The 288,358-nt window shown below is 42.2% G+C and overlaps 1 protein-coding gene and 1 long non-coding RNA gene across 3 annotated transcripts; both read left to right on the top strand.

Annotated features, from left to right (window-relative positions):
- The first annotated feature begins 58,966 nt into the window (after window positions 1–58,966).
- Window positions 58,967–269,697, top strand: LOC106581675 (uncharacterized). 2 transcript variants are annotated; one of them, XM_014163884.3, is made up of 42 exons: window positions 58,967–59,175; window positions 59,267–59,334; window positions 179,290–179,831; window positions 183,845–183,928; window positions 184,182–184,244; window positions 185,771–185,839; window positions 193,887–193,968; window positions 209,036–209,157; window positions 210,960–210,986; window positions 211,889–212,095; window positions 212,796–212,822; window positions 216,344–216,406; window positions 216,951–217,034; window positions 217,286–217,336; window positions 217,990–218,118; window positions 218,413–218,475; window positions 220,617–220,661; window positions 223,664–223,795; window positions 234,886–234,957; window positions 235,074–235,100; window positions 235,276–235,374; window positions 235,786–235,812; window positions 236,104–236,193; window positions 248,063–248,098; window positions 248,310–248,369; window positions 248,510–248,587; window positions 248,671–248,706; window positions 255,259–255,312; window positions 256,885–256,956; window positions 257,042–257,107; window positions 259,039–259,066; window positions 259,579–259,632; window positions 259,748–259,782; window positions 260,278–260,409; window positions 260,575–260,734; window positions 261,369–261,433; window positions 265,883–266,011; window positions 266,169–266,201; window positions 266,360–266,755; window positions 266,879–267,076; window positions 267,307–267,422; window positions 268,168–269,697. In XM_014163884.3, exons 1-42 carry the CDS (start codon window positions 59,165–59,167, stop codon window positions 268,379–268,381), a joined length of 4,146 nt encoding a protein of 1,381 aa, XP_014019359.1. In that variant the 5' UTR covers window positions 58,967–59,164; the 3' UTR covers window positions 268,382–269,697. The 2 variants fall into 2 exon arrangements, with proteins under 2 accessions (XP_014019359.1, XP_014019358.1); XM_014163883.3 differs by lacking the exons at window positions 58,967–59,175; window positions 59,267–59,334 and adding an exon at window positions 154,568–155,061.
- LOC106581676 (uncharacterized) lies at window positions 81,575–85,871 on the top strand. Its single transcript, XR_001323160.3, has 3 exons — window positions 81,575–83,086; window positions 83,176–83,251; window positions 83,340–85,871. It is a non-coding gene; the product is annotated as an uncharacterized LOC106581676 (long non-coding RNA).
- Window positions 269,698–288,358: the final 18,661 nt, after the last annotated feature.

Below are 288,358 nucleotides of genomic sequence, written 5' to 3'. Positions count from 1 at the left end.
AAGAACTGTAATGCTGTTGGGTTTTTCACGCTCAACAGTTTCCTGTGTGTTTCAAGAATGATTCACTACCCAAATGACATCCAGCCAACTTGACACAACTATGTCCATGCCCCGACGTACACTCAGTGTAATTTCTAAATGTACAAATAAGCTAACTCGCTTGAAAATGTTAGACATATTAGTAAGTAGGCTATTATTACTAAAGCATCATTTCTGGTCAACAAATAATTGTCCATACCAGAGGTGGCCAACCTTGCTCCACTCCCTGACATACTTGGTGAGCAGACTTCTATTCCAGCCATGCAATTATACACATTATTATCAACTCATTAGGTTTGATACATTGACTGCTGGGCTGGTGTGTTAGTGCTGGGCTGGAACAGAAGCCTACACATCCAGCATGCCTGCAGGAGCAGGATTGGCCTGCTCCAGTTGTAATACGTTTGTAGCCTACATTGTTTGACTTTCAACTGTATTGTTATATACAAAATTTGCTAACATAAGTACACATACAACCCATGGCATACAAGGATGTGCCAACAGACTCTTGGGACATTCACTGGGACCTCGTCATCTGCAGACAGGCTTTCACAGCTCTCCATATCTGAGGACAGACAACATCACAAATAAACAGGCTATATTATATTACAATTTGACAGAACTGACTATTATATATGTGTCTGTCTTCATAGTTTTCCTCTCTAGAGACTAGAACTGGATCATCTTTTCATAACACCTTCATACATAGCAAACAATAAATTATAAGGAATACGGTTTTGAAGTATCTGTCCTATATCTAGGAGATAAAAGAAAGCTCCACAGATATTCGTGTTTTTTTGGACACATACAATGCCTTCGGAAAGTATTCAGGCCCCTTGACTTTTTCAACATTTTGTTACGTACAGCCTTATTCTAAAATTGATTTAAAAAAATCCTCAACAATCTACACACAATACCCAATAATGACAAAGCGAAAACAGATTTTTAGAAATATATGAAAATGTATTAAAATAATATGTTTTTTACATAAGTATTCAGAGCCTTTGCTATTATACTTGAAACTGAGCTCAGGTGCATCCTGTTTCCATTGATCCATTGCATGGGTTCAGGCTTAGAACATGCCTGGGGTTGGGATGCAGTCGGAGAAGAAGAGCAAGGCACGGAAGCAGATGTTAACCTGTTAGGGCTAGGGGGCAGTATTGACACGGCTGGATAAAAAACATACCCGATTTAATCTGGTTACTACTCCTGCCCAGTAACTAGAATATGCATATAATTATTGGCTTTGGATAGAAAACACCCTAAAGTTTCTAAAACTGTTTGAATGGTGTCTGTGAGTATAACAGAACTCATATGGCAGGCCAAAACCTGAGAAGATTCCATGCAGGAAGTGGCCTGTCTGACAATTTCTTCCCCTTCTTGATTATCTCTATCCATTACAAATGATCTCTGCTGTTACGTGACACTTCCTACGGCTCCCATGGGCTCTCAGAAGGCGGCAAAAAGCTGAATTGTGGCATTGCAGGCTCTGGCTGAAAAAAAGTAGCGCGTTTGGGTAGTGGCTTGTTACAGTACTGTGAGACTCAGGCGTGTGCCCGCGTCGACCGAATGCTTTGTTTTCTTTCCTCTGTTTACCTAAACGCAGATTCCCGGTCGGGATATTATCGCTTTTTTACGAGAAAAATGGCATAAAAATGGATTTTAAACAGCGGTTGACATGCTTCGAAGTACGGTAACACGAACAAAACGCCGCTATTTTGATATAACTATGGATTATTTTGAACCAAACCAACATTTGTTATTGAAGTAGAAGTCCTGGGAGTGCATTCTGACGAAGAACAGCAAAGGTAATCCAATTTTTCTTATAGTAAATCGGAGTTTGGAGAGTACCAAACTTGGTGGGTGTCAAAATAGCTAACCATGATGGCCAGGCTATCTACTCAGAATATTGCAAAATGTGCTTTCACCGAAAAGCTATTTTAAAATCGGACATAGCGATTGCATAAAGGAGTTCTGTATCTATAATTCTTAAAATAATTGTTATGTTTTTTGTGAACGTTTATCGTGAGTAATTTAGTAAATTTACCGGAAGTGTTCGGTGGGAATGCTAGTTCTGAACGTCACATGCTAATGTAAAAAGCTGTTTTTTGATATAAATATGAACTTGATTGAACAAAACATGCATGTATTGTATAACATAATGTCCTAGGAGTGTCATCTGATGAAGATCATCAAAGGTTAGTGCTGCATTTAGCTGTGGTTTTGTTTTTTGTGACATTATATGCTAGCTTGAAAAATGGGTGTCTGATTATTTCTGGCTGGGTACTCTGCTGACATAATCTAATGTTTTGCTTTCGCTGTAAAGCCTTTTTGATATCGGACAGTGTGGTTAGATAAAGGAGAGTCTTGTCTTTAAAATGGTGTAAAATAGTCATATGTTTGAAAAATTGACGTTTTGGGATTTTTGAGGAATTTGTAATTCGCGCCACACCTATCATTGGATATTGGAGTGGTGTTCCGCTAGCGGAACGTCTAGATGTAAGATTAAATAATAAATAGCTGGAAGCATGACTGACTGAACAGAGATTACGATCCGGCAGAGTGGAAGTGACAGGACTACGGGTGCCACCTCGCACACGACCCGGCTTGTCAGGGTGTGAGGTATGGAAATCCTGTAGGAGGGATGGGTCCAGAATGTGACGGGGCACCCAGCTGTGCTCCTTTGGCCTGTGTCCCTCCCAGTCCACTAGATACTGCCAACCGCGACCCTGACGGCGTACATCCAAAAGCCGCCGGACGGTATAGGCAGGATGGTCATCAATGAGCCGAGGGGGTGGAGGAGCAGCTGCAGGGGGGGACAGGAGCAGACTGGGTTATTAATCAAAGAAACATGGAGTAGGGTGGATTTTCAGAGAGTCTTGGAGTTTCAGATGCACAGAAGATTGGTTAATGACATGATCAATCGCAAATGGACCAATGAATCGGGGAACTAGTTTTCTGGAAGCCATTTTCAAGGACAAGTCCTTAGACGAGAGCCATACCCTTTGGCCTGATGTATAGACTGGAGCTGAAGCACGGCGACGGTTAGCTTGAGATTGGGTCCTGGTGGAGGCACGAAGAGCAGCCCGGGCCCTCCTCCAGGTGCGATGACAATGGCGCATGTGGTCCTGGACCGAGGGCACCGCTACCTTGACCTCTTGGGCAGGGAACAAGGGGGGTTGGTAACCCAGGGAACACTCAAAGGGTGACATAACTGACGAGGCATTGATGAGGGTATTGTGGGCATATTCCACCCAGGGTAACTGGGCACTCCAGGAGGAAGGGTTAGCTGAAGTCACACAGTGTAGGGCAGTCTCCAACTCCTGGTTGGCCCGCTCGGTCTGGCCGTTGGTCTGGGGGTGATATCCAGATGAAAGGCTAACATTAATACCAAGTGCTGTGCAGAAGGCTCTCCATACCTCCATACACGGGACCAACTGATGTGTGGTCCCGTGTGGCTCAGTTGGTAGAGCATGGTGTTTGCAACACCAGGGTTGTGGGTTCGATTCCCACAGGGGACCAGTACGGAGAAATAAATGTATGAAATGTATGCATTCACTACTGTAAGTCGCTCTGGATAAGAGCATCTGCTAAATGACTAAAATGTAAATGTAAGTAAACTGGGGTTCCCTGTCAGAAACAATGTCAATACGGATGCCATGCAGTGGAGGAAGGAAGCTTGGAGAGGGGAATGAAGTGAGCTGCTTTGGAAAATCTGTCAATAATAGTGAGGGTGACTGAGTTACCATTAGATTGAGGACGGCCAGTAACGAAGTCAAGAGCTATGGGTGACCGGGGCTACTGGGTATGGGAAGAGGACAAAGCAGACCGGACATAGGTTTGGTGGATGTTTTATTCCGGACACAGACCGAGCAGGTTGAGATGAATTCCCGAACGTCTTTCTCCATGGTGGGCCACCAAAATCGCTGACGCAGGAAGACGACAGTCCGGTTCATGCCAGGGTGACAGGTGAGGTGAGTAGAATGGGCCACTGAAGAACTTCAGAGCGAACTGAATCTGGCACAAACAGAGCCTTACTAGGACCGTTACCTGGGTCAGGATGGTTCTGCTGAGCCTGGAGAACACGAGACTCGATCTCCCAGGTGACAGCGGCAACAATGTAGGAGGATGGCATAATGGTTTCTGGCTCGGAACCGGTGTTGTCTGCGGTGAACTGATGGGAGAGGGCGTCAGGCTTAGTATTCTTAGATCCGGGGTGATAAGTGAGTGTGAAGTTAAATCTTCCGAAAAACAATGTCCACCTGGCCTGCCGAGAGTTCAGACTTTTGGCGGTCTGGATGAAGGATAGGTTTTTATGATCCATCCATACATTGAAGGGGAGAACCGAGCCCTCTAACCAGTGACGCCACTCCTCAAGAGCCAGCTTCAAGGCCAGAAGTTCCCGGTTACCTATGTCAAAATGTCTCTGCAGGTGAGAGCTTGCGGGACAAGGCACATGGATGGAGCTTCTGATCAGAGGGTGAACATTGAGACAGGACAGCACCTATCCTGGTGTCGAAAGTGTCCACCTCGAGGACGAACTGGAGTTCTGGGTCTGGCTGGGTAAGGATTGGAGCGGAAGTGAAGCGATGCTTGAGTTTCTGGAACGGTGCCTCTGCCTTGGGGGACCAGTGGAACGGAGTGGAGGTGGTGGTGAGAGTAGCTGCACAACAACTGTAGTTACAGATGAAATGTCTGTAAAAATTGGCAAACCCCAGAACACGCTGTAGCTGCTTCAGATTAGCGGATACAGGCCACTCTGTGACTTCTCTAACCTTGGCAGGGTCCATTTGTAGCTGTCCTTGTGCAATAATGTAACCCAAAAAGGACTCAGAGGAAACATGAAACTCACATTTCTCAGCCTTAACAAAAAGTTATCCAACAGCCATTGGAGGACTTGGTGAACGTGTTGCTTGTGTGCATCAAGGTTCTTTAAAAAAATACGAATGTCATCCACAGACAAAAACAAAGCATCCAATAACATCCCTCAAAACATCATTCACCAGGCTCTGAAAAACATTAGTGAGACCAAACGGCATGACCAAATACTCAGTGTCCAAGGGGTGTGTTGAATGCCGTTTTCCACTCATCCCCCTCTCTGATGTGGACAAGGTGGAAGGCATTCCGGAGGTCGAGTTTAGTGAACACCATGGCACCATGGAGCTAGACAAAAGCAGAACTGATGAGTGGCAAGGGATACTTGTTCCTGACATTGATACTATTCAACCCACGGAAGTGTATGCACGGCCTCAATGACCCATCCTTTTTCTTGAGAAAGAAAAATCCAGCTCCCCCCGGAGAGGAAGAAGGCCTGACATGTCCGAGAGCCAGGGAATTCTGGATGTATTCCTCCATAGCCTCTTGCTCGGGGCAAGAGAGGTTATACAACCTGCTACTGGGGAGAGGAGCTCCAGGCTGAAGCTCGAAAGCGCAGTCGTACGGCCGATGAGGCGGCAGAGATGGGGTGTGGTGCTTACTGAACACAGGGGCTAGACCATGATACTCAGGAGAAACAGAAGACAGGAATGGACTGGGGTACAGACTGGAATGGACTGGGGTACAGACAAGGCAGGTGGAAGGGAAGAATGTAGGCAATTGGAATGACAAAAGGTACTCCAAGTAGTTATCCTCCCGGTAGTCCAGTCAATCTGTGGGTTGTGTAGTTTTAACCATGGATGGCCCAGAACCAGAGGAGAGTTGGGACTGTTGATTATGTGGAAACTGATCTTTTCAAGGTGATTACCAGAGAGACACAGGATGACTGGAATGGTTCTCACAGACACGGAAGAGAAGCTTACCATTGAGAGCGTTGGCATCGAGAGGTGCGTTAAGTGGAACGGTGTCCAGGCCCCACTGGTTGACCTCTTGACGGTCGCCTAGGATAGGGGGCGCTACAGCGATTTTTGAAAAAAATGTGTGCCCATTTTAAACGGCCTCCTACTCAAACTCAGAAGCTAGGATATGCATATAATTAATACTTGTGGATAGAAAACACCCTAAAGTTTCTAAAACTGTTTGAATGGTGTCTGTGAGTATAACAGAACTCATATGGCAGTCAAAACCCCGAGACCGATCGTAACTGGATGTGGAATTCTGAATTGCGGACTCAACTTCATCACTTTGCCTATAAATCACACCGTGAGCAATGGTTCATTGAGCACTTCCTATTGCTTCCACTAGATGTCTCCAGTCTTTACAAAGTGGTTTGAGTCTCCTACTGTGAAAACTGACTGAATGAGACGCTGTGGAAAGTGGTCACATGAGGAGGGCCATCACCATTATGACGCCGGTGCCCCTGGCTACCCTCCCCTTTCGAAACGTTTTGAAAGACAATGCAATCGTCCCCCTTGAATCTTATTGGAGTTCTGGTTGAAAAAGTCCCTAAAGAATTATGTTATACAACGTTTGACATGTTTGAACGAACCTACATTTAAAAAAAAAATGCATTTTATTGAAAGAGGAGTCCCGCAGCCGACGGAAGTTTTGGAGCAGCCTTCAGAACGCGCTAACAAGAAGAAGCTATTGGGACGTAAAGGATTAACTTTTTTGAACGAAAATACATTTGTTGTGGACCTGGGATTCCTGGAAGTGCTTTCTGATGAAGATAATCAAAGGTAAGGGATTATTGACAATAGTATAGAAGAGTAGATTTGATATGTGATTGTTCCAAGATGGCGCTGACCTGTAATGGTAGCCTATTTTTCTGAGTATCGCATCCCCTTTTATCGCAAAGTGTGATTACCCAGTAAAGTTATTTTTAAATCTGGCATTACAGGTGCTTTCAAGAGATATTCATCTATAAATCTTAGAATGACAATATTACATTTTAAAAATGTTTTCGAATAGTAATTTAGTAAATTGTAGCGCTTTTTCACCGGATGCATTTGAGGGAAAATAGTTAGTCAACGTTACGCGCCGATGTAAAATGCTGTTTTTATATATAAATATGAACTTTATCGAACAAAAGAATGCATGTATTGTGTAACATGATGTCCTAGGAGTGTCATCTGATGAAGATTGTCAAAGGTTAGTGCTGCATTTAGCTGTTTTTTGGTTATGATTGTGATGGTTATGGTTGTGATGCATGTGGTTGGTCGGAAAATGGCTATGTGGCTACTTTTACGATATACTCCTCTAACATAATCTAATGTTTTGCTTTTGCTGTAAAGCCTTTTTAAAATCGGACAACGTGGTTCGATTCAGGAGAGGTGTATCTATAAAACGATATAACATAGTCCTATATTTGAAAAAAAGATATATATTAAATTTTGTTATGCTAATGGCGATAGGATTTTTCTCTGGATGTCCGTCCCGCATAGGGGACGGAGCCCGACCAGGGGTTAACAACACTTCGATCCAGAAAGCTCTCATTAGTAGCTGAATCTATCAGAACAGAGAGGAAAAGCCTGGCTCTGACACACAAGGTTGGCCTCAAACAGTGGTCTGGGGGAACTTGGGCCGGCGATTTGACTCAACAGTATTTCCCCCATAACGGCCGGGCCTCCTCTTACTGGACACAGGGAACAAGTGGAGACCAGGTGGCTAACCTGGCCACAGTACAGAAAGCTCCTAGTATCGATACGCCGCTGTTTCTCCTCTGGAGATAGACGGGTCCGCCCGAGCTGCATGGGTTCAGGCATAGAACATGCCTGGGGTTGGGATGCAGTCGGAGAAGAAGAGCAAGGCACGGAAGCAGATGTTAACCTGTTAGGGCTAGGGGGCAGTATTGACACGGCTGGATAAAAAACGTACCCGATGTAATCTGGTTACTACTCCTGCCCAGTAACTAGAATATGCATATAATTATTGGCTTTGGATAGAAAACATTCCAAAGTTTCTAAAACTGTTTGAATGGTGTCTGTGAGTATAACAGAACTCAAATGGCAGGTCAAAACCTGAGAAGATTCTGTACAGGAAGTACCCTGTCTGACCATTTCTTGGCCTTCTTTGCCATCTCTATCCATTACAAAGGATCTCTGCTGTTACGTGACACTTCCTACGGCTGCCATAGGCTCTCAGAAGGCGGCAAAAAGCTGAATCGTGGCTTTGCAGGCTCTGGCTGAAAAAAAGTAGCGCGTTTGGGTAGTGGCTGGTTACAGTACTGTGAGACTCAGGCTCGTGCCCGCGTCGACCGAAAGCTTTGTTTTCTTTCCTCTGTTTACCTAAACGCAGATTCCCGGTCGGAATATTATCGCTTTTTTACGAGAAAAATGGCATAAAAATGGATTTTAAACAGCGGTTGACATGCTTCGAAGTACGGTAATGGAATATTTAGAATTTTTTTGTCACGAATTGCGCCATGCTCGTAACCCTGATTTACACTTCGGATAGTGTCTTGAACGCACGAACAAAACGCCGCTATTTGGATATAACGATGGATTATTTTGAACCAAACCAACATTTGTTATTGAAGTAGCAGTCCTGGGAGTGCATTCTGATGAAGAACACCAAAGGTAATCAAACTTTTGTAATAGTAAATCGGAGTTTGGTCAGGGCTAAACTTGGTGGGTGTCTAAATAGCTAGCCGTGATGGCTGGGCTATCTACTCAGAATATTGCAAAATGTGCTTTCACTGAAAAGCTATTTTAAAATCGGACACCTCGATTGCACAAAGGAGTTCTGTATCTATAATTCTTAAAATAATGTTATGTTTTTTGTGAACGTTTATCGTGAGTAATTTAGTAAATTTACCGGAGGTTTGCGGGGGGTATGCTAGTTCTGAACGTCACATGCTAATGTAAAAAGCTGGTTTTTGATATAAATATGAACTTGATTGAACAAAATATGCATGTATTGTATAACATAATGTCCTAGGTGTGTCATCTGATGAAGATCATCAAAGGTTAGTGCTGCATTTAGCTGTGGTTTTGTTTTTTGTGACATTATATGCTAGCTTGAAAAATGGGTGTCTGATTATTTCTGGCTAGGTACTCTGCTGACATAATCTAATGTTTTGCTTTCGCTGTAAAGCCTTTTTGAAATCGGACAGTGTGGTTAGATAAAGGAGAGTCTTGTCTTTAAAATGCTGTGAAATAGTCATATGTTTGAAAAATGGAAGTTTTTGTATTTTTGAGAAATGTGTTATTCGCGCTACGCCTATCATTGGATATTGGAGCAGGTGTTCCGCTAGCGGAACGTCTAGATGTAAGAGGTTTTAAACAGGTCAAAATTCACAAGGCCAGACGAATTACCAGGACATGTACTCAGGGCTGACCAACTGGCAAGTGTCTTCACTTACACTTTCAACCTCTCCCTGACCGAGTCTGTAATACCTACATGTTTCAAGCAGACCACCATAGTCCCTGTGCCCAAGAAAGTGACAGTAACCTGCCTAAAAGACAACCGACCCGTAGCACTCATGTTGGTAGCCATGAAGTGCTTTGAAAGGCTGGTCATGACTCACATCAACACCATCATCCCGGAAACACTATACCCACTCCAATTTGCATCCTGCCTCAACATATCCACAGATGACGCAATCTCAATCACACTCCACACTGCCCTTTCCCACCTGAACAAAAGGAACACCTATGTGAGAATGCTGTTCACTGACTACAGCTCAGCATTCAACACCATAGTGCCCACAAAGCTCATCACTAAGCTAAGGACCCTGGGACTAAACACCTCCCTCCTCAACTGGATCCTGGACTTCCTGGACAACTTGCAGACTTGTTTACGCTGCTGTGCGTTTTTGTTGCCGATCTTACTTTGATACCTGACGGTTTTTTACTTTTTCATTACCGTATATTTTTACTTTTTCCCTCACTCAACTTTTTTCATTCAACTTTTTCACCCCGGAGGTTTTATCTGGACATGGTTCGTCAGGACTTCAAACAGCCGAAGCTAAGTAACATTAACATGATGCCTTCTAATTGCAGTCGTTGTACTTATAATATACAGGAGAACGATCGCCTTACGGCAAGGATAGCTGTGCTGCAAGCCCAGCTTCAGACGCGATCGTTAGGCAAGGGTAATTTCAGTGTAGGAAAGGATGAAACAGCGTCTGTGCCACCAGTAAGTACAGATAGTAACGTTAGTATAAACCCCCTCGCACGGTCCCCGCAGCCGGACATCTTTCTCATGGCTTCTGGAGGGAAACGCTGTAGGAATGCTCAACCGGTGTCGCTTATTCAGCCGACAGAAACTTTCAACCGGTTCTCCCCATTAAGCGAGTCGGAGTCGGAGGCCGAGACTTCTCTGGTCTCTACTCCTCCCGTTGTGGGGTCTGAGACGCCGACGGCTCCCACCATTAGCTCTGACAAATTGAAAACCCTAGTCATTGGCGACTCCATTACCCGCAGTATTAGACTTAAAACTAATCATCCAGCGATCATACACTGTTTACCAGGGGGCAGGGCTACCGACGTTAAGGCTAATCTAAAGACGGTGCTGGCTAAAGCTAAAACTGGCGAGTGTAGAGAGTATAGAGATATTGTTATCCACGTCGGCACCAACGATGTTAGGATGAAACAGTCAGAGGTCACCAAGCGCAACATAGCTTCAGCGTGTAAATCAGCTAGAAAGATGTGTCGGCATCGATTAATTGTCTCTGGCCCCCTCCCAGTTAGGGGGAGTGATGAGCTCTACAGCAGAGTCTCACAACTCAATCGCTGGTTGAAAACTGTTTTCTGCCCCTCCCAAAAGATAGAATTTGTAGATAATTGGCCCTCTTTCTGGGACTCACCCACAAACAGGACCAAGCCTGGCCTGTTGAGGAGTGACGGACTCCATCCTAGCTGGAGGGGTGCTCTCATCTTATCTACGAACATAGACAGGGCTCTAACTCCTCTAGCTCCACAATGAAATAGGGTGCAGGCCAGGCAGCAGGCTGTTAGCCAGCCTGCCAGCTTAGTGGAGTCTGCCACTAGCACAGTCAGCGTAGTCAGCTCAGCTTTCCCCATTGAGACCGTGTCTGTGCCTCGATCTAGGTTGGGCAAAATTAAAAATGGCGGTGTTCGCTTTAGCAATCTCACTAGTATAAAGACCTCCTCCATTCCTGCCATTATTGAAAGAGATTGTGATACCTCACATCTCAAAATTGGGTTACTTAATGTTAGATCCCTCACTTCCAAGGCAGTTATAGTCAATGAACTAATCACTGATAATAATCTTGATGTGATTGGCCTGACTGAAACATGGCTTAAGCCTGATGAATTTACTGTGTTAAATGAGGCCTCACCCCCTGGTTACATTAGTGACCATACCCCCCGTGCATCCGGCAAAGGCGGAGGTGTTGCTAACATTTACGATAGCAAATTTCAATTTACAAAAAAAAAAACAACAATGACGTTTTCGTCTTTTGAGCTTCTAGTCATGAAATCTATGCAGCCTACTCACTCACTTTTTATAGCTACTGTTTATAGGCCTCCTGGGCCATATGCAGTGTTCCTCACTGAGTTCCCTGAATTCCTATCGGATCTTGTAGTCATAGCAGATAATATTCTAATTTTTGGTGACTTTAACATTCACATGGAAAAGTCCACAGACCCACTCCAAAAGGCTTTCGGAGCCATCATCGACTCAGTGGGTTTTGTCCAACATGTCTCTGGACCTACTCACTGCCACAGTCATACTCTAGACCTAGTTTTGTCCCATGGAATAAATGTTGTGGATCTAAATGTTTTTCCTCATAATCCTGGACTATCGGACCACCATTTTATTACGTTTGCAATTGTAACAAATAATCTGCTCAGACCCCAACCAAGGAGCATTAAAAGTCGTGCTATAAATTCTCAGACAACCCAAAGATTCCTTGATGCCCTTCCAGACTGCCTCTGCCTACCCAAGGACGTCAGAGGACAAAAATCAGTTAACCACCTAACCGAGGAACTCAATTTAACCTTGCGCAATACCCTAGATGCAGTTGCACCCCTAAAAACTAAAAACATCTGTCATAAGAAACTAGCTCCCTGGTATACAGAAAATACACGAGCTCTGAAGCAAGCTTCCAGAAAATTGGAACGGAAATGGCGCCACACCAAACTGGAAGTCTTCCGACTAGCTTGGAAAGACAGTACCGTGCAGTATCGAAGAGCCCTTACTGCTGCTCGATCATCCTATTTTTCCAACTTAATTGAGGAAAATAAGAACAATCCGAAATTTATTTTTGATACTGTCGCAAAGCTAACTAAAAAGCAGCCTTCGCAAATGGAGGATGGCTTTCACTTCAGCAGTAATACATTTATGAACTTCTTTGAGGAAAAGATCATGATCATTAGAAAGCAAATTACAGACTCCTCTTTAAATCTGGGTATTCCTCCAAAGCTCCATTGTCCTGAGTCTGCACAACTCTGCCAGGACCTAGGATCAAGGGAGATACTAAAGTGTTTTAGTACTATATCTCTTGACGCAATGATGAAAATAATCATGGCCTCCAAACCCTCAAGCTGCATACTGGACCCTATTCCAAATAAACTACTGAAAGAGCTGCTTCCTGTGCTTGGCCCTCCTATGTTGAACATAATAAACGGCTCTCTATCCACCGGATGTGTACCAAGCTCACTAAAAGTGGCAGTAATAAAGCCTCTCTTGAAAAAGCCGAATCTTGATCCAGAAATTATAAAAAACTATCGGCCTATATCGAATCTTCCATTCCTCTCCAAAATTTTAGAAAAAGCTGTTGCACAGCAACTGACTGCCTTCCTGAAGACAAACAATGTATACGAAACGCTTCAGTCTGGTTTTAGACCCCATCATAGCACTGAGACTGCACTTGTGAAGGTGGTAAATGACCTTTTAATGACGTCAGACCGAGGCTCTGCATCTGTCCTCGTGCTCCTAGATCTTAGTGCCGCTTTTGATACCATCGATCACCACATTCTTTTGGAGAGATTGGAAACCCAAATTGGTCTACATGGACAAGTTCTGGCCTGGTTTAGATCTTATCTGTCGGAAAGATATCAGTTTGTCTCTGTGAATGGTTTGTCCTCTGACAAATCAATTGTAAATTTCGGTGTTCCTCAAGGTTCCGTTTTAGGACCACTATTGTTTTCACTATATATTTTACCTCTTGGGGATGTCATTCGAAAACATAATGTTAAATTTCACTGCTATGCGGACGACACACAGCTGTACATTTCAATGAAACATGGTGAAGCCCCAAAATTGCCCTCGCTAGAAGCCTGTGTTTCAGACATAAAGAAGTGGATGGCTGCAAACTTTCTACTTTTAAACTCGGACAAAACAGAGATGCTTGTTCTAGGTCCCAAGAAACAAAGAGATCTTCTGTTGAATCTGACAATTAATCTGGATGGTTGTACAGTCGTCTCAAATAAAACTGTGAAGGACCTCGGCGTTACTCTGGACCCTGATCTCTCTTTTGAAGAACATATCAAGACTGTTTCAAGGACAGCTTTTTTCCATCTACGTAACATTGCAAAAATCAGAAATTTTCTGTCCAAAAATTACGCAGAAAAATTAATCCATGCTTTTGTTACTTCTAGGCTGGACTACTGCAATGCTCTACTTTCCGGCTACCCGGATAAAGCACTAAATAAACTTCAGTTAGTGCTAAATACGGCTGCTAGAATCCTGACTAGAACCAAAAAATTTGATCATATTACTCCAGTGTTAGCCTCCCTACACTGGCTTCCTGTTAAGGCAAGGGCTGATTTCAAGGTTTTACTGCTAACCTACAAAGCATTACATGGGCTTGCTCCTACCTATCTTTCCGATTTGGTCCTGCCGTACATACCTACACGTACGCTACGGTCACAAGACGCAGGCCTCCTAATTGTCCCTAGAATTTCTAAGCAAACGGCTGGAGGTAGGGCTTTCTCCTATAGAGCTCCATTTTTATGGAATGGTCTGCCTACCAATGTGAGAGACGCAGACTCAGTCTCAACCTTTAAGTCTTTACTGAAGACTTATCTCTTCAGTAGGTCCTATGATTAAGTATAGTCTGGCCCAGGAGTGTGAAGGTGAACGGAAAGGCTGGAGCAACGAACCGCCCTTGCTGTCTCTGCCTTGCCGGTTCCCCTCTTTCCACTGGGATTCTCTGCCTCTAACCCTTTTACAGAGGCTGAGTCACTGGCCTACTGGTGTTCTTCCATGCCGTCCATGGGAGGGGTGTGTCACTTGAGTGGGTTGAGTCACTGACGTGGTCTTCCTGTCTGGGTTGGCGCCCCCCCCCCCCCCCCCTCCCTTGGGTTGTGCCATGGCGGAGATCGTTGTGGGCTATACTCGGCCTTGTCTTAGGACGGTAAGTTGGTGGTTGGAGACATCCCTCTAGTGGTGTGGGGGCTGTGCTTTGGCAAAGTGGGTGGGGTTATATCCTGCCTGTTTGGCCCTGTCCGGGGGTATCATCGGATGGGGCCACAGTGTCTTCTGATCCCTCCTGTCTCAGCCTCCAGTATTTATGCTGCAGTAGTTTATGTGTCGGGGGGCTAGGGTCAGTCTGTTACATCTGGAGTATTTCTCTTGTCTTATCCGGTGTCCTGTGTGTATTTAAATATGCTCTCTCTAATTCTCTCTTTCTCTCTTTCTGTCTTTCTCTCGGAGGACCTGAGCCCTAGGACCATGCCTCAGGACTACCTGGTATGATGACTCCTTGCTGTCCCCAGTCCACCTGGCCGTGCTGCTGCTCCAGTTTCAACTGTTCTGCCTGCGGCTATGGAACCCTGACCTGTTCACCGGACGTGCTTGTTGCACCCTCGACAACTACTATGATTATTATTATTTGACCATGCTGGTCATTTATGAACATTTTAACATTTTAACATTTTGACCATGTTCTGTTATAATATCCACCCTGCACAGCCAGAAGAGGACTGGCCACCCCTCATAGCCTGGTTCCTCTCTAGGTTTCTTCCTAGGTTTTTGGCCTTTCTAGGGAGTTTTTCCTAGGGAGTTTTTCCTAGCCACCGTGCTTCTTTCACATGCTTTGCTTGCTGTTTGGGGTTTTAGGCTGGGTTTCTGTACAGCACTTTGAGAATATCAGCTGATGTACGAAGGGCTATATAAAAATAAATTTGATTTGATTTGATTTGATTCCCGATGGGCTGCCCCCAGGTGGTAAGGGTAGGCAACAACACATCTGCAACACTGATTCTCAACATGGGGTCCCTCAGGGGTGCGTGCTTAGTCCCCTCCTGTACTCATTGTTCACCCATGACTGCGTGGCCAAGCACAACTCCAGCACCCTCATTATGTTTGCTGACTACACATCGGTGGTATGCCTGATCACCGACAATGATGAGACTGCCTATAGGGAGGAGGTCAGATACTTGGCAGTGTGGTGCCAGGACAACAACCTCTCCCTCAACTTGAGCAAGACAAAGGAGATGGTCAGGGACTACAGGAAAAGGAGGGCCGGACAAGCCCCCTTACACATCAACAAGGCTGTCGTGGAGCGGGTCGAGAGTTTCAAGTTCCTTGGTGTCCACATCATCAACAAATTATCATGGTCCAAACACACCAAAAAAGTTGTGAATAGAGCACAGTAACACCTTTTCCCCCCTCAGAAGACTGAAAAGATTAGGTATGGGTCCTCAGATCATCAAAAAGTTCTACAGCTGCACCATCGAGAGCATCCTGACCAGTTGTATCACCGCCTGGTATGGCAACTGCTCAGCATCCGACTGTAAGGCGCTACAGAGGGTAGTGTGTACAGCCCAGTACATCACTGGGGTCAAGCTTCCTGCGAGCCAGAGTTAGGCCCAAAATATTGTCAAAGACTCCAGTCACACAAGTCATAGACGGATCTCTCTGCTACCGCATGGAAAGCGGTACAGGAGTGTCAAGTCTAGGTCCAAAAGGCTCCTTAACAGCTTCTACCCCCAAGCCATAAGACTGCTGAACAATTAATAAAATGGCCAGCCGGACTATTTGCATTGCTGCTATTCACTGTTTATTATCTATGCATAGTCACTTTAAACCCTACCTACATGTACAAATTACCTCAACTAACCTGTATTCCCGCACATTGACTCAGTACTGGTACCCCCTGTATATAGCCTAATTATTGTTATTGTATTGTGTTATTTATTTATTTTTTAATTTACATAAGTTTATTTAGTAAATATTTTCTTAACTCTATTTTCAAAAAACTACATTGTTGGTTAAGGACTTGTAAGTAAGCATTTCACGGTATTGTTGTATTCATGGCGAATGTGACAAATAACATTTGATTTGATTTTATATACATTCTACAGACCCAACAATACTTTTACTGTGGCAACCTGTCACAACGTCGACTGAACGTCTCCTCGTTCGGGCGGCACTCGGCGTTCGTCGTCGCCGGCCTACTAGCTGCCACCGATCCTCTTTTTATTTTATTTTGGTTAGGTCTAGTTTATGTTTTCACCTGTATTGGGTTAGATCGTTAGTGTGGGGGTTATTTAGTCTCTCTGTTTAGGTTTGGGGATTGTGTGGGATTGTTTTTGTCTGGTTTGGTTAGGTTGGGGTTTAGGCATTCCCTCTGCATTTTTGTAGTAAGGCATACGAGTTTTTCTGGGCTGTGCCCCTAATCTGTTTTCGAGTTCTTACTGTTATTGTATTTTCACCCTGCCTTACATGTTGTTGGCAGTTTTGGACTGTTGCCTATTAAAAGGTGTGTTCACGGACCTTGGTCTCTTGCGCCTGACTTCACCCCTCCTGCTGCTTTGAGTTCCCTGACACAACCAGAATAGTTCTTGCTCTAAACCATTATATTCCATTGACAGTGATTCACATTGTGGGCATTTATTTGACCTTGGAACATGTTTTAAAACCCAGACTTAATGCAAATGTCACTTAAATATGAACAAATAGTAATCATTGTTAATGTTTAGACAATTGTTCTTCAAACAATATACAATGAATGGTTATTGACATTTTTGTACAATTACGTGGGGGACTTTAATTTAAACATTTCTGAAATTCACAGCAATTGCTAACTACACAGAATTTAGCTAGCTAGCAGGCTCAGCTTAATACAAATTCTCCAAGATACAGCCATATCTCATAGTCACGTCATGACATTTGTAAATTAAAGAGGAATATAATAATACAAATTGAATGTAGTTTATCAATCTTCCCATTTAGTGTTACTGGCGCAGCACAGAAATGGCCTTATCTAGATGGTGTGACAAAGGCATTTACTATCAGACCTACTACCTTTCTTTGTTGTTACTTTTAAGGTTGGAACCAACATGCAGTAAGTACCTCCAACAGGAAGAGAGGCAAGAACCATTTGTCTGGCAGCTCAGGGACAAGCTACACTATTCACAGCCCTCTACAATGTTGCTGGACTTTTTGAAACTTCAGGTATTTGTCTTGTTTTACACATGTACAAATAAGCATTTCGCTACACTTGCATTAACATCTGCTAACCATGTGTATGTGACCAGTAAAATTTGATTTGATTTGATAAAAGGCAATGTATGGATTAAACATGTCTTTAATGTTTAATTGTTTTAGCTTTTAGTGATAATTCCCTAAGTCTTGATACATTTGTGATTACATCATTAAGCCTTTATGTATGTGTTATGAATGACCAAATGGGTATGACATTATGGTAAGTTCAGCGTCATATGATAGAATGCATTTATGTATGTGTCATGAATGACCAATGGTATCTGACTTTATAGTAAGTACAGCGTCATGAGATATAGAGTCTTTATGGATGTGTTATGAATGACCGAAGGTGTCTCACTTCAAACTAAGTATTACAGGAAACTACATAAAGTGTCAATAAATAGATTATTAACGTTCTGCTGATTAGTAGTCCAACCTGAGACTGTCGCACCAGGTATTCAACTTCTGTTCCCATGCTGGAGACCAGCGCTTGATTACAACCTGTTACAATGGTGCCAACATTTTGTAGCTGATCTTTCAGCAGGGGAGTGGGTGAATGTGTCAAAGACCTAACTGGGCCCAGCACCGCACGGTATGGCTCGTTCATGTTGTGTGGGTGTTTGTGTAATGAGGAACATGTAACTTGGTTCCAGAAGAAAGACACTTTCAATTTCTTTAGCTTGGGGCTTTCGTCAAGGTTAGTGTTTCTTGATGTAACGTCGTCCCCAGGCTATTGCACACACAGCATATATAAGCCTGGGATATCAACATTTCAAAGTTGGCCTTAGTGGGAGTGACCATAGAATTATATAGGAGTGACCTTACTGAGTAAAATATTTGTCATCGTCACTACTTAACACAGTCAAAAAGTCACAATTATTGCTAAACCCTACCACTTTCCACAATTTATCTTCCTAAAATGTGATTTTAAACCTAACCCTAACTAATGAAGTCCATGTTTGATGCGTTGGTCAACCAGACCTTCCGCACATTTTGGTGGATGTGTCTGGGAACAAGATTAGGTGTAATGTGACTAACATGACATCACTTTAGAGTGTATGCCATCCTTCAGCACAATGTCACCCTTCATGAAGCAAATGTTTATATCATATTCTACATAGTGGGTTATGTCGCATTTGACATTGGTGATTATGTCACAGTTATGTCACATTTATAAACCCTATTTGTTAACCTCTATGGGCTAGGCGGGACGAATTCGTCCCACCTACGTAACAGCCACTTGAAGCCTGTGGCGCGATTTTCAAAACCTTAAAAATCCTATTACTTCAATTTCTCAAACATATGACTATTTTACAGCTATTTAAAGACAAGACTCTCGTTAATCTAACCACACTGTCCGATTTCAAAAAGGCTTTACAACGAAAGCAAAACATTAGATTATGTCAGCAGAGTACCAAGCCAGAAATAATCAGACACCCATTTTTCAAGCTAGCATATAATGTCACAAAAACCCAGAAGACAGCTAAATGCAGCACTAACCTTTGATGATCTTCATCAGATGACAACCCTAGGACATTATGTTATACAATACATGCATGTTTTGTTCAATCAAGTTCATATTTATATCAAAAACCAGCTTTTTACATTAGCATGTGACGTTCAGAACTAGCATACCCCCCGCAAACTTCCGGGGAATTCGCTAACATTTTACTAAATTACTCACGATAAACGTTCACAAAAAGCATAACAATTATTTTAAGAATTATAGATACAGAACTCCTCGAGGCACTCGATATGTCCGATTTTAAAATAGCTTTTTGGTGAAAGCACATTTTGCAATATTCTAAGTACATAGCCCAGGCATCACGGGCTAGCTATTTAGACACCCGGCAAGTTTAGCACTCACCATAATCATATTTACTATTATAAAAGTTTGATTACCTTTTGTTGTCTTCGTCAGAATGCACTCCCAGGACTGCTACTTCAATAACAAATGTTGGTTTGGTTCAAAATAATCCATCGTTATATCCGAATAGCGGCGTTTTGTTCGTGCGTTCCAGACACTATCCGAAATGGTAAAGAAGGGTCGTGCGCATGGCGCAATTCGTGACAAAAAAATTCTAAATATTCCATTACCGTACTTTGAAGCATGTCAACCGCTGTTTAAAATCAATTTTTATGCCATTTTCTCGTAGAAAAGCGATAATATTCCGACCGGGAATCTCCTTTTCGGCAAACAGAGGAAAGAAATCACAAAGACGGGGGCGGTCAGGTCACGCGCCTAAGCCCAGAGTCCCTTGATCGGCCACTTGAGAAAGGCGATAATGTGTTTCAGCCTGGGGCTGGGATGACGACATTCAGGTTTTTCCCGGGCTCTGAGCGCCTATGGACGACGTAGGAAGTGTCACGTTAGAGCAGAGATCCTTAGTAAAAGATAGAGATGGCAAAGAAGTTCCAGAAATTGTCAGACAGGCCACTTCCTGTAAAGGAATCTCTCAGGTTTTGACCTGCCATTTGAGTTCTGTTATACTCACAGACACCATTCAAACAGTTTTAGAAACTTTAGGGTGTTTTCTATCCATATGTAATAAGTATATGCATATTCTAGTTACTGGGTAGGAGTGGTAACCAGATTAAATCGGGTACGTTTTTTATCCGGCGGTGTCAATACTGCCCCCTAGCCCTAACAGGCTATGAAGCCCGTAAATAAGATCTGGTGCAACCAATTACCTTTCAGAAGTCACATAATTTGTTAAATAAAGTCCACATGTGTGCAATCTAAGTATCACATGATCTATCACATAATCTCAGTATATATACATCTGTTCTGAAAGGCCACAGAGTCTGCAACACCACTAAGCAAGGGGCACCACCAAGCAAGCGGCACCATGAAAACCAAGGAGCACTCTAAACAGGTCAGGGACAAAGTTGTGGAGAAGTACAGATCAGGGTTGGGTTATAAAAAAATATCCAAAACGTTGAACATCCCACAGAGCACCATCAAATCCATTATTAAACAACAAACCTGCCAAGAGAGGGCCACCCACCAAAACTCACGGAACAGGCAAGGAGGGCATTAATCAGAGAGGCAACAAAGAGACCAAAGTTAACCCTGAAGGAGCTGCAAAGCTCCACAGCGGAGATTGGAGTATCTGTCCATAGGATCACTTTAAGACAAACACTCCACAGAGCTGGGCTTTACGGAAGAGTGGCCAGAAAAAAGCCATTGCTTAAAGAAAAAAATAAGAAAACACATTTGGTGTTCGCCAAAAGGCATGTGGGAGACTCCCCAAACATATGGAAGAAGGTACTCTGGTCAGATGAGAATAAAATTGATATTTTTGGCCATCAAGGAAAACGCTATGTCTGGCGCAAACCCAACACCTTTCATCACCCCGAGCACACCATCCCCACAGTGAACCATGGTGGTGGCAGCATCATGCTGTGGGGGTGTTTTTCATCGGCAGGGACTCGGGAAACTTGTAAAAATTGAAGGAATGATGGATGGTGCTAAATACAGGGAAATTCTTGAGGGAAACATGTTTCAGTCTTCCAGAGATTTGAGACTGGGACGGAGGTTCATCTTCCAGCAGGACAATGACCCTACTGCTAAGCAACACTCGAGTGGTTTAAGGGGAAACATCCAACTTGATGGAGCTGAAGTAGTTTTGCCTTGAAGAATGGGCAAAGATCTGTTACTCTAGTCTCAACCCTGTCACATGACAATATTTGTTAAATAAAATGGCAAAGATGAATAAATAAGAATTTTATGTTTTCTGAGCTCAGTCTGAAATGTTAAAGACAATCCCAGGAAGATTAGATGTATGTTAAAATTCTGAATTGAAACCATTTTTTTTATTTAAATGGTGAACCCGCTGACACGTGTCTATTTCAGGGTTTGATATAGTAAAATTTTGAGATTTGACATACATTTTATATTTATAATAATTTAATTGGTTTGGGGACACATGAGCATTAGGTAAATATTAATTTATAACAAGTATCTTTTCTAATCATATTCAGACAACTTTCATATTGTCTGTGACAGGGTTGAAGATAAATGGTGTCCATGTCTGTAATGAATACGATGGGAGACAGACACTGGTTTCAAGCGCAGAGAGCAGCAGGTGTTGATTAGGAAAGGACCACAGGAGGAGGCAGGTAGCTTGGTCCAGGGACAGGCAGAAGATCATAGACAGGGAGTCCAAACAGGTAACGGTACAGGCAGGGTAAAGGCTAATGACGTAGTCTGGGAGATCAGGCAAGAGGTTGATGACAGGAAATCAGATAGGCAGAAGTACAGGCAGGGAATAGGCAAAAAGGCATCATAGGTGAGGATGGCCAAAAACTATGACACACAGGAGGACTAATATGGAAAAAATGAACAGAGCTCCGAATAGAAGGTGTAACAAAACAAACAATACCTCACAATGATGGGGTGCAAAGAACTAAATTGTGTGTGTAAATGACCTACAGGTGTGTGAACAGGTGATCAGAATTCCGGTGATTGGGATCTGGAGAGTGAGCTGCGTTCAGGCGTTCTATGTCTTTGTGAGCTGGAAAGTGGGCTGGAAAGTGAGCTGGAAAGTGAGCTGCATTCAGGGGATCTATGTGTTTGAGAGTGTGAGTTGGAAGCAGACGTTACAATATCAGACAAAAATTGACAATAACAAAAGATTTGATGGTAGTGAGATTTTAATTTAAAATTCAAACTTAAAATGAGTAACACATTCATGGCCAAATTGAGGATACTGTAGCTATACATTTCTTCTTATGTAAAGTGTGCATGTTCAAGATAACATGCATACGATATCACAAGTCAGGGGAGATCTTCACAATTGTTGCAGAATCTCTTACACCATGTACTTTTAATGTCATCTCAACTGCAATCCAGGTCATTTGGTTCTGCTATCAGATGAAGCACAGTGATAACACATTAATATGTTGAATAAATAAACAAAATATCTGACATTGTATTCCCATTGGGACTTTGCTGTGCTTTGAATGGTGATAGACATTTGGGTGACATCTAAACCAAAAATAAGACATTGTTTTTTCATTGGAATTTGGTTGTACTTCTAAATGGTTGAAAGCATATTGATGACACATTGGAAATTCAACTAACTTTTGGCTGTGAGTATGTTGTAATTGATAAATGTCTCACACAAATATTTCCCCATTATTAATGTTGAAATTACGTGTTGTGTCCAGTGGGCTGTGTCTAGCAGGCTTGAGCTAAATTCAACATTGTTTGGTTAAATTTATTTCAATGAAAGAGTCATGAGTTTGACTTTAATTAGATTAAAATATTTTGCATTCACATTGACAGGGTGCAACTAAAGGGTCATGAATGGCATGGCAAACCATAACTCTAACCCTAACCTTAACCAGAAGCCAACCCCTAACCTTAACCAATGAGGTCCTTCATCGGTTAGTGCTATGGGTTGGCATGGTTTTGCTGGTCAGTTTATGTCCCTTTAGTTTTCCCCACATTAACATGAAAGTGCGACCTCAAGAGGCCCAGATGGCCTTTATAACTTGAGAAATGTGCCTGGAGGTAATGCAATGTATTCAACTTTTGACGTATGATGTAAGTAAGTTGACACCACTCACTAGTATAGGTTAGAGGTAAAACTAGCTTGTAGAAATATGGTGCCCACCATTCATGCCCACCATACTCTGATCGAAGCTTAGGATATTCTGTTGGGTGTACCAATCAGGCCATTAAATAAATCTATTGACCAGGGTTGTGGTCAATTCCCTTGAACTCAGTTAAGTCAGATAATAAAGTGCATTAGCGTGGCAAGATGTGCTGTATGACATACTACAGAGGATGCAGTCATACCTTATAAATACTCTCCTGACATCAGTAGGATTTGATAGGTCATTTGACCGGGAAGGAATTGCCTTATAAATTTTTGTCTGGGGTCAAATACATAGGAGATGCTAACTGGATTTGAGCAGTGTATACTGTAACTGCTCAAGTTACTAACACAGAGTAACCCTAATAACATAACTAGTTGTCCTGCTATTCTGCACATTTTTCCACGATGCTGAAATAAAATGTTGCTGTTTTTAAAGCAAATTTCTTGCAATTCTACACATTTTTCCATGAAGCTGAGAGTAAATTATGCAGTTTTACAGCTAATTTCCTATAATTCTAAACATTTTTGTCATTGCCTATGGTGTGTTCATATGCTATCTGGTGAGGGGGCTGCGGGGGTGTGTGGTATGCCAGTACATTTATTTATATCCTCTATTATATCTGGAAAGTACCCACATAGGTGACAGTAGCATTCATCTCTTGTTTATTTTGTGGTCGAATCGGAGATGTCACAAGGACAGGAAAACATTTAGGGTTGTTGGAATACAAGTTGACTCAAACCCTGCTAACCTTCACAGTACATCCCTCACTCTGCTGGGAGGAAACCCAAAACATCACTGTCTATCATTGAAGGAGATAATAATACTGTGGCTGATATCACTATCAATTTATCACAAAAAATAGGTGCATGATGTCACACAGTCGGTTTAGCGTAGTAATATGGGACATTTCGTAACATTCAATTGTCCAGAAGAAAAAAGCATGATCCCTTGTTGATCCCTTGTTATTTGACCATTAGTTTCCTTGATATTGCTGAATGTGCTTAACCTGTCCAAAGCCTCTAAGACACTTTTGAACAAATCGGACTGCCCACACAGAGTGACGGGCCATCACCTCAAATGAGCGACGTGCTCCCTGGCCAGTCCAGGCATGTCCCAACCATCCCTGCTTGGCTGTAGTCCTGCCCCAGAGCACATCCACATGCCTCTCAAAAGCCATGTGTTTACACAAGATAGCTACCATTATCGCCGCTATTCCAGGAGTAACAACTTTTGTCTCTATATTCTCCAGATTAGATAGGAGAATATTTTGGTCATGGAGATAGATTTCAAACTTGAATGACCCTATCTCCAAGTCAATTTATCAGATAATTTCTAATGGATCCAGACAGACAAATAACTTTGTTTTGCGTGTGTGTGTTTCTATGCTAGAATTTGAAAATGAGGCAGTAAATTGTTCTTCTCAAATAAATGAAGATATGTATCAGTTTAAAGACCATCCCTGGCATATACTTTTATGATCTTTAAAGGTTGACTTTGGCAGTGGCGATTTTAGCATGTAAATCTTGACGGGGCAAACTCCCCAACATTTTTTTTAGATGCATGCCAGATAAGCCACCACACAACACAACACAACACAATACGATTAATTGCACACACACATCAGTTGATTATTGGACTGCTGAATGTATATTTTTCTCTCTTGCTTTGTTTGCTCTTTTCAGTATTAGGTCTATCTCTGATAAGCTACCCAGGAAAGGGTTGAAGATAGCCCATATTAATACTATATGTAGCCTTAGAAATAAGGTTCATGAAATCAATAACTTGATAACATCAGATAACATTCATATATTAGCCATTTCTGAGACTCACTTACAGTGGTTCCTCCTTTAAAAGTTGTGTCATACTGCGGCACACCTTGCGTGCTGCCGCAGCATTCTGTAGCGTGTCATTTAATTGTCAGCCATTTTTTCTGTTGCTGCAAGTTAGTGCTAGTTTGACAACCAGAGGGCATCCTTGAGAAGCATTTGATAGTCTTCCATATTGGCATTACCTGAGATGGGGAGGGCACGCGGGAGACTGGGGTCAATTCCCCAACGGGGGGGAATGATTAGGCTGTCGTTGTAAATAACAATTTGTTCTTAACTGATTCCATGTGTTATTTCATAGTTGTGATGTCTTCACTATTATTCTACATGTAGAAAATAAATATTTGACTGGTACTTACTTAATTAATTTGATTAATATTATGGTGTTTCTATTCCATGAAAAATGAAAAACTCGCTGGGTTTCTGTTATGATGGAACAGAAACTATGACGCTGTACAACGTGACACTCATAAATTCAGAGCGTTGTCAGTTTGTAAATTCAGACTATTTCGCTCTCACGTTGTAGGATTGATTTGAGCGTTCTGGCCTTACAACGGCAGTCAAGCACCCAAGCTAACATTCGCTAGCTTGCTAGCTACTTCCAGACACAAATGAGTCCCCTCTGACCATTTTACTCGCCCTAGCAGAGCTGGTTAGGCAGTTTTCGTGTTAACCAGAGCGTTGGTGACTGTAACTGTGCTACTGGAAACAATTTAATTACGCTTATTTTGCCGACTTTTACTGACCCCGGCCATATTCAACGGGTGTTAAGCACTCGTGTGTAGATAGCCAGAGCATATTTACTAAAGCACCCGAATGTCCATTGAGAACACACAATGACTATACCATTTAGCTAAGCTAAGAATGACAGGAATAATCAAGTCAATAAACCTTGGGTAGTTAGATAGCCTGTAGTTAATATACTGTAAGTTTGATGTATAACTACTAACGTTAGGCAGATAGCTAACATACCGGTACATGCTCCTGAAATGGTATGCTATGTGGTTCGTAAGGACAGCATAGCTAACAAATTGTCAGCCAACATAACATGTAAGGTAACTTATTTGAAAAATCATTACTTTATTACATTGAGTAGCAAGCTACCGCGCTCAATCGACTCTGTAGCTTGAGCATGCTTTTGGTGCACAGTCGATAGCGCACTGGACTTCAGGCAAGAAGGTTGAGGGTTCAAAACCTGCTCCCTGATTGTTTCATTTGAAGTCGTGCACAATTATCAGTTTATTATTTGGTTTATATTGCCCATTCATTGTCAGTTAGAGACACAGTAGTGCGTTGGTACCCAAAAGCATAATCAGTGCTCTCTCCCCCTTGGTCATTAGGGCAAATCTGGTCTGTGATAGGACTTTTTTTTCCACACCTAGCTCGGCTATTGAGACTATTCTTTAGCAACGGTTCAATAGTCTATTGTTCAGCTATTAGCACCCCTCGCTAACTTGCAACGAATGGATGTCTTTTTGTCGAGGGCATATTTTTTTTTTTCAATCAAAAATAATTTTTCTGAAGCAACATTTTTATTTTCAATCAAAAATAATTGTTCTGAAAGCATAAACAAGGCTTCAAAGTAAAAAAAAATGTTGCAATCAAATATTTTGTAATAGAGCGCAAATCTTTATGCATTTTATTCCACAAAAATATTTTGAGAACAAAACATGTATTTGAATACAAAATTCCAATTTAATTTCGCTACCATCACCCTCGATTTTGGTCATTATTTGAGTGTCAGTTTGGCTATAACCAAGACTGTTCAGCCTTTCTTTCTGACACAAAGGAAGTTATAGTGGACACCTACAAAGAAGGACTGTGTGATGATGGCATCTCAGGTAAGCAGAACTGGGCGTTCTTCCGTCCAACTTTTACATAGCTAGTAGTTAGCTCCTAAGATTCAGTGTCAGTTCATAACATTCTACTATATTACATAAATACATACTGTAGAATGATAAATCCTGCAATTATTATTGTTATTATTCTCAAGCTAACCTAAAGCATTTAGCTAACCAAAAGCATTTAGCATTTAACTGTCTTTCATGGCAACTCATAAGCAGGCCATGTCCTCTTTGTTTCATAGTCGATACAGTATATAATCATATTTCATGACAGTGTAACGATTAGATTTTTTTTACAGAAGGATGAAAGAACACAATATGCCTGTCAGGGAATGCTATTCTGATATGTCAGATGAAGAGGTAGACCAGAAAGTCAGCACCATTAAGGCAAGGATGCCCCATGCGGGCTTTAGAATGGTCAAAGGAAGTCTCAGAGCAATGGGCCATCGTGTACAATGGAGAAGAGTTAGGGAGTCTTTGCAGCGTGTAGATGGTGCAGGTATCATTGCCAGAATGATCCAGCTTCGTTGCATTGCTCGGCAAAAATACTCTTTTCCTGCTCCCCTGTCTCTCGTCCACATTGATTCAAATCATAAATTGATAAGGTACGAAGATGTGTAATGTCTCCATCAAATATAAGAAGTTATTTTAACTTTTTAATTCTTACTTACGCGTAGACAAATGTTCTATGATGTATGAAATTGGAGTTGTTCTTCATCAACTGGTAATACATAAATAATGAAGCAGGTTAATAGGTTAAACATTTCACTTTTAATTCCAATTCTTTTTTTCAAGATACAACAGGTAAGTATATTATTTTGTATACATATTGCATATTTCCCATCACCTAATGAACAACCACAATGCCAGTCTGGTGTTAAGCTTTCTGGGCTGTATTGACGTATCCTGAAAATGACATCTGCTGCTTTAGATTGAACGGTCATATCTCAGTTATTGTATCTACAAAAAATAGGCTATTTTATTTACTTTCAGAGTGTGAGCTGATCAAGGGGTCGAAAATGTAGATATTGCCAGATGTTCACTGTCCAAGGAACAGGCCATGGAAGCTTTATTGCTGACAAAAGTGTCCATAACCAGAGGTAATTAAACTGTTCTGTGTTCTTTTTCTCTCTTCCTCTCTGCCTGTCTTGTTGTAAATGGAACCTGTCTCACATGCAGTTTGGAGGAAGAAGGATACCTTGACCTGTCGAATTCTATCAAACTCTTCTGTGTGGAATATGTGTTCCTACCTCGTCTGCGGGCAGATCTGCAGCATTTCACAGAGAGTTGGAATAATCACTCTTTAAGTACAGAGGCGAACCTGACACCTCACCAGCTGTGGCATATCAGAATGCTCCAAACAACTGTGCACATTTTTGTTTTGCCTTAGTACTACACAGCAGATTCAAATGATCAAGTCATCATCAAGCTTCAAGTGGTATTTACAGTTGAAGTCGGCAGTTTACATACACCTTAGCCAAATACATTTAAACTCAGTTTTTCACAATTCCTGACATTTATTCCAAGTAAAAATGAGGTCAGTTAGGATCACCACTTTATTTTAAGAATGTGGAATGTCAGAATAATAGTAGAGAGAACGATTTATTTCAGCTTTTATTTATTTTATCACATTCCCACTGGGTCAGAAGCTTACATACACTGAATTAGTATTTGGTAGCATTGTCGTTAAATTGTTTAACTTGGGTCAAACGTTTCGGGTAGCCTTCCACAAGCTTCCCACAATAAGTTGGGTGAATTTTGGCTCATTCCTCCTGACAGAGCTGGTGTAACTGAGTCAGGCTTGTAGGCCTCCTTGCTCGCACATGCTTTATCAGTTCTGTCCACACATTTTCTATAGGATTGAGGTCAGGACTTTGTGATGGCCACTCCAATACCTTGACTTTGTTGTCCTTAAGCCATTTTGCCACAACTTTGGAAGTATGCTTGGGGTCATTGTCCATTTGGAAGACCCATTTGCGACCAAGCTTTAACTTCCTGACTGATGTTTTGATGTTGCTTCAACATATCCACATAATTTCCCATCCTCATGATGCCGTCAAGTTTGTGAAGTGCACCAGTCCCTCCTGCAGCAAAACACCCCAATAACATGATGCTGCCACCCCCGTGCTTCACGGTTGGGATGGTGACTTTCAGCTTGCAAGCCTACCCCTTTTTCCTCCAAACATAACGATGGTCATTATGGCCAACCAGTTCTATTTTTGTTTCTTCAGACCAGAAGACATTTCTTCAAAAAGTACAATCTTTGTCCCCATGTGCAGTTGCAAACCGTAGTCTGGCTTTTTTATGGTGGTTTTGGAGGAGTGGCATCTTCCTTGATGAGCGGCCTTTCAGGTTATGTTGATATAGGACTCGTTTTACTGTGGATATAGATACTTTTGTACCTGTTTCCTCCAGCCTCTTCACAAGGTCCTTTGCTATTGTTCTGGGATTGATTTGCACTTTTCGCACCCCGGTACGTTCATCTCTAGGAGACAGAACGCGTCTCCTTCCTGAGCGGTATGACGGCTGCGGTGTTTATACTTGTGTACTATTGTTTGTACAGATGAACGTGGTACCTTCAGGCATTTGGAAATTGCTCCCAAGGACGAACCAGACTTGTGGAGGTCTACAATTCTATTTCTGAGGTCTGGCTGATTTCTTTTGATTTTCCTATGATGTCAAGCAAAGAGGCACTGAGTTTGAAGGTAGGCCTTGAAATACTTCCACAGGTACACCTCCAATTGACTGAAATGATGTCAATTAGCCTATCAGAAGCATCTAAAGCCATGACATCATTTTCTGGAATTTTCCAAGCTGTTTAAAGGCACAGTCAACTAAGTGTATGTAAACTTCTGACCCACTGGAATTGTGATACAGTGAATTATAAGTGAAATAATCTGTCTGTAAACAATTGTTGGAAAAATTACTTGTGTCATGCACAATGTAGATGTCCTAACCAATTTGCCAAAACTATAGTTTGTTAAATTCTCTAGGGTAGGGGGCAGTATTTTGATGTCCGGATGAAAGGCGTGCCCAAATTAAACTGCCTGCTACTCAGGCCCAAAAGCTAGAATATGCATATAATTAGTTGATTTGGATTGAAAACACTCTGAAGTTTCTAAAACTGTTTGAATGATGTCTGTGAGTATAACAGAACTCATATGGCTGGCAAAAACCTGAGACAAATCCAACAGGGGAGTGTGGAAATCTGAGGGTTGTAGTTTTTCAAGTGATTCCCTATCCAGTGTACAGTGACTTAGGGTTCATTTTGCACTTTCTAAGGCTTCCACTAGATGTCTTTAGAATGTTGTTTCATGCTTCTACTGTGAATATGGAGCGAACAAGAGGGCCTGGAAGTTGATGACTGAGAAAATGACATGAGCTCAGAGGCAGGGCTCACATGAGAGTTAGCTGTGTTCCTTTTCTTTTCTGAAGACATTGGAATTGTCCGGTTGGAATATTACTGAAGATTTATGTTAAAAACGTCCTAAAGATTGATGCTATACATCGTTTGACATATTTCTACGAACTTAAATATAACTTTTTTTGAGTAGTGGAATGAACGCGTGAACTAAAGGAGGTATTTGGACATAAATGATGGGCTTTATCGAACAACACAAACATTTATTGTGAACCTGGGATTCCTGGGAGGCATTCTGATGAAGATCATCAAAGGAAAGTGAATATTTATAATGTTATTTCTGAGTTTTGTTGACTCCACAAAATGGCGGGTTTGGTTTCGTCTCTGAGCGCTGTACTCAGATTATTGCAAAGTGTGCTTTCGCTGTAAAGTTTTTTTGAAATCTGACACAGCGGTTGCATTAAGGAGAAGTGTATTTATAATTCTTTGAATAACAGTTTAATATTTTATCAATGTTTATGATGAGTATTTCTGTAAATTGATGTGCTCAGATACACCAGAACATTTTTTGTTGCTGGAGCATTCTTCAAACCAAAATGCATGACTGTGAAGGAGTACAAACCAGCAGGAGTGACGAAGGCAGTCTTGTCCTGACTAGCGGGATCCATTGCCACCTGTCAATATCAACTGTTCAGATCTAGATTACTGAAGATGGTTGCCCGATCAGATGTTCAGTAGAGGTTAGGCATCGCTTTCTGTTATGGCATTCGGCTTCCTGTAGCCTAAACAGAATCAATCTCCACCATCTTTCTTTGGAATCAGGACAACCTGAGAAGCCCTTCTGGAAAAGGAAGGTCTCACAACTCCATTAGCCAACATGCTCTCGAGCTGTAAATTTCAGAATTGCCAGTTTGGCAGGGGACAGCCTGTAGGATGCTGCTTAATGGGGACTGCGAGGTAGAGATTTTGTGTTTGAAGACCGTTTTTCAGCTGGGTGTAAGACTATAGACCTCATCATTCATCTCCAACATCTGGGAGAGCTGCCACCTCTCGTCATCTGACTGACATGCCTGTTCCACTGCTTGTTTGATGTGGAAATCAGCATCAGGTTTGCTGATGACCGGGAAGGGTCAAAACCCAGCCGATAGAGATGGTCAGTCCACTGAAGGACATGATGTCCAGGCCAATGACCACAGCAAATGTAAGGCACGGATCTGGAAGAATAGCCACAGGACAGGTGATAATCTCATCATGCAGCTTTATCTCCATATCAGCCCAGCCCAAGGGATTGGTCGGTTCTCCATTGGCCAAGTACAATGGTCCTTCCTCCCAGGTTCGAAGCTCTTCATGTGGTAATGCCATCTTTCTCCACAGGTACTCCTGCATCAAGGTGTAAGTTGCTCTTGTGTCTATTATAGACTTCCCTTTCCAGTTCCTAACAGTCATGGGAACACACAGGAAAAAGGAAAAAGACAGCTAGGTGAGCTGTCTGAAGGCTTCATAGTTGGCATTGAGGCCGACCCAATTGAATGCAAGCCACCAGGCCTATCTAGACTGTCTGTCTTCTGTCATTTCTGACCTTTTTTAAAAAATCCTGACACTGGTCATAGAGAGGGCAGGAACCTGGAGGATGTTGGAACTTACATCTCCATCACATCACTTTACTTTTTTCTTGGTTCTTGGGAAAGAACTGCTGAGATGGTTTTGTTCCCCTGGCAAGGTGGGAAAGAACATTTTAAGAATCAGCTTGACCACCTCCTGCTCAGTAATGTCAGCCTTCCATCTCCTACATAGAACTAGATAGGAGAAGGCAAAGTTCGGTACTGGCTCCACTTCACCCTGGACTGTGTTACAAACCCGTTCCGCCAGTTCAGAGTGCTCTGAGAGGAGGGCTGAGAGGAATGGTTCCTGAAACTCCTCCCAGGTTGACACCTGTTCACGGGCTACCAGTATCTTGCTGTACCAAGGAGAACACTGTCGGAGGGTGGCAAGAACCCCCAAGTCAGTAAGCAGTAAGGTGTCTGTTAGAAAATAAATCCTTTTAAATCGGAAGAGCAGAGGATCAGCATCCTCTTCTGGGCTGCCAAAAGTTGGGGCTTTACACAATCGAGTCCTTCCACAATGACAGAATCCCGGTCATAATTTCCATTAGGCATGTCCACATTGACACAGTATGGGGTTCCAAAAAAATACATGATTCAACAACTGTGTGTGTGGTGTGTTCATGGGTGCTTTTCTCAATAGGTCCCCAGGGTCCCTGTTCGGGTGGCAGTTAGAAAAGAGGTAAAGATAAAGATTTTGGTCCCGCTTTAAATTACGTTTAACCTGTTAGGGCTAGGGGGCAGTATTGACACGGCTGGATAAAAAACGTACCCGATTTAATCTGGTTACCACTCCTACCCAGTAACTAGAATATGCATATACTTATTACATATGGATAGAAAACACCCTAAAGTTTCTAAAACTGTTTGAATGGTGTCTGTGAGTATAACAGAACTCAAATGGCAGGTCAAAACCTGAGAGATTCCTTTACAGGAAGTGGCCTGTCTGACCATTTCTGGAACTTCTTTGCCATCTCTATCTTTTACTAAGGATCTCTGCTCTAACGTGACACTTCCTACGTCGTCCATAGGCGCTCAGAGCCCGGGAATAACCTGAATGTCGTCATCCCAGCCCCAGGCTGAAACACATTATCGCTTTCTCAAGTGGCCGATCAAGGGACTCTGGGCTTAGGCGCGTGACCTGACCGCCCCCGTCTTTGTGATTTTTTCCTCTGTTTGCCGAAAAGGAGATTCCCGGTCGGAATATTATCGCTTTTCTACGAGAAAATGGCATAAAAATTGATTTTAAACAGCGGTTGACATGCTTCGAAGTACAGTAATGGAATATTTAGAATTTTTTTGTCACGAATTGCGCCATGCGCGCGACCCTTCTTTACCATTTCGGATAGTGTCTGGAACGCACGAACAAAACGCCGCTATTCGGATATAACGATGGATTATTTTGGACCAAACCAACATTTGTTATTGAAGTAGCAGTCCTGGGAGTGCATTCTGACGAAGACAACAAAAGGTAATCAAACTTTTATAATAGTAAATATGATTATGGTGAGTGCTAAACTTGCCGGGTGTCTAAATAGCTAGCCCGTGATGCCTGGGCTATGTACTTAGAATATTGCAAAATGTGCTTTCACCAAAAAGCTATTTTAAAATCGGACATATCGAGTGCATAGAGGAGGTCTGTATCTATAATTCTTAACCTCTATGGGCTAGGCGGGACGAATTCGTCCCACCTACGTAACAGCCACTTGAAGCCTGTGGCGCGATTTTCAAATACCTTAAAAATCCTATTACTTCAATTTCTCAAACATATGACTATTTTACAGCTATTTAAAGACAAGACTCTCGTTAATCTAACCACACTGTCCGATTTCAAAAAGGCTTTACAACGAAAGCAAAACATTAGATTATGTCAGCAGAGTACCAAGCCAGAAATAATCAGACACCCATTTTTCAAGCTAGCATATAATGTCACATAAACCCAGAAGACAGCTAAATGCAGTACTAACCTTTGATGATCTTCATCAGATGACAACCCTAGGACATTATGTTATACAATACATGCATGTTTTGTTCAATCAAGTTCATATTTATATCAAAAACCAGCTTTTTACATTAGCATGTGACGTTCAGAACTAGCATACCCCCCGCAAACTTCCGGAGGAATTCGCTAACATTTTACTAAATTACTCACGATAAACGTTCACAAAAAGCATAACAATTATTTTAAGAATTATAGATACAGAACTCCTCTATGCACTCGATATGTCCGATTTTAAAATAGCTTTTTGGTGAAAGCACATTTTGCAATATTCTAAGTACATAGCCCAGGCATCACGGGCTAGCTATTTAGACACCCGGCAAGTTTAGCACTCACCATAATCATATTTACTATTATAAAAGTTTGATTACCTTTTGTTGTCTTCGTCAGAATGCACTCCCAGGACTGCTACTTCAATAACAAATGTTGGTTTGGTCCAAAATAATCCATCGTTATATCCGAATAGCGGCGTTTTGTTCGTGCGTCCCAGACACTATCTGAAATGGTAAATCAGGGTCGCGCGCATGGCGCAATTCGTGACAAAAAAAATCTAAATATTCCATTACCGTACTTCGAAGCATGTCAACCGCTGTTTAAAATCCATTTTTATGCCATTTTTCTCGTAAAAAAGCGATAATATTCCGACCGGGAATGTCCATTTAGCTAAACTGAGGAAAGTAAACAAAGCTTTCGGTCGACGCGGGCACGCGCCTGAGTCTCACAGTACTGTAACCAGCCACTACCCAAACGCGCTACTTTGTTTCAGCCAGAGCCTGCAAAGCCACGATTCAGCTTTTTGCCGCCTTCTGAGACCCTATGGCAGCCGTAGGAAGTGTCACGGGACAGCTAAGATCCTCACTCTTCAATAAACAGAGACAAGAAGAACGACACCTTTTCAGACAGGCCACTTCCTGCCTGAAACCTTGTCAGGTTTTTGCCTGCCAAATGAGTTCTGTTATACTCACAGACACCATTCAAACAGTTTTAGAAACTTTAGGGTGTTTTCTATCCATATGTAATAAGTATATGCATATTCTTGTTACTGGGTAGGAGTGGTAACCAGATTAAATCGGGTACATTTTTTATCCAGCCGTGTCAATACTGCCCCCTATCCTAAACAGGTTAAAATAATTGTTATGCTTTTTGTGAACGTTTATCGTGAGTAATTTAATAAATTGTTAGTGAATTCGCCGGAAGTTTGCGGGGGGTATGCTAGTTCTGAACGTCACATGCTAATGTAAAAAGCTGGTTTCTGATATAAATATGAACTTGATTGAACAAAACATGCATGTATTGTATAACATAATGTCCTAGGGTTGTCATCTGATGAAGATCATCAAAGGTTAGTGCTGCATTTAGCTGTCTTCTGGGTTTTTGTGACATTATATGCTAGCTTGAAAAATGGGTGTCTGATTATTTCTGGCTTGGTACTCTGCTGACATAATCTAATGTTTTGTTTTCGTTGTAAAGCCTTTTTGAAATCGGACAGTGTGGTTAGATTAACGAGAGTCTTGTCTTTAAATAGCTGTAAAATAGTCATATGTTTGAGAAATTGAAGTAATAGCATTTCAAAGGTTTTGAAAATCGCGCCACAGGATTCAAGTGGCTGTTACGTAGGTGGGATGAATTCGTCCCGCCTAGCCCAGAGAGGATAGCAAAGGGGTGGATAAATATGCACGCACCACTTTTCAGTTTGAATGTTTTTGAAGTTATTTTTTTCATTTCACTTCACCAATTTGGACTATTTTGTGTATGTCCATTACATGAAATCCAAATAAAAATCCATTTAAGTTACAGGTTGTACTTGAGTAAAAGTTAAGAAGTATTTGGTTTTAAATATACTTAAGTATCAAAAGTAAATGTAATTGCTAAAATATACTCAAGTATCAAAAACCAGATGGCACAATTTTCTTGTTTTTTAAATTTACAGATAGCCAGGGGCACACTCCAACACTCAGACATAATTTACAAACAAAGCATTTGTGTTTAGTGAGTTTGCCAGATCAGATGCAGTAGGGATGACCAGGGATTTTCTCTTTAAGTACGTGAATCAAACCATTTCCCTGTCCAGCTAAGCATTCAAAATGTAACGAGTACTTTTGGGTGTCAGGTAAAATGTATGGAGTAGAAAGTACATTATTTTCTTTAGGAATGTAGCAGAGTAAAAGTAAAAGTTGACAAAAATATAAATAGTAAACTAAAGTACAGATACCCAAAAAAATGACTTACGTAGTACTTTAAAGTATTTTTATACCACTGAAAAAGATCATATGCAGATTCCTTTCTTCCCCCCATTACAGGGCAGCTTTAAATTTATAATTTAGACTTTTGCAAGGATAATAAACCATTTTCTGTGTTTCTCGTTTTTCTAGCCACCATTTCCATTGAAACACCAAGTCCAATCTGTTCTACCTGTTGTATTTGTATGTGCTTGAGCAAAAGGCATTATCTCTGCTCTGAGAGGATCTCCTGTCAGACTTTCCCTCTCTCCCTTCTTATCTCACTCTCCAACAACGACTCATAAAACGCTTAATCATCACCATACAAGAAAATTCTGGCTATATTTATCCATATTTTTTGCATTGTATTTTCAAATTTGTTTAAATAATTAGCAGTCTGAATTGATTTGGCATAGGCTACTAGCTAGCAGCTAGCCTATATCTGGGCCTAGTAGGTCTATCTGATTTATTTTTTACAGGCCAGAATCATCTTATTGAAGAAGAACATTGTGTGACCTAGCTGAGCCTTTATAAGTAAATTAAACACAGATGGTAGATATATGTTAGTAGTAGGCTAGTATGTGTCAGTCTCACCAGTTAGGCCTAGACAGCCGACTAATATGCAAACAGAACAGTTTTGAGTGACTGATAATGAGCATTGTGAGTGACAAAAACTTTAGCCTATGCTATTAACAAAGCACGTTAGCTGTCATGCAGTCAGAAATTATGTTTGATCCGTTTTACATTAAATTGACAAAATCAGAAGCGTAGATTGCAGTTAATCATGTTGCAAATGTTTCTCCTTGTCAGTTTCATGTTTCTCATTTCCAGGCACCATTTTCTGTCATTTGAGAAGCTAAGAAATTTGTCAGGCTGGCCCATGTGGAGCTGACAAAAAACTTAAGCAGATTCAAATGTACGCAGTACATCGCACACTATCAATACTTAAAATGTATGTTCTGTTCCAAATCTGTGAGTACTCCCACCTGTTTTCATATTTATACTCTCATTTAAAAATGAGAACGTGCTCTTTTACTGGAGTTGGACAACTGTGTGCAGCATTAGTTAGGACATGTGTAGCTGCAGTTTTGTGTTCAAAGATTTAGAGCAACTACAGTGGTTCTTCCTTTAAAAGTTGCATCATACTGCAGCACAGCTTGTGGATTGCTGCAGAATGGATGGCATGTTGGGGTGCTTGATGTCATAGTATTCTACTGTAAGCCATTAATGCTAGTCCGACCACCAGAGGGCATCTTTGAGAAGCTAAGTTATTGAAATGACATGGAGCTGTAGGGCTAAGAGTCCTGTTTACTGTAGCTGTTTTAGCGTATCTTACTTATTGGCATAAAGGCCTACTTCAAGATACAGTATATCAATCAATCATTCAGCCATTTGTGCATGTCATCAGACAGCGTACAAGGCATCCATGTCTTTAACCTGTTAGGGCTAGGGGGCAGCATTTGCACGTCTGGATGAATTTTTTTTACCCGATTTAATCTGGTTACTAATCCTACCCAGTAACTAGAATATGCATATACTTATTATATATGGATAGAAAACACTCTAAAATTTCTAAAACTGTTTGAATGGTGTCTGTGAGTATAACAGAACTCATTTGGCAGGCAAAACCCTGAGACATTTTCTGACAGGAAGTGGATACCTGATGTGTTGTATTACCTTTAAACCTATCCCATTGAAAAGCACAGGGGCTGAGGAATATTTTGGCACTTCCTATTGCTTCCACTAGATGTCACCAGCCTTTACAAAGTGTTTTGAGTCTTCTGGAGGGAGATCTGACCGAACAAGAGCCATGGAACGATGATGTCCCATTAGACACCTGGCGCGCGAGTTCATGTTGGGTACCCTCGTTCCAATACGTTATAAAATAGTATGCATTCGTCCACCTTGAATATTATTCATGTTCTGGTTAAAAAAGGCCCTAATGATTTATGCTATACAACGTTTGACATGTTTGAACGAACGTAAATATATTTTTTCCCCTCGTTCATGACGAGAAGTCCGGCTGGCTTAGATCATGTGCTAACAAGACGGAGATTTTTGGACATAAATGATGAGCTTTTTTGAACAAAACTACATTCGTTGTGGACCTGTGATACCTGGAAGTGACATCTGATGAAGAGAATCAAAGGTAATGGATTATTTACATAGTATTTTCGATTTTAGATCTCCCCAACATGACGTCTAGTCTGTATCGCAACGCGTATTTTTCTGGGCGCAGTGCTCAGATTATTGCAAAGTGTGATTTCCCAGTAAGGTTATTTTTAAATCTGGCAAGTTGATTGCGTTCAAGAGATGTAAATCTATAATTCTTTAAATGACAATATAATATTTTACCAATGTTTTCTAATTTTAATTATTTAATTTGTGACGCTGACTTGACTGCCGGTTATTGGAGGGAAACGATTTCCTCAACATCAATGCCATAGTAAAACGCTGTTTTTGGATATAAATATGAACTTGATAGAACTAAAAATGCATGCATTGTCTAACATAATGTCCTAGGAGTGTCATCTGATGGAGATTGTAAAAGGTTAGTGCATCATTTTAGCTGGTTTTATGGTTTTGGTGACCCTGTCTTTGAATCGACAAAACATTACACACAACTCTTGTAAATGTACTGTCCTAACATACTCTAAATTTATGCTTTCGCCGTAAAACCTTTTTGAAATCGTAAAACGTGGTTAGATTAAGGAGATGTTTATCCTTCAAAGGGTGTAAAATAGTTGTATGTTTGAAAAATTTGAATTTTGACATTTATTTGGATTCAAATTTGCCGCTCTTGAAATGCACCTGCTGTTGATGGAGTGCACCACGGGTGGCACGCTAGCGTCCCACCTAGCCCATAGAGGTTAAATACAGTCAAGCATTTTAGTTATAAAAGTAAATAACAAAGGGAGCTTTGAGTAATTAAACAATGAATAAACCACAACATGTCAGCTAAAGCGATTGAATTCACAATGCATTTGACAGTTTTTTATATTGGTTGTACTAGAGACTAAAATATTTTTTTGTTGGAACAGACTATATGGGATTGATTATAATTTGTAAATTATTATTGTATTTGTTGTGTTGTTTATACTGTTAGAAATGTAGCTTCATTAAACTGATTAATATTATGGTGTTTCTATTCCAAGAGAAACTAAAATGCATTTTACAATAGCCTATGTAGGCCTCAGGGTTTCCGTTTGGAAAATATGGCGCTGTACAACTTGACCGGTCGGGAGTAGTCCTAGGCTACTAAGCGACTGCCAGTGAAGATCAAAATATTCCTAACATTTCCACACCCTAATTGTAAGCTAACCAATACCCAAATGTAGATTCAGTGAAAATAAAAATCTGATTGATTTATCAAGACCAGTCCCCATGCTGGTTTCCAAGCAGCGCGAAATGGTGCTGAAAAAGTTGACCACACGCGGGTAGGCTATTGCTTCAAATCCTATTATAACAATTGGATGACATCCATTAATGCATTTTAACCTGTTAGGGCTAGGGGGCAGTATTTGCACGGCTGGATAAAAAAAATGTACCCGATTTAATCTGGTTACTAATCCTACCCAGTAACTAGAATATGCATATACTTATTATATATGGATAGAAAACACTCTAAAGTTTCTAAAACTGTTTGAATGGTGTCTGTGAGTATAACAGAACTCATTTGGCAGGCAAAACCCTGAGACATTTTCTGACAGGAAGTGGATACCTGATGTGTTGTATTACCTTTAAACCTATCCCATTGAAAAACACAGGGGCTGAGGAATATTTTGGCACTTCCTATTGCTTCCACTAGATGTCACCAGCCTTTACAAAGTGTTTTGAGTCTTCTGGAGGGAGATCTGACCGAACAAGAGCCATGGAACGATGATGGCCCATTAGACACCTGGCGCGCGAGTTCATGTTGGGTACCCTCGTTCCAATACGTTATAAAAGAGTATGCATTCGTCCACCTTGAATATTTTTCATGTTCTGGTTAAAAAAGGCCCTAATGATTTATGCTATACAACGTTTGACATGTTTGAACGAACGGAAATATATTTTTTCCCCTCGTTCATGACGAGAAGTCCGGCTGGCTTAGATCATGTGCTAACAAGACGGAGATTTTTGGACATAAATGATGAGCTTTTTTGAACAAAACTACATTCGTTATGGACCTGTGATACCTGGAAGTGACATCTGATGAAGAGAATCAAAGGTAATGGATTATTTACATAGTATTTTCGATTTTAGATCTCCCCAACATGACGTCTAGTCTGTATCGCAACGCGTATTTTTCTGGGCGCAGTGCTCAGATTATTGCAAAGTGTGATTTCCCAGTAAGGTTATTTTTAAATCTGGCAAGTTGATTGCGTTCAAGAGATGTAAATCTATAATTCTTTAAATGACAATATAATATTTTACCAATGTTTTCTCATTTTAATTATTTAATTTGTGGTGTTGACTTGACTGCCGGTTATTGGAGGGAAACGATTTCCTCAACATCAATGCCATAGTAAAACGCTGTTTTTGGATATAAATATGAACTTGATAGAACTAAAAATGCATGCATTGTCTAACATAATATCCTAGGAGTGTCATCTGATGGAGATTGTAAAAGGTTAGTGCATCATTTTAGCTGGTTTTATGGTTTTGGTGACCCTGTCTTTGAATTGACAAAACATTACACACAACTCTTGTAAATGTACTGTCCTAACATACTCTAAATTTATGCTTTCGCCGTAAAACCTTTTTGAAATCGTAAAACGTGGTTAGATTAAGGAGATGTTTATCTTTCAAAGGGTGTAAAATAGTTGTATGTTTGAAAAATTTGAATTTTGACATTTATTTGGATTCAAATTTGCCGCTCTTGAAATGCACCTGCTGTTGATGGAGTGCACCACGGGTGGGACGCTAGCGTCCCACCTAGCCCATAGAGGTTAACCTTTTCACACATGAATCAAAATTAGTTGGGTAACATAGATAATTAAGATGTTTTATTTGCATAATATGCTTATGTGAGATAATTGTCATTAGAATGCATTCCTTTGGACTCTTGTGTCTTTCAGTTGCACTTTTCCCTTAGCTGGGACTCAGTCACTTGGGGCCCAGAGAGTGGAGAGGTCAGACTTGTCTTTCACATATCCCTGGTGCTATGCAGAATATCAGAAAGGGAAGAGGACAGGATGGAACATTGTCTTCATATGTGAATGTATCTGTTAAACCATGTGAACGGATGGCGTGATTAATGGGGAACCAATTACTTGTCTCCACAATGTCTGTGCGCAAGTCACTCCCTCCTTTGGCATTGGGGGATGGTGTATGACAGTGTCTGGACCATTGTATGTCCCCTCTGATGTTGCACTTATCTTGGGATAGTGTATGACCTAGAGGCTCACTCCCCTCAGTGAGCTTGTCCAGGAGTGGAGTCAAGAGGGGGTTTACTTGAGATGGGAGTATCTAGAGTTGTCAATTGATTTATGCCAGTGGATGAGCTAATGGTTCGGTTCTATACCATACCAGGGAGAGACGGTTCCAGTTTGGAGTAGGAGGACCAGACACTGGTCTATACAATGAAAACTGTTGACACCGCAGTTGCTGTCTGCTATGTTTTATAGATATCTTTCATACAAAACTTAACCTTTGTGACCCATTCTATGTTTCTGTGGTTCATCATGTACGTTGAGAGGGGTGTATCTTGGCTATAAAATATCTTTGTACTTTTGTGTAATCACTTTTCAATGGTTCATTAGAGATAGCGCCTCATTGAAAGTCAAGGGCTTTTGCAAAAGCTCTTAATGATTAAAGATGTAGTTTAAGTATAACTCTGACTGGTGTGTGAAGTTTGTAACTCTCCTCATTTGGTAATGCAGAAATTAGCCACCACACACATACCATCACACGGGTGTGATCATTCCACAGTGGTCCCTGTAGTGTACGATCACACTCGTGTGATAAAGAATGCTTATTTAGAACGCTTATTTAGAACAGCCAGTTTCTAATGACGCAACAATCAGCATTTGAGCTGGCCACAGTGTTTTTTCAGAGACTATTTACACAAACACAATCCTTACAAAGGTATGTCCAGAATGTGAGCAGTCTATTTTTGGATGCAATGTTAAGATATTCACAGAAGTATCTATAGTATAACACAATCATCCAAACTGGAAAAATGTAGGCTACATTTGTCCTAGCGCTAACTGAGGAAAGATTGACGCAACACAAGCAGTCATATTTTATAACTCTCGGCTGACATAAACTACAATATGAATTAGCTAATAGCAATTACTATTTGTAATTAATCGCATCATGGGTGAGCTCACCATTGATCGAAATAATTAAGTAAACACTTTCTAGAAATCGATAGTAACCCGAAGATGGGTAGTTTCAGGGCGCCGCCATGCTTTTTTTCTCTCATAGAAACCAAAGATAATAAGAGAAGACAAGATGAGTTTGATCTGTTTATAGTATGCATGTTGTAGGGGTGTTTCGTCTACCACCGTTCACATCCCACCATTCACTTCCTAAAGTTCTCAAAAAAATTGTGAACCCTTACTCACCTCATTTTGTTATAACATCTTTGGTCGACAGACAATTACGTGAAACTCAGAATGCATTGTATGTCAACAAACATTGCTCCACATATAGCTGGAATTAGCTTAGCTTATCATAATCAGTACAGCCTTCAAAAAAGTATTTAACCTGTTAGGGCTAGGGGGCAGTATTGACACGGCTGGATAAAAAACATACCCGATTTAATCTGGTTACCAATCCTACCCAGTAACTAGAATATGCATATACTTATTACATATGGATAGAAAACACCCTAAAGTTTCTAAAACTGTTTGAATGGTGTCTGTGAGTATAACAGAACTCAAATGGCAGGTCAAAACCTGAGAGATTCCTTTACAGGAAGTGGCCTGTCTGACCATTTCTTGAACTTCTTTTCCATCTCTATCTTTTACTAAGGATCTCTGCTCTAACGTGACACTTCCTACGTCGTCCATAGGCGCTCAGAGCCCGGGAAAAAACAGAATGTCGTCATCCCAGCCCCAGGCTGAAACACATTATCGCCTTTCTCAAGTGGCCGATCAAGGGACTCTGGGCTTAGGCGCGTGACCCGATTGCCCCCGCCTTTGTGATTTTTTCCTCTGTTTGCCGAAAAGGAGATTCCCTGTTGGAATATTATCGCTTTTCTACGAGAAAAATGGCATAAAAATTTATTTTAAACAGCGGTTGACATGCTTCGAAGTACGGTAATGGAATATTTAGAATTTTATTGTCACGAATTGCGCCATGCGCACGACCCTTCTTTACCATTTCGGATAGTGTCTGGAACGCACGAACAAAACGCCGCTATTCGGATATAACGATGGATTATTTCGGACCAAACCAACATTTGTTATTGAAGTAGCAGTCCTGGGAGTGCATTCTGATGAAGACAACAAAAGGTAATCAAACTTTTATAATAGTAAATATGATTATGGTGAGTGCTAAACTTGCCGGGTGTCTAAATAGCGAGCCCGTGATGCCTGGGCTATGTACTTAGAATATTGCAAAATGTGCTTTCACCAAAAAGCTATTTTAAAATCGGACATATCGAGTGCATAGAGGAGGTCTGTATCTATAATTCTTAAAATAATTGTTATGCTTTTTGTGAACGTTTATCGTGAGTAATTTAGTAAAATGTTAGCGAATTCCCCGGAAGTTTGCGGGGGGTATGCTAGTTCTGAACGTCACATGCTAATGTAAAAAGCTGGTTTTTGATATAAATATGAACTTGATTGAACAAAACATGCATGTATTGTATAACATAATGTCCTAGGGTTGTCATCTGATGAAGATCATCAAAGGTGAGTGCTGCATTTAGCTGTCTTCTGGGTTTTGGTGACATTATATGCTAGCTTGAAAAATGGGTGTCTGATTATTTCTGGCTTGGTACTCTGCTGACATAATCTAATGTTTTGCTTTCGTTGTAAAGCCTTTTTGAAATCGGACAGTGTGGTTAGATTAACGAGAGTCTTGTCTTTAAATAGCTGTAAAATAGTCATATGTTTGAGAAATTGAAGTAATAGGATTTTTAAGGTTTTGAAAATCGCGCCACAGGCTTCAAGTGGCTGTTACGTAGGTGGGACGAATTCGTCCCGCCTAGCCCATAGAGGTTAACACACATAATGTGCCCATTACAATCTATGCAAGAATCAGAATGCATGATTTATCACCGGTACTTGAAAACATGTGAATAAAACAGTAAATATATAAATAATTACCACACAAAACATTTTCTGATAGTTATTTATTGATACAAGTGGCGCGTGCCGGCAGTCAATCACATAACCTCTCACTCCCACTCTGAGCCATTCAGTGTTGTTGTTTATGTATGTAGCTAGTGAGCTAAGCTGCAGCATTAGCAATGTCTTTCAAAAGGAGACAACACACAAATGCGGATTTTAAAAAAAATTACAAATTCGGACAATGAGTCTGAGTATGAAAGTCAGCAATCAGATTCTGACAGTGACAGTGGGGAGTTGGCCCCCAGCTATTGAGAACCCTGAATCTGAGGACCCCTTGTCCACCGACAAAGTCACAGGTCCCTTTGAAGATGCTGGTGGTGATGGAGGCAGACCAACAGTGGATGAAGTACAGGAGCTCTGTGGTAGTTGGAAGGCTGCCAGCCATTTCACCCCTCCTGGCCCTGCTGTTTGCTTTGATGAGTCCCAGTCTGGAGTGCAACGACTCTTGCCTTTTCCATCTGAGGCAGAGTGCTTCAAGTTGTTTCTGACAAGGAGCTGGTGGGAGACATCGTAGAGACCAATCACCATGCCTTGGAGCTACAGGAGAAGAGAGAGCCAGGAGTGGGGGGGGGGGGTACAACCACAATTAGTGAAATGTATACCTTCCTGGTGACAGTCCTTCTCACAGGGATAGTAAAGAAGAACTCCCTAGGAGAATACTGGAGCACAGATCCTGTTTGCAACTTCCTTCTTTGCCACCCTCTTTTCCCAAGACCGCTTCCTAGTTCTGCTGCGATGCCTGCATTTCGTTAACAATGCTACTGCCATCCTAAATGACCCGTTATACAAAATAAGAAATGTTCTTACCAGCCTGACAATAGCATTTGGAGCTACTCTGTCTCTGATGCTAATATGCGCTAATAAGTTAGCATAACTTCGGTATACTGAAAAGCTCTGTTAAATTAGCGACACAGTGATTAAAGGGGATGCTAAAACATGAGTGAAAAGGCTGAGGAGAATTAGCGGTTAGCGCGCAAACAGAATAGCATTGATGAGTATGAGGGGCTTGGGGTTGTCCGGGTCCGTGGTGATGACCATGTTGGCTCCTCATCTCAGCAAGGGACACACTTTGTTTGTGGACAATTGTTATAGCAGTCCCACACCCTTCCAGCATCTACTCTCCAACAGCACAGGGGCCTGTGGCACAGTCAGGTCAATCAGGAAGGGGATGCCAGCATTCGGATGCAGGAAGATGCAGAGAGGGTAGGTGGAGTTCAAGGAGAATGGTCAACAGCTGGCAGTAAAGTGACATGACAAATGAGACGTCCATGTCCTTTCCACTGTCCATACAGCAACCATGTCGGCCACAGGTAAGGTGGACCACCTGATGGGAGAGAGAAAGATCAAACCAGACTGTGTGCTTGACTATAACCTCAAAATGGGGGCAGTGGATAAGGCGGACATGATAAACAGCTTTGTGGAATCCACTCGGAAAACGATCAAGTGTTATAAGAATAATTTTTTCCATCTGATCGACGCTGCCCTCAATGGCCACATAGTTTACCGCCAACTAACAGGTGAGATGATACTGAACAAGATATCTTTTGTAATTGGTCATAAAGTTCACATACAGAAACTATTAACCTGTTAGGGCTAGGGGGCAGTATTGACACGGCCGGATAAAAAACGTACCCGATTTAATCTGGTTACTACTCCTGCCCAATAACTAGAATATGCATATAATTATTGGCTTTGGATAGAAAACACCCTAACGTTTCTAAAACTGTTTGAATGGTGTCTGTGAGTATAACAGAACTCAAATGGCAGGCCAAAACCTTGAGAAGATTCCATGCAGGAAGTGGCCTGTCTGACAAGTTGTGTTTCATCTTGGCTCTTTTAATTGAAGACTGAGGATCTTTACTCTAACGTGACACTTCCTCCGGCTCCCATAGGCTCTCAGAGCCCGGGAAAAAGCTGAACGATATCGAGGCAGCCTCTGGCTGAAACACATTATCGCTTTTGGCAAGTGGCCGATCAGAGTACTATGGGCTTAGGCGCGTGCCCGAGTCGACCCCATGCTTTATTTTCTTTCGTCTGCTTACCTAAACGCAGATTCCCGGTCGGAATATTATCGCTTTTTTATGAGAAAAATGTCATAAAAATTGATTTTAAACAGCGGTTGACATGCTTCGAAGTACGGTAATGGAATATTTAGAATTTTTTTGTCACGAATTGCGCAATGCTCGTCACCCTTATTTACCCTTTCGGATAGTGTCTTGAACGAACGAACAAAATGCCGCTGTTTGGATATAACTATGGATTATTTTGAACCAAACCAACATTTGTTATTGAAGTAGAAGTCCTGGGAGTGCATTCTGACGAAGACAGCAAAGGTAATAACATTTTTCTTATAGTAAATCTGACTTTGGTGAGTGCTAAACTTGCTGGGTGTCTAAATAGCTAGCCCTGTGATGCCGGGCTATCTACTGAGAATATTGCAAAATGTGCTTTCACCGAAAAGCTATTTTAAAATCGGACATATCGAGTGCATAGAGGAGTTCTGTATCTATAATTCTTAAAATAATTGTTATCCTTTTTGTGAACGTTTATCGTGAGTAATTTAGTAAATTCACCGGCAGTGTTCAGTGGGAATGCTAGTCACATGCTAGTCACATGCTAATGTAAAAAGCTGTTTTTTGATATAAATATGAACTTGATTGAACAAAACATGCATGTATTGTATAACATAATGTCCTAGGGTTGTCATCTGATGAAGATCATCAAAGGTTAAAGCTGCATTTAGCTGTGGTTTGGGTTTATGTGACATTATATGCTAGCTTGAAAAATGGGTGTCTGATTATTTCTGGCTGGGTATTCTGCTGACATAATCTAATGTTTTGCTTTCGTTGTAAAGCCTTTTTGAAATTGGACAGTGTGGTTAGATTAACGAGAGTCTTGTCTTTAAAATGGTGTAAAATAGTCATATGTTTGAAAAATTGAAGTTTTTGCATTTTTGAGGTTTTTGAATAACGCGCCACGGAATTACACTGGCTGTTACGTCGGTGGGACAATTTGGTGCCACCTACCCTAGAGAGCTTAATGTAATACAGCACTTACTTTGACAGAAACACAGCCTGGATTTGAACCAGGGTGTCTGTAGTGATGCCTCTAGCACTGAGATGTCTTTAGGCCAGGGTATCTTGAAAATACAACACAAGCTAATACCTCTCTGACCTAATTAGCATTGTTTTACATAGCTAATAGAATAATGTAGCTAGCTACATAAGCACGATTGAATATAACATCATAAAGGTTATGAAAGGAGTAAAGTTACCTCGCGTGTCCGTGGTTATAAGGAATGAGCACAAATATATTATGCTACAGTAGAAACGACATAACACGGCATACAGAAACTATTATGACGTATTAAGGCACTTACTTTGAAAGAAACGCACACATTTCCAAAGTTATTGTTGGTAAAGAAAACAACAATAACTGTGATGCGGGCGACAGACAGAAAATGTGGAACACGTGTGTGCAGGATGGGAGATGTGCAAATGTCTGCAGACTTGAACTGCACAAACAATTGGGAAGTGCTGCAGGAATTTTGTCAGGGTCAGAAATGTCAACAACAAAAAAATTGGTCCGCAAAAGTAAAAGTGACGACTTTTATGTGAATGAATGAGGAGGCGGAACACACCTCAATTCAAACTGTTCTTAGAAAATAAATAAAAAACTTGTTAGAAAATGCTAAGTTAAAAACAGCCTATAAATAAAAACAGGCTGCGTGCCTTGGTTTGAGGGCAGCGTGGATTCAATTTAATGTTGCATAACAATCACATTCTGGAATGGAGAGAACATTCTAACATCACGTACATAAAAAAACTCACGCTGGGGCGACTGTTAGAGAACTCAGCAAGAGTTTTTTGTCCTGCTGATAGCCCATCAAGGGTGGACGACTTCTTTTGTATTCCAATTTATTGGAAAGGCTGCTAAACCAATTACACCTGGCCCACAGCATTGTTGCGTACTTACAGTACAATGCACTTTCACTCCATTCTCCGCCTGACTCTCTACCAATGCCACCAGATTATTCTTTCTATTTTTGTTATCTATTCGGTAATATTCCACAAGTAAATGTAATAAATAGAACACCTACATTAAATAGCTCAGGTCTTGAAAATATGGGAAACCTTTTGTTTGTGCTTAGGAGGCTTTATGGCTTTACCATCAACTGTTAATTTAGCAGGCATCACTTGCGTATATTCAGTCAACACATATATTTTAAGAATATAATGGAATATAACAGACCATTTGAGTTTCTCTTAGAATAAAAACCTTGCAGTGTAACAACAGTTTTAGTAAGCAATACGCTCTGGTCCAGTTACAGCTTCTTCTGACGAAGTAGAAACCAAAAAAACTTTTTTTTTTGTGTGCGCGCAGGACAAAGGAAGAACAATTCTAACACTATTGTTCTGAATTCAATCACTCTTCTTCTTCATCCTCATCATTCAGTTAATTCAAATTCAATTGTAATACATTTTGTTACTCCCGTTCAACAACTACAAATCTCTTCTGCATGTGCTCTAAAGGGATACCTTGAAATAACATGATATACAGTATATAAAGCAAATTGAGGTGAGAGCATTGGAAATTATTTTAGCGGTTGATCTGCTTCTGTTCTGTGGGTGGCACTGTGTGTTCTTTTCAAAGAATGGGTCCTCGCCTCTCGAGGGGCCTAGGGATCCGGGGGGACGTGGGTGGCCTGCGGTCACAGGGATGAAAACCCAACTTGGGGGCTTTAGTGGGTAGAATAGTGAAGAACAATTGGAGGGTTACTTAGTAGCAATGCAAATATCATGGTACAGCTATATGGACACTCAATCACTATGGTACATTTTAAATTAATGATGAATTTACAAACATATATTATGATAAATAGATTTGAAACTTGTATCTCATTATGGTAATTGGTGAAATAAGTATAGCCAGTTATAATTGTAATGGCTCAGCAGATATTAAGAAAAGACTAACAATATTTACCTGGCTTAAAGAGAAGGAATAGAATATCTATTGTTTACAGGAAATTCATTCACCAATTTTAGATGAAGTGTGGAAAAAGGACTGGGGGGTGAAATATACTTCTCCCATGGGCAAAGAAACTCAAAAGGCATGATGGTATTAATTAATAGTAATTTTGATCACAATGTGCAAATTGTCCAAACAGATCTACAAGGTAGATGGAGGATTTTAACCCTTGTGTTGTCTTAAGGGTCAGAAATGACCCGCCACTATGTTTAACAGCAGAGAAAACTCACTAGATTATGTTTTTTCAACTTGAAAATTGATAACTTTTCCTAGAGTGACCCCAACATTAGAAAAAGTTAAACATTGCCTTTGTTCATATTTCCATGAAAGCTGTACACCACCAGGGTGCAAAGATTGTCTTAGGGACATTTTTGGCCCGGCAGTTATAAAATAATTTACACACACACACACACACACACACACACACACACACACACACACACACACACACACACACACACACACACACACACACACACACACACACACACACACACACACACACACACACACACACACAGCTCTGAAGTGACAACAATACTGAAGAGTCTGCTTAGGAGAGAAATACTATCAACTATTTGAATAATAAAAATAGAGTTTAAGTTACCTGTGATGAATGCTGAAAACAAAAACTGTAATTTCTATATGCAGGAAATCCTATTTTAATAATGGGCATGGTAAGAATTGACTACCAAAGTGCGAGTCATAATTCCCATGACACCTTCTAGCAAAATCTGAAAAGCGGTTCCTTCATTTATTCCATAGGATATTTTTAGATTAACTTAAAATAAGGTCTGTGTTTGGTTTAGGCTTACACCACCTTGCCAATTTTATAACTGTGTAGATATCCATAGGATATAACTCTGATCAATATAAGCGAATATACTTTTTTTTGTAGAGTTGATTTATGAAAATATGTTGACAAACGTTACCTAGTGAGATTTACACGGGTATCAAAACGCCAAGGCGGTTCAAGCACAAAACACAGACCTTATTTGAAGTAGATCAAGACATTCTCTATGGAAGACATGAACGGTAAAATAACGAAGGAACCCCTTTCAAGTTCAGTCGCAAGTTATTACAGGAATTATGACGAGTCGACTATTTCTCTCTAAACCATATACCTTTGACTATTACGAGCCTGCTGCTGCCTACCACCGCTCAGTCAGACTGCTTTATCAAATATCAAATCATAGAATTAACTATAATATAATAAACCTTAGGTCATTAATATGGTCAAATCCAGAAACTATCATCTCGAAAACATTATTCTTTCAGTGACATACGGAACCGTTCCGTATTTTATTTAACAGGTGGCATCCATAAGTCTAAATATTCCTGTTACATCGCACAACCTACAATGTTATTTCATAGTTCTGTAAAATTCTGGCAAATTAGTTCGCAACGAGACAGATTCTGTATACCCTGATTCTGCGTGCAACGAACTCAAGAGAACTGACACAATTTCACCTGGTTAATATTGCCTGCTAACCTGGATTTCTTTCAGCTAAATATGCAGGTTTAAAAATATATACTTCTGTGTATTGATTTTAAGAAAGGCATTGATGTTTATGGTTAGGTACAGTTGTGCAACGATTGTGCTTTTTTTCGCAAATGCGCTTTTGTTAAATCATCCCCGTTTGGCGAAGTCTGCTGTCTTTGTTAGGAAGAAATAGTCTTCACAGTTCGCAACAAGCCAGGTGACCCAAACTGCTGCATATATCCTGACTCTGTTTGCAAGAGAACTGACACATTTTCCCTAGTTAAAAGAAATTCATGTTAGCAGGCAATATTAACTAAATATGCAGGTTTAAAAATATATACTTGTGTATTGATTTTAAGAAAGACATTGATGTTTATGGTTAGGTACACGCCGGAGCAAAGACAGTCCTTTTTCGCGAATGCGCACCACATCGATTATATGCAAAGCAGGACAGTCTAGATAAACTATTAATATCATCAACCATGTGTAGTTAACTAGTGTTTATGATTGATTGATTGTTTTTTTATAAGTTTAATGCTAGCTAGCAACTTACCTTGGCAACGTAAAGGAGGTGGTTAGAGCGTTGGACTAGTTAACGTAAGGTTGCATCCCCAAGCTGACAAGGTAAAAATCTGTCGTTCTGCCCCTGAACAAGGCAGTTAACCCACCATTCCTAGGCCGTCATTGAAAATAAGAATGTGTTCTTTAACTGACTTGCCTAGTTAAATAAAGGTTAAAAATTAAATTTAAAAAAAAAATAATAACATACAAAAAAAATATTTTAAAAATACATCGGCAAATCGGTGGCCAAAAATACCGATTACCGATTGTTATGAAAGCTTGAAATCGGCCCTAATTAATCGGCCATTCCGATTAATCGGTCGACCTCTAATAATAATAATAATAAACCTCTACTTTAGCAAATAAAACAATTATGACAGCTGTGTTGTAATAAAAACGAGTGGTGTCCAATGATTAAATGCAGTATTTCTGCATTGTGAAGAGGGAAAACCCAGATATTCACAAAGTTTGTGATGAATGACAGGTTGTTTCTTCATGAAAAATAGATTTGGGGTTTAAAATTCAATTAAGCTGCTTAATTGTAGGGGTTTAGTGAAGGCGGGTCATTTTTTACACTTAGGACAAGCGGAGCATACAGAATGTTAAGACTACACAAGGGTTAAATATGTAATTGGACCATAAACAGATATGGCTGATTAACCTTTACAGACCAAATAATGATGATCAACATTTCTTTGAAAATATATATAATAAATTATCAACCCTACAAGCAATACAAGATCATATTATTATGGTGGGAGATTGTAATACTATTTTAAATATCCCTCTAGTGGTGTGGGGGCTGTGCTTTGGCAAAGTGGGTGGGGTTATATCCTGCCTGGTTGGCCCTGTCCGGGGGTATCATCGGACGGGGCCATAGTGACTTCCAACCCCTCCTGTCTCAGCCTCCAGTATTTATGCTGCAATAGTTTATGTGTCGGGGGGCTAGGCTCAGTCTGTTATGTCTGCAGTATTTCTCCTGTCTTATCCGGTGTCCTGTGTGAATTTAATTATGCTCCCTCTAATTCTTTCTCTCCTTCTCCTTCTCCCTTCCCTCCGGGAGGACCTGAGCCCTGGGACCATGCCTCAGGACTACCTGGCTTGATGACTCCTTGCTGTTCCCAGTCCACCTGGTAATGCTGCTGCTCCAGTTTCAACTGTTCTGCGGCTATGGAACCCTGACCTCTTCACCGGATGTGCTACCTTGTCCCGGACATGCTGTTTTCGACTCTCTCTCTCTACTGCACCTGCAGTCTCTAACTCTGAATGCTCAGCTAGAAAAGCCAACTGATATTTACTCCTGAGGTGCTGACCTGTTGCACCCTCTACAACCACTGTGATTATTATTAATATTTGACCCTGCTGGTCATCTATGAACGCTTGAATAACTTGGCCATGTACTGTTATAATCTCAACCCGGCACAGCCAGAAGTGGACTGGCCTCCCCTCAGAGCCTGGTTCCTCTCTAGGTTTCTTTCTAGGTTCCTGCCTTTCTAGGGAGTTTTTCCTAGCCACCGTGCTTCTACATCTGCATTGTTTGAGGTTTTAGGCTGGGTTTCTGTATAGCACTTTGTGACATTGGCTGATGTAACAAGGGTTTTATAAATACATTTGATTGATTGATTAAAGGAAATTACACTTCAAACTATCACCCTCATGCTCTTAAGGAAATCATGAATGTCATGGATATATTGGAACTAGTGGATAAATAGAGGCTTAAATATCCTGACCAAGTTAGATATACATGGTGGAGGCTCAATCAAGCTAGTCGTCTTGACTTCTTTCTTATGTGTCATTCTCATTGGCACCAAAAGTTTAAAAAGTGTTGATAGGGGATATAATGCGGTAGGACCATCAGATAATTGGGATATACATTACTCTTACTGAATTTCCACGTGAGCGAGGATATTGGAAATGTAATCAAAGCCTATTGGATGTTAACTTGTTTTTAACTAGGACAGAGGAATGTATAACTGCATTTTTTCGAGTTAACATAGGTACAGCATATCCCCTTATTGTATGGGACATTTTAAATGTGCCTTTCAGTACTCATCTCTGAAGCAAAAGCAATTTAAGTCAAAATAGTCCATATTAACAAAGGACAGGTGTAACAGAACAGATAGATAGCAATAAAAACTGTACCATAGAGCCTCAGAATAAGTTAGAGGAAAAACAAAAAGAAATTGAGGAACTTATTAAAGAAAGATCAAGTGTAATATATTATAAAAATAAAGCAAACTTGATGGAATATGGGGAAAAATGCACCAAATTATTTTTTAAATCTTCAACATAGAAATGCTACCAAAAAGAATTTACTGAAACTTGTTACAAATGGCGGAGTTACTCATGATTCACCAAATGAAGTTTTGAAATAGGAAGCAAAGTACTTGTTTCCATTTCAGTCTCCTCCATCTCCTCTAACCGAAGGTAATTGTATGGATTTTTTTCAAGCAAAAATGTAAAATGAACAGCTGTAGAGAAAGACTCATGTGAAGGCCACATTACAGAGGAGGAACTTCGTCCGAGAAAACTCCAGGGCTAGATGGCATACTAGTTGAGGTATACCAAACTTTTTTTATATTCTCAGAGGACCGTTATTAGCATGTTTTAACCACTCCTATGTAAATGGTAGATTATCAGACACTAAAAAAGAAGCTCTGACTTCATTATTACTGAAACAGGATACAAGTGGTAAATATAAAGATCCAGTCCATTAAAGAAATTTGAGTTCCCTTACACTTCAGTGTTGTAATGCAAAAATTTGAGCAAAATGTATGGCGCATAGCATTAAAAAATATATTGTTGGATATTACTCATTCTAATCAGATGATACATTGGAGATAATATAAGACAAGTACTGGAAACAATAGAACACTATGAAAAATCTGGGAAACCAGGCCTGCTGTTCATAGTTGACTTTGAAAAGGCTTATGATAAAGTACGACTGGAGTTTATATTTAAATGCCTGAAACATATACATTTTGGAGAATATCTTATGAAATGGGTTAAAGTCATGCTGCCTAGTAGGCCAGGATCCCGGAGTCACCTCTTCACTGTTGATGTTGAGACTGGTGTTTTGCAGGTACTATTTAATGAAGCTGACAGTTGAGGACTTGTGAGGCGTCTGTTTCTCAAACTAGACACTCTAATGTACTTGTCCTCTTGCTCAGTTGTGCACCGGGGTCTCCCACTCCTCTTTCTATTCTGGTTAGAGCCCGTTTGCGCTGTTCTGTGAAGGGAGTAGTACACAGCGTTGTACAAGATTTTCAGTTTCTTGGCAATTTCTGGAATGGAATAACCTTAATTTCTCAGAACAGTAATAGACTGATGAGTTTCAGAAGAAAATTCTTTGTTTCTGGCCATTTTGAGCCTGTAATCCAACCCACAAATGCTGATGCTCCAGATACTCAACTAGTCTAAAGAACGTCAGTTTTATTGCTTCTTTAATCAGAACAACAGTTTTCAGCTGTGCTAACATAATTGCAAAAGGGTTTTCTAATGATCAATTAGCCTTTTAAAATAATAAACTTGGATTAGCTAAGAAAACGGGCCATTGGAACACAAGAGTGATGGTTGCTGATAATGGGCCTCTGTACGCCTATGTAGATATTCCATAAAAATTCTGCCGTTTCCAGCTACAATAGTCATTTACAACATTAACAATTTCTACACTGTATTTCTGATCAATTGTATGTTATTTTAATGGACAAAACATTTGCTTTTCTTTAAAAAACAAGGACATTTCTAAGTGACCCCAAACTTTTGAACGGTAGTGTATATTTTAAGTAATATATATATATATATATATATATATATATATATATTTACAACATTGATATGTCACAATCTATCTGCAATATTAAAGCTGATTTATACCCCCCCCCAAATATATATATATATATGTATATATATATATATATATATATATATATATATATATATATATATATATATATATATATATATATATATATATACTGCTCAAAAAAATAAAGGGAACACTTAAACAACACATCCTAGATCTGAATGAAAAAATAATCTTATTAAATACTTTTTTCTTTACATAGTTGAATGTGCTGACAACAAAATCACACAAAAATAATCAATGGAAATCCAATTTATCAACCCATGGAGGTCTGGATTTGGAGTCACACTCAAAATTAAAGTGGAAAACCACACTACAGGCTGATCCAACTTTGATGTAATGTCCTTAAAACAAGTCAAAATGAGGCTCAGTAGTGTGTGTGGCCGCCACGTGCCTGTATGACCTGCCTACAACGCCTGGGCATGCTCCTGATGAGGTGGCGGATGGCCTCCTGAGGGATCTCCTCCTAGACCTGGACTAAAGCATCCGCCAACTCCTGGACAGTCTGTGGTGCAACGTGGCATTGGTGGATGGAGCGAGACATGATGTCCCAGATGTGCTCAATTGGATTCAGGTCTGGGGAACGGGCGGGCCAGTCCATAGCATCAATGCCTTCCTCTTGCAGGAACTGCTGACACACTCCAGCCACATGAGGTCTAGCATTGTCTTGCATTAGGAGGAACCCAGGGCCAACCGCACCAGCATATGGTCTCACAAGGGGTCTGAGGATCTCATCTCGGTACCTAATGGCAGTCAGGCTACCTCTGGCGAGCACATGGAGGGCTGTGCGGCCCCCCAAATAAATGCCACCCCACATCATGACTGACCCACCGCCAAACTGGTCATGCTGGAGGATGTTGCAGGCAGCAGAACGTTCTCCACGGCGTCTCCAGACTCTGTCACGTCTGTCACATGTGCTCAGTGTGAACCTGCTTTCATCTGTGAAGAGCACAGGGCGCCAGTGGCGAATTTGCCAATCTTGGTGTTATCTGGCAAATGCCAAACGTCCTGCACGGTGTTGGGCTGTAAGCACAACCCCCACCTGTGGACGTCGGGCCCTCATACCACCCTCATGGAGTCTGTTTCTGACCGTGTGAGCAGACACATGCACATTTGTGGCTTGCTGGAGGTCATTTTGCAGGGCTCTGGCAGTGCTCCTTCTGCTCCTCCTTGCACAAAGGCGGAGGTAGCGGTCCTGCTGCTGGGTTGTTGCCCTCCTACGGCCTCCTCCACGTCTCCTGATGTACTGGCCTGTCTCCTGGTAGCGCCTCCATGCTCTTGACACTACGCTGACAGACACAGCAAACCTTCTTGCCACAGCTCGCATTGATGTGCCATCCTGGATGAGCTGCACTACCTGCGCCACTTGTGTGGGTTGTAGACTCCGTCTCATGCTACCACTAGAGTGAAAGCACCGCCAGCATTCAAAAATGACCAAAACATCAGCCAGGAAGCATAGGAACTGAGAAGTGGTCTGTGGTCACCACCTGCAGAACCACTCCTTTATTGGGGGTGTCTTGCTAATTGCCTATAATTTCCACCTGTTGTCTATTCCATTTGCACAACAGCATGTGAAATGTATTGTCAATCAGTGTTGCTTCCTAAGTGGACAGTTTGATTTCACAGAAGTGTGATTGACTTGGAGTTACATTGTGTTGTTTAAGTGTTCCCTTTATTTTTTTGAGCAGTATATATATATAAATATATATATAAATATATATATAAATGGGGGGGGGGGCTTGTCTGTTTTGCATGTTATTTTGGCATTAATATGTGTCACATATCAGTTTGCAAACAATGTAAAAAATTGTCTCTTTTTTGTTTTCTTGAGTAAGGCAGCTCCAAAATGTAGGTGTTTCAGCCTAGCTCAGCGCTTTCTGTGGTGGTGGGGGGAGCCAGCAGAAAACAGGAGCATTGTGCCATGATTGGCTCAGTGTTCTGTCACTCATGGGAGCAGTACGTCATCGTCAAGTTTAAGTCTTTACTAAGGGTAGACATCCAAAATTTCAGCCCTTTGGTTCCTTCCATAGAGATATATTGCAAGTACTCTTCCAAGAAGGCTCAAGGTCATTGGCCACAGATAAAATTACGTCAAATCACTTTATATGCACAGTAGCTTTGATTGGACTGATCATGTCAACATCTTACTTTCAAAGTCTTAGCTAGCAGTCATCATCATGAATCAAGTCGACAATCTACTGGCAAATCCTTTTTAATCCTTGTCATATGAAGAGAAATAATAAAGAGAAATTATAGATAAAATGTATCGGTGCTCATCGACCATTGGACATAAAGACCATGTTGGAAATCGCAAATTCAACAGTGAGTCATTTGAAAGGAATCAGTGGCTAACTGCAAGCATTACAAAGCAACCACTAATGTTAACCTGCTATTCAATGGAGTGGCTGTGTGTGTTTTTTTCCCGAATTCCCACCATAAATCCAGAGAATGTCAGACTTTGATGACAAAATTTGCCCACAAAGGACCTCTGTGTCACCTTCGCAAGGTGAGTCCAAAAATGTGTTGTATGCTGCTGCATAAATGATGTAATATGCAAGGAAGATATGTATACTGTAGCTAGAAAGTAATAAAAACTGCATGATGTGTAGTAAGCTGATAGTAGCCCACATGCCTCACCCTAATAATTTGGTCTATTTTCACCAATGCTGTATTGTAAACACATCGTTCGTGGCCTGGTGTGTGCTTGTTTGCAGACTTTTTTGTACAGCTTTGACAGTGCTACTGATAGTAGCGGTGGGACTTGGCTTGCACATGCAAATTCAGCACACACAACATTATATAATAGAATTGTGTTATTTGACGTGTCAAATTAAATGATTATTTAACACATCATATAGTGTTATATGACGTGTATCTTTTTTGACACGCAAAGACCCAAACTCTTTCAATGTGCCTCACCCTAATAATTTGGTCTATTTTCACCTCTTAATTTTGCCCACTGTTCTGACTTGGTGGTGCACATGTAGCCTATAACCTGTTTTAGAGAAATGTAAATATCGAATATTGTAAGAGTTTTAATTTTTTTATTATATACCCCCTTTATTTATCCTACAGTTCGGACTTGTTGTTCAGGGAGTACACTCTAAGAATGACCCATGTTCTGAATTCTGTTTCTGTAGTTTTCAAAATTGCTGAACAAATAGTTATATTGACTACATCCGTCGTTGCTCACTCATTAATGTCTTCATCGAAATGACGGATTGCCTCTTATCCGCTGGTCATCCTTATGCCATAGTTTGTACATCTCAACTGTCAGTAGAAATCACATTTGTTTAATTAAGCAAGTCAGCAATATCAGCTATGTTTTTTTAAAGGGAAGTCAATGAGGCTGAATGAACTGTTTCGATGCCAGACAAGGCTCCGCTGAAAGCCAGGTGTAGCAGTGGTAAGGACTCTGCTGTTGGGACAGCTTTATGTAGGCCCTAACAGTTTGTGGGCACCGTTTGTCACCGTTATAGTGCAATTAATGTATTGTTTAGTGTTGTGTAGTGGCTTTGCTGGCATGCATCCCACAATTTTTTAAACCCACAAAGATTTACATACTAAAATCGCCGCTGGTCAAGGGGGAGGGATCCTGAGAGGAGTGGTGTGAGTAGTAGATCTGTACCAGTACAGAGGGATAAACCAACAAGTGATATATGTTTCAGTAAAATTGGATTTTTAGCATTTATAGCAATGGTTATCAATTGTACTGCAGGGATGGAACGTAAATTGCAGAAAATGTAGGTATTTGTCACCGCTGCAGAATAGGTATTTGGGTGTGCGAGACTTTTCCTCAGAAGAGTTACAGGGTGTGTTAGGTGGTGTAAGGGAGTTATACTACAGTGTAATAGGTGGCGGTAATGCAACATTTATTGGATGCCAACCGCCACTAAACCTCATTGAAGAAGAAGAAGACGCAGAAGGCCCGTACAGTCGGAAATAAAAAAAACACTCTTTAGGACCCAGAAGGATTCTCCTTTGTCAGATTATGTGGGTCACTTTTCTCTCCCACAATTTCTCTCTGTAACCAGCAGAGCCGACAGCCGAGCATCAGCTGTTCAACCGGCTTGGAATCAATCGTGGTGGACGAGGGAAATTGCGAAAAGTTTTACATTTATTTGCCCTGAAATCACATGTAGCCTTTGAACTTGGTCACTACCAAAACAGAGATGGAAATGAGGTATTTTTCATTCATTTACGCTCATGGGGGATGTAAAGAAATCGAAAGATATGATTATTAATTTAATACACGATGTGCTACCTCGTTGCAGGTGTTGCTCGTGGCCACTACTTTGCTTTGTCCTGGTTCTTCTGACACCCGTAGCATCGCAATGGCCAGGTAAGCCCTAAGAAAAACTATAAACTATTAGGAAATGTAGCTGCTCAGATGTCTTCAACTTGTTGGGTCTTTGTCTCTCGAACCGTCGTAATGTTATCGTTGACAGAAACGTTTGTGAACCTTGTTGGTAATGTAGGGACACAGTTTTAATAAACCAGTAAAATATTGAAATACACTTAGACAATGGTTTTACAACTTTCATTGACCAAAGCTATTGGAAGGTTGACACCTGTAGGCTAATGTAAGGTGGGGGCTGTCTGTCAGTAGGCCTGTCTATGCTAGATTACTTTTTGTCTTGAAAATAATCTACAGTTATTTGGGAAATGCTTTTTGCGATGATGTAACTGTGCTATAATGTAACCAGCGTCAACTATTATAAACATTGCCCGTGTCTGTGACGTTTCTGATTGTGGACGGTAGATTACTTTCTTCGAGTCAATATTTATTGTATGAGTTATTTTAAATTGGCACTGCTGATAAGGAACCATCAGGGGAGAAAAGAGTTGCAGGTGTACTGGTTCATAAACAACCTCAGGCTGTATTTCAATTTGCAAGGCTTTCTGAATTATTTCATTTGATCATCCCTGCACGTTTTTTTTTCTGAAAATAAGTGTAAATGGACTGAGTGATTGATATATTTAATTCCATATGATCTTATAGACCAATAACATAGTTCCAAACCTCTTGGCCAATAAGGGCAAATGTTCAGTTTTCCTGCATTGGACCTTTAAAGCTGTATCCACAAAAAATCTCTCTGCCCAATGACAAAATGTGTAGATTTGCAGGAAAGTTGCTTGAAAACTGCAAAATGTTCTCTTTGATGACAAGAGCCAGTTCTTTAAAATGTTCCTAGCCATTGCTGGAGATTTGGTTAGTCCGGCCATGCACTGCAGAAGTCGTAGTAAAATTCCTTGTATGCTATTTTTATCCCACTAGTTGTTTTCTGATTATGATGGGTCCCTGATGAATTTGCTATCACCAGAGGGGTCCCCAGCCCAAAAAAGTTTCAGAACCCCTGCTCTAAGGCAAACATATTGGTGAAAGTAATGATGCAATTAGTTTTCATTGGTATTTTGTGAATTATGTTGAACTGTGTTTAAGATTTTGGTAGATTCAGTGATAGTTGCTCAGTGAAAGTGTGTTCCATAGCATAGTCCCATGGATAGCATAGTTCCACAAGCAAACACTATGTGCTGGATTGACATTGTATACCCAGTAAAAATTTTAGTTGTGATTGAGACCTAGTCTATTGAATGTCGAGAACGATATCTTTCATCTGAATTTATAATTCCACTTTGATGTGCACAGAATGGCTTTGGTCTGTTGACAGGGGCTTCCTCAAGTCCAAAGTCTGCCCTCAGAACTCACATTCCTTCACTGTTTGTCCAGTGTCTTGCTTCATATCTAACCAGAGGTTGGGATAGGGACCTTTCAGTAGAGCTGGGATGATAAAATGAAAATTACGTTGGTCATTTTCTACACAACTGTTCCTGTAGGTTGTTATAAAACCATTATTTGGTCAACACTAATAGCCTATGCATTATCTTAATTCTTGCTATGAGAGTTTATATCTGCCTGTCCCTGTTTCACTGTGGACTGCTGACTCTCACTCCCTCTCCCAACTGTGCGCACAGAGGGACTGAGAAGCACAAGCATGACCGTAGAAAATACATTTTTCAAAGCAGCTACTATTCTAGTTACAGAGAGGAGTGTCACAGCTTTCTATAAGTATATAATGTATTTCTCACCTATTAATATTGAGTTCATGGCACCACTTCACAACCGGATTAGGATCTAGTTAGTATGGTTTTGATGCGCCCGCAGTGCGTGCCATTTGCAGTGAATATGCCTACATCAAGAGAGCGTAGTTATGGTATTTTTTTTTATTTTTATTTATCAGTATGTATTTTTGTTCATATCGCACAGCTCTTCTCTGGAGTGTACTAAGCTCTGCAGTGCACACTAGTCTTGAGAAAGTGGAGTTTCAGAATGGAACTATTCCATACTAAATTATTTATCTCTGAATCTCACTGCAGCCCATTATTTAATTTATGTCAAAGTTCTGTCCATTGGATTGTGCAGCTGTCAGATTGAATACAGGGAGGAGTTCGACACTTTACTCACTTACCTCATAGAAGCTGTAGTCGAAATTGATAGATTGGGGAGCATTATCTACATAGCCACTGGAATAAATGTTTTGCAATCATTAATGACGCTTTTTATTGTGTTAATAGTAGTAAGAACTCACAAGGGAAAGCTTAGTAGTGTAATACTGTGAGTAGGTGTTATGCCCAAAGAGCTGGGATATTTTACACCTGTATAATTTGGTCCAAATGTAGAAACTGTTGCTATATAAGAACCAAATCAAACTAGAATTGAATCATGTTCACTTTATCTAGCTCATTGGGATGCATTTCTCAATTTTAAACAGTGTATTGTTGAGACCAGTGCCTCTGATATAGCCTTCAGACTTTTACAAAGTGCCATGTTGGCAGCAAATACTTCAGAAACACTCTAATTCCAGTTGAAAATGTTAGTGACAATGCCGTGGAGCTTATGGTGCCATTAGTTTGGTGATTCCTGCACGTCTTTGGCTCTGGTTGGAAATGAGAGTTAAATGGGCATGTCTCATAGGCTGGGACAGGAATGCGGAATCTCCAGACAATCACGGATTATAAAAGCCAGCCACATTGTGGGCACCGACGCCTTGCTTCCGGACAAGCTAAACAACTTCTTCGCCCACTTCAAGGAAAACAACATCGAGCCGCTGATCTGGGCCCCCGCCGCTCACGAGGACAGTGTGTGCCCGATCTTCGTGGCTGACGTGAGTAAGACATTTAAGTCTGTTAACCCTCTCAAGGCTGCCGGCCCAGACTGCATCACAAGCCGCATCCTCAGAGCATGCACAGACCAGCTGGCTGGAGTGTTTACGGATATATTCAATCCATCACTATCACAGTCTGTTGTCCCCACTTGCTTCAAGATGTTAAGGACCATATCTCCTCCATCTTACCTGACTCCCTAAACCCACTACAGGTTGCTACCACCCCAACAGATCCATGGACGACGCAATCGCCATTGCACTGTACACTGCCCTATCCCACCTGGATAAGAGGAATACTTATGTAAGAATGCTGTTCATCGACTACAGCTCAGCCTTCAACATCACAGTGCCCTCCAAGCTTCTCACTCAGCTCAGACAGTGTGGTGAAGAAGGCACAACAGTGCCTCTTCAACCTCAGGAGGCTTAAGAAATTTGGCTTGGCCCCTAAGACCCTCACAAACCTTTACAGATGCACCATTGAGAGCATCCTGTCGGGCTGTATCACCGCCTGGTATGACAATTGCACTCTCTGTCCACAACCGCATGGCTCTCCGGAGGGTGGTGCGGTCAGCCCAACGCATCATCGGGGCACACTCCCTGCCTTCCATGACATCTACAGCACCCTGTGTCACAGGAAGGGCAAGAAGATCATCAAGGACCGCGGCCACCTGATCCACGGCCTGTTCACAAAGCTACCATCTAGAAGGCGGAGACAGTACAGGTGCATCAAAGCTGGTACTGAGAGACCGATAAACATCTATCTCCAGGCCATCAGTCAGCACTACCCGGCATCTGCCCAGTACCCTGCTCTGAACCTCATACACTGTCGCTAGCCGGCTACCACCCGGTACTCTACCATTCACCTTAGAGACCGCTGCCCTATGTACATAGTCATTGCACACTGGTCACTTTAATAATGTTTGCGTACTGTTTTACCCACTTTATATGTATATACTATATTCTAGTCATGGCTCATCCTATATAACTACTGCTATACACCCCTATTATATTCAAATACTGTCTATACGGTCTATACACAACATACATACATGCATGCATACATACATACATACATACGTACGTATGTATGTATGTATATATGTATATGTATATATGTATGTATATATGTATGTATATATTCCGGACACCTGAAGCTAATTTCCTGCAATTCTATCCAATTTTCTATGGGGCTTTGTACTGTGTATTTATATACTGTATTTTCGATATACAGTTGAATTCGTAAGTTTACATACACTTAGGTTGGAGTCAATAATACTCATTTTTCAACCACTCCACAAATTTAACAAACTATAATTTTGGCTAGTCAGTTAGGACATCTACTTTGTGCATGACACAAGTCATTTTTCCAACAATTGTTTACAAACAGATTATTTCACTTATAATTCACTATATCACAATTCCAGTGGGTCAGAAGTTTACATACACTAAGTTGACTGTGCCTTTAAACAGCTTGGAAAATTCCAGAAAATTATGGCATGACTTTAGAAGCTTCTGATAGGCTAATTGACATCATTTGAGTCAATCGGAGGTGTACCTGTGGATGTATTTCAAGGCCTACCTTCAAACTCAGTGCTGCTTTGCTTGACATCATGGGAAAATAAAAATAAATCAGCCAAGACCTCAGAAAAACAATTGTAGACTTCCACAAGCCTGATTCATCCTTGGGAGCAATTTCCAAACGCCTGAAGGTACCACGTTCATCTGTACAAACAATAGTATGCAAGTATAAACATCATGAGACCACGCAGCCATCATACCGCTCAGGAAGGAGACACATTCTGTCTCTTAGAGATGAACGTACTTTGGTGCGAGAAGTGCAAATCAGTCCCAGAACAACAGCAAAGGATCTTCTGGAGGAAATGGGTACACAAGTATCTATATCCACAGTAAAATGAGTCCTATGTCGACATAACCTGAAAGGCTGCTCAGCAAGGAAGATGCCACTGCTCCAAAACGGCCATAAAAAAGCCAGACTACGGTTTGCAACTGCACATGGGGACAAAGGGGGGGATCGTCCAGGGTAGCCATTTGATTAGCTGTTCAGCAGTCTTATGGCTTAGGGGTAAAAGCTGTTAAGAAGCCTTTTGGACCTAGACTTGGCATTCCGGTACCACTTGCCGTGCATTAGCAGAGCGAACATTCAATGACTAGGGTGACTCGATACTTTGGCAATTTTTAGGGCCTTCCTGTGACACCACCTGGTTTAGAGGTCCTGGATGGCAGGAATCTTGGCCCTAGTGATGTACTGGGCTGTACACACTACCCTCTGTAGCGCCTTGCGGCTGATGGCCGAGCAGTTGCCATACTAGGCAATGATGCAACCAGCCAGGATGCTCTCTGGTGCAGCTGTAGAACTTTTTCAGGATCTGAGGACCCATGCCAAATCTTTTCAGTCTCCTCAGGGGGAATAGGTGTTGTTGTGCCCTCTTCACGACTGTCTTGGTGTGTTTGGACCATGATAGTATATTGATGTGGACACCAAGGAACTTGAAGCTCTCGACCTGCTCCATTACAGCCCTGTCGATGAGATTTGGGGCGTGCTCTGCCCTCCTTTACTTGTAGTCCACATCATCTCCTTTATCTTGATCACGTTGAGGGAGGGTTTGTTGTCCTGGCACCACACTTCCAGGTCTCTGACCTCCTCCCTATAGGCTGTCTCAGGCGACCAAGCTTAGGTCCAAAATAAGCCCAGAGAAACGCATTGGCCTTATATTGGACAGATTTTGGCGAGAGTGATACCTCTCGCTTCACCTCTTCCTCTCTGTTTACACACACACGCACGCACACACAAGTAGCTCCCCCTGCCACAACAACAAAGATGAGATCACTTCTTCCTCTGAGAAGGGTTTTCAACTAGCTATGCATTTGAGGTTTGATCCAACCTTTCTAACGATACCCTTTTATGTCTCAACTACTCAAATTGCGCAGAGCAGACACTACTAAAATGGGAGAATTAATTAACATTTATTGTGGAAATTAATGCTTAGTTTGTCGTGCGTGGCATTCCAGTACCACCTACCACTAGCAGCATTTTAGCCAAAGACTATTATACAAAATGTCTAGTCTTCAGTTTATAAATGTGCAATAAGCATAAAACACAATTATATAAGGTAGGGATGGGCAAACTTGATGGAGGTGGGGGCCACAACATCTGAACTCATGAGGGGCTGCAGTTGCTCGCATACCCACATCCAACAATTTTTGTTTTTAGAGTTAATTTTGATAAATTCAATTTTGCCATGGGGTGTAGAGCAAATGTTGCAGTTTTAAAGCAAGTCTGCTGCAATTCTACAAATGTTCCCGGTGGCGGAGCGAAATTGCTTGGGGGTAGAAGCTTGGTAGCTGGTAGCTGACATGGGCAAATTTTATTAAAACAAATATTTAACCTTTTATTTAACTAGGCAAGTCAGTAAAGAACAAATTCTTATTTACAATGATGGCCTACCAGAAAGCAAAAGGCCTCCTGCGGGGACGGGGGCTGGGATAAAAAAATAATAAGAATAATAAATTGACATATAAGAGAAACGGCTGATGCACAACACAATTTCGAAATTGCACCTTGTGTATTCTACTATTCTATCTCGCAATGTCGACTGAGTTCCTAAATTAATCGGATACATTTTTTTTGTGGGGAAATTGATCCGAGGGCCTTTAGTCGGGCCGCCAGTTGCCCATCCCTGATATATGGATTTGGCAACTCGTTCTCATTCTGAGAAGGTAGGCCACTTGATTTCAAAAAGTGGACAGGCTAGCTTGCTGTTCAAACAGCTGGAGACGGACTGAAGAGCATGTTCACAACAGTTAAACTGTTCTGCCTTGTTGGCTAGCAAACAGATCCAAGTTGGCTAAACTTGAAATATAGAGATTAGCTGGCTACTCACTAGCACGTGGGCTTGTGGTTGAGAGATTGTTTGAGAGCTGTGTTCTTTTTCTATAATGCCTGCTACAAAGTTAATAATTGTTAGTGAATGTGAATTATGCATGATTCTGGTTAAATTTGTAACAAATAGATTGTCATAGACTGACTTGAAAGCCAGATCAGTGATTATTGCAAAAAAACTGGTAAAAATATTTTGAACAAGTGATTAGTGTGTCTTATGATTGTGGAAGGTTTATATTTAGCCTAGGTATACATTCACAAGCCTTGAATTCCATTTATATTATTACTGAGTGTTTTCAAATGCAGTGTATTTGACCTTTTATTATACTACAACAGCTTTTTTGCAGAGAAAACATTTAGCTATAGATCGTGAATCATCCATAATTTTAAAATAACTGATATATATTATTTTTAGGCCATGTCTCCCAGCCCAAGGCTATGGTGTCTAATCCATAGATTTTCCGGTCAATAAACTGACTTACCCATGGTTGAAGTCTCTAAGCGTGCCCATTGTCATGGCTGGGAATGTTGTTGCTAGGACATGAGTCATGGTGTAGTAGAGTTTCTTGCCCACTCTATGCAAAGTGCCACAGTTATCACTGTAGCCTGGCCAATAATTTAACCCACTTGACTGTTGTGGGAACTGGGAATGGCTGGGGGTTGAAAGGTTGTGTGTGTGTGTGGCCAATAGTTAAACCCACTTGACTGATATGGGGGTTTACGTGTGTGTGTTGCAGGCAGGGCTCTGCAAGCTAAAGTCTTGCTGTGTTTGGGTTCTACATTTTATTATTAATTGTAAATACTTGCTAGTACTCACATATTCCATTACTCAGAATTAGGGATGCACTATATATCGGTGAACATATCGGAATCGTCCGATATTAGCTAAAAATGCCAACATCGGTATCGGCCCGATGTCTGTCTAGTTTAATGCCGATGTTAAAACTGATCTCAAAGCTACCGTGCATACCTAAACTCAACAAAAAAAGAAACGTCCTCTCACTGTCAACTGCGTTTTATTTTCAGCAAACTTAACATGTGTAAATATTTGAATGAACATAACAAGATTCAACAACTGAGACATAAACTGAACAAGTTCCATAGACATGTGACTAACAGAAATGGAATAATGGGTACCTGAACAAAGGGGGGGTCAAAATCAAAAGTAAGTCAGTATCTGCTGTGGCCACCAGCTGCATTAAGTACTGCAGTGCATCTCCTCCTCATGGACTGCACCAGATTTGTCAGTTCTTGCTGTGAGATGTTACCCCACTCTTCCACCAAGGCACCTGCACGTTCCTGGACATTTCTGGGGAGAATGGCCCTAGCCCTCACCCTCTGATCCAACAGGTCTCAGACGTGCTCAATGGGATTGAGATCCGGGCTCTTTGCTGGCCATGGCAGAACACTGACATTCCTGTCTTGCAGGAAATCACACACAGAACGAGCAATATGCCTGGTGGCATTGTCATGCTGGAGGGTCATGTCAGGATGAGCCTGCAGGAAGGGTACCACGAGGGAGGAGGATGTCTTCCCTGTAACGCACAGCATTGAGATTACCTGCAATGACAACAAGCTCCGTCCGATGATGCTGTGACACACCGCCCCAGACCTTGACGGACCCTCCACCTCCAAATTGATCCCGCTCCAGAGTACAGGCCTCGGTGTAACGCTCATTCCTTTGACGATAAACGCGAATACGACCATCACCCCTGGTGAGACAACTGCGACTTGTCGGTGATGAGCACTTATTGCCAGTCCTGTCTGGTCCAGCGATGGTGGGTTTGAGCCCATAGGCGATGTTGTTGCCTTACAACAGGCCTACAAGCCCTCAGCCCAGCCTCTCTGTCTATTGCGGACAGTCTGAGGACTGATAGAGGGATTGTGCGTTCCTGGTGTAAGTAGGGCTGTTCTTGTTGCCATCCTGTACCTGTCCCGCAGGTGTGATGTTCGGATGTACCGATCCTGTGCAGGTGTTGTTACACGTGGTCTGCCACTGCGAGGACGGACAGCTGATCGTCCTGTCTCCCTGTAGCGCTGTATTAGGCGTCTCACCGTACGGACATTGCAATTTATTGCCCTGGCCACATCTGCAGCCCTCATGCCTCCTTGCAGCATGCCTAAGGCACATTCACGCAGATGAGCAGCAGGGACCCTGGGCATCTTTCTTTTGGTGTTTTTCAGAGTCAGTAGAAAGGCCTCTTTAGTGTCCTACGTTTTCATAACTGTGACCTTAATTGCCTACCGTCTGTAAGCTGTTAGTGTCATAACGACCGTTCCACAGGTGCACGCTCATTAATTGTTTATGGTTCATTGTACAAGCATGGGAAACAGTGTTTAAACCCTTTACAATGAAGATCTGTGAAGTTATTTGGATTTTTACGAATTATCTTTGAAAGACCGGGTCCTGAAAAAGGGACGTTTTCTTTTTTGTTGAGTTTATATAACGTAGGTACATGACGTAATAACACCACGTAAAATGTTGCGCTACACGTGCAACACGGCATTCCTAACCTAGGCCACACGATGTCTGCTGTGTGGATCGAGCAGTCAATTGAAAGAGTAAGACAATTTCAGTGAGACAACTCAAAGGCGAAATCCCTTAATAGCGTCACTGCTATTAGCTTCACAACATGCATACATACTATGGAACGCCGTTTGGGTCTTTGCGTGTCAAAAAAGATACAGTAGCACTATCAAAGCTGTACAAAAAAAGTCCGCAAACAAGCAAATACCGTCAACAAATTATGTGTTTACAATACCACGTTGGTAATAAAGCATCATTTGTTCAACCGCAACTTTAGCTAGCTTTAGCTTAGTACCTAGCTAGCACCAATACAACCAGCCTGAAAACAATGACCAGTAGAAACTGCAGTCATTTTCATTATTCTTAGCAATGATTTAGGAATCCTTGTGAGTAAGTATTAGCTAGGTAGCCACTTGTTGTTCGCCTATTGAAATTGAACTTCAGTTCATGAAAATGAATAGCTAGCCAGCTACTTAACCCTGTTGCCCAAACCTAATGTTATAAGCAGCCAGCTAGCTTCATCTGGCTAGAGATGCTCGACCGGATTATGTGTTGTGAAGCTTGCCACAAAGGATTAGGCACAATAGTGGAATTTGCGGGTTGCCTTCAAAATAAAAGTACCTCTTTGAATGTGAAGCAAAAGGTTACAATTGGTGGAATGATGCCATATTTAGACTAGATAATGTTAAACAAGGTTGGAATGTGAAGCCATGAAATGGGGTATGTCACTGACAGTGATGCAAATGAATACAAATCGTAGAATTATGCCAAACTTTTATTTTGAAGGCTAACTGCAAAGTCCACTATTGTGGCTTATCCTTATTGTGGCTAGCTTCACATATGTGTCTGACCACCATTAATCAAATAAGAACTGTTTTATAAATTAGGGTTATTTTAGATGATGACTCCTAGCAATATAGTTAGCTAGCTAACAAAGCTACTGAAACAGATTATGCTGTTATTCTGACACGTCAAATAGTGTTATTTGACCTATCTTTTTTGACACGCAAAGACCCAAACGGCGTTCTATAGAAATCCTGGTTGAGAATGAAACGGTCTGAACAAATGAACAACGAAATAGCACAAAGTAAGTGAAATAAATAGGTTTAGATTATGTTTTACTGGTAATGGGGACATGCATAAATGCCAAAAAAAATAACGTTTTGGTGTGTGTGTCTGTGTGTGTAACCTTTTTATTTAACTAGGCAAGTCAGTTAAGAACAAATTCTTATTTGCAATGACGACCCAGGGCCAATTGTGCGCTGCCCTATGGGACTCCCAATCATGGCCGGATGTGATACAGCCTGGATTCGAACCAGGGACTGTAGTGACACCTCTTTCACTGAGATGCGGTGCCTTAGGCTGTGTGTGTGTGTGTGTGTGTGTGTGTGTGTGTGTGTTAACTATTTGACTGTACTAGAATGCTTAAAAGGCTGCTAAAATGTAAATTATCGTTATCGGGGTTTTTTGACAAGGAAAATATCTGATATCGGTATCGGCCAAAAATGTCATATCGGTGCATCACTGCTCGGAATGTGCAATATCGTCAAGGATGTGGTCTTTGTCTCTTTTTCTGTTCTCTCCACTAGTTTTCAAAGACTTGGTTACAGAGATTGACTTTGCCCTAGTGCCCCTACTCTTTCTGCTCACATTAGTGTAACACTCTTATTTGTCAGTCACTCAAAGATTTAGTGGGTGGGATAGGATCATTCAAGGCAATGGTTGTCTCCACGCAGTCGGTATAGAAGTAGTAATGGACTAAACTCCCCTTTTTTTAAATCACATATGGTGTTCTGTTGTAAAAACACCAGACGTGCCATTGTAAAATAATCCCTTAGGAATCCTTACAGAATAAAAAGCCACACTGCTGAAACAATGGCAGTTCTTTCCAAATATCTCACAAAGAGAGAGGAGACCACACATAATGTAATGCAACATACCTGTCACCGAATGATTGAATCAAAAATAGTTTTTCTGCTGCTGTGAATAATTACTCCCGGAGAGTGATAAGGGAATGTAGTCCGTGTAGTTTATATGTATTAGGGCTGTCCTTGACAAAAAAAAATCTTGGTCGACCAAGAGTCATCTGTTCATTTGACCAATCGATTGGTAAAGATTTTGAAACGTGTTTTTCCATACTGTATATTGACACATCCTATGTGTTTTAATCAAATAAACTATATGCACTGAGCTTGTCTGATGCTTTAAGCACTCTGTTTAATGAAATAAGACATACATATTACTAGAGGGAGTCCGACCGCAATTGATTTGATTGTGCCGGGCCGGGCTCAGACTTGCTGCACTGTGTAAAAAAAAATTAAATGGAAAAAAAAAAAGTACAGCGAGTGACTGTGACTAGCACCCGTTGTCTCTCTCTCCTCCCTGCTGCAGCGACCACCACAGAACATCAACAGGGTTTATCGCATTGTCCATGTTGGTGAAGGTGCAACATATGGTGCATTTTGGAAAGTATTCAGACCCCTTCCAATTATTCTAAAATTGAATTAAATAATTTAAAAAATCCCCATCAATCTACTCACAATACCCCATAATGACAAAGCGAAAACAGGTTTTTAGAAAAAAGTATTCAGACCCTTTACAAAGTATTTTTTGAAGCACCTTTGGCAGCGATTACTGCCTCGGAATTTCTTGGGTATGACGTTACAAGCTTGGCACACCTGTATTTAGAGAGTTTCTCTCATTCTTTTCTGCAGATCCTCTCAAGCTCTGTCAGGTTGAATGGGGAGAGTCGCTGCACAGCTATTCTCAAGTATCTCCAGAGATATTAAACTCAGGGCTCTGGCTGGGCCACTCCAGGACATTGAGATTTGTCCTGAAGCTACTCCTGTGTTGTCTTTTCTGTGTGCTTTGGGTTGTTGTCCTGTTGGAAGGTGAACCTTCGCCCCAGTCTGAAGTCCTGAGCACTCTGGAGCAGGTTTTCATCAAGGATCTCTCTGTACTTTGCTCCATTCATCTTTCCCTTGATCCTAACTAGTCTCCCAGTCCCTGCTGCTGAAAAACATCCCCACAGCATGATGATGCTGCCAACACCATGCTTCACCGTAGGGATGGTATTGGCCGGGTGTTGAGTGGTGCCAGGTTTCTTTCAGATGTGACTCTTGGCATTCAGGCCAAAGAGTTCAATCTTGGTTTCATCAGACCAAAGAATCTTGTTTCTTATGGTCTGAGAGTCCTTTAGGTGGTTTTGGCAAACTCCAAGTGGACTGTATTGTGCCTTTTTACTGAGGAGTGGCTTCCTTCTGGCCATTCTACCATAAAGGCCTGATTTGTAGAGTGCTGCAAAGGTGGTTGTCCTTCTGGAAGGTTCTCCCATCTCCACAGAGTAACTCTGTAGCTCTGTCAGGGTAATCATCGAGATCTTGGTCACCTCCCTGACCAAGGCCCTTCTCCCCTGATTGCTCAGTTTGGGCAGGCGGACAGCTCTAGGAAGAGTCTTGGTGGTTCCAAACCAATTTTTTTGATACCCTTCCCCAGATCTGTGCTTCGACCTCATGGCTTGGTTTTTGCTCTGACATGCGCTGTTAACTGTGGGACCTTTATATAGACAGCTGTGTGTCTTTCCAAATCATAAAATTATTTAATTGATTTTAGAATAAGGCTGTAACGTAACAATATTTGGAAAAGGGGTAGGGGTCTGAATACTTTCCGAATGCACTGTAAATGTTAATAAACATGGGTAAAAAATGTTATATATTTGGGCAAATGAAATTAGTTTTTGATCAAAACCCTACGTCCCTATGCTTTCCATTAACGTCTATCAGGTTAGCAGCACATTGAAGTTCAAAGACGGATCGTGAATCGTGATGATATGCATTACACAAAGTATCCCATCCAGAAATGTCATGTTTGACCCTGAGAAGGTGAGGTGGAGCAACCTCTGTCGTCACTCAAACCAGCTGCTCTCTTATTGCGTTTACATTTGAATGTCCTTCAGAGAAAAAGTGTTGGTCTTAGATCATAAAGCAGTGACCACTCTGAGGTGAGATGACTATTCCGGCATGGTTCTAGTTGGAGATGTGGGAGGAACTTTGGGAGTGATTTTGGCCTGACTCCTAGCATAATTGTTGGCCGTCGGGAAAGGTTGCGTGTGGCTCAGTTGGTAGAGCATGGCGCTTGCAACGCCAGGGTTGTGGGTTCAATTCCCACAGGGGACCAGTATTAAAAAAAATCGGTGAAAAGTTTGCACTGGAGCAGAAACCCCTCCTCCCGAATTAATTGTGTCATAGCATGGTGACCAGGGCTTGAAGTTTTTTATTCAAATGTGCAATCTGTAGCTTTCATCTCCTGTCAAAAGTGTGGCCCCTACACTTGCTGTAAACTGAGGTAGTGGAGGACTTGGCAAATGCAACTTTGTTTTTTGTTTGGCTGAATGTGTTTTCTAGTTGGCTACCGATTTTTGTTTTGAACTGGTGAAATTAAGTTAATGTTTGTACCTTTTTTAAATCGCATGAGAGATCAATTGCTGGGGTTCACAACGGGTGGGTCACAACGAGTAAATTAAGGTTTGGTTACAATTATGTCAACAAATCATGCCTCCTTTTGCCAAGCTCCACGTTCAAATCACACCTCCGTCCACTTCGCTTCCCTTCATTGAATGGGGCGCCGTTATTTCATCACATCCAATGCGTTCAAAGGATCAGACGTTTAAGACTGCAAAGCCCAATACGGATTGACCGTGCAATGGCTGCTTCAAGCAGGATGCACAGCCATCTGGTTTGCGTGCCCTGCCGAAGGACCCTATCATGCAGAACAGGTGGTTGGAGTTCGCTGGTCCCCAGTGGTGGTGAGTACACCTGTAGCTAGACCATAGACTGCTGGTTATGTATCTGCTTATGTGTATTTTGATAATCATTTTCACTGTCATCGCTAGCATAGCTGACATTTAGCAAGCTAGCTACCCTAACTAGCAAGCTGGCTAACGTTAGCCTACCTCAATACAACCTGGATTTGGCTTGGAAACACTATCATTTCAAAAGAAGGCAAATAATTATTAGGAAAACCTTTTGTCATGATTGTGATGCCAGATTGACTTTAGTTGCTAGCCAGCTAACTAAGATTGAGGGACCACCGTATTTTAGATAGCTAACATTAGCATTGGTAGCTATTTTTGAAGAACTTTGCTAGTAACAGTAATGGCAACATTGGCATCTCTCTAAAGTAAATTTGACGACATCATAATATATATTTCCTACAATTTTTTTTGCCTACTTTAGCAATGTCATCGTATTTCCAAGCCACTCTTAGTGTAATTTAGACAGTCACAATGTCCTCCGAGACTTTTGCCACATTTTGCTACATTACAGCCTTATTCTAAAATTGATTATATTTGTTTCCCCCCCCCCCTCATCAGTCTACACACTTTCCCCTAATGACAAAGCAAAAACAGGTTTTTAGAAATGTTTGCTAACTGAAATATCACATTTACATATGTTTTCAGCCCCTTTACTCAGTACTTTTGTTGAAGCTCCTTTAGCAGTGATTAAAGCCTTATGTCTTATTGGGTATGATGCTACACGCTTGGCACACCTGTATTTGGGGAGTTTCCCCCATTTATTCTCTGCAGATCCCCTCAAGCTCTGTCTGGTTGGATGGGGAGCGTTGCTGCACAGCTATTTTCAAGTCTCTCCAGAGATGTTTGATCGGGTTCAAGTCTGAGCTCTGGCTGGGCCCACTCAAGGACATTCAGAGACTTGTGCCGAAGCCACCACTGCATTGTCTTGGCTGTGTGCTTAGGGTTGTTATCCTGTTAGACTGGCGCAAAGGTTCACCTTCCAAGGTCCTGAGTGCTCCGGAGCAGGTTTTCATCAAGGATCTCTCTGTACTTTTCTCCGTTCATCTTTCCCTCAATTCTGACTAGTGTCCCTGCCACTGAAAAACATCACCACAGCATGATGCTGCCACCACCATGCTTCACCGTAGCGATGGTGCCAGGTTTCCTCCAGACGTCACGCTTGGCATTCAGGCCAAAGAGTTCAATCTTGGTTTCATCAGGCCAGAAAATATTTTCTCATGGTCTGAGAGTCTTCCCTGTGGCTCAGTTGGTAGAGCATGGTGTTTGCAACGCCAGCATGGTGTGTGCAACGCCAGGGTTGTGGGTTCAATTCCCACGGTGGGCCAGTACAAAAAAATGCATGAAATGTATGCATTCACTACTGTAAGTCACTCTGGATAAGAGCGTCTGCTAAATGACTAAAATGTAAATGTAAAAAAGTTAAACCCTCTCTGGGATAGGGGGCAGTATTTTCACGTATGGATGAAAAGTGTGCCCAAAGTAAATTGCCTCCTACTCAGGCCCAGAAGCTAGGATATGCATATAATTGGTAGATTTGGATAGAAACCCAGAGGACAAACCATCCAGGATAAAAATTTTTGAGGTGACTCTGTTTTCAATTGGTTTTTCTATGGGAACCTGGATTTCCGTGGCACTTGGTTGCAGTTCTTATTGCTTCCGCTAGATGTCAACAGTCTTTAGAAATTGGTTGATGTTTTTCTTTAGAGAAATTAAGAAGTACGGCTATTCAGAACGAGGGTACAGCCGAGTGGACACTACTGTTTTGATGCGCGCTCCATGTCACGCACTTCACGTTGTTTTTATCCGGTATTGAACACAGTTTATCCCCTCTTTTAATTTGATCGATTATTTACGTTTTAAAATACCTAAAGTTGGATTAGGAAAGTTGTTTGAAATGTTTGGACAGCGTTTACAGGTAACTTATTAGATATTTTGTAGTCATGCTGGGTGAGTTGGAACTGGTGTTTTTCTGAATCAAACACTCCAAATAAATTGACATTTTAGAGATATAACGATGGAATTAATCAAACAAAATGACCATTTGTGATGTTTATGGGACATATTGGAGTGCCAGCAGAAGAAGCTCTTCAAAGGTAAGGCATGAATTATATAATTATTTCTGAGTTTTGTGTCGCGCCGGGTGGGTTGAAATATGATTGTCATGTGTTTGTTTGATGGGGTGCTGTCTTCAGATAATCACATGGTTTGCTTTCGCCGTAAAGCCTTTTTGAAATCTGACACGGTGGCTAGATTACCAAGAAGTTAAGCTTTAATTTGGTGTATTGCACTGTTGAATGTATGAAAGTTAAATATTTCAAATAATTTAATTTGAATTTGGCGCTCTGCCATTTCACTGGATGTTGTCAACTCGATCCCGTTAACGGGATTTGATCCATAAGTTTTAAGGTGCCTTTTTGTAAAACTCTAAGTGCTCTCATGAGCCTTTTTACTGAGTGGTTTCAGTCGGGCCACTCTACCATAAAGGCTGATTGGTGGAGTGCTGCAGAGATGGTTGTCCTTCTGGAATGTTCTCCCATCTCCACAGGGGAACTCTGGCGCTCTGTCCAAGTTCCCCTGTGGAGATGGGAGAACATTCCAGAAGGACAACCATCTCTACATGACAATCTTGTTCACCTCCCTGACCGAGGCCCTTCTCCCCCGATTGCTCAGTTTGGGTGGGCGGACAGCTCTAGGAAGAGTCTTGGTGGTTCCAAACATCTTCCATTTAAGAATGACGGAGGCCACTGTGCTCCTGGGGACCTTCAATGCTGCAGACATTTTCTGGTACCCTTCCCCAGATCTGTGCCTCGACACAATCCTGTCTCGGAGCTCTACGGACAATTCATTCGACCTCATTGTTTGGTTTTTGCTCTGCCACGCGCTGTCAACTGTGAGACCTTATATAGACAGGTGTGTGCCTAAATAAGGGGATTCTGTTTTTATTGTTAATACATTTGTAAACTTTTCTAAACTTGTTTTCACATTGTCATTATAGGGTATTGTGTGTAGATTGCTGAGGTTTTATTTCATCCAGTTTAGAATAAGGCTGTTACGTAACAAAATGTGGAAAAAGTCGAGGGGTCTGAATACTTTCCGAAGGCACGAAGTATTTGATACAGCTATGGTGGTACTAGCTAACCCATGTCTGACTACAACAGTGTACTAACTAGCAGCAACAAACTCAATCCAACCCAGGGCCATAGCAAAACATGTAAAAGTTGGTTGCATAGTGTAACGGCATCACCGGCCTGAATCTAATCCAATCTGGAGCCATTCAGTCTGCATCTAAATAGCATAGAATGATCTTCCAAACAAAATTGCGCTATTTCCCGAGCTATGTTTATAATTGAGAGATGATGACAATCATTGACCCTGTTTTTCAAAGTGCACAGTTGGGTACCAGACTGATCCCCTGGTCATGAACAGATGCCGGGAACTACGAGAAGGAGCAAAGGTGGGTAACATAACATGTCATACAGCAATGTGATTGCAGTGGTTTAGCGACCTCCAAAAATAATTTAATTAATTGTTCACTTGCTATTTTCACAGCTTGTCAAGCAAGTCCTCAGAATAAAAGTGTGTCATGCGACACAAGTACCCTTGTGACTCCACCTCTGTTGCCAGAGTCTTCCTTGATTCCTATGAAAAGGACACACCATTATGAGCTCTCTGATAGTGACCCGAGTTACTGCCCTGATGACATAGGCGGCTTCATCAATGACAGGCAATGTGTTATGTGAAAAGTTGTATTAAAAAATACTCTGCTTGATAAACTAGTAGGCTCATTCCCCAGTCAAGCAGCTACAACTAGTAGAGTCATTTTGGTTGTGAAGTGCATTAACAAAAAGCTTTGTCCTTTCTTTAGAACAAAATGCAATTCACCACTTGGCTGTCTATTAAATCACCCTGTCACAGGCCCTCCCAGTCATCACCACCTCATAAGATTGCCTGCTGCAGTTTGCAGCCGAACATGCAGCATAGGGAAGACCAGCAATGGGGGCCTCATCAGCATCATGCAGACATGCCCTCGCTGTAAGCATTCCTGTGAATGGAACGGTCAGCCACATGTTGGCAAGTATCCGGCCAGCAACCTTCAACAGCAACAGATTTTACAGGCTCATTATTTGTACACATACACAAGGTAACCCTCTTCATTACTTTAATACATTTGATAACCCAATTGTGAAACATAATTTATATAAACTGACATTTATTTGTTGCTTGTTTTCTACTTGGGTGCATATAATGTCCAGGGCATAACCTAGTTTGGTGGAACCAGCCTGATCGCTGTCTTCATTCTTTTTCACTTTACATTTTATAATGACTGAAGTGAAATAGAAAGGTGAACGCAGCGAACAGGTTGGTTCCACCAAGCTAATCATAACCATCATTAATAATGTAATCAATGCTGTGTCTGTTTGTGTGTGACCGACCAGTATTTTTGGTAAGGCCAGGAGCTGATCTTTGCTACAATGCCCATCAATGGGGCTCTGTCAAAGACCTCACCTCCAGCCTCACCTCTTGCCTGCTCACCAACATTCGTCAATGGGGAGAACAGAATTATGTAGGTTTAGTCGGACCTGTTCAAACTTGAACATAGTATATGTTTTTGTGTTAGATATTACTTTTCCCTAACTGCCATTGGTAATAGAACAGTGACTGTGTGTATGTGTTCACAGATACATGAGGTACAAAGAGACCTGGTACTCAACACATCCACAATGAAGTGATGACTAATAATACAGTACATCAAAAATGTCCAGTAATACAACACCCTTCTCATTCCATGTGTCAGTGATGAACTCTGCCTATTTCTACAGATTGACTGGAGATGCTATTGCCAGCCTCAGTCATTTGATGGGGAGACCATAACTGGCTAGGTTCAATCTGACCTGTTCAAGCTTCAACATAGTACCTGTTTGTGTGTCAGATATTACCGATCCTAACTGCCATTGGTAATAAAACAGTGACTATGTGTGCATGTGTTCACAGAAACATGTATTGAACCAGCACATGGAGACTTCAAAGTCCAGACTGACAGACGGCCTTGATACTGATACTGACCTGGCATTCAAATTTTACTACACAACTTTTATTTGTACTGTCTTTTTTATTATTGAATTGAGTGGTATCAGTCAAATTGTATTGTGCACCAGGATCAGGGACCTCCTGTTCTATACGGGACACCACACATGAAGGTATGTCCACTCTGACATACCTGATATGTCCACACCAGACAAAATGCCACTAGGCATAGGTATCTGTATCGGCTGGGAACGACAATGAAAAGTACACATTGTTATATTAGCGGAACAATGCTTCTGTGGTATTATGTAAAGGGTTATTTATTCTACATGGATTTGTTCCTACATTTGAAAGTTATTATCAAAACACTTACTTTCGAATATCTACATAAATTCAGCAATTGCATTCTCATATTACTCTGTAGGCTACTGACCTATTCAACGCTTCCTCTGGCATCTCACCATACATCTGTAGTTATTGAACTCAACCTGCAGTACGTTTGTTGTGATTGAGTGGGGTGAAACAGCTGTGGTCAAGGTTCTGACAGATGGGTGTATCTTGGTGGTTGCAAGGACATACCCAAGAAACAGCCACATCAAACAACACCCCCAAGCCAACTCGCGTTTGGCTTCTGTCATGGCCGCCAGCATTTCTTGAGGAGGAAGCCAAATAATGTGACATAGTCTGTACTCCTATAAAGATGTTAGACCAGTCCCCTCTCAAATATCTGCTTTGAACCATCAGACATTGGTTTCTGATGTGCGCACAGAATAGGGGGTTAATATCAACAAAAGCGGTGCTGTTTGCTATCATCTATCTTCTTCCCTTTCAGGAGAAGTATTCTACAAAACATCCTTTAGAATCGCACTGACAGCTGTTATTAGTATTTTAATGTGCTGTCTCCGCTTACTGTTTCAGGTGCTCTCGCCCAGACACATACCAGCCCAATGTCAAAAAAATGGTTTGACACTTCCAAAACACAGAGGGAAACAATAATTACTGCTTATGTTTTAAGGATGGTGGATTTGTACCTCCACTTCTTGTGTACCTAGCCATCTCCAGTGCTAATAGCACACTGAGCCACTTTCTTAGCTCACCATAAGTCTTTCTTGTTCAATGTGAAACCCTCACTTGTTTGGTCTTCTTCTTTCACAGCCGTAATGTAAGTGAAAGCTAACTGAACTTGATGCTTCACACAGCAAATGACAGGTCTCCCGATACCATGTTTCCCTGAAATTGCAATTCACTTCAGACCGGGGTGCCAAGTAGAGGTCTGAGTGGGACTGATATTTGTATTTTTTTTTCATCCCACTCCTGACTGCACCTGCAGCATTTCATACCACATACGCCCGCTGGCTTTCTGTCCGACTCACTCCCACAAGAACTGGTCCCGAACCCAACCGCAGTCCCGCAATGTTATTTTAGGTGTATGTGATGCAACTCGCTTGCCAGCCATGGGCCCAGCAATTTTGCGCCCTATAGGTAATATCAAAATCTGCAAAAATAACCAGAGATTCTTAAGTTGCCCATTATATTAGGCAATCGGTATTAATGTCAAATTGTATTGTGAACCTCAGGGTTTCCGTTAAGATGGAATGGAAAATATGGCGCTGTACAACGTGATGGTCAGTAGTAGGCTACAGGATTCAAAAGTGTTTGCCTTCATTAGACAACTTTGTTCCAATATGTCTGTAAATCAGTGATATTTATTCCCATATTAATTCACTATGGTTCCATTAGTAAATCAACATCTGCATTTTGAAGGTATTTTTTTAATCATTATTTTATTAACAAAATGTGTTTTTGTTTATTAGGCTACTGTGCAGTCTACAATACATACTGTAGTAAACATGGGAAAGTGCCTAATTACAGGGCACACGGGAGACCGGGGTTCAAATCCATGTTGTGGAGGAAGGAGTAGGCTGTCCTTGTAAATAAGAATTTGTTCTTAACCTGTTGAGGGTAGGGGGCAGTATTGACACGGCTGGATAAAAAACGTACCCGATTTAATCTGGTTACTACTCCTGCCCAGTAACTAGAATATGCATATTCTATATGCTTTGTATAGAAAACACTCCAAAGTTTCTAAAACTGTTTGAATGGTGTCTGTGAGTATAACAGAACTCAAATGGCAGGTCAAAACCTGAGAGATTCCTTTACAGGAAGTGGCCTGTCTGACCATTTATTGTCTTTCTTTGACATCTCTTTCTAAAACTAAGGATCTCTGCGGTAACGTGACACTTCCCACGGCTACAATAGGCTCTCAGAGCCCGGGAAAAACCTGAATGTCGTCATTTCAGCCCCAGGCTGAAACACATTATCGCCTTTCTCAAGTGGCTGATCAAGGGACTGTGGGCTTAGGCGCGTGCACTGGCCGCCCCTGTCTTTGTGTTTTTTCCTCTGTTTGCCGAAAAGGAGATTCCCGGTCGGAATATTATCGCTTTTTTACGAGATAAATTGCATAAAAATTGATTTTAAACAGCGGTTGACATGCTTCGAAGTACGATAATGGAATATTTAGATTTTTTTTGTCACGAATTGCGCCATGCGCACGACCCTGATTTACCATTTCGGATAGTTTCTGGAACGCACGAACAAAACGCCGCTATTCGGATATAACGATGGATTATTTGGGACCAAACCAACATTTGTTATTGAAGTAGAAGTCCTGGGAGTGTATTCTGACGAAGACAACAAAGGTAATAACATTTTTGTTATAGTAAATCTGATTTTGGTGAAGGCTAAACTTGCCCGGGTGTCTAAATAGCTAGCCCGTGATGGCTGGGCTATGTACTTAGAATATTGCAAAAAGTGCTTTCACCAAAAAGCTATTTTAAAATCGGACATATCGAGTGCATAGAGGAGTTCTGTATCTATAATTTTTAAAATAATTGTTATGCTTTTTGTGAACGTTTATCGTGAGTAATTTAGTAAATTTTTAGTAAATTCCCCGGAAGTTTGCGGGGGGTATGCTAGTTCTGAATGTCACATGCTAATGTAAAAAGCTGTTTTTTTATATAAATATGAACTTGATTGAACAAAACATGCATGTATTGTATAACATAATGTCCTAGGGTTGTCATCTGATGAAGATCATCAAAGGTGAGTGCTGCATTTAGCTGTCTTCTGGGTTTTTGTGACATTATATGCTAGCTTGAAAAATGGGTGTCTGATTATTTCTGGCTTGGTACTCTGCTGACATAATCTAATGTTTTGCTTTCGTTGTAAAGCCTTTTTGAAATCGGACAGTGTGGTTAGATTAACGAGAGTCTTGTCTTTAAATAGCTGTAAAATAGTCATATGTTTGAGAAATTGAAGTAATAGTATTTTTAAGGTATTTGAAAATCGCGCCACAGGATTCAACTGGCTGTTACGTAGGTGGGACGAATTCGTCCCGCCTGCCCTAGAGAGGTTAACTGATTCCATATGTTTTATTTTATAGTTGTGATGTCTTCGCTATTATTCTACAATGTAAAAATATATAAAAATCCTGGAATGAGTAGGTGTGTCCAAACTTTTGACTGGTACTTGCTGGAACGGAAACTATGGCGCTGTACAACGTGACGGTCGGCAGTACAGTACTGGGCTATTTAGCTAAAGAATCCACACAGGGCACGTGGAATGAGTAGGCTGTCCTTGTAAATAATAATTTGTTCTTAACTGACTTGCCTAGTTAAATAAAGGTTACACTAAGAGCATAACATTTCTGCACCCTACTTTTCTAATTCTTGTCTAACCAATACCCAAATGGAGATTAAGTGAAAATAAAAATCTCATTGATTTATCAAGACCAGTCCCCATGCTTCCCTCAGAGCAGCACGAAACGGTGCTAAATTAGTTGTAGGCTTTTGCTTCTAACTTTTATATGCTCATTAAATAAATAAGACCTACACCATTTTTAACAGCACATTACTCAACACCAGTGAGACTCATTTCGCCCATCAATGACTTGACTCTCCGCCAATAATTACATTTAGAGGATTGGAGGACTCAAAATTAATATCTAACGGGCGTTTTTCGTTAGGATCTGTGAGATTATCTGAGAATATCTAAGGGGCTTTTATATAATTCGAAATGAATTAATAATAATAATCGCTTTGTTTAAAAAGTAAAAATAAAAAAGATATTTTCATTTAACCTAGAGTGAGTGAGAAAAAAGGCAACTCTTGAACATTGGGTGAGACATTCTCACTAATTTGTAAATAAAGCCAGTTTGTTATTTAGAAAGGTTTCTCCAGAAATAAATCAAACTAGATTATTTAGCAGACATCACTTGCATATATTTATGAGGATGATGAGCGATCGGCAAAGGCAATCTTTAATCTGCCTGCATCACGGGATGAAATTGCTACACAAAAAAGGAAGAAGATCAAGCAAGCCGAGTCCCAAGCATCCGCTCAAACTCCATATGTGGGGGGCAATTTCTCGCCAGGGACCAGGCCCGTATTTGATTTTTGATGGTAAGTTTGGCTATTTACAAAGCAAAAGGTACATAAAATATTGCAGCCTACACCTCAGGGGCTGTTATGGTTACCACAATAATTCACTCTTGCCTCCTTTTTCAGGTATCATGGCTCGAGATTCCTTTTGAGGAAAAATAATCAAGAGATATGCTGGACCCTATGTCAGACAGGTGTTTCTGGGTACACATCGTTTGTCAAGGTAGGATTATAGCAATATTTTGTTACGTTTTAGGCCTATTTACATGTATATTTCTATTGTACCAAATTTTGGCTGTTCTCCAAATGCAGACAATGATCCAAAACACACTGTCGCCCGGGATTGCAATGCAAATGAGGGCATAGACTGAGTCAAGACGCCAGCAGAGTAAGTAGACCTTTTATGTATTAAAATAAAGGTTAAATAAAAGGCCTACAGTATATCTAAAAATACTTTTTTTCATCTCTACATGTAGGTCTCCTGATTTTAAACCTGATCGAACTTGCTCGGCTCCAACTGAAAACATTAATCTGTAACTCTGCCAAGCCGACATGCAAAGATGAACTGGTCAAGGCCATCGAGATGTTTTGGCTAGAGAAATTGACGATACAACAATGCAACAAATACATTGATCATCTCAGCAAGGCTTTACCTGTGGTTGTGGAGCTGGGTGGATGTGTGACTAAAATGTAGTTAATATAAACATCCGCATGTCTTTTTTTTCTCATTTTATTAACGAAAGCATAAAGATGTTGATGAAGAAATACTGTACTGCTGTTTTTAGTTAGAAATGTAACACTTTAGAGTACTTGCATCGAATACATTGCAAGGTGAGGGATTTTTACAACAGTAGCCGGGTTATTAAACGTCTATTGTCCTGCTAATAGGAAACATTTGAATGATGGGCTACACCTGCTACAGTTGTGATGTCTTCACTATTCTACAATGTAGAAAATAATAAAAATATAGAAAAATCCTGGAATGAGTAGGTGTGTCCAAAATTGACTGGTACTTGCTTAATTGATTTGATTAATATTATGGTGTTTCTATTCAATGAAAACCCTCTGGGCTTCTGTTAGGATGTAACGGACAATATGGTGCTGTACAATGTGAGGGTCGGCAGTACAGTACTGGGCTATTTAGCTAAAGAATCCCTGTGTCGTGTGGACGAAAGACCGGGGTTCAAATCCCCGACGGGGAGGAAGGAGTACGCTTGTCTCAGAGCAGCATGAAACGGTGCTAAAATAGTTGTAGGCTTTTACTTCTAACTTCAATATGCTCTTTAAATGAATAAGACCTACACAATTTTTAACAGTATATCTACAAATAGTTTTTTCAATGATGTGACTCCGCGAATAATTACATTTAGAGATTGAGGACTCTATATTAATATCTAAGGTGCATTTTCCATTAGAGTCTGTGAGAATATCTAAGGGGCTTTTATCTAATTCTAAATTAATTCATAATAATAATCACTTTGTTTAAATAGTTGCAATATTTTGGAGATTTAGTTTTCATTTAACCAAGAGTGAGTGAGAAAAAGCCAGTTCTTGAACATGGGGTGAGACATTCTCACCAATTTGTAAATAAAGCCGGTTTGTTATTTAAGTTTCTCCAGATATAAATAATTCTAACTTGAATATTAGGCAGACATCACTTGCTTATATTCAGTCAACACATACAGTTGAAGTTGGAAGTTTAAATACACCTTAGCCACATACATTTAAACTCAGTTTTTCACAATTCCTGTCATTTAATCCTAGTAAGAATTCCCTGTCAGTTAGGATCACAACTTTATTTTAAGAATGTGAAATGTCAGAATAAAAGTAGAGAGAATGAATTATTTCAGCTTTTATTCCTTTCATCACATTCCCAGTGGGTCAGAAGTTTACATACACTCAATTAGTATTTGGTAGCATTGCCTTTAAATTGTTTAACTTGGGTGAAACGTTTTGGGTAGCCTTCCACAAGCTTCCCACAATAAGTTGGGTGAATTTTGGCCTATTCCTCCTGATAGAGGAATAGGCCAAGACTGATGTCTTGAGATGTTGCTTCAATATATCCACATAATTTTCATGCCTCATGATGCCATCTATTTTGTGAAGTGCACCAGTCCCCCCTGCAGCAAAGCACCCCCACAACATGATGCTGCCACCCCTGTGCTTCATGGTTGGGATGGTGTTCCTCGGCTTGCAAACCTCCCCCTTTTTCTTCCAAACATAATGATGGTCATTATGGCCAAAAGGTTCTATTTTTGTTTCATCAGACCAGAGGACATTTCTTCAAAAAGTACGATCTCTGTCCCCATGTGCAGTGTCAAACCGTCGTCTGGCTTTTTTATGGTGGTTTTGGAGCAGTGGCTTCTTCCTTGTGGAGCGGCCTTTCAGGCTATGTCGATATAGGACTCGTTTTACTGTGGATATAGATACTTTTGTACCATTTCCTCCAGCATCTTCACAAGGTCCTTTGCTCTCGTTCTGGGATTGATTTGCACTTTTCGCACCAAAGTACGTCCATCTCTAGGAGACAGAACGCGTCTCCTTCCTGAGCGGTATGACGGCTGCGTGGTCCCATAGTGTTTATACTTGCGTACTATTGTTTGTACAGATGAACGTGGTACCTTCAGCTCCCAAGGATGAACCAGACATATGGAGGTCTTCACTCCCTTTAAGAGTGTGCTCCTAATCTCAGCTTGTTACCTGTATAAAAGACACCTGGGAGCCAGAAATCTTTCTGATTGAGAGGGGGTCAAATCCTTATTTCCCTCATTAAAATGCAAATCATTTTATAACATTTTTGACATGCGTTTTTCTGGATTTTTGTTGTTGTTATTCTGTCTCTCACTGTTCAAATAAACCTACCATTAAAATTATACACTGATCATTTCTTTGTCATTGGGCAAACATACAAAATCAGCAGGGGATCATATACTTTTTTCCCTCACTGTAGATGACAACAGAGATTGGCAATGGTGTGGGGGGGGGGGGCAATGCAAATAGTCTGGGTAGCCTTTTGACTAGATGTTCAGGAGTGTTATGGCTTGGTGGCAAGAGGTTGTTTAGAAGCCTCTTAGACTTGGTCCTCCGTTACTGCTTGCCGTGTGGTAGCAGAGAGAACAGTCTATGACTAGGGTGGCTGGAGTCTTTGACAATTTTTAGGGCCTTCCTCTGACACCGCCTGGTATAGAGCTCCTGGATGGCAGGAAGCTTGGCCCCAGTGATGTCCAATAGGCCCTCTCAATGGTCAAAGAAGCCCTGAGAACCTCCATAATTAAAGTGCCAGTAATCCAAGAAATCCGCAGCCTAAAGGTTGATGAAATATGTATGCGCATAATGTTCAGGATTAAAGTGTGATTTCTCTCTTGTTCACTTTCTTTCATTATCCGATTTCCTCCAACCCCCTCAACTGGTAAACTCTTGCTCGGCATGAAACATTGATGACCCTCTTCCTACGTGGAGCGCCCCCCTCTACATTGAGAGGTGAGAGCTGGTGCGGTGGCAGCTATAGCCGCTAATGGCTGTGGACAGGCAACTTCCGCTTACCCGCATGTTAAAAAGCCCATTCTGCTAATTATAATTCTGTCGAGGGGCAGTGGGAACCATAAAACCTAGCGGTCAAACAAGGAAATGGTTCCGATCATAAAAGTCATCTTGTCCTAGAGAGATTTCCACGGTTATCAAAACGTAACACCAGGATCAGCCTACACGAAACACAGCACTTATTTTAAGTCTTACATAAATCCCCTATAGGAAACATCTATGCTGGAAAAATTCTTCTAACCATTTCCCTGTTTGACCACCAGGTTTTATGGGTATTATGACTCATACATAAAAATTTGATTTATTTGTCAGGTGCTCCGAATATAACAGGTGTCAACCTTACTGTGAAATGCTTACTTACAAGCCCATTAACCAACAATGCAGTTCAAGAAATAGTTAAAATATTTACGAAATAAACTAAAGTAATCAAAGTAACACAATAAAATAATAATGAGACTATATACAGTACCTGTTGGTAGGGGTGAAGGGACTGTGTAAATAGTCTGGGTGGCCATTTGATGTATTCTTCAGCAGTCTTATGGCTTAGGGGTAGAAGCTGTTAAGGAGCATTTTGGACCTAGACTTGGCCCTCCGGTCTCGCTTGCCGTGCGGTAGCAGAGAGAATACTCTATGACTTGGGTATCTGGAGTCTTTGGGGGAAAAAATGTGGCCTTCCTCTGCCTAGTATATAGGTCTTGGATGGCAGGAAGCTTTGCCCCGGTGATCTACTGGGCCGTACGCACGACCCTCTATAGTGCCTTATGGTTGGATGCTGAGGAGTTGCTATACGAGGCGGTGATGCAACCAGTCAGGATGCTCTCTGGTGCAGCTGTATAACTTTTTGAGGATCTGGGGACCCATGCCAAATCTTTTCAGTCTCTTGAGGGGGAAAAAGTGTTGTCGTGCCCTCTTCACGACTGTCTTGGTGTGTTTGGACCATGATAGTTTGTTGGTGATTTGGCCAACTTGAAACACTTGAGCCTCTCCGCTACAGCCATCACGATGTGAATGTGGGCGTGTTCGGCCCGCTTTTTTCCTGTAGTCCACGATCAGCTCCTTTGTCTTGCTTATGTTGAGGGAGAGTTTGTTGTACTGGCACCACACTGCCAGGTCTCTGACCTCCTCCCTATAGGCTGTCTCATTGTTGTCGGTGATCAGGGCTACCACTATTGTGTCATCAGCAAACTTAATGATGGTGTTGAAGTCGTGCTTGGCCACGCAGTCGTGGGTGAACTGGGAGTACAGGAGGGGACTAAGCACGCACCCCTGAGGGGCCCCAGTGTTGAGGATCAGCGTGGCAGAGGTGATGTTGCCTACTCTTACCACCTGGGATTGGCCCGTCAGGAAGTCCAGTATCCAGTTGCAGAGGGATGTGTTTAGTCCCAGGGTCCTTAGCTTAGTGATGAACTTTGAGGGCACTGTGGTGTTGAACGCTGAGCTGTAGTCTTGCTCACATTGGCTACGGAGAGCGTGATCACACAGTCGTCCGGAACAGCTGGTGCTCTCATGCATGCTTGACTGTTGCGTGCCTCGAAGCAAGCATAAAAGGCATTTAGCTCATCAGGTAGGCTCACGTCACAGGGCAGCTCTTGGCTGGGTTTACCTTTGTAGTCTGTAATAGTTTGCAAGCCCTGCTACACCCGACGAGTGTCAGATCTGGTGTAGTAGGATTTAATCTTAGTCCTGTATTGAAGGCGTTGCCTGTTTGATGGTTCGTCTGAGGGCATAGCGGGATTTCTGATAAGTGTCGAGATTAGTGTCCCGCTCCTTGAAAGTGGCAGCTCTAACCTTTAGCTCGGTGCGGATGTTGCCTGTAATCCAACGCTTCCGGAACATATTCCAGTCTGTGCTAGCAAAAACAGTCCTGTATCCTAGCATCCGCATTATCTGACCACTTCCGGATTGAGCGAGTCCCTGGTACTTCCTGCTTTAGTTTTTGCTTGTAAGCGGGAATCAGGAGGATAGAATTATGGTCAGGTTTGCCTAATGGAGGGCGAGGGAGAGTGTTGTATGCATCTCTGTGTGTGGAGTAAAAGTGGTCTAGAGTTTTTTTTCTTCTTTCTCTGGTTGCACGTGACATGCTAGTAAAAATGAGATAAAACGGATTTAAGTTTGCCAGCATTAAAGTGCTGCTTATGGATTAGCATTTTCTTCTTTTCTTATGGCCTTATACAGCTCGTTGAGTGCGGTCTTAGAGCTAGCATCGGTTTGTGGTAGTATATAGACGGCTACAAAAAATATAGATAAACTCTCTTGGTAAATGGTGTTGTCTACAGCTTATCATGAGGTACTCTACATCAGGCGAGCAATACCTCGAGACTTCCTTTAATATTAGACATCGCGCACCAGCTGTTATTGACAAATAGAGCCCCTACACACCTCTCGCCTTACCAGACGTAGCTGTTCTGTCCTGCTGATGCACGGGAAACCCTACCAACTGTATATTATCTGTGTCATTATTCAGCCACGACTCGGTGAAACACAAGATATTACAGTTTTTAATGTCCCGTTGGTAGGATAGTCTCGAACAGAGATCATCCAATTTATTCTCCAATGATTGCACGTTGGCCAATAGAATGGATGGTAGAGGCGGGTTACCCACTTGCCAATGAATACTCACAAGGCACCCCGATCTCCGCCCCCTGTATTTCCGTCTTTTCTTCAGTATATCCTTCACGTCGGACTCATTAAAGAAAAGCTCTTCGTCCAGTTCGAGGTGAGTAATCACTGTTCTGATATCCAGAAGCTCTTTTTGGTCATAAGAGACGGTAGAAGCAACATTAAGTACAAAATACGTTACAAACAATGCGAAAACACACACAAAATAGCACAGTTGGTCAGAAGCCCTTAAAACGGCAGCCATCCCCTCCGCCGACATTATAATATGTGGTACTCTATTAGCAGGAACATATTGGGAGGAGGGGAGGCTTTTATGGGAACCCAACCCTTTCCACGGCATCCAAATGCAAATCTGGGAAGAGTTTTGCTGTTAGGTGGCTGTTTCATGTCCCAGTTTAATGACGATTCAGGAGATAATAGCAACATTTAGGCTATGTCTCCACAGCTTTCATGAAACTTGTAGCATCATGATCCCTTAAGTAGGACGTAGCCTTGCTAGGCCTAGTATTGTGCAACTAGTTAGTTTTGTGACTCTTTTATTAACTGAATGAAAAGTTCAGAAATATAATAGTAGTTGTTTTAAATGCCACAGTTTTAAGAAAACATTTTAAGGCGTAATTCTCTTAGTGCTAAATCTTCTGCTTTATGATCGTCTAGTTCCATTCATATCAGTCAGTCCGTAAGCCCTCTGTCTGAATGATGGTTGTCATGGCTACTAGGTACAGATTTGTTAGACACAAAGCAGTGTTCGGCCCCAGTGAGAGGGAGAAACTAGATCCTCGAGCCTGGTACTTTGTCCCCTGCTTCAGCTTTAAGGAGTGTTTACAGGGAAGAACAAAACCAGAGAACCCCTTATTGTAAATAGGAATTTCTTCTTAACTGACTTGCCTAGTTAAATAAAGGTAACAAAATTAAGTTTAAAGGTTAAAACTTTTTTTTTTAAATGTTCAGAATATTAATTTATCCGATTTTGAATATCCCTTCAGACTCCACAGTGTGTTATTCTTTAATTAACAGGCTATGCAGTGGGGAGAAGGTTTCTCAAGGCCCTAATTGGAAGGTTTCCATTGCACCTAATTGGACCTCACTCATGGCTATACCCCTCTTCCTCCTCTTATCTCCTGACTGACCATCAAGATGGGCAGCCTTTTCAAGACATCTGAAAATTCCTCCTATTCATCTGTCTTTCAGGAGTGGCAATCTCCATAGACAGTTCTCGTCTCGCTTGCTCACAAATCTCACACCGTGGGGGGTGTGAAAGAAAATTTGCCCCTGGGTAGGGGAGATTAACATCAAGTGCAAAGGGACAAAAAGGGGATTTGAAGAGTCCGTTACCTCGTCCTCTGGTCTCTTGACGGATGCCGGTAATGGGGGTTGTGGGTTGAATATGGCAAAAGTTGAAACGCACATTTTTTTTGTTGCTCGTCTGTAGATTTTTCTTTTTTAATGCAATACAGACATTTTGATTTGACATGTACACATGCATAAAAATACTAAATTCAGGAGGGGGGAATTAAGTAGGTTTGGGCAGTATACTGGGGTATTTGGAAAAAGCCAAATTATATATTTGAAGTTTTTCAATATTTTTGAATATTTGTAGCTACTTTTTGATGTAAATTCCGGGAGTCAACTTGTGTAATGCATTAGGAGATAAAGTAGATTGCATTCTTCATTTCACCTGCCACATTATTTTACATTATGAAGCTTACTGTAGCTCCCCAGGTACATTTGAGCCAGTCATGTGTTTATTTGTAAATAGCACAACGGGAGATAACTGGAGCTGGTGAGTCCATAGTGTTCTATATCTATCGGCGAGTCTATGTTGTGTGGCGCACATGAGGTGATGAAGTTACACTTGTATGTAATTCACTACTAAATGTTTGCCATCAGTTATTTCATAATGGCTTTCTACCAGAAGTCAAAGCACTCTGGATGTGTTATCTGTACAGTTGCCATTTGTTCCCTGTGCTTCCTACTAGCATTTTTTTCCCTTCCTTTCTTCGCCCCTCTGCTCTGTACAGATGCTGCTCTTCCTTCAGAAAAGCATGCATCACAACTTTGTTCATTTGCACAATTTCGCTCATTCACTTTCGCTTGTAAATGTCCACACTCACCGAAAATGACATCCAGTAGCTACTAGCTATGCTTGCATAACTTTGAGCTGGATTTGCTTGTCTTTGCAGTTACTTTGTTTGTTTTTGCTTGTTAGAATTTAGCGAACAGCGTCTATGATTTCGCTATTAGTTTGTGCTAATTTTGTTAGCATTCAGGTACTAGAGGACCAGTGAGCTATTCTTGCATTTTTTGCACCCCCTTGTGCTATGCCGGTAATAACATAAATTCTGGGATAAGACAAGGACGGTATGATGAAATGAAAATCTGGATACCACTAAAGCCTAGAATTAAGTAATTACAATAGTTTGACTTCTCTGTAAAGCATGGACACTGCTCTTGTTTGTTCTCTCAGGGTGGCATTCCCTGCATGGGTCACTGCATCCTCTAATATCTCAACAAATATCTCTGTGTCACCCAACAGCTATAACTCCTCTGCTTGAATTTGGTTCTAGGCCGAAGACTGAATTGTCTGCTTTTGTGTTGGGTTGAGTTTTTGATCATTGTTGAGAAACTGTCATCTTGCCATGACTTATGGTATATAAGAGCATACAAAAATTCTCATAAATGTTCACTAAAACCAAAAAGTGTTGAGGATTCACCTCCCTTTAGAATATATTATCAATGGACAATATTGGCTGCAAGGTGCCTCAGAGTCACAGAGAAGGGACTAGAGGGGCTCCTTTCACAAAAACCCTGTTTCAGCGCTTGATGCCAAAGAGCCAAACTGAATGCCCCAGCTCAGAGGCTGCTAAGGTCTCATTCGTGAATCGAGAGTGGGGTGGACAATGAAGGAAGCCCTATATTCACTTTGGCCGGTGTGGCCAGATGGCACAGTGCCATGCATTGAGATACACAAAGAGGAGAAGGTGACTTATGCCAACCGTAGGGTCGTTAAAGCATTTAGAGAGCCAGTGAAATATTTGCAGGTGATTATTTTGGCCCAAGCCAGTGACATTATCCAAGTTGCTGAGTGGGAGGTCCAGCAGTCTTGACATGTCTGCAGTTACCCTCTCATTATTGGCCCGTTGGCAGAAATATCCAATGAGGCTCCATTTTGCGACCGTCAGAAACAAACTAACAGAGGCGGGCCCTGTGGTTTCACCTTGCCAGTTTGCAGCCATAGTATCTTGTTTGGAAAATGGACTCTTCTTCTGGAGAAATCTGTTTTCTGTCTCATATAGAACCGACACGCTGTCAGGTACATACAGATTTTCATTACCTTGGGTTTCCTGTCTTGAAGCTGTCGGTCTCAACTTAATAGCCCACAGCAAGGTGAAAGTAAAGAGACGACCTTGTCAAGTGGATTCTGTGCCTCTCAGTATGGCGTTAACTGGGCTGGGAGGGTGGTTAGAATCAGTTTGTTCACCCACACCCTACAGCTAATATTACAGTCTTTGTATTACTCTCAAAGGTGTGAGGGATATATTTCTTTATTTAATGTAATACTTCCCTCCCACTCTACTGTATTCTCTTTTCTCCCAATGTCTTTCTTTTTCTGCCTCACTGAGTGAAATAAATACCCGGTAACGTTATACCACACCTCTGACAGAGAATAAATGTCGATGTTATCATGTGCTTATACGAATGAAGTTGTAATGTCTTATCGTGGCAGACAGCAAATATCTCACACTCAATCCAGAAGTAATCTTTGCCTGCCCCAGAATGTCAACACCAAGGAGCAGTCAAGATGTTTCAGTCCAATTGAGTTATGCTATATTATACTCCTTATCATTTATAGCTGGATAATGTCTTCATCACCTATGGCTGCTAAGATAATTCAGTGATTCAAGTCACATTTCCATTCTTTGTACAAACATCAAAGCAAGTGTGTAAATAGTGTAGCCGTCATAAACAAGCTGCAGATGTCAGTTCTACGTCCCCGCCTGTACACCCTTTAATTACAGTGCATTCTGAAAGTAGACCCCTTGACTTTTTCCACATTTTGTTATGTTACAGCCTTATTCTAAAATTGATTAAATCGTTTTTTTCCCCCATCAATCTACACATAATACCCCATAATGACAAGGCAAAAACAGGTTTTTAGAAAATGTTGCACATTTATTAAAACAAAGTAACTGAAATATCAGATTTACATAAGTATTTAAACTATCTACTATGAGACTCAATTGAGCTGTGGTGCATCCTGTTTCGATTAATCATCCTTCAGATGTTTCTACAATTTGATTGGAGTCCACCTGTGGTAAATTAAATTGGTCGGACATGATTTGAAAAGGCACACAGCTGTCTATGTAAGGTCCCACAGTTGAAAGTGCACGTCAGAGCCAAAATCAAGCAATGAGGTCGAAGGAATTGTCCGTAAGAGCTCCGAGACAGGATTGTGTTGAGGCTCAGATCTGGGGAAGGGTACCAAAAAATTCTGCAACATTGAAGGTCCCCAAGACCATAGTGGCCTCCATCATTCTTAAATGAAAGAAGGTTGGAACCACCAAGCCTCTTCCTAGAGCGAGCCACCCGGCCAAACTAAGCAATCATGGGAGAAGGGCCTTGGTCAGGGAGGTGACCAAGAACCCAATGGTCACTCTGACAGAGCTCCAGAGTTCCTCTCTCAAGATGGGAGAACCTTCCAGAAGGACAACTATCTCTGCTGCACTCCACAAGTCAGGAATGAGGCAAAGATGAACAGTGTGAAGTACAGAGAGATCCTTGATGAAAACCTGCTCCAGGGCACTCAGGACGTCAGACTGGGACGAAGGTTCAAATTCCAACAGGACAACGACCCTAAGCGCACAGCCAAGACAAAAAAGTGGATTTGGGACAAGTCTCTGAATGTCCTTGAGTGGCCCAAACAGAGCCCGGACTTGAACCCAATTGAACATCTCTGGTGAGACCTAAAAATAGCTGTGCAGCGACGCTCCCCATCCAACCTGACAGAGCTTGAGAGGATCTGCAGAGAAGAATGAGAGAAACTCTCCAAATACAGGTGTGCCAAGCTTGCAGCATAATACCCAAGAAGACTCAAGGCTGTAATTTGCAAAAATGTCTAAAAACCTATTTTTGCTTTGTCATTATGACGTATTGTGTGTAGATTGATGAGGGGGAAAAAAACAATTGAATCAAATTTTTTGAATGAGGCTGTAATTTATTAAAATGTGGAAAAAGTCAAGGGGTCTGAATACTTTCCGAATGCACTGTACCTACTTTCTAAGGGTTGCCAAAACACTTCCATGTAGCCAGTGACTGCCAGACTTTGAGTTCTCTCTCCCCTGAGATCAAGAGTGGCCACAATTTTCAAAGCCCCTCTCATGGATTAACATACCTTAGTTTGGTTTTAGGGAAAGCAGAGGAAGAGAGCCATGGCCTGCCTTTACTCTTTTTGTGCTAAACTGCCCACTGGGGGACAATGGACGCTGGCACCCTTCTTCAGTCTCGGCCAGACTAATTGAGGGCCTAATCTTGTCATCCCGATGAAAGCTCCTTTTGTCCTGCTCGCTTTTCCTCCTGTGTACCTGGGCCTCTGATGTAGCTACAGGCCGAACGTCATCCCCTCCAAGCTATTTTCCTCTCTTTATTACTGCGAATTAAAATGTAATTTTAAGGTAGGAGTAATCTTCATTTTGGCTCTTATAAAGGGGCGTCTGACGCCATGGGGACTGTCTTCCATCAGCATTCAAGGGAGACCGACAGCGTCTGCTCTTTTTTGTGTTGCTTGAATATCAGAGAAAAAGTTCAGTCTGCTCATTAATCCACAAGTATAAGATGTCCTTGACAGTCAGTACCCAGGCAACAAGGATTAACACAGAGAAATGGGAAATGGAACTCACTGTGCCCTAGAATGTGGTGCTACTTTGAGCCAGCCACAGGTTCACGGACTCTTTGCACTCTCAAATACATTTCCAGTGGACGAGCTGAAATTTCTTTCGTCTGTTTCTCACTTTGGGATCTGTGTTGGGCCTGAGCCCTCTCGTGTCAAGGGCCACAAAAACTAGGGTTTGCTCACACACAAAGTGAAGCTCTATGATAAAATGGGGGATCCTTATTAAATACAAAAAAAAGTACTCATTTTTTCATCGTCAAATCTACTGTCAAAGTCTAGATATGCATTGACATGATCTTGACGTGCAGAGCAAAGCTGAAATGCAATACTCAAGCGTGGGCCTTGCTGTTTCTAAGCACTGCAAAAGGACAAAGAGTTGAGCTGACCATGGAGTGATCTAACGGACTCTGTTTCTGCTCAGACCTGAGCAGCACTCAAAATGAGATCTCCATACACATTATTTTCTGATTAATCTTTCCCCCCTTCAATGAAGAATCTTATTTATTTATGCATTAAAATGCATCAACAAGCATGAAAAATGGATCCCTGAATCCATATATAAAGTTGGAGGATGTGCATATGTATGTGTGATTTTGCTAGCGTTTGTAAGCCAGTTTGTAAATGTTGGACTTGCACAGGCAGGTAGAATATGTGCATACTTTTGATAATTTGTTTTATGGCATAATCAAAGCACAACGTGTCATTTGTAAAGTAGGTAAGAGGTTATAAAGCTTTTGTTTACATCTTTCTACACATATTATTACTTTTTGTGTATACGAAGTATTAAGAACACCTGCTTTTTCCATGACAGACTGACTAGGTGAATCCAGGTGAATGCTATAATCCCTTATTGATGTCACTTGTTAAATCCACTTCAATCAGTGCAGGTTAAAGCCTTGAGACAATCTAGACATGGATTGTGTGTGCCATTCAGAGGGTGAATGGTCAAGACAGAAGTGTTAAGTGCCTTTGAACGGGGTATGATAGTAGGTGCCAGGCGCACCAGTTTGAATGTGTCATGAACTGCAACACTGCTGGGTTTTTCATGCTCAACATTTTCCCGTGTGTATCAAGAATGGTCAACCACCCAAAGGACATCCAGCCAATTTGACACAACTGCGGGAAGCATTGGAGTCAACATGGGCCGGCATCCCTGTGGAACGCTTTCGACACCTTGTAGAGTCCATGCCCCGACGAATTGAGACTGTTCTGAGGGCAAATGGTGCAACTCAATATTAGGAAGCTGTTCCTAATGTTTGGTATACTGTTTTTTTCACATACTGAGAATGCGTCATGAGCGATTGCATTGTTTCCCCACTATTCGTTGATTTCGGTACTGCATCCACATATCTAATTGATCAGCCGTTGTCAAAAGCGAAATGAGTATGACATCTGGGCATGTAAAGTATACAAGTTTTTTTATGTCGTATACTATGAAACTTTCTTTAGCATTCTTAAAGTTAAGCAAACAGGGCTCTAATCTGAGTGTCATAATTAGAGGTGTTGGAAATGACAGACAGACCCTTTAGTGTGTGTGTGTGTGTGTGTGTGTGTGTGTGTTCTTCATTTTACCTATAGTAACAGCATTTCATCTAAACATTCCAGTTCAGCTTTTTGTATCATCTCCCAATTATTACTTTAAAAGGTTATTGTGGAAGAGTGGATGTTTCATTTGTGTACAGTTTTACTTTTGACTGAGCAAGAGATGATGTTAGTTTCCAGTGATGGTATTCCATGGATTCTGTCTGCTCTTAGTACAGTATTCTATAATGAAGTGCATTCAGCATAAACATCCTAGTACTACATGGAATAATAAACCCAAGCACACATTAAAATACACAAAGAAATGCTTAATTGGCCACAAAACAACATTTTGCTATGGCCATCTCAGTCTCCTGACATGAAACCCATTTGACAACCTGTGGTTTGAATTGAAGAGGGTAGTCCATAAGCGCAGACAAAGGATATCAAGGATCTGGAGGGATTCTGTATGGAGAAATGGTGTAAGATTCCTCCCAATGTGTTCTCCAACTCATAAAACATTTCAGTGCCGTTATCCTCGCAAGGTGAGGTATTGAAAACAGGTGTCAATAATTTTGACCCGTAGCTTTTTGAGAGAAAAAAAATATTACTTGCACCATTGTATCAATTTAAGTAACATAATAAAATAATCCCCATCAAAATCCGTCAATTTAAGATGGCGATATTATTATTTTTTTTTTTTTTTGCATGGGCTTCGGCTCAATCTACCACATCCGCCTATGTCGCCCTTCCGCATCTGCGGTGGAAAGTGGCAGAGCTACAGCTCTATTTGTCAGACCAGGATACATCCCAAACTCGTCTAAAGGTAACCCATACAAATTAGTGGAAGTATGGAGGTAGTTTTGTGGCAACAAAAACAAGGGGTAAATATGTCTAAATCTCCTAGATATAGGACAGACACTTAAACCTTATTCTTAAATTTTCTGTATTTTTGACCATTTATGAATGTGTTATTCAATGCATTTCTATGGGCTAATTTAATATATACCTAAAGGGATCCTAAAATTCAAAATAAAATAAGTAAATGATCCATGGTATGACCTTCTTAAACAATTACCCCCCCAAACAGCTTAAACGTTTAAGAAATTTTAGAAAATGAGCAATTGTATTAGTATAAAATAGTATAATTTCCATATTTGAATTATTTATTTTTGTAGTAATTTTTTCTCATCTTTAACAAGGGTGTCAGTAATTTCGGATCCCACTGTTGTGCCGGCCATCGGTTGAGACACAACATACTCTTGAATACAGGGTGAGTGTCATGTTTTGGCTGATTGAATTTTATTACAATTTTATTACAATGTTCACCTTTTAAATGGTACCACAAAGATGGTTGGAGGGCTTCACATCAGAGAATGTTGAGTTGAATGGAAATATCTGTTGTGTTAAATTAGGCTGTCAATCCTCCATAGGAAACTGATTTGAAATCATAGAAATGTATATGAAAAATATACTGCTCAAAAAAATAAAGGGAACACTAAAATAACACATCCTAGATCTGAATGAATGAAATAATCTTATTAAATACTTTTTTCTTTACATAGTTGAATGTGCTGACAACAAAATCACACAAAAATAATCAATGGAAATCCAATTTATCAACCCATGGAGGTCTGGATTTGGAGTCACACTCAAATTTAAAGTGGAAAACCACACTACAGACTGATCCAACTTTGATTTAATGTCCTTAAAACAAGTCAAAATGAGGCTCAGTAGTGTGTGTGGCCTCCACGTGCCTGTATGACTTCCCTACAACGCCTGGGCATGCTCCTGATGAGGTGGCGGATGGTGTCCTGAGGGATCTCCTCCCAGACCTGGACTAAAGCATCCGCCAACTCCTGGACAGTCTGTGGTGCAACGTGGCGTTGGTGGATGGAGCGAGACATGATGTCCCAGATGTGCTCAATTGGATTCAGGTCTGGGGAACGGGCGGGCCAGTCCATAGCATCAATGCCTTTCTCTTGCAGGAACTGCTGACACACTCCAGCCACATGAGGTCTAGCATTGTCTTGCATTAGGAGGAACCCAGGGCCAACTGCACCAGCATATGGTCTCACAAGGGGTCTGAGGATCTCATCTCGGTACCTAATGGCAGTCAGGCTACCTCTGGCGAGCACATGGAGGGCTGTGCGGGCCCCCAAAGAAATGCCACCCCACACCATGACTGACCCACCGCCAAACCGGTCATGCTGGAGGATGTTGCAGGCAGCAGAACGTTCTCCACGGCGTCTCCAGACTCTGTCACGTCTGTCACATGTGCTCAGTGTGAACCTGCTTTCATCTGTGAAGAGCACAGGGTGCCAATGGCGAATTTGCCAATCTTGGTGTTATCTGGCAAATGCCAAAAGTCCTGCACGGTGTTGGGCTGTAAGCACAACCCCCACCTGTGGACGTCGGGCCCTCATACCACCCTCATGGAGTCTGTTTCTGACCGTTTGAGCAGACACATGCACATTTGTGGCCTGCTGGAGGTCATTTTGCAGGGCTCTGGCAGTGCTCCTCCTGCTCCTCCTTGCACAAAGGTGAAGGTAGCGGTCCTGCTGCTGGGTTGTTGCCCTCCTACGGACTCCTCCACGTCTCCTGATGTACTGGCCTGTCTCCTGGAAGCGCCTCCATGCTCTGGACACTACGCTGATGGACACAGCAAACCTTCTTGCCACAGCTCGCATTGATGTGCCATCCTGGATGAGCTGCACTACCTGAGCCACTTGTGTGGGTTGTAGACTCCGTCTCATGCTACCACTAGAGTGAAAGCACCGCCAGCATTCAAAAGTGACCAAAACATCAGCCAGGAAGCATAGGAACTGAGAAGTGGTCTGTGGTCACCACCTGCAGAACCACTCCTTTATTGGGGGTGTCTTGCTAATTGCCTATAATTTCCACCTGTTGTCTATTTCATTTGCACAACAGCATGTGAAATGTATTGTCAATCAGTGTTGCTTCCTAAGTGGACAGTTTGATTTCACAGAAGTGTGATTGACTTGGAGTTACATTGTGTTGTTTAAGTGTTCCCTTTATTTTTTTGAGCAGTGTATATAATATCGATAGTAGAATAGACATTACCATTTAAGTTGACATTCGACGATGGGTGGACCAGCGGTCATCTTTGTGGTAGTAATTAGAAATAACAAACATTTAAATGGCATACCAGCTAAATTTGAGTGGTCTGAAGGGATCGGTCCATTCTATGAATTCTATTTCGATGATTGAAATGACGCCCACCCTGTTCAAGAGCATGTTGCGTTTCAACTGATGGCGGGGACAACACAAAAACCTCAGATGATGTGAAAAAAGGGTATAAACAACAAAAGTATGTGAATATAAAACAAATCTGTGAGTTTACGCGTTTTTAGATGATTGACCTGAAAGGTTTAAAAAGTCATACTTTTTTTTTCAATAAATAATCAAATAGTTTGACAACACTGTTTGTAAGCTTTTTAATGGTATCAAACTCAACTGTTGATCTTATCCAGTGATGAATACATGGATGTCTCATGGTGTAGTGGGGTATGCAAAATGGCTAAACTTTGAGAACCTTTATCTCCTGAATGTTTTGGCATTTAATTCCAATAAGTCACTTTCTGACCACTTCTTCCATGGGCAAACATGTATGGAAAGTTTGTTGAAATCAAAAGGGATGCTGTCCAAAAGTTATTGAATTCAAATAGATTTACCAAATCGAAAACCTTTAATGAAAGGCATCAGGTAGAAGTAAATTAAACCATTAATACGTATATCATTTAGCATATTTTAGATGACCATGTTTTCAGGAATTTGATTGTATAATCTTGAAGCCCATTTGAGAAATAGTATGGTACATGATTCAGGAAGTAGGTGGGACATTCATAGCCTATACATCATGTTAAGCGGTCCAATGTTAAGCTGTTAAGTCAAGAAATGTCTCTCTCTTCTGTTTCTCAGCTAAACTCAGATTTTTGGGAGTGTGACATACAGATTGCAAAATCTAATTCAAACTAGAGCTAAAACATGCTAGCATACTGCTAACATACCTGTAGACTTCCAGTCATTGTGGTAACGCTAGTTAGCATTGACTTGTGAAAATACCTCTAACATCCTTCATACTGCACTTAGAGACATAAAAATGTCATCCATTTGAATCTGTGGCTTGAAAAACAGCTTGAAAGTTTCTGAAAGAGTTTGTGTAACTCAATCTCAATGTTTCAAGTTATTTTGATATGAGTCTTCTAGTTCTTGGGAGCCACTCCATGTGTATGTAATACTTGAGCTGAGTTGAGTTTCTCAACTATCTAATGTCTATCAACTGTCAGACATGAAAATACCTGTGAATTGATTGCAGTTATATATGAGGGCAAATGGGTTATAATTCATCATAGAACAAGAACCGGAAGTAGAGATCTCTTCTACTGTTACTTTTTCTATAAAAAAACACTGTTCGGTACTAGAATGTACTTCTTTCAAATGTGTCTCACGTGATTGAGAAGATCAAGTCTGTCTATCAGTGCAGCCCCTTTATAGCGCAAAGTGCCTGCTCCACTTATTCATTCATTGCTAGAGCTGTTTGGGCTGCATTGTTCGCTCCCCACTCATGCTGCACAGAAGTTAACGTATTTGAATAATGCAACACGGCATGTAGAAATGTTGAAACTGTCCATTACTGTTCGCAAAACAATGTCCATACAGGCTAGAACACTTTTACCATGCAAGAAGATACCGGTAGCTTCCAGCTTTAATTGTGGGCTAACTTTCCTTGATAGCTTACAGCTGAAGCAAACATCAATTCACTACCCTACTACTTTGTTTGTGATAATATGCTTACAATAATGCAAAATATGCTGGTTTCAAAGCTGATTGTCACCAAAAACATTATTCATTCACAGTCTTCCTCGCCACCAAAAACTCATTCACTTCTTCGTCTCCCTCACTTCCCGTCTGGTTTCCATAGCCACAGTCAGATTCCACAGCCACGTTCTGCCTCACAAATTACGTCATTATTGTCTAAAAGAGAGAGTGCACACTTTCATTGGAGGTTTCTTCTATGCAAATTATGTTGATCAGTACAATAACATATGTTCTCCTAGCCGTTGCTAATAAAATATGTCTTAACAAAGTAAAAATGATTGTATGATTGTATAATTGATTCATTAGTACATGGCTGTCTATAAATTAATTGACATAAAAATGTTCAAATGTAATGATATTGAACTCAAAAGATGCCCAATGATTGAACAGAGCAATAGCTGAGGTGTATCTGTCTGGATCAAGTGCCATTCTGTGACTGGCTAAACACGCCTTAGTTTTATTTTTTATTTTGTGGGACTGTTTTGGTATTTAATATCGTCATACTAAACCTGGTATTAGTATCTAAGTAAAAATTCTGGTATCGTGACAACACTACTCGGTGTATAGTCATACCAGGTGGAACATCATACTGATCATTTTGTCTTTAAATATCCTTACATATGGAGCAAAGCTTCATGAGCTGTTTTGTGCCCTACAGTACATGTCAATGAAGCCTCAATTTGGGATGGTCCCTCTCTTATACACTACAGTGTTTTGACTTTGACGGCTAAAATCATTTGGAAGGACATATTTAGGAAGTCAATGGCTCGTTCATGCTCTTTTTCGCTCTCTGAGCTCAGTTCCTCCCCTTCACTTCATTGACATTCATCACATCAGTGAAATAAATGCCTAACCCTCTTTTTCTGCTCACTGACAGTGGAATTCTGTGGCCTGGTTGCACAGCGCCGCCTTACCTTGTCAGGAGGTAGGGATTAGCAGTGTAATTAGTACACTTCTGAAAGTGACAATGGCTGGGTCTGTTCCCACCACTATCTGCTTAGGGGATCAGCTGAACTGCCCCCATCTAAAATTGCCCCCATTTTTCTTCTATCCCGCAAACCACCATGCAGCAGGGACTCATGGTCAACGGAAATGAACTGTGATTATGAAGAGGAGTTTTGCCTCGATGTCCTGGAGTTGAATCAGTTTATGGGAATAATAATAGGTTCTTGTCCCCAGTAAAAAAAATAATATTTACTAATGAGTCAGCAATTTGTGACCAGCATAGAGCCTCACTCTCTTACTTATCTGAAAGGATAAACATGTAAGCTTACCTCTCTGAAAGGCCCCTGAGTCTCTCTGTTTGAATAGCATCAAACTTGAATCAACCTTGTTGCCAAGGCCCTGCTGAGTTTGTATTTGAACAGATGCTAAGTAAAGGACTTGCGCAAAAGTGGGTCAAGTGGTGTATGGAGAGAGCTCAAGTGTGCGAAACTTGTTGATGGTCCTTCTCCTGTTCAGGGTTCCCCTTTTCCAATTGATGGTCCATTTGATGGTTTATTTGTCACAGTATCATCCTACATTGGGATTTTCTGTCCTCTAAAGCCCTATTCGGACGGGATAAGTTTTACTGGGGGAGCTTAGGTAATGTAATTATGTGCACAAGCACAAATCACCATCATTTTAGTCCCGTCCGAATCTGCCATGTCAGTTATTTTTACTTGGTAGGAAGGCTATTATCCCAGTCCTAAAAATCTACTGTTTTTCGGCAAACTCTGATGTCCTCTGATAATACTTATCCTGTGCAAATCGTCATCCCTGTGTTTTGAGGGATATTACAGAGTTTAACATGTGCTGCACCCAGTTTGGGTAAGAACATGGAACAAATTGATGCTTAAAACAAAGTGCTATGCCCGTAGCCTACAGATGAATTATCTGTTTTGTCATATATCAACTTTCCAAGTGCCAAAAGATGAAGTGGATGATATTGTGCCAATGAATTGATAAATTGTCAAATACATCAGGTAATTACATGGATGCATAGGTGCATTAGGCCAATATCAGGCTATCCCTAGACATTTGAAATATCTTCACACCTAGAAGAGCCTCCAGGTTTCCTTCATAATGGTCAATTGTGAATGAGGGAAATAAAATATGTTACAGGGGCAATTTTATAAAACAAAACCCGTGCTGATCGTCTGCTGGAAAAACGGACATGCCGGGGTAATAATTACATAATCGACATTCTATAGTAATTCTAGTTACTAGTACTAATACTAGTTACAGTGTTGCCTAGTTGAATAGAGGTAAAGTATATATGTGTGTATATATATACACACACATATATACACATATATATATATATATATATATACACACACATATATACACACACATATATACATATATATATATATATATATATATATATACACATATATATATATACATATCTATATCTATATACACTGCTCAAAAAAATAAAGGGAACACTTAAACAACACAATGTAACTCCAAGTCAATCACACTTCTGTGAAATCAAACTGTCCACTTAGGAAGCAACACTGATTGACAATAAATTTCACATGCTGTTGTGCAAATGGAATAGACAACAGGTGGAAATTATAGGCAATTAGCAAGACACCCCCAATAAAGGAGTGGTTCAGCAGGTGGGGACCACAGACCACTTCTCAGTTCCTATGCTTCCTGGCTGATGTTTTGGTCACTTTTGAATGCTGGCGGTGCTTTCACTCTAGTGGTAGCATGAGACGGAGTCTACAACCCACACAAGTGGCTCAGGTAGTGCAGCTCATCCAGGATGGCACATCAATGCGAGCTATTGCAAGGTTTGCTGTGTCTGTCAGCGTAGTGTCCAGAGCATGGAGGCGCTACCAGGAGACAGGCCAGTACATCAGGAGACGTGGTGGAGGCCGTAGGAGGGCAACAACCCAGCAGCAGGACCGCTACCTCCGCCTTTGTGCAAGGAGGAGCAGGAGGAGCACTGCCAGAGCCCTGCAAAATGACCTCCAGCAGGCCACAAATGTGCATGTGTCTGCTCAAACGGTCAGAAACAGACTCCATAAGGGTGGTATGAGGGCCCGACGTCCACAGGTGGGGGTTGTGCTTACAGCCCAACACCGTGCAGGACGTTTGGCATTTGCCAGATAACACCAAGATTGGCAAATTCACCATTGGCACCCTGTGCTCTTCACAGATGAAAGCAGGTTCACACTGAGCACATGTGACAGAGTCTGGAGACGCCGTGGAGAACGTTCTGCTGCCTGCAACATCCTCCAGCATGACCGGTTTGGCGGTGGGTCAGTCATGGTGTGGGGTGGCATTTCTTTGGGAGGTAGCCTGACTGCCATTAGGTGCCGAGATGAGATCCTCAGACCCCTTGTGAGACCATATGCTGGTGCGGTTGGCCCTGGGTTCCTCCTAATGCAAGACAATGCGAGACCTCATGTGGCAGAAGTGTGTCAGCAGATCCTGCAAGAGGAAGGCATTAATGCTATGGACTGGCCCGCCCGTTCCCCAGACCTGAATCCAATTGAGCACATCTGGGACATCATGTCTCGCTCCATCCACCAACGCCACGTTGCACCACAGACTGTCCAGGAGTTGGCGGATGCTTTAGTCCAGGTCTGGGAGGAGATCCCTCAGGAGACCATCTGCCACCTCGTCAGGAGCATGCCCAGGCGTTGTAGGGAGGTCATACAGGCACGTGGAGGCCACACACACTACTGAGCCTCATTTTGACTTGTTTTAAGGACATTAAATCAAAGTTGGATCAGTCTGTAGTGTGGTTTTCCACTTTAAATTTGAGTGTGACTCCAAATCCAGACCTCCATGGGTTGATAAATTGGATTTCCATTGATTATTTTTGTGTGATTTTGTTGTCAGCACATTCAACTATGTAAAGAAAAAAGTATTTAATAAGATTATTTCTTTCATTCAGATCTAGGATGTGTTGTTTAAGTGTTCCCTTTATTTTTTTGAGCAGTATATTTTTCATATACATTTCTATGATTTCAAATCAGTTTCCTATGGAGGATTGACAGCCTAATTTAACACAACAGATATTTCCATTCAACTCAACATTCTCTGATGTGAAGCCCTCCAACCATCTTTGTGGTACCATTTAAAAGGTGAACATTGTAATAAAAATAACTTCCGACTTCAACTGTACGTACGTACATACATACATATATACACACACATTATAATGTATATATATATATATATATACACATTTATCGTATGTATGTATATATATATATATATATATATACACATACATACGTGTATACATACATACGATATACATACATACGTGTATACATACATACGATATATGTATATATATATATATATATAAACATTATAATGTGTGTGTATATATGTATGTATGTATGTACGTACGTACAGTTGAAGTCGGAAGTTTACATACACCTTAGCAAAATAAATTTAAACTCAGTTTTTCACAATAACTGACATTTAATCCTAGTGAAAATTCCATGTCTTAGGTCAGTTAGGATCACCACTTTACTTTAAGAATGTGAAAATTGAGAATAATAGTAGACAGAATGATTTATTTATTTCAGCTTTTATTTCTTTCATCACATTCCTAGTGGGTCAGAAGTTTACATACACACTGAATTAGTATTTGGTAGCATTGCCTTTATATTGTTTAACTTGGGTTAAATGTTTCGGGTAGCCTTCCACAAGCTTCCCACAATAAGTTGGGTGAATTTTGGCCCATTCCACCTGACAGAGCTGGTGTAACTGAGTTAGGTTTGTAGGCCTTCTTGCTCGCACAACCTTTTTCAGTTCTGCCCACACATTTTCTATGGGATTAAGGTCAGGGCTTTGTGATGACCACTCCAATACCTTGACTTTGTTGTCCTTAAGCCATTTTTCCACAACTTTGGAAGTATGCTTGGGGTCACTGTCCATTTGTGACCAAGCTTTAACTTCCTGACTGATGTCTTGAGATGTTGCTTCAATATATCCACATAATTTTCCTGCCTCATGATGCCATCTATTTTGTGAAGTGCACCAGTCCTTCCTGCAGTAAAGCACCCCCACAACATGATGCTGCTACCCCCCGTGCTTCACATTTGGGATGGTGTTCTTCGGCTTGCAAGCATTCCCCTTTTTCCTCCAAACATAACGATGGTCATTATGGCCAAACAGTTCTTTTTTTGTTTCATCAGATCAAAGGACATTTCTCCAAATAGTACAATCTTTGTCCCCATGTGCATTTGCAAACCGTAGTCTGGCTTTTTTATGGTTGTTGTGGAGCAGTGGCTTCTTCCTTGCTGAGCGGCCTATCAGGCTATGTCGATATAGAACTCGTTTTACTGTGGATATAGATACTTTTGTACCTGTTTCCTCCAGCATCTTCACAAGGTCCTTTGCTGCTGTTCTGGGATTGATTTGCACTTTTCGCATCAAAGTACGTTCATCTCTAGGAGACAGAACGCGTCTCCTTCCTGAGTGGTTTGACAGCTGCGTGGTCCCATGGTGTTTATACCTGCGTACTATTGTTTGTACAGATGAACGTGGTACCTTCAGGTGTTTGGAAATTGCTCCCAAGGATGAACCAGACTTGTGGAGGACTACAATTTTTCTGAGGTCTTGGTGGATTTCTTTTGATTTTTCAATGGTGTCAAGCAAAGAGGCACTGAGTTTGAAGGTAGGCCTTGAAATACATCCACAGCTACACGTCCAATTGACTCAAATGATGTCAATTAGCCTATCAGAAGCTTCTAAGGCCATGACATCATTTTCTGGAGTTTTCCAAGCTGTTTAAAAGCACAGTCAACTTAGTGTAAGTAAACTTCTGACCCACTGGAATTGTGATACAGTGAGTTATAAGTGAAATAATCTGTAAACAATTGTTGGAAAAATGACTTGTGTCATGCACAAAGTAGATGTCCTAACCGACTTGACAAAACTATAGCTTGTTAACAAGAAATTTGTGGATAGGTTGAAAAACAAGTTTTAATAAATCCAACCTAAGTGTATGTAAACTTCTGACTGTATGTGTATTTTGGGTATGTGTTGTGAAACTGTTAGATATTACTTGTTAGATATTACTGCACTGTCGGAGATAGAAGCACAAGCATTTCATTACACCCGCAATAACGTCTGCTAAACATGTGTATGTGACTAATACATTTGATTTGATTTTGATTGAAATCAGAATTGAAATCAATAACCTATATAATTCCGTATGACTAGATTAATTTCCCCTTATTATTCATCATTCAGACAAATAATCTCTGCTGAAAGCACAACTGACACTTGTAGGATTAGTCAGCATGTAGCCCACAACTACATTAGATTTTTTTCCCCTTACGTTTAATTGTTAACTCAAATATGAATGCTTTGGGGGGTGGCGGGAGAGCCTGATGTTGAACAATCCCGGTCCGTGTCTGAAATCTGGCTTGTCTATTAGTTCCTTAAACTGCATATTGTGCAGTAATCGTACTACATACTATTTAGCACATACTGTTTAATAAAAAGTATGCAGTATGTCAAGGCTGAAACGTATTACTTATGGTTCCTTTCAAGACAACTGGGATCTCTGAAACAAAACAAGAAATAGTGTGACGTTGGTGATCTTCAGGTCAGAGAAGTTGGACCTCAGAGTTTTTGACTTGTAATTCCAAGTTGGATGACCGTTCAAAACAATTTTTCCCAGTCAGAGCACATTTTTTTCCCGAGTTCCCAGATGTCTTGAATGTACCATCAGTTACCGCTCCACATATGAACCGGAAAGGATTGTCTATAGCCCCACCGAGTTTAGCCCCACCTTTCACTACAACTGCGTGCCTGAGTGTTGTTGTTTTGGGCTAATGTTAGCTAAGTAGCTAGTATTTGGAATGATGTATTTGGAGTAAACTTGAGTGTACCACAGGCTTACACATGTATCAACTGAAGAGTCACCTGAAGCTTGAGAGGAATGGGAGATGCAGTAGAGCAATACAGTGCTGAGGCAGAGGGTTCATAATGAGGACGACTGGCGGCTACTATGAAATGTGTGTGTTGGGCTTTCTGGTGTCCAGAGCTGCTGAGGCATCACCCAGGTGTGTTCCATACATTGTGAAGTCCATTGTCTACACTACTCAGGCTAGCTCTACAAGATTGTCACCAGACTCCATCTTCATCAACCATCTCCCTGAACACCTTCCTCTGATCAAGCCATGAAAGTACAGCACCATTTCTTTTATGTTAATGTTTAAAGTAAAACACACCAACAGTAGATGTACAGGTATTATTTAAAAAATATAAACTTTTCAATGATGAAACACTTTGGGTTTAGAAAAAGTACTTCACCAAAAACAGATGAAAATCAATAAATTAATACCTATAAATGCATAAATAAATACAACTATTTCTTAATCATGGCCTCTAAAGTGGCAATAAGGCGTGCCTCCCTGAAGTACAACATTAACCAAAACATGAGTAGAGTTGTGAACTTTCTGTAGCTAGACTGCCACATACTTTACCAAATTGAAGTGCCAAGGTGAAACGGTAACAACTGCAGCTTACCATTACTTTCACCATAATAGGTTATGCGCAATGAAACTAGACCCATTCAGGCGGAAACTAATATTGCATGGCATGAACTAGGCTTGGGCGGTATACCGGGGTATTTGGAAATGGCCACGGGTTGGTTTTTCAATAGCGTCAATACGGTTAACTATTTCTTTAAAGTTTTTCAATAAATGTTTATTTGTAGAGACTTTTTAGTTAAATACCTGCAGTCAACTTGTGCATTATGTTAGATCAAGCAAATTTGCATTTCACCTGTAACATTATTTTACATTATGAATCTTACCGTAGTTCACCAGAACAGTTGAGCCAGTCACGTGTTTGTTTGTAAATTGCACAATGAGCAAAAGAGGGAGCAGGTGAGTCCAGCTTTGTATTGACAGGGGTCGTGTTTTATATTGAAAGTCAAGTTTTTTTTGCTTCAATAAAATGATCAGGGACGTGCAACTATAGATCTACTTAACAGAAAATACATTAGTGCAACATCAGGCAGAAAATTGCTTCATTTCATCAGATGACAACAGAATTGCAACACTATTTGGCTGGTAACCACACGAGTAAATGAGCTTACAATGGAAAAGCTTTTTTGTTGTTGTTGCAAAAACAGATTTGAACACCACCGCTGAAGCTTTCATTATCTTCCAAGTTGTTTTGTTGTTTACTTGAATAGATCTAGCTATCAAAACTCGCAGCCCCCCTCTTCCAATGCATTGTGGCTGCATCCAATGCAGTGTTTAGTGAATTCTGCTAGATGAAAAGCCGAAATGAGTACAACATTCTGACATTAAAAGCATACCCGATTTTTGAAAATTCACATAATTTAAAACGTTCTATTTTTGAATACTGGGAATGCGTCATGCGTGATTGCATTGTTTCCCGCAATTGGTTGATTTCAGTAGCGTGTTCCCATATCTAATTGACAAATAGCAGAAATGAGTATGACATCCAGTATACTTGATATTCAAAATGTCACACACTATTAAACAAAACATTTTTTGCATACTAAAACGGTCTACTATTTAGTAACAGCCCCTTTATCTCTGCTTTTGATTCATCTCTGCTCCCCTCCACTGAATTCCAATGGCCGTTAGCGCGGTATCCTTAGTGAACGGTCTGGCCTGTGAGGAATCCCCCGGCCTGCGAGGAATGTCCCGGTAGACAATAGAGCCTGGGCTCACCTCTCTCACCACCAAGCTGGGCCCAGTCAGAGAAGGGAGGAAGAGACTAGAAAAAGGGGCTAAACCCAGGGCTCAGCGCAGGGATTGAGTGTGTGTGCTCTCGTTTTTAAGTGTATTTCTGGGCCTTTGTTGCAAATACATCTTTGATGTTTGGGATGAAATGACCCCTCCCCTCCCTTGTCTTCCATAAGCATAGCTTTAGCCAGTTAAGGTGCATTTTGTGTCCCCTACACCGCTGGAACCTTCTAGTTACACACAGGCTTTTTGTGTCGGTCTGCCTGGGAGCCTCTTTCACATGTAGCACTTTGGTAATGCCCAGCCTGAACATGATTGGAATGCTTTTTTCAATTGATTTTTTACATATTTTTTTGTATAAAGGCTCTTTTGTTCCAACAGGATAATTAAGTTGGAATGTATTCCCATCAGGGGGGCTTGAGTTTGGGGATGAGAGGAAAGAGAGAGGGGGGAGACAGACAGGCATGGGAGAGAGAAGGTCTTATCTGTCCAACACTTATTCCAACACTGTCGCAGCGGTTATAGCCATTGTCTTCCACTTTACAATTTTTTTACCCCCAGAATTTTTTGTGGTCGTGGAGCAGTCTGCAGCCCCCTCTTTGTTACTCATCAAGACACTAGCATTTCCTAAACCGCCGCCTTTGCATGCTTATTGTCCGGTCTTGTGTAGAGGCTGTTCTTCTACAAACACAATGACTTTCCTTTGTTTACAGAGGATTATGTAAATGAGTTCAATGAACATGAAAAGCTACAGCATGTCCTCTTTTTCCTCTATTAGCCTTTCCGGAACACATTCCATAACCTTAAACAAAGGGAAAATGCCTTGAATGAACTAAGAAAGTGAGTCATGCTGCGAGGTCGCAGACTGCTTGAACCGCAGGATCAGCTGACACATCTTGACTTATCCTTCTCTGGATACTGGAGTCCAACTTAACTCTGATGCACGTACCGCAGTCATGGACTTTTCTGCTGAACTGTCAGTTTAGTTGAATATTCGTCACAATCCATTCGGCACATTCTATGCATGTTTGACTTAGATGTGGACCATGTAAGAACATTTAGTTAAGAATAGAAGCGATGATGTGTGCACAGTCAGCAGAATAAGGGACATATTCAAATTCATCGGTTGTTTATCATTTGGAAGTGCAATAAAGCTCCTGAAAATGACTCTCTTTCAATTTCATGGTTGCAGAAAAATGCACCCCAAATGCCACGGTCCCATGGGCCTTTCGATGTTCAAACCAGTAACCATTTGTTGAGTCTCATTTCAGGATTAAGAGGTCAGAGATGGCATGGATGGTTGATGGATAGACCCTAGTAATGCCTTCACTGCCTTGTGTTCTCAAAACAGGCTGAGTAACAACTTCTTGAAAAATCCTACCACTGAAGGAAACTATCTAGTTAAACAGTTGCCATGTTTTACCTATGTTATAAATAAAAGATACAATCAACTGCTGTGTCCCAGTTATATCCTTAATGCATGTGAGGGATACTTACAGCCACCCGAGGTATCCTACATACCCCGGGAGGCTTTCACCTTCTGTGTCTGAGATTAAAAAAGAGCTTGGTGTGGGTTCACATTGGACGATGGCTTGTTGTTCCACGTAATATTCGCTTTCAGGATAGTCCTACTCCAAGCTTGTTTGTGTCTCTGGTTTCCTCCCTCAAGCTGAAGAAATCAAAGAGAAAACAGAGGTCCCAATGTAAACTGTCCAGACTATAAGGTATAAATGTTTGTAGAGCTGGCTCTCACACGCAAGAAACCCCTGGCGATACAACAGATTTGCATTCATTAAGCACACGATAGCGAAACATTTTGCATTGGAAAATGAAAACGAGGTCCTCTGAAATGTATGCACCACCCAGGCGCCTGGAATTCCCCCCTCTTACTTAGCGGGGGTAGAAGAGTTCTGATTCAGCTGTCTGCTTGTCCTGACTCACTGCTTTGCTTGCAGAGGAACTTTATTTATTTTGTCATGAGTCATGAGTCGGAATTACTTTTGTGAGTCTGTGAACATTTTTGGTGGGATATCAACACATGCCATATGAACCATAATTGTCGTTAATGCGACTTATACCTATATCCAAACACCAGTCATTCTATTTCATGTCATTCTCTCATATCTATACTCCTTTGTCAAATACTGCACTTTGTTACTTGACTGTAAAGTGTAACTTCACCTTGCATTGGATGTTGCCACAAAGTAGGGTTAAAATTTCACTTCACTGGAACTAAGTGGCCTTGCCCGAATCATGAAAAACAGCCCCAGGCCATTATTACTCCTCCACCAGACTTTACAGTTGGCACTATGCATAGGGGCAGGTAGCGTTTTCCTGGAATCCGCCAAACCCAGATTCGTCCATCGGACTACCAGATGGTGAAGTGTGATTCATCACTCAAGAGAACTAATTTCCACTATTCCAGAGCCCAATGGCCGTGAGCTTTACACCACTCAACACTTGGCATTGCGCATGGTGATCTTAGGCTTGTGTGCGGCTGCTCGGCCATGAAAACCCATTTCATGAAGCTCCCGACAAACAGTTATTGTGCTGACGTTGCTTCCAGAGGCAGTTTGGAACTCGGTAGTGAGTGTTGCAATGGAGGACAGACTATTTTTACGTGCTACGCACTTCAGCACTCGGCGGTCCCGTTCTGTGAGCTTATGTGGCCTACCACTTCATGGCTGAGCCATTGTTGATCCTAGAGGTCGACCGATTAATCGGAATGGCCGATTAATTAGGGCCGATTTCAAGTTTTCATAACAATCGGTAATCGGTATTTTTGGACACCGATTTGCTGTTTAAAAAAAATATTTTTTATTTATATATTTTTTTATTTAAAAAATAAATAATTTACGCCTATATTTAACTAGGCAAGTCAGTTAAGAACACATTCTTATTTTCAATGATGGCCTTGGAACAGTGGGTTAACTGCCTTATTCAGGGGCAGAACGACAGATTTTTACTTTGTCAGCTCGGGGATTCAATCTTGCAACCTTACGGTTAACTAGTCCAACACTCTGACCACATGCTTTACATTGCACTCCACGAGGAGCTTGCCTGTTACACGAATGCAGTAAGAAGCCAAGGTAAGTTGCTAGCTAGCATTAAACTTATCTTATAAAAAACAATCAATCATAATCACTAGTTAACTACACATGGTTGATGATATTACTAGTTTATCTAGTCTGTCCTGCATTGCATATAATCGATGCGGTGCGCATTTGCAAAAAAGGACTGTCATTGCTCCAGCGTGTACCTAACCATAAACATCAATGTCTTTCTTAAAATCAATACACAAGTATATATTTTTAAACCTGCATATTTAGTTAATATTGCCTGCTGACTTGAATTTCTTTTAACTAGGGAAAATGTGTCACCTCATGCAACAGAGTCAGGGTATATGCAGCAGTTTGGGCCGCCTGGCTCGTTGCGGACTGTGTGAATACTATTTCTTCCTAACAAAGACAGCCAACTTCGCCAAACGGGGATGATTTAACAAAAGCGCATTTGCGAAAAAAGATCAATCGTTGCACGACTGTACCTAACCATAAACATCAATGCCTTTCTTAAAATCAATACACAGAAGTATATATTTTTAAACCTGCATATTTAGCTAAAAGAAATTCATGTCAGCAGGCAATATTAACTAAATATGCAGGTTTAAAAATATATACTTGTGTATTGATTTTAAGAAAGACATTGATTTTTATGGTTAGGTTCACGTTGGAGCAACGACAGTCCTTTTTCGCGAATGCGCACCGCATCGATTATATGCAACGCAGGAGAGGCTAGATAAACTAGTAATATCATCAACCATGTGTAGTTAACTAGTGATTATGATTGATTGATTGTTTTTTATAAGATAAGTTTAATGCTAGCTAGCAACTTACCTTGGCTTCTTACTGCTTTCACGTAACAGGCAAGCTCCTCGTCGAGTGCAATGTAAAGTAGGTGAAATTGTGTCACTTCTATTGCGTTCATTGCACACAGAGTCAGGGTATATGCAACAGTTTGGGCCGCCTGGCTCGTTGCGAAGTAATTTGCCAGAATTTTACGTAATTATGACATAGCATTGAAGGTTGTGCAATGTAACAGGAATATTTAGACTTAAGCATGCCACCCATTAGATAAAATACGGAACGGTTCCGTATTTCACTGAAAGAAAAAACGTTTTGTTTTTGAGATGATAGTTTCCGGATTCGACCATATTAATGACCTAAGGCTCGTATTTCTGTGTGTTTATTATAATTAAGTCTATGATTTAATAGAGCAGTCTGACTGAGCGGTGGTAGGCACCAGCAGGCTCGTAAGCATTCATTCAAACAGCACTTTTGTGCGTTTTGCCAGCAGCTGTTTATGACTTCAAGCCTATCAACTCCCAAGATTAGGCTGGTGTAACCGATGTGAAATGGCTAGCTAGTTAGCGGGGTGCGCGCTAATAGCGTTTCAAATGTCACTCGCTCTGAGACTTGGAGTAGTTGTTCCCCTTGCTCAGCATGGGTAACCCTGGTTCGAGGGTGGCTGTTGTCGATGTGTTCCTGGTTCAAGCCCAGGTCATAGCGAGGAGAGGGACGGAAGCTATACTGTTACACTGGCAATACTAAAGTGCCTATAAGAACATCCAATAGTCAAAGGTATATGAAATACAAATCGTATAGAGAGAAATAGTCCTATAATTCCTATAATAACTACAACCTAAAACTTCTTAACTGGGAATATTGAAGACTCATATTAAAAGGAACCACCAGCTTGTTCTGGTGGTTGCTCATGTTCTGAGCAAGGCACTTAAACATTAGCTTTCTTACATGGCACATATTGCACTTTTACTTTCTTCTCCAAGACTTTGTTATGGCATTATTTAAACCAAATTGATCATGTTTTATTATTTATTTGAGTCTAAATAGATTTTCTTGATGTATTATATTAAGTTAAAATAAGTGTTCATTTAGTATTGTTGTAATTGTCATTCTTACAAATAAAGGGGGGGGGGGGAGGGGAGAAAAAAAATCGGCCAATTAATCGGTATCGGCATTGTTTGGTTCTCCGATAATCGGTATCGGCGTTGAAAAATCATAATCGGCCAACCTCTAGTTGATCCTAGATGTTTCCACTTCACAATAACAGCACTTACAGTTGACCGAGGCAGCTCTAGCAGGGCAGAAATTTGAGGAACTGAATTGTCGAAAAGTTGGCATCCAATGATGGTGCCACGTTGAAAGTCCATGAGCTCTTCAGTAAGGTCATTCTAATGCCAATTTTTGTCTATGGAGATTGCATGGCTGTGTGCTCGATTGTATACACCTGTTAGTAATGGGTGTGGCTGAAATAGCCGAATCCACTAATTTGAAGGGATGTCCACATAATTTTGTATATATAGTGTGTCAGCTATTTTTTTAATCTATTCCTTGGGGTGAAACGGTCATTTTGTGATGGTAGCCAGGGACCATTAAAAATACTAACAGTCAAGGAAAGGCTTTCTGTGTAAGCGGAAAGAAACGCCACTTGCTATGAGGGCAAGACACACAATGCAACAGTTTAGGTCAAGCCAAGTCGTAATAATATTATAAAAACCAACGTTAAAGCGGCATAAAAGGAGACTTGGCACCAAATCTGGATTTTTTTTAAATGTCTTATCTGTTAACCCAGAGGGTTAACAAAGTGGATACATGTACACACACTATATATATCTGTTCACTTCATGAGGGCATTTTCCTATAACATGCAGGGCCAATCATTGGCTCCTTCATGAGGACCTTACGGTGGGAATGGCTCATTGCACCTGTATTTAGAAGCCTTCTAATTTCCTATCTTCCACTGAAATGTTGACAGAAGACAGTCCACAGACTTGAGGGTGAACAGGGTGAAAATGACGTCTCTTCCCCACTGTTGTTGAATTATGTTTATCTCCAAATGTATAGTAGAATAGAGCTGGGTGATGTGGACAAAAATCCATATTGTGATAAATTGACCCATTTTTGCGATAACGATACATCTCCAAAAAATTATTTTGCTCGATAACAAATACAATAAGAAAAACAAATTTATGGCCAGTTACTTTATATTAGCAACAGGGCTCTATATTTTTGTTTTCCAGTGCCAAGTTAGACAACTGAGATAATAGCCTATGATTAAAAAAGTAAACTATTTAATTTAACCTATCCAAGAAATTCATGATTGATATTTTAATGTGCAACCTGTCAAAATAGAATCCAGAATTATCCGATTTCTTTTTGTTCTTCAGAAAATTTCCCGACATCTTTGTGCATATTGGCCTATAGGCTGTATTATACACCACCTGAGGAAGTGGGAACTCAAAACACTAAGCTAGATTGCTAACTCGAAATATGATATTGTTGCACGATAGCCATATAGGCTAATTGATTCATCCATCAGTAAATGTAGGCTAATGTCCTGCAAAAACTTTCCAGCACTAGGCCTAGGCTACTTGATGTAGGCCTAGTCACTGCGAATGACACGCTCCGTTCCATGGGCGCATAAAAAAACTACAGCCTACTGCGGTTGTAAAGTGGTGCCATGAACTTAATATTAAGAGGTGAGAAATACATTATATACTTACAGAAAACTGTCTCTCTCCTTTCTGTAACTAGAACAACAGTAGTTGCTTTGAAAACTGTATTTTTCCTGCAATAACATTTTGAGCAGCGGTCATATGCTTTTGTGCTGCTTCTCAGAATGCCTCTTTCCCTCCTCCATGCGCACAGTGGTGAAAGGGAGTGAGAGGCAGCAGCTGACAGCGAAAAAGGGACAGGCAGATACTTTCATAACTGGAATTACCATAATGCATATGATGTTACTGTTGTTGACCAAATAATGGTTTTAGAACAATCTACAGAAATGTTGTGTAAAAAAATCAGTAATTTTTGGATGATCGTCCCAGCTCTACAATATAATGTGCTTTATTCTCTTCCATTTGTCAGCACTTCAATTTGGGTGTGCGTTGTGTTCTTTTGTTTTACCAATACCCAGTATATAAGTCTATGAGTAAATTAATGTTTGTTGTCAAAGTAGAGCTAGTTTAACATGCTAGAGGGAGCTTAGCTTGCTAACCTCAACAAGCGTCCCACCTACTCAACAGCCAGTTGAATTCTGTGGCGCGTTATTCAAATCCTTAGATATGCTATTACTTCAATTTTTCAAAAATATGACTATTTTACACCATTTTAAAGATAAGACTCTCGTTAATCTAACCACACTGTCCGATTTCAAAAAGGCTTTACCACGAAAGCAAAACATTAGATTATGTCAGCAGAGTACCCAGCCAGAAATAATCAGACACCCATTTTTCAAGCTAGCATATAATGTCACATAAATCCAAACCACAGCTAAATGTAGCACTAACCTTTGATGATCTTCATCAGATGACAACCCTAGGACATTATGTTATACAATACATGCATGTTTTGTTCAATCAAGTTCATATTTATATCAAAAACCAGCTTTTTACATTAGCATGTGACTAGCATGTGACTAGCATTCCAACCGAACACTGCCGGTGAATTTACTAAATTACTCACGATAAACGTTCACAAAAAGCATAACAATTATTTTAAGAATTATAGATACAGAACTCCTCTATGCACTCGATATGTCCGATTTTAAAATAGCTTTTCGGTGAAAGCACATTTTGCAATATTCTCAGTAGATAGCCCGGCATCACAGGGCTAGCTATTTAGACACCCAGCAGGTTTAGCACTCATCAAAGTCAGATTTACTATAAGAAAAATGTTCTTACCTTTGTTGTCTTCGTCAGAATGCACTCCCAGGACTTCTACTTCAATAACAAATGTTGGTTTGGTCCAAAATAATCCATCGTTATATCCAAACAGCGGCGTTTTGTTCGTGCGTTCTAGACACTATCCTAAAGGCTAAATAAGGGTGACGAGCATGGCGCAATTCGTGACAAAAGAATTCTAAATACTCCATTACCGTACTTCGAAGCATGTCAACCGCTGTTTAAAATCAATTTTTATGCCATTTTTCTCATAAAAAAGCGATAATATTCCGACCGGGAATCTGCGTTTAGATAAACAGACAAAGGAAAAGAAACCATTCGGTCGAAGCGGGCACGCGCCTAAGCACATAGTACTCTGAGTGGCCACTTGCCAAAAGCGATGAAGTGTTTCAGCCAGAGCCTGCCTCGATATCGTTCAACGTTTTCCCGGGCTCTGAGACCATATGGAAGACGTAGGAAGTGTCACGTTATTGCACAGATCCTGAGTCTTCAATAAAAAGAGCCAAGATGAAACACTACTTCTCAGACAGGCCACTTCCTGCTTGAAATCTTCTCAGGTTTTGGCCTGCCATAGGAGTTCTGTTATACTCACAGACACATTCAAACAGTTTTAGAAACTTTAGGGTGTTTTCTATCCAAAGCCAATAATTATATGCATATTCTAGTAACTGGGCAGGAGTAGTAACCAGATTAAATCGGGTACGTTTTTTATCCAGCCGTGCAAATACTGCCCCCTATCCCCAACAGGCTAACTGACATGAAATTCCTTTGGCGTGACCACTCCAATGTTTCTGACAGACTGCATTTTTTCCACCTTTTCATCATTTTGATGGGGGCCCTTTGTTCCTATGTTCTCCTCAAAATTGCACGTCCAACCCCCACCCCCTCACCCCACATTCTCTTTCCTTTTCTGTTAGTCTTTTCTGGGAAAATGCACTGTAATAGCAACAGGCAATTTTTCCAAGATAAATATGTACACTGCAAATCCCGATGGGACAAACAGTCTGTCAGATGCACTTGATGAGTGATAGAAATGGTCATTGTTGCGAATGGAACGTTTGTTAAAAGAACACCAAGGCCAAATTTGAAGGCTGGCAGTCTTGTCTTTCCATACTGGTAATGGGTTCTTTACTCTTTAATTTTTTTTATTTAACCCTTATTTTGTCTTTGGAACTTTATGGATTTTGTTCCAGTTCTTCTCCTTCCAAACCAGATGTTATAATCCCAGAAGTCAACACCTCCACTTCCTGACTTCCGCCTCTGATCTGTCCGCTCTTCACTGAGGTGAGAGTGAGGCAGATGACATGACCTGCGTGCCAGCTCCGTTCATTCACATCCAAATGACAGCTCATCACCTAGCCAACCTCTCCCCTCCCCACCGCACAGCCCCACCCTTTCTCATTAAGCTATCAAACCACAAAGCCCTATTCTCCTGTCCGACTCAGGGCGAGACAGACTACAGTGAGTACAGTCCATATTTCAGCTTTGACAATTTGTTCATTGTCAGAATCCACTGGCTTGTGTCTTGTGAGCCTTCACTGAAACGATAGAATTCTTGGAACAAAATAATTGTGAGGTGAAGCTTTGCCAGAAGGTTAGAGTTTACAGTTCACCGAAAGGAAAATACTTTGGCTGGAATCCAACCCATTTATCTGAGGGGACAGGACAGGGCTCGACATTTGGTCTCTGAATGGGGACTCTCTCCCTCATTTTTGTGTCTGATGTTATCAAAAAGAAGTCTCGACTTCCTCCGAGTGTTTGTATGTAGCACAGGTTGGGCAGCTGCCCTTGCACTGTTCCTCAAAGTACCCAACGCCCCCTTCCCAGCAAACCCGCTGATGTCTGGAATGTCCCTCACCCATCTCCCACCACCACCCCAATCGCTCCCCTTGCTCCTTTTCAATAGAGATTAGAGCAGGGGAAGGCCCTCTTTCAGTTTGCAAGATTGATGGTGGTTTAAAAGACAGACTGGTCACAAACAAAGTGACAGGTGGATTTTGTGGTCAGGGTTCAACGCGGATGTGGTCGTCGACGGCAGGTCACAAAGCCCGGGCCCTCCGTTTGGGTCACACTGGAACGGACGACTTTCACCTCAGCTACTTGGGTGGTTACTCCCATCTAATCAGAATCGAACCAGGCTGACCCCAATTGGGATTGGGTTAGGGTCAAGTGGCTGAGCTTTGCACAGCATCTTGGTGTGTGTGCGTGTGCGTGCATGCGTGCGTGTGTGTGCGTGTGTGTGCGCTGACTGTGCCCCATGCGCCATTGGTCAGTCATTTCATTGAATTGTAAAAGCAGTAGTTGTGGTGTAGTTCTTGGTGTGTGTGTGTGTGCATGCGCGCTGACTGTGCGTGTGTGTGTGTGCGTGCGTGCTGACTGTGCCCCCTTGCGCCATTGGTCAGTCATTTCATTGAATTGTAAAAGCAGTAGTTGTGGTGTAGTTCTTGGTGTGTTTGTGTGTGTACAAGCGCTGACTGTGCGTGCGTGCGTGTGTGTGTGTGTGTGTGTGTGCGCTGACTGTGCCCCCATGCACCATTGGTCAGTCATTTCATTGAATTGTAAAAGCAGTAGTTGTGGTGTAGTTCTTGGTGTGTGTGTGTGTGTGCGTGTGTGTGTGTGCGTGTATGTGTGCGCGCTGACTGTGCCCCCATGCACCATTGGTCAGTCATTTCATTGAATTGTAAAAGCAGTAGTTGTGGTGTAGTTCTTGGTGTGTGTGTGTGTGTGCGTGTGTGTGTGTGCGTGTATGTGTGCGCGCTGACTGTGCCCCCATGCACCATTGGTCAGTCATTTCATTGAATTGTAAAAGCAGTAGTTGTAGTGTAGTTCTTGGTGCGTGTGCGTGTGCGTGTGTGTGTGTGTGTGTGTGTGTGTGTGTGCGCGCGCTGACTGTGCCCCCATGCACCATTGGTCAGTAATTTCATTGAATTGTAAAAGCAGTAGTTGTGGTGTAGTTCTTGGTGTGTGTGTGTGTGTGTGTGTGTGTGTGTGTGTGTGTGTGTGTGTGCTGACTGTGCCCCCATGCGCCATTGGTCAGTCATTTCATTGAATTGTAAAAGCAGTAGTTGTGGTGTAGTTCTTGGTGTGTTTGTGTGTGTACAAGCGCTGACTGTGCGTGCGTGCGTGTGTGTGTGTGTGTGTGTGCGCTGACTGTGCCCCCATGCACCATTGGTCAGTCATTTCATTGAATTGTAAAAGCAGTAGTTGTGGTGTAGTTCTTGGTGTGTGTGTGTGTGTGCGTGTGTGTGTGTGCGTGTATGTGTGCGCGCTGACTGTGCCCCCATGCACCATTGGTCAGTCATTTCATTGAATTGTAAAAGCAGTAGTTGTGGTGTAGTTCTTGGTGTGTGTGTGTGTGTGCGTGTGTGTGTGTGCGTGTATGTGTGCGCGCTGACTGTGCCCCCATGCACCATTGGTCAGTCATTTCATTGAATTGTAAAAGCAGTAGTTGTAGTGTAGTTCTTGGTGCGTGTGCGTGTGCGTGTGTGTGTGTGTGTGTGTGTGTGTGCGCGCGCTGACTGTGCCCCCATGCACCATTGGTCAGTAATTTCATTGAATTGTAAAAGCAGTAGTTGTGGTGTAGTTCTTGGTGTGTGTGTGTGTGTGTGTGTGTGTGTGTGTGTGTGTGTGTGTGTGTGTGTGTGTGTGTGTGTGCGCGCGCGCTGACTGTGCCCCCATGCGCCATTGGTCAGTCATTTCAGTGAATTGTAAAAGCAGTAGTTGTGGTGTAGTTCTTGGTGTGTGTGTGTGTGCGCGCTGACTGTGCCCCCATGCACCATTGGTCAGTCATTTCATTGAATTGTAAAAGCAGTAGTTGTGGTGTAGTTCTTTTTGTGTGCGTGTGTGTGTGTGTGTGTGTGTGTGTGTGTGTGTGTGTGTGTGTGTGTGCGCGCTGACTGTGCCCCCATGCGCCATTGGTCAGTCATTTCATTGAATTGTAAAAGCAGTAGTTGTCGTGTAGTTCTTGGTGACAGTTGCTAGTTATATAAGGTGTGCTCAACCCTTTTACACTAGAGATAGGCATTTGAAATATTTTGACTATATTTAATAATAATATTTAATATATCTAGACTTGTTTTCTTGTTTGCTGCGCGAGTCGGTACCGCTTTGCTTGTGCAGCAGGGCGGAGAATGGGCAGGGGCCTTTGTGTGTGGGGAGGGAGGTAGAGGTCTTCACGGGTCCAAAAAGTTGGACCTGTTCCGAAATGGACCTGGGGCTTTCCCACCTAGACCCAATATGCATAATTTTTTTTTTTTTATATATAGAGACCCGTTTTGAATGGACCGAGGACAACTAGACCTGTTCTGTATAGACCTGGACGGATCCAGTTCCGGTTCAATCAGAGTGAGGGAAGAAAATCATTTTTTTTAAGCTACTTTATTTACTGGAGCTTATTAAGCGCAATAGGAAGGAGAGAGGTGCTGCTCTAGCAGGTGCGGAAGGGGCTGTACTGTGAGCGAGTGACATAGGGAGGGAGAGATGAGAGCGCAACCAACCAACCGACTTGCGCAATAGTAGACTAATAGCTGCCATAGCTAGGTTATTTGTCATCAAATATGATTACGTAGTACCTGTCTTGGACAGCATCAAACCGGGAGACGCTAGTTACTGTAAGCTAGCCAACAATAGCTAGCTCGGCTTTCTCATCCTACACTTACAAATAACAACAACTCCATTCAGATTATAAAGTAGCAGCCTGCATGTTGGCTCTTGGTCATTATAGCCTGTCCTTCTCCTTTAACTTTTAATTCCATCATTTTAATTCCATCTTCCATTGATTAGATATCTCCTAACTTTTGCCACTCACGGAGCAAGGCTCAATGACTTTAGCCAATTGCCTTGATGAGTTTTGATTGGCCAACAACAAGCTACACTCACCACGCTTCACTCTCGTGAAAAGCAAGAGCTGTTGCGTTTGGATCTATACGGGCCCTTCCGGACAAGTCAGTTAAAATTACACATACCCGAGACCCGTGACAATTAGATCCGACCCAGACCCGTGACATTATTTAGAATTCTGGACCCGGACCCTCTCGGGTATTTGGATATAGGTGCATCCGTGAAGACCTCTAAAGGGGGAGAGAGAGAGAAAGTAGCTATACTCACGCTAGTTAGACAAACTTGTTGCTGCTATAGGTTATCTGTCATACCATCTGATAGTGCCTGTCTTGACTGTATCAAATAAATGTAAAGATGCTATCTAGGTTAGAACAACAGCGTCTGGTAAGACAAGGGGCTGCGGTCTATGTATTTTTGTAAACAACAGCTGGTGCAGGAAGTCTCGAGCTCTTGCTCACTTGAGGTAGAGTTTCTCATGATAAACTGCAGACCACACTATCTACCGAGAGAGTTTTCATCTATATTCTTTGTAGCTGTTTACATACCACCACAGTCAGAGGCTGGCACTAAGATAGCATTGAATGAGCTGTATTCCGCCATAAGTAAACAAGAAAACGCTCACCCAGAGGCAGCGCTCCTAGTAAGCGGGGACTTTAATGCAGGGAAACTTACCCCAACCAGAAACCATGGATTGCAGGCAGCATCCGCACTGAGCTAAAGGCTAGAGCTGCTGCTTTCAAGGAGCGAGACTCTAACCCGGAAGCTTATAAGAAATCCCGCTATGCCCTCCAACGAACCATCAAACAGGCAAAGCGTCAATACAGGACTAAGATCGAGTCGTACTACACCGGCTCTGACGCTCGTTGGATGTGGCACGGTCTGCAAACCGGACCGACTATTTTCTATGTATATGTCAATGATGTCGCTCTTGCTGCTGGTGATTCTCTGATCCACCTCTACGCAGAAGACATCATTCTGTATACATCTAGCCCTTCTTTGGACACTGTGCTAACAAACCTCCAAACAAGCTTCAAAGCCATACAACACTCCTGCCGTTGCCTCCAACTGCTTTTAAATGCTAGTAAAACTAAATGCTCTTCAACCGATTGCTGCCCGCACCCTCCCGCCCGACTAGCATCACTACTCTGGACGGTTCTGACCTAGAATATGTGGACAACTATAAAAATGAGGTGCCTGGTTAGACTGTAAACTCTCCTTCCAGACTCACATTAAGCATCTCCAATCCAAAATGAAATCTAGAATTGGCTTCCTATTTCGCAACAAAGCCTCCTTCACTCATGCTGCCAAACATACCCTCGTAAAACTGACTATCCTATCGATCCTTGACTTCGGCGATGTCATTTACAAAATAGCCCCCAACACTCTACTCAGCAAACTGGATGTAGTTTATCACCGTGCCATCCATTTTATCACCAAATCCCAATATACTACCCACCACTGTGACCTGTATGCTCTCGTTGGCTGGCCCTCACTACATATCCGTCGCCAAACCCACTGGCTCCAGGTCATCTATAAGTCTTTCACTCCAGTATTAATGCTAAATTGTAATTATTTTCGCCTCTAGGGCCTATTTATTGCCTACCTCCCTACTCTTCTACATTTGCACACACTGTACATAGATTGTCTATTTTTATTTTCTTTTGTGTTATTGACTGTACATTTGTTTATGTGTAACTCTGTGTTGTTGTTTTTGTCGCACTGCTTTGCTTTATCTTGGCCAGGTCACAGTTGTAAATGAGAACTTGTTCTCAACTGGTCTACCTGGTTAATACATTTTTTTTTATTTTTTTTTATAAAAACCATTACAGACTACAAAGGGATGCACAGCCGAGAGCTGCCCAGTGATACAAGCCTACCGGACGAGCTAAACTACTTCTATGCTCGCTTCGAGGCAAATAACACTGAAACCTGCATGAGAGCACCAGCTGTACCGGAAGACTGTGTGATCACACTCTCCGCAGCTGATGTGAGTAAGACCTTTAGACAGGTCAACATTCACAAGGCCGCAGGGCCAGACGGATTACCAGGACGTGTACTGGGAGCATGCGCTGACCAACTAGCAAGTGTCTTTACTGACATTTTCAACCTCTCCCTGTCCGAGTCTGTAATTCCAACATGTTTTAAGCAGACCACCATAGTGCCTGTGCCCAAGAACACTAAGGTAACCTGCCTAAATGACTACCGACCCGTAGCACTCACGTCTGTAGCCATGAAGTGCTTTGAAAGGCTGGTCATGGCTCACATCAACACCATCATCCCAGAAACCCTAGACCCACTCCAATTTGCATACCGCCCCAACAGATCCACAGATGATGCTGTCTCTATTGCACTCCACACTGCCCTTTCCCACCTGGACAAAAAGAACACCTATGTGAGAATGCTATTCATTGACTACAGCTCAGCGTTCAACACCATAGTGCCCTCAATGCTCATCAATAAGCTAAGGACCCTGGGACTAAACACCTCCCTCTGCAACTGGATTGTGGACTTCCTTATGGGCCGCCCCCAGGTAGTAAAGGTAGGTAACAACTAGAGGTCGATCGATTATGATTTTTCAACGCCGATACCGATTTATTGGAGGACCAAAAAAAGCCGATACCTATTAATCGGCCGATTTTTATATACACTGCTCAAAAAAATAAAGGGAACACTAAAATAACACATCCTAGATCTGAATGAATGAAATAATCTTATTAAATACTTTTTTCTTTACATAGTTGAATGTGCTGACAACAAAATCACACAAAAATAATCAATGGAAATCCAATTTATCAACCCATGGAGGTCTGGATTTGGAGTCACACTCAAAATTAAAGTGGAAAACCACACTACAGGCTGATCCAACTTTGATGTAATGTCCTTAAAACAAGTCAAAATGAGGCTCAGTAGTGTGTGTGGCCTCCATGTGCCTGTATGACCTCCCTACAACGCCTGGGCATGCTCCTGATGAGGGGGCGGATGGCCTCCTGAGGGATCTCCTCCCAGACCTGGACTAAAGCATCCGCCAACTCCTGGACAGTCTGTGGTGCAACGTGGCGTTGGTGGATGGAGCGAGACATGATGTCCCAGATGTGCTCAATTGGATTCAGGTCTGGGGAACGGGCGGGCCAGTCCATAGCATCAATGGCTTCCAGGAACTGCTGACACACTCCAGCCACATGATGTCTTGCATTAGGAGGAACCCAGGGCCAACCGCACCAGCATATGGTCTCACAAGGGGTCTGAGGATCTCATCTCGGTACCTAATGGCAGTCAGGCTACCTCTGGCGAGCACATGGAGGGCTGTGCGGCCCCCCAAAGAAATGCCACCCCACACCATGACTGACCCACCGCCAAACCGGTCATGCTGGAGGATGTTGCAGGCAGCAGAACGTTCTCCACGGCGTCTCCAGACTCTGTCACGTCTGTCACATGTGCTCAGTGTGAACCTGCTTTCATCTGTGAAGAGCACAGGGTGCCAGTGGCGAATTTGCCAATCTTGGTGTTCTCTGGCAAATGCCAAACGTCCTGCACGGTGTTGGGCTGTAAGCACAACCCCCACCTGTGGACATCGGGCCCTCATACCACCCTCATGGAGTCTGTTTCTGACCATTTGAGCAGACACATGCACATTTGTGGCCTGCTGGAGGTCATTTTGCAGGGCTCTAGCAGTGCTCCTCCTGCTCCTCCTTGCACAAAGGTGGAGGTAGCGGTCCTGCTGCTGGGTTGTTGCCCTCCTACGGCCTCCTCCATGTCTCCTGATGTACTGGCCTGTCTCCTGGTAGCGCCTCCATGCTCTGGACACTACGCTGACAGACACAGCAAACCTTCTTGCCACAGCTCGCATTGATGTGCCATCCTGGATGAGCTGCACTACCTGAGCCACTTGTGTGGGTTGTAGACTCCGTCTCATGCTACCACTAGAGTGAAAGCACCGCCAGCATTCAAAAGTGACCAAAACATCAGCCAGGAAGCATAGGAACTGAGAAGTGGTCTGTGGTCACCACCTGCAGAACCACTCCTTTATTGGGGGTGTCTTGCTAATTGCCTATAATTTCCACCTGTTGTCTATTCCATTTGCACAACAGCATGTGAAATGTATTGTCAATCAGTGTTGCTTCCTAAGTGGACAGTTTGATTTCACAGAAGTGTGATTGACTTGGAGTTACATTGTGTTGTTTAAGTGTTCCCTTTATTTTTTTGAGCAGTATATATATTCAATACTTAATGAACACTTATTTTAACTTAATATAATACATCAATAAAATCTATTTAGTCTCAAATAAATAATGAACATTTTTCAATTTGGTTTAAATAATGCAAAAGCAGTGTTGGAGAACAAAGTAAAAGTGCAATATGTGCCATGTAACAAAGCTACATTTAAGTTCCTTGCTCAGAACATATGAAAGCTGGTGGTTCCTTTTAACATGAGTCTTCAATATTCCCAGGTAAAAAGTTTTAGGTTGTAGTTATTATAGGAATTATAGGACTATTTCTCTATACCATTTGTATTTCATATACCTTTGACTATTGGATGTTCTTATAGGCACTATAGTATTGCCAGTGTAACAGTATAGCTTCCATCCCTCTTGCCCCTACCTGGGCTCGAACCAGGGACACATCGACAACAGCCACCCTCGAAGCATTGTTACCCATCGCTCCACAAAAGCCGCGGCCCTTGCAGAGCAAGGGGAACAACTACCTCAAGGTCTCAGAGCGAGTGACGTCACCGATTGAAACGCTATTAGCGCGCACCCCGCTAACTAGCTAGCCATTTCACATCGGTTACACCAGCCTAATCTCGGGAGTTGATAGGCTTGAAGTCATAAACGGCTCAATGCTTGAAGCACAGCGAAGAGCTGCTGGTAAATGCACGAAAGTGCTGTTTGAATGAATGCTTACGAGCCTGCTGCTGCATACCACCATAGACTTAATTATAACATAGTAACACACGAGCCTTAGGTCATTAATATGGTAAAATCCGGAAACTATCATTTCGAAAACAAAACGTTTATTCTTTCAGTGAAATATGAAACCGTTCCGTATTTTATCTAACGGGTGGCATTCCTAAGTCTAAATATTGCTGTTACATTGCACAACCTTCAATGTTATGTCATAATGATGTACAATTCTGGCAAATTAATTACGGTCTTTGTTAGGAAGAAATGGTCTTCACACAGTTCGCAACGAGTCAGGCGGCCCAAACTGCTGCATATACCCTGACTCTGCTTGCACGGAACTCAAGAGAAGTGACACAATTTCCCTAGTTAAAAGAAATTCATATTAGCAGGGAATATTAACTAAATATGCAGGTTTAAAAATATATACTTGTGTATTGATTTTAAAGAAAGGCATTGACGTTTATGGTTAGGTATACATTGGTGCCATGACAGTGCTTTTTACGCGAATGCGCTTGTTAATTCATCACCCGTTTGGCGAAGTAGGCTGTGATTTGATAATAAAGTAACAGGCACCGCATCGATTATATGCAAATCAGGACAAGCTAGATAAAGTAGTAATATCATCAACCATGTGTAGTTAACTAGTGATAATGTTAAGATTGATAGTTTTTTATAAGATAAGTTTAATGATAGCTAGCAACTTACCTTGGCTTCTTGCTGCACTCACGTAACAGGTAGTCAGCCTGCCACGCAGTCTCCTCGAGGAGTGCAATGTAATCGGCCACAATCGGTGTCCAAAAATGAAAACTTGAAATCGGCCCTAATTATTCGGCCATTCCGATCGACCTCTAGTAACAACACATCCGCCACGCTGATCCTCAACACAGGGGACCCTCAGGGGTGCGTGCTCAGCCCCCTCCTGTACTCCCTGTTCCCTCATGACTGCACGGCCAGGCACGACTTCAACACCATCATTAAATTTGCCGATGACACAACAGAGACCTGGCCGCCTGGTGTCAGGACAACAACCTCTCCCTCAACGTGATCAAGACAAAGGAGATGATTGTGGAATCCAGGAATGAGAGGACAGACCATGCTCCCATTCTCATTGACGGGGCTGCAGTGGAGCAGGTTGAGAGCTTCAAGTTCCGTGGTGTCTACATCACCAACAAACTAACATGGTCCAAGCTCACCATGACAGTCATGAAGCGGGCACGACAAAACCTATTCCCCCTCAGGAGACTGAAAGGATTTGGCATGGGTCCTCAGATCCTCAAAAGGTTCTACAGCTGCGCCATCGAGAGCATCCTGACTGGTTGCATCATTGCCTGGTATGGCAAATGCTCGGCCTCCGACCACAAGGCACTACATAGGGTAGTGTGAACGGCCCAGTACATCACTGGGGCCAAGCTTCCTGCCATCCAGGAGCTCTATACCAGGCGGTGTCAGAGGAAGGCCCTAAGAATTGTCAAAGACTCCAGCCACCCTAGTCATAGACTGTTCTCTCTGCTACCACACGGCAAGCAGTACCGGAGGACCAAGTCTAAGAGGATTGTAAACAGCTTCTACCCCCAAGCCATAAGACTCCTGAACATCTAGTCAAATGGCTACAAAGACTATTTGCATTGCCCCCCCCCCCACACCACTGCCAATCTCTGTTGTCATCTACAGTGAGGGAAAAAAGTATATGATCCCCTGCTGATTTTGTATGTTTGCCCACTGACAAAGAACTGATCAGGTTTATTTGAACAGTGAGAGACAGAATAACAACAACAAAAAATCCAGAAAACGCATGTCAAAAATGTTATAATTTTTTTTGCATTTTAATGAGCGAAATAAGTACTTGACCCCTCTGCAGAACATGACTTAGTACTTGGTGGCAAAACCCTTGTTGGCAATCACAGAGGTCAGATGTTTCTTGTAGTTGGCCACCAGGTTTGCACACATCTCAGGAGGGATTTTGTCCCACTCCTCTTTGCAGATCTTCTCCAAGTCATTAAGGTTTCGAGGCTGACGTTTGGCAAGTCGAACCTTCAGCTCCCTCCACAGATTTTTTAATCGATTAAGGTCTGGAGACTGGCTTGGCCACTCCAGGACCTTAATGTGCTTCTTCTTGAGCCACTCCGTTGTTGCCTTGGCCGTGTGTTTTGGGTCATTGTCATGCTGGAATACCATCCACGACCCATTTTCAATGCCCAGGCTGAGGGAAGGATGTTCTCACCCAAGATTTGACGGTACATGGCCCCGTCCATCGTCCCTTTGATGCGGTGAAGTTGTCCTGTCCCCTTAGCAGAAAAACACCCCCAAAGCATAATGTTTCCACCTCCATGTTTGACGGTGGGGAGGGTGTTCTTGGGATCATAGGCAGCATTCCTCCTCCTCCAAACACGGCGAGTTGAGTTGATGCCAAAGAGCTCCATTTTGGTCTCATCTGACCACAACACTTTCACCCAGTTGTCCTCTGAATCATTCAGATGTTCATTGGCAAACTTCAGACGGGCATGTATATGTGCTTTCTTGAGCGGGGGACCTTGCGGGCACTGCAGGATTTCAGTCCTTCACTGTGTAGTGTGTTACCAATTGTTTTCTTGGTGACTATGGTCCCAGCTGCCTTGAGATCATTGACAAGATCCTCCCGTGTAGTTCTGGGCTGATTCCTCACCGTTCTCATGATCATTGCAACTCCACCAGGTGAGATCTTGCATGGAACCCCAGGCCGAGGGAAATTAACAGTTCTTTTGTGTTTCTTCCATTTTGCGAATAATCGCACCAACTGTAGTCACCTTCTCACCAAGCTGCTTGGCGATGGTCTTGTAGCCCATTCCAGCCTTGTGTAGGTCTACAATCTTGTCCCTGACATCCTTGGAGAGCTCTTTGGTCTTGGCCATGGTCGAGAGTTTGGAATCTGATTGATTGATTGCTTCTGTGGACAGGTGTCTTTTATACAGGTAACAAGCTGAGATTAGGTGCACTCCCTTTAAGAGTGTGCTCCTAATCTCAGCTCGTTACCTGTATAAAAGACACCTGGGAGCCAGAAATCTTTCTGATTGACAGGGGGTCAAATACTTATTTCCCACATTAAAATGCAAATCAATTTATAACATTTTTGACATGCGTTTTTCTGGATATTTTTGTTGTTATTCTGTCTCTCACTGTTCAAATAAACCTACCATTAAAATTATAGGCTGATCATTTCTTTGTCAGTGGGCAAACGTACAAAATCAGCAGGGGATCAAATACTTTTTCCCCTCACTGTATGTATAGTCACTTTAATTAACTCTTTCTACATGTACATACTACCTTAACTAACCGGTGCCCCCGCACATTGACTCTGTACCGGCACCCCCCTGTATATATTGTTCTTTTTTACTGCTGCTCTTTATTTACTTGTTACATTCATCTCTTATTCTTATCCGTATTTTCTTAAACTGCACTGTTGGTTAGGGGCTCGTAAGTAAGCATTTCACTGTAAGATCTACACCTGTTGTATTCGGCGCATGTGACTAACACAATTTGATTTGATATCTACGCTAGCCAGATAGGTTAGCCAACTAACTAGCTAGCAAAGCTAATTGGAGGCAATTTTGCTGCTCTTCATATCCTTTTGTACAACTCCATTCCGATTAAAAAAAATTGCCTACCTGTTGGTTACTCGTTTTAGTCTACTCCTTTCATTAAGGTAACTTCATTCCATAATTTGAATTCCATTTTGCGTTGATTAGAAATATCCCACTTCGTCTGCTAGGCTATATATGGAGCCTCTGACTGTAGTGCCTCTGATTGCCCGACAATAACAACAAGCTACAGGCATGGAACATGTGCAGGCTACTGGTGTCTTTATTTAGGCACACCTTTTAAAAAACAACTTAAAAAACAAAGTTAAAGTTGTGGTATAAACAGTACTTGTATGTAGCGATGTCACATGAATAATTGTATTTAATTCCGGCAAAGCCTTTTCATTGTTAAAATATGGCTATAATACTCTTGCAAGTTATCAAATATTAAAGTTTGTTCGTATATTAGATGAATCGATTAACCGTGCCCTTCCCTATTTTTACACTAGCTCCAAATAAGCCCAATTCTTAAACCACCTCACCCTTCACTCTCAGTAAATATTTAGCCAGTCTGTCTGAACCCACAGGGGCCTCTTTACCTCTGTGACCCCACCTGCCCAGCCCTGTCCAGTCGGTCACAGACAAGCAGACATCTGGATTCCTGGTGGGGAGTGCCAGTTTGTTCATTCTGGGTCTGGGAAGCAGGTAAATTATTAGCAGTCGTTGGTTCACTCCTCACCTCTACACTCCACTGGCTTTCTGAAACAAAATGGCTACTGGCGACAGTGACATCACAAAAGTGGGTGTTGCTGCACATTGGTGACATGGATGAGGTGAACTTCCTCCCCCTCAAATCGTAAAGCGCTTTGAGCAGCTGTAAAATAAACTATAAATCACATCCATCAAGAGCTCCTATGCTCAGTTGCCCTCTGTGGATGGAATGGTGGTTTGCGCTCAGTCTTGTCCATGGCCGTGTTTGAATATCCCCTTAATTTATCCGTTGCTCAAAGTGATCACTGATCCAGCCATTCACAGAGGAAGGAAGAATGCATTCTTAAAAGGGATAGTTCAACCACATGACGAAATAGGTATTTGAACATGGCCCATGTCCCGAAGTCCCATGACCCCTGATCTTGGTGGCCTCTGCTCCTCGCCCCTGCCCATGTTCCGTCTGAACTGTGTGAACAGGTCCGTCCTGCGGGCTGCCCCTTAAGCCCTGCTAATAGTCTTGTGATTGAGCCTCTCCACTTCTAATGAGGTTGAAGACTCTGTGGCTGGCTGTGGCACCCCGCAGAGCTCTCCCGGATTTGAGGACTCCCTCTTGTGTTAGAAGGGCTGTATTGCATTGCATTGGTGAATTGGATAGAATTTGTTGTTCACGATTCGTTTTTGTACCTCAGGTGAGTAGGCATGTGCTACTGTTTAAAAATAGGATGAATTATCAAACATCTTCGCACTGTATAAATATGTTTCGTGGCCTCATTTAAGAATATTATGTAGATTTGTCAGCATTTTGAAGCAGAATTCTCACACATACATAATATTGGCGCACACAGCATGTTAGTTTTTGATCCAGTAAGAGGGGGAAAAAAAGGAGGCATTATGATTGTTCAGTCGCGTCATTCAGGATACATTGTAACAAAGAACACGTTCCTGTGGTCTGACTGGTGCTTATGAGATCAATATTGCAGAATTGTTGAAAGGTTTTTGCTCTGGGGTTGGCTGCTGACTTGTTAGACTTTTATTTTGAAAATAAGCAGTTTTATAATTAATTTATCTCAGTAAACATTGTGTATGGGCCTACTGGTGGATTTCTCTGTTCACCCCCTCCCCTGAAGAAAGCCCCCTCTCCACTCCGTTTATTGACATTGGATAAGAGGCGTTGAGCTTCAGGATAGGCAGCAGTTGCATTGTCGTTGTGCACACACCTACCAATCCCTCTGTTCGTTTACCTGCACAATCACATGCTTTATCTGACAGGAGGTGCCAGCGGGTTCACTGTTGACAAGCCTTATTAATACACGTACAGCGCATGTTTATGTTTCCACAGGTGTCTCTTTGTTCGGGGAAAGTCTCTCTCCCTCTATCTTTCTTGCTCTCTCTCTCCTCGCTCTCTCTACCTCTGTCTCTCTCTCTCTCTCTGTCTCTCTCTACCCTCTCTACTCTCTCTTTCTATATTGTAAGCACATGTTCTTTTATCCATTTGGATCAAGGCCCAATTATGTCAGGGTTTTCATCACGACCACTTCAAATCAATTAAACTAATGTTCTATTACATTTATATATCTTCTAAATCGTATGTATTATGGTTACACCTACATTTTCACCAATTGGAGGAACTGTTGGTCCATAAATACAATTCTATGCAGATATCCTTCAATATTTGTAAGCAATCGGATCTCTAGTGGTTTGTGTTGGGTTACAGTCAGCCCCACTTATTAAGTTATAGAAATGATTAATATATCAGCCATAACGCATTTTAACATTGGTCTCATTTGATTAAGTATGGCAAAGTTATCACTTTCTTAAAATGTATTGTAGAGTACAGTTATTTGGTCATACATTAGGCAGCACAGGGAGCCACTTGCATGAAGCTGACTTTTCATCCACTGCTGTGTGAATTAAATCTATACATCAGGGCAGTATTCTAGCAGCGATTCTGTCCTGGGTGCATTTTGGAAGGAATAGTGTAACATTGTACTGCGTGTGTTCTTGTTATTATTTATTTATTTATTTATTTATTATTATAAGCTTCTAACACTTTTATTGGTTTCATAATACCATCATTGTTTTAAGAACGAGTCAGAACAGGGTTGTGTCAATGGCAACTGTAGAGAAAGTGTGAATTCATTAATATGTTATAGCTATCATACTGTATCCATGTTACAACACAATTCAACTAGTTACTAGTGTAAATAAATAGAGTAGTTATAGCAGTTCCTCATTTCACTTTGTTGGATCAACAAGTGATGGTCCTGCCATACATGGATTAGTTCGAACCATAGAGAGTGAGTTTAGCCATTGTGGTTTCAAAATAATAGTGTACAAAACTTCATAATTTCAGGGTTGCTCTATATGAATTTAATCACTTTCTAAAAGCACATCCTTTTGATGGTAGAAGTTGTCAGAAAGTGACATCTGAGGTGTTTGTGTTGTGCCCACCATTGGTTGAGATACCTCCAGGATTAGAAGTAGAATCCAGTTGCTCATCATTTACTGAGCGGAATGCTTGGTGGCAGGAACATAGTGTCCCAGCTCTAAAGTTGGCCAACCTCCCTCTCTTTCTTTATTTCTCCCTATTTCTTTCTCTCTCCCCTCCCTTCCTCTCTTTTCCCCAATCCCTCTCTTTCCCTCTCTTTTTCCTCATCCTTTTCTTTGCTCTCTCTTCCCCTCCATCCTGTCTTTCTCTCTCTCTCCACCCTCTCTCTATCTTTTTCTGTACTGTATCTATTTGACTGGGCTGAGCACTATGGGCTACATTCTCCCCTGTTGTTCAGGAATGTAGCAATGAAGGCGGGGGATGCTGCTTCTGCTTGCCTGAGCAGGACCATGAGACCACGTAGGGCTGAGCTGGCTCTTGGGTTTGTCTGTACAGGTTGGGTTTGTCTACGAAGAACGAGTCCGCCGAGAGCAGACCTCCTTGGTTGGAGCCCCCTCTACCCCTCCTTGTCCTCCTCTATCTCCATAAATGCAGCTGAGCTGCGACACATCTCTAACAGCATCTGCGAAAGGCCTCCTTCCTTATCTGCCAGAAATGGCTTTGTGATGTCTCTCCTTGTTATAGCCTTTTCAAACACTCCTTCAGGTGCTGCGATAGTGCCCTGGGGAACTTGTGCACACACACACACGCACAGAATTTTCCATACAATCTATGCACACCACATATTTACATTCCAGACTCTGACATTGCAAGTTCTGATATTTCTTAATTTTTGTTGTTGATTATTTGTATATTATTATTGTACTGTACTGTTAGATACTTACTGCACTGTTGGAGCTAGAAACATAAGCATTTCACATCTGCTAATCTGTGTACGCAACAACTAAACTTTGATTTGATTTTGAAGATGGAGTACAGCATTTCTCAATCCATTGCTGGAATGCTCCTTGCGGTGTGCACATTTTTGCTCTGGCCCAGCACGAACACAGCCAATTCAACTTTGTTTATTCTTTGTGTTGGTGCTGGGCTAGAAGACAAAAGTGCACCCTCTGTGGGTCCCCTAGTTATGGATTGACAAACACTGCTATGGGCATAGCAGTTCTGGGATGATGACCTCCTTTTAGAAGGCGTTTTGAGATGTTCCTGTTGTTCCTTTGAGTGCTGCCATCTGCTGGAATGGGTTACCACTGATGTTTTCATGACACCATAGCTACGGTAACATCCTTGGCTTTCATGCAGGACATGAGGAGAGTTGAGAGGAAAGCTATACCTGAATTGTCTATTTTTCTCTATGCGGTGTAGCAATCAGAATGTATGTTTTATGGGAGTACTCGCCTACTAGACATTTTTGTCAGCTGAAGGGGTGTAAGTTGTTGGACAGGGACAAGATACTCCTATCTCCTGCAATCTTATTTTATGTTGTGGATATTTGTCATGGACAGTAGTGGGAGATGTTTGGCTTGTCTTAGACTTCCTGAACTGGTTTTAATTATTATTATTATTATAGGACTTATATTAATTCATTTCCACAGTTTCCTGGTGTAGGAAAATAATACTATACATTTCTCTCAAATGTACCACCTTTAATGAATTAATCTAAGTCCTATAATGTCACCCTTTATCTCTTGAGACAATCAGGTGTCTCTTGCAAAATCGATTTTATTTGAATGAAACTGTGTAAAGCTTAAGTACGTGTGTGTGTGTGTGTGTGTTTAAGGCGTTCTATTATTTTTATGTATACTTTATTATCTCAAATTGCTTCGTAAACAACACGTGTAGACTAACAATGAAATGGGGTTACTTACAGGCCCTTCCCAACAATTCAGAAAGAAAAGTATAACAATTATGGAAAAAAAATAACAAAAGTAATAAATACACATTGAGTAACAATAATTTGTCTATATACACACGGGGTTCCAGTACTCAATCGATGTGCATGGGTACGAGGTAATTGAGGTACAGTAGATACAGCTGCGTTACAGCCTAAATTCAACATTTATTACATTAATTTTGTTCTCACGCATCTACCCACAATACCCCATAATGACAAATTGAACATTTTTGCACATTTATAGAAAAAGTACATAAGTATTCACACCCCTGAGTCAATACTTTGTAGAAGCATCTTTGGCGGTGATTACAGCTTTGAGTCATCTTGGGTATGTCTGTGTCAGCTTTGCACATCTGGATTTGGGGATGTTCTCCCATTCTTCCTTGCAGATTTTCTCAAGATGGGGAGTGGCGGTGAACAGCAATCTTCAAGTCTTTCCACAGATTTCAAATGGCATTCAAGTCTAGGCTTTGGCTGGGCCACTCGAGGACTTTCACATGATTGTTCTGAAGCCATTCCAGCGTTGATTTGGCTGTATGCTTGGTGTCATTGTCCTTTTGGAACGTAAATCTTCGCACCATTCTGTCATTTGCACTCTGAAGCAGGTTCTCATCAAGGATTTTCTTGTATTTAGCTCCATTCATTGTTCCCTCTATCCTTACTAGTCTCTCAGTCCCTGTCGCTGAAAAGCATCCCCATAGCATGATATTGCCACCACCATGCTTCACGGTAGGGATGTTGTTAGACAGATGATGAGCTATGCCTGGTTTTCTCCAGACATAGCACTTTGCATTCAGGCCAAAGAGTTAAAAAAATGTCTTATCAGACAACATAATCTTTTTCCTGATGATTTCAGAGTCATTCACCTGCCTTTTTGCAAACTACAGGTGTGCTGTCATGTGCCTTTTTTTCAGGAGGATCTGGCCACTCTCCCATAAAGCCCAGGTTGGTGAAGTGCTGGGTTGAGGTCAGGCTATGTGTATGCCAGTCAAGTTCTTCGACACCGATCTCAACAAACCATTTCTGTATGAACCTCGCTTTGTGCACGGGGGCATTGTCATGCTGAAACAGGAAAGGGCATTCCCCAAACTGTTGCCACAAAGTTGGAAGCACAGAATCTTCTCAAATTTCATTGTATGCTGTAGTGTTAAGATTTCCCTTCACTGGAACTAAGGGGCCCGAACCATTAAAAACAGCCCCAGACCATTATTCCTCCTCAACCAAAGTTCACAGTTGGCACTATGCATTGGGGCAGATTCTCGTTCTCCTGGCATCCACCAAACCCAGATGTGTCAGTCGGACAGCCAGATGGTGAAGCGTGATTCATCAATCCAGAAATCACATTTCCACTGCTCCAGAGTCCAATGGCGGTGAGCTTTACACCACTCCGTGCGGTTCTTGGCATTGCGCATGGAGATCTTGGGCTTGTGTGCCGCTGCTAGGCCGTGGATTCCCATTTCTGGAAGCTCCCGACGAACAGTTATTGTGCTGACGTTGCTTCCAGAGGCAGTTTGGAACTCGGAGGTGAGTGTTGCAACTGTGGACAGACGATTTTTATGCGCTATGCACTTCAGCACTCAGCCCTCGTGTGGCCTACCACTTCGCGGCTGAGCCATTGTTGCTCAAAGACGTTTCTACTTCACAATAATAGCACTTACAGTTGACAGGGGCAGCTCTAGCAGGGCAAACGACTTGTTGTAAAGGTGGCATTCTATGACGGTGCCATGTTGAATGTCACTGAGCTCTTTAGTAAGGCCATTCTACTGCCAATGTTTGTCAATGGAGATTGCATGGCTGTGTGTTTGATTTTATACACCTGTCAGCAACGTGTGTGGCTGAAATAGCAGAATCCTCTCATTTTAAGGGGTGTCCAGATACTTTTGTATTTCGGAGATCTACGGAAATTCATTGGACTGCATGGTATAGTTTTTGCTCTGACAACTGTCAACTGTGGGACCTTATATAGGTGTGTTTCTTTTTAAATCATGTCCAACTTATTGAATTGGCCACAGGTGGACTCCAATCAAGTTGTAGTGACATCTCAAGGATGATCAAAGGAAATTGGATGCACCTGAGCTCAATTTGTAGTGTTATAGCAAAGCAGTGTGAAAAGTTATTTAAATGAGATATTTCTGTATTTCATTTCCAATAGATTTGCAAAACAATTCATCACTTCGTCATTAAGGGGTGTTGTGTGTAGATGGGTGAGAAAAAAAATCGAATTCATTTTGAATTCAGGCAAACAAAATGTGGAATAATTGAAGGATTATGAATTCTTTCTGGAGCCACTGTATGTACATAGAGGTAGGGGTAACGTCACTATTCAACAGGATCGATAAGAAACAGTAGCAGCAGCGTATGTTATGAGTCAAGAGTTAGTGCAAAAAGGGTCAAAGCAGATAGTCCAGGTAGTGATTTGGTTAACTATTTAGCCATTTTATGGCTTGGGGGTAGAAGCTGTTCAGGCTCCCTTTGGTTTCAGACTTGGTGCATCGGTATCACTTGCCCTGCAGTAGCAGATAGAACAGTCTATGACTTAGGTGGCTGGAGGCTTTGACAATTTTTAGGGCCTTCCTCTGACACCGCCTGGTATAGAAGTCCTGGGTGGCAGGGAGCTCGGCCGTACAGACTACCCTTTGTAGAGCCTTGAAGTTGGATGCCAAGCAGTTGCCATATCAAGTACTGATGCAGCCAGTAAGGTGGTCTCAAAGGTGCAACTGATTCACTTTTTGAGGGCCCATGCCAAATCTTTTTAACTTCCTGTGGGAGAAGAGGCGTTGTCGTGCCGACTGTGTTGGTGTGTGTGGACCATTTTTATTTCTTAGTGATGTGGACACCAAGGAATGTGAAGCTCTCAACCCTCTCGGACCTCCGTTTCCTGTAGTTCACGATCAACTTCTTTGTCTTCAGACATTGAGGGAGAGGTTGTTGTCCTGGCACCACACTGCCAGGTCAATGACCTCCTCCCTATAGGCTGTCTAATCGTCGTTGATCAAGCCTACCACTATCGTGTTGTCAGCAAACTTAATGATGGTGTTGGTGTCTTGCGCAGCCACGCAGTTGTGGGTGAACAGGGAGTACAGGAGGGGACTAAGCACGCACCCCTGAGTGGCACCCGTGTTGAGGATCAGCTTGGCGGATGTGTTGTTGCCTACCCTCACCACCTGGGGGCAGCCCATCAGGAAATCCAGAATCCAGTTGCGTAGGGATTTGTTGAGTCCCAGAGTCAGGAGCTTAGTGATGAGCTTGGAGGGCACTTTGGTGTTGAACGCTGAGCTGTAGTCGATGAACAACATTCTCACATAAGTGTTTCTCTTGTCAAGGTGGGGAGAGGACAGTGTGGAGTGTAATAGAGATTGTGGATCTGTTGGGGCAGCATGCGAAATGGAGTGGGTCCAGTGTGTCTGGGAGGATGGTGGTGATGTGAGCCATGACTTTCAAAGCATTTCATGGCTGCAGATGTGAGTGCTACGGGGAGTTAGTCATTTAAACAGGTTACCTTTGCGTTGTTGGTCACAGTAACATGGGACTATGGTTGCCTGCTTGAAACATGTAGGGATTACAGACTGGGTCAGGAAGAGGTTGAAAATGTCAGTGAAGACACTTGCCAGCTGGTCAGCACATGCTCTGAGTATGCGTCCTGGTAATCTGTCTGGCCCCGTAGTCTTGTGAATGTAAACCTGTGTAAAGGTCTTACTCACATTGGCTACAGAGAGCGAGATCACGCAGTCGTCTGTAACAGCTGGTGCTCTCATGCATGGTTCACCTTTGCTTGCCTTAGCTCGTCTGGTAGGTTTAGGCAGCTCGTGGCTGGGTTTCCCTTTGTAATTCGTGATACTTTGCAAGCCCTGTCACATCCGACGAGTGTCAGATCCGGCAATGTAGGATTCAATCTTAGTCCTGTATTGCTGCTTTGACTGTTTGATAGCTCGTTTGAGGTCGTACCGGGATTTCATATAAGCGTCCGGATTAGTGTCCCGCTCCTTGAAAGCGGCAGCTCTAGTTTTTAGCTCAGTCGGATGTTGCCTGTAATCCATGGCTTCTGCTTGGGATATGTACATCATCGATGCATTTATTAATGAAACCGGTCTCTTGTATGGTAAACTCCTCAATGTTATTGGATGAATCCCAGACAAACAGTACCAGTCAAAAGTTTGGACACACCTACTCATTCAAGGGATTTTCTTTATTTTTACAATTTCTACATCGTAGAATAATAGTGAAGACATCAAAACTATGAAATAGTACATATGAAATCATGTAGTAATCAAAGTGTTAAACAAATCAAAATATATTTTATATTTGAGATTCTTCAAACTAGCCATCCTTTGCCTTGATGACAGCTTTGCACACTCTTTTCATTCTCTCAACTAGCTTCACCTGGAATACTTTTCCAACAGTCTCGAAAGAGTTCCTGCATATGCTGGGCAGTTGTTGGCTGCTTTTTCTTGACTCTGCAGTCCAACTAATCCTTAACCATCTCAATTGGGTTGAGGTCGGGTGATTGTGGAGGCCAGGTCATCTGATGCTGCACTCCATCACTCTCCTTCTTGGTCAAATAGCCCTTACACAGCCTGGAGGTGTGTTGGGTCATTGTCCTGTTGAAAAACAAATTATAGTCCACTAAGTGCAAACCAGATGGGATGGCGTATCGCTGCAGAATGCTGTGTTAGCCATGCTGGTTAAGTGTGCCTTGAATTCTAAATAAATCACAGCAAAGCACCCCCACACCTCCTCCTCCTAGCTTCACGGTGGGAAACACACATGCGGACGTCATCTGTTCACCTACTCTGCATCTCACAAAGACACAGCCGTTGGAACCAAAAATCTCAAATTTCTAATTTGGACGTCGTAAGTACAGATTTTCACCGGTCTAATGTCCATTGCTCGTGTTTCGTAGCCCAAGCAAGTCTCTTATTCTTTTTCATGTCCTTTAGTAATGGTTTCTTTGCAGCAATTCGACCATAAAGGCCTGATTCTCCTCTGAACAGTTGGTGTTGAGATGTCTATTAATTGAACTCTGTGAAGCATTTATTTGGGCTGCAATTTCTCTAAAGAACTTATCCTCTGCAGCAAAGTAACTCTGGGTCTTCCTTTCCTGTGGCGGTCCTCATGAGAGCCAGTTTCATCATAGCTCTTGATGTTTTTTGCAACTGCACTTGAAGAAACTTTCAAAGTTCTTGAAATGTTCCAGATTGACTGATATATCTTAAAGTAATGATGGATTGTCGTTTCTCTTTGCTTATTTGAACTGTTCTTGCCATAATATGGACTTGGTCTTTTACCAAATAGGGCTATCTTCTGCAAACCACCCCTACCTTGTCACAACACAACTGATTGGCTCAAACGCATTAAGAAGGAAAGAAATTCCACAAATTAACCTTTAACAAGGCACACCTGTTAAATCAAATGCATTCCAGTTGACTGCATGAAGTTGGTTGAGAGAATGCCAAGAGTGTGCAATGCTGTCATCAAGGCAAAGGGTTGCTACTTTGAAGAATCTCAAATCTAATTTGATTTGTTTAACATTTTTTGGGTTACTACATTATTCTATATGTGTTATTTCATAGTTTTGATGTCTTTGCTATTATTCTACAAGAAAATAGTAAAAAGAAATAAAAACCCTTGAATGAACTGGTGTGTCCAAACTTTAGATTGGTACTGTATTCCAGTCTGCTACCAAAACAGTCCTGTTGCTTAGCTTTTGCTTCATCGAACCACTTCTGTATTGAATGCGTCACTGGTACTTCGTATTTGAGTTTTTGCTTATAAGCTGGAATCTGGAGGATAGAGTTATGGTCAGATTTTCCAAAAGGAGGGCGAGGGAGAGCATTGTATGCAGTTCTGTGTTTGGAGTAAAGGTGATCTAGAATTTTGTCGCCTCTAGTTGCACAGGTGACATGCTGGTAATGAGATGAAAACGGATTTCAGTTTCACTGGATTAAAATCACAAACCAGGAAAAGTGCTTCCTCTGGGTGTGCATTTTCTTGTTTGCTTATGGCCATATACACCTCGTTGAGTGCAGTATTAGTGCCCGCATCCGCATGTGGTGGTAAATAGACAGCTATGAAAAATATATATGGAAACACTCTTGGTAAGTAGTAGGGTCTACAGTTTATCATGAGTTATTCTAACTCAGGCGAGCTAAAACTCAAGACTTCCTTAACATTACAGATTGTTCACCAGCTGTTGTTAACAAAGAGTCACCCCCCCCCCCCCCCCATCTTACCCAAGTCTGCCGACCGGTCTTGACAATGCATGGAAAAGCCAGCGGGATGTATATTATACATGTCCTTGTTCAGCCACGAAAATTACAGTTCTTCAGGTGCCGTTGATAGGATAGTCTTGAATGGATCTCGTCCAGTTTGTTCTCCAGTGACTGTACATTTGCCAACAGAACGGAGGGCAGAGGTTGTTTATTTGAAGGCCAACGTAGTCTAGTCAGGATGTCAGCTCGTTTGCCACTTTTGCGATGTCGCTTCCTCTTTTGAGTCACTGGGATTATAGCTGGGTCCAGAGTAAGCAGAATGTCCAGAGTTGCCGACTAGTTGAATTAGAAATTGTCATCCAAAACGATGTTAGTGATCGCTGTTCTGATCTCTAGAAGCTGTTTTCGGTCAAAGGAGATTATGGCGGAGACATTATGTACAAAAAAAACAAAATGGCTGCTTTCTACTGCAGCGCTATCATATTAATCAGCTCACCTGATTAGTGTATGACCACAAAAATATAAGGATGTATGTTTCAACAAAGTTTTCTAAGAGCTATGTTTGCCCACAATCAAGTCTCCTTCTCAGAAGGACGTAAGATATCTCATCAGCAAACAGTCACATCAAGATTAGGAGGAGACATTAGTCATTACAGTTATGAATCACCTGGACCACCCTCCCTATTTGTACCCTTGGCTCATACTCCACCCTTGGCTCATACTTTAATTCGACCGGAGTCCTCCAAGCCATCTATTGTTTGACTATACGCATCAGGAGAAATCCATAGCCATCGATCCCAAATTAATGGAAACAATGGGACCCCAGATGGAATTAGATGGTGCAAATCATTCACATTCATTTGGGATTGAAGCCTGCTGACATTCCAGATATATATACACAACAATGTTGTGGAAAATGGACTCATGTCTGCATGGGGGCATTGAGATGTAAACTGTTCCTCACTGGTGGTCTGACTGGCTAACTACTTTTTAAGTTTGAAAACCTTTGACAAACGTTTGTTTTGGGGTGACCCATCCCATGTGGACACAGCAAGAGAAACAGGTTGACCAGTCAGACCTCCAGTGAGGAACATCCAATGCCCCCATGCTTACTCCAATTCATCTTCTCAAGGGTCATGCTGACTTGTTTGCTTTTCTGTGGTAAACTGGTTTGATGATTGTATCACACTGGTTCTCTGTGTTTAGTTCTGGTCTGTGGTTGATATGACCAAGATGTGTACAGACAGTCATATAGTTGTGGGGTTGTGCAGAGGCCTGTGTGTAATGTATGTGTGCATGCGTATGTACAATATGTCTGTGTGTACTTGAGGGAGTATATATGAGTCAATGACAGAAAAGTGAAGTGTGTTTTGTGTGTAAATTTCAATAGGAATGTGAGTTGGTAAAGTGAGGAGTATGTGTCATTTGATACACCCATGTCTGGAGTCCACGCACCAGTGCTTGTTTATTCACCACTGCCCTGTCTTTATGGTGACTTCCAGTAAGAGGCCAATGACCCTCGCTAGCTGGAACAACAAGGGCCAGGGGAGCTGCAAAAAGGCCCCTGGGTGTGTGGAGTGTCACTAAAGATCCCCTCATTGCATGTTGGTTTATTGTCGCCGTCTAACCTGCCTGAGTTATTTCCATGTTCTGTTTGTTTGGCCTGCAGTCAAAAAGGCACCAACGCTAAGGGTCACCCTCTTGAAATCGATCCAGATATGTTGCACACTTTGAACTAGCTGCAGTCTTATGGTCCCCAGTCTACTTCAATGTCATTTTTTCACCACTCTGCTTTATCAAATATATGAATGGCAGCTAGGTCTGAGGTTGTAAATAGAGTTGCAAATACCCATAAATGATTCACACAAGCTATATTTAGGCCTAGTCATTGTATACAGTAAGGGGAAAAAAGTATTTGATCCCCTGCTGATTTTGTACGTTTGCCCACTGACAAAGAAATTATCGGTCTATAATTTTAATGGTAGGTTTATTTGAACAGTGAGAGACAGAATAACAACAAAAAAATCCAGAAAAACGCATGTCAAAAATGTTATAAATTGATTTTGTTGCCGTTTTTAATTAGGCAAGTCCATTCATTAACCCATTGACAACGGCAGCCTTACGAGTCATTCCTCGGGTTGTGTTACATAGGTATTGTCTGAAGAAGGGGAAGCAGGTCAGGAGACAGTGCTTTGGTATCACTCCTGCTTCATATGAACAGTTATACCATTTTGTCATAATTTCCTGTCACAAATTTGAGTGACAAACTCCAGGAGAGGTTTATTGAGACTACTGCTTTACAGCCTATTGATGTCTCTTTCTTTGCACATGCTATGTCATTTTTTTATGGGTCAAATTCATCTTCAATGAACTCTATGTATTCCTATAAACGAGTGCCTTTAAAAATGTTTCAGGTTTCTTTTGACTTTTGACATTTTTAGGTCCCATGTGTGATCGTCTAGTACTTTTCTCTCCACATAAGAGTTAGTGGAAAGATGTCCTCCCACCTTCCTGTTTGATGGAAGAGTGTTCTGCTCACAATAGGTAGCAGCTGTGGAGGAGAGGTGGGTTGGATGTAAACTGGACAAGAGGAAGCGGATGTTTCAAACCCACGCAGAGATTTTCTGTGATTTCAGTGCACAGGGCTTTACAAGTGATACCAGAAAGACGATAAGCATGCAATTCAACCATTTTCTGCTTCTTGTCCCAGTTTTTCCATTCGAGTTATCACGTCGATGGGCATCCAACTGCCCTTGTCCATTATACACATTTCCAGTGCCAGTCATTCAACAGCCACCTCCTCATTGCTCAGAATAGGTTCAATGCCAAGTTCATATCTGCCACACCATTCCTCCACGAACCCCTCAGACTTGGTATACAATCACGACTTCCCAAAATGTTTTGGACTCTGGCCAAAGAAGATATTACATCCAATAATAGTTACTGCATGATGTAACAAGCATTCTCAAGACAGGTCCTTGTTGGGTGCTTTTCACATAGGGTTTCTTTGTAGTTAATTTGGCATCTGTGCAAATGTCTGTTGCTTGATGGTGTTAAGGGTTGATCCCTTGTGACTCAGCTCAACTGTGATTCCTTCCGACAGTAACCTCTGAGCCTATTTCAGTATGCTCCAAACTGAAGAAAACAGACATAGGATTTCACACTTGGTTCCTTTCAGCCAATTTTGGTGAACTCAGTGCGTTTCGCTTAATTTTATGTGAAGTGTGAACACTCCAAAGGAACTCAGAACCCTCAAAAGAGCCCCTGTAGCAAACCGAACTGAGACCATCTCGAGAGGTGGTCTGAGTTCGGTTCGCTTGAATTCTGTGGTCCGGTTCCATTTTTTAGAGCAAATTGAACATAATTATTGAACATGTTATTCCTGCACCACACACTAGACTACTACAATACCGTTTCACCTGCCAGTGCCATAAGTTCTCACATTGGTGACACAAAAGAGGGAAGATGATGATGTGAAGGTTCGCAGAAAAAATGTGTGCCGTTTATGGATATTGATTAGCGGCTGTCAAGGATGCACATAAATTCCAAAATGTGTGTAATTTTTTGTTCAGATTATTTCTTTGTAATATGTTCTCTATAGGATAAGAGTGCTTCATAAAGGGTTTGTTTGATTGGGGGTTTGAATAGTGTGAGAAGACAACATATTTGGGGAGAATCACACTATAGGGTACAAAATCAATTCTAGCTCTTAAAGGGGCAATGTCCTACATTGGGTGTACAATGTTCAATTGTAGCATTATTTAATCTGCAGTTATTCTTCTGCTATGTATTATGTTACCAATAATATTGACATGTTCATAGTGTCTTGTTAATAGTAATTGATTACAATTACTCATCTTTTAACTAAATGCAATCTATTAGCTTCCAAAATCTAAGTAGGTATATCTAGCTGTCTGATAACAAATTCTGATAGAATGGATTGTCCTCCACATGGTAAAAACCCAGAGTGCATTGAGTGAATGTTGGAAAAAAAATGTTGGTTCCTTTCTAAACATAACAATGTGAATTGTGAACAATTTACCTTATCTTTCTCTCCACTGTGGTGGGAGACGGTTCTTCTGAAATGCTGTAATTTGTGTATTACACTTCATCAAGAGTTATTCAAAATATCTTCATTTGATTTGCCTTTACCTACAGTGTGATTCTTTTATTTTATACTGGAACAGGAATTTATGGTCTATGTCACCCAGATATCATTAGTTAAAGGAGTAAAGTTTCAAGTATGGTTCCATCCAATTTAATAAGAATTTGTTTGCATGGAAGTCTAAAACAACAATACTAAAGTCGTTAAAAGGAAAATGATCCAGAAATTAGAATTTGTCTTAGTTTTATTATTCCATTGTGCATAAATACAAGTTACAAAATGCAGTTTAAAACCTTTATTACGGTACTACTAACCTTTTCCCAACATCCCAAGGGCCCTCAGTAAAAAAAAAAAAGAATGGTGTCCAACTTTCTTATAACTGAACTTTGTTGTCTTTGTTAGACATAACAGTGCATACCTCACACATCCTCACAAATAATTACCAGTTGCAAATGAACATGCCTCACATAAGAAGACGACATGATGTTTTCCGATCTGCGTTATCTTTACAGCGGACATTAAATAGATGGTGAAAAGCTGGGGCATTTGCCTTTAATTTTCTACTGCACTCAAGGTACTTTTGTTTCGTGTAGATTTCCCGTGTTGAAAACTCTCTGGCGCTGTCACAGCGACTTACACAGCATCAGTTCAATGGAATTTTGTCTCTACATTGTCGGGGACTTCCAGAAATAATCGTATTTCCTGATGCGGAGGAGACTCCAGCAGAGAACACGCCAAGCGAAGGAAATTCTTGGGCACCCACTCTTTTGGCAACCTCCGCCCCTCCCAGACCTATGAAACATTACAAACCCTGTGAACTCTTTTTATCACACATTACATTTCACATTAAGACACCTTTAGGCCCCGCCTATTCATTTCATAGCTGCAATAACAACACTCTAGTTTGATTTCTCCAGATGATTGCATCCATGCAACATCTTTGTTCTTCTCTACGGTATGATTCTCTCTTTGGGGACTTTGGGAGACAGAAGGCTTTGGCATCTGATGCAGTGACGGAAGGGAGTGAGGGACACACCCACAGGAGATGGAGCAGAAGAGGGTCAGGTTGTGTCTGGTTGTCAGGGATGGAAGTAACTAATTACAAATACTCTTGTTACTGTAATTGAGAAGCTTTTCCATGTAATTTGAGCATTTGTCAAAGACAATCATTTAACTTTTACTTAAGTATGTTTTGAATGAAGTATTGTACTTCTCTACCTTATTAAAACCATCCGTTACAGAGTACAATGTTTTGTAGGCTATCCATAATAGTAGATCATGAGGGCAAGGAAAGTTTACGACTGAGCCCCTCCAAAAAAAGGTAATTCGTTGTTTAGTCAGTGACCAATCAAATAAAATGTCACGCATCACACCAATAAAAGCTAATCATATCAAGCTGTGCGCACAAAGTGAATAGAGATTTTATCAAATGCAAAAATAACTTAGTTTAGTTCGAGACGAGTCATGAAAGAGAGGAACGTTTTTATATCAAAGCGGTGTGTGCGAAAACAATGGAGACGGAGGAGACTGTGACCAGTTCTCCTTCAAGCACAAGAGGTGATGCAATGCAATCTTTGCTTACCCAGGATGGCAGAGGTGGCAGCCTACACAAATTCTGCCTCGAACTTCAGGAAATATTGTAGAGGTAAGATAACTAGCTACCTATGAATGATCAAAAATGTTGCTATGGATGGCTTTAGCAGCTAGTATAGATAGCTATCTAGTAGTCTTATGTATGTTAGCATTAGCCTATTGTCTAGCATGCTAATGTTAGCGAGCTATCCTTGCAGCTAAGTTAGCTAGCTAGGTACATGGCTAACCACCACCCAATGAGCATAGCTTTTATGGCTAGCACGCCAGTGTCACTATGTGTGATGTTGGTTAACTACCTAGCCATGCAATTTATCTGGGCTAGCTACTGTTGACTAACCCCATTCTGTACAAATTTGCGCAACCGCTGCATTCAAACGAGGCTGCAATGAAAACTAATTGAACTATAGTGACTGTATTGGCATCAAAATCTGGGGTGTGAACTACGTTTCTATTCAAGCATTGATTGACATGGTAATGGTCCGATGGTATTGGAGAAAAGTTGAAAAAATGGACCCCTCTAACGCTGTAGGTTAAATTGTGACGTGTCATGACGTAACGTACAGCATGCATAATGCAACTCATTCTGTGTCGTACAGCCTCCCTCCACCAGGTGTAGTGCTTCAATTGTAGATTAAAAACAATAAAGGGACAGGGTAAGGGGGTCAATTGTACAACTGAATGCATTCATTTTTTGCGTCGTCATTGCAAGCCATCATGACTCTCAAAAGCCGCGACAGCCGCTGTTTACTTCTGAAGATAACTTTAGTGCCTCCCTAAAAACCTGATTCAAATTCAACACAAACCTTCACATATGTATGTAATGACACATTATATAAACTCATTATAGTGTTTTATTTACATTTTAGAGTTGATAAGTTGGACAGATTGGGTGAAAAAAGGTGTTTGCCCACACGGTTTATCTTTCCCCATCACAAAGTAAGTTTCGCTTCCCCACCCACCATTTTTAAAGGACCTGACGGAGCTCATTGCCTTCTTCAATCATGCAGAGATGGGCAGCATGAAGGTCTCGTCATTGATTTAACATTAGGCTAACCTCAGCAAGTGAACAGCGAATGTTAGGTTGCTTGGTCATGACACAGTATTTAGAGAGACCTAGGATTTTTTGCTATGTACTGTAAATTAGGATAACGTTAGTCTAAAAGCCTGAGACTCAGTTAGTTTAACTGTGCATATAATTGTGTGTCTACACAATAGGTACAGCTAGACATGGACTCATCGCAACATTAGACAACTTGTTAGGTCTGAGAACGTGATGAACTCACTACAGTCCCGGTATCTGAGAATAATAAGTATGGAAAGTCTGTCTGGGCTATTGTAATGTCCGTGATATGATGAACTAAGTTGCCACATAAATTAGAATTTGCTGAAATATTCCATATTTGTATGTTGTGTATTTACAACTATACAGATTTGGTCGACAATAAACATCATCTTGGCACAATGACAGAGGACGAGACAGAGCAGCATTCATCATATGAAGATGATTTCTTCTCATCACTGATGCCAAAAAGGTCACAAGGTACAGGGGAGCTGGATGGGTACCATGCCTGTGTGTCAGACAATATGGACTTGCTTCATTCCTTTCCATACATAAAGAAGCTGTCCCTCAAACTGAACAAGGGCCTGCCTGCCTCTGTGAGACTCTTAGCCGTGTCGCACTGCAAAGCGAGCTAGGATAGACTTGATTCACTTTGACAATCAGTGCCTGCTGAAACTGAACAGCATGTTCAGAGAGATGTTCAGAGAGAAGTGTAGGCCTTAGATCAGAACTCCTTTTGTTTTTGCTCAAGGAACACTAAATAACCTAATGTACTCTGTACATGGAGCCTATATATAGTTTGTCAATCTAATACTGTCACGTTCACTATCTTCAAACTCCCTGTCGTAAATAAGCCAAGGCGCAACGTGCATGGAATTCCACATCCTTTAATCGAAGTGAAACCAAAAACAATACAGAAAGGAAATGGAATGTGACGTTCTGGACTGCTCGCAGGCAGCTACACAAAAACAAGATCCCACAATCACAGGTGGGAAAAGGCTGCCTAAGTATGATTCCCAATCAGAGACAATGATAGACAGCTGTCTCTGATTATGAACCATACTCGGCCAAAAACAAAGAAACAGACAACATAGAATTCCCACCCCACATCACACCCTGACCTAACCAAATAGAGAAATAAAATGGCTCTCTAAGGTCAGGGTGTGACAAATACAGCCCATTTTCTATTTTGAGGGGTTTGCTCATTCATTTAGCATAGGAAGCTAGCTCTGTGATCACGCTGGTGGGAATGCACATTGCTTGTGTGACTGCATAGGACAACACATCAACTCCTTTATCCTAAACCAGGGATCATCAACTAGATTCAGCCGCAGGCCGATTAAAGAAAAAAAAATATATATATATCAATTTTTTCTTCAGCGGATGGTCTGGGGGCCGGAAACAGCAGGGTCGGCAGGTAGCCTAGCAGTTAAGAGTTTTGGGCCAGTAACCAAAAGGACACTGGTTTGAATCCCAGAGCTGGCTAGTGAAAAATCTGTAGATGTGCTCTTGCGCAAGCCACTTGACCCTCATTTCTCATGTAAGTCACTCTTGTAAAAAGCGTCTGCTAAATGACTAAAATGTAAACATAATTACAAATAATTTTTAGACTGCAAATTGACCTCAAGAAGCCCACACAAATGTAATGTTTGACTGAGACATAATCATTTCAAACCTTTATTTGTATACGATCACGTGTCACTCTATTATGCGTGGGAATACTAGGGACAGATTTCTTAAATTAAAATAACTTGGATCTGATTTCCTGGTATTTGTACAGACTATTATGTCCAACAATAGAACATGTATTTATTTTGTATTTATTTATAGAAGACCCGGGGGGGAACCCTGTCTTAAACTATGATAATCAAAGAGCGCTCTAAGGGAGATTGGTGTTGTGGATTTTTATGAAGTTGTGACCACAATGAAAGAGTTATCACTTGGACTGCAAATGGAAATAAATCAATAAACTGCTTTATTCTAAAGTTGTCAGCACCCCCTCTATCTCTTGTGCTTGTGGTTGTGGTCAACTTAGTTTGGAGTGACTTGTTCATTTCCTTAGAAACTGGAAAACAATCAGCAATAATGGACATTCATTTTTGACAGTGTTGTGCCAATATCCTCTCCAGTGAGGGAAAATTATATTATGAGTCCATTAACCTTTGTTTCCACTTACAAGTGATCATTATACAGTCCCAAATCATCCTTCCTGCTCTTAATTGTGAACCTCATGTGGCCATTCAACTGTACTAGCATTCTAGTACAGTTGAATAATTACACACACACACACACACACACGGACGCAGCGGTCTAAGGCACTGGATCTCAGTGCAAGAGGCTTCACTACAGTCCCTGGTTCGAATCCAGGCTGTATCACATCCGGCCGTGATTGGGAGTCCCATAGGGCATCGCACAATTGGCCCAGCGTCGTCCGGGTTTGGCCGAGGTAGGCCGTCATTGTAAATAAGAAGTTGTTCTTCATTGACTTGACTAGTTAAAGGTTACAGACACCACACCACACTGACCAAAAAGTTATTTTGTTGGCATTTACGTGTGTCCCCATTGCGATTACATTTACATTACATTTAAGTCATTTAGCAGACGCTCTTATCCAGAGCGACTTACAATTAGATTAGATCGTAATCATAACCTATTTCTTTCACTTACTTTTTTTTTTTTTTTAAGGGGTGGATCAGCTTAATATTGCGGAAAGAATATTGCTTCCATCAATGTAATTGTCTGCATCATTTCCAATCCCCCATATATTTTTTGGGGTAAATATATATATCCATACACGCATGCATACATATACACATATAAACATACACATACCTATATAGACATACATACTTTCTTTCACTTACTTGTTATGCTGTTTCGTTGTTCATTTGTTCAGTCGTTTCATTCTCAACCAGGATTTCATCATACATGTCAAGCAGTAAAGTTTCAGCTGTCTGTCCGTGGCCTCTCTTCCTTAGTGCACACTGTCAATCAATCAATCAAATGTATTTATAAAGCCCTTTTAACATCCGCCGATGTCACAAAGTGCTGTACAGAAATCCAGCCTAAAACCCCAAACAGCAAGCAATGCAGATGAAGAAGCTAGGAAAAACTCTCTAGAAAGGCCAGAACCTAGGAAGAAACCTAGAGAGGAACCAGGCTCTGAGGGGTGGCCAGTCCTCTTCTGGCTGTGCCAGGTGGAGATTATAACAGAACATGGCCAAGATGTTCAAACGTTCATAGATGACCAGCAGGGTCAGATAATAATAATCACAGTGGTTGTAGAGGGTGCAACAGGTCAGCACCTAAGGAGTAAATGTCAGTTGACTTTTCATAGCCGATCATTCAGAGTTAAAGACAGCAGGTGCGGTAAAGAGAGAGTCCAAAACAGCAGGTCCGGGACAAGGTAGCACGTCCAGGTCCGGGACAAGGTACCACGTCCAGTGAAGGTAGCACGTCCGGTAGCACGTCCAGTCAGGGTTCAATAGCCGCAGGCAGAACAGTTGAAACTGGAGCAGCAGCATGACCAGGTGGACTGGGGACAGCAAGAATTCAGGCCAGGTAGTCCTGAGGCATGATCCTAGGGCGCAAGTCCTCCGAGAGAAGAGAGAGAGAAAAAGAGAGAGAGAGAATTAGAGGGAGCATACTTAAATTCACATAGGACACTGGATAAGACAGGAAAAATATTCCAGATATAACAGACTGACCCTAGCCCCCCGACACAAACTATTGCGGCATAGATACTGGAGGGATATCTAGGGGGATATCTTCAACCACCAACCTACTACCCTGAGACAAGGCTGAGTATAGCCCACGAAGACCTCCCCCACGGTACGAACCCGAGGGGGGCGCCAAACCGGATAGGAAAATCACATCAGTGACTCAGCTCTCTCAGGTGATGCACCCCTCCTAGGGACGGCGTGGAAGAGCACCAGTAAGCCAGTGACTCAGCCCCTGTAATAGGGTAAGAGGCAGAGAATCCCAGTGGAGAGAGGGGAACGTTCGTCGCTCCAGTGCCTTTCCGTTCAACTTCACACACCTGGGCCAGACTACACTCAATCATAGGACCTACTGAAGAGATGAGTCTTCAATAAAGACTTAAAGGTCGAGACCGAGTCTGCGTCTCTCACATGGATAGGCAGACCATTACGTAAAAATGAAGCTCTATAGGAGAAAGCCCTGCCTCCAGCTGTTTACTTAGAAATTCTAGGGACAGTAAGGAGGCCTGCGTCTTGTGACCGTAGCGTATGTGTAGGTATGTACGGCAGGACCAAATCGGAAAGATGGGTAGGAGCAAGCCCATGTAATGCTTTGTAGGTTAGCAGTTAAACCTTGAAGTCAGCCCTAGCCTTAACAGGAAGAGAGGCTAGCACTGGAGTAATATGATAATTATATTTTTTGTTCTAGTCAAGAATCAAGCAAATTGATATCTTTCTGACAGATAAGATCTAAACCAGGCCAGAACTTGTCCGTGTAGACCGATTTGGGTTTTCAATCTCTCCAAAAGAATGTGGTTATCGATGGTATCACTGTCACTGTGTCCGTTTCTATCTTGTCCAGCTGTGTATGTAACATTTCACGTAATCCCTGTTTCTTGTCAGCATCGAAGTAGTGGTCCTTGTGCCTAGCATCGAGCATGGTGGTGACACAGTAAAGAGGCTCAGAGAGAATGCCACCGAATCGGTTTTCAGCTGTGCTAACATAATTGCAAAAGGATTTTCTAATGATCAATTAACCTTTTAAATTGATAAACTTTGATCAGTAACACAACGTGCTATTGGAACACAGGAGTGATGGTTGCTGTTAATGGGCCTCTGTACGCCCATGTAGATATTCCTTTAAAAAAAACAGCCGTTTCCAGCTACAATAGTCATTTACAACATTAACAATGGCACATAGCCCTTTTTCAAAGGAATTAGTTGTTTTTTAGGGGCTCTTTAAGAAATGATATTATTAGACTATTCGTGGATCATAATATACAAGTTTGACAGTGTTTCTTCCCAGCCAAAACTGATCTTTGCATTACCGCTGTCAGATGACAGATAGCTAATAGGCTATTTTATAATGTTGTCTGGTGAAATGAATAAGTGAATGTTCACCACATATGTTTATCTTTCACAGAAATGGTGGAGTATGTAATGCATGTAATGTTTATGTTTTATAACCCTCTAGACTTCAGATGAAATTACATAGGTAAACAAGCAAGACCATAAAACCCTGCACACACTCTATGCCATTCCATCATCTGCCTACGATTTTCACATACTTTAGTTTAGTTTTTTAAGATAGGCTGGTGGACTTTCTATCATGACTTTCTATCATGTTTGTACAAAGAGATTAACTCAGGGGGAACAAATTGCCCTTTTCTGTAAAACAATGAAAAGCACCAACATTTACATTGAAAGTCAACCATCTGTTTTCTCTAAAGGTATCCTTTCTAAAGAGACCCTTTTCACTGCTGGGACAAAAGGAGGGTAGGAGGAGGAGGAGGGGCTGTGGGAGGGAAAAGTTACAAGGACAACCAATAAGGATGAGACCTCCTTGTCCCCGCCTTCGAATTAAGGCACTCCTCTTCACTTTTCCCCCTCTGGCTGTTGGTCTGCAGTGTACTGGAGGAGAATGGAGCATGTGGAGTGAATCAGTGGCAGTGGGCATGTCACAATTCACTCTGGGAACCTGATCAACACTGCTGGTGGAGTACGTTTGTGCAGCAGCAGGATGGATTGCAAAATTGGATTCCACCTGAGTGTCTCCCTTTTAGTGGTAGTCTTGGTGGGCCGTTGTGAGGCGTTCTGGTTTTCCTGGGGCGGTACAGATGGCACCACTGAGGCCCCATCGCTGGACAATGAGGGATCTCTGAACCCAGTGACTAGCAATGAATCACCAATGCCGGAGAACATTGAAGAAGTGGGGGCAGATCTCATTGACATAGCAAGCGGGATACATACGTTTGTGCAAACTTGGAACCAGAATGCGAAGGCCACGGATGCCCCCAAGCTGACCACTGTGAGGTCAAAAGCCAGGAATGAGCGCCCAATGGAAAAGGTTGCCGGTCGGCCCACGTCAAGGGGAAGCAAACCTGGTAATGACATGTCCGCAGTACAGGGTATGGGATCTGACCTCAGGGAGTGGTCATGGGTTGGGAGTGGGTCTGGATTTGGATCCTGGTCGGGATTTGGGTCTGGTTCTGAATTCGGATCTCGGTCTGGATTTGGTACTTGGTCTAAAATTGAATCTGAATCTAGTTCTGAATTTGACTCAGAGTTTGAAATCAGATCTGGGTCAGAAATCAGATCTGGGTCTGAAATCAGACATGGGTCTCAAATTAGACCTGTGTCTGGAATTGGTTTTGGGTCTCAATCTGGATCTGGGTCTAGCATTGAATCTGGATCTGAACCAGGAACCTCTATGTGGGATGGCCAGGAGGGAACAGTTTTACCCACAGACCTCATCGGTTTAGCAAAAAATGTCAATGTGCTTGCAGGGAAAGAGAATGAGATGCTGGGTATTATCCAGGTGGACCTAGCAGAAAGTGTCTTGGACGAGCACAACAGAACAGCTGAGTGGAATGCTATGGTTTTCCCCATAGACAGTCAGCCCGTCCCAAGTGTTAATGTCTCTCTTGAGACAACTCCCAGTAGCAATAGAGTAATTAACAGTAGCTCTAGTTGGTATGCCAATAATTTTAACTCGACAAAGTATTCTGATGAATACACTGTCTCAGGTGACTTTCTAAACCCTTTTGACAGCAACCACTCTCTCTTAGCTACTAGTGAGACTCCAGCCCCGGAATCCCCACGTTGCTGGCCCATAGATTTCCATTTGCCTTTCTGCAAATCCATGGGTGGCGACAGCTTTGTGTTGCCCAACTATTTCAATCACAGCAGCGTGAAGGAGGTCCGGGCTGTTTTGGGCTCTTGGGCGTGGCTCTTGAGGTCGCGCTGCCACCATAGCCTGGAGTGGTTTTTCTGCCTTCTGCTGGTGCCCAGGTGCCCCCGGGGACTGCCACCGCCTTGGCCTTGCCGCAGCTTCTGCGAGGTCCTGCAGGACAGCTGCTGGACAGTCCTCGATGAGGGCAGCCTCCCTATGGAGTGCCACTCTTTGCCCGACGAGGATGATGGGTATCAGTGCTTGTCAGTTAGTAACCAGAAAGGTAATCACTGGTTAAAATGTATCCCCTTTTTGGGAATCCATTTTCAACCATCCCCAATCCCACCCCCTGTTTCTTTTTTTGTCACCCAGTAGTCCTTGGACATTTGTCTCGTGTTTCTTGGGCTCATCCTGACACAGTGTGTTTTAAGTGCATTATATGAAGGTTCAGGGGACTAACCAGTGTATTTCCGTTTGCAACTCAACCCTTCGGCAACAACAATGGTGTGAGCAAAGACTAAACAAGCATGGCACTAGTGTTTTCCTCATAACCCAAACCGGTTGCATGTCAATGTATGTCCAAGTCTGCCGGTTGGCAAGTGACTAACTAAAATGTAGAAGAATGTGTCACACACACACATGAACGCACACACATTCCCCCAGAGGTAAAACATTTTTTTTTTTCTGGAGAGCTATAGATGGGCTATAAAGAGACTTTAGCATAATGTAAGTTAGGTGCAGGATAAAGAGTCTACTTTTGAGGGAGAGGGACTTGATGAAGCTGAAGTTGGAAGTTTATATATATATATAGTTTGAGATGATGTAATAAAACCAGAGTAAAGGGCTAAAGGTCACAGTTGGATTCCGTGTTATATGATTTGTCCCTCCCAGACTTAAATGGAGTATTTATAGTCATTTTATTTCTTTCATGTGCACATAAAGGAGTGAAGGACACCCCGGCATGTAGTGTACATTCTATACATAATCTTTTGGCATGCCATCTTTATATCAACTAGCTGTCACATGTATTCAAAGAATAAACCATTGCAACACACATTACAAGCAGTACATATACACGGTAACTTTGAAATGAAAATGATTACATTTTGGTTGTATGAATTGCTTGTCATAGTTCGTGCATTCTGCTCTCTACATGGTCAAATGAGCTGTCGTGTTACATTGAGCACATGGGAAGTGATTATTTAATTTTTTGTGGTTTGGTGTGATACATTCAACCAGCCCACCTTTGTGTTTGAATATACTTGCATGACAGTTGATCTTATTTTAGCTTGGTGACTGTTTCAACTTTGAGACATATAGACACCAGTTGCAGGTATTTCAATGGCCTTGAGCATGATGGGGGAAAGATAAATGGTACTGGTAGAAACAAATTTTTCCTTTCCCTGTCCAACATAAACTCTGTTCAGCAACAAACCTGTTTTGGATGCCACTGGGTGCACATGCAACATTTTTACTCTGCTAGTTGGGGAGAAGTTGGGTTGAGCAATAATTTGCCTATGCCATCAGTGTACCAGGATGGTAGCTCATTATATTCAGTTAAGTCAGCTCTCAGCCGAACACTGACCTTTCTAGCCTCCGATCTCATGATTAGATCCCACCCTGCTGTTATGGTACAGTGAGTGGGGGCTCTCAGGATTCACTTTTGGCCTAAGCATGCCGTGGCAAAATCTCTAAACCACATGTTGAGCTCCAATTTACTTTCTTCTCTTTGCCAGGTAGTAATGTGGAAACAGATATGCTCATGGTTTCTATGTCAAATGAGTGCATTTTCTTTTCTAGGCGTTTTTCTGAATCTGCACATAACTTTTTAAAATACTTCAGCAGGCACATTTCCTAAAATGGAAAAACATGAAACATAAAACGCTTCTTACAATGTTGGAGAGGAGGTGGTGTAGGTACACTACATGACCAAAAGTATGTGGACACATTCTTGTCGAAAATCTCATTCCAAAATCATGGGCATTAATATGGAGTTGGTCCCCCTTTTGCTGCTATAACAGCCTCCACTCTTCTGGGAAGGCTTTCCACAAGATGTTGGAACATTGCTGCGGGGACTTGCTTCCATTCAGCCACAAGCACATTAGTGAGGTCGGGCACTGATGTTGGGCGTTTAGGCCTGGCTCACAGTCGGCGTTCCAATTCATCCCAAAGATGTTTGATGGGATTGAGGTCAGGGCTCTGTGCAGGCCAGTCAAGTTCTTCCACTCTGATCTCAACAAACCGTTTCTGTATGGACCTCGCTTTGTGCACAGGGGCATTGTCATGCTGAATAAGTTAAGGGCCTTCCCCAAACTGTTGCCACAAAGTTGGAAGTACAGAATAGTCTAGAATGTCATTGTATGCTGTAGCGTTAAGATTTCCCTTCACTGGAACTAAGGGGCCTAGTCTGAACCATGAAAAACAGCCCCATACCATTATTCCTCTTCCACCAGACTTTACAGTTGGCACTATGCATTCGGGAAGGTAGCGTCCACCAAACCCCTCATGTCCACCAAACCCAGATTTGTTCATCGGACTGCCAGATGGTGAAGCGTGATTAATCAATCCAGAGAACTCGTTTTCGCTGCTCCAGAGTCAATGGCGCCGAGCTTTACACCACTCCAGCCGACGTTTGGCATTGCACATGGTTATCTCAGGCTTGTGAGTGGCTGCTATTCCATGGAAACCCATTTCATGAAGCTCCCAACGAACAGTTCTTCCAGAGGTAGTTTGGAACGCGGTAGTGAATGTTTCAACTGAGGACAGACGATTTTTATGCGCTTCAGCAGTCGGTGGTTCCGTTCTGTGAGTTTGTGTGGCTTACCACTTCACGGCTGAGCCGTTGTTGCTCATAGACTTTTCCACTTCGCAGCACTTTCAGTTGACCGGGGAAGCTCTAGCATTTCAGAAATTTTGACGAACTGACTTGTTGGAAAGGTGGCAGCCTATGACAGTGCCACGTTGAAAGTCATTGAGCAGCCATTCTACTGCCAATGTTTGTCTATGGAGATTGCATGGCTGTTTGCTCGATTCTATACACCTCTCAGCAACGGGTGTGGCAGAAATTGCCCAATCCACTAATTTGAAGGGGTGTCCACATACTTTTGTGTATATATAGTGTACATTTCTATGAATAAGTAATTCAAAAAGAAGAGACACATTGTTTGCCATATTAAGACCCCATAAATATTTACAATAAGTAGTTGTTTAAAGGTACTGAAAATGGCTCCAGATTACGAAGTTGTCAAATAAGTATAGTGGTGGAGTGTGATGCCATTTCACCCTGATCAGGGTGGTGTATTTGGAGTTTCAGTGCTCACATTCATATCATCCGGCTTTACACTATCTCTTTTTACGGCACTGCTATCTCTAGACAGCTTGCTCCACTGACAGGCTTTAGTGGACAAGATGTCTCTGGTCCGACACTAAGTGAATCTGTAGAGTGAATCTGAAAAGTCTCAGAAATGTAGGAAACACCATGTGATTCTCTGAAACATTCAGAGTATGTGCCAGCTAAATTAAATAAGTCACATTGTAAATGACCTTAGGGCAAGTCATGCTCTGCACTCATGTTATAAAATTAGTCCTCAAGGACAGGAATTTTATTGCCGATATCTAAGAGCAGCAATTCAGCAGTGAGGCTGAGGCATCTGTGCTTGGTATTGCCTATTAGAGCTGCCTTGAGGTACAGCTCTATCTATCCATTACAGCCTATCAGCTTAGTCAAGACCAACAAAAAAATCCCACTAAAAGACCATCTGGTAGCATTCACCCACATATTGGTCCCTTGGTTGAAGTCCATCAGCTGGTGTGTAACAAATGGCTCTCATATTACTTTGTTTTTGGGTGATCACTGAGATGCTGAGTATGCCACATAAACATAATTGCCCTAAAACATGCACAAATGTGTGATTTACTTTTGTAAAAGATTTTTGGTCATACTGTATATTACACTACTCATGTGGTACCTGTTATGATAGCAAAATTGCTTGATTTTATGAAGTGAACTGCAGTGGTGCAGCTCAGTGTTGAAACGTTAACAGGTTGATGGCTTCAGCTTTCATTAGAGTGCAGGTCACAGTTGAATAGCCGAGCTAATGTTTCACAACCTGTAAAGACCAACCCTAAAGCCAAAATCGGTCTGTTTCGTTGTTAATTAGCCCAGGGTAACTTAATATGGGTATTTTTCCAACCCCCAACACTCTTCCACCACATCCTTCCCTCACTGGTAAATACTTTCATAGTGTTGGGTGTGTGCTTCGTCATGGCTACTATTTCAGACACTTCCTACTATCTACAGTTCCTGTGGCCATCGTGTGTAGGAGAGGGCACTTTCTTTATCCCTATCTGTACCCCCTCATGCCCCCACTTGTTATTTCAATGTTGATGGGCTGCTTATGGAAGAGTCTCTCATCGCTTCCCTTCATAATTCTGAGCCGGAATTTGGGCGGGTGCTCGGTGGGTTCACAGTTGCATGTTGACTTCATCAGGGCCCTGCACAGCAGAGTATAATGAGGCAGTTTACACACTTTCTATATGGAGAGATGTGTGGGAGGGTCACTGCCCATGGGAACATTGCACTGATGTTGCCCTTGTGCATGAGTGGATCAAATAGTGGGTAGTTCTACCACTTTAATAACTGGGAGCACCCCAGTGGCATGAAATCAAATGGTTTAACTCATTAGCCATTTTAGTAATGTCTAGGGTTTTGTCATGGTCACTTGCTTTCCTTTGAAAGATAAGCGGTTACAGATTTCAGGGTTGTTGGGGTCAATTGCATTTACATTTGATTTGTTTTAATGTGACAAATTGGAGAAATGTCCAAGAAAGTCCTCTTTGAAAAGAAGGAGACATTGGGTAAGGGCATTGACTGACCTAGTATGGGGTCCATTCCTGCAGTGGTCAGCAGGTGGAGCTAGTAACTAGTTATCCATGCTCTTAGATACCCCCACATTTCTATATCATGAATGATATTCTCCCTTCAATGTGTAACCATACCAGATTATGACCTGATGATGAATGAAATTGTCTCCCTGAATTGTGTTTACATTGGCCAATGTATAGGATGATGTTCCGTATGAATCTTATGACCATGTAAAAATGGAAAAGAAGAATGACCTGTAATATTTGTTGGCACATCTCCAATGCATTGTTTTCTTTTTGTCTTGTGTTGTTTTGTATGCACTTACATCATTCAGTAGGCCTATTGGCCATTTCACAGGCTACAGGACTGCCTACCTCTTGATGGGATAGGGTGGGTGGGAATAGAGATGTTAGGCTGTATATGTTTGTGCATGTGTATGTATCTTGTTTGTTTATTTTGGTCTCGTTTGAATAAATAAACTATATACAAAAGGAGACATTGCTTCATAAAAGGGCAGTCTGCAGTTCAAACTATAACAAAGTAGTCACCCCTCTGCGGGATGGAGAAATGTATCACTCTTAAATTCATTGACTATGGATGCAAGGACTAACCAGCTATTATATCAAAATTATAGTTTGAACAATGTTTTGATGCTCTACAGTGTTTGTTTACAATTGCATTGATTACAAACAATGGAGTAAAACAAGCTTATATGTTGGGTTATAGTGGGGTACGACAGTTGAACTAGGCTCATAAGGCATTTATATAGTTATATTCATAAAGAATCAATTGGTGTAATAGTCCAAAAATCACAATTACCCATGTAGTTCAACTTTAATTTAACATTTCCGGAATTGACTGAATTTAAATAGTTAATCCCAACATCGCTAACTGCTACAGTGGTCCGTATGTCTTCCCCACTGCCAGACAAACTCTGGCAGTGGGATCATGTATATATTAGGGTTTGTGTTTTTGTGGCTTTGCGGTTTCTATTCCCAGGGGTTCATACTATACTGGGTCTGACACTGATTATCCACAATGCAGTGGTTCCATGCAGGGAGTCTAATATTGTATCCCATGACAGGAAGGCTTAAAGCTGGCACAGATCTCACGCAGGTGTTAGCTATTGGAAAAACATTTCTAAGCTGCACTCTGAGGGTTCCAATTATGGGCACAATGTTCTCAATTGTTCACTGACAGAAGCTCCAAGCTCCCTGGTTTCTGTTACAATGGGAAGGCCAATGAAATGGTCCTTAGTATAGTAGAGATACAGAAGTAATTTTCAGCTGGACTATGACCATGCAGAGTACCTCTTGATTAAACAGTTTTCAATGACTTTTGGTCATTTTGGTTGCCATTTTGTTTTCCCCAGAGCTATTTATTGAAGCATTGAAGGAACACCCTGCCAAATTGCTCAAGGCATAGCATTCCCATCTCGTCATTTTCTGAGGGGATATGATTAAGGCCCGGTACCGAGTCTGCAGAGCTTAAGTGGTACCCACTCCGTCAGCACTTGTCTTTTTGGAAATCGAGCTCAAGTCTTACTGCTGGCGATGTCGTTAGAATGCCTCCCCCCCACAGGCCATAAGTTATGCGCTATGGTCATATTGAAAGAGAATGCAATTTAGGCCTCGTCACCAAACGTGCAAAAATTTTGGATGCATGAAAAGGGTACAACCTGGTGGTCATCAGAGTGCAATGCATTTCTTTTCCATCCACATTTTAATATGACTTTTACCTTGAATGCATCTTCCATATGCACCATTGAACTCTCTCACTTGTTTCCAATGGGGAAAATGAATGGGAAAATAAGTTGGAAGTTTCCTTGCCTGTCTTCTGTGTTATTTAAATAAACAACTTGATAACACAGAAGTCCCAAACGCTAGTGTCATTTTAAGATATCAGACTTCAAAATCCTTCCAGCCATTTTCGCACAGTGAGGTACTAGCCAAACCAGATCAAACCAGACACATCTGATATTCTGAATTGCTTAAAAGAAGCAGTCACACCTCTCTAGCCAATGAGGTTCTGTTAAACTCCAATAATATAATAGACAAAACTCAAATTACCAACGAGTTGAACCAACATTTTATAGCAGCGGGCGATTTATTTGAAAGGGGCAATAAGGACAACTCTGAAAAGACTGTTCATGACACATGTTCATGACACATGCATCTCTGATGCATCTCTGTTCAGTCACAGACATGCCTGCTCCTGTAAATGTTGACCAACTGTTCTCTCTTCAGCAAGTCACTACTAAGAAAGTTCTGGACACTCATTTAGTTATTGATGTTAAAGAAGTCCATTGGGGCAGACATGCTTGACCCGTGTCTTCTATGGCTTGCTGCACCTCTGATTGTGGAGCCCTTGACACATATTTTTTATCTATCCATTCTTCTGGGTATTATTCCTTTGTTCTCTCACTCCACAAAGGTAGTGATCCCTGTGATCATAATAATTAGCGGCCAATCTCAAAACATTCATGTTTAGCAAAAAAATGTAGATCTCTTGGTAAATTCTCAGGTGTGGTCCTTTTTAGATAGAAATTGTATTCTGAATTCTCACCAGGACACAGCACCATCTCGGCTGCTTCTCAAGTCATAAATTACATAGTTAACAAACTACACAGGAAACCGCACTGCGCTGCCCTTTTATATTGATCTGTCGAAAGCATTCAATATGGTTGATCATGCAGTCCTGCTACAGAGGCTACCCGAAATTGGTCTAGGCCGAGTGGCCTACGGCTGGTTAAAAAATTACCTGCATGATAGATGTCCTGTATATCTGCTGATGGAGTTCAGTCTAATTTTCTTAACATAACCAAAGGAGGGCCACAAGGCTCAGAATTAAGCCCTTTACTGTTGATTACATGAATAATGTTGGCTTGTCCCTGAATAATAACTGGGGCCAACATCTCTATCCGGATGCCCCCTCAGTGCAGCAGGCCATTAACGACCTTCAGCTTTGATTCAATTCAAGAATTGCTTACAGATCTTAAATTAGTGTTAAATGTTAATTAAACCAAGTTTGTTGTTCTCCAGGTCTTGTCAAATTGAACCTAAAGATCTGTGTAGCTGCACCTTCAAGGGAGCCTAAATTAAGCCAATCCCTCATTAGTATGTAGGTATTTGGATTGATGAAAACTGTCTTTTAAAACACACATTGAAAAACTGAGAAAGATTGGTAATTAAGATCGGTTTCCTTTATACAAATAAATCCTGCCTTACTTTTGAAAACAGGAGGAAGATTGGTAAAGCATCGCTCCTCCCAGTACTTGACTATGGTGATATAATCTACATGCACGCAGCAGCCTCTGTTTTAAAACCTTTAGATTAAGTCTATTACTCAGCCCTGCATTTTTTATCACAGGAGACAATTTTCGTTCATATACAGTAGTTCTGTTGGCTGGGAGTCTCTGACTACCAGAAGGGCCCAACATTGGCTGATATTTGTATATAAAGCCGTTCTCCAGAAACTCCCATACTACCTCATCACTTCTTAAAACTTCACTAGGGTAGGGGGCACTATTTTCACCTCCGGATGAAAAGCGTGCCCAAAGTAAACTGCCTGCTACTCAAGCCCAGAAGCAAGGATATGCATATAATAGAAAACACTCTAAAGTTTCCAAAACTGTTAAAATAATGTCTGTGGGGACAGCAGAACTGATATGGCAGGCGAAAACCTGAGAAAAATCCATCCAGGAAGTGGGATTATTTTATGTTTGTAGTTTTCTATTGAATGCCATTACAGTATCCATTGACTTAGGACTCAAATTGCACTTCCTATGGCTTCCACTAGACGTCAACAGTCTTTAGAAATTGTTTCAGGCTTGTATTCTGAAAAATCAGGGAGTAAGACCACTTTGAATGAGTGGACACTGCAGTATCCCAGAGGTTTTTCATGCGCACGACCGAGAGCACGCCTTTCTTGTTTTCCTATTATTTTAACGAAGCTATTGTCCGGTTGAAATGTTATTGATTATTATGACTAAAAACAACCTGAGGATTGATTATAAACATCGTTTGACCTGTTTCTACGAACTTTACTGATACTTTTTGGATTTTTCGTCTGTCTGTTGTGACTGCCTTTGAGCCTGTGGATTACTGAACAAAACGTGCGAACAAAAGGAGGTTTTTGGATATAAAGAGGAACTTTATCGAACAAAACAAACATTTATTGAGTAAATGGGAGTGCAACCCTATGAAGTTCATCAAAGGTAAGTGATTCATTTCTGACTTGTGTAACTCCTCTACTTGGCTGGTAACTGTTTGTAATGATTTGTCTGCTGGGCGCTGTTCTCAGATAATCGCATGGTATGCTTTCGCCGTAAAGCCTTTTTGAAATCTGACACCGTGGTTGGATTAACAAGAAGTTAATCTTTAAACCGATGTTTAACACTTGTATGTTTTATGAATTTTTATAATGACTATTTCTGTTTTTGAATTTGGCGCTCTGTAATTTCACTGGATGTTGACCAGGTGGGGCGGTAGCGTCCCACACCCCCTAGAGAGGTTAATTGGAAATCCAGCTACCATCAGACTTGCTCTCAAGACTGGCTGGTTCTAGAGGTTCCACGTGTCTCCACAGAGTCCGGGAAGGTTGCTTTTAGTTATTGTGCCCCTAGATCATTGAATGACCTGCAGGCCACTTTGAGGCTTGACTCTCTGGTCTCGAAGGGTCAGTTCGGGACTTTAATTAGGAATGCGGTGAAGGAGAACTGCACTTGTTTTGATTGATTTGTAATTTTATCTGTCGCTTTTGAATGTGATTTGTTTTAATTGTAAATGTTGATTATTCTTTTCCAGAGCACCCTTGTAAATGAGACCCTGGTCTCGATGTGTTTCCCCTGGTTAAATAAAGGTTACATTCTTATAATTTTTTTTAAATTGTCATTTGTGCCACTATTAGGCTAAAGATATGAGAAAAATATCTGTACAAAAAACAAATCCCTTTGGAATGGTAATTGTTTACGTATTTTATTTCAACCCTAGATTTTCAAATCTTTTATTCCCCAACATGGGACAATTTGGGAACCAACCCCAGCAGGACCCTTTCAGAAGCTGCACTTTTTTCTGACTGATTGGCCTAGATCAAGTCTTCTTAAACTGTCAATGAATGACAAAAGCTTTTCTGGGGGTTGAATGGAGATCCTAGTTAAAATGATAATATTATAGGGCTGGGCAGTATACCGGTATTGATGCATGGACCAGTTTTGTTTTTTTCTTTACCTCCTAGAATGGTATTTCAATGTTTTGGTTTGTTAAATGTGATACGGCACTCCATTTTTATACTTTACTCCACTACTTGAGTCTTCTCTCTCACCAAACTCCTCCCCCTGTCACTCAAGGAGTGCAGTTGTTGTTGCTCGGCCACAAGATTGTTTGCCGACTGTTCACTCTTCAGTTTGCATGGTCATTGCAGCAGACGCAACAATATGTTGATGACAACTATGCTGCTTTCCACTTTGCTTCTGAATATACATTTGCAAGTGTTATATAATTACACTTAGTTTGTGTACAGTATGTTACCATCTGCAAACAGCTAGTTGTCTTTTCATAGCAAGTTGTGGCTAAAATAAATCATTAGCCACTAATCGCTAGTTAGCTCGCTGGCTAGCTAACTAGCTAGCTAATAAATTTACTGAGTCAGAGCAAACGTAGCTAGCTAATACAGCCTAATATCTGTGCTGGTGTAAGCTTAAATCAGCATGTTGTTTGTGCAACAGCATCTTCTAAATCAGAGAGGAATAGATGCTGCTTAGCGACATGAAGTAAGATACAACATTTAATGTAGCCAAAGATGATAGGATCCGACTCCCCTGGGAAACACTGACCAACACTTTGGTTCCTACCCTGTGACAATAACGCCTCCATAGAGATCCTATTAGAAATCTAATTTCTAATTCTATGAATGCCTCCCTGGCTTTTTAATTTGGTGTCATGTCAAACAACACTGTATTCAAAGTGCCTACTATTCCATTCTGAATAATCATTATATTTCCATGATTCCAACAGTTCAGCTAAGTGTTTTGACCTAGCCTAGGCAGCCGATAGTGGCTATCATCTAGGATTGATGTGCATTCCCGGTAATACACTCGTGTCGCCCGTGGACCGGCTCATACATAAAGCATCCTCCATCAGGGGATAATTTTCCTCATTAACTATCTTTATTGGCGAGCCAGCAGATTTTCCACCACCATTTTTGGATTTTCAGACAACTTAGGATGTTGCACACCGCATTCAGCCAAGGGTGTGCAACATCCTAAGTGGTGTGAAAATCCCAAAATGGACGTGGAAAATTGTGTTAAAGCTAGTTTAAGAGGAAAATTATGCCCTTTAAGCCTGAATGGAGGATACTTAATATACGAGCCAGTCCACAAGGGACACGACTGTATTACCGGGAATGCACATCAACCTTAGTGGCCTCTAGATCTGCACTATCGTCTATCGGCTGCCTAGGCTAGTTTTGATCTAAATCGCAATTGCAATATTTTGTTAAAAATAAGGCCTAGATTTTTTTACCCATATCGTGCAGCCCTATGTGGCAGTGTGTAAATTAGCTAAAATCATATCAACTTTTGTTTTGAAGTTTCTTTGAACAGAATAAAACAACCTGAGTTGAGAAATCCCTATTTAAAGTGACTTAGAATGTATGTGTTGCCACTCTAGGGTCATGCACAACTCATAGAGCAAATGTAAAACTTTTATTATTAAAAAACATAAAAGACCACCAAAGACCGTCAAAAATGTGAAACATATCGTGATATATTTGGGCCGTATCGCCCAACCCCTGCACACAGACCAATTTGTTTTCATCATTTCAAATGACTCACTGCCTTTTAGACAACACAATACGGGTGCATTCACCGACATCAGCAAAGGCATTCCTTTGGCTTTACATTTGAGGGGGAAAACCTTACAGTCATAAATGATAAAGCGGGTAATTCAATTGGCTTCCGTTTCTCGTTGTGTTGCAAGACGCTTTGCCGTTGTTGTTGACGAGTGATTTATTCTACATTGTTTAATAGGCACGTCAACATCTCCCAGTTTATATCAGTATGCTGAGAAACATAGGTCATTTTAGGGACACATTGCCATGAACTGCCAGATATGTGCCTAAGATATCAACTGAGGCTCCCTTGATATTGTTTATGGCCATGCCTGTGGGTGAAACTAGATCTGGTCGGCATAATAGGTGAACTGTTCCATAATGAGGGGGCTTGTGTTCAGAAAACTCAGAATGCTGTAGAAGCACACAGTTCCAGGAAAAGGAGGACTCATCGAAAAGATCAGATGACCGTATCATAGGAGAATGAGGTAAGGGCATTAAGAAGGTGGAGAGGAGGCAAACTTTCCCTCCAGATGGAACGTTATGATCTCAGACTGAGGGACAAGGCTCTGTTTGTCTATTGTCACAAGACACAGATCTTTGTCCTTTTGTTTTATCCCAAAAACCCTGAGACACCCCCACATGTCAGCCAAAGTGCATCACCCCTGCAGACGTTTAGGGGTTAAGTGGTGCCTTGCACAGGAAATTATGACTAGGAACTTGATGCCAGCAACCCTCCAGTTGCCGGCCCACTCCCCACCAGACTTTTTACCATTGAGAACTGGCCGAGAGAGTGAGGGGGGTTCCTGTGCCGACCTGCAAGCGCAGGCCTGCCCGTCCATCTGTGGCCCCTCGAGCAGTCATTCTCACTTTATCCTGACAAGCATCTTGTAGGGCAGTGTGAATGACGATTTATTGTTTTCTGTTCAACAGTCATGAACTCACAACTCTCTCTGGTGATTTGAGTGGGGCCCTCACTTGCAGCAACAAATGCCTAGTCCTGTTTAGTGTCTTATGTCTGCTTAGTTAGGTCATATGTGACAGACCGGCTCGATTTGGTCTTCTGTAGCAAAATTTAAAATGGTGTATTTTACATTGGATAAAAGTAGAGACTCAGAGCTAGAAAATGGTACGTCCTACACTTCAGTTGAGGAACAATGGGAAATTAATTCCGCTTTGAAAGTTGATAAACGTGTAACCTCACTTTTGAGAAAATGGCCTTTGAATGTTTTGGTATACCTACTGAGAGCTCTTCTTTGTCTACAACCATTCAGCATTGTTTACACCCTCTTAAGGGTGTTCTGTCCTAACAACAGCAGTCAAGCACCCAATCTAACTGGCTAACGTTGGCTAGCTACTTCTAGACACAACTCACTCTGACTATTTTCCTCTGCCCTTGCAGAGCTGGTTAGGTTGTTTTTATGTTATACAGAACATTGGTGACTGCAACTGTGCTGCTGGCAACAATTTACGGTTTTTTTTGCCAACATTTACTGGCACCGGCCATATTCAATGGGTGTTGAGCATTCGTAGGTTTGTCCGTTATTCTGTGCTCTGGCTATCTAATCCGATTTCAGAGCTCTCTCGTTTGAGTGTGCAGAATAATTAATTTACCAGCTACATCTATCAACAGTGACATCATTAACATTCTATTGAAATGGTTACTTGCATAGTGGAGTATTTTGTTAACCTGTTAGGGCTAGGGGGCAGTATTGACACGGCTGGATAAAAAACGTACCCAATTTAATCTGGTTACTACTCCTGCCCAGTAACTAGAATATGCATATAATTATTGGCTTTGGATAGAAAACACTCCAAAGTTTCTAAAACTGTTTGAATGGTGTCTGTGAGTATAACAGAACTCAAATGGCAGGTCAAAACCTGAGAAGATTCTGTACAGGAAGTACCCTGTCTGACCATTTCTTGGCCTTCTTTGCCATCTCTACCCATTACAAAGGATCTCTGCTGTTACACGACACTTCCTACGGCTCACATGGTCTCTCAGAAGGCGGCAAAAAGCTGAATCGTGGCTTTGCAGGCTCTGGCTGAAAAAAAGTAGCGCGTTTGGGTAGTGGCTGGTTACAGTACTGTGAGACTCAGGCGCGTGCCCGCGTCGACCGAATGCTTTGTTTTCTTTCCTCTGTTTACCTAAACGGAGATTCCCGGTCGGAATATTATCGCTTTTTTACGAGGAAAATGGCATAAAAATGGATTTTAAACAGCGGTTGACATGCTTCGAAGTACGGTAATGGAATATTTAGAAATGTTTTGGCACGAATTGCGCCATGCTCGTGACCCTGATTTACCATTTCGGATAGTGTCTGGAACGCACGAACAAAACGCCGCTATTTGGATATAACTATGGATTATTTTGGACCAAACCAACATTTGTTATTGAAGTAGCAGTCCTGGGAGTGCATTCTGACGAAGACAATCAAACTTTTGTAATAGTAAATCTGACTTTGGTCAGGGCTAAACTTGGTGGGTGTCTAAATGGCTAGCCGTGATGGCTGGGCTATCTACTGAGAATATTGCAAAATGTGCTTTCACCGAAAAGCTATTTTAAAATCGGACACCTCGATTGCACAAAGGAGTTCTGTATCTATAATTCTTAAAATAATTGTTATGTTTTTTTGTGAACGTTTATCGTGAGTAATTTAGTAAATTGTTAGTAAATTCCCCGGAAGTTTGCGGGGGTTATGCTAGTTCTGAACGTCACATGCTAATGTAAAAAGCTGGTTTTTGATATAAATATGAACTTGATTGAACAAAACATGCATGTATTGTATAACATAATGTCCTAGGTGTGTCATCTGATGAAGATCATCAAAGGTTAGTGCTGCATTTAGCTGTCTTCTGGGTTTTTGTGACATTATATGCTAGCTTGAAAAATGGGTGTCTGATTATTTCTGGCTGGGTACTCTGCTGACAATCTAATGTTTTGCTTTCGTTGTAAAGCCTTTTTCAAATCGGACAGTGTGGTTAGATTAACGAGAGTCTTGTCTTTAAAATGCTGTAAAATAGTCATATGTTTGAGAAATTGAAGTAATAGCATTTCTAAGGTATTTGAAAATCGCGCCACGTGATTCAACTGGCTGTTGCGTAGGTGGGACGAATTCGTCCCGCCTAGCCCAGAGAGGTTAAGACATGTAGGTAGCTAAACAATGAACCATAATCCCAACTCATGACGTTACTACCCTGCATGAATCTGCAGGTAGCTAACATTTATATTTTTCTACATTTACGTCATTTAGCAGACGCTCTTATCCAGAGCGACTTACAGTAGTGAATGCATACATTTCATGAATTTTTTTTTGTGCTGGCCCCCGTGGGAATCGAACCCACAACCCTGGCGTTGCACACACCATGCTGGCGTTGCAAACACCATGCTCTACCAACTTGAGCCAACCAGGTTCAATGTTAGCTAGCTAACATTAGGCTATAACTAGCAAAGCAAATGGCTCTGAGATACGGATAATATACACCTAGCGAGCCAGCCAGCTAATGTTAGCTAGCTAGCTAACAGTACACTTTAATATGAAATGAAAACGACTTTCTAACAAAATTAGAAACGTGTAATATCTGAAAATGTTGCTAGCTAGACTATCTTACCCATTATACATGGATGGCTGCTTCTCCCTTTGTCATAGATGCCGTGGTTGCCCTTAGTTTGAAGATGTAATCCGGAGACAGGTGTTTTCTCCATCACCTTAGCTATCATACTCAAATTCCACTGATTACAAAATTTGATCCAACAGAAAGTGGAGAGCAACACTTATGTAGTTCTACTACGCTATATATATATATATTTAAATGTGTTAGACAGGATTACCTACACATACTGACCAACTCAAATAGACAGAAGCGTGCTACATGGCAGACCATTCTGAACTCATCTCTCGGCATGTCCTGCCCATTCTTTATTTTAGCCAATCATGGGTAGCGGGAAGGATGCTTTTTTTCTGTTACTAAACCAACTAGGCTCATGATTTAACAATTGTATTCCTATTTACAGATGGCATACAAGATTTGTATTAAGGCAAATGACAGTTCACATGTTCTAGAAGGCATTTCTGCCAAAAAAGTTTACGTTCAAATGGCTCTCCTGTAAAGTAGTGATGCGTGACATACGCCTTGTTTCCTAAAACGAGTCACATATACAGTATTATGCATGTTGAACTTTTAAATCCAACAATATAGTGTAGATATGCGGTAGCTGTGTTGCAGAACAGAACATGACCCACTTGAGAGTTGTTTGGCTTTTTCTTCAGTTCTGTCAAATGATGTTATAATCTCTCTCGCACTGATAGATTGGCAATGCAATAAATGAGACACAGGAAGGGGCCTCTGTTATTTCAGACCATGTACTCGACACCTTTTTTTATTATGTTTATAGGAGTGCTCTTCCGTAGCTTTGTAGATTACCTCATATATTTTACCTTTCAACCTAACCACCTGCAGACCCTAATGGCCTACGCTTCTCATAGATCCCCAGGAGGACTTTGAACCTTGTATAATGACTCATAGAACTTGTTTATCTGCCATCTGATGGTTCTCAAATAATGTTTTGTAAAGGAGAAAAAAACATATCAGCTGATGCTCAAAGATGATCAAACAAACTTGTAGAGGTTTTGTAGAAAAAAAAACATTTGTTTTGCATTACTTCCCATTTGAAGTGTCTTCTTTATCCTTGACTGATAAGATTTTTATCTTCCATAATGTTCAATATTTATAAAGATGTATTGATTTATATTTTGAATTACAATTATGATGAAATAGGACAATTTGTGCATGGTTATTTGCTTATCACCGTGCAATAGAGGTGCATTTTCTCACTACAAATCACAAGATGCGGATTTGAGGTCGAGAGGACACACGTCTTTGTGTTCTCTGTTTATTTCCAAAACTTCCCCCATTATTATGCACTGATTCCATACCATTCACCCGGGGTGACAGAAGAGGGAGCACAGATATTTGGGGAACACAGCTGTAGGTTTCCTGTTGCTGTCACGTTCTGACCATAGAGAGCTCTTATTTTCTATGGTAGAGTAGGTCAGGGCGTGACTGGGGGGGTTTATCTAGTTCTATGTTGTTTGGTTCTAGTTTCTTTTTTCTATGTTGGGGTTTTTGTATGATCTCCAATTAGAGGCAGCTGGTCATCGTTGTCTCTAATTGGGGATCATATTTAAGTAGTTGTTTTTCTCACCTGTGTTTGTGGGAGATTATTTTGAGTTAGTGCATGTTGCACCTCTTTCGTCACGGTTTGTGTTTTGTTTGTAGTTTGTTTGTTTTGCAAAGTTTCACATTAAAATAAAAGATGTGGAACGATACCCACGCTGCGCTTTGGTCTCCTTCCTACGACGAACGTGTCAGTTGCACTGACATGATGGCATTTAACCTCTCTAGGCTAGGCGGGACGAATTCGTCCCACCTACGTAACAGCCACTGCTATCCTGTGGCGCGATTTTCAAAACCTTAAAAATCCCATTACTTCAATTTCTCAAACATATGACTATTTTACACCATTTTAAAGACAAGACTCTCGTTAATCTAACCACACTGTCCGATTTCAAAAAGGCTTTACAACGAAAGCAAAATATTAGATTATGTCAGCAGAGTACCAAGCCAGAAATAATCAGACACCCATTTTTCAAGCCAGCATATAATGTCACCAAAACCCAGAAGACAGCTAAATGCAGCACTCACCTTTGATGATCTTCATCAGATGACAACCCTAGGACATTATGTTATACAATACATGCATGTTTTGTTCAATCAAGTTCATATCAAAAACCAGCTTTTTACATTAGCATGTGACGTTCAGAACTAGCATACCCCCCGCAAACTTCCGGGGAATTCGCTAACATTTTACTAAATTACTCACGATAAACGTTCACAAAAAGCATAACAATTATTTTAAGAATTATAGATACAGACCTCCTCTATGCACTCGATATGTCCGATTTTAAAATAGCTTTTTGGTGAAAGCACATTTTGCAATATTCTAAGTACATAGCCCAGGCATCACGGGCTCGCTATTTAGACACCCGGCAAGTTTTGCACTCACCATAATCATATTTACTGTTATAAAAGTTTGATTACCTTTTGTTGTCTTCGTCAGAATACACACCCAGGACTGCTACTTCAATAACAAATGTTGGTTTGGTCCAAAATAATCCATCGTTATATCCGAATAGCGGCGTTTTGTTCGTGCGTTCCAGACACTATCCGAAATAGTAAAGAAGTGTCACGCGCTTGGCGCAATTCGTGACAATAAAATTCTAAGTATTCCATTACCGTACGTCGAAGCATGTCAACCGCTGTTTAAAATCAATTTTTACGACATTTTTCTCGTAGAAAAGCGATAATATTCCGACAGGGAATCTCCTTTTCGGCAAACAGAGGAAAAAATCCCAAAGGCGGGGGCGGTCGGGGTCACGCGCATAAGCTAGTGTCTCTTGATGGGCCACTTGAGAAAGGCGATAATGTGTTTCAGCCTGGGGCTGGAATGACGACATTCTGTTTTTTCCCGGGCTCTGAGCGCCTATGGACGACGTGGGAAGTGTCACGTTAGAGCAGAGATCCTTAGTAAAAGATAGAGATGGAAAAGAAGTTCAACAAATGGTCAGACAGGCCACTTCCTGTAAAGGAATCTCAGGTTTTGACCTGCCATTTGAGTTCTGTTATACACAGACACCATTCAAACAGTTTTAGAAAATTTAGGGTGTTTTCTATCCATATGTAATAAGTATATGCATATTCTAGTTACTGAGTAGGAGTGGTAACCAGATTAAATCGGGTATGTTTTTTATCCAGCCGTGTCAATGCTGCCCCCTAGCCCTAACAGGTTAACGTGAAACATCAGTAATATTTCAACCCGACCTCTCCTGTGTCTTGAAACAAGTTTTGAAAAATGTCTAGCCTCACATGAACGCGCATGTGCGCACAATAATGAAGTGACAACCTCCCAGGGACGTCAACTTCCCTTAATTCTCATTCGGTCTCTGTTCATCATAGACGCTTCAAACAACTTTATGAAGATCGTTGACATCTAGTGGAAGCTATAGGAAGTGCAAAATGAATCCTTTGTCACTGTGTGATTTATTCCCAATGACTTGAAAATAGTACAGCCACAAAAATGTTCATTTCCTGCTTGTATTTTTTCTCAGGTTTTTGCCTGCCATGAGTTCTGTTATACTTAGACACCATTCAAACAGTTTTAGAAACTTCAGTGTTTTCTATCCAAATAATATGCATATTCTATTTTCTGGGCCGGAGTAGTAACCTGTTTAAATTGGGTACGTTTTTCATCCGGCCGTGAAAATACTGCCCCCTAGAGGTTAATGCGTTTGAGCCAATCAGTTGTGTTGTGACAAGGTAGGGGTGGTATACAGAAGATAGCCCTATTTGGTAAAAGACCAAGTCCATATTATGGCAAGAACAGCTCAAATAAGCAAAGAAAAATGACAGTCCATCATTACTTTAAGAGTTTTGATGTCTTCACTATTATTCTACAATGTAGAAAATAGTAAAAATAAAGAAAAACCCTTGAATGAGTAGGTGTGTCCAAACGTTTGACTGGTATGGTTTGTTTCTTTGTGATAATCTTGTCATCCTAATTATGTGTTGTGATGAGTGTCATAAGCATTTGGTTTACATGTACATCAACAGTATACCCCTGTGTTACGAATCCCTTTGGCCCAGCGGTCTAGGGGGGGGATGGATATGAGACCCGTAACATAAATCATGCAAATTAAAATCGTGACATGTAACAGTGAGAACCAAAAACCACAGACAACTGAAATCTACCGTCAAACTCAAAAGGTTTATTTTAAACACACGGTAAAGGGGTGTGAGAAAAGGGGCTGAGCTGGACCCAAGCAAAGAAACAATAATCAAAAACACCCCTAAGCTAGACTAGCCTATTTCCACAACAGCTAACTAACCAAAAATACAGAGGGTGGTCCGCCCAGTTCTAACTAGGGTACTTACACAGTATTCCTACGGGTAATGTATGCCCATGGGCGACTTGTCTTGGTACCCCCTTTTCCCACCAAATAAACAAACAACCAAACAATACTCACAGGATTACCGGACAAATGTGACATGTAGTTGCAAAAACAAAAGAGATCAATACAGAGATATAGAGCGAGACACAGGGAGCTAGAGCTTGGACACGAGCGATTGAGAGAATGAACACAAAGATTGATCTGGGGAGAAAACAACTGACTGGGTTTTTAAACCAAGGGAAAGGGGCTGTGATAGGTTGAGGGAAAAGGAACAGGTGTCTTCTGATTGGGGACTGATTGATGACTGATTGGGGAGTGATGATTGTCACCTGTGAGGAGGAGGAGGAGAGAAAATAAATACAAATACAGGATACACACTACCTGTATCCGTAACACCCTGGAACAAGAATCTGGGTGATAATATCTCAATGGTCTTAGGAAGTGTTTTAAGTGCATCTGATCTAACTGAAGCATACTGTGTTAATGAACTCTGATTTCAATTGCAGTACAATCAAGGATGACCATCCTCCCTTTTCTAGATTAACTTTTTTTCCAAAACATGATTGCGTGAGAAGTGATTCAAATTTCGACACACATTGGAAAAAGCAGTCGGAGGCACTTGTTAGAAAAAGCTTACAAAGTCTATTCAATCAGACTTACCGTTTTCTGTTTAGCTGTGTCAAACTTTGTTAACGATCTTGTAAGATCCTAGAGTCACTTCAAATTTATACAGACAACGAAAAAAGGTTCAGACACTGGTTGTACACTTCATGCCTTGCAATATTGCATACAGTCGGTCATATCCCCCTTGGACCTATTTGAAATCCTGTCGTTTGAAATCAAAAGAAGTATGGGGTCACTTAAAGTAATGATTCACCCATTTTGAATGCTATGTTGTTTTTGCGCATCTCTCGGCGATGTTCTGTCGATTACCTGGGTCATTTCATGTTTTCATCTGTATCTGAGCTATTCCCGTTCAAGCATACATACATACATTTGGCCGGTATGACATAGCATTTAAGACTCCCGAGTGGTGCAGCGGTCTAAGGCACTGCTTCTTGGTGCTAGAGGCATCACTACAGACCCTGGTTCGATCTCGGGCTGTATCACAACCGGCCGTGATTGGGTGTCCCATAGGGCGGCGCACAATTGGCCCAGCGTCTTCCGGGTTATTAGGAGAGGGTTTGGCCGGGGTAGGCTGTCTTTGTAAAATAAGAATTTGTTCTTAACTGACTTGCCTAGTTAAATAATTTAAAGCCTCTCTCACTACACTGGAAGTTAACAGGAATATGACTTTTAGATCGCGAAAACGTCTATCATACATGTCAGATTTCAATACTGGCTGATGTCATAACGTGGGAGGTTGTCTTCTCTCGAATGAGCCATTGATCATGCCTTTGAGATATTCCAACCTCAAGGAATTTGTAATTTAACAGAGGGACTAACACATTTCTCCTATTTTTCTGCCTCTTCAGTGCATTGCATAGTGCCATTCGAATGGCAGACTCGACTCACATGGATATGCTGGTTGAACATGGTGAGATTGTAGACTGCTATATTGAAAGTGCAGTTTGTTTAGGTGATTTCACAGCTAAATAGCTATTTCACATGCTGATATTGACTTTATTATTATTGTAGCTACGTCCAGCCAGCCCATAGAGAGAGCATTGCATTGTGGGCGTGGTAGTCGACTTGAGCTGCAACAGATTACCGCAACAATTTTCACATGTTGCTACCAACCTATAACGACAAAATGAAACATTTGTTCACAAAGATATTTTTCTCACATATTAGTGTTATGTAACAATGGAAATTATAGGAATGAGCGGCACCATACCCTAATAGCATAATAAAAAAAAAAAGGAATTCATTAAATATGCACATACTGTGTTTGCATGTAACACACAAAAAAAATCGGGACATTGTATGAAGTCAGCCTACATTTTTTGGTTAAGACACTCTGGACTTACACACAGCAGATTGCGGATAAATACTTATTTCATCTTATCTGTAAATACTTTTGAAGAAAATGTCATCTAGGATTTTTTTGGACAACATATCAACAATTCCCTATGTATAAGTCTGAATAATATGTTTAAAGATAACCACACAAATTGTGATGAATGCAGATGCTTCTGAGAGGCTGAGAAAAATGTGTTGGCGTGCAGGAAGAGTCTGACTTTCGGGGAAAGTACACTGCAATTAGACTACCAAATGCCAAACACCTATTAAACCCAATCACCATCTCTTCAAGGTCAGTTACTACATATATTCCGGTTTGTAACATTATCTATGAAAAGGATTCAATGTAGTGATGGGATTCAATGAAGTGAGCTGTCACAACTTCCGCCGAAGTCGGTTCCTCTCCTTGTTCGTTCGGCGGTCGACGTCGCTGGTCTTCTAGCCATCGCCGATCCACCTTTCATTTTCCATTTGTTTTGTCTTGTTTTCCCACACACCTGGTTTACATTTCCCTCATTACTTGTCATGTATTTAACCCTCTGTTCCCCCTATGTCTGTGTGTGAAATTGTTTGTTGTAAGTGCTTGTGCACATTTTGACTGGTGAGCGACGGGTTTTGTACCCATATTTTGTAGTTCTGGATGCCGTTGGTTTTGATAATTAAACTGCTCCGGATATTACCCAGTTCTGCTCTCCTGAGTCTGACTTCCCTGCCACCAGTTACGCACCCCTTACATGAGCTTTGAAATTATGGATGTATGTCTATTTAAAAGTGGTTACAATTCATGACATTTTGATAATGCTAGTATGATAAACTAACAAAAATATACATTTTCATCTACTTTTTGAAAATTTTATTTTAAATGGACCAAAATTTCCCCAAAATGTCAAAATTGATAAGGAGCTGCAAAAATTACATTTTTGCGTGTGGTGCCTGTCCTTCATTGACCCCATGTTAAAACATTCTGAGACTGGCTAGCATGGAGTTCCCCTTATCCAATGTCAGTGAGGGAAGAATGTCATGTTGGCATGCATTCACAAGGGGCTTTGGGCTAAAATAACTCCGTCTGTTGAAGGGATCTAGATTCTTGTAGGTCCCAGGAGAAGTGTTCTCCCCATGCTTTTTGGGGGATGTCATAGTTGCTATTAGTTTTTGTAACCCACTCCATTATTTGAAGGCAGGCAGTAGGAGTTGGCTTATTTGAATTAGGCCCTTTGAGAAATCCTCACATATAGGGTTGATTCAAAAGTTAAGAGCAAAAGGTCATTGTTTACTGTAGCTTTGCAAAGTATTCTAGCACAGTGGTTTGTTTGGCTATGTGTCAGTTGCAATTAACTACAGCCATATAATGTATTTGTTTGTAATGTTTCCCTGATATCTAATTACCATTATCGTGTGGAGCTGATTGACATGTTGATATGCAATGCACAATTTATCTTGAAGTTGTGATAGATGTTTTACAAGTCCAATGATGTTTCCCATGTCAGGTCATATTTCTCTTAAATATTAGACCAGGAATCATTGAAATATCATTACATTAATGCAGATCTTCAAGTGACTCTGGACACTGGGTTTATTAACATTGCTGCCCCCTTCCCTCCCAAAAAAACACTACTAAGAAAGTGTTGGCGGTCTGCTTTTACCTCGCAGACCAAAACTCACAGTGTCAAAACCCAACACACTAATAGAGCACGCTAACCCAATCTCGCCATGCAGCCCACCCCGTCATCGGCGTTTCCTGTGTGATGTGTACTAACTTCCTGTTTCTCTTCTGTAGATGAGATCGGTGTCTCCCTCCTGCACCTGATCGGGGACCCTCCCCCAGAGGAGATCACCAAGATCTATGGTCCCGACAACAGCCCCGGCTACGTCTTCGGTCCCGACGCCAACACGGGCCAGTTGGCACGTGCCCATCTTCCCAGCCCCTTCTACCGGGACTTCTCCCTCCTCTTCAACCTGAAGCCCCAGTCCACCAAGGGCGGAGTCATCTTTTCGGTCACAGACGCCTCGCAGAAGATCATGTATGTGGGCGTCAAGCTGTCGCCGGTCAAGGCGAGCAAGCAGAATGTCATCTTCTACTACACGGAGCCCGACTCGCAGGTGTCGTACGTGGCGGCCACCTTCCCCGTGCACAATCTGGCTGACCAGTGGAACCGCTTCTCCATCTCCGTGCTGGACGACAAGGTCACCTTCTACATCAACTGCGACGACCAACCCCAGGTGGTACGCTTTGAGAGGTCCCCGGATGAGATGGAGCTGGAGCCAGGAGCCGGCGTGTTCGTGGGTCAAGCCGGAGGGGCCGATCCCGATAAGTTCCTGGTATGTATCATGCAATGACTGGACTTTTTTAATATCAGAGTCGGGGTCCGTTGTGTTTCAACTTGGTCAATGCAAAAATGTGTCATTTGTAATTTCCTGGATTGAAGGACTTGAAAGGCAATTCAAACCCTGTCTTATATTTTACTTAGGGCCCAATCCTGAATAGCCTATGGCGTAATAATAGCATAAGAGTAGGATCTGTAGTCCACAATTCTGGCTCAAACTCATAAATCAGAACATCCGATGCAGTCCAAGATGAATTCATAGTTTTGACTTATGTGCGCTTATCTCAAGCACTACTATCCTTATAACATTTCCTACTTGAGAAATATATCGGTGTCAGGGGCAAGTGGAATTGGAAATCAGACCAGACAGTGTTGCCCTCCTAGTCAGGCTGATTCAGACACGTGAAACAGAAACCGTCGTGTTTGGCAACCCCTTTATGATTTGATTGCCTTTAATTGGCCTGCTTTAAATCAAAACGTAAAAGTGGTCTGACCCCGACCATCCCCTGTCTCCTCCTGGGAAACACAGAAGTATAATTGGTGGACTTCATGGTGGGGGATCAATTAGCTCCAGTTGGCCCTCCACTCCACCCCCCTGTGACCACTGCAGCTGACCCTTATACAGTCGCTCTGCAGCACCCAGCACACATAGACAGGTATCCCTGTAAGCAGAGGGCACAAGTAGACAGGTGCTTCTGTGACCAGGACAATTGGCCTTATGTTCCGAGCACAAGCAAGATGGTGCCTATTGACGGTGCCCTTTGTTTAGTTTTTGCTGACATCATTATCTGAATGTGTTGTATCTCCTCATTCAGTAGATTGTAGGGTAATATTTAAGCATATGAATCACGTAGTGGTCACTAATATGCAGTTTAAAAGTGTATAAATAAGTAGCTAGTTAGGTCTTTGTGTGCTATAAGCTATTCATCAAGCCTTTATTCAGTGTTTTATTTTCTACTTGCGTGAATAAGGAAACAATGAATATGCTACTTATATTGCAAATCAGTGACTTAATGTCATCCCTATACTGAAGTGTTACCAGTTGTACATTCAAATCTGTAAAGACTAAGACCTAACATTCTGAGAATGAACCTTGTTTGAAATTAATGAATGAAATTGAGTGCAGTTTATTTCAGACTATTTGGCTTGCGCTGGGACAATGTTGCTAGGATAAAGCAAAAGTTGAGATTGAACTTAAATTGATCCCGCTCCAAAAATAAGATTCAAGTCAGTATCTTAAGCCAGTGTTTCCTAACTCCAGTCCTTAAGTACCCCCAACATTACTAATTTTTATTGTAGCCCTGGACAAGCACATCTTATTTGCAAAAATATGTGCTGTTGGGAGTACTCAACATGGTAAGCCATGCAATCATATGATGTAAGAATGAGAACAGGTATAAACACATACTGCAAGAGAAAGACATTTGACCTGCCTTTTGACCAATAGCTCAATATTGAATGTATTTTTTATTGCTTGACTAACTTACATATTTCTGTAAGTTAGACAGCGTTGTAATTATTGTTTTACTTGCTGTCTATACATTTACAGATGGTAAACCCTGTCTGACTAAACCAAGATAATTGGATGATTTAAAACATGGTCAGAGGAAGCAATGATATCAAATCAAATCAAATCAAATTTATTTTTATATAGCCCTTCGTACATCAGCTGATATTCTCAAAGTGCTGTACAGAAACCCAGCCTAAAACCCCAAACAGCAAGCAAAGCATGTGAAAGAAGCACGGTGGCTAGGAAAAACTCCCTAGGAAAAACTCCCTAGAAAGGCCAAAAACCTAGGAAGAAACCTAGAGAGGAACCAGGCTATGAGGGGTGGCCAGTCCTCTTCTGGCTGTGCAGGGTGGATATTAAAACAGAACATGGTCAAAATGTTAAAATGTTAAAATGTTCATAAATGACCAGCATGGTCAAATAATAATAATCATAGTAGTTGTCGAGGGTGCAACAAGCACGTCCGGTGAACAGGTCAGGGTTCCATAGCCGCAGGCAGAACAGTTGAAACTGGAGCAGCAGCACGGCCAGGTGGACTGGGGACAGCAAGGAGTCATCATACCAGGTAGTCCTGAGGCATGGTCCTAGGGCTCAGGTCCTCCGAGAGAAAGACAGAAAGAGAGAAAGAGAGAATTAGAGAGAGCATATTTAAATACACACAGGACACCGGATAAGACAAGAGAAATACTCCAGATGTAACAGACTGACCCTAGCCCCCCGACACATAAACTACTGCAGCATAAATACTGGAGGCTGAGACAGGAGGGATCAGAAGACACTGTGGCCCCATCCGATGATACCCCCGGACAGGGCCAAACAGGCAGGATATAACCCCACCCACTTTGCCAAAGCACAGCCCCCACACCACTAGAGGGATGTCTCCAACCACCAACTTACCGTCCTAAGACAAGGCCGAGTATAGCCCACAACGATCTCCGCCATGGCACAACCCAAGGGGGGGGGGGGGGGGGGGGGCGCCAACCCAGACAGGAAGACCACGTCAGTGACTCAACCCACTCAAGTGACGCACCCCTCCCATGGACGGCATGGAAGAACACCAGTAGGCCAGTGACTCAGCCTCTATCTTTATTCCAATAAAGTATGAACGGACAATACAAAAACCTCAACTCAAGGGAGTTGTCTTTTTGTGCGTATTAACCCAGAGATAGACATAGAAAAAGACTGACGGACATGGGTTCATTTTATGTCCATGGCATGGCCTTTAAAATATGGGAATGTGTGTAGTTCTACCCACTGTTGACTGTTTTTGCTGGGCATTTTCTGGGCATGTCTTCAAGCAAAGTACACCTCAGGGCCTCGGAATGCTCAGAGCAGAATCCCAAATAGCTCTCATTTGGGTTCAAGACAGCTCAGTTGGTCTGTCCTATCTTGACAAGACCAAATGAGGGGATTTAGACAAAGGGGTTTGGCCAAATGTCAGGGCATTGCCTCTTTTCTTTTCTCCAAGCTGTGTGGAAGGGAGGTTTTCATCTTTTTAAAGACAGTTCTTAGAGACAGCTGAGGCAAACAATGGTTGTTTACATAGACCCCAGGCATTGCCCGAGTTCAGACACTTATCATTGCATTATCTGTTGACTCAACGCATGGTGTTGAACCCTTATGCCTGCACTGAGGAGGTACAGGCCAGAGACATGTAACCACTTAAGTCAAATGTGTCGATAGTCCATGAGATTGACATGATAGTTTTAACATATTTTAAAGCTATACATTGTTCATTTACACATACTCAAATGACAACAGAAACATAAATAACAGAGTAATATAACCTGTTATTTTTGGTTATGATAGGGTAAGATAGTACCTGCTCCCAGGCCTGGAAGTAACAGTGGAAAACGAAAAGGCACATAGGGTGTACAGACTCAGCTCCTCATAAAATCAATGAAATAAATATATTTGACAGCTATTTAGGGACTTTGAAGGCTCGTGAACACATTTGTGGGCATTCATCGAAAGAGAAGCTCTTCAGAACTAGAGCTTTTATCCGTTTAAAACATGTTAAAAGCAAATTCCCCTGAATCACATGATTGGCTTTTTGATTGACTTGATAAGATGCTATTAATGCGAGACATTGAAAGAAGCTCCTGTGGTGGCGAGTTTGATGGACTGGGGCCGTGGAAGAGGAGAGTGTCATATCACATGCGTCCATTTCATTGCTCACCACTGGGACAACTGTAATAAACCCCTCAGCTTCTTCAACGAGGGGGGAGTTCCACAACAAATCCACCACACAGATCAGGTACACATGTTTGAAGACACAGGACTTCAGAGGGAAGATATATTTTTTGATTTATGTTTGTTTATGTTTAGAGCAAACGTGTACAGGTGTAGGACCAGCTGTGCAGCAGCACCGCAACATGCCTTGTTTTATATCACCCCACACACATACAGACACCAGACATCAAAGGCCATGTATTGACAACTGTGTGTCTGTGTCTGCCTGCGTATATGCGCTTGCCTGTGTGTGTTTTCCTTCATAGGGGGTGATTGGGGAGCTGAGGGTTGTTGGAAACCCCCGGGCTGCTGAAAGACAGTGTGAGGAGGAAGGGGACGACTCGGATGTGGTAAGTGACCCTTGACCCGCCCACCCATACATTAACATAGGTGGCGCAGCGTAGCGCTTATACAGTTGTTGCCTTAGCAGGATATGGGGAGGCTTAAACTTAGAGGGAACTTAGAGGGAACAATAGGAACCAAACAGAAGCAAAGGGGCTGAAATCGGAAGGGACCTACCTGAAGAAACACTAGTTTTTCATTGCAAAACATTTTGCTACGGGTTTGCACTAATGAATACACCTCTGGTCTCTCCCCGCCCAGGCTTCAGGAGATGGCGGAAGTGGCGATGTGGAAGGGAAACTGGACGGGAAGAAGAAAGGCCCGGTATGATCGTTTGACATTTTTGTGTTAAAATTAAGGTTAAAACCAGGTTATCTGTGACATTTCAAAGGTCACAGAGTTTGAGCAGCAAGGCTTGGCTATGTACTGGTTGTAGGTTTGGTAATGTCGCCACATGATGGGTTTTTACTACACTGAACAAAAATATAAACGCAACATGTAAAGTGTTGATTTCATGAGCGGAAATAAAAGATCCCAGAAATGTGCCACACGTCCAAAAAGCATATTTCTCTCAAATTTTGTGCACAAGTTTGTTTACATCCCTGTTAGTGAGCATTTCTCCTTTGCCTATGTAATCCATCCACCTGACAGGTGTGGCATATCAAGACGCTGATTAAACAGCATGATCATTACACAGGTGCACCTTTTGCTGTGGACAATAAAAGGCCACTCTAAAATGTGCAGTTTTGTCACACAACACAATGCCACAGATGTCTCAAGTTTTGAGGGAGCGTGCAATTGGCATGCTGACTGCAGGAATGTCCACCAGAGCTGCTGCCAGAAAATGTAATGTTAATTTCTCTACCGTAAGCCGCCTCCAACATCCTTTTAGAGAATTTGGCAGTACATTCAACTGGCCTCACAACCGCAGAACACGTGTATGGCGTCATGTGGGCAAGCGGTTTGCTGATGTCAACGTTGTAAACAGCCCCCTGGTGGGGTTATGGTATGGGCAGGCATTTGCAAGGGACAACAAAAACAATTGCATTTTATTGATGGCAATTTGACTGTACAGAGATACCTTGACGAGATCCTGAGGCCCATTGTCGTGCCATTTATCCATTCATCGTGCCATTCATAATTTTTTATTTTATTTTGTGTTATTGACTGTACGTTTGTTTATGTGTAACTCTGTGTTGTTGTTTTTGTCGCACTGCTTTGCTTTATCTTGGCCAGGTCGCAGTTGTAAATGAGAACTTGTTCTCAACTGGCCTACCTGGTTAAATAAAAGTGAAATACATAAAAAAATCCGCTGCCATCACCTCATGTTTCAGAAAGATAATGCCCGGCCCCATTCCTCAAGGATCTGTACACAATTCCTGCAAGCTGAAAATGGCTCAGTTCTGCCATGGCCTGCATTCTCACCATACATGTCACCCATTGAGCATGTTTTGGATGCTCTGGATTGATGTATACGACAGCATGTTCCAGTTCCCGTCAATATCCAGCAATGTCACACAGCCATTGAAGAGGAGTGGGACAACATTCCACAGGCCACAATCAACAGCCTGATCAACTCTATGCGAAGGAGATATGTCCTGCTGCATGAGGCAAATTGTGGTAACACCAGATACTGACTGGTTTTCTGATCAATAACCCTACCTTTTTTTTAAGGTATCTATGACCAACAGATGCATATCTGTATTCCCAGTCATGTGAAATCCATACATTACGGCCTAATGAATTACAATTGACTGATTTCCTTATAACGCAGTAAAATCTTTGAAATTGTTGTATGTTGCGTTTATATTTTTACGCACAATTGTAGTGCCTCCTTTGTCTCCCCATAGGGTACTTTCAAATGGGACGCGGAGGTACAAAAATATGTGTGGGTTGAGGACGACAGACCAACAGTTACGGTACGTGCCCTGAAATCCATTTTATCTGTATATGTTGGCGTTCACCCACAAGCATGTGAATTTTTCACCTTTTGATGTGTCAGGACTTCACTCCCTTCTCGTGAGTGGCGGACACAAATAAAATTAAATTGTATTTGTCACATGCACTGAAAACAACAGTGAAATGCTTACATACAAGCCCTTAATCAATAATGCAGTTTTAAGAAAATACCTAAAAAAAGTAAGAAATAAAAGTACCAAATAATTAATGAGCAGCAGTAAAATAACAATTTCGAGGCTATATACAGGGGGTACCGGTACAGTGCCCCCAATGTGCGGGGGCACTGGTTAGTCGAGGTAATTGAGGTAATATGTACATGTAGGTAGAGTTATTAAAGTGACTATGCATAATTTAGTAGGGATGTAGGGAACTCTGTAAAACTATGTAGGTCACGCTATTCAAATGGCACCCTATTCACTACTATAGTGCACTACTGTATGTTGAGAATAGGGTGCCATTTGAGATGCAACCATCCACAGTCATGTACTTTAAACATATGGTCAACATGGAAACCGAGTTATCTGGCTATTTCAAACTGTAGGGAGCTGTATGGGGAGGGGGTGGATAGTGGGGAATGTATATGGCCGGTTTACATTTACATTTACATTTACGTCATTTAGCAGACGCTCTTATCCAGAGCGACTTACAAATTGGTGCATTCACCTTATAATATCCAGTGGAACAACCACTTTACAATAGTGCATCTAAATCTTTTAAGGGGGGGGGGGTAGAAGGATTACTTTATCCTGTCCCAGGTATTCCTTAAAGAGGTGGGGTTTCAGGTGTCTCCGGAAGGTGGTGATTGACTCCGCTGTCCTGGCGTCGTGAGGGAGCTTGTTCCACCATTGGGGTGCCAGAGCAGCGAACAGTTTTGACTGGGCTGAGCGGGAACTGTGCTTCCTCAGAGGTAGGGAGGTGAGCAGGCCAGAGGTGGATGAACGCAGTGCCCTTGTTTGGGTGTAGGGCCTGATCAGAGCCTGAAGGTCCGGAGGTGCCGTTCCCCTCACAGCTCCGTAGGCAAGCACCATGGTCTTGTAGCGGATGCGAGCTTCGACTGGAAGCCAGTGGAGAGAGCGGAGGAGTGGGGTGACGTGAGAGAACTTGGGAAGGTTGAACACCAGACGGGCTGCGGCGTTCTGGATGAGTTGTAGGGGTTTAATGGCACAGGCAGGGAGCCCAGCCAACAACGAGTTGCAGTAATCCAGACGGGAGATGACAAGTGCCTGGATTAGGACCTGCGCCGCTTCCTGTGTGAGGCAGGGTCGTACTCTGCGAATGTTGTAGAGCATGAACCTACAGGATCGGGTCACCGCCTTGATGTTAGTGGAGAACGACAGGGTGTTGTCCAGGGTCACGCCGAGGCTCTTAGCACTCTGGGAGGAGGACACAAGGGAGTTGTCAACCGTGATGGCGAGATCATGGAACGGGCAGTCCTTCCCCGGGAGGAAGAGCAGCACCGTCTTGCCGAGGTTCATCTTGAGGTGGTGATCCGTCATCCACACTGATATGTCTGCCAGACATGCAGAGATGCGATTCGCCACCTGGTTGTCAGAAGGGGGAAAGGAGAAGATTAATTGTGTGTCATCAGCATAGCAATTGATATGAGAGACCATGTGAGGATATGACAGAGCCAAGTGACTTGGTGTATAGCGAGAATAGGAGAGGGCCTAGAACAGAGCCCTGGGGGACACCAGTGGTGAGAGCACGTGGTGCGGAGACAGATTCTCGCCACGCCACCTGGTAGGAGCGACCTGTCAGGTAGGACGCAATCCAAGCGTGGGCCGCGCCGGAGATGCCCAGCTCGGAGAGGGTGGAGAGGAGGATCTGATGGTTCACAGTATCAAAGGCAGCAGATAGGTCTAGAAGGATGAGAGCAGAGGAGAGAGAGTTAGCTTTAGCAGTGCGGAGAGCCTCCGTGACACAGAGAAGAGCAGTCTCAGTTGAATGCCCAGTCTTGAAACCTGACTGATTAGGATCAAGAAGGTCATTCTGAGAGAGATAGCAAGAGAGCTGGCCAAGGACGGCACGTTCAAGAGTTTTGGAGAGAAAGGAAAGAAGGGATACTGGTCTGTAGTTGTTGACATCGGAGGGATCGAGTGTAGGTTTTTTCAGAAGGGGTGCAACTCTCGCTCTCTTGAAGACGGAAGGGACGTAGCCAGCGGTCAAGGATGAGTTGATGAGCGAAGTGAGGTAGGGGAGAAGGTCTCCGGAAATGGTCTGGAGAAGAGAGGAGGGGATAGGGTCAAGTGGGCAGGTTGTTGGGCGGCCGGCCATCACAAGACGCGAGATTTCATCTGGAGAGAGAGGGGAGAAAGAGGTCAAAGCACAGGGTAGGGCAGTGTGAGCAGGACCAGCGGTGTCGTTTGACTTAGCAAACGAGGATCGGATGTCGTCAACCTTCTTTTCAAAATGGTTGACGAAGTCATCCGCAGAAAGGGAGGAGGGGGGGGAGGGGGAGGAGGATTCAGGAGGGAGGAGAAGGTAGCAAAGAGCTTCCTAGGGTTAGAGGCAGATGCTTAGAGTTTAGAGTGGTAGAAAGTGGCTTTAGCAGCAGAGACAGAAGAGGAAAATGTAGAGAGGAGGGAGTGAAAGGATGCCAGGTCCGCAGGGAGGCGAGTTTTCCTCCATTTCCGCTCGGCTGCCCGGAGCCCTGTTCTGTGAGCTCGCAGTGAGTCGTCGAGCCACGGAGCAGGAGGGGAGGACCGAGCCGGCCTGGAGGATAGGGGACAGAGGAAATCAAAGGATGCAGAGAGGGAGGAGAGGAGGGTTGAGGAGGCAGAATCAGGAGATAGGTTGGAGAAGGTTTGAGCAGAGGGAAGAGATGATAGGATGGAAGAGGAGAGAGTAGCGGGAGAGAGAGAGCGAAGGTTGGGACGGCGCAATACCATCCGAGTAGGGGCAGAGTGAGAAGTGTTGGATGAGAGCGAGAGGGAAAAGGATACAAGGTAGTGGTCGGAGACTTGGAGGGGAGTTGCAATGAGATTAGTGGAAGAACAGCATCTAGTAAAGATGAGGTCAAGCGTATTGCCTGCCTTGTGAGTAGGGGGGGAAGGTGAGAGGGTGAGGTCAAAAGAGGAGAGGAGTGGAAAGAAGGAGACAGAGAGGAATGAGTCAAAGGTAGACGTGGGGAGGTTAAAGTCACCCAGAACTGTGAGAGGTGAGCCATCCTCAGGAAAGGAACTTATCAAGGCGTCAAGCTCATTGATGAACTCTCCAAGGGAACCTGGAGGGCGATAAATGATAAGGATGTTAAGCTTGAAAGGGCTGGTAACTGGGACAGCATGGAATTCAAATGAGGAGATAGACAGATGGGTCAGGGGAGAAAGAGAGAATGTCCACTTGGGAGAGATGAGGATTCCAGTGCCACCACCCCGCTGGCTCGATGCTCTAGGGGTATGCGAGAACACGTGGGCAGACGAGGAGAGAGCAGTAGGAGTAGCAGTGTTATCTGTGGTAATCCATGTTTCCGTCAGCGCCAGGAAGTCTAGGGACTGGAGGGTAGCATAGGCTGAGATGAACTCAGCCTTGTTGGCCGCAGACCGGCAGTTCCAGAGGCTGCCGGAGACCTGGAACTCCACGTGGGTCGTGCGCGCTGGGACCACCAGGTTAGAGTGGCAGCGGCCACGCGGTGTGGAGCGTTTGTATGGCCTGTGCAGAGGGGAGAGAACAGGGATAGACAGACACATAGTAGACAAGCTACAGAAGAGGCTACGCTAATGCAAAGGAGATTGGAATGACAAGTGGACTACACGTCTCGAATGTTCAGAAAGTTAAGCTTACGTTGCAAAAATCTTATTGACTAAAATGACGAAAATGATACAGTACTGCTGGCTGGTGGAGTAGGCTAGCTAGCAGTGGCTGCGTTGTTGACTTTGAACGTGTAGCTGGCTAGGTAACCTCGATAGTTTCAGTACTACACCTTGTCATGATACAAAGCAACTTTGTAGCTAGCTAGCTAACATAACACTAATCAAGACGTTCCTTGTAATGTATTTAGTTTCTACAATGCTGCTCGTCGGTAATAGTTGGCTGGGTTAGGAAAAATGGCGTCGCGGGGGACGGAAATAGCTGGCTAGCTAACCTCGATGGCTGGCTAGCTAACCTCGATAATTACTAAACTACACAATTATCAAGCTATGACAAAGACAACTAAGTAGCTAGCTAGCTAACACTGCACTAGTCAAATCGTTCCGTTGTAAAGTATTAGTATCTACAGCGCTGCTAGTCGGTAACGGTTGGCTAGCTAGCTAGCAGTGGGTTAATGATGACCAGGTGGGTTGACTAAGTCTGGCGTCGCGTCGCGGCTGGCTAGTTCACCTCGTTAATTACTCAAACTACACAATTATCTTAGATACAGAGACAGCAAAGACAACTATGTAGCTGGCTAACTAACACTAACACCACACTAATCAAGTCGTTACGTTGTAATGTAATAGTTTCTACAGTGCTGCTAGTCGGTAGAAGTTGGCTAGCTAGCAGTGATGACTAGCTAGCTAGCAGCTAGCGGTGTTGACTACGTTAGGAGGACGAAGATAGCTAGCCTCGATAATTACTCTATTTACTCTAAACTACACAATTATCTTTGATACAAAGACGGCTATGTAGCTAGCTAAGAAGGTTGCTCAGATCAAACAAATCAAGCCGTTGTAATGTAGTGAAGTGTAATATTACCTGTGGAGCGAAGCGTAGTGCGACTGCTCGCTCCAAACCGGATGTGGGTTATCACCTGGACAATGTCCTAAACTAACACGAGCATCACCCCCCCACACAAACACACAGACGTGGACCATGCATTTTATGATATTACAATACCCTCTACAACAAGCAAATGTTGCAGCACAACCTCGAGCCTCCATACAACAGCACTGTCGGGGTACGCCGGTCCAATTACAGTAGAAGACTAGGTAGACAGCCAGATGTGTCTGATCCAGCTCAGGGCGATAATATCGCCAAGGTTCCTGTTTTGTTATTTTGACTGGTTTCTCAATCAGACTTAAAAGTTGAGAGAACAGGAATAGGAAGGTAACGGAAAGAGAAAGTTGGCCTGTCTTTGGCCTGCCAGTCCTTGTCACAGGGCTCCAGGTGCACAGGCCGGCTTTGAAGCCTTGTGCCACTTCACACGGGCTTTCCATCCACCCGACGTGTTTATTAGCATCGTATGGAACAGCTGTTACCCAACATACCGTTGACTTTGACTTTAGCCTGTCTGACTCCCACTCATGCTTGGGAAAGCAAAGAAGGAAACGCAGACAGTTATCTGAGGAAACTTTCTGTTGTGAGACTGATGGCGGATTTGTGTGTGATTGAAGGACTTGTGAGTTGTCATCGTTACACAGTGGACTAAGGGCAGGATTTCACTCAAATCCGCACTGCAGAAAAAAGCGACAACATCGTTTCTACTCCATTAAAGGGCTTGTAACTGTGCTGGATGTGATGTTGACATACAGGTTTACTACAGTGCAGATTTTATTAAAGCTGCCACTCAAACACTTGAGAGTTAAATCATTTTTGGTAGGATGAGTTACCTACCGTCAAGCTTAAGAAAACTTGCAAACTCCCATTACGCAGTTGTCTGGGTGAAAGTGCGTATAATTTAATATTGTGTGAGATTTGTTTTCTTTTAAGACTCAGCCCGTGACAGTGAAGTAAACAGACTTCTTATTTCATTACATTTCTCACACAATTGTGTCTCGAATCTCATGTGGAGTACGGGATTAGGCATGGGTGTATTCGGTGTGTGAATCTGGTCCTTGTGCCAGCTTTACCTTGTTGCATCAGCTTTGTGGCCTAAATAGTTTTGTTCAGAGAATGTATAGCAGACAAGTTTCAATCTGCATCGGGCAAAATTGGATGGTTAAATTAAGTTGTGTTTTTCAAATCTATCACCACCCAGTGCCTCGTCTGTCCCCACCCTCTTCACTCCCACCTCTCAGAAAGGATGAATGCATGGGAGTATATGTGCAGGTCTGTTTTATTATATATATCCCCTTGGATCTGTCATATAACAGTCACGAGTCAAATTCTTCACACAGTCAACTTCAGGCCCTACAAAAGTGAGAATGTTTGCCCATAGAGGAAACTGCTTAATTTTGTGAAGAATTCCATACTTTTTATTTCAAATTGCCCCCCTCCATCCATCTATCCATTCATCTGTCCCACCCAGTGCTCCCCTCTCAGATTCCACAGGTGACAATATGAGGCGTGTCACCTGGTGAAGAATGAGCTTAGAAAACAGGGGTGTTAGGTGTTATCTTCCTCTCACTGAGGGGGGTGAGTCTGGAATGGCCTCCCCTCTTCCCCCCTGCAGATTGTCCCATCTGTAGAGCGCTAGCAGTGATGACAGATCTTTGACAGTCCTTCCTTGTCTCTACTCCCCAACACACACACACACAGATACGCGGACACCCAGACACACACTCACACACACACTGAAACATGTGCACACACACACACCAGCTCCTCCACTCTATTCTCTGACCACTATCTTAAGAGCTGGAGCCCAAAACGGGTCACATTCCTGTTGCCAGACATGTTCCTCCCAACCGAAATACCTGATGCTTGTCGCAATCCCATCCGCTCCCAGTGGGAGAACGTACACCCACCATCTCGCTCACTGGACAAACTCACTTTTGTATATTCATAATGGGCGCCCATAAACTTGGCGCCACCATCACAGCTCTTTGCAACACCACTGTAGAGACTACCTCACAGAGGGGAAGAGAGAGTGTGTTTGTTTGGTCATCGGTATTAATTTGTTTAGGGTAAGCTAGCCCGAGAGGAAATTATATAATGGTCTAGTCTGTGCTAGTCTGCCAACCATTAGCACTGTGCTAGTCTGCCAACAATTAGCACGTATGATTACTCCATAACAAAAATAAAACACAAAACATATAGTACATACAGTGGAGTCTGAAATGATTGACATCATACCCCCAAGGCTAATCTCCCCTGTTATTGGTAATGGTGAGAGGTTAGCATGTCTTGGTGTTATGATCTTTGACCCTCTGTAACTTTCTCACTCATCGTTATTTACGATTTGTTCAGGATTATCCGTAATCTTGGTAGCATCCACATTAATGCAGAAGTGTTTAAAACATATTATATTATTATTTACAATAAAAGTGACTCCAAAATGACACAATACATTATTTACCATTAATTTCTATTGGGAACAAAATAATCTGAAACACAACCGAAACAAACTGCAAATGCATCACACGCTTGATGTAGTTAATTGTGTGCTAGGAATATGGGATGAAATACTAAACTTTTGACTACTTTATAAGAATCTTTCGAGGTGTCAATAATTTTGACCACTACCTTTAAAAAAATTTAAAAAACATTACAAAATCTTTCTCTGAGCAATTGTATTACTATAAAATAATATACGTTTCCCATTTTTTAAGCTCAGAATTTGAATTGTTTATTTTATACAGTCATTATTGCCCATCTTTACCAAGGGTGTCAATAATTTTGGACCCCACTATATAGTTTCAAGTTTTAATGTCGAAAGTGAAATGCCTTTCTTGCAAACTCAAAACTCCTTAAATGTCATTGTTTTCTTTGTTTGAGAACTACAAATAAGCTAGCTATTTGGCAATATCATGGAAGTTAGGAAGCCAACTTTGAGTATTTGAGTGACAACTTTGTACCACAACTTCTGAAAATTAGAATGTATGATTACCACAAACATGTCCTAAAACATCAACATAATCTCTTTACAAGTCATTGTTTTTTGTTAGGGAAGTACTGTACAAATACCCATTTAATGATATGCCAGTTGGGAAGCCAACTTTTAGTTGTCCTTGGAGCTGGATGTATTTTTATGGTCATATTAGGTCATATTATTACCCCATAACAACAAAAACATGAACATAACATGGTTTTCTTTGTTAAAGATCTACAAATACTCATGTGGGATCAATATGCACGTTTTTTTCTCTTTGGAGCTCAGCTGGATATATTTTTATGTTTGTTTTTCAATGCTGTTTTAACGTCTTTCTCCAGACTACCCCTCCGTCGTCACGCCCGATTCAGCAGCCCCCGGTGACCCGACAACAACCAGAGGTGTCTCCCAAAAAAGAGACTGGTGAGTTCAATAAGGTCATAGTCTAGATCAGGACTCCCCAGCCCTGTGTCTGGAAAGCTACCCTACTGTAGGTTTTTGCTCCAAACCCAGTTGTAAATAACTTGATTCAGCTTATCAACAAGCTAATTATTGGAATCAGGTGCACTAGATTAGTGTTGGAGCGAAAACCTACAGGACGGTAGCTCTCCAGGAACAGAGTTGGAGAGCCCTGGTCTAGACAAGACAGAATGTTGTATGGGTTTGCAAGACCACTAGTCACATTGGTTGACTATTTTAGATGTGTTTGTAGCACTGTATAATAATATTAATATAATCTAAGATGTACTTTATTGTCCATTAAGTTATGAAACAGAAATGTGTCTTAATGCACAACCCAACCCCCCCGAGCATCATTTATATGACGTGTTAATGATTTGTGTAACATGTGTAAGTCATTAACACATGCCTTATAAATGATCTATTATTGGCTTGTAAAAAGTTATTATAAAGTGTTACCAATGTGTTACATGCATCTGTATTATATTTTCATGTAGTAACAGTGGACAATTGATAAATATTGACATGGACCAAATTTGACACGATGGTTATGATATTATGAGAAAGTTCATGGTTACCATACCATATGCATGCTATGTGTGATGACACATTATTTTCATGATTTAGGTAGACTACTGGTTATTTTCAGTGGTGTAAAGTAATTAAGTAAAAATACTTTAAAGTACTACTTATGTAGTTTTTTGGGGTATCGGTACTTTACCTTGTAATTTCAATTTTTGACAACTTTTACTTTTACTTCACTATAAGGGCACAAGGTGATACCCAGATGCAGATACAGGAGGCAGATGGTTGGAGCCTTAGATGTTTATTAATCCAAAAAAGGGTAGGCAAGAGAATGGTTGTGTACAGTCAAAAGGTCAAAACCAGTTCAGAGTACCTAAGGGCAGGCAGGCTCGAGGTCAGGGCAAGCAGAATGGTCAGGCAGGCGTGAATGGAGTCCAGAAAACAGGCAAGGGTCAAAACCTGGAGGACTAGCGAAGAGTAGAGAAAAAAGGAGTACGGGAAAAAACACACTGGTTGACTTGACAAACATACAAGACGAACTGGCACAGAGAGACAGGAAACACAGGGATAAATACACTGGGGAAAATAAGCGACACCTGGAGGGGGTGGAGACAATCACAAGGACAGGTGAAACAGATTAGGGTGTGACACTTCACTACATTCCTAAAGAAAATTATGTAATTTTTACTCCATACATTTTCCCTGACACCAAAGGTACATTTTCAATGCTTAGCAGGACAGACAATGATCCAGTTCACACACTTATCAAGAGAACAACCCTGGTCATCCTTACTACCTCTGATCTGGTGGACTCACTAAACACATATGCTTAATTTGTAAATTATGTCTGAGTGTGGGCCTGGCTCTCAGTAAATATAAAAACAAGAAATTGCATTACCCATTTAAATTCAGTGCAAATATACTGCTAAAAAAAATAAAGGGAACACTAAAATAACACATCCTAGATCTGAATGAATGAAATAATCTTATTAAATACTTTTTTCTTTACATAGTTGAATGTGCTGACAACAAAATCACACAAAAATAATCAATGGAAATCCAATTTATCAACCCATGGAGGTCTGGATTTGGAGTCACACTCAAAATTAAAGTGGAAAACCACACTACAGGCTGATCCAACTTTGTATTTCTTTGTTTTGGGCCGTGTGTGGCTCCCAATCAGGCACAGCTGAAGCTCGTTGTTGCTGATTGGGAGTCACACATAAGGAGCATGTTTTTCCTTTGGGTTTTGTGGGTAATTGTTTCTGTTAGTGTTTGCACCTGACAGCACTGTTTGGCTGTCAGTTTTCTTGTTTTGTTTGTATAGTGTTCTTTCTTTATTAAATATTCAATGATGAACACTAACTCCGCTGCACCTTGGTCTACTCTCTCTCACGACAGCCCTTACAACCACACACCCTCTCCACTGAATAGCAGGCTAGTGATTGCTTTGCAACACTTGCAGTTTGCCACTGATTCCTTACAAACCAATCATTGTTGAATTTGTGATTTCCAACTTGTTGTGTAATGTTTATGTCCAATGGCCGATGAGCACCGATACATTTTATCTATAATTCCTCTTCATATGACAAGGATTGAAAAGGATTTGCCAGTAGATTGTCGACTTGATTCATGATTATGACTGCTTGTCTAGCTTGCTAGCTAAGATTTAAAAGTATGATGTTGACATGATCAGTTCAAGCAAAGCTACAGTAAATGTAACATGATCTGTGGCCAATGACTTTGAGCCTTCTTGGATGGGCACTCTAATGTAAATCTATGGCAGCACCCAAGGGGCTTGATTTTTCGAGCCCTCCCTGTAGATTTTAGTGGTGTTCCCATGAGTGACAGAACACTGAGCCAAGCACGGCGCAACTAGAGAATATTGCCAACCCATATGCTCTGTATTTTCTGCTGGCTGCCCCATCACCACAGAAAGCACTGAGCTAGAAACTAGTGATGCACCGATATGACATTTTTGACCGATACCGATATCCGATATTTTCCTTGCCCCAAAAACCAATACCGATAACCAATATTAAATGATTTTACAGGCTTTAAGGCATTCTAGTACAGTTAAATAGTTAACACACACACATGGACACAGCAGTCTAAGGCACTACATCTCAGTGCAAGAGGTGGCACTACAGTCCCTGGTTCGAATCCAGGCTGTATCACATCCGGCCGTGATTGGAAGTCCCATAGGGTGGCACACAATTTGCCCACAACGACGGTTCGATTACAGGATCAAAATGGCCAGAAACAAAGCACTTTCTTCTGAAACTTGTCATTGGTCAGAGAAATGAAGACTATTCCATGCGAGAAATTGCCAAGAAACTGAAGATCTCGAGCAACGCCGTGTTCTACTCCCTTCACAGAACAGCACAAACTGGCTCTAAACAGAATATAAAGATTAGTGGGAGGCCCTGGTGCATAACTGAGCAAGAGGACAAGTACATTAGAGTGTCTAGTTTGAGGAACAGATGCCTCACAAGTCCTCAACTGGCAGCTTCATTAAATAGTACCCGCAAAACACCATTCTCACCGTCAACAGTGAAGATGCGACTCCGGGATGCTGGCCTTCTAGGCAGGGTTTTAAAGAAAAATACATATCTCAGACTAGCCAATAAAAAGAAAAGATTAAGATGGGTAAAAGAACAGACACTGGACAGAGGATCTCTGCCTAGAAGACCAGTGTTCCGGAGTTGCCTCTTCACTTCATTTACGACATTAACAATGTCTACACTGTATTTCTGATCAATTTGATGTTATTTTAATGGACAAAATGTGTTTATTTTCTTTCAAAAACAAGGACATTTCTAAGGGACCCCAAACTTTTGAACGGTAGTGTGTATACAGTTGAAGTTGGAAGTTAACATACACCTTAGCCAAATACATTTAAACTCAGTTTTTCACAATTCCTGACATTTAATCCTAGTAAAGATTCCCTGTCTTAGGTCAGTTAGAATCACCACTTTATTTTAAGAATGTGAAATGTCAGAATAATAGTAGAGACAGTCATTTATTTCAGCTTTTATTTCTTTCATCACATTCCCAGTGGGTCAGAAGTTTACATACACTCAATTAGTATTTGGTAGCATTACCTTTCAATTGTTTAACTTGGGTCAAACGTTTCAGGTAGCCTTCCACAAGCTTCCCACAATAAGTTGGGTGAATTTTGTCCCATTGCTCCTGACAGAGCTGATGTAACTGAGTCAGGTTTACATTTTACATTTACATTTTAGTCATTTAGCAGATGCTCTTATCCGGAGCGACTTACAGTAGTGAATGCATACATTTCATTCAATTTCATACATTTCATACATTTTTTTTTCTGTGCCTCCTTGCTTGCATGTGCTTTTTCAGTTCTGCCCACAAATGATCTATAAGATTGAGGTCAGGTCAGGGATTTGTGATGGCCCCTCCAATACCTTGACTTTTGTCACGATTCCGTAAGGCAGGAGGAAAAGGCAGAGTCAAACGCAGGAGAGGTAGTCCAGTTGTGCCGTAGAACGGTATATTTATTTCACCGATAAAACCACTCGGCGTAACAAAAGGGCATAGGGTGTGCCCAGAGACCACACGGGAACACAGTTAACCCAGAGAAAACAAAGATACGCACGGGGCGCAGCCCGGCAAATATAACATTCCTCTAGCGAGAATCCGCTGGGGAAAAATGTGCAAAAAACACAAAACGTTCACAGACCTGCCCGCTGACGAATAAACAATCCCGCGCAAAACACAAACCACAAGGAACAAACTAAATACCCCCCCTACTAATTACAGAAACGGAAACAGGTGCGGACTTAAACAGACAAAACACAACGAACACAGAACATAGATCGGTGGCAGCTAGTAGACCGGCGACGACGACCGCCGAGCGCCGCCCGGCCGAGGAGGGACACCATTTTCTGTGGATACTGTGACAGTACCCCTCCCCTGACGCGCGGCTCCCGCAGCGCGCCATCGCCGGCCTCGGGGACGGCCCGGAGGGCGAGGCGCCGGCCGGTCCGGACGGAGACGATGGAACTCCTGGAGCATAGTGGGATCCAAAATGTCCCTCACCGGAACCCAGCACCTCTCCTCCGGACCGTACCCCTCCCAGTCCACGATGTACTGCAGGCCCCCTACCCGACGCCGGGAGTCCAGGATGGCCCGGACTGTGTACGCCGGGGCCCCCCCGATGTCCAGGGGGGGCGGAGGGACCTCCCGCACCTCAGCGTCCTGTAGTGGACCAGCTACCACCGGCCTGAGGAGAGACACATGAAACGAGGGGTTAACCTGTTGAGGGTAGGGGGCAGTATTGACACGGCTGGATAAAAAACGTACCCGATTTAATCTGGTTACTACTCCTGCCCAGTAACTAGAATATGCATATAATTATTGGCTTTGGATAGAAAACACTCCAAAGTTTCTAAAACTGTTTGAATGGTGTCTGTGAGTATAACAGAACTCATATGGCAGGCCAAAACCTGAGAAGATTCCTTTACAGGAAGTGGCCTGTCTGACCATTTATTGTCTTTCTTTGACATCTCATTCCATTACAAAGGATCTCTGCGGTAACGTGACACTTCCCACGGCTCCAATAGGCTCTCAGAGCCCGGGAAAAAGCTGAATGTCGTCATTCCAGCCCCAGGCTGAAACACATTATCGCCTTTCTCAAGTGGCCGATCAAGGGACTGTGGGCTTAGGCGCGTGCACTGGCCGCCCCCGTCTTTGTGATTTTTCCTCTGTTTACCGAAAAGGAGATTCCCGGTCGGAATATTATCACTTTTTTACGAGATAAATTGCATAAAAATAGATTTTAAACAGCGGTTGACATGCTTCGAAGTACGGTAATGGAATATTTAGACATTTTTTGTCACGAATTGCGCCATGCGCACGACCCTGATTTACCATTTCGGATAGTTTCTGGAACGCACAAACAAAACGCCGCTATTCGGATATAACAATGGATTATTTGGGACCAAACCAACATTTGTTATTGAAGTAGAAGTACTGGGAGTGCATTCTGACGAAGACAACAAAGGTAATAACATTTTTGTTATAGTAAATCTGATTTTGGTGAAGGCTAAACTTGCCGGGTGTCTAAATAGCTAGCCCGTGATGGCTGGGCTATGTACTTAGAATATTGCAAAATGTGCTTTCACCAAAAAGCTATTTTAAAATCGGACATATCGAGTGCATAGAGGAGTTCTGTATCTATAATTCTTAAAATAATTGTTCTGCTTTTTGTGAACGTTTATCGTGAGTAATTTAGTAAATTGTTAGTAAATTCCCCGGAAGTTTGCGGGGGATATGCTAGTTCTGAACGTCACATGCTAATGTAAAAAGCTGTTTTTTGATATAAATATGAACTTGATTGAACAAAACATGCATGTATTGTATAACATAATGTCCTAGGGTTGTCATCTGATGAAGATCATCAAAGGTTAGTGCTGCATTTAGCTGTCTTCTGGGTTTTTGTGACATTATATGCTAGCTTGAAAAATGGGTGTCTGATTATTTCTGGCTGGGTACTCTGCTGACATAATCTAATGTTTTGCTTTCGTTGTAAAGCCTTTTTGAAATCGGACAGTGTGGTTAGATTAACGAGAGTCTTGTCTTTAAATTGCTGTAAAATAGTCATATGTTTGAGAAATTGAAGTAATAGGATTTTTAAGGTATTTGAAAATCACGCCACTGGATTACACTGGCTGTGCGTAGGTGGGACGAATTCGTCCCGCCTAGCCCAGAGTGGTTAATACGGTAGTATGATGGGAGTTGCAACCTATAACACACCTCGTTTATTCTCCTAAGGACTTTGAACGGCCCCACAAACCGCGGACCCAGCTTCCGGCAGGGCAGGCAGAGGGGCAGGTTCTGGGTCGAGAGCCAGACTCTGTCCCCCGGATTATAAACGGGAGCCTCACTGCGGTGGCGGTCAGCGCTCTCTTTCTGTCGACCTATCGCTCGCCTCAGGCATTCCTGGACAGCCCTCCAGGTCTCTTGAGAGCGCTGTATCCATTCCTCCACCGCAGGAGCCTCCGTCTGGCTCTACTGCCAGGGCACCAGGACCGGCTGATAACCTAACACTACCTGGAAAGGTGACAGGTTAGTAGAGGAGTGGCGCTGAGAGTTCTGGGCCATCTCGGCCCATGGCACGAACCTCGCCCACTCGCCTGGCCGGTCCTGGCAATACGACCGCAGGAACCTGCCCACATCCTGGTTAATGCGCTCAACCTGCCCATTACTCTCGGGGTGAAAACCCGAGGTCAGGCTGACCGAGACCCCCAGCCTCTCCATAAACGACCTCCACACCCTGGAAGTAAACTGGAGACCTCGGTCAGATACGATGTCCTCGGGCACCCCGTAGTGCCGGAAGACATGGGTGAATAGGGCCTCCGCGGTCTGTAGGGCCGTAGGAAGACCGGGTAATGGGAGCAGACGGCAGGACTTCGAGAACCGATCCACAACAACCAGGATGGTAGTGTTCCTCTGAGATGGCGGGAGATCCGTAAGGAAATCCACCGAGAGGTGAGACCAAGGTCGTTGTGGAACGGGGAGGGGCTGTAATTTCCCCCGAGACAGGTGCCTAGGAGCCTTGCACTGGGCGCACACCGAACAGGAAGAGACATAGTGTCTTACATCCTCAGCCAAGGTGGGCCACCAGTACTTTCCTTTCAGGCTTCGCACTGTCCGTTCCACTCCAGGATGACCCGAGGAGGGTAGAGTGTGAGCCCATCGGATCAGGCGATCGCGAACACCAAGCGGAACGAACTTCAGACCCGCGGGACATTGAGGGGGAGTGGGTTCTGCCTGAACCGCCCGCTCGATGTCCGCATCCACCTCCCATACCACCGGTGCCACTAGACAGGACGCCGGGAGTATGGGAGTCGGATCGATGGTCCGCTCCTCGGAGTCGTAGAGACGCGACAGTGCGTCGGCCTTCCGGTTCCGAGACCCCGGAATGTAGGAAAGGGTGAATTGGAACCTCGTAAAGAACATGGCCCACCTGGCCTGACGAGGATTAAGTCTCCTCGCTGCTCGGATGTACTCCAGGTTATGGTGGTCGGTCCAGATGAGAAAAGGGTGACGTGCCCCCTCAAGCCAATGTCTCCACACTGTCAAAGCTTTGACCACGGCCAACAACTCCCTGTCCCCCACGTCATAGTTGCGCTCCGCCGGACTCAGCTTCTTAGAAAATAATACACAGGGGCGGAGCTTCGGAGGAGCGCCCGAGCGCTGCGACAGCACTGCTCCGACCCCAGCCTCGGACGCGTCCACCTCTACTATGAATGGCAAAGAGGGATCCGGATGCGCCAGCACCGGAGCGTCGGTAAACAGAACCTTCAGACGACGGAAGGCTCTGTCCGCCTCTGCCGACCAACGCAGTCGCACCGGACCCCCCTTCATCAGTGAGGTAATGGGAGCTGCCACCTGACCAAAACCCCGGATAAACCTCCGGTAATAATTGGCGAACCCCAAGAACCGCTGCACCTCCTTCACCGTGGTAGGGGTCAGCCAATTACGCACGGCCGTAACGTGATCACATTCCATCACCACCCCTGTGGTGGAAATGCGATATCCCAGGAAAGAGACTGCTCGTTTGGAGAACTCACATTTCTCAGCCTTGACGTATAGGTTATGCTCCAGCAGCCGCCCAAGCACTTTGCGCACCAGAGCCACATGTGCGGCGCGTGTGGCGGAGTAGATCAGAATGTCATCGATGTACACCACCACACCCTGTCCGAGCATGTCTCTGAGAACCTCGTCCACAAAGGATTGGAAGACAGCGGGAGCATTTTTCAACCCATACGGCATGACGAGGTACTCATTATGGCCAGATGTGGTACTAAATGCGGTTTTCCACTCTTCTCCCTCTCGGATACGCACCAGGTTATACGCGCTCCTGAGATCTAGTTTGGTGAAGAAGCACGTCCCGTGAAATGACTCCACCGCCGTAGCAATGAGAGGTAGCGGGTAACTGAACCCCACTGTGATCGAATTTAGACCTCTATAGTCAATGCACGGGCGCAGACCCCCCTCCTTCTTCTTCACAAAAAAGAAGCTCGAGGAGACAGGGGATTTAGATGGCCGAATGTATCCCTGTCTCAAGGACTCAGCGACATATGTTTCCATAGCCACTGTCTCCTCCTGAGACAGAGGATACACGTGGCTTTTAGGAAGGACGCGTCAGCCTGGAGGTTTATCGCACAATCCCCCTGTCGATGGGGTGATAATTGGGTCGCCTTCGTCTTACTGAAGGCGATAGCCAAATCGGCATATTCAGAGGGAATGTGCACAGTAGAGACTTGGTCTGGACTCTCCACCGTAGTTGCACCGATGGAAACTCCTATACATCTACCTGAGCACTCCCTCGACCACCCCTTAAGAGCCCTCTGTCCCCACGAAATCTGAGGGTTGTGAGTGGCTAGCCAGGGGATACCCAGTACCACTGGAAACGCCGGGGAGTCAATGAGGAAGAGGCTGATACGTTCCACACACATGACCCCCCCACGTCGCCATAACCAGTGGTACAGTAGCCTCCCCCACTTGGCCGGACCCTAGTGGTCGACTGTCTAAGGCGTGCACAGGGAAGGGGTGGTCCAGCTGAACCAGGGGAATCCCTAACCTTTTAGCGACCCCACGGTCCATAAAACTCCCAGCTGCACCTGAATCGACTAGTGCCTTATACTGGAAGTGAGGGGAAAAATCAGGAAAACAAACTGAAATGTACAGATGGTCGACAGGGGGCTCTGGGTGTGGCTGGTGCTGACTCACCTGGGGGGTCGATGAAGTGCTCTGCCTGCCATCCGAACTCCCGGGGGATCCCTCCAGCACCGGTCCGCAGTGTGTCCTCTGCGCCCGCAGTGGGTGCAGGAGAGGCCCCTCCCCCCGGTCCTCCTTGATGCAGCTCCTCCTATCTCCATGGGCTGTGGAGCAGGAGGGCTGGGAGGTGGAACGAACAGGCCCCGACTGGAACGTCCCCGGGCAGCCAGCAGGTTGTCCAGTCTGATGGATAAATCCACCAGCTGGTCCAGTGTGATGGCGTGGTCCCTGCAGGCCAGCTCCCGGCGGACATCCTCTCGGAGACTGCAGCGATAAGAATCCATCAGGGCCCGCTCATTCCACCCCGACCCCGCGGCGAAAGTCCTGTACTCCAGGGCGAAGTCCTGAGCGCTCCTCGTCCCCTGTCTTAAGTGAAACAATCGCTCACCCGCCGCCCTGCCCTCTGGGGGATGATCGAATACCGCCCGGAAGCGGCGGGTGAACTCCGGGTAGTCACCCCGAGCCGAGTCTGGGCCATCCCAAACCGCGTTGGCCCATTCCAGGGCTCTACCCGTAAGACAAGAGACGAGGGTGCTCACCTTTTCTTTGTCGGAGGGAGAGGAGCGAACGGTCGCCAGGTAGAGTTCAATCTGTAGTAAAAACCCCTTACATCCCGTAGCTGTCCCGTCAAACTCCCTCGGTGGCGTAATCCGGATGCCGCTCGCGCCCGCTTCAGGTGGGGTTTGTAGAGGCGCCGGCTGAGGAACCGGAGCTGGTCTGGTGATTGAAGCCCCTCTCTCCCAGTTCTCCAATCTGGCCAGCACTTGGTCCATCGCTGAGCCCAGGCGGTGGAGGAGGTTGGAGTGCTGTGACACCTGTTCGGCCACTGACGGTGCTTCCGCTCCTGCTGACTCCATATTTTATTTGGTGCGGGATTCTGTCACGATTCCGTAAAGCAGGAGGAAAAGGCAGAGTCAAACGCAGGAGACGTAGTCCAGTTGTGCCGTAGAACGGTATATTTATTTCACCGATAAAACCACTCGGCGTAACAAAAGGGCATAGGGTGTGCCCAGAGACCACATGGGAACACAGTTAACCCCGAGAAAACAAAGATACGCACGGGGCGCAGCCTGGCAAATATAACATTCCTCTAGCGAGAATCCGCTCGGGAAAAATGTGCAAAAAACACAAAACGTTCACAGACCTGCCCGCTGACGAATAAACAATCCCGCACAAAACACAAACCACAAGGAACAAACTAAATACCCCCCCTACTAATTACAGAAACGGAAACAGGTGCGGACTTAAACAGACAAAACACAACGAACACAGAACATAGATCGGTGGCAGCTAGTAGACCGGCGACGGCGACCGGCGAGCGCCGCCCGGCCGAGGAGGGGCACCATTTTCTGTGGATACTGTGACAACTTTGTTGTTCTTAAGCCATTTTTCCACAACTTTGGAAGTATGCTTGGGGTCATTGTCCAATTGGAAGACCCATTTGTGACCAAGCTTTAATATATCCACATAATTTCCCTTCCTCATGATTGCACCTATTTTGTGAAGTGCACCAGTCCCTCCTGCAGCAAAGCACCCCCACAACATGATGCTGCCACCCCCGTGCTTCACGGTTGGGATGGTGTTCTTCGGCTTGCAAGCCTCTCCCTTTTTCCTCCAAACATAACAATGGTCATTATGGCCAAACAGTTCTATTTTTGTTTCATCAGACCAGAGGACATTTCTCCAAAAAGTACAATCTTTGTCCCCATGTGCAGTTGCAAACCTGGCTTTTAGTCAGGCTTTTTTATGGCTGTTTTGGAGCAGTGGCTTCTTCCTTGCTGAGCGGCCTTTCAGGTTATGTTGAGCTAGGACTCATTTTACTGTGGATATAGATACATTTGTACCTGTTTCCTCCAGCATCTGCACAAGGTCCTTTGCTGTTGTTCTGGGATTGATTTGCACTTTTCGCACCAAAGTACGTTCATCTCTAGGAGACAGAACGCGTCTCCTTCCTGAGCGGTATGACGGCTGCGTGGTCCCATGGTGTTTATACTTACATACTATTGTTTGTACAGATGAACGTGGTACCTTCAGGCGTTTGGAAATTGCTTCCAAGGATGAACCAGGCTTGTGGAGGCCTACAATTTCTTTTCTGAGGTCTTGGCTGATTTCTTTAGATTTTCCCATAATGTCAAGCAAAAAGGCACTGAGTTTGAAGGTAGAACTTGAAATACATCCACAGGTACACCTCCGATTGACTCAAATGATGTCAATTAGCCTATCAGAAGCTTCTAAAGCCAAGACATCAATTTCTGGAATTTTCCAAGCTGTTTAAAGGCACAGTCAACTTAGTGTATGTAAACCTCTGACCCACTGGAATTGTGATATAGTGAATTATAAGTGAAATAATCTGTTTGCAAACAATTGCTGGAAAAATTACTTGTGTCATGCACAAAGTAGATGTCCTAACCGACTTGCCAAAATTATAGTTTGTTAACAAGAAATCTTTGGAGTGGTTGAAAAACAAGTTTTAATGACTCCAACCTAAGTGTATTTAAACTTCCGACTTCAATTGTATATATTTATATTTAACTAAACAGGTAAGGCTCAAAGCAGGTGGGTTTCTGCCCGGAATTACAGGTCGCCATCGGAAATAGCTGCCTCTCCTTGTCTCATAATTTTTTTTAAAGTGATTGGGTGAGTGACTGACTTTTTTCCCTCATATCGATTTTCAGTGACTATACACAGCTAGAGATGCAGGTGTCATTTGGTTAGCTAGCAACAACTTGAATGAATGTTATACACTTAGCATATCTCTTGCATCCACAAATTCACTCTGGCTATCTACTCCAATTTCCAAGCACGCTCGTCTCTAACATGTAAATAGCCTAACCAGCTCTGCTACGGCGAGTAAAATGGGGGGGACACTACTTCACCGCAAAATCTACCGGGAGAGCTTGAAAAATCAAGCCCCTTGGTTTCTGCCATAGATTTACAGAGAGGTGTTCTCTCATTTGTGTCTGGAAGTATCTAGCTAGCCAACTTTAGCCAGTTAGCTTGAGTGCTTGGTTGGGGCAAGCATGCGTTGGCAGGCAAGCTACAGAAGGACGAGTAGGCTTCAATAGCCCATCGTTTATCAGTGCAATTTTGACGGCCAACTAGATGAAAAAGTTTGATGGTGTTTATCGAATGTTTCTTAGCTAGATTTGAGCTCGTCTTGCTCTTGCTAGCATTAGTTGTTGATCTTGTTGTTGTTGATGTGTATAACTGAGGGAGAGCCTACCTTTTCATGGTTGTTTGATCAATATGACTGTAAAGTTCCCAAATGTAAGAGGACTCCCGTGGTGTTTACATATTTGCAGAAATGTATTTTATTAGCAAAAATCGATTGTAGCTTTTGGCTAATGCGTATTAATGATCTAAAGTCGCACTGTTGTAACTGCCTGTAAACACACAGTCCAGTTCAAAGTGAATGTTGGCAGCCCCGTGTGGCAAATGGCTTGTTTGTATAAAGGTCTACTGTAGCTCTGATTGGCTGATTGGTCCTGGACAAGACGGATGTTTTTATTTGGTTTTATTTACTGCAGTGTCTATTAATTGTCCAAACACACTGCCGCATTCGCACTCTATATTGCTATTGAATTTTCACAAATGCCTTAGTATACGTAATTCCCTAACATTGTAAGAATTCATGAAAACGACCATATCTAAGTGGTCGCTTGTCAGATTTTTTTTTTAAGTGTCATATTCTTTCCAGGGGTGTATATGAACAGATTTTAATAAGATTTCATGTTGCTAAAATGCTGTCAGTTCCACTTTAAATGCAACAATGTTTCACACGTAAGTTATTTTCAAAGAGATGGCTAACAACAACTACAAAATTTTGCCCTAATACTGTTGAATGGCAGATACCTTTATCTAGCTTTTGATGGCCTAACCAATGGCTGCCTCAGCTGGCTAGATTTATCCAGTGGTGCAAAAAGTACCCAATTGTCATACTTGAGTAAAAGTAAAGATACCTTAAAAGAAAATGACTCGAGTAAAAGTGGAAGTCACCCAGTAAAATACTTATTGAGTAAGTCTAAAAGTATTTGGTTTTAAATGTACTATAGTATCAAAATAAATGTAATCACTAAAATGTACTTAAGTATCAAAAGTTAAAGTATAAATAATTTCAAATTCCTTATATTAAGCAAACCAGACGGCAAACATTTCTCGATTAAAAAATAAATAAAAAATTACGGATAGGCAGGGGCACACTTCTACACTCAGACATAATTTATAAACGAAGCATTTGTGTTTAGTGAGTCTACCAGATCAGAGGCAGTAGGGATGACCGGGTATTCTCTTGATAAGTGTGTGAATTAGACCATTTTCCTGTCCTGCTAAGCATTCAAAATGTAACTAATACTTTTGAGTGTCAGGGAAAATGTAAGGAGTAAAAAGTACATTATTTTGTTTAGGAATGTAGTGGAGTAAAGAATGTAAAAACAAAGCAAAGTACAGATACCACAACAAACTACTTAAGTAGTACTTGAAAGTATTTTTGCTGGTCTTCAGTGTTAACCCTTTCCAACTAAAACTGAAGAGATTAAATCAGAACATATTTGAAAATAATATAATATAATCATTATTATTATTATAATTATTTTATAAATCTTTAACCCTTCTCTGAAGGCCCATTGTTCCCCACTGTGTTTGGATTAGTAATAATTTGTAGAGTGGCTCTATTTTCCCTCAGCATGCATTTATTCTATCTGAATGTCTAAAGAATCCATATGTTGTTCTGAAATATGAACACAGAAATACTGGACATTTTGAACTCTTATTATGGTGGTGATTTGGTAAAATTACAATCATTTTCTTGAATTGGACTCGCATTTTTCTGGTCTCAATCTTGACTCGGTCTCGAACCCCTTTCCCCCCTCCCAGTCTCGATCTTGACTCGGTCTCGGACCCCTTTTTCCCCCTCCGGTCTTGGTCTTGACTCGGGCTCGATTTGCTCCGGTCTTGGTCTTGAATCAGTCTCGCTTTAGGTGGTCTCGAACACAACATTTACCAGGAATTTGCTTTTATCTCCACATAAGTGGAGATGGAAGAAAAGGCACACGGAGAGGAAGTCACTTGAGATGCACCCACAAAGTGTCGGAGTTGGATGCTCTCACTCTGGACTGTAGGATATGCAAGACTCTGCATGTTGCATTGGCATGCAATGGATTGCATATGTATCTGGACTTGTAAGTGATCGGCACTGTGGGTTGAACTTATTTTTAGAGATGCTTCATTACCTGTCCCCCAAACTATAAGGTGTCATCTTCAACTGTTTTACTACGTTGCAAATCAATTGATGTCTCTTTGCTTTGTGTTGAAAAAGTCATAGTTGACACTTGATACACATCATTTGTAGGTTTTGGGATATCTATAGTTGCTTGATGGGATGAGGACTAGGCCAAACATGGATTTACCAGGAAAGATGATGGGAAACGATGTGCATGCAGTTGTGGAATTTTAACTCTGTCCAGAAGCTTATGACCATATCCTCCAAGGCTTCTCGACAACCTATAAATTACAGCCGGTAGTCAGGACACAAGGATGCTCTGGCCAACAAACGAGAAAGCCATTTCCTGCCGGTAAAGTGGGGAAGGAAATGTTGGTTTAGGATAAGGATGCAACCGTTCATCATTTTTTAAACATTTATTTTCAGGAGGTAATAACTTTTGCCTTTCTATTTCTCTATCTTTCTTTTGTTTTCAAGGCCCAGGTGGATCTAGAGGAGAGAAGGGCGACAGAGGAGAGAAAGGAGACAGGGGTCCTTTTGGTCCAAAGGGAGATTCTGGGTCTGAGTCGGGCACACGAGGAGGGGCACATGGAGAGAAGGTGCAGATGTATTGAATAATTTTAAACAATCAAAATAGATGACACATTCATACAGTGTACCAATTAAAATTCCATGAAACAACATTGTTGGTCTTAAACTTCAATGAAAAAACATTATGGTGTGTTCAAAATGTCTATTTTGGTCTGTCATCTTGAACACACCATAATGTTTTTATGGTCTGTTTTTATCTGAGGACAGCGCCCAGCATACCAACACATGAAAATCAGATTTTAACCCGCCAGGCACAACACAAAAGTCAGAAATAACGATATAATTCATGCCTTACCTTTGAAGATCTTCTTCTATTGGCACTCCAATATGTCCATTAAACATCACAAATGGTCCTTTTGTTCGATAAATTCTGTCGTTATATCCCTAAAATGTCAATTTATTTGGCGTGTTTGATTCAGAAAATACACCAGTTCCAACTCGCCCAGCATGACTACAATGTATCTAATAAGTTACCTGTAAACTTGATCCAAACATTTCAAACAACTTTACTAATCCAACTTTAGGTATTTTAAAATGTAAATAATCAATCAAATTTAAGACGGAATAAACTGTGTTCAATAGTTGATAAAATGAAAGTGAAGCGAGCTCCAGGTCAAGCGCCCCAAACAAAACAGTCCACTTGGCTCTACACTCAGAAAGGAAAGGGCTACTTCTTCATTTCTAAAAGAAAAAACATCAAACAATTTCTAAAGACTGTTAACATCTAGTGGAAGCCATAAGAACTGCCACCAGGTACCTCATAAATCTAGTTCCCCATAGAAATCCAATTGAAAAGACAGTGACCTCAAAAAACAAAATTCCTGGATGGTTTGTCCTCGGGGTTTCGCCTGCCAAATAAGTTCTGTTATACTCACAGACATAATTGTAATAGTTTTAGAAACTTTAGAGTGTTTTCTATCCGTATCTACCAATTATATGCATATCCTAGCTTTTGGGCCTGAGTAGCAGGCAGTTTACTTTGGGCACACATTTCATCCAGACGTGAAAATAGTGGCCCCTAGCCTTAAGAAGTTTTAACAAGAATTTAAGCTTTCTGCCCATTTAGTTTAACAAGAATTTAAGCTTTCTGCCCATTTAGTTTAACAAGAATTTAAGCTTTCTGCCCATATCATATATGTTTATGTCCTGCGAAAATGTTTTGTTACTTACAACCTCATGCTAATCACGTTAGCCTATGTTAGCTCAACCATACAGTGGGGAGGACACTGATCCTGTAGAGGTTAAAGAAGGATTTTTAAGCCTTGAGACAATTGAGACATGGTTTGTGTATGTGTTTGTGCATGTGGGCAGGACAAAATATTTTAGTGCCTTTGAATGGGATATGGTAGTAGGTGCCAGGCGCACTGGTTTGTGTCAAGAACTGCAACGCTCCTGTTTTTTTACATGAGTATCAAAAATGGTTCACCACCCAATGGACATCCAGGCAACTTGACACAACTGTGGGAAGCATTGGAGTCAACATGGGACAGCATCCTTGTGGAACACTTTCGACACCTTGTAGAGTCCATTCCCCAATGAATTGAGGCTTTTCTAAGGGCAAAAAAAAACAATACTAGGATGGTGTTCTTAATGTTTGGTATACTCAGTGTATGTGTTATTTCTTAACCACTTAATCTCAATGCTCAATGTCACAACACTTGCTAGTGTGGAAGGATGCTTTTTGAAAGAACTCATATAGGGACCAGGTGAAGCCTACACCCATACATGCTATTGCTTTCAAACACACCAAAATTGTTTGGTCATATACATATGTAGATACTAAAATGTTCTTTTGTGTTTTTTCCTGCAGGGAGTGCCTGGAGAAAAGGGAATTAAGGTATGTTCAAATGATCTATTATTGCCACCTTGTTGTGGTCCCAAATACTGTTGAATGCTCCCTCAGGTTTATTATTTATTGTCTGGACGAAGACCTTAAGGTCGAAACGTTGCATAATAAAACTGCACGGGCATTCAACAGAAAGCAGGTGTCGGGCTTTTTTTATTTATCTATCTTTGGGCTCCCGAGTGGCGCAGCGGTCTAAGGCACTGCATCTCAGTGCTAGAGGCGTCACTACAGACACCCTGGTTCTAATCCAGGCTGTATCACAACCGGCCGTGATTGGGAGTTCCATAGGGCGGTGCACAATTGGTTTGGCCGGTGTAGGCCGTCATTGTAAATAAGAATGTGTTCTTAACTGACTTGCCTAGTTAAATAAAGGTTAAATAAAATACAAGTATTTCTGACTTTACTTTTTGTACCCTGCACCTGCAAGTTACTGGATGTGTGTGTACACTACTTCTTAACCTGTGGTCCAAATAACCACATAATAATGAATGGCACTCCAATTGTCTTGTTCATGTGCTGGTCTTTTGTATTTTATTATCGGTATCTTCCATACCTTTTGATATAGCCTCATTATGATCAGTCAATGCATTTTGATCAAGATGAAGTGACTGAATGTTGAAATTAGTTCACCTCCTGAACGGCGACAAATTATGACAACTCCCACCATTATCATCTTCTTTATTCTCTTTATTTAAAGTCACATTTACATCTGGTATGTGTAGCATGATGTACTAATTACTGTACCCATATTGTTATGAACAACACAACCAGTTTTATTTTTTAAATGGTTGTTCCTGAAGCTAACATAATGCTTTCCCATCTCCATACCAAGACGGTATTCTTTGGAAACAATAAAGATGTATAACTTTTTGAATGTCCTATTGTCTCCGTAGGGAAAAGCAGGCTTCGGATACCCTGGGTCGAAGGGCGACCCCGGCCCTGCTGGTCCCCCTGGACCACCAGGCTCCCCGGGGCCCGTGGCTGAGGTGGTATCACGTGGTGACAGCTCCGTGATTCAGACGGTTGCAGGTCCCAGAGGACCAGCTGGAACTCCGGGACCCGCAGGCCCTGAGGGACCCGCAGGAGCCGACGGAGAGCCTGTGAGTTGCCTGCCCTGCCCTTCCACCTCCATACCAGCAGAGGGCAATCAATAAAAAGTTATTCAGTCAGCCGTGATCTGATTCTCCATATTTATCCCACTGCACTTGCACACTCCCCGTCATGGATTTAAAAGCATTGGATTGGGGTAAACATTGGCTCGATGGAGTTTCAACCATTGTTAAATCCATTAGAGGGAGTGTGCAAGTGGACACTTTGGGAGAAGTATTGAGAATCGGAACGTAGCCACAGTAGGATGATTTAAGCCTTATGGGTAATCCTATATCTGTGCCTATGGACAACTTCTACCTAGAATAGTGCTTAGCGTTTATAACCAATTGCAACTAACAGGCAGAACTTAATTATTTAGTGACACATCTTAGACCAGGATATTTTATTTTCCCTTCTTGATAATAAATAGCCATACTTTATTAGACAAGTTGTAATTAATTGATTGCATAAATTGGAAAATATAAAGTAATGCGTGTACTACCATGAGTTTTCCATTCATATAACCTGTACGACCTGAGCGGGTGATCTTAGTGCGTATTGATGGTTTAACGAGAGATCACCTGGAGATAAAACGGTGGTCAACAGTGGTTGCAATTAACCTGTCGTGTCTTCAAGTTTTAAATCCTTTCCTTTTTGATCAGTGTCGTAGACCATACTTTTAATTTTGTTTAATTTTCCTCCTCTTCACAGGGTGATCCTGGTGAAGATGGATCTCAAGTAAGTTGACAAATTAATCAATGTAATTTGAACATTAACATGTAATGGATAACTAGTTGTGCAGTGATAATGGTTTGCCTTAAAGGTGCTACACATAGGATTTATTTTGAATTTTTGCATTGTAATTTCATAAAATGTCAATAATATATCTGCAGTAATAGTGGAATGATAGTGTTTCACAGTGTTACTTACCTGCCAGTGTTGTGATTAGCTGTGATATTCACTTATTGATTTCTACCACCAGAGCGGCTTCTGTTGTCAAAATGGGAAAGCTGTTTTGACTTTGTGGCTTGTGTTATCTAGTGGATAAGTGACCAATGTAGAAATCGCTCTCATTTCCTGGTCGCTAAAATCCTACACTGTTCGCTCAATTTCTATTTTGTTAGAAAACAAGCACTGAATAGTGTAGGGAATCATTGTCCCATCTAAATCGCTATGAAATGTATTTTCAATAACAGAAAATACTGTTTTTACTGCTGGTTGAAGCTATCAAAACCGAAAGTAAAAGGCTCAAGCACGAGTCTCCGCCATATTACAGGAAAATGTGATGCAGTGGAGGGGGAGATTGGTTTTGAATGAAGCCTAGTGCTATTACAATTCACCTAGCTTACACTTAGGGGAGAAATTCTAGAGCTGTGTTCGAATACTCATACTAACCACACTAACCGTACTATTGTAATGTAAATTGAGTATGTAGTATGCTTATTAGTCATAGTATGGATATAAACTCAGCAAAAAAATAAAAAATTTCAGGACCCTGTCTTTCAAAGATAATTCGTAAAAATCCAAATAGCTTCACAGATCTTCATTGTAAAGGGTTTAAACACTGTTTCCCATGCTTGTTCAATGAACCATAAACAATTAATGAACATGCACCTGTGGAACGGTCGTTAAGACACTAACAGCTTACAGACGGTAGGCAATTAAGGTCACAGTTATGAAAACGTAGGACACTAAAGAGGCCTTTCTACTGACTCTGAAAAACACCAAAAGATAAATGCCCAGGGTCCCTGCTCATCTGCGTGAACGTGCCTTAGGCATGCTGCAAGGACACATGAGGACTGCAGATGTGGCCAGGGCAATAAATTGCAATGTCCGTACTGTGAGACGCCTAAGACAGCGCTACAGGGAGACAGGACGGACAGCTGATTGTCCTCGCAGTGGCAGACCACGTGTAACAACACCTGCACAGGATCGGTACATCCGAACATCACACCTGCGGGACAGGTACAGGATGGCAACAACAACTGCCCGAGATACACCAGGAACGCACAATCCCTCCATCAGACTTCCTCATCCCTCATGTGGTACCCTTCCTGCAGGCTCATCCTGACATGAAACTCCAGCATGACAATGCCACCAGCCATACTGCTAGTGCGGTGCGTGAATCCCTGCAAGTCAGGAATGTCAGTGTTCTGCCATGTCCTGCGAATGCCCGGATCTCAATCCCATTGAGCACGTCTGGGACCTGTTGGTTCGGAGGGTGAGGGCTAGGGCCATTCCCCCAGAAATGTCCGGGAACAGGTGCCGTGGTGGAAGACTGGGGTAACATCTCACAGCAAGAACTGGCCAATCTGGTGCAGTCCATGAGAAGGAGATGCGCTGCAGTACTTAATGTAGCTGGTGGCCACACCAGATACTTACTGTTACTTTTGATTTTGACCCCCCCTTTGTTCAGGGACACATTATTACATTTCTGTTAGTCACATGTCTGTGGAACTTGTTCAGTTTATTTCTCAGTTGTTGAATATTGTTATGTTCATACAAATATTTACACATATTACGTTTGCTGAAAATAAACGCAGTTGACAGTGAGAGGACTTTTCTTTTTTTGCTGGGTTTAGTTAGTAAGCCAAAAGTCCCCGGATATCATACTAAATTCGCCAAAATGCAAAGTATACAAGCAGTGGACACTATTTCTGTGCTTTTAGAGCCCGTAATGCAATTATTCAGAAAATGGGCGTGGCTTCACAAGGTTTTCAGATTTGAAGAAAATGGAGGAAAATATGCATCCGATGTCCAACGAGAGCGTATACAAATTCATTGCTTTAACTAATTATGACAAATGTTAAGAAAATGTTAAGCAATGTAATAAATTAACGACTTTTAAAATAAGTTACATGACAATTTGTTAGCTACGCTATCCTTACGAACCACAGAGCATATCATTACAGCAGTATGTGTATGTTAGTTGGCTACTAATACATTGTCGAACTTGCCAGTATATTAACTATATGCTAACTAACTAGCATATATATATATATATATATATATTGACTTGATTATTCACGTCATTTTTAGGTTAGCTAAGTGGTATAGTCGTGCGTTCTCAATGGAAATTGTTAATTCTGGCTATTAACTCCGATTTCAGAGCACTCTCGTCTGAGTGTGCCAGAGCGCAGAATAACTGATGAATTTACGAACGCTCCACTCCCATTGAATATGGCCGGTATCAATAAACATCTGCAAAAAAGCGGAATTACATTTTTGCCAGCAGCACAGTTAGTCACTAACGCTCTGGATAACATGAAAACAGCTTAACCAGCTCTGCTAGGGTGAGTAAAATAGTCAGAGTGAGGTGTTCTCTCATTTGTATCTGGAAGTACAGTAGCTAGCCAGTTAGCTTGGGTGCTTGTCTGATGTTGTGAGGTCAGAACGCTCTGTTCAACCCTACGCCTGTCAGGGAACTCAAAGCAGCAGGAGGGGTGAAGTCAGGCGCAGGAGATTGAGGTCCGTGAACACAGGTTTAATAGGCAATAATCCAACACTGCCAAAAACAGGTAAGGCAGGGCAAAATACAAAGTACAGAACAAGCCCAAAAACTCGCAGCCTTAAATACACAAAAAGGCAGAGGAAAAATGCCTAAACCCCAACCTAACAAACCAGACAAAGAACAATCACGCACAATACCCAAACCTAAACAGAAAGACTAAATAACCTCCCCACTAATGAACTAACACAATACAGGTGCACACCTAAACGAGACCTAACCAAAAGAAAATGAAAAGAGGATCGGTGGCAGCTAGTAGGCCGGCGACGACCGCCGAGCGCTACCCGCACGGGGAGAGGCGCCACCTTCCGTTGACGTTGTGACAACGCCAGAGCGTCCAGTGTGCGGTATGAATGCTCCGAAAGCGAAACGTTCTGAATTTACGAACTGACAAACAGACAATGCTCTGAATTTACGAGCGCACTCTGGCACTCCAGATTTGAATTTAGGAACGAAATCCTAAGATGTCTAGCTAGTTATTTGTTATGCTAACAAGCTAGCAAGAGGTTGCATAGCAACAGCATCAACTTCCGGTAGACAGTCGAAGCGCTAGTACGCTCAACTGAAGGGATACCGCTCGTTTACAGTATACTAAAATTGAACTAATAGTATGTAGTATATACTCGTTAAGTATGTAGTATACAGTATGTTATTATGGGTATTCAAACACAGCTTAGGTGTAGCATCTTTAAGTGCCAGTACTTGTATTTCTCAAGATACTAGTCAGCTCTCTGCTCTGTCTCTTACCCAGGGCCTTGTTGGACCGCCAGGCTTCCCTGGAACTCCAGGAGACTCCGGGCTCAAAGGAGAGAAGGTACTAAATGCTGTCATGTCATGACATTGTTGAATTGAGGAGCTGGCATAATGTAGCCTGGTCCCAGATCTTTTTGTGCTGTATAACCAACTCTTATGGTCGTTTGGCAACACACTGCACAATGGAGTTAGCAAGAAAACACAAGCAGATCTGGGACCAGGCTAGGCATTATCCAGCAGTCGTCAGTTTCAGTCTGTTATCTGTGGACTGCCCTCCCCAATGAGTCAAAGACCAGTGTCAGCGTGAGTGGGGGATCAATCCAGTTCAGAAAAAGTCAAAGAAGACTTATTGATTGAAACATTTCGAACGCTGCTTTAGATCTTGTGTAAATAAACACATGACCATATTGAGATTGTACCCCTTGTTTGTGTCTCAAATTGCACCCTATTCCCTTGGGCTCTAGTCAAAAGTAGTGCACTATGAAGGGAATAGGCTGCCATTCGGTGTGCAGCCCATGGCTAGGTTATTCAATACAAGTTTATTTGTCCCCAATTACTAGCTAATTACTAATGCAGTCAATCATTCATGTGTGTATGCTCCACAGGGTGACCGTGGTGAGGGCCAGCCGGGCCCCAGTGGACCTCCCGGACCCCCAGGACTCCCAGCGCCATCCAGTCACAACCGGCCGGTGAGTCCACATTTACCTCAGTCATTTCAGCCAAAGTTCTAGTTATGTATTTTCTACAACCACTTGCAGCTAGCAAAGGACACTGAAACCAACACAACAGGGTTGTTGATACCAAAAATTGTCAGTTGAGATCAACAAATCATATTTTAGCTAAATTATTTCAGATGGGAAGAAGGGGTCAGGAGAGCTACTGTAGTTGTGGAGCACATGACTTCTATGACGTGTGAGATATTTCACCTTCTTTGTTTCAGACCTTTGTGGACATGGAAGGCTCTGGGTTCCCTGACTTGGAGACTCTTCGGGTAGGTCCACTTTTCTTATTTGGGCTCCACTCGATAAGCAAAAGGGCCATAGATTGCCTTGTCATCCTACACTGGTTCAGGTGCAGTTGTTAGGGGTGTAGGGTCAATTTGCCCCTAGATGCTGGTCTTGAGTAATTTTTTTGCATTTTCCCAACTAATGGTTAAGATTAGGATTGGGGGAAGGGAAGCTGATCCTAGATCTGCACCTAGGGGAAACTTCATCCCGGAGCTTTGTTAGGGCTCCACAACACCAGTATAAACAACCCAAACTCAGTACAGATTGTTTTATGTATTCGCCTGACAAAACATCCAACTCAAGGAGCGCACAGCATCCTACCTCAAATTGGAACCCGACTTGAGCTGTGAAATGCATTTGAAGGAATTTGGAAAGGCCTTGATTTACTTAGCTGATGTCAAGCTGGAACTATTACAAACTAGTTTTCATGGATGTCCGTCAGCAGTTTACTCTGACAAAAATGTATTCATTTATTTATTTTTATTTGACTAAATTGACTGAGAATTGTACATTATTTTTTGCACCAACAAACTGGGAGAACAGTTGCAGGGGGAGGAGAGGAGTTGAATTTACTAAAATGAAGTATGCAATAGTCATGATTCGTGATGTATTCTCTGTGAATTCTCTGGGGTGGTAGGGACTGCCTGGTTTGCCTGGCCCTCCTGGACTCCCCGGGGCCCCAGGTCCTGCCGTTGTTGGTACAGGACTCTCTAGCTCGTTTGGCCCCCAAGGTCCCCCAGGACAAGATGGTGCCCCTGGTCAACCGGTAGGTCCTCAGGAGATGGACCCTTCTCTCCATTTGTTTGCCTTTTATGTAACATACCACAGTGGAACCATAATAGTCATAAGCGTTTGATTGTGTTTTTATCCATGATTATTTGGAATGGATGTACTGTGCTTTATCATAATGTAAGAGGGAAGGTGACCCATTCGCAGTGAAAGGACTGTATGAGTAATCAATTGACCCAACATACTGCTGATACAGTGTGCAAAGTGTAATGATTATGATGATGATTAAGTTAATAAACATAATATTAAGTCCTAAACTTGTGCTTTGTAGGGGTTACCCGGCCCACCTGGTACTGATGGTCGCCCAGCAGTTGCAGGGGCCAGGGGCGAGAAGGTGACTGAAAAAACACAAATGATTCTAATGATCAAGTTCTTTCCATCTCTTCATCATGGCTTCTTGTGTCATAACCAAATGGCATCATTGATTGTTTTCTGAAGATAAGTACCTATGGGACTTGAATGGGATCAATTCAAGTTGATCACCTCTACATTCGGAGTTGCAATCTACTGTGGAGATAGCCTGCAGAGTTCTGTCATACTATCCAGGTCTATGCCCAAACAGTTCGAGCTTCTACTTTTAAAAATCCATCTCTCCAGAAAAAGTCCCTCACTGTTAATGCTTGTTATAGACCCCCCTCAGCTCCCAGCTGTGCCCTGGACACCATATGTGAATTGATTGCCCCCCATCTATCGTCAGAGTTCGTACTGTTAGGTGACCTAAACTGGGATATGCTTAACACCCCGGCCATCCTACAATCTAAACTATATGCCCTCAATCTCACACAAATGATCAATGAACCTACCAGGTACAACCCCAAATCCGTAAACATGGGCACCCTCATAGATATCATCCTGACCAACTTGCCCTCGAAATACACCTCTGCTGTTTTCAACCAGGATCTCAGCGATCACTGCCTCATTGCCTGCGTCCATTATGGGTCCGCGGTCAAACGACCACCACTCATCACTGTCAAATGCTCCCTAAAACACTTCTGCACGCAGGCCTTTCTAATCGACCTGGCTCGGGTATCCTGGAAGGATATTGACCTCATCCCGTCAGTAGAGGATGCCTGGTTGTTCTTTAAAAGTGCTTTCCTCATCATCTTAAATAAGCATGCCCTTTCAAAAAATGTAGAACTAAGAACAGATATAGCCCTTGGTTCACTCCAGACTTGACTCCCCCTGACCAGCACAAAACATCATGTGGTGTACTGCAGTAGCATCGAATGCTGCAGGTGATTCCTTGATCTACCTCTACGCAGACAACACCATTCTGTATACATCTGGCCCTTCTTTGGACACTGTGTTAACAAACCTCCAAACGAGATTCAATGCCATACAGCACTCATTCCGTGGCCTCCAACTGCTCTTAAATACAAGTAGAACTAAATGCATGCTCTTTAACCAATCGCTGCCCGCACCCGCCTGCCCGAGTAGCATTACTACTCTGGACGGTTCTGACTTAGAATATGTGGACAACTATAAATACCTAGATGTCTGGCTAGACTGTAAACTCTCCTTCCAGACTCATATTAAGCATCTCCAATCCAAAATTAAATCTAGAATCGGCTTCCTATTTCGCAACAAAGCCTCCTTCACTCATGCTGCCAAACATACCCTCGTAAAACTGACTATCCTACCGATCCTTGACTTCGGCGATGTCATTTACAAAATAGCCTCCAACACTCTACTCAGCAAATTGGATGCAGTTTATCACAGTGCCATCCGTTTTGTCACCAAAGCCCCATATACTACCCACCACTGCGACCTGTATGCTTTCGTTGGCTGGTCCTTGCTACATATTCGTCGGTCAACCTCTGGCTCCAGGTCATCTATAAGTCTCTGCTAGGTATCGCTCCGCCTTATCTCAGCTCACTCATCACCATAGCAATACCCACCCATGGCACACACTCCAGGCAGGTATATTTCACTGGTCATCCCCAAAGCCAATACCTTCTTTGGCCGCCTTTCCTTCCAGTTCTCTGCTGCCAATGACTGGAACGAATTGCAAAAATCACTGAAGTTGGAGACTCATATCTCCCTCACTAACTTTAAGCATCAGAGCAGCTTACCGATCACTGCAGCTGTACACAACCCATCTGTAAATAGCCCATCCAATCAACTACCTACCTCATCCCATATTTGTTTTTCTGCTCTTTTGCACACCAGTATTTCTACTTGCACATCCTCATCTGCACATCTCTCACTCCAATGTTAACTGCTAAATTGTAATTACTTCGCCACTATGGCCTATTTATTGCCTTACCTCCTTACTTCATTTGCACACACTGGATACAGACTTTTCTATTGTGTTATTGACTGTACGTTTGTTTTTCCCATGTATAACGCTGTGTTGTTGTTTTTGTTGCACTGCTTTTGCTTTATCTTGCAGTTGTAAATGATAACTTGTTCTCAACTGGGCTACCTGGTTAAATAAATGTGAAATGAAAACATTAAAAAATTCCCCCTCTACAGGGTGATCCAGGTGAACTCGGTCTTCTGGGAGCAGTCGGCGCAAAGGTGGGTACCGAGCCTTTTACTTTACTTTGTCAAAGACTCCATTGAAAACACAGAAGTCAGATTTGAAAACATACAGTATTCTGCAAGGGCTCAAGCTTTTGCTCTATTCCTCTTTTTCATCCAGCAAAGCTCCCCCTCCTACCTTCCTAGCTATCTCTCCAACCTGTTATTGTCTTACTGTTCGTCATCTTCCTCCCCTAGACCTGCCAATATGCAGCAGGTACCAGGTACCAGGTCCCCAGGATTGGGAATGTGGACTTTCTGTGTCTCTAAGGCATGGTTGTGTTCATTAGGCACCAAACAGACTGAAACAGGGAGGGGCTTCCTGAACTTCACTTGTAAAAGGTTAAAAAAATATATATGTTGGGTGCCCTAATGAACACGACCCAGGTTTATCTTACTCACACTTCACCTGAATTTTATTCCAAATGCCTGCACACCCAGTAGCTCTCCAAGACCAGAGTTGGTGACCCTTGATTTTGTGCTGTACTAAATGTAGTTTTAAAACCATGTTAAGTTTGTGGAATACCTAAAATGAATCAATTTAGCATGTGTGTATGAACTGTAGTGCTGACCCAATTTCGTTGACTGGTCGATTATTTGGTCGAAATGCTGTTGGTTGACTGAGATTTCTTTAGTCGAGCAGTAGCCAAATTTTTTTTTAAATAATTGTGTACAAGACACCTGTCTGATTCGTGCCTGTCTGAGTGGACTAATCTATTGTGGAGGCTGTGAGGATGGCACAGTCCATTACTCTGACACATGCTACTGAAATTGAATATAGTTATATCACATAAGAACAATGGTGCAACACTAATGAAACATTTTATAACAAATGGGCTTTCTTCCGCTTTGGATAGCGGTCGCTGTCTGCGGTTCTGAAATATCAGTGCTCTGTTGAATAGGCACCTTTTCCTAGACCATGTTGCTATGTGCATAATATCAAAGTTACCCAGTATATTGGTGTTGAGAACAACGCAGCGGCCTTAGGAGACGAGAAAACAGCCTTTGCCTTAATTGTCTAAGAAAATTAAAGGAGAGAGGAAACCCCAACTTATTTATGTCTATAATCAACAGCCTAACTGTTAAATGTGCCTGGCTTTATAAATCATCCATACAGTGCGTTCGGAAAGTATTCAGACCACTTCCCATTTTCCACATTTTGTTACGTTACAGCCTTATTCTAAAATGAATAAAAACATTATTTACCCTCATCAATCTACCCCACAATACCTCATAATGACAAAGCGAAAACAGGTTTTAATTTTTTTGCACATTTATAAAAATAAGAAAAACATACCTTTTTTACATAAGTATACAGACCCTTTGCTATGAGACTCGAAATTGAGCTCAGCTGCATCCTGTTTCCATTGATCATCCTTGAGATGTTTCTACAACTTGATTGGAGTCCACCTGTGGTAAATCCAATTGAATGGACTTGATTTGGAAAGGCACACACCTGTCTATATAAGGTTCCAGAGTTGACAGTGCATGTCAGAGTAAAACCCAACCCATGAGGACGAAGGAATTGTCCGCAGAGCTCCGAGACAGGGTTGTGTTGAGGCACAGATCTGGGGAAGGGTGCCAAAACATTTCTGCAGCATGGAAGGTCCACAAGAACACAGTTGCCTCCATCATTCTTAAATGGGAGGTCAGGGAGGTGAATAAGAACCTGATGGTCACACTGACAGACCTCCAGATTTCCTCTGTTGAGACAGGAGAAACTTCCAGAAGCCCAACCATCTCTGTAGCACTCGACCAATCAGGTCTTTATGGTAGAGTGGCCAGACGGAAGCCACTCCTCAGTACAGAACATTTACTCAGTACTTTGTTAAATCACCTTTGACAGTGATTACAGCCTAGAGTCTTCTTGGATATGACGCTACAAGCTTGGCACACCTGTATTTGGGGAGTTTCTCCCATTCTTCTCTGCAGATCCTGTCGAGCTCTGTCAGGTTGGATGGGGCTCGTCGCTGCACAGCCATTTTCAGGTCTCTCAAGAGATGTTCGATCAGGTTCAATTACGGGTTCTGGCTGGGCCACTCAAGGACATTCAGAGACTTGTTCCGAAGCCACTCCTGCGTTGTCTTGGCTGTGTGATTATGGTCGTTGTCCTGTTGGAAGGTGAACCTTCGCCCCAGTCTGAGGTCCTGAGCGCTCTGGAGCAGGTTTTCATCAAGGATATCTGTACTTTTCTCCATTCATCTTTCCCACAATCTGACTACTCTCCCAGTCCCTGCCCTCCCACAGCATGATGCTGCCAACACCACGCTTCACCATAGGGATGGTACCAGGTTTTCTCCAGACGTGACGCTTGTCATTCAGGCCAAAGAGTTCAATCTTGGTTTCATCAAACCAGATAATCTTGTTTCTCATGGTCTTTAAGTGCCTTTTGGCAAACTCCAAGTGGGCTGTCACGTGCCTTTTTTACTGAGGAGTGGCTTCCGTCTGGCCACTCTGCCATAAAGGCCTGATTGGTGGAGTGCTGCAGTGAAGGTTGTTCTTCTGGAAGGTTCTCCCATCTCCACAGAGGAACTCTGGAGCTCTGTCAGAGTGACCATCGGGTTCTAATGTTGCTTTGATTGCCCTACAATGTGATTAATACCTGTGTGAAGTGTGTCCTACTAGTACACTCTTAGAAAATAAGGTGCAATCTAGAACCTAAAAGGGTTGTTTGGCTGTCCCCATAAGAGAACCCTTTGAATACATATTTATTTCCACAGAGGGTTCTACATGGAACCCAAAAGGTTTCTACCGTGAACCAAAATGGGTTCTAACTGGAACCAAAAATAGTTATCCTATGGAGACAGCCGAAGAACCATTTTTTTAACCCTTTTTTCAGAGTGTAGTGTGTGGATTGGATCTTATTCTTTGCATATTACTGATAATGGATGACAATGGATACCTACTCAGATTCTGTAAAATAGCCAACAAATGGAACAATGGCTCATCAATATGATAATGACTGTTTTTTAAATCTTGACCTTCATCCCATTCCACAGGGTGCACAGGGATTGACTGGCATCCCTGGTCAGCCAGGACAGGGCGGATTGGCTGGCCTTCCTGGACCAATGGGACCAGTGGGACAACCCGGGCCACCAGGACCCCCCGGACCAAGCTATCACGCTGGCTTTGTGAGTCCAATAAGAGATGGGTTTCCCTATCTCAATGGTCTTACCGATGCATGATTACCAATGCCCAATGTTAATACTGAGTGTTTCGTAGTATCACAAGAATCTCACTAGCTTGTCAAACAATCTGTAAACATTACCCAGTGTTAAAAGAATGCTGCGTCAACATTCAGATTTACATTTTATTGATCAGTTTTAGTTCAACAATAGTTTTTGGTAGTGATGCACCTATATGACATTTTGGCCGATACCGATATCCAATATTTTCCTTGACAAAAAAAACAATGCAGATAACCGATATTTAAAATTTCAGCTGCCTTTTAAGCATTCTAGTACAGTTAAATAGTTAACACACACACATGGACGCAGCGGTCTAAGGCACTGTATCTCAGTGTAAGAGGCATCACTACAATCCCTGGGTCGAATCCAGGCTGTATAACATCCGGCTGTGATTGGTAGTCTCATAGGGCGGCGCACAATTGGCCCGGTGTCGTCCGGGTTTTCCCGGGGTAGGCCATCATTGTAATTCAGAATTTGTTCTTAACAGACTTGCCTAGTTAAATAAAGGTTACACACACAAACACTGACCAAAAAGTTATTTTGTTGGCATTTATGTATGTCCCCATTACCAGTAAAACATAATCTAAACCTATTTCTTTAATTTACTTGCTGTGCTGTTTCGTTGTTCATTTGTTCCGTTGTTCCGTTGTTTCATTCTCAACCAGGATTTCTATGGAACACCGTTTGGGTCTTTGCTGTGTACTACTCCCTTCACAGAACAGTGCAAACGGGCTCTAACCAGAATAGAAAGAGGACTGGGAGACCCCGATGCACAACTGAGCAGGAGGACAAGTACATTAGAATGTCTAGTTTGAGAAACAGATGCCTTCAAGTCCTCAACTGGTAGCTTCATTAAATAGTACCCGCAAAACACCAGTCTCAACGTCAACAGTGAAGATACGACCCCGGGATGCTGGCCTTCTAGGCAGAGTTGCAAAGAAAAATACTTATCTCAGACTGGGCAATAAAAAGTAAAGATTAAGATGGGCAAAAAAACTGACACTGGACAGAGGAATTCTGCCTAGAATCCCAGCATCCCGGAGTCAATATGAGGCATGTGGTTCTAATGTCAGGATTCGGTTCTTAGCCTCGCTCTCTTTCTCTTGCACTCTCGCTCTCTTGCGAGCGCTCTACATTTTTTTATTAAATTCAAACGGGCTTATTTGGCATGGGAAACAAATGTTTACATTGCCAAGCAAGTGAAATAAACAGAAGTGAGAAGAAACTAATTTAACAACATCAACAAAAACTATTAGAAAGTAACAGTAAACTCAAAAAGATAAAGACATTTCAAGTGTTATATTTTCAGCTATGTACAGTGTTTTAGCAATATGCAAGTAGTTGTAGTACAAATAGTGGGGGAAGATCAATAAACATAGATATTGGTGGTATTTACAATGTTGTTTGTGCTCCACTCGTTGCTCTTTTCTCATGGCAACGGGCAACAAATCTTGCTACTGTGATTGCACATTGTGGTATTTCGCCTAACAGATATAGAAGTTTATCAATGTTGGATTTGTTTTCAAATTCTTTGTGGGTCTGTGTGATCTGTGGGAAATATGTGGCTCTAATGTGGTTATACATTTGGCAGGAGGTTAAGAAGTGCAGCTCACTTTCCACCTAATTTTGTGGACAGTAGGCACATATCCTGTCTTCTCTTCAGAGCCAGGTCTGCATATGGCGACCTCACTCAGTAGCAAGGCTATGATCAATGAGTCTGTACATAGTCAAATATTTTCTCATTTTGGGTCAGTCACAGTGGTCAGGTATTATGCCACTGTGAACTTTCTGTTTAGGATCAGATAGCATTCCAATTTGCTCTGTGTTTTGGTTGCTTTCTCATAATTTGGTTGGTCTAATTGTGTTGCTGGCATGGGGGTCTGTTTGTGTTTAAACAGAGCCCCAGAACCAGCTGGCTGAGGGGACTTTTCTCTAGGTTAATCTCTTTGTAGGTGAGGGCTTTGTGGTGGAATGTGTGGGCATCGCAACCTTTTAGGTGGTTATAGAATTTGACAGCTATTTTCTGGATGTTGATAACTAGCGGGTATAGTCCTAATTCTGCTCTACATGCATTGTTTTGTGTTGTATATTTTTGCAGAATTCCAATTCGGGGTTTGTCCCATTTTGTGAATAATTATTGGTTGGTGAGTAGACCCCAGACCTCACAACCATATAGAAATGGGTTCTTTAACTGGTTGAAGTATTTTTAGCCAGATCGTAATTGGAATGTTGAGTTTTATTTTCCTTTTGATGGCATAGAAGGCTCTACTTGCCTTGTCAATTAGTTCTTTCACAGCCTTGTGCAAGTTACATGTGGTGTTGATGTTTAGACTGGGGTAGATATAATTATTTGTGTGCTCTAGGGCAACAGTGTCTAGATAGAATTAGTATTTGTTGTCCTGGCAAATGTACTTGTTTTGGAGCATTGTTTCTTTGGGCTTCACTATCAGAGCCTAAGTCTGACAGAATCTGTGCAGAAAACCTAGGTGCTGCTGTAGACCCACCATGGTTGGGACAGAAGCACCAGATCATCAACAAACTGTAGGCAATTGATTTCCGAGTCCAGTAGGGTGAGGCCGGGTGCTGCAGACTAATCTAGTGCCCTCGCCAATTCATTGATATACATGTTGAAGAGGGTGTGGCTCAAGGTGCATCCCTGTCTCACCCCACAGCCCTAAGGAAATAAATCAGTATTTTTTGCCGACTGCACACTTGCTGTTTGTGGACATTTATTTTATAATGTCATATGTTTTTCTTCCAACACAGATTTCCATCAATTTGTATAGCAGACCTTCATGCCAAATTGAGTAAAAAGCTTCTTTAAAATCAACAAAGCATGAGATGATTTTGTTTTGGTTTGTTTGTCAATTGGTGTGCAGGCTGTATACGTGGTCTGTTGTACAGTATTTTGGTAAGAAGGACATTGTTTTCACTGAGGACATTTTGGAGTCTGCTGTTGATACTGCAGACAATTTTTTGTAGATTACTGTTGACACAGATTCCACAATAATTATTGGGGTCATATTTGTCTCCACTTTTGTGGATTGGGGTGACCAGATCTTGGTTCCAAATATTGGGGAAGATCCTAGAATTGAGGATAATGTTGTGAAGGTTTGTAAATTATCATGTTTTTGTTCTTGGTTCTTTGTTATATGGCCAAAAAAGGTTGGAGAAGTATATTTATCCATACATCTACATTTTTGTTTAGTGTGTTCCCAGAATGGATTTGATTCTATGGATTCTTCAATCACATTGAGCTGTTTTCTGACATGCTGACATTTTGACATGCTGATCCTTCTTTTTTCTTAGTGTATTTTTGGAATGTTTTAGTTTTTCCTCATAGTGAAGGCGTAAACTAAGATTTTCTGGGTCTGTGTTTTTGGTTGGATAGGTTTCTACATTTCTTTCTAAGGTTTTTGCATTCTTCATCAAACCATTTCTCATGTTAAGGTTTTATGCTTGAATAAAATGTTTATATGTTAGCTGATACTCAAATGTACTGTTCATGTTTCCTATTGCTAAGTTTACACCTTCACCTCCACAAATTTCTTGTTAACAAACTAGAGTTTTGGCAAGTCGGTTGGGACATATACTTTGTGCATGATCAAGTCATTTTTCCAATAATTGTTTACAGACAGATTATTTCACTTATAATTCACTGTATCACAATTCCAGTGGGTCAGATGTTTGCATACACTAAGTTGACTGTGCCTTTAAACAGCTTGGAAAATTCCAGAAAATGCTGTCATGGCTTTAGAAGCTTTTGATAGGTTAATTGACATCATTTGAGTCAATTGGAGGTGTACCTATGGATGTATTTCAAGGCTTACCTTCAAACTCAGTGCCTCTTTGCTTGACGTCATAGGAAAATCAAAATAAACCAGCCAAGACCTCAGAAAACAAATTGTAGACCTCCACAAGTCTGGTTCATCCTTGGGAGCAATTCCCGAATGCCTTAAGTTACCACGTTCATCTGTACAAACAATAGTACACAAGTATAAACACCATGGGACCACGCAGCCATCATACCGCTCAGGAAGGAGACGCGTTCTGTCTCCTAGAGATGAACGTACTTTGATATGAAAGGTGCAAATCAATCCCAGAACAACAGCAAAGGACATTGTGAAGATGCTGGAGGAAACAGGTACAAAAGTATCTATATCCACAGTAAAACGAGCCCTATATCGACATAACTTGAAAGGCCGCTCAGCAAGGAAGAAGCCACTGCTCCAAAACCGCCATAAAAAAGACAGACTATGGTTTGCAACTGCACATGGGGACAAAGATTGTACTTTTTGAAGAAATGTCCTCTGGTCTGATGAAACAAAAATAGAACTGTTTGGCCATAATGACCATCGTTATGTTTGGAGGAAAAAGGGGGAGGCTTGCAAGTCGAAGAACACCATCCCAACCGTGAAGCACGGGGGTGGCAGCATCATGTTTTGGGGGTGCTTTGCTGCAGGAGGCACTGGTGCACTTCCCAAAATAGATGGCATCATGAGGATGGTAAATTATGTGGATATGTTGAAGCCACATCTCAAGACATCAGTTAGAAAGTTAAAGCTTGGTCGCAAATGAGTCTTCCAAATGGACAATGACCCCAAGCATACTTCCAAAGTTGTGGCAAAATGGCTTAATTACAACAAAGTCAAGGTATTGGAATGGCCATCACAAAGCCCTGACCTCAATCCCATAGAACATTTGTGGCCAGAACTGAAAAAGCGTGTACGAGCAAGGAAGCCTACAAACCTGACTCAGTTACATCAGCTCTGTCAGGAGGAATGGGACAAAATTCACCCAACTTATTGTGGGAAGCTTGTGGAAGGCTACCCAAAAAGTTAAACAATTTAAAGACAATGCTACCAAATACTAATTGTAGTGTATGTAAACTTCTGACCCATTGGGAATGTGATAAAAGAAATACAATCTGAAATAAATCATTCTCTATACTATTATTCTGACATTTCACATTCTCAAAATAAAGTGGTGATCCTAACTGACCTAAGACAGGGAATTTTTACTCTGATTAAATGTCAGGAATTTGGCAAAGGTGTATGTAACTTCCGACTTCAACGTATGAGATGAGTAATATAGGATATGTAGACATTTTTAAAGTGGCTTTATTTAAAGTGGCTAGTGATACCTTTATTAAATCCAGTTTGTCAATGATGTGTACGCCAAGGAACTTGAAGCTTTCCACCTTCTCCACTGCGGTCCTGTCGATGTAGATAGGGGGGTGCACCCTCTGCTGTTTCCTGAAGTCCACGATCATCTCCTTTGTTTTGTTGACGTTGAGTGAGAGGTTGTTTTCCTGACACCACACTCCGAGGGCCCTCACATCCTCCCGAGTAGGCCGTCTCGTCGTTGTTGGTAATCAAGCCTACCACTGTAGTGTCATCTGCAAACTTGATGATTGAGTTGGAGGTGTGCATGGCCATTCAGTCGTGGGTGTGCAGGGAGTACAGGAGAAGGCTGAGAACCCTTGTGGGGCCCCAGTGTTGAGGATCAGCGGGGTGGAGATGTTGTTTCCTACCCTCACCACTTGGGGGGGCGGCCCGTCAGGAAATCCAGGACCCAGTTGCACAGGGCTGGGTCGAGACCCACGGTCACGAGCTTAATTATGAGTTTAGAGGGTACTATGGTGTTGAATGCTGAGCTGTTGTCAATGAACAGCATTCTTACATAGATATTCCTCTTGTCCAGATGGAATAGGGCAGTGTGATGGTGATTGCATCGTCTGTGGACCTATTGGGGCAGTAAGCAAATTGGAGTGGGTCTAGGGTATCAGGTAGGGTGGAGGTGATATAATCCTTGACTAGTCTCTCAAAGCACTTCATGATGACAGAAGTGAGTGCTATGCGGCGATAGTCATTTAGTTCAGTTGCCTTAGCTTTCTTGGGAACAGGAACAATGGTGGCCATCATGAAGCATGTGGGCACAGCCGACTGGGATAGGGATTGATTGATTATGTCCGTCAACACACCAGCCAGCTGGTCTGCACATGCTCTGAGGATGCGGCTAGGGATGCAGTCTGGGACAGCAGCCTTGCAAGGGTTAGCACATTTAAATGTTTTACTCACATTGGCCACGGTGAAGGAGAGCCCACAGGCTTTGGTAATGGGCCTTGTCAGTGGCACTGTATTGTCCTCAAAGTGAGCAAAGAAGTTGTTTAATTTGTCTGGGAGCAAGACGTTGATGTCCGCGACGGGGCTGGTTTTCTTTTTGTAATCCGTTTTTGACTGTAGACCCTGCCACGTACATCTCGTGTTTGAACCGTTGAATTGCGTCTCTATACTGACGCTTTGCTTGTTTGATTGCTTTGCGGAGGGAATAGCTACACTGTTTGTATTCGGTCAAGTTTCCAGTCGCCTTGCCAAAATTAAAAGTGGTGGTTCGCGCTTTCAGTTTTGTGCAAATGCTGCCATCAATCCACAGTTTCTGGTTAGGGAAGGTTTTAATAGTCACTATGGGTACAACATCACCGATGCTCTTGCTAATAAACTCGCTCACCTATTCACCGTATACATCAATGTTGTTGTCTGAGGCTACCTGGAACATATCCCATTCCACGTGATCGAAGCAATCTTGAAGCGTGGAATTTCGATTGGTCAGACCAGCATTGGATAGACCTGAGCACGGGCGATTCCTGTTTTAGTTTCTGTCTATAGGCTGGGAGCAACAAAATTGAGTCATGATCAGATTTTCTGAAGGGAGGGTGGGGGAGGGCTTTGTATGCATCGCGGAAGTTAGAGTAGCAATTGTCCAGAAGGCTACCAGCTCGTGTCGCTCATTCGAAATGCTGATAGAATTTAGGAAGCCTTGTTCTCAGATTAGCTTTGTTAAGATTCCCAGCTACAATAAATGCAGCCGCAGGATTTATGGTTTCCAGTTTACATAGAGTCCAGTGAAGTTATTTCAGGGCCGTCAAGGTATCTGCTTTGGGGGTGAGATACATGGCTGTGACTATAATAGAAGAGAATTATCTTGGTAGATAATGCGGTCGTCCTTTGATTGTAAGGAATTCTAGGTCAGGTGAACAAAAGGACTTTAGTTCCTCTATGTTGTTATGATTACACCATGAGTCATTAATCATAAGGCATACACCCCCGCCCTTCTTCGTCGGCGCGATGCGTGAAGGAACCGGGTGTCTGTACCGACTCTGTCAACATATCCCGAGTGAGCCATGTTTCCGTGAAACAGAGAATGTTTCAATCTCTGATGTCTCTGGAAGGCAAGTCGTGCACTAATTTCGTCCACCTTGTTGTCTAGAGATTGGACATTGGCGAGTAATATGTTCGGAAGCGGTGGATGGTGTGTTCGCCTTCTAAGTCTGACCAGTAGGCCGCTCCGTCTGCCTCTCCTGCGGCAAACGTGTTGATTTGGGTCGGCCTCTTCTAACAGCTGCTAGAACTGGCCCACTCACAGGAGCAATGCTTGGCTGTCTGCCTCTGTTACAGGTCCCTATAGGCTGGCCAGGTTCTATTGACAGGGATGATTGCCTTATCATCCACACACAACATTTTACAGTCCTTGTGCCACAAGCAGGCAAAATCTTTAATTTACTTCCACTGTACTGCAACAAACTTTGAGTCTTGATGTTCTTTATCACCCGAGACTTGACCATGAACTTGATATCAAGCCTTTCTGTGTACTGGAGAGCAGACAGGAGCATGGATTCTTAGGTGTAAATTGCAGTCTTAGCCACTGTATTGATGGGATTTTAGTTTCTGGTGGAAGCCCCTTTTCCACTGTGTCACGCAAGTTCTCAACTGATATAGAAAAAGGTAAGTACAAGTACTCTCCATGTCTGCGATCTGAGACCTGAGCTGTGTATTCATTAAAATACTTCTGTACTTCATCCCAAAAGGGCTGGAATGAGGATTGTGGTTTACCATTCAGCTTCCTTAAATACATGATCAGGTCTGGGTCATTCGATTGTCTCGTCTGGCTGCCACGAAAAACCCCCACCTTGGAGACAGTCGATCACATCATTGTGGAGCTGCTGATCTGCACGAAGTGTGTGCGTGCCACTGTCAATGTACTTTGCTGTACATACTAGCTGTTATCGGCAGCACATCATCACTTCAAACTCATTCCGTCTTGATGTTATCGGTTGGCCTACTACTACTTGTAGTACCGGTAAAGTTATGAATCGCAAATCACCATCCAGCTGACACACTTCAATTTCATCAATCATTTTGACTTCAATTTGGTTGTCCAAAATACTATCAGCTTGCACTGTGTCTTTGCTGATGAATGCCCTAATCTCTGGCCAGTGAATTGGTTCAATGACATTTGTTGTTTTGTCTATTAATCACTTAGATCTGAAAATGATGCATTAACCTCTTGGGGCTAGGTGGGACGCTAGCGTGCCACCCGTGGTGCACTCCATCAACAGCAGGTGCATTTCAAGAGCGGCAAATTTGAATCCAAATAAATGTCAAAATTCAAATTTTTCAAAAATACAACTATGTTACACCATTTGAAAGATAAACATCTCCTTAATCTAACCACGTTTTACGATTTCAAAAAGGTTTTACGGCGAAAGCATAAATTTAAAGTATGTTAGGACAGTACATTTACAAGAGTTGTGTGTAATGTTTTGTCAAGTCAAAGACAGGGTCACCAAAACCATAAAACCAGCTAAAATGATACACTAACCTTTTACAATCTCCATCAGATGACACTCCTAGGACATTATGTTAGACAATGCATGCATTTTTAGTTCTATCAAGTTGATATTTATATCCAAAAACAGCGTTTTACTATGGCATTGATGTTGAGGAAATCGTTTCCCTCCAATAACCGGCAGTCAAGTCAGCGTCACAAATTAAATAATTAAAATTAGAAAACATTGGTAAAATATTATATTGTCATTTAAAGAATTATAGATTTACATCTTTTGAACGCAATCAACTTGCCAGATTTAAAAATAACCTTACTGGGAAATCACACTTTGCAATAATCTGAGCACTGTGCCCAGAAAAATACGCGTTGCGATACAGACTAGACGTCATGTTGGGGAGATCTAAAATCGAAAATACTATGTAAATAATCCATTACCTTTGATTCTCTTCATCAGATGTCACTTCCAGGTATCACAGGTCCATAACGAATGTAGTTTTGTTCAAAAAAGCTCATCATTTATGTCCAAAAATCTCCGTCTCGTTAGCACATGATGTAAGCCAGCCGGACTTCTCGTCATGAACGAGGGGAAAAAATATATTTCCGTTCGTTCAAACATGTCAAACGTTGTATAGCATAAATCATTAGGGCCTTTTTTAACCAGAACATGAATAATATTCAAGGTGGACGAATGCATAGTCTTTTATAACGTATTGGAACGAGGGTACCCAACATGAAGTAGCGCGCCAGGTGTCTAATGGGACATCACCGTTCCATGGCTCTTGTTCGGTCAGATCTCCCTCCAGAAGACTCAAAACACTTTGTAAAGGCTGGTGACATCTAGTGGAAGCAATAGGAAGTGCCAAAATATTCCTAAACCCCTGTGTTTTTCAATGGGATAGGTTTAAAGTCAATACAACACATCAGGTATCCACTTCCTGTCAGAAAATGTCTCAGGGTTTTGCCTGCCAAATGAGTTCTGTTATACTCACAGACACCATTCAAACAGTTTTGGAAACTTTAGAGTGTTTTCTATCCATATATAATAAGTATATGCATATTCTAGTTACTGGGTAGGATTAGTAACCAGATTAAATCGGGTACATTTTTTTTATCCAGACGTGCAAATGCTGCCCCCTAGACCCAACAGGTTAACCATGAATTTAACCAACTGTTTGTTTATAATGACACATAACCTGGACACATAAATAGTAGGAATTTGCGCTGGCTTCAGCCATGACTGCATGAGAGAGAAATGAAACGCGAGCGTGTGTGTTTCACTGTCCAATCCGAGGCTCGAATAATATTCTGAGCGTGTGATCTGAGGCTTTTTGGGTCTCTTGCGCATCAATTTTGGAAAGCCTCAAGGGAGAGCGGACAGTGCATTTTTTTTCGGGATGTGGATAAAAGTAAGGCATGGCATCCGTTAAACAGTAATTCAACTTTGTTCGTCCTAAATGTGGTAAAAAAATATATGTTTAAATATGAGAATACTTTTGTGAAGTTAGCAATGTCATTTTAGCCTTCTAAATGAGAATTGTTTTTCATATATTTTCATATGCTCTCTCTTTGATCCTGTAAAAGTCCTGCTAAAAAGGTTTGAGGTTTCCATTCACCATTACCGTTCCAGACTTGTACAGGTTGACACAGGCTGTCTCGATGTCCTCAATGTGCAGTATTCTGAGTTTCCACCCTTGGTTAATACCCTTTCTATTGACAGAGGAGTAGTGTGCTCTTATTGTCCTGTGCCATGCCAGGGGCTCGTCTGTGTGGAAGATGAGGTTGCTTACGTTCCCATTCTTGTATCAGTCAGCAAATAGTGTCTCTGGAGGGGCTTATCTCTGTACATTTTACGTGCATGATAAAACATTTTATGTGGGGAACTGCACTTTGATGGCCTCTGCATAGGGGTGTGAGGCCTCTTCATTTGGGTTGGGATTGTGTTCTGCTGGCATTGTTGTATTCAAGGTCATTCACACCTCTCACTTCGCACCTCACTGAAAATGGAAGTTGCTGCCAGGATGTCTGTCCTGTCCTAACTAAGCATTTAGGTATCTTATAGTAATATATCTAGAGATTATTGTAACATCTTTCTCTTACTTCTTGGCCTTGGAAGTAGCTACAGATTGAACATCTACTCTCTCAGTTGTAGGTTTGGTGGTATTTTTGGGGTTTTGCTGTGCTTTTTCTGCTGGTTGTTGTTTTGCTGGGTGGTCCTTGGCAGTTTTTGGTAATAATATTTTTGTCCAAATTCAAGGTTGTTCGCTTGAACTTTCTTTTTGGATTGAAGGTTCTGTTGAAATGGGCAGTTTCCTGAGTAAGTCCATGTGAAACAATCCATGACCTCTGAGCTCATGACCTCTGTCTCGGTCTCTTTCTCTCCTTCCTTCCTATCCCTATGTGTGAAGGATGACATGGAAGGCTCTGGTGTGGGAGTGGCCAATGGGGTTCCTGGAGCCCGAGGGCCAGACGGGCGACAGGTGGGTGTCCTCTGCAGCTGGCGTTGAATTTTAGATACAGTATATACTGTATGTTTTGATTCTGCCATTTTAATAGATTCTCTCACTGATTCCACTTTTATTCTGTTCACTTTCAGGGTACTACTGGCATCCCTGGCCTACCGGTATGAGCTTTACTTTGGTTTAATTTTATATAATTTCATTTAAGAAAAAATACAAATCATTAAATAAAAAGTTTAGACACAAATACAATGCAATCCATCTCAATATTCTAACATTAATTCCTCCTCTTGTGTGATCAGTTTCAATTTAGCTTGTGGTTTGTATTTCACTCGTTAGGGAAAGCCTGGTTTCCCTGGTGCTCCTGGCGAGAAGGGAAGTGAAGGACTACAAGGAAGAGATGGCCGACCAGGGTTGGACGGTTTCCCTGGACCTAATGTATGTCAGAACCAGCTTCCCTCCACCCACCTCACAATATCTACATAAGGGTTCTGAGTCATGTAGTTAGCGTTAGCTAGCTATCTAGGAACACCAATTCAGGTCGGTCCTGGAGACCTGCTGGTTGTGCAGGGTTTTCTGATCCAGACTGAAGGTCATGATTAGCTGATTACATGTGACTGGTTTGTAGTGCAGCTGGGCTGAAAATGAAAGCCTGTCTAGATTTGATCTGTTTTTGCACACAAAGACAACGATTAAAAATCAAAGTGGGGGACAAGGTTGGGGTTCAATCTTCAGCAAGTCAGCTCAGAGAAGGAACTGAAATTTAATTTATGGACATCCTTTTTCTAAATAATGGACTTTTTCTCACAAATGTATGTTTTTCTGTTTGGTTCCCCTTTCATTTTGCAGGGACAAAAGGGGGACAGAGGAGAAAGAGTGAGTTTTTTCACATTTTCCAGGAATTAAAATGTAATTCAAGGGACATAATAAAAGTTCAATTACATGCCTAAAGCAAGACAATTTAACACAGATATTGTGTACCAAAAATGGAACTAGCTACCAGGAAAATCAATGTGTTTAGCAATTAACCATCAGGCGGATGAGAAAATCTATGACCCTGTGTCAGTTATTAGGGGCAACTTCCACCCAGTACCATGAAGCGTAGGGATTCTGTGCCAGCATTTCTTTGTCACTAAAGGCTGAGGTTCTCTTCGGTCTGGTTTTTAGGGTGAAACTGGTCGCGATGGAAACGGACAGCCTGGACCACCAGGCCCACCCGGCCCACCAGGACAAATAATCTACCAGACCTCCAGCAGCGTAAGGCCTCCTCCCGAAACAATCCCTATAGCCCCTACCCACCTAAACACTAGCCCCTCTAGTCCCTACACCTCCAGACCCTACCCCCCGCCCCTCTAGACCCTACCCCTCTTGCCCCAATCCTTCTAGAAACTTGTTATGATCTGAAAGGCTTGGATATTATCTGAAAGGCTTGGGCTCCCGAGTGGTGCAGCAGCCTAAGGCACTGCATCTCAGTGCAAGAGGCGTCACTATAGTACCTGGTTCGAATCCAGGCTGTATCACATCTGGCCGTGATTGGGAGTCTCATAGGACAGCGCACTATTGGCCCAGCGTTGTTGGGGTTTGGCCGGAGTAAGCCGTCATTGTAAATAAGCATTTGTTCTTAACTGACTTGCCTAATTAAATAAAGGTTAAATAAAAATGTAAAATAAAAAAAAGTATCGGCAATATGTCAACAACAACAAAATCCCTGGCATATCAATTGGTAAGGTTTAGCTTCTAACATATTGCTTATACCTATCTGACTTTTTTGAATCTACATGAAGTGCCTAGGGGTGTGGGTTAGGGGTCTGGAAATAAACATACCCATCCTTCTGCATCATCATCTTTTAGCTCTACTCTAGCTCCACCTCCAACATGGATGGTTGAGTGTGCATTGATATTAAGCTGTTTAGTTTCTCTCTTTGCTGTATGAGGGTGTCGTGTTGATGGTGTTTTGTCCTGTTTGAAAACTCGGTTACCATTTATGTGGTTCCAAGTTACTCCGATAGTCTTTAAAGCTTATTTTATAAGACCTACAGGACACTGCCTTTTGATACGACTAAGTGTTTAATTGATGAACTAGGCCATTTATTTTCCAAACTTGATTGCTCAGTTGCAGTAATTATAAGAGCTGTCTAACGATTTAAATATGTAAATCGATTAATCGCATGATTTTCTGTAGTACATTTGAGAATTTGCTCAAATTTGGCCCTAAAGAAAGATTTTTCCATTGGAAAAAGCAGAGCATTGAGTTACAGGCATACTATCCTTTGATTGTAAGAGACGGAAACATAAAATAATCTGTATTAGAAACAAAATACTCCCAATGTTTAAGTAGGCCAATCAATGTTCACAAACACATACTGTTAAAGCTTCAGGCATTCTAAACGAGTGTTCTCCCAATTTCTGATTGAAGGGTTGACTACAGGAAAACAATTATTTGCTCTAAGGATCCAAAGAGCATTCGAACCTGTCCAACAATGTTATGAATTCCACTGAAAACAATAACAACAGGTCCGCCAGGTCTGAGTTCCTGTAATACAGCTATTAGATCTAGCCTAGGCTACTTCAACATGAACTAGTCACAAGCTGCTACTACTAGAATTGGAATCATTTGCTTAAAACCTTTGACATGAGAACTTTAAAAAAAACAGTAGCTAAATGGAATGGATGTCCTGTTCTGATTTACAATCATTGTGAGAAGTTAGTTATATCAATAGGCATTCAGCCATGGCAGTATAAACATTCGTTTGGTTAGATTGCGTTAGCAGAAATATCTAGCTACTTCTGTACAAATACGTTTTTGCTGTTATCTAAACAAACGCCTGGGAATGTGTTTATGGTTTAACTTTCTGTACGTTTTTCTTGAAAATTGTTGCTCAAAGCTGCGAGCATATTCTATGTTTAAGAGACAGTAAGCACTACATAACAGCAGCTTCCACCGACTGCAGTGTCCATGCGGAATAGGGTATGTGCTGTGAAGAAATTGAGATGTGATAATCAGTATCAATTGTTTTTTACAGCAGAACATTTTATATGCATTATTAATGTGTAAAGAACGTTGTCCTTGGTAATGTTATTAACACGTTAACTTTGACAGCCCTAGTCATTATGCTTGATGCAATTTCATCAATGTTTGAAATCCAACCAGCGACTCAATCAAAAGCCACAATTAAAAGAAGCCAATGACTATAAACTTGAAACTAGTGGTGGGCACCAATATTGATAATTCGATGTGATATCGATATGAGCGAGGCATATCTTGATATCGATTTATTATTATGTAAAAGTATTATGTAAAAGAGTATACATGTGCCAGACACAAAATCCTCTCAACTTAGCATACTTAACTGCCTGATGATTGGCCATTGTATTCAAACTGGTTGGGTAAGTTCACAGATCATTCACACTTTCCCTAATGGGCAATCAGCTGGAAGTTGTCTGGACACTAAAGCTGTGAAAGTGAAGTGTACACAGTTTCAATGTTATTTATTCAAGCCAATATATCGGTTTCTGAAAAAAGCAGCTGATATTGATATAGATTTTACATATCGGTGCACATCGCTACTTAAAACCTTGGGTCATAGTCATTCACACCAAATGGAAGAAAACAGACCGAAATATGAAGGGGCTACCTGAACTTGTCCAATAAGATAGTAATTTTGTTTTCCGTTGCAAAATGGACCGTAATGAATACAACCACTGTATATGGTCCTCATTACACTTTGGAAGTGTAGCTTGTATAACAAAGGTTAGGCTACACATCTACGGAGATGGCAGTAACCTTCTGTTTCTATTTGTTGTATGTAATTAATATATAACGCTATCGCTGGCGTAGTGCAGTTTCTCTGAACACCCCACAGAGTCTGAGTTTGCCCCCCTCCCATGCTTCGTACCGTTAGGGTATCAGATCACACTCCTTCCGTGGCCTCCAACTGCTCTTAAATGATAGTAAAACTAAATGCATGCTCTTCAACCGATCAATGCCCGCACCCGCCTGCCCAACTAGCATCACTACTCTGGATGGTTCTGACTTAGAATAAGTGGACAACTATAAATACCTAGGTGTCTGGTTAGACTGTAAACTCTCCTTCCAGACTCACATTAAGCATCTCCAATCCAAAGTTAAATCTAGAATTGTCTTCCTATTTCGCAACAAAGCCTCCTTCACTCATGCTGCCAAGCTTACCCTCGTAAAACTGACTATCCTACTGACCCTTGACTTCGGCAATGTCATTTACAAAATAGCCTCCAACACTCTACTCAGCAAATTGGATGCTGTCTATCACAGTCCCATCCATTTTGTCACCAAAGCCCCATATACTACCCACCACTGCGACCTGTATGTTCTCGTTGGCTGGTCCTCACCACATATTTGTCGTCAAACCCACTGGCTCCAGGTCATCTATAAGTCTTTGCTAGGTATAGCTCCGCCTTATCTCAGCTCACTGGTCACCAATGCAATACCCACCCGTAGCACGCGCTCCAGCAGGTTTATTTCACTGGTCATCCCCAATGCCAACACCTCTTTTGGCCGCCTTTCCTTCCAGTTCTCTGCTGCCAAGGACTGGAACGAATGACAAAAATCACTGAAGTTGGAGACTTATATCTCCCTCACTAACTTTAAGCGTCAGCTGTCAGAGCAGCTTACCAATCACTGCAGCTGTACACAGTCCATCTGTAAATAGCCCATCCAACCAACCAACCAACCAACTACCTACCTCATCCCCATATTTGTTTTTGTTTTTCTGTTTTTCTTTTGCACACCAGTATTTCTACATGCACATCCTCATCTGCACATATATCACATATATCACTATATCATTAATTGCTAAATTGTAATTACTTCGCCACTATTTGCCTATTTATTGCCTTACCTCCTTACTTCATTTGCACACACTGGATACAGATTTTTCTATTGTGTTATTGACTGTACGTTTGTTTATCCCATGTGTAACTCTGTGTTGTTTTTGTCGCACTGCTTTGCTTTATCTTGGCCAGGTCGCAGTTGTAAATTAGAACTTGTTCTCAACTGGCTACCTGGTTAAATAAAGGTGAAATAAAAACATTTTTAAAAAGTATGTGGTGCTAGTGCTTGTAGTAGCCTATAGCTTTGCTTTAATGGATACATGTTTATTTTTATTTGGTCATCATTTTCTCATGTTAAGCCTAACGTTTATGTTTCACGAAGCTATAGGCCTCTGCTATTTAGAATGCTGGCTGGTGGCAATGATGTATTTACTTGTTCAGTAATTAAAGTGGCATATTCAAACGTTGCAGATTCTAAATAGAATTTTCGATGCAACAGTATACTAATTAGTAACCAGTAGATTTGTTGTATTTTATGTACAACTGTCCTGTAGGCCTATAGCCTACTTTAGCCTTTCTCACGTTCTCTCCGAGCTTGGATAGAAAGATTGTGCTGTGTAAAACCAGTCTATTAATGTCAAATACTACAATCAGTCAACCATCAAAATAATATCTTACTATGGATTGTTTACATTACATTTACATTTAAGTCATTTAGCAGACGCTCTTATCCAGAGCGACTTACAAAATGGTGCATTCACCTTATGATATCCAGTGGAACAACCACTTTACAATAGTGCATCTAAATCTTTTAAGGGGGGGGGGGGGGTTAGAAGGATTACTTTATCCTATCCTAGGTATTCCTTAAAGAGGTGGGGTTTCAGGTGTCTCCGGAAGGTGGTGATTGACTCCGCTGTCCTGGCGTCGTGAGGGAGCTTGTTCCACCATTGGGGTGCCAGAGCAGCGAACAGTTTTGACTGGGCTGAGCGGGAACTGTGCTTCCTCAGAGGTAGGGGGCCAGCAGGCCAGTGGTGGATGAACGCAGTGCCCTTGTTTGGGTGTAGGGCCTGATCAGAGCCTGAAGGTATGGAGGTGCCGTTCCCTTCACAGCTCCGTAGGCAATCACCATGGTCTTGTAGCGGATGCGAGCTTCAACTGGAAGCCAGTGGAGAGAGCGGAGGAGCGGAGGAGCGGGGGAAGGTTGAGTGAGAGAACTTGGGAAGGTTGAACACCAGACGGGCTGCGGCGTTCTGGATGAGTTGTAGGGGTTTAATGGCACAGGCAGGGAGCCCAGCCAACAGCGAGTTGCAGTAATCCAGACGGGAGATGACAAGTGCCTGGATTAGGACCTGCGCCGCTTCCTGTGTGAGGCAGGGTCGTACTCTGCGAATGTTGTAGAGCATGAACCTACAGGATCGGGTCACCGCCTTGATGTTAGTGGAGAACGACAGGGTGTTGTCCAGGATCACGCCAAGGTTCTTAGCACTCTGGGAGGAGGACACAAGGGAGTTGTCAACCGTGATGGCGAGATCATGGAACGGGCAGTCCTTCCCCGGGAGGAAGAGCAGCTCCGTCTTGCCGAGGTTCAGCTTGAGCTGGTGATCCGTCATCCACACTGATATGTCTGACAGACATGCAGAGATGCGATTCGCCGCCTGGTTATCAGAACGGGGAAAGGAGAAGATTAATTGTGTGTCGTCTGCATAGCAATGATAGGAGAGACCATGTGAGGATATGACAGAGCCAAGTGACTTGGTGTATAGCGAGAATAGGAGAGGGCCTAGAACAGAGCCCTGGGGGACACCAGTGGTGAGAGCGCATGGTGCGGAGACAGATTCTCGCCACGCCACCTGGTAGGAGCGACCTGTCAGGTAGGACGCAATCCAAGCGTGGGCCGCGCCGGAGATGCCCAACTCGGAGAGGGTGGAGAGGAGGATCTGATGGTTCACAGTATCAAAGGCAGCAGATAGGTCTAGAAGGATGAGAGCAGAGGAGAGAGAGTTAGCTTTAGCAGTGCGGAGAGCCTCCGTGACACAGAGAAGAGCAGTCTCAGTTGAATGCCCAGTCTTGAAACCTGACTGATTAGGATCAAGAAGGTCATTCTGAGAGAGATAGCAGGAGAGCTGGCCAAGGACGGCACGTTCAAGAGTTTTGGAGAGAAAAGAAAGAAGGGATACTGGTCTGTAGTTGTTGACATCGGAGGGATCGAGTGTAGGTTTTTTCAGAAGGGGTGCAACTCTCACTCTCTTGAAGACGGAAGGGACGTAGCCAGCGGTCAAGGATGAGTTGATGAGCGAGGTGAGGAAGGGGAGAAGGTCTCCGGAAATGGTCTGGAGAAGAGAGGAGGGGATAGGGTCAAGTGGGCAGGTTGTTACAAGACGCGAGATTTCATCTGGAGAGAGAGGGGAGAAAGAGGTCAAAGCACAGGGTAGGGCAGTGTGAGCAGGACCAGCGGTGTCGTTTGACTTAGCAAACGAGGATCGGATATCGTCAACCTTCTTTTCAAAATGGTTGACGAAGTCATCCGCAGAGAGGGAGGAGGGGGGGGGGGGGGAGGGGGAGGAGGATTCAGGAGGGAGGAGAAGGTAGCAAAGAGCTTCCTAGGGTTAGAGGCAGATGCTTGGAATTTAGAGTGGTAGAAAGTGGCTTTAGCAGCAGAGACAGAAGAGGAGAATGTAGAGAGGAGTGAGTGAAAGGATGCCAGGTCCGCAGGGAGGCGAGTTTTCCTCCATTTCCGCTCGGCTGCCCGGAGCCTTGTTCTGTGAGCTCGTAGTGAGTCGTCGAGCCACGGAGCAGGAGGGGAGGACCGAGCCGGCCTGGAGGATAGGGGACAGAGAAAATCAAAGGATGCAGAAAGGGAGGAGAGGAGGGTTGAGGAGGCAGAATCAGGAGATAGGTTGGAGAAGGTTTGAGCAGAGGGAAGAGATGATAGGATGGAAGAGGAGAGAGTAGCGGGAGAGAGAGAGCGAAGGTTGGGACGGCGCAATACCATCCGAGTAGGGGCAGAGTGAGAAGTGTTGGATGAGAGCAAGAGGGAAAAGGATACAAGGTAGTGGTCGGAGATTTGGAAGGGAGTTGCAATGAGATTAGTGGAAGAACAGCATCTAGTAAAGATGAGGTCAAGCGTATTGCCTGCCTTGTGAGTAGGGGGGGAAGGTGAGAGGGTGAGGTCAAAAGAGGAGAGGAGTGGAAAGAAGGAGGCAGAGAGGAATGAGTCAAAGGTAGACGTGGGGAGGTTAAAGTCACCCAGAACTGTGAGAGGTGAGCCATCCTCAGGAAAGGAACTTATCAAGGCGTCAAGCTCATTGATGAACTCTCCAAGGGAACCTGGAGGGCGATAAATGATAAGGATGTTAAGCTTGAAAGGGCTGGTAACTGTGACAGCATGGAATTCAAATGAGGAGATAGACAGATGGGTCAGGGGAGAAAGAGAGAATGTCCACTTGGGAGAGATGAGGATTCCAGTGCCACCACCCCGCTGGCTCGATGCTCTAGGGGTATGCGAGAACACGTGGGCAGACGAAGAGAGAGCAGTAGGAGTAGCAGTGTTATCTGTGGTAATCCATGTTTCCGTCAGCGCCAGGAAGTCTAGGGACTGGAGGGTAGCATAGGCTGAGATGAACTCAGCCTTGTTGGCTGCAGACCGGCAGTTCCAGAGGCTGCCGGAGACCTGGAACTCCACGTGGGTCGTGCGCGCTGGGACCACCAGGTTAGAGTGGCAGCGGCCACGCGGTGTGAAGCGTTTGTATGGCCTGTGCAGAGAGGAGAGAACAGGGATAGACAGACACATAGTTGACAAGCTACAGAAGTGTTGTTTCTTGTATTATTGTCTCCTGTGTCTTTAGAGAACTGTTTCACTTTGATATCCTTTTTCTTCTGTCCTGATTTTCTCTTTCTTTTCTTCTGTTAACTAGATATTCTTTGTTGTTCTTCGTTAGCTAGCTAGCTTCTTCCAAAAGAGTCCCTAGCAACTGCTTAGCAACTGGTAAACAATTCAGCTTGCTAAGATAACTACAATTTTATGAAAAATAGTTATTTTTCAAAACGCCTATCTTCTTTGTTTGTTGCTTGTTTTTTCTCCTATTCAGTCTTGCAGTTTTCTTTTGCTTTTTTCCGATGTACTTCACTCTAAAAACCATGTAAATTTCAATATTTGTAGGAGCTCATTTTTCAGCTGCTGCTGCTCAAATTGGAGTTCCGGAACCAATTTAATTATGTTTAATTATGCAGACAATGTAGTCTAGCCTCTTTGCCTATCTATAGCTATACAGTGCATTCGGAAAGTATTCAGACCCCTTTCCTTTTTCCACATTTTGTTACAGCCTTATTCTAAAATGTATTAAATGCATGTTTTTCCTCATAAATCTACACACAATACCCCATAAGGACAAATAGAAAACACGTTTTTAGAAATGTTTGCAAATTTATAAAAAATAAAAAACAGAAAGACCTTAAATGGAATAAGTTTGGAACCACCAATACACTTCCTAGAGCTGGCCGCCTGGCCAAACTGAGAAATCGGGGACAACGGCCTTGGTCAGAGAGGTGACCAAGAACCCGATGGTTACTCTGATTGAGAGTTCTTCTGTGGAGATGGGAGAACCTTCCAGAACGACAACCATCTCTGCAGCACTCCACCAATCAGGCCAGACGGAAGCCACTCCTCAGTAAAAGGCACAAGACAGCCCGCTTGGCGTTTGCAAAAAGACACCTGAAGGACTCTGACCATGAGAAACAAGATTCTCTGGTCTGATAAAACCAATATTGAACTCTTTGGCCTGAATGCCAAGCGTCACATCGGGAAGATATCTGGCACCATCCCTACGGTGAGGCATGCTGTGGGGATGTTTTTCAGTTGCAGGGACTGGGAGGCTTGTCAGGATCGAGGGAAAGATGAACGGAGCAAAGTACAGAGAGAGATCCTTGATGAAAACCTGCTCCAGAGCACTCAGAACCTCAGACTGGGGCGAAGGTTCACCTTCCAACAGGACAACAACCCTAAGCACACAGCCAAGACAACGCAGAACTTCCTTCCATCTCATATTGCTCAAATAAACAGCAAACCTGGATTCAAAAAACAGATAAAGCAACACCTCACGGCACAACGCCTCTCCCTTACTTGACCTAGGTAGTTTGTGTGTGTATGTAGGCTACGTGTGCCTTTTTAAAAATGTATGTTGTTCTGTCCTTGAGCTGTTCATGTCTAATGATGTTCGGTATTATGCCATTCTGTATTATGTTTTGTGTGGACCCCAGGAAGAGTAGCTGCTGCTTTTGCAACAGCTAATGTGGATCCTAATAAAATACCAAATACCCCAAAAAGTACTGAGTAAAGGGTCTGAATACTTGTGTAAATGTGGAAGTTCAGTTTTTATTTTCAATACATTTGCAAAAAAATCTAAAAATCTGTTTTTGCTTCGTCATTATGGGGTATTGTGTGTACCGTAATTTCCGGACTATAAGCCGCAACTTTTTTCCCAGGCTTTGAACCTCGCGGCTTAAACAATGACGCGGCTAATATATGGATTTTTCCCGCTTTCAATGATTTTTTTATTTTTTAAAAAGCATTCTGTGACGTGCTCAGTTTTTTGGCAGCATGAAGCTTTCATTAGACCAAATTTTTTGTTTACTGTTTAGATTAAATCGAGCACGCTCAAACTTCCCATCATTCTGATTACGGTAGTCATTTTGTCACCCTGATTCCTGGGGGCAAAACAAAGTATTTGCAGCCACTCGACATCAGTGTAAATCGTGCATTTAAGGTGGCGCTCCGTGTTCAGTGGGAGGCTTGGATGACAAGTGGGGAGAAATCCTTCACTAAAATGGGCCGCATGTGAAGAGCAACTTATGGTCAAGTCTGCCAGTGGGTCCTGACAGCGTGGAGCATTGTCAAAAAATCCACTATCATCAACGGGTTTCGAAACGCTGGACTGCTGCGTGTTGAAGAGGGCTCAGCGGGGGATTTGCCTCCGGATGAAAGTGACGAGAGCGACAATGAAAACGATCCAATATCGGATGAAGCAATTCTGAGGCTATTCAACTCCGACACCGAAGGAGATGGTTTCAGTGCACAGGAGGAGGAAGATAGTGACCAATGACTTTCTTGGTAGGCTACTGTTTACTGCAAAAAAAATGTTTTGTTACAAGCCGTGCTTCGTTAAAGCCTATTTATTTTTGTTACAAGCCGTGCTTCGTTAAAGCCCATTTATTTTTGTTACAAGCCGTGTTTCGTTAAAGCCTATTTATTTTTGTTACAAGCCGTGTTTCGTTAAAGCCTATTTATTTTTGTTACAAGCCGTGTTTCGTTAAAGCCTATTTATTTTTTGTTACAAGCCGTGTTTCGTTAAAGCCTGTGTAAAGTTAATTTGTTCCAATGTACCGGTAGGCATCTGCGGCTTATAGACATGTGCGGCTTATTTATGTTCAAAATAAAATAAAAAAAATATTCAGTGGGTGCGGCTTATATTCAGGTGCGCTTAATAGTCCGGAAATTACGGTAGATGTAATCTATCCGTCTCATCACTCGTAGGCTTACCAGTGTACAGTACACAGAAGTGGGGCCGCTCTTATGAGCGCCGTTCTGTCTCTGACAGTCGTCAGCTTGGTTTTCTGGTAGAGGAGAAGGAGGGTCGGCCCTTTCAATAGAGCAGGACTCTCCAACCCTGTTACTGGAGAGCTACCTTCCTGTAGGTTTTTGCTCCAGCCCTAGTTGGAACTAACCTGATTCAGCTTATCCTACAGGATGTTAGCTCTCCAGGAACAGGGTTGGAGAGCCCTGCACTAGAGGAACTGTCACTCTTCTCGATGGGATCAAGAAGAGGAGGAGCAAGGCCACTGTCATTGTCTGGCCCAGGCAATGACAGTCTCTGTCAGGACTGGGAGGCTGCTAGTGCTATCTGCTGCATAAGTAGGCCTACTAGCTTCCACCTGCCATGGTGTTTCGTCAGTCGAGGTGGTAGCTTTGCTGATGTGATTATCTTCTGTAATTTAGCACAAGCTTGATCAGATAAAGCGTCTTTGTAGCCATGCTGGTTAAGTGTGCCTTGAATTCTAAATAAATCACTGACAGTGTCACCAGCAAAGCACCATCACACCTCCTCCTCCATGCTTCACGGTGGGAACCACACATGCGGAGATAATTCGTTCACCTACTCTGCGACTCACAAAGACATGGCGGTTGGAACCAAAAATCTCAAATTTGGACTCATCAGACCAAAGGACAGATTTCCACAGATCTAATGTCCATTGCTTGATTTTGAGATGTGTCTGTTACTTGAACTTTGTGAAGCATTTATTTGGGCTGCAATTTCTGAGGCTGGTATCTATAATGAACTTATCCTCTGCAGCATAGGTAACTCTGGGTCTTCCTTTCCTGTGGTGGTCCTCATGAGAGCCAGTTTCATCATAGCGCTTGATGGTTTTTGCAACTGCACTTTTCCGCATTGACTGACCTTCATGTCTTAAAGTAATGATGCTCTGTCGTTTCTCTTTGCTTATTTGAGCTTTTCTTTCCATAATATGGACTTGGTCTTTTACCAAATAGGGCTATCTTCTGTATACCACCCCTACCTTGTCACAGCACAACTGATTGGCTCAAATGCATTAATAAGGAAAGAAATTCCACAAATTAACTTTGAAATGCATTCCAGGTGACTACCTCATGAAGCTGGATGAGAGAATGCCAAGAGTGTGCAAAGCTGTCATCAAGGCAAAGGATGGCTACTTTGAAGAATATAAAATATATTTTGATTTGTTTAACACTTTTTTTGCTTACTACATGACTCCATATGTGTTATTTCATAGTTTTGATGTCTTCACTATTATTCTACAATGTAGAAAAACGAAAAACTAAGGAAAAACTCTGGAATGAGTAGGTGTGTCCAAACTTTTGACTGGTACTGTTTATTAGGCGAAAGCTACATTTACACAACCCACTTTTTAAAGAAATACCATTTGCAGTAGTTTTCCCAATGGCCTGTGTCATTTTCATAACTAACATTATTCATTCATCGAGATATTTTATTAATGATCTCATAGGAAACAAATGTTATTTTCTTGCAAAACCTATTGAGAGCATATAATGCAATGAAATCATGGTAATGAATCATGTCCTTAGACATTTGAGTTGATTGAAAAAATATTATGTAGGGGGAGATAGTGGAAATCCGTTACGATACCACAAAATATTGATTTGACTTAATGGGTATACGTCCCTACCAAATATTTGGAACGATGTGTGGCCTTACTTAACCAGTCATGAAAAAGGGATAAATCATTTTAACAGTTTTTATGTTGTCTTTCCTTTTCTTTTCTGTAGGGTGGAACTGGTCTACCTGGCCAAGCTGGATTCCCTGTAAGCATTGATTTTCCTAATGTTAACCTACAGGTCACTTAATGTTGTCTTGCTACAGTTATCCTACAGTTCTTCTAACGTTGTGTTCTAACACATGTGGATGTCACAGTGTGGTGGATATTTGCCCTGAAGGACTAAAGAAATAAAAAATGAGTGCTAGTTTGATGTGTGATAAACAGCTAATTTTCAACTTTGTTGTATTTTCTAAAAGGGTCCTATTGGACCAAAGGGTGACATGGGAGACCCAGGCCAGCCCGGTTATGGAGTCAAGGTCAGTGATGTGACTGCACAGCAACATAGCCCTATCATTAGTGCTACAGTGTACCACTATGTAAGGCCTATTCCCAGCAAGTGTTTCTTCTGTGGGGGTTAACAAATTAACAGATTTTCTTTATATGTGTCTCTTCTCAGGGCGAGAAGGGCGAGCCTGGCTTAATCATTGGGCCCGATGGGAGTCCTTTGTACCTGGGAGAATTGTCTGGTGAGAAGGTGAGTGTCTCACTATTGACTTCTGTTTGCCTCTGTCTTATCTGCTTGTTGGCCTCATTAAACACCAACTCCATCTTCTGTAGGGAGACAGAGGACCTGCCGGACCCGTCGGGCCTCCTGTAAGTACTTTTAGTCTTATTACTTTACATTACGTTCTTACTATTTGAAGCTGCCTTAAATTAAACTGACTCAGCGATATGACCTGGTCACGAGTTTCAAGTTTTATTAGTCGTATGACCAGGATACACATAAGAATAAAAAGTAAATGGCTTGGTAGAATAGAAAAGTCTAGTAGCAGCAGTTGTGATTTGTGTGTAGTATGAGTGTGGATGTGTGTGTTTGGGTGGGTGTGTTCATGTGTGCTAAGGTGCAGAGAGTCAGTGCGTGTGGTCAGTCCAGTTCAAGTGTTCAGCAAGTCTGATGGCTTGTGGATAGAAACTGTCACCAGATGCTCCTATACTGTCTGCCAGACTCTAAGGGAGTGAACCATTAGTGACTGGGATGTGTGGGGTCCTTGATGATGCTGCGGGACTTCTTCAGACACCGTTTTGTGTAGATGTCCTGAATGGATGGGACCACGGACGCATTGAGCGACAGTAGGGCCAGAGATATTGTCAAGAGAGAGTGTGAGGCAAGAGTCTGCACTTGTCAGCACCAGCACAGATACTGTTAAGCATCTTCGCATGTGCACGACAGTTCACGTCTCTCTTCTGCAAGGGGATAGCTGCATGACAGCAAATGCTTCATGCGGTCTTAGTTTGTGTCGGAAGTAGACCTGTTCCTCGTGGTAAACGCATATTGCTGAGTCTACCTTAAATAAATTGCGCTGCCATGTATATCAATAGCTATGTTTCCATTAACTTGTCTAGTGATTTTATTGTCAACATTTAAAGAGTTTGCATAGAAAATGGATTCAGCAATTTCCTGCTAGGGTGCATTTCAATTAAACTATCTTGTGTCGATAAAAACAGCTGGACGTAATGACGTCACACCTAAAGCGGCAAATTGCACATTAATAAATTGCCGATAGGCTGTATGCCCTCCCACATTATTTTCATGTCTCAGGTATAGCCTGCGAAAGCCAGCATGTATAAAATGCAATAATTTCATTTTATAAACCGGGTAGTTCGGCTACTGGATGCTGATTGGTTGAAGTCTGCGCTATATCAGACATTGTAAACTTGGTGGTTCGAGCCCTGAATGCTGATTGGCTGACAGCCGTGGTATATCAGACCGTATACCACGGGTATGACAAAACATTTATTTTTACTGCTCTAATTACGTTGATAACCAGTTTATAATAGCAATAAGGCACCTCGGGGGTTTGTTCTATATGGTTAATATACCACGCTAAGGGCTGTATCCAGGCACTCCACGCTGCGTCGGGTATAATAACTTCCCTTAGCTGTGGGATATTGGCCATATACCACACCTCCTTGGGCATTTTTGCTTAATTTTAAACTGGGTGGTTCGAGCCCTGAATGCTGATTGGCTGACAACCGCGGTATATCAGACCGTATACCATGGGAATGACCAAACATAGATTTTTACTGCTCAGGTTTGTGGGATATGGCCAGTACACCACAGCTAAGGGCTGTATCCAGGCACTCCGCGTTGTGTCATGCTTAAAAACAGCCCTTAGCCGTTGTATATTGGCGGTGCCTTATTGCTTAATTATACTATGGCATTGTTGAATAGTCATTTCTGATTGGCTTGAAGGGCATTCTAGAGCGTGCATTATTTCTCTATAATGCACAGTATCAGCATGGTAGAATTTAGTGGCTATAGTTCATTCTTATAGCCATATTTTTATTCCTTATAACTGGATCTTCCATCAGGAGCTAGCCAGGTAACTAGATACTAGTCTTTGTTAGGCACAGCTAGCGGTCCTCGCCTTTTTTTCCCCCGGAATCAGCCAACCTTAGCTCGGACAATCACCTGCCAGTCTGCACAGCGCAATATCAACCCAGAACATATCGGACTGCTTCTCTCTACCATATCACCGGATTTCTGCCGCTCTGGTTCATTACACCGGATCATTACTAGCTAGCTGCAAATGAGCGGCTACTGGTAGCTAATGCCTCTGTCCCGAAGCTAGCACCAGCTAGCCTTGAACTAGCCTTGAGCCAAGCCCACATACCAGCTAATTCTAGGGCTACAATACCTCCTTTGCCAATTGGCCTGGACCTTTTTTTGTCGACATGGAGCCCCACCAATCCATCACGACTGGACTGCCGACGTGATCGCCCAATGTGGTCTCAACAGGCTATTCTGTTACGATATCGCCGCGGAACCATCTTCTAGCCCCGGCACGCTAGCTTTTCTGAACGCTGTGTCCCCTGCTCGCCCATCGTAGTAGTGACTACCGAACAGCGCCCTGACTCACCTATTGCTGCTCTTTTCACCCTATGATCACTCGGCTACAGAGCTAATGCCCGCTGGACTGTTTCAATAACACGGTACCTCATTTGGTTTACCTGTCAGCCCCAGCCTTGAACTCAGGTCCTGTATGTACCTAACTGACCTGCTCTGCCCATTCATCGCCATTTACCGTTGTTGTCTTAGGTTTCCTGATCAACACCTGTGATTGCTTTATGCCTCTCTCTAATGTCAATATGCCTTGTCTACCGCTGTCTTGGCTAGTTTTTGTTTTATTTCACTGTAGAGCCCTCAGTCCCGCTCAAAATGCCTTAGATAGCTCTTTCATCCCACCCCACACACATGCGGAGTCTTCACCTAGGTTAATTAATGCCTCCAGAGACGAAACCTCTCTCATTGTCACGCAATGCATAGGTTTACTTCCACTGTACTCACATCCTACCATACCCTTGTCTGTACATTATTCCTTGAATCTATTCTATCACGCCCATAAATCTGCTCCTTTTATTCTCTGTCCCCAACGCACTAGACGACCAGTTCTTATAGCCTTTAGCCGTATCCTTATCCTCCTCCTCCTCTATTCCTCTGGTAATGTAGAGATTAACTCAGGCCCTATAGCCTCCAGTTCCACTCCTATTCCCCAGGCGCTCTCATTTGTTGACTTCTGTAACTGTAAAAGCCTTGGTTTCATGCATGTTAACATCAGAAGCCTTCTCCCTAAGTTTTTTTCTCTCACTGCTTTAGCACACTCCGCCAACCCTGATGTCCTAGCCGTGTCTGAATCCTGGCTTAGGAAGGCCACCAACAATTCAGAAATTTCCATCCCCAACTACAACATTTTCCATCAAGATAGAACTGCCAAAGGGGGGGGGTTAGTTGCAATCTACTGCAGAGACAGCCTGCAGAGTTCTGTCATGCTATCCAGGTCTGTGCCCAAACAGTTTGAGCTTCTACTTTTAAAAATCCACCTTTCCAGAAATAAGTCTCTCACTGTTGCTGCTTGTTACAGACCCCCCTCAGCCCCCAGCTGTGCCCTGGACACCCTATGTGAATTAATTGCCCCCCATTTATCTTCAGAGTTTGTACTGTTACGTCACCTAAACTTGGATATACTTAACACCCCGGCCGTCCGATAATCTAAGCTAGATGTCCTCAATCTTACCCAAATTATCATGGATCCTTTCAGGTACAACCCCAAATCTGTAAACACGGGCACCCTCATAGATATCACCCTGACCAACCTGCCCTCTAAATACACCTCTGCTGTCTTCAACCAGGATCTCAGCGGTCAATGCCTCATTGCCTGGGTCCACGGTCAAACTTTCTAATCGACCTGGCCCGGGTATCCTGGAAGGATATTCACTTCATTCCGTCAGTAGAGTATGCCTGGTTGTTCTTTAAAAGTGCTTTCCTCACCATCTGAAATAAGCATGCCCCATTTAAAAACTGTTGAACCAGGAACAGATATAGCCCTTGGTTCACTCCAGACCTGACTGCCCTTGACCAGCACAAAAACATACTGTGGTGTTCTGCATTAGCATCGAATAGCCCCCGCGATATGCAACTTTTCAGGGAAGTTAGGAACCAATATACACAGGCAGTTTGGAAGGCAAAGGCTAGTTTTTCAAACAGAAATTTGCATCCCGTAGCACAAACTCCAAAAAGTACTGGGACACTGTAAAGTCCATGGAGAATAAGAGCACCTCCTCCCAGCTGCCCACTGCACTGAGGCTAGGAAACACTGTCACCATCGATAAATCCACGATAATTGAGAATTTCAATAAGCATTTTTCTACGGCTGGCCATGCTTTCCACCTGGCTACCCGTACCCTGGTAAACAGCTCTGCACCCCCCACAGCAACTTGCCCAAGCCTCCCCCATTTCTCCTTCACCCAAATCCAGATAGCTGATGTTCTGAAAGAGCTGCAAAATCTGGACCCCTACAAATCAGCTGGACTAGACAATCTGGACCCTCTCTTTCTAAAATTAGCCGCAGCAATTGTTGCAACCCCTATTACTAGCCTGTTCAACCTCTCTCTCTTATCGTCTGAGATCCCCAAAGATTGGAAAGCTGCCGCGGTCAACCCCCTCTTCAAAGGGGGAGATACCCTTGACCCAAACTGTTACAGACCTATATCTATCCTACCCTGCCTTTCTAAGGTCTTCGAAAGCCAAGTTAACAAACAGATCACCGACCATTTCGAATCCCACCGTACCTTCTCCGCAATGCAATCTGGTTTCCGAGCTGGTCATGGGTGCACCTCAGCCATGCTCAAGGTCCTAAACGACATCATAACCGCCATCGATAAAAGACAATACTATGCAGCCGTATTCATCGACCTGGCCAAGGCTGTCGACTCTGTCAATCATTCTTATCGGCAGACGCAACAGCCTTGGTTTCACAAATGATTGCCTCGCCTGGTTTACCAACTACTTCTCTGATAGAGTTCAGTGTGTCAAATCGGGGGTGCCTGTTGTCCGGACCTCTGGCAGTTTCTATGGTGGTGCCACAGGGTTCAATTCTCAGGCCGACTCTTTTCTCTGTATACGTCAATGTCACTCTTGCTGCTGGTGATTCTCTGATCTACCTCTACGCAGACGACACCATTCTGTATACTTTTGACCCTTCTTTGGACTCTGTGTTAACTAACCTCCAGATGAGCTTCAATTCCATACAACACTCCTTCCTTGGCCTCCAACTGCTCTTAAATGCAAGTAAAACTAAATGCATGCTCTTCAACCGATTGCTGCCCGCACCTGCCCTCCCGTCTAGCTTCACTACTCTGGACGGTTCTGACTTAGAATATGTGGACAACTACAAATACCTAGGTGTCTGGTTAGACTGTAAACTCTCCTTTCAGACTCACATTAAGCATCTCCAATCCGAAATTAAATCTAGAATCGGCTTCCTATTTCGCAACAAAGCATCCTTCACTCATGCTGCCAAACATACCCTCGTAAAACTGACTATCCTATTGATCCTTGACTTTGGCGATGTCATTTACAAAATAGCCTCCAACACTCTACTCAGCAAATTGTATGCAGTCTATCACAGTGCCATCCATTTTATCACCAAAGCCCCATATACTACCCACCACTGTGACCTGTATGCTCTCGTTGGCTGGCCCTCGCTTCATACTCGTCGCCAAACCCACTGGCTCCAGGTCATCTATAAGTGTTTGCTAGGTAAAGCCCCATCTTATCTCAGCTCACTGGTCACCATAGCAGCACCCACCCATAGCATGCGCTCCAGCAGGTATATTTCACTGGTCATCCCCAAAGCCAATTCCTCATCTGGCCGCCTTTCCTTCCAGTTCTCTGCTGCCTATTACTGAAACGAACTGCAAAAATCACTGAAGCTGGAGACTCGTATCTCCCTCACTAACTTTAATCATCAGCTGTCAAAGCAGCTTACAGATCATTGCACCTGTACATAGCCCATCTGTAAATAGCCCAACCAACTACCTCATCCCCATATTGTTATATATTTTTTTGGTTCCTTTGCACCCCAGTATCTCTACTTGCACATTCATCTGTGCATGTTTGAGCTGCTTTTGAAAGCAAAAGTAAAATATAAAAACATTATTGGCATTGTTGAATTCGATTTCCATAATAGCAAGCTAGGACTGATGGTGATGATTGGTTAGCTAAATTAGCAAGTCTGTCTGTTTGGTTACCAAGGAAACTACTGTAGCTATCTAGTAAACTTGCTAGCTACTTCAGTGGATGTTGAACACTGTTGAACAAATGTGTTAAATATAGCCATGGTAGAAAAGGGGCTCTATGCATTCTCTGGAAAATAATGCAGTTCCATGGAAGGTTAGTTCCACACACCGTCCACGTCATTTATTATTTTCCATAGAGCGCATAACCCCTCGTTGATTATCCCTTACATATTTGCCATATTCTAATAATTGTCATGCGGCAACGTATTGCCATGGTCCGTGCCATGGTGAAACTCCTGCACTCTGAAATAATTGGATGGTGAAACTTGCCAGCCAACCAGAAAAGCAAGGTGAAGCAATTCAGGCATTGAAAGTCAGGACAATCCTTGTCCTGTAAAGAAGCATTATTTTTATAGTTGAGAAAAAAAAAAGATTTTGCATGCAATTCAGGAATTTAGAATGATATGTGGAGCTTAATTATTACTCGGTGACATCACGTACCTAGAAAATGATTTGGCAATCATCATTTAAAAAAACAAAAACACAAAACTAAACAAAAATCCACCCCTGTCGAACGGATAAAAATGTTTTTGTTTTTGTCACATTATTGATGTGTTGTTTGTGCAGGGGCAGTATGGACCTTCTGGGATAAAGGGTGAATTTGGAATGCCCGGAAGACCTGTAAGTACTGGAGCTAAATTTCTAACTTTACAATTACAGTAGGGTCTCAGTAGCGTGACGGTAGTAGTGTCACACAAAGCAATATGGATGTAATTTCTGTTGCAGATGCAAATTGCTTGTGACATCACCTCAAGCAAGTAAGCTAACCACGCTAGCGACGAGCTAGCTAATGCAGTTCATGTTAGACATTTTCAGTTAAAACTGGACAGAGAAACGTCTGGTTTCACTTATAAAATTACCTTTATTGACTGCCAGACCATATACTGTACATAAACCATGACTAGCCAGGGTGTCTAGATTTGTTTATATCAGGGGTGTCAAACTCATTTTGCCCCCGCGGCCGCATTTGGTCTCTCGGATTTCCTCGCCCCCAAGACGATGGATAAAAAACCTTTATCCAATTTTCTATGCTCCCTGACTGTCTAGCTTTCATTTCAGTGATTATTACACAGCTGGACACAGTCAAAAAACGGTATTAATGTTTGTCCATTATCATTTCAACACAGTTTCGATTTGGTTTTAGTCATTTAGAAGTATATTAAGTCCACCCCACATTTCTTTTTTTTATATAATATATATATATATACAGTACCACTCAAAAAGGGCTATCTTCTGTATACAACCCCTACCTTGTCACAACTGATTGGCTCAAATGCATTAAGAAGGAAATAAATTCCACAAATTAACTTTTAACAAGGCACACCTGTTAATTGAAATGCATTCCAGGTGACTACCTCATGAAGCTGGTTGAGAGAATGCCAAGGGTGTGCAAAGCTGTCATAAAGGCAAAGGGTGGCAACTTTGAAGAATGTAAAATCTAAAATATATTTTGATTTGTTTAACACTTTTTTGGTTACTACATGATTCCATATGTGTTATTTCATAGTTGTGATGTCTTCCTATTATTCTACAATGTAAAAAATAGTAAAATTCAAGAAAAACCCTTGAATGAGTAGGTGTGTCCAAACTCTTGACTGGTACTGTATATTCAAACCACCCCTGGTTCATACATTTCCCATTTGTCATGTATTTTTTGTCGCTATTGGCTGCAGCACTGACAGCTGTGTTGACATGGCAACTGGGACGGATTTCCGATTGGAACGATATCAACGAATCATATAAACTTTTTTCTGCTCACTGATTGGATACTGAATACCGTCAGTTGCATGAATTAGGATTGATTTCTGTCTCTTGCAATGCAACTAAATTGCAGGCAATTTTGGAAGGGAGACATGGAGCGAGACATAGAGCTACCTGGATGCAACTTTGTTGCAAGCAACATAAATTGCATCCAGATTGCTTCGTGTGACATCAATTTAAGAGATACAGATGTTTCCTTTCCTTGAGCAGGTGTGGAATAAGTCTAAATGTACATAACATCTATTGCCAGTTTGAGTGTAATTATGGAAAGTAAGTACGGAATGCTACAACAACTACTACTACTTATACTAATACTACTACTACTACTAGTATTATCTCTTGTAATTATTATTACTGCTATTATTATCTCTAGTGAATGCTCCTTGTGTAAGGCCTGTGTAGTATCTAACTGTCCATGTCTGTTTCCTACAGGGTCGTCCTGGTGTAAACGGATACAAGGGTGAAAAAGGAGAGCCATCCACAGGTGCCGGATTTGGCTACCCAGTAAGTGTGACATGTGCATATAACAATGCACTGGGCCGATTTACAATCCAATGGAAGTGCACTGACTGATGTCATCTCTTTTCAGGGTGTCCCAGGCCCACCCGGGCCCCCAGGACCACCTGGACCAGCTGTGCCTGTGGACCGCTTCAACGTGAGTTTATCAGAATCCTTATTCCCAAAACCAGGGTTTTGTTCATTCAGCACCAAATGGAAGACTGACACAGGGAGAGACAACTTTGACTTGTCTAATAAGCAACAATAATTTAAATTTTCCAGCGTATGCCCTAATGAGCACAACCCTGAAGATCATATACAGTTGAAGTCGGAAGTTTACATACACTTAGGTTAGTCATTAAAACTCGTTTTTCAACCACTCCACAAATTTCTTGTTAACAAACTATAGTTTTGGCAAGTCGGTTAGGACATCTACTTGGTGCATGACACAAGTCATTTTTCCGACAATTGTTTACAGACAGATTATTTTAATTATAATTCACTGTATCACAATTCCAGTGGGTCAGAAGTTTACATACACTAAGTTGACTGTGCCTTTAAACAGCTTGGAAAATTCCAGAAAATGATGTATTGGCTTTAGAAGCTTCTGATAGGCTAATTGACATCATTTGAGTCAATTGGAGGTGTACCTGTGGATGTATTTCAAGGCCTACCTTCAAACTCAGTGCCTCTTTGCTTGACATCATGGGAAAATCTAAATAAATCAGCCAAGACCTCAGAAAAGAAATTGTAGACCTCCACAAGTCTGGTTCATCCTTGGGAGCAATTTCCAAATGCCTGAAGGTACCACGTTCATCTGTACAAACAATAGTACGCAAGTATAAACACCATGGGACAATGCAGCCGTCATACAGCTCAGGAAGGAGATGCGTTCTGTCTCCTAGAGATGAACGTACTTTGGTGCAAAAAGTGCACAACAGAGAACAGAGAACAACAGCAAAGGACCTTGTGAAGATGCTGTAGGAAACAGGTACAAAAGTATTTATATCCACAGCAAAATGAGTCCGATATCGACATAACCTGAAAGGCCGCTCAGCAAGGAAGAAGCCACTGCTCCAAAACCGCCAATAAAAAGCCAGACTACGGTTTGCAACTGCACATGGGGACAAAGATCCTACCTTTTGGAGAAATGTTCTCTTGTCTGATGAAACAAAAATAGAACTGTTTGGCCATAATGACCATTGTTATGTTTGGAGGAAAAAGGTGGAGGTTTGCAAGCCGAAGAACACCATCCCAACCGTGAAGCACGGGGGTGGCAGCATCATGTTGTGGGGGTGCTTTGCTGCAGGAGGGACTGGTGCACTTCCCAAAATAGATGGCATCATGAGGGAGGAAAATTATGTGGATATATTGAAGCAACATCTCAAGACATCAGTCAGGAAGTTAAAGCTTGGTCGCAAATGGGTCTTCCAATGGACAATGACCTCAAGCATACTTCCAAAGTTGTGGCTAAATGTCTTAAGGACAACAAAGTCAAGGTATTGGAGTGGCCATCACAAAGCCCTGACCTCAATCCTATAGAACATTTGTGGCCAGAACTGAAAAAGCGTGTTCGAGCAAGGAGGCCTACAAACCTGACTCAGTTACACCAGCTCTGTCAGGAGGAATGGGACAAAATTCACCCAACTTATTGTGAGAAGCTTGTGGAAGGCTACCTGAAATGTTTGACCCAAGTTAAACAATTTAAAGGCAATGCTACCAAATACTAATTGAGTGTATGTAAACTTCTGACCCACTGGGGATGTGATGAAAGAAATAAAATCTGAAATAAATAATTCTCTCTCCTATTATTCTGCCATTTCACGTTCTTAAAATAAAGTGGTGATCCTAACTGACCTAAAACAGGGAATTCTTACTAGGATTACATGTCAGGAATTGTGAAAAACTGAGTTTAAATGTATTTGGCTAACGTGTATGCAAACTTCTGACTTCAACTGTTCCATCGATGCCATTGGCCACAAAAAAAGTCTATAATGCCATCTTCATCTAGGAATAAGAAACAAGATATCATGTTTGTGTGCAAGATACTGGAGAATACTTTAATGTGTAATTTCCCATTTGTTGCAGGGATATGACGCCTCAAGGATTTATCCAGGTATGCTGACAATGATTTGTTGTTTTTACTTCAAACACTATACATCTTGAAGACAGAGGATTACATTTGTCACATGAGCATACCCAGCAGTCAATGAAAATGAAGAGACAGTTTTTATTCTTTAAAGAGACATAAACAGTTCCCCATCAACCTTCAATTGTATTCAGCTATTGAAGAAAGAGGGATTCGAGATCAATCTACTGTCAAGAGATTAGGCCAATGCTTTCATAAAAAGCACCTAGATTTGTGGAATTTACTGATAAAAAAAAACTGGAACATCAAAATAGTGCTGTCAAGGTTTCATTTAGACTTTGAAATCCATTCTGTTTTAATGTAAGGCTAACCATTCCATTAGCCCCATAAAAAAGTTACATTTGACTGCCATTGGGCATGGGTAGTGCATACAACCATTACAATACAGTGATACAAATTATATTTATTTCTAATAGAAATGTTTCCATGTTTATTTTCTAAACTGTGTATATTCTTCACATGTTCTCTGTTTTTTGTAGCGACAAAGGGGGAGAAAGGTGATCACGGAGCTCAAGGTCTCCCAGGAACGCCAGGTAAGACTTTTATGTCTCAATACAGCACAGGGATAATAACAACCACTTGGTTTTATCTTAAGGCTACAATTCAACCTGTATGCTTTTTGTGATTTACATTTTTTTTTTTTTTCAGGTGTGGCCTCTAACTTAGACATATTCACATTCAAGGTACAGTATTACCATTAATAGTACTACAGTATGCATTACATACAGGGATTTAGTAGCTAAAATAGTAGGTTTGTACATTTTGGAACACTGGTTGAGATGGCGTAAACGTTCATGCAAAAAGCACTAATTTGGCTGAACATGTGTTTAAAAGATATTCACAGAATAAAGAGGTGCATAAACAACGTTTACAAACATTTATCCTCCACTACATCGCTGTTGAATTTCTAATCTAGCCTTAGAGAGTTCTTCTCCAATAAAAATGTATCTGGTTTTCAGTCATCTCTTTGTATTTTGTCTTTCTATTTCTCTCACCACTCTGATTTGGTGTAAAGAGCCCTCTACTGCCAGTCCAGATTCCGCACTCTCATCTTCAATTAACCTAAAAACCTAACAAGAAGTGAAATTCTATTATCCTATTCCTACATAATCCTATCATCCTTAAGAAGATGGGTAAGTTTGACAGGACAGAGCATTAATAGATGTTTGTCTTTGCAGAATGACCTGAAAGGAGAGCGTGGGGATTCAGGCGTGAAGGGGGAGAAGGGAGAGCCAAGTGGTGGCTATTATGACCCCCGTTTTAGAGGACAACAAGGCCCACCAGGACCCCCTGGAAACCCAGGACTTATGGTACGAAATTGAGAGGACATAAAAGGAACTTGTCACAACCTTATATCAGTCATTAAGACACCTTACAATATCGGTCTTGTTTCGCTAACAAAAATGGAAAGAGAGCCTTATAATGAATGTGGCACAAGTAAAGTTAGATGTTATTTTCCTTTTTTTTTATCACAGGGTCCAAAGGGAGATTCAATCATGGGCCTCCCTGGTCCCCAGGGCCCACCAGGCTCCCCCGGGATCGGCTACGACGGTCGTCCAGGAATCCCAGGCCCACCAGGTCCTCCCGGGCCCCCAGGGTCCCCCTCACTACCAGGGGCCTATAGACCTAACCACTGTGAGTTTCCTAACCAGTGACAAACACAATGTCACAATAGTCTTCATTAGGGTATAGTCCCAAGGTAAATTTTACATTGGTAGTGGTTTGGAGTGAGGTACAAGCAACTACACAGAGTGTACAAAACATTACGATCACCTGCTCTTTCCATGACATAGACTGACCAGGTGAACGCTATGATCCCTTATGTATGTCACCTGTTAAATCCACTTCAGTCAGTGTAGATGAAGAGGGGAGGAGACAGGTTAAAGAAGGATTTTTAAGCCTTGAGGCAATTGAGCCATGGATTGTGTATGTTTGCCGTTCAGAGGGTGAATGGACAAGACAACATATTTAAGTGCCTTTGAACAGAGTATGGTAGTAGGTGCCAGGTGCACCGGTTTACGTCAAGAACTGCGACGCTGCTGGGTTTTTCACACTCAACAGTTTCCTGTGTGTATCAAGAATGGTCCACCACCCAAAGGACATCCAGCCAACTTGACACAACTGTGGGAAGCATTGGAATCAACATGGGCCAGCATCCCTGTGAAACGCTTTCGACACCTTGTCAATATTAGGAAGTTGTTCCTAATGTTCTGTACACTCAGTGTATATCATATCATATCGTCATCATTTATTTTTTTCTTCATCACAGCCATCAATATTCCTGGCCCCCCCGGACCTGCTGGACCACCTGGAACTCCTGGTCACACTTCAGGGGTAAGTGGTCATCCCACGGTCTGTCATACAGTATTTGTTTTTCTTTATATTTGTTTATTTTTTACACTGAACGTTATCAGATCGTCAACCAAAACCTAATATTAGATAAAGGGAACACGAGTGAACAAATAACACATTTCTATTAGTGTTGCATGGTATACCAGTACCATGGTAATATCACGGTACCAAAACGTCATGATACTTATGATACCAATACCGTAGTACTGTTCCATATGATACTACCACATTTTTTAGCACTACCGATCTAAAGAACCCGCTGGCATTTAAAAAGACAGTTTTGTTTATAAATTCAGTTGAATTTAAGCAACAGCCACTAGTCTCTTGTGTGCGCAGGTCCAATAATATCCACTTCATTTTCATGCGCATATCATGTGTGGCAGCTGTAATCAGCCAGCGGGAAATGTAGACCCTGATGCATCTTCTGTGGTTAGATTTGTACATTTGTTACATTGGATTACCGCGCACAGCGAGTAATGTTGGTACATTGTATAATTTCATCACCTTTTATAACCAAGAGTACAGGCCAATCTGAGTAGACTGTGCAAGTTCATTGTCATGCAGAGAGGGAAAATGGAGCAACGTTTCGTGACAGGCATGCTGCAAGACCCTTTTCCTATATTCCTGTGGCAATCAAATTTGCCTAGACCTACTGTCAAGTTACCAGGTTAGCTAGCTTGGTAACATGACTGAACAAAGTTGTTTATCAAACCAATAAGTAGCAACCCGGGATTAGTTTAAAACGGCCCGCGACACTTCCCGCCACATGATTTGTCAAATTATATAAAATGCTTGAGAATCCCTATTGAACAACTTGTCTCAAGCCTAAACGGTTAAAAAAAAAATGACCCATATTTCCAGAGATGCCTTTTTTTCTTTCTATTGGGATTCACACGAATTTTATTTAATTTCACAAAACTTTTAAAACTAATCCCGAGTCGCTAATTATTGGTTTGTTTTTCAGTCATGTTACATAGCTAGCTAATATGGTAACTTGACAGTAAGTTCTATAGGTTGCAATCATTTTTTATAATTACACATTTGAATCCGGCATCGTTTTGTGTATCAGCTCATTAACCATGAGCCATTGAATCGGTATGGGAATCTCTTCCCAACTATTTAGCAATCTACAGTGCCTTCGGAAAGTATTCAGACCCCTTCACTTTTTCAAAATTTTGTTAGGTTACAACCTTATTCTATAATTGATTAAATCATTTTTTCCCCTATTCAATCTACACACAATACCACATAATGACAAAGCAAAAGCAGGTTTTTATCATTTTTGCTAATTTATATAAAAAATATATATTACATTTACATAAGTATTGAGACCCTTTACGCCGTACTTTGTTGAAGCACCTTTGGCAGCGATTACAGCCTTGAGTCTTCTTGGGTATGACGTTACAAGCTTCGCACATCTGTATATGGGGAGTTTCGCTCATTCTTCTCTGCAGATCCTCTCAAACTCTATCAGGTTGGATGGGGAGCGTTGCTGCACAGCTATTTTCAGGTCTCTCCAGAGATGATCGATCAGGTTTAAATCCAGGATCTGGCTGGGCCACTCAAGGACATTCAGAGACTTGTCCCCAAGCCACTCCTGCGTTGTCTTGGCTGTGTGCTTAAGGTCATTGTCCTGTTGGAAGGTGAAACTTCGCCCCAGTCTGAGGTACTGAGAGCTCTGGAGCAGGTTTTCATCAAGGATCTCTCTGTACTTTGCTCCGTTCATCTTTGCCTAGATCCTGACTAGTCTCCCAGTCCCTGCCGCTGAAAAACATCCCCACAGCATGATTCTGCCACCATCATGCTTCACCGTAGGGATGGTGCCAGATTTCCTCCATATGTGACGCTTGGAATTCAGGCCAAAGAGTTCAATCTTGGTTTCATCGGTCTGAGAGTCCTTTAGGTGCCTTTTGGCAAACTCCAAGATGGCTGTCATTTGCATTTTACTGAGGGGCTTCTGTCTGGCCACTCTACCATAAAGGCCTGATTAATGGAGTGCTGCAGAGATGGTTGTCCTTCTGGAAGGTTCTCCCATCTCCCCAGAGGAACTCTGAAGCTCCCTAAGAGTGACCATCGGGTTCTTGGTCACCACCCTGACCAAGGCCCTTCTCACCCAATTGCTCAGTTTGGCCAGGCGGCCAACTCAAGGAAGAGTCTTGGTGGTTACACACCTCTTCCATTTAGGAACGATGGAGGCCACTGTGTTCTTGGGGACCTTCAATGCTGCAGTCATTTTCTGGTACCCTTCAGATCTGTGCCTCGACACAATCCTGTCTCGGAGCTCTACGGACAATTCCTTCGACCTCATGGCTTGGTTTTTGCTCTGACATGCACTGTCAACTGTGGGACCTTATATATACACGTGTGTGCCTTTCCAAATCATGTCCAATCAATTGACTTTACCACAGGTGGACTCCAATCAAGTTGTAGAAACATCTCAAGGATGATCAATGGAAACCTGAGCTCAATTTCGATTCTCGTAGCAAAGGGTCTGAATACTTATGTAAATATGGTATTTCTAAAAACCTGTTTTCACTTTGTCATTATGGGGTACTGTCACGAATGCTAGGAGTGGTGGTAGGAGTCAGGCGCAGAGAGCAGAGGTAAGAAAAAATGAGATTTATTTTTCTCTGGTACGACAACGGTCGACGCCAACACAACAGGCGTGTGAACTAAGTGACCTACCCATACACAACGGGCACACAGTCCGGAAAGAAAATAAATCAGGCAGATCGCCAGCACATCCAAAAGCACACTGACGTAAAATAATCCCGCACAAACCTGGGCGGGCTAAACAGGCTTAAATAACCACAAATCAAGATACACAAATAAGGAACAGGTGCAAACAATAAGACATACCAACAGAAAAGGAAAAAGGCGACGACGACCGCCGAGCGCCGCCCGAGCAGGCAGGGGAGCCACCTTCGGTGGGATTCGTGACAGGTACTGGGTGTAGATTGAGGAAAACAAATAATTTAATCAATTTTAGATAAGGCTGTAACATTACAAAATATGGAAAAAGTCAAGGGGTCTGAGTACTTTCTGAATGCACTGTATCTGTAAGATCCTTCAGTCGAACAGTGAATTTCAAACAAAGATTCAACCATAAAGATCAAGGAGGTTTTACATTGCCTCGCAAAGAAGGGCACCTATTGGTGGATAGGTAAAAAAAAAGCAGACATTGAATATCCCTTTCAGCATGGTGAAGTTATTAATTACACTTTGGATAGTGTATCAATACACCCAGTCACTACAAAGATACAGGTGTCCTTCCTAACAAAGTTGCCAGAGAGGTAGGAAACCGCTCAGGGATTTCACCATGAGTGACTTTAAAACAGTTAGAGTTTAATGGTTGTGATAGGAGAAAACTGAAGTTGGATCAACAACATTATAGCTACTCAACAATACTATCCTAATTGACAGAGTGAAAAGAAGAAAGCCTGTACAGAATACAAATATTTCAAAACATGCGTCCTGTTTGCAAAAAAAAATGTGACAAAGCAATTAACTTTATTATAGTGTTATGTCACAAAGTGTTATGTTTGGGGCAAATCCAATACAACCCATTACTGAGCATAGTGGTGACTGCATCATGATATGGGTATGCTTGTAATCGTTAAGGACTGGCGAGTTTTTCATGATAAAATATCAACGGAATGGAGCTAAGCACAGGCAAAATCCTAGAAGAAAACCTGGTTCAGCCTGCTTTACAGCAGACAATGGGAGATGAATTCACCTTTCAGCTGGACAATAACCACACAAGGTCAAACCTACACTGGACTTGCTTACCAAGGAACAGTTTTGACGAGTTACAGTTTGACGTAAAAAATGGTTGTCTAGCAATAATCAACAACCAATTTGACAGAGCTTGAAATGTTTTGTTAAATAATAATGGGCCCTATGTTGCACAATCCAGGTGTGGAAAGCTCTTAGAGACATACCCAGAAAGACTCACAGGTGTAATCGCTGCCAAAGGTGCTTCTACAAACTATTGACTCAGGGGTGTGAATACTTAGTTAAATTCGATATTTCTGTATTTCATTTTCAAAAAATTTGCTAAAATAAAAAAAACGTGTTTTCAGTTTGTCATTATGGGCTATTGTGTGTAAATGGGTGAAGGAAAAAAAAGAAAATATAACCCATTTTCACTTCAGGCTGTAACACAACAACATGTGGAATAAATCCAGGGGTAGGAATACTTTCTGAAGGCGCTGTATATGTACCATAAACCAGAGATTGATCTATTTAGTTAAGTGGATTCAGTGGAGGAACCTCAGAAAAAAAGCAGATTCAAAGATCGTAAAGGTGTACTGTATTTTGCATTGGTCAAAAGTGAATGTATTCATCATAACTAATAGGATTCACTGGTTGTTTGTTGATTTGATGTATGTAGTCTTGTATATGTACTATAATATGTACTGGTCTCCCCAGGTGACAGTTTTGAGGTCATACGACACCATGATTGCTACTGCAAGACGCCAGTCGGAGGGCACCCTCATCTACATTGTCGACAAAACAGATCTCTACATCCGAGTCCGCGATGGATTCAAACAAGTCCTGGTACAGTCATACATTTTTCTTTCATATGAGAAATGTGTTCATAAGGTAGGAAGAAGTTAGAGATGCACATTCAAAAAGTTGAAGTGCAGACTAAAAGAAACTTAGAAAAACACAACTCAAATGTATGTACTTTTTTCATAAGCTTATTGTTTTTCAGCTCGGTGACTACAGTCCCTTCTACAGAGATCTGGTAAGTTGTTCTATCAATAGAAAAATTTGTAAATGAAAGAGAGAAAATGTATCAACTTATTTAATGAATAGCTATTGATATATTTGAGGAAACAAAGTCATAGTCATAAAATCAAGTACGACTTTTCATGTCAAATAAATAAAGCTCTTAATCTTTAGGACAACGAAGTAGCGGCAGTCCAGCCTCCCCCTGTCGTCAACTACCCCCAGTCCCAGGATCACTCGGCCAACAATGGAGCTGAACACTTCTCCCAAGGCGGTTCCGCCATCCACCACATCAAGCCTCCTCCTCGCAAGCCTGTGGAGATCCCCAGGCCTGCCAAACCCGAAAACCGCAACCCCGACCCCAGATATCCCCCTCAGTATGACCCCAGATACCCCCCTCAGACTGACGCTAAGTACCCCCCTCAGACAGATGGCCGCTACAGCCATGTGCAGCCTGAGAACAGGTATCCCACCCAGCCTGAAAGCCGATTCCCGGTCACCCCCCAGCGAAGACCCATTCCCCTTCCTGTTCCCCAGCCTGCCGGTCACTTGCACACATCAGGGCCAGGAGTGAGTACCTTAATCATAATTTAATGTGCCTTCGGAGAAAGTATGTATTGTTAAAATGGTCTCATCTAAATAGTGTGTGTAGACCTGAGCTGTTTTTATAACTCATCTCTCTTTTCTGTTCAGCTCCACCTGATTGCCCTGAACATGCCCCAAGTGGGCAACATGCGGGGTATTCGTGGGTCAGACTTCCTGTGTTTCCAGCAGGCTCGTGCTGTGGGCCTGAAGGGCACCTTCAGGGCTTTCTTGTCCTCCAAGCTCCAGGACCTCTACAGCATTGTTCGCAAGTCCGACAGAGACAGCCTCCCCATCATAAACCTGAGGGTGTGTAAACATACTACTGAAAGCACAAGTCTAGACTGTGGGATCCCACTTCTGACACCAAATTGACATTGCGTTTTGTGAAGTAACCTATTCATTAGCATTTCATGAAATTCTAGAGAATGTTTCAATCCAACACTGTTCAGCAACAAATAAGTAATGAAATGCTGCCATGGGTTTTTATTTTAACCTTGTTTCTCTTGCTGACGAACATATATGCTCTCTCCCTTTAGGACCAAGTGCTGTTTAATAGCTGGGAGTCTATGTTCAGTAAGACTGGGGGCAGGATGAAGGAAAATGCACCAATCTACTCCTTTGATGGCAGAGATATCCTTAGGGACAGTGCATGGTGAGTGGTTGCCTTTCAGACACAGCTACACAGTAACACCTCCAGTGTTAAATCAACTCTAATAGTGATAAATCTACAAAGTCCCTGAAGCTAGCTAGCAAAGCAAATGATCTATATTATTATACTACACAGAGTAAATGTTACACTTTCTAAAGTGTTTGCCAACACCTGTTATTGTTGCATTCATTCGCAATGGTGTAGTGTTAACAATCTATTCTACCAGAGTCATTCATTTTATTCTAATAGTTGACCACCTTTTAACACTGTAGAGTGTTACCTTTTGTTTTACAATATCAACTCTCTCTGTGAAATGTTTGACTCTAATATAGAGTTGAATACCTTTTAACACTGTATGGTCTAACCTTAAATTATGCACATGTAAAGCTGCTTAATTTATCAATGTAAACAGCACCTTAATCAATGGGACATTCTCTATTTGGCTGTTATAGAGAATTTGCATTTTCTTTTATCTAACCGTGCAGTATCGTTCTTATTATGGCAAATAGTTACTTTCTCATTAGTCATAATGAGTGTCGCCATAAGCAAAACAATTTTTTGATAAAGTGTGGTAGCTTAAGTGGTAGTCTATGTATGTATGATATGCCAGGGCTTATGCCATACTGCTTATAACAGTGTCATGAAGGCACTGTATTATCACTGTTAACTGGATAGATTTTTTTATAAAATAATAAGGTGATGTACTTAAGGTGATTAACATAATTTCCTTCGATTTGTTTCCCTTCAGGCCTGAAAAAATGGTCTGGCACGGCTCTAGCAACGAGGGTCACCGCCAGACTGACAACTACTGCGAGACATGGAGGGCAGGAGACCGCGCAGTGACAGGCCTAGCGTCCTCACTGCAGTCCGGCCAGCTCCTACAACAGTTGCCCAGCAGTTGCTCTAGCTCCTACATAGTGCTGTGTATCGAGAACAGCTATCTCTCACACTCCAAAAAATAATTTAAAAAACCATCCCTGTCACTTTGGTCCAAGTAAAGGCATTACAAAGTGTACAAACAGGCCCATTCCTCCTCCCTCTGCCCCTAAATATATGACATCTTTCGAACTGGGTCTGCAGCGCTTGCCTGGCAGAGAAGTTTCCCATTGTCTTCTCCATCCCTTCCATAATGCCAAAGAGACGGGTCGAACAGAGAGGTGTTTGCCTTTTTCTCGGGGCTTTGGCACATATTTTCCAAGGGGTTGAACAAGAGAAGAGAAGCTAACTGCGGCAGCATTTTTTTAATTGTATGCGTAAAAATATAAGTTTGTATATGATATGTCTGTTTGAGTTTTATTTTATTCCTGATTTTATGTTACTTTTGAAGCTGTCTTTAAATTTGGTTTATTTAACCATTTTAATGTACCATTTTCCAAATGTTCGTTTTATTTTCATTCCATTTAAGGCTTGTAGTGTACTAAAGGGTACAGCAACCTTTTAAATGATATTTTAAGAATTAAAGAAGATAATAGATATTTATTTTTAAATGAAGTTATGTTAGAACACACAATTTGATTTGGAATAGTAACAACACATGAAAAATGCCTTAATCCATATTGTAGTCAGCACTTTTTCACAGACTATTTCATACATTTACACAGGTGAGGGTGTTTCTAACCTAATATGGAAAACTGTACGTTGCGTGTGTGGTTTTTGAAATGCATGTCAAAAGAGATTATGCTTTGATGTCAAGATACTTTTAAAAATAAGTAAATAAAACTAAGGTAAGATATGATCACTCTTAGAATAAATATGACTAATTCCAAATCTGTAGAGGTTTACTGTACATGTCTACTTACCATTTTACATTTGGTGAACATTATGTTTTATATGTCCTCATTGGGCATAGCCTACACTAAATTCACCATACTCATATCCAAGACACAAGTTACAAGGTCTTTCGTAACCGTAAAGCAGATGCTGAGACAAATTTGATGTAAGGGTAAATTTAGCTTTTAATCCAAAAATATAATCCTGTTGATAATAACCTATCATTGGGGTTTGAAAATGTTTTGAGCTCAATTTGGTGCTAATCTCTATTGGAGTGACTGCTGACTGTGATGGTTGAGGAAACCCAGATGTATTTTATTAAGACACTTTGTAGTGTCTTAATAAGTAGCCTTGTGTTGATTCATTTCTGAGACTATCTTGGCTATAGTGCTACTGTTGTGTCTTGACTGAACCAGTATGAACCTGTGGATATTCATTATTTTTGTAACCAGTATGTGCTGTATCATTTCTCAGAGGCACTAAATAAATGTTTGTTTTTTTAAATTCATGACACTGTGGATACAACGTTTTTTGCAATGTTTTGTGTGGCCAATATTTCAATGTAGTGTTACATTATGACTGGTTTTGTTGTGGAAAATGTATGTGCTGAGCGAGTAGGTTTAAAATATGTAAACCCATTTCCACCGACACTTGGACATTAAATACACTGCTCAAAAAAATAAAGGGAAGACTTAACACAATGTAACTTCAAGTCAATCACACTTCTGTGAAATCAAACTGTCCACTTAGGAAGCAACACTGATTGACAATACATTTCACATGCTGTTCTGCAAATGGAATAGACAACAGGTGGAAATTATAGGCAATTAGCAAGACACCCCCAATAAAGGAGTGGTTCTACAGGTGGGGACCACAGACCACTTCTCAGTTCCTATGCTTCCTGGCTGATGTTTTGGTCACTTTTGAATGCTGGCGGTGCTTTCACACTAGTGGTAGCATGAGACGGAGTCTACAACCCACACAAGTGGCTCAGGTAGTGCAGCTCATCCAGGATGGCACATCAATGCGAGCTGTGGCAAGAAGGTTTGCTGTGTCTGTCAGCGTAGTGTCCAGAGCATGGAGGCGCTACCAGGAGACAGGCCAGTACATCAGGAGATGTGGAGGAGGCCGTAGGAGGGCAACAACCCAGCAGCAGAACCGCTACCTCCGTCTTTGTGCAAGGAGGAGCAGGAGGAGCACTGCCAGAGCCCTGCAAAATGACCTCCAGCAGGCCACAAATGTGCATGTGTCTGCTCAAACGGTCAGAAACAGACTCCATGAGGGTGGTATGAGGGCCTGACGTCCACAGGTGGGGGTTGTGCTTACAGCCCAACACCGTGCAGGACGTTTGGCATTTGCCAGAGAACACCAAGATTGGCAAATTCGCCACTGGCGCCCTGTGCTCTTCACAGATGAAAGCAGGTTCACACTGAGCACGTGACAGACGTGACAGAGTCTGGAGATGCCGTGGAGAACGTTCTGCTGCCTGCAACATCCTCCAGCATGACCGGTTTGGCGGTGGGTCAGTCATGGTGTGGGGTGGCATTTCTTTGGGGGGCCGCACAGCCCTCCATGTGCTCGCCAGAGGTAGCCTGACTGCCATTAGGTACCGAGATGAGATCCTCAGACCCCTTGTGAGACCATATGCTGGTGCGGTTGGCCCTGGGTTCCTTCTAATGCAAGACAATGCTAGACCTCATGTGGCTGGAGTGTGTCAGCAGTTCCTGCAAGAGGAAGGCATTGATGCTATGGACTGGCCCGCCCGTTCCCCAGACCTGAATCCAATTGAGCACATCTGGGACATCATGTCTCGCTCCATCCACCAACGCCACGTTGCACCACAGACTGTCCAGGAGTTGGCGGATGCTTTAGTCCAGGTCTGGGAGGAGATCCCTCAGGAGACCATCCGCCACCTCATCAGGAGCATGCCCAAGCATTGTAGGGAGGTCATACAGGCACGTGGAGGCCACACACACTACTGAGCCTCATTTTGACTTGTTTTAAGGACATTACATCAAAGTTGGATCAGCCTGTAGTGTGGTTTTCCACGTTAATTTTGAGTGTGACTCCAAATCCAGACCTCCATGGGTTGATAAATTGGATTTCCATTGATTATTTTTGTGTGATTTTGTCAACTATGTAAAGAAAAAAGTATTTCATAAGATTATTTCATTCATTCAGATCTAGGATGTGTTATTTTAGTGTTCCCTTTATTATTTTGAGCAGTATATATTCTGCTACTGTTATGTGGATAGAAATACAGAAGTTTCTATTCATATCCAATTGCGTGGTTATCATAATTTGTCTGCTTACCAGCCAAATTAACAAATGTTTGGTCTACCAGGCAAAATCTTAAAGGTCAACAAGGAATAGAACTAATAATCCCATGAATTGAGATTGGATTTTTTTTCAATGTAATGACTGGAATATTAATCTGTTTGGAATTTCTCTTCTCTGTTTTCTCCAAAGTAGATTTTTAACTCGTGCCCCAGGAAACTAGTTCCCTATCCAGATTCATGGTTGTCACAGACAACCACCTTTTGATGAGATTGCAATCCCACCTCAGCACCTTTTACTCCAACAGCACTGTTTTATGGCCTACTCAATGGGATTTAGCTGTGTGGCCTTGCAAGCATCCTCTTAACACAAATCAGTGTCCTTGGTGACAGAGAAGGGTGCTCAAGGTTCCTTGTAGGTGGTCCCTTAAATAAGGCCGTTGGAGTAGGGCTCAAGCATACTGCATTTATGTGCCCTCAGTGCATATACAGGATGATGGTCCATGCCAAAGCTATTAGCACATAGGTCCAGATTGTAAAGTGAACAATCATACAATACAGATTGGTGGTCCACGTCCTCCAAATTTTTGTTGGTCATTGTGATGTGTGCATTCTGTTCAATTATATAGAACGACACATCGTTTTGAAAGATGGATGAGTATCTGTCCTGTGTATCTGTATGATTTTGTTCATTAACTTCATTGTAGTGATATGGTGTGGTACCTGCTGCTCCAGTGACCTTTGATTGACATTCATACAAGGTGGGACTCTTGCAGGGCTCTTGATCCTTCCCAGACAAGACTGGATTTGTTAAAAATTGCACCAAAAGGACCATTCGGAGGCAATGGAGAAGGATGGGATTGGAAAAGAGGAGGGCTCCTGATGCTGAAAGTGGTGCACCTGGTTGTCAGGTGATACTGCTAAAATATAGGAAAAGGCTTAATTTGTAACATTGAGTTACCACGATGACATAATTTTTTGGTAATGACTATGAAAGCCAATTTACTAGCGGCTAAGTGTCCTGTATGCTCAAAACAAAAAGGTACCTGAGTATGCAGCTCATATATAAAAACCAATGTGTAAATACAGTAGCGGGAGAAAAAAAACATAGCACCCTACTAAATTTTATCTCATCCACAGCTTTCTCTTAAGCGTCTCAACCCATGGCGCTTCAGTAGTGTGACTGGTATGGTGCTAATATTAATTGACTGGGGGGCTCAATGTCGTCGAGGCTGTCTTTGGTTGCAAGAAAAATAACCAGCATTACACGCTGTTCGCTATTCTTCAAGGTCTTCGATTGAGTAAATCTTTCAGGGAAAAAAACATAATTTGCTGAGTGATGTAGTATCCACGTAAGTCTCCCTGACAGAGTGGTGTGTTAGAACAACGTACAGCTGGCTGCTGTGAAGTGCCTGTTGACCATCTCAACAGCCTAGCTGCCATGGGAGAGCTATATTTAGGAGCTGGTAAGTAATAACTAAGCACATCCAAATGATCCACACGGACGGTAATAATACAAGAGCGAGATGACTAGATATCGGGCTTAATTACATTTGGGGCGGAAGTGAAAGCCATGTCTGTCAGAGGATCTGCCTCTGTTTATACTACCCGATTGACTCACCCGCGACTGAATTCAACAATATCTCGGCTAACAAGCAGGGTTTTCTTTCAGCTTGACCACAGCTGTTCATAAGGAGAGGCATTAAACTATAGATTCAGGTTTTGTAATCATATATCTTATTGACATATTGTGTAATCCATGCTGCTTTATTGCAAAATGTAGCATGCTGGCAGTGTTGATGAAATTGGAGTGTCTAAAGGTAAAAGTCTAATCTGAAACTTATGCCATACAAACTTTATTAAATGTTTAATGGATTTGATTATTTGAAAAGCAAATTAATAAAATACATTTTAAAATGTGTAAAAATACTAAATCAACCCGATTTCAAAACAGCGACCTCGTCAAGACCCCATTGGTATCAAAAGTGGGATAGCATCATTGTAAAGCATGTTCTGGCCGGGTCTGAGGCACAGTTTATTTTCCATAAGTTCGTGTATCTACTGGATGGTTGAGGACATTATTTTTGCTACTCTTATTTAAATGTATTTTATATTTTTAAGAAATCTGAAGAGGGGCATCCCTTAAACAGTAAATATATATTTGACTATTAACTTTTCCTTTCATTTAGTTAGATAATGAGCAACAATTTCCTACTCCTTACAGTAAATCCCACAGTGATCCATCTGACATTTAAGTACTCCTTTATTCTTTAAATATTTCATGAGGATGAGGTTATCTTGAGTGGCTCCTCCTGGCATCACACAGCTATTGCTTGATCACTCCAACTCTCTCTCTCCCACTCTGACTTAGAACGGACGCTCCACTGATTTCTGATGGACAACTGTCAAAACCAAGTATAAAATGGGACAAAGGCAAAAGTGGCACTCTCAAAATGCAATAAGAGTTTAAACATATAGGACAGACCATCCAAAACTTACCATAGTTGTGGTTAAAAAGCCTTGAATTGGCAAGTTAAAAAAGGTGCTAGATGCTAAGGTTAGCAGTTGGTGAAAGTGGCTAGGTAAAAACAACCTAAGCATGGATTGCACACTGTCATTGTCCGTAGACTGATTCCAATGTAAAGAAACCCATTTTATTTTGAGTGAACTATCCCTTTAAGAACTTCACATCGTGGTTGAGCTACCCCTTAAAGTACTGTCAATCCATAATTTACCCAGGCCCGGTTCACGGTTACCTTGCACACATAGCTCACAGCTCACTACCCTCTCCTGTCTCTGCAGAGCCAGCTGGCTGGAAATCCAATGTGACATCTCCTTCCATCTCCCATGAATTTTTTATGGGCCTCTCATCCCACCCCTCTCACGTGGAGAGGGTCATGTACAGCATATCAGACCCATTCTATAAAAGCATGCTGTTGAAACTGCCAGTTTTGCTTTGGAATGGGTGACTCCTCCTCTTATCCCTATGGTATCATCAGAGATGGAAGAGAAAGCGAGACATCCCACTCTCCTTTGTTCTGTTTCAGTGGAAGTCAATAAACTACAGTGCCTTCAGAAAGTATTCACACCCCTTGACTTTTTCCACATTTTGTTACAAGGTTGGATTACAATTGAATGAATTGTCATTTGTTTGTCAAAGGATCTTCACAAAATACTGTGTAATGTCAAAGTGGAACAAAATAGAAAAATAAAACACTAATATATCTTGGTAAGATAAGTATTCAACCACTTGTGGTCAATACATGTTAGAACCAGCTGTGAGTCTTCCGGGGTCAGTGTCTAAGAGCTTTGCACACCTGGATTGTACAATATTTGCCCAATACTCTTCTCAAAATTCTTAAAGATCTGTTAAGTTGGTTGTTGATCATTGCTAGACAGCCATTTTCAAGTCTTGCCATAGATTTTCAAGCCGATTTAAGTCAAAACTGTAACTACGCCACTCAGGAACATTCAATGTAATCTTGGTAAGCAAACATAACGCTTTCTATTCAGGACATAAAGTTTATTTATTTTCCGCATTTTTTGCAGTTTTACTTTAGCGCCTCATTGCAAACGGGATGTATGTTTTGGAATATTGTTATTCTGTACAGGCTTCCTTCTTTTTACTGTCAATTAGGTTAGTATTGTGGAGTAACTACAATGTTGTTGATCCATCCTCAGTTTTTTATTGCAGCTATTAAACTCTGTAACTGTTTTAAAGTCACCATTGGACTCAAGGTGAAATCCCTGAACGGTTTCCTTTCTCTCCGGCAACTGAGTTAGGAAGGATACCTGTGTCTTTGTAGTGACTGGGTGTATTGATACTCCATCCAAAGTGTAATTAATTACTTCACCATGCTCAAAGGGATATTCAGCTTTTTTATCTTTACCCATCTACCAATAAGTGCCCTTCTCTGTGAGGCATTGGAGAACCTCCCTGGTCTTTGTGGTTGCGAAACGTTTTTTGAAACATGGCCCTTACATTTTCGCTGATATGAAAAATATATTTCAAATTAAAAAAAATACACTTACTGTAGCAGATTTGCACAGATCCAAAAATGTATGCACTCACTACTGTAAGTCACTCTGGATAAAAGCGCTGTTAAATTACAAAAATGTAAAAATGTAATCCATATGCTGTGTGTGCCTCCAGCCGAAAAACTACTCTTCCGCTACACTTCCTCCCCAGTTAAGCTCCTGTTACGCTTACCCACAGATGTAAGCATTGAGATATGGCCATGTGGGAACACTAACCCTTTAAAGGTGTAAGTAATTTAACCTTTTTTATTATTATTATTTCTTGCTGATATGAAAGATAAGTTCCTTATGTTTCCAAAACTGTACCTCAACTCATGTGTGTTAACGATCAGACCGAGCATCGGGACTCTTAACAAAAGTCTCCCAGGAAGAAGATACTACTGCCAATAGGTGCTAAAGGTAGTTAGCGTCTTGGAATGGGCTAGGGTTGAACATACTCATCAGGAAACTTTGGAAACAGCTTGATTGGACTACTAAACACTTCTAATGATACACTGTAAATCCGAACAGTGCTATTCATTAATTGGATTATGTTCTGAAAACATAATATATGTTAAAAAGATGTAGTAACATAACTGTTTTAGGTTTCCTTAACTGGAACAACAAAGATGTTACTTCAAACAACCAACACAGTTTTTTCCCCCTCGGACATCATTGCACTCGCGATAGAACAGCAGAGTACAATTATATTTTTTTTGCCACAATACTGGATGCTCATTTCCTCAAAACAAAAACAAATGTGCCTATCAAGGATTTCAGTTTTAACATGCACCTCAGTTTTGATTTTGTGAGACTAGTATGTTTTATTTTATTAATTTTACCCCACCCCCCTTTTTCTTCCCAATTTCATGATTCGATCTTGTCTCATTGCTGCAATTCCCAAACGGGCTCAGGAGACGCGAAGGTCAAGTCATGCGTCCTCTGAAACATGACCCACCAAGCTGCGCTTCTTAGCACCCGCCCACATGTTGTAGGGAACAACGTTTGAACTGACAACAGAGTCAGCCTGCAGGCACCTGGCCCGCCACAAGGAGTCACTATAGCACAATGAACCAAGTAAAGCCACCCTGGCCAAACTCTCCCCTAACCCGGACAACGCTGGGCCAATTGTGCACCGCCTTATGATTGAACCCCAGGCTGTAGTGACACTGCAACAGTGCAGTGCCTTAGACCGCTGTGCCACTCAGGAGGCCGAGACTATAATTTTTTATTCCACTAAAAATGTATCTTCGTTTTTATGTGAAAAGGCCTTCTGATGATAGATTTACAGACACTCATATCTCTCAGGTTTGAACTTAATTATGTTTGACGTCAGACACGTGCAAAGATAGGGCTCTACCTGTGCAGAGCACATGCACCTTTGCCCTTCCAATCTCCGAAGTGCCCTTTTGGGTGGTGGTATAATTTCCCCCCCAAAATGTTATTATTTTAAATAATTGTTTTGTCACTGTTGTTCGAAACCCACTGCCCACAAGTCGTCGCCCAGTATTTTGGCTGGCAGCATACCACCCTGCATCTCACTGCTGGCTTGCTGCTGAAACTGAGCAGGGTCGGTCCTGGTTAGTTCCTGGATGGGAGATTAGATGCTGCTGGAAGTGGTGTAGGAGGGCCAGTAGGAGGCACTCTTTCCCCTGGTCTGAAAAAAGATCCCAGGGCAGTGATTGGGGAACATTGCTGTAAGAACACAGAATAAAACAATTAATAAAAGTCCCATGATGGTAGTGACTGCCCATTACTCCTATCACTTATTAACCATCAGTTATTTTACATTACTTTAATAAAATATTTAAATTGTTGTGTATATTTCATTTGTTTTATTTGATGACTTTATAATTTCATTTCAAGTCTTCCTCTCTATAGAGCTGCTGTCTATGCTGTCTGACAAAATCACTATTTTAGTAGTTCGACGTAAATAAGGCATACTTTTATGACTTATGAATACCAACTATCTATCACTTAGATCATGTATTTTCAGGCAGAGATACCTCACAAAGAAACTGCTCTCTACGTATCCCCTCTTGATCATGCTTTTTTCTTTCCCCTTATGTAGCAGGCATAAAAGAAACACATACCCGACAAGTAGCCGCGCAATGGATTATGGTCATTGTAATTAATTATCACTTTTTATGCGCTAAACTATGCAGAACATTGGCCCGTTGGAAACTACAAATCCCTACTACATCACACAGTTCAGGCATGATCTGATTTATCTCTAGAGAAACTGCAGTGCAATGTACGCATTGAGCTCAGAAAAACAAAACAAAATGTAATTCAAATAATTTAACCAACGTTGGTCAATTAGTTGTTTAAAAATGTAAAAATAACCGACATTTCGGATAATCACTCATCACTACCTCAATTGCAGAGGGGTTCCAGAATGCTATCTGTCAGACACCCCAAGGCATTGCAGGTGTGAAAAACCTGAATGACGACATCATTGTGTATCGAGCAACACAAGCTGACCACGATAACAGCCTGAGAGCAGTGTTCCAGACGCTCAAGGAGAGTGGACTGACTCTCAACTGCAAGAAATGTGAGTACAATAAATACAGACTGGAGTTCTTTGGTTTCATCTTCTCTGCTGGCAGTATCTTAGCTGCCCAGAAAAAAAGGTCACAGCCATTCACCAGGCCAGCAATCCCCAAAATGCAAGTGAAATCAAGAGTCTTCTCGGCATGGCCCACCGCTGCTCACATTTCAACCAGGATTATGCCACCATCACTGCACCACCACAACAGAAGCTCACAAAGAAGGACGTTCTGTGGCAGTGGGGTGAGGAACAGGAAACAGCGCTGAAGAAGCTAAAAGACAGATTAACCAGTGACACCACCATGTCATACTTCGATCCACAAAAGGAATCCAAACTCATCGTGGATGCCAGCCCTTTGAGACTGGGTGCCATTCTCCAGCTGCATGCTCGGTGATGTGGAGACACGCTACTCGCAAACAGAACGTGAACCACTATCCATCATATGTACTTGTGAACAATTCCATTTGTACATACAGTATATGGAAACCCATTCACTCTGGTGACAGATCACAAACCACTGGAGAGGATCTGGAATAATCCAAGGTCAAAGCTTGGATCGAATGGTGTGGAGCCGACAACCCAGCAGACTAAATGTTCCATCACCCACTCCCAGCAAAGAGCTGAAAGCACACAAGCAGCGAAAGTGGCAGAGGAATATGTCAACTTCGTGGCATAGCACACGCCACACCCAAAGCAATGACACTGGAGGAAATCAAAACAGAGACTCAGAAAGACCCTACCCTACAAACAGTCAAATCAAAATCAAATCAAATGTATTTATAAAACCCTTTTTACATCAGCAGATGTCACAAAGTCCTTATACAGAAACTCAGCCTAAACCCCCAAAGAGCAAGCAATGCAGATGTAGAAGCACAGTGGCTAGGAAAAACTATAAGAGTAGATGGCCGTTAAGGCCATATCGTTCTTCAAGATGTTCAAACATTCATAGATGACCATGCAGGGTCAAATAATAATAATCACAGTGGTTGTAGAGGGTGAAATAGGTCAGCACCTCAGGAGTAAATGTCTTGGCTTTTCATAGCCGAGCATTCAGCGGTCGAGACAGCAGGAGCATGAGAGAGAGAGAGAGAGAGAGAGAGAGAGAGAGAGAGAGAGAGAGAGAGAGAGAGAGAGAAACAGAGAAACAGAGAAACAGCAGGTCCAGGACAAAGTAGCACGTCCGGTGAACAGGTCAGGGTTCCATAGCCGCAGGCAGAACAGCATAAACTGGAGCAGCAGCACGACCAGGTGGACTGGGGATGGGGACAGCCAGGAGACATCAGGCCAGGTATTCCTGAGGCATGGTCCTAGGGTTCAGGTATTCCTAAAGAGGAGAGAGAGAGATGGGAGAATTAGAGGGAGCATACTTAATATCACACAGGATACCAGATAAGACAGTAGAAATACACCAGATAGGACAGACTGACCCTAGCCCCCACGCACATACAGTAGACTATTACAGCATAAATACTGGAGACTGTAGCCCAGTCCGACAATATCCCAGGACAGGGCCAACCAGGCAGGATATAACCCCACCCACTTTTCCAAGCACAGCCCCCACACCACCAGAGGGATCTCAACAGGCCATCGACTTACTACCCTGAGACAAGGTGGACTATAGCCCACAAAGATCTACCCCTCCACACGAGACCGAGGTGGCACAAAGCCGGACAGGAAGATCACGTCAGTGACTCAACACACTCAAGTCGAGTATAGCGAAAAAGCCTGGCCCGACAATATGCACTCCTCCTAGGGATGGCATGAGAGAGCACTAGCAAGCCAGTACCTCAGCCCAGTTAATAGGGTCAGAGGCAGAGAATCCCAGTGGAGAGATGGGAACCCACCAGGCAGAGACAGCAAGAGTGGTTTGTCACTCCAGTGCCATAGGACCTATTGAAAAGATGAGTCTTCAATAAAGACAAAGGTGAAGACCGAGTTTGTCTCTCACATGGATCGGCAGACCATTCCATAAAAATTGAGCTCTATAGGAGAAAGCACTGCCAACAGCTGTTTGCTTAGAAATTCTAGGAACAATAAGGAGGCCTGTGTCTTGTGACCGTAGAGTATGTGTAGGTATGTATGGAAGGGCCAAATCTGAGAGATAGGTAGGAGCAAGTACATGTAATGCTTTGTAGGTTAGCAGTGAAACCTTGAAATCAGCCCTAGCCTTAAAATGAACCCAGTGTAGAGAGGCTTGCACTGGATTAATATGATCACATCAAGATTGTAGCAGGCGTATTTAGCAGTAGCTAAGTTGATTTAGTGCTTTATCTGTGTAGTCGGAGAGTAGAGCATTGCAGTAGTCTAATCTTGAAGGGACAAAAGCAAGGATTCGCTTTTCTGCATACTTTTTTGACAAAAAGTTTCAGATTTTTTCAATGTTACGAAGATGGAAAAGATATGCTCTTGAAAAAAATTTGATATATTCGTCAAATGAGAAATCAGGGTCCAGAGTAACATTGAGGTCCTTCACAGTTTTATTTGAGACGACTGTACAACGATCAAGATGAATTCTCAGATTCAACAGAAGATCTCTTTGTTTCTTGGGACCTAGAACAAGCATCTCTGTTTTGTCCGAGTTTAAAAGTAGAAAATTTGCAGCCATCCACTTCCTTATGCCGGAAACACAGGCTTCTAGCACAGGGCAATTTTGGGGCTTCACCATGTTTCATTGAAATGTACAGCTGTGTGTCATCCGCATAGCAGTGAAATTTAACATAATGTTTTCGAATGACATCCCCAAGAGGTAAAATATATAGTGAAAACAATAGTGGTCCTAAAACGGAACCTTGAGGAACACCGAAATTTACAGTTGATTTGTCAGAGGACAAACCATTCACAGAGACAAACTGATATCTTTCCGACAGATAAGATCTAAACCAGGCCAGAACTTGTCCGTGTAGACCAATTTGGGTTTCCAATCTCTCCAAAAGAATGTGGTGATCGATGGTATCAAAAGCAGCACTAAGATCTAGGAGCACGAGGACAGATGCAGAGCCTCGGTCTGACACCAATAAAAGGTAATTTACCACCTTCACAAGTGCAGTCTCTTGATCCTAGTTCCTGGCAGAGTTGTGCAGATTCAGGACAACGGAGCTTTGGAGGAATACGCAGATTTAAAGAGGAGTCCGTAATTTGCTTTCTAATGATCATGATCTTTTCCTCAAAGAACTTCATGAATTTATTACTGCTGAAGTGAAAGCCATCCTCTCTTGGGGAATGCTGCTTTTCAGTTAGCTTTGCGACAGTATCAAAAATAAATGTATGATTGTTCTTATTTTCCTCAATTAAGTTGGAAAAATATGATGATCGAGCAGCAGTGAGGGCTCTTCAATACTGCACGGTACTGTCTTTCCAAGCTAGTCAGAAGACTTCCAGTTTGTGTGGCGCCATTTCCGTTCCAATTTTCTGGAAGCTTGTTTCAGAGCACGTGTATTTTCTGTATACCAGGGAGCTAGTTTCTTATGACAAATGTTTTTAGTTTTTAGGGGTGCAACTACATCTAGGGTATTGCGCAAAGTTAACCTGTTATGGCTAGGGGGCAGTATTTTCACGGACGGATAAAAAACGTACCCGATTTAATCTGATTAGTACTCCTGCCCAGAAACTAGAATATGCATATAATTATTAGCTTTGGATAGAAAACACTCCAAAGTTTCTAAAACTGTTTGAATGGTGTCTGTGACTATAACAGAACTCATTTGGCAGGCCAAAAATCTGAGAAGATTCTGTACAGGAAGTACCCTGTCTGTCCATTTCTTGGCCTTGTTGATTATCTCTATCTATTACAGGGGATCTCTGCTCTTACGTGACACTTTCTACGGCTCACATGGACTCTGAGAAGGCGGCGAAATGCTGAATCGTGGCTTTGCAGGCTCTGGCTGAAACAAAGTAGCGCGTTTGGATAGTGGCTGGTTACAGTACTGTGAGACTCAGGTTCGTGCCCGCGTCGACCGAAAGCTTTGTTTTCTTTCTTCTGTTTAGCTAAACGGAGATTCCCGGTCTGAATATTATCGCTTTTTTACGAGAAAAATGGCATAAAAATGGATTTTAAACAGCGGTTGACATGCTTCGAAGTACGGTAATGGAATATTTAGAAATATTTTGTCACGAATTGCGCCATGCTCGCGACCCTGATTTACCATTTCGGATAGTGTCTTGGAACGCACGAACAAAACGCCGCAATTTGGATATAACGATGGATTATTTTGGACCAAACCAACATTTGTTATTGAAGTAGCAGTCCTGGGAGTGCATTCTGACGAAGACAACAAAGGTAATGAAACTTTTGTAATAGTAAATCGGAGTTTGATCAGGGCTAAACTTGGTCGGTGTCTAAATGGCTAGCCGTGATGGCTGGGCTATCTACTGAGAATATTGCAAAATGTGCTTTCACCGAAAAGCTATTTTAAAATCGGACATATCGAGTGCATAGAGGAGTTCTGTATCTATAATTCTTAAAATAATTGTTATGTTTTTTGTGAACGTTTATCATGAGTAATTTAGTAAATTCACCGGATGTTTGCGGGGGGTATGCTAGTTCTGAACGTCACATGCTAATGTAAAAAAGCTGGTTTTTGATATAAATATGAACTTGATTGAACAAAACATGCATGCATTGTATAACATAATGTCCTAGGGTTGTCATCTGATGAAGATCATCAAAGGTTAGTGCTGCATTTAGCTGTGGTTTTGTTTTTTGTGACATTATATGCTAGCTTGAAAAATTGGTGTCTGATTATTTCTGGCTGGGTACTCTGCTGACATAATCTAATGTTCTGCTTTCGTTGTAAAGCCTTTTTGAAATTGGACAGTGTGGTTAGATTAACGAGAGTCTTGTCTTTAAAATGCTGTAAAATAGTCATATGTTTGAAAAATTTAAGTTTCGGATTTTAGAGGAATTTGTATTTCGCGCCACGCCCATCATTGGATATTGGAGCAGGTGTTCCGCTAGCGGAACGTCTAGATGTAAGAGGTTAAATTGAGTTCCTCAGTTAGGTGGTTAACCTCTCTAGGCTAGGCGGGACGAATTCGTCCCACCTACGTAACAGCCACTTGCAGCCTGTGGCGCGATTTTCAAAATCTTAAAAATCCTATTACTTCAATTTCTCAAACATATGACTATTTTACAGCCATTTAAAGATAAGACTCTCGTTAATCTAACCACACTGTCCGATTTCAAAAAGGCTTTACAACGAAAGCAAAACATTAGATTATGTCAGCAGAGTACCAAGCCAGAAATAATCAGACACCCATTTTTCAAGCCAGCATATAATGTCACCAAAACCCAGAAGACAGCTAAATGCAGCACTCACCTTTGATGATCTTCATCAGATGACAACCCTAGGACATTATGTTATACAATACATGCATGTTTTGTTCAATCAAGTTCATATTTATATCAAAAACCAGCTTTTTACATTAGCATGTGACGTTCAGAACTAGCATACCCCCCGCAAACTTCCGGGGAATTCGCTAACATTTTACTAAATTACTCACGATAAACGTTCACAAAAAGCATAACAATTATTTTAAGAATTATAGATACAGACCTCCTCTATGCACTCGATATGTCCGATTTTAAAATAGCTTTTTGGTGAAAGCACATTTTGCAATATTCTAAGTACATAGCCCAGGCATCACGGGCTCGCTATTTAGACACCCGGCAAGTTTAGCACTCACCATAATCATATTTACTATTATAAAAATGTCATTACCTTTTGTTGTCTTCGTCAGAATGCACACCCAGGACAGCTACTTCAATAACAAATGTTGGTTTGGTCCAAAATAATCCATCGTTATATCCGAATAGCGGCGTTTTGTTCGTGCGTTCCAGACACTATCCGAAATAGTAAAGAAGTGTCACGCGCTTGGCGCAATTCCTGACAATAAAATTCAAAGTATTCCATTGCCGTACGTCGAAGCATGTCAACCGCTGTTTAAAATCAATTTTTACGTCATTTTTCTCGTAGAAAAGCGATAATATTCCGACAGGGAATCTCCTTTTCGGCAAACAGAGGAAAAAATCCCAAAGGCGGGGGCGGTCGGGGTCACGCGCATAAGCTAGTGTCTCTTGATGGGCCACTTGAGAAAGGCGATAATGTGTTTCAGCCTGGGGCTGGAATGACGACATTCTGTTTTTTCCCGGGCTCTGAGAGCCTATGGAAGACGTGGGAAGTGTCACGTTAGAGCAGAGATCCTTAGTAAATGATAGAGATGGCAAAGAAGTTCCAGAAATGGTCAGACAGGCCACTTCCTGTAAAGGAATCTCTCAGGTTTTGACCTGCCATTTGAGTTCTGTTATACTCACAGACACCATTCAAACAGTTTTAGAAAATTTAGGGTGTTTTCCATATGTAATAAGTATATGCATATTCTAGTTACTGAGTAGGAGTGGTAACCAGATTAAATCGGGTATGTTTTTTATCCAGCCGTGTCAATGCTGCCCCCTAGCCCTAACAGGTTAACTGATTTTTGCCCTCTGATGTCCTTGGGTAGGCAGAGGGAGTCTGGAAGGGCATCAAGGAATCTTTGGGTTGTCTGAGAGTTTATAGCATGACTTTTGATGCTCCTTGGTTGGGGTCTGAGCAGATTATTTGTTGCGATTGCAAACATAATAAAATGGTGGTCCGATAGTCCAGGATTATGAGGAAAAACAGTAAGATCCACAACATTTATTCCATGGGACAAAACTAGGTCCAAAGTATGACTGTGGCAGTGAGTAGGTCCAGAGACATGTTGGACAAAACCCACTGAGTTGATGATGGCTCCGAAAGCCTTTTGGAGTGGGTCTGTGGACTTTTCCATGTGAATATTAAAGTCACCAAAAATTTGAATTTTATCTGCTGTGACTACAATGTCCGATAGGAATTCAGGGAACTCAGTGAGGAACACTGTTGTCATGACTGTCCTGATCAGGTCAGGGTACAGGAGACCACCACCCTACAGATTATCTCCCAAACCCCCAACAGAGGAGGAGAGATCTAGGAGTCTGAAGATGTGGGGGGTTTTATGACACCTCACGCCCATAATAAACCTTAGGCCACTGAGAAATTCCTTTGTCCTCTCACTATGGAGAACTGGCCTCAGAACATTAAACATGCAATAAAGGGACTTAGGAACAATGGTTTCCGTCAGCCACAATGGTGGTCATGACGAGAGGTGGAATATGAAAATGTATGTAACTTTTGAATTGTTATTAAAGGTTAAGAGATGACGTTATTATGAAAACATTGTACCTTTAAGAGTTTTCCCAGTATATGCCTGATGTTTATACATTGTACGTTGTGTGGAAAATATCCAAATCAAAGAGAATGTTTTGGTAAAGATGAGATGTGAAGGTAGTGTCTAAAATAGGATTTTAGTCAAATCTAGGCCTTGCCCCTTAACTTGGTCCGCCCAGAGAATTGCCCTAAAGGCGGTTACGCCCACTTCTGACCCTAGGGTATAAGACAGGAGAGTGAAGAATTAACATATCAGACTAATTGACCCCAAGCTGCAGCGAAGGTCTAACAAAGTCAACGAACCCCAAAACGAAACACAAGGTTGAAGACAAAGAAATCTTTTTCTACACGAGCTACGGACGAGTAGCTGTGTCTAAGCGGGTGAATTCAAGCCGAACCACCCAGCCTCCACTCTTCATTGAATCGTGGTATCTACACCGTTCGAGTCCGAAGCTGTGAGCTCTGAGCTACAGAGCTGTCTGTCCTCAGAAGACCGCGAGGGATCAGACCACTAAGCCAAGAAGGACACTGACATCGTGAGGACAACCAGAGAGTTGCACCGGAGAAGTGCGTCATTGAGAAGCCTAAACGACCCACGCGGAGCTTCCCACCTGAGACCTGCAACACGTAATTACATCATTATATTCTGACCCATAAGAGCGGCAGTTCGGGGCAAGGCTAGGTTTAAATAAGCATGGCTGACAAATGAACCCAAATGTATATTTCTCTCGTGTACTTTCTTGGTTTCTCTCTCTTCTAAATCCCCATCTTGGGTAACACGTGCCATAGTGTGTTGGCCCGTTATACTAAGTCCTAATCAATAGCTATACTGTGTTTTGTGTATGTGTATTTTTATCATCATTTTAGCTTGCTAGTAAATAAATAATCAACTAAGATTGGTGTGGTAAACTCATTGGTGAAGCCTGGGTCCGTGCAGATTCCCGGATTATGCGACGTTCAGAATGAGACTGTAGAGGAAATTGATTAATTTAGCGACTGTTGTAAAATCGATATTCATTTAACACAGTAAATTCATCAGGCTTAAGCCATGTTTCAGTCAGGCCAATCACATCAAGATTATGATTACCGTAATTTCCGGACTATAAGCCGCAACTTTTTTCCCACACTTTGAACCTCGCTGCTTAAACAATGACGTGGCTAATATATGGATTTTTCCCGCTTTCAATTTTTTTTTAAAGGAGATTACTTCAGTGGTTTCAGTGCACAGGAGGAGGAAGATAGTGACCAATGACTTTCTTGGTAGGCTACTGTTTACTGCTAATTTTTAAATTTTTTGTTACAAGCCGTGTTTCATTAAAGCCTATTTATTTTTGTTACAAGCCGTGTTTTGTTAAAACCTATTTATTTTTGTTACAAGCCGTGTTTCGTTAAAGCCTATTAATTTTTGTTACAAGCCGTGTTTCGTTAAAGCCTGTGTAAAGTTCATTTGTTTCAATGTACCGGTAGGCACCTGCGGCTTATAGACATGTGCGGCTTATTTATGTTCAAAATAATAATTGTTTTTAAATTCAGTAGGTGCGGCTTATATTCAGGTGCGCTCAATAGTCCGGAAATTACGGTAGTGATTAGTTCATTGACTGCCTTTGCCTTTGAAGTGAGGGATCTAACATTAAGTAGCCCTATTTTCAGATGTGAGGTATTACCACAATCTCTTTCAATAATAGCAGGAATGGAGGAGGTCTTTATTCCAGTGAGATTGCTAAGGCGAACACCGCCATGTTTAGTTTTGCCCAACCTAGGTCGAGGCACAGACACGGTCTCAATGGGGATAGCTGAGCTGACTACACTGACTGTGCTAGTGGCAGACTCCACTAAGCTGGCAGGCTGGCTAACAGCCTGCTGCCTGGCCTGCACCCTATTTCATTGTGGAGCTAGGGGAGTTAGAGCCCTGTGTATGTTCGTAGATAAGATGAGGGAACCCCTCCAGCTAGGATGGAATCCGTCACTCCTCAACAGGCCAGGCTTGGTCCTGTTTGTAGGTGAGTCCCAGAAAGAGGGTCAATTATCTACAAATTCTATCTTTTGGGAGGGGCAGAAAACAGTTTTCAACCAGCGATTGAGTTGTGACACTCTGCTGTAGAGCTCATCACTCCCCCTAACTGGGAGGGGGCCAGAGACAATTACTCGATGCCGACACATCTTTCTAGCTGATTTACACACTGAAGCTATGTTGCGCTTGGTGACCTCTGACTTTTTCATCCTAACATCGTTGGTGCCGACGTGGATAACAATATCTCTATACTCTCTACACTCTCTACACTCGCCAGTTTTAGCTTTAGCCAGCACCATCTTCAGATTAGCCTTAACGACGGTAGCCCTGCCCCCTGGTAAACAGTGTATGATCGCTGGATGATTCGTTTTAAGTCTAATACTGTGGGTAACGGTGTCGCCAATGACTAGGGTTTTCAATTTGTCAGAGCTAACGGTGGGAAGCTTCGACGTCTCAGACCCCGTAACAGGAGGAGTAGAGACCAGAGAAGGCTCGGCATCTAACTCCGACTCGCTGCTTAACCTCTTGGGGCTAGGTGGGACGCTAGCGTGCCACCCGTGGTGCACTCCATCAACAGCAGGTGCATTTCAAGAGCGGCAAATTTGAATCCAAATAAATGTCAAAATTCAAATTTTTCAAAAATACAACTATGTTACACCATTTGAAAGATAAACATCTCCTTAATCTAACCACGTTTTACGATTTCAAAAAGGTTTTACGGCGAAAGCATAAATTTAGAGTATGTTAGGACAGTACATTTACAAGAGTTGTGTGTAATGTTTTGTCAAGTCAAAGACAGGGTCACCAAAACCATAAAACCAGCTAAAATGATACACTAACCTTTTACAATCTCCATCAGATGACACTCCTAGGACATTATGTTAGACAATGCATGCATTTTTAGTTCTATCAAGTTCATATTTATATACAAAAACAGCGTTTTACTATGGCATTGATGTTGAGGAAATCGTTTCCCTCCAATAACCGGCAGTCAAGTCAGCGTCACAAATTAAATAATTAAAATTAGAAAACATTGGTAAAATATTATATTGTCATTTAAAGAATTATAGATTTACATCTTTTGAACGCAA

This window comes from Salmo salar, chromosome 21, assembly GCF_965601325.2.
Source record: "Salmo salar chromosome 21, fSalSal1, whole genome shotgun sequence".
NCBI classification, from domain to species: Eukaryota; Metazoa; Chordata; class Actinopteri; order Salmoniformes; family Salmonidae; genus Salmo; species Salmo salar.
This window is presented reverse-complemented; position numbering and strand designations above follow the sequence as displayed.

What these genes read in the sequence shown, in the direction of transcription:
- LOC106581675 (XM_014163883.3), top strand. Translation starts at nt 154,698, where the DNA reads ATGGATTGCAAAATTGGATTCCACCTGAGTGTCTCCCTTTTAGTGGTA. An exon ending in CTGGTGAAGATGGATCTCAA is followed by an intron (nt 212,823 to 216,343) that starts GTAAGTTGACAA and finishes TCTCTTACCCAG; the next exon opens with GGCCTTGTTGGACCGCCAGG. An exon ending in CATCCAGTCACAACCGGCCG is followed by an intron (nt 217,035 to 217,285) that starts GTGAGTCCACAT and finishes TCTTTGTTTCAG; the next exon opens with ACCTTTGTGGACATGGAAGG.